This window comes from Cupressus sempervirens, chromosome 1, assembly GCF_028749045.1.
Source record: "Cupressus sempervirens isolate cs-2001-9-10 chromosome 1, ASM2874904v1, whole genome shotgun sequence".
Taxonomy (NCBI): Eukaryota; Viridiplantae; Streptophyta; class Pinopsida; order Cupressales; family Cupressaceae; genus Cupressus; species Cupressus sempervirens.
Genome location: NC_143118.1, coordinates 499,699,358 through 499,987,715, shown reverse-complemented (window position 1 = coordinate 499,987,715; position 288,358 = coordinate 499,699,358). Strand labels below are relative to the sequence as shown.

Here is a 288,358-nt window from a genome sequence, read left to right as displayed (position 1 = left end):
TAGTAATTTTAATTTTAATTTTAATATTAAATAATAATAATGTTAATAATTAAAATAAAAGATGTATATTAAGAATAGAAGGTATAGGTGATTGAACAATATTAATTATAACAATAATTAAATAATAATAATAAAATTAATATAAAGATAATCCTAATATTAATAGAAATAAAATGATTAATTGATAAAATATCTTCTCGTTGCAATCCTTAGATCTTTTACCACTACATTGACACAAATTCGAATTTTACTTGCACATTTGAGCATCTCTTATTGGGTGTAGAAGATTAAGTGCTCATAATTATAACATCTTAAGTTTTGCATTTAGTAACTAGCAACCAAGTGACCACCTTATAGGGAACTTGAAATCCAAATTTTGAGTAAACAAACTTTGTTCCATCATCTTACTCCATCACCTCCAAGTTTAAGGATAGGTCGTGTATCTTGTCTTCAGTTTCCTCTCATGTTTAAAACAAAAAATAGTTGTGTATTTGTATTATAGGAAATTGGGCATGTCATTCTAGTATCGAAGCTTTGGGTTACAATACTAGGAGCCTAACCCATTATGTTTAACCTATGAATTGCAATTTTGTGTAGGACGCCTACAATCACCCACAATGGTCATCAGAGGGCCAAAGGTCCAAGAGCAAACCAAACAGACCAAGAAGGTGCAGGACAAGATGTCGGAGGATCCCCACTAGGGCAACCTCCAAATCTTGATTAGGTTTTGAATGCTATCAATAATCTTATTGGGGTAGTGCTGTAGAGATTATCGCCTATCATTGCACAGCCAAGACAACATGGTGTAGAGGGGCATAGGGCCAATCACTAGTACATTTGACCCCAATTTTTGACCAAAATTTTTGACCATCTAATAAATTGGGGTCAATTTGGTCGAAATGTGCAAGGAAACATATACTTTTTGTTAAATACAAGCCCATGTTGGTCAAAATTTTGACCAACACGAGCTCACACTATGTCAAAATTTAAAAAAGCATTGTTTGCAGCCCTAATTTCATTGTTACACAACCTAGAAGATAGCTCCTGCACTCAACCATTTTCTACACTCCATTTTGTGGGCAGGAGTATGTGCCAAAAGGGTTTTATAGCTTCAGCACCAATAGGGTTTGACATCTTGGGTTCTTTGGTGCTTGATTGTAGTAGAGGAGAGCTCGTGAATGCTTCAAAGTTGACATTGAAAGAGATTTCAGAAAGAAGGCGACGTGAAAGGATTAAATAACACCTGGAAACATTGAAGAGTCTCCTTCCTAGCGTTACAAAGGTGAGTTAAAGTTTTGTTTTATAGATTGACATTTGATTAATCACTCTTTGCTGTTTTGAATCTGTTTGACCTCTCTATTTAGGAGAAAATGTTTGTTGAATTTTTAGCTATCCTAGTTACTGCATAACTTTCTTCTGTCATATAATTGTTGTTTGAAAGCCCCTCATATTGCTTTTAAACTTGTATCTACAACTTAAATTTGTATACTTTTGAGCACATTAAGGCCTACTTTCATGTTAACTAGTTAAATTTTTCTTAGTATTCTTATGATTTGTTAAATCCATACCTTGGTTGTAGCATCAAGATGGTGCCACAACTCTTCATCATGTATTTTCAAAAGTTTTGTCATTCGTACCATTGTAGAATGGATGCCTACAATAGTATTGTCTAGTTTCTAGGAAAAATGGTCCAAAAATAACTCAGCAACTCTACGAAATAAGAAAAAGCATCTACTTCCTCATGCAATTTATTGATAGCCATAACCTGAACTTTATATTTATTGCAACTTGTAGACCACTTTTCAAACTATCATAGTGGGTGAGGTAGGGAAGACTACAAGAGTGATGCTATTGATTAGGATTATGTTGTACTTAAATCAAAAAAAATTTATATGTATTCTACATCTTTCATCCTTAGTTTTAACCAATGACAGGGAAAAGTCATAAAAATGCTATCAATAAATGATGGAAAAAAATCATCAATAAATGAAAGAAAATAGTCATATTAAATGTAGTCCAACCATTGCTTCATTTCTTTATTAAAAGTTGACAAATACAATTGATTATTAACTTTTCACTTAATCCAACAAAGTACATCAACAAGAAGTTTATTGACTTGTGTGTCTTTAACTGAAATTGTACAAAACAATAACTAGAATAGACTGTCTATGTTTACATCACAATATACATTAGATTTTTTTGTACAAAACTAGATATTGTAAATTCAACTTAACTCATAATACATGCAATATGCCTGAAATCCAAGGTGCAACTCAAATCTAATCCAGTATTTATTCTACAAGATTAACATCTATTGCTGGAACAATATTGAAACTACTACCATACATCAACCTACAAGTTAAGGTTGCCCATATCTTAACCTACTACACATGCTTTTAGAGCTACTAAGTTCAACTGCTCAGGTTTGTTACATCAGCAATACTAAAGCAAATCCAACTAACATTGAAATGAGTAAGACTCATATAGTCATCAATCTGCTGCTATTATGGTTTAAGACCAATTACAAAAGTCAAATAGCTACTGCCTAAATGAATTGACTGTTTCCAAACTAATTAAGTGCCTTTTGAACAGTGACCCTCATGAGTTGGCAAGGTGATTTGGGGGTCTCAGTTGGGGTCTCAAAACTTCTTAATGTCAAACTTCTAAACTTAAAAACAAAATGAAAATGTCATCATTAACTCTACAATCAAGGAATGAGCATTAAATACTTCTGATCCACAAATAATAATAATTTGGCAGAGAGAAATTTGGCGATTCTTACCAATACATCGATAGTGATCACAGTGAGGATGAATCGAATTATGAAATGAATCTTCAATAACAAAAAGCAGAAAATGACTTAGAATGAATTGAAAAACAACACACGATAATCTAATCAACTACATAAGAACTTCATTCAAATCAGGTCAAGTGACTTACACAAAGATTTTGCATGATTTTGTTCTGTTGTTGAGAATGTTGACTAGAAAAATGACCACAAGTTGCTAGATGAATATTATGACCCAACTAAAGAAGAAATATTTTTATAATGAAATGAACCAAGACTGTTCTTCTACAACTGTTGCTGCAATCCATAAATGCCTATTCATAAATAGGTAGTATTTATAAAATGTATAATCTATGTCTAAAACAGTGATTGATAAGATACAATCCATAAGTAGGAGATATTTTAACATAGCAAGTCAAATTGTGATATTGCTATCAGGATTTAACTGTGTGATTTTTGAGTCAAACTCGTCGATACACATTTAATGAAATGAATGGAACCCATCTCTCATGAGAATGAATGAAACAATTAGCACTCATTGGATCTAGGTGATGCTCACAAAGGTGAAGCACCAAGACTTCTCAGGAGGTCACCCATCCCAGTACTACTCTAGCTCTAGCATGCTTAACTACATAGTTTCCTCCATGGCTAAACCCACTCTGCTTGCAACTCCATTTGCAAAACCTTCACCAAGTGTTGTGCCTTATGAACCATTCATTAGAAAGCCCCTTAACCTAATCAATTGATAAGTAGGAGATATTTTTCCATAGCAAGTCACATTGTGATATTACTATCAGTATTTAATTGTGTGATTTTTGAGTCAAACTCATTGACCCATATTTCATGAGTAGTGGTTCACTGAACCCATCTCTCATGAGAATGATTGGAACACTTAGCACTCATTGGATCTAGGTGATGCTCACAAAGGTGGAGCACTAGGATTTCACGGGAGGTCACCCATCCTAATACTACAGCTTGAGCACACTTAACTACAAAGTTTCCTGATACAATATCATAATTTTTTAAAAAAATTCTTAACCCTTATATTTTGTCACAATAGCTTGCTAGTTCATCTACACTTGTGAGGAATTGGATCACACACTGCTAGATTTGCTTAGTAAAGTGCAATTAGCTACACTGAAAAAAGGAAAAGGACTTGGTTTACATGCATTCAAATCTACTGCTCCTTAAACAAAGTGGCTAAGAGGGGACACAAGGGACTGAGATAATAAGCCCATAACATATTGACTTGGATCTTCCACTTCCCACTTTGCTGCACTTGATGTTGATGATGACTATGGGATGTTGATGATGACTATGGGCAAATTTGTGGGTATTGGAGTGCTAGTGCCAATGCCAATGCTAGTGGAGCCCTATTTGTGGTTCTTCTAATTTACCACTACCTATATCATCTAATATAGATGGTGATGATATTTTGTAAGTCCCATTTTTTTTTTTAAATGATGACTCACTGTTGATAACTGACATTATTATTATTTAATTTTAATATATATTATAACATTTGAGTTTCACTAATATTTCATTAGTATTTTGAACTGAAATACTCCTGTAAATATACATATTTTTTATTTTATATGTTTTTGTATTGATGAACTCAACACTAGATTCTTTTTGATAAACTCCTCAAACTAGACCTATGAACTTGAACCCAAACCACTACAAAGGCTAGTAACTTAGATTTTAAGTAAACAATCTTTGAGAAATTATTTCTTTATGTTATGGCCCCATCTTGAGATTGTTTGCTATTGCGGGTTTATGCATACATTGTAGGAGTATCTTACCTTTGTTTGACTTGTTGTAGAAAATTATCTCCTACTCATCAATTAATGAGCTTAAGCGGCTTTCTAATGAATGGTTCATAAGGCACAATATTTGGTGAATATTTTGCAAATGGGGTTGTAAGCAAAGCGGGTTTAACTAGAGGAAACTTCATAGTTAAGTGCGCTCGAGCTGTAGTAGTACTCGGATAGGTGACCTCCCGAGAAGTCCCAGTGCTTCACCTTTGTGAGCATCACCTAGATTCAATGAGTGTTAAGTGTTCCATTTATTCTCATGAGATATGGGTTTGGTGAACCACTACTCATCAAATATGGGTCAATGAGTTTGACTCAAAACTCACACAATTAAATCCTAATAGTGATATCACAATTTGACTTGTTGTGGAAAAATATCTCCTACTTATCAATTGATGAGCTTAAGGGGCTTTCTAATGAATAGTTCATAAGGTGTAACACTTGGTGAAGGTTTTGCAAATGGGGTCACAAGCAGAGTGGGTTTAACCATGGAGGAAACTCCATAGCTAAGTGCGCTAGAGCTGGAGTAATACTAAGATGGGTGACCTCCTAGGAAGTCTTGGTGCTTCACCTCTGTGAGCATCAGCTAGATCCATTGAGTGCTAAGTGTTCCATTCATTCTCATGAGAGATGGGTTCAGTGAACCACTACTCGTGAAATATGGGTCAATGAGTTTGACTCAAAAACATAGTTAAATCCTGATATCAATATCACAATTTGACTTGTTATGGAAAAATATCTCCTACTTATCAATTGATGAGCTTAAGGGGATTTCTAATGAATGGTTCATAAGTCACGACACTTGGTGAAGGTTTTGTAAATATGGTTCCAAGAAGAGTGGGTTTAACCATAGAGTAAACTCGGTAGTTCAAATCATTTGTTAGGAATTGGAAAAGATATATTCTTAGAGTATATATTGTTGTGTCAACAGTTAGGACATTCAAACAAGATATTGAGGGGACCCTAGTACTCTTAGAGGGAGTCTGGTTCATCAAAAAGGAGTGCTCTCAATTGGTCATTATTGTGGAAGAAGGGAATAGCGGTAAGGGACCCTTGCTAGTAGATTTTGTTGTATGCCCTAATTCCCATATGTTTGTTTCTATTAAACATGAGTAAATCAAACTATGTAATTGTGCTCTATTATTTTATGTTGATGATGTCTCCTCCTTTCCATCCATTAATTCTTAACTAATTGGTTGAATAGAATAGGAGAAGGAAAATTTGGACTCTTTTTTTCATACACTAGGATGACACAAAATAGTTTATTTATTATCTTTTTTTGTGATGCCAAATCCCAAAAATTGATCACAAAGAGATGCTTCTAGAAAGTGGGAAACTATAATTTTAGGTCAATTCCTTGGTCAAAGGAGGCTACTAGTAAAGACAATATTTTGATTACTTCCCTAGATGGATTACAATTAGTAATCTCCCACCCTTCCTGTGGAACTTTATCTTGCAATCCCTCACACCTCTTGGAAAAGTTTTGAAGCTTGATAGATCTAAAATGATGATTCCTAACACTAATGCCTAGGTATTGATAGCTCTAAATGCTAATTCACCTATGCCACAAAATATCTAGTTTGACCTTGATGAGTCCACAATTTGATGTCCTATCAATTCCCTAGGAGGCCCTCATGCATGTTTTTTGTGCACGAGGGAGGATCACCAATGCTGAAATTGACCTATGATTAAAAATGATTTTGGCCCTTCCCCTTGCGTGAATCCTAAAGAGCCAATTATTTTTAACCCTTTTGTTAAGCCTAGAATTTTTGTGGACAGGATCAAGAATCATGTTCATATACTCGCACCCCCAAGGACTCATCTGGAATCTAATCAAAACATCAAAAAACCTCTAGACTAGTTCAAAGGTGCTTTTGATAAAATGACACCTCCTCTTAAGATTGTAGACCTCACCCCAAGATATTTGATTCCTTACCTAACATTCAAAGTATTGGTTTTGATCTCCCTAGAAATAGGCAAAAACCTAGGCATGGAAGGATAAATGCCCAAAAAATTGTGATAGAGAAAATTAAAAACAAAGAGGAGGCCATTAAAATAAAACACTACATGAGGAGAAAGCACTCTATTTTGGACTCTAAGCGAGACACCCCTATTAACTCTAACCTTGATTCTACCTCTCCCTCACCCTCCTTAGTAGAGAAGGTGGAGATGGTGCTACCCTATGATATAGAGAAAGAGGAGGGAGGGAAGAATTTTAGTCTAGATCAGCCTAATGGGCTAAAAGTTATCTATGATACTTAACAAGATAACAAACTCTCAAGCTTTGAAGTCACTTTTATTCTAGCTCCTCCACCCTTGCCTCTCTGCCTAACATTTTAGAATATCTACCTAAGAGGGGCCCCACACTAACTCCCCCTTTTTTAATGAAGATGATTGAGGAAGAGGCAATGATTGTAGTAAATGAGGAGAGAGGTGTCTATGGATAGAGGGACAATGTCTCTAATATGCAGATGGAAGGATCTGGGGTGAGGTAGAAGGTTTTGTTTTTGCTGAATAGAGTAGTCCTCATAAGAGGAGATCTAGGGGATCTAGCAAGCCTAAGGATTACATTGAAAATGAAGATCCAGTTATTAAAAAAAAGAGGGGTAGTCCCCCTAGTGGGAACCCCCCAAAACAAAGATCGAACCTTGTGAGGTTTACCTACCTAACTTCTTGAAGATCAATCAACCTTTGTTGGATGTTAGATAAAGGGTTAATCAATGAGCTACATGAAATGTATTTCATGGAATGTAAGTGTTATTGACTCCCATGAAAATAATTATATAGTTAAGAGACTATTGAGATCCACAAAAGAGATTGATTTTCTTATGATTCAAGAGGTGAAGGTAGTTGGCTTCTATCTAGACCTTGCCCTAAAACAAGCTTAGGTTGGTTGGAATGTTAAAGGCAAAAATATCTTTTTTTTACATGTAGGCCCTGTGTTGGTCAAAATTTTGACGAACCATTAAAAATGAGAAACATTTCTTATAACTTCTATGATTTTGGCGTGTGTGGGTTCATTTGAAGATGCGTTGATTGGGAGCATTTGATTGGAATTCTCTTTCCATGTTTCATTCTTTCTAGTTTAGAGTAGTAGATATGAATTGGTAGCCTGTGTTTGATTCTGGGGTTTCTGCTCTTTCAATGAATTAGGGCTAAAAAGTTTTAGTTGGAGGCAGGGGTTACTTCTCCTCATAAGACACAGTTAATGATAGGATCAACTGGGTCACTGAATAGTGCAAAGCAATTCTAGTATGGTGAGGTGGATAGAGGGGTGAAGAAGTATATGCAACATTTTGTACAACATTCACACATTGGGATCATATCGCAGCTTTTAGCAGGAGGGGTGGTTGGTGCTGTGAGCAAAACCTGTACTGCTCCATTGGCTCGGCTCACCATTCTCTTTTAGGTTTGTAAATAAATGTCATTATAATTGTTTAGTTTTATTATGGTAAAGTGCAAAGATTAATTGTTTATACAGACCCCAATTTGGAAAATGGAGGTTTCAAGGGGATTTCTTTCCGTTTAGCTCGTATATTATTCATATTTTATTCTTTTTTGTTTTGTGGCACGACCAAACGATTGTTTTTATTAAGGTAAAAATGTAAGATATTACTAATCTGATAGGTAGAAGTCTAAAGGGGAAATGTTTCTATCTTGACTTACAATTTTTTTATACTCCTGGATTTTGTCATCATGATCGTGCTTGAGAATAAATTCTAGCTTGGCAATCCATGTGTACTCTAAAAAGCATTTAAAAGGTCCAATGTTTTTTATATGTTCAACTAATTTAGAATTAATATCCTTTTTCTGCCTTGAGGACTCTGTTGTCTCTTTTAGTGGTTAACCTTATGATGAATATATTCATTAATAACATTTTTATTTTGGTTGATAAGTCATATTCATATGCACAACATTATTACTTATTAGGTTTCATTCTCACTAATTCTTAATAGCGTAACCCACTAGCTGGCGTGTTCAAACTGAGACATGTGTGAGACATGTGCTAATAACTCACATTGTAGGCCAATGCCTAGCTAAAAACTTTGTTTACTCATTTTTGAAGAATCCATATCCAGCAGCTTCTTGTTATTTCAAATTTATTTCTTGGTCATTGATAGCCACAATGTAAGATTTGTCTATTCATTTATTTCAAAATTCAACATATGGTATGTAGATTCTGCACTTTAGGGTTTAACATAAATTGTCTAACTTAACCTTTCATTAGACATGCAATCAAAAAAAAAGTTGAATTATAAGGAAATAGTTGATTGAAAACCAAATCAGAGTAAAGCTTGCTTTTAGAATATTCTAGTTTTTTGAATTTTGGTTCTGCATTTCTAATGCAAATGAGAGATGCATTGGATTATAAGTAGTCTAGAAACATTATAAAGCATCAAAGTTCTGATATTTTTATGTGTTTTGTGAAAATCACTTTTAGTAATGTAGTTTTGGTATGTTGGGGCTTGTTTATCTGATTCTTTATAGAAGTATAAATTTATATACAATTGTATGAATCAAAAGAAATTGCCCATCACTGTGGTAATCTACTCTTGAATTTTATATGAGGTTTTAAATAAGATTGATTGATGATGTTAGGGTATTTTCTGAAGAAAAGTGCAAAAACAAATGGTTGGAGTCGGCAGTGGTTTGTTTTGAATGAGAAATATAGAAAGGTTTGTTGCATTTGATGTGTACAATAGAATTGTAATTTGTTCAATTGAAGTTATACATCTTAATGAATTGGGTTTGATGTTCTCGCAGCTTGGTTACACCAGAAAACTAGAAGAAAGGCATTTTAGAGGAGTCATTAATTTGGAGGTATAAGTTGTTGATGAATCTTTTATTGTTACTTTGTTTGATAGTCAAAATTTTTGTTTCAAATTTCTCCATTTTTGAATGTACTACCAATCTAGAGTCCAAAATATCGTATGCATTCAACTATTTTCTATATTAGGAATTGAAAGAGTAGAATAAGTGATATGAAATGTGTCTAAAAAGCTCTCAATCTACTTTTGAAAGTCAAAATATGTTTTAACTGCTTTGTGTGTGTTATAATTGATGTACTGATTTGCATTATTCTCTGTTTACCAAATTAGTTTTGATTTCATTCTAGTGGTGGTTGGTACAACTATACTACATTGTTCCTATCTGTAATTGATTTTTACCAAATGTACATTGAAATAGTTCATGACTATTGTTTTGAATGCAAATTTGAGAGTGATATGTAAAAGCTCTATCATATGTATATATCTAGTTTGGATAAGCAATACATGTGACTTTCTGATTGAATTTTACTCTCTTCACTTGCAAACAGCAAGTGGAGTATTTGTTGAAAGCATTTCAAGTCATCACCAAAGCCTTCATTGATCTTTTGTTCAATGTCTTCCATACATAAATTGTGTCCACCATTATTTCTTAGCTTAATTCTAGCTACAACAACCATTGACATAAATCTTTAAATACAATATCTCTATCATCTTTTATTAACCAAGAGAAATTTATAATCAGTCACCTTAGTCATACTTTATAATGTTGTGTACTCTTTTGGACATGCTTTGACTTATCCTTCCTACTTGCAAAATTTATGAACTCAAAAATAGATGGTATTTTGTTTTTGTTTTCTTTGGAGAGCCAAGATTCTGGTGTTCAATCCAAAAAATATTTAGGTTATCTTTACTACTATAAATATCATTCCATTAGAACTATAATGTTCCCAATAGATTAAAGTAGGATCATTTTGTCATTGTTGTAATTTGTAATAGAACTTTGGATACATCTTTGCTGAAGATTTATGTTTACCATATGTTTCAGATATAATTAAGTTCTTAAATAATAGCTTTCAAACATGAAGATTTGGAACTGAAGACAGGGTTTGGGAGTGGGAGGCCTACTCTAAAAGTGGATCTCTCCTCTTTAAGAGTGGTCTTAGTCAATAATTCCATATGAATTCATCCTTTATTTGATTGAATTCATTTATCATTAGTATCGACATGATACCTTCATATCATTTGACTTCTTAATATGATTCCTTATCTTCTAATTCCTCATATTGGTGCACCTCAAACTACAATATTCACCAATATCTTTCAAAAAATAGTAATGGATGACTAAGATCCCAGATAGCAATGGATGACCAAGTTGTTACAGCAAGTATCCACCAATTAGTGCCAAGACTTTTGAGTGCTCTTAAAGGAGTTTGACGTGCCTTGTTCTTGCTAACTTTCTATGCCCAATTTAGGCAATATGATTGACATAAGAAAGTAATGCCTAGCTTTAGATGGCTAGAAGTATGAACTACATAGCTATTTATACCATCAACTGAACATGTGGACTATGAAGTTATTAGTAGCCCAACTCTTCATGGAAAAGATTCTCACATGAAGATTTATTGCAAACTTTACTAATATATTTCCAGCTACTCTAATAAGGTTTTGATGAGCATACCTTCTTCCTTCACAGCAATATACTTTAATTCACCATAGCCTCTCCAACCAATAGAAATGGTTAAGTTTATCGTAGTGCCTATGTGGCAATATTGTGGTGCCTAAGTGGCATAGTAATTGTAATGTGCACCAATCACTTCCAAGAAACTTTACAATGCAGATCTTTACTAACATTTAAGTATACTATAAGTTGATCTCTTGTGATTGTAAAGGCTTTTGGTCTTTTTCAAAAGTTCCCCGAAGGATACAAAAATTGTTTTGTAATTAGAACCTTTAAACTTCTAAATCAAGTAACGGAAAAATGAGATTGATTGTTTTTGTCTGTTTATCCATTGTGTAATTTTGTATGAAGTATTTGGTTTTCTTGATTATCTAACATGCACCACAAAACTTTTTAATGAATTAATGTCTTTGCTAAGCTTGCTGATAATTTTTATTGAATGAATGTTTCATGTTACAAGACTGTATTATTGAGGAGGTATCAAATGATGGTACTTCTGATTCTCCAGCTCCAACTAAATCAAGTTTTAAAAACTCAAAAAAGGAAAATGGTCCTGATGTTGTAGCTATAAGTCTTACATTCAAAATCAACAACAAGGTTTCATACAAAATAGTACTAAAAGGTGTGTGTGTCTTTTTGGGGTTCAAGTTTCAAACTACAAGTGCACATATTTGTATATTAAATTGGCACCTTCTATGCTCAAATGGTTGCTGATCTTTGTTTCATGGCTTTCTATTCTAGCACATAGTGCAATTGTGCTAAAAGCAAAAAGTATAGCAGATAAAACATAGTGGGTTAGCAAAATCAGGACCTTATTCAACCTTCAAAAGGCATATCAACAGATGGACCAATATTATTGTTGTCTTGATCTTATCCATTATTGTATACTAGGTGTGTTTTTTTGGCAGAAGGGTGGTACTACAACTGTGTTTCTTTTTCTCTACTTCATTTTACTAAACATTCCCTATCAACAAAATATTGATTGTGTTTCAATAATAAAATGTATGAGGTTATGTGAAGACTTTTCTTGTTATCCACAGAAACTGTTTGAGAAGCACATGAAGTTTTGACAACTCATGCACCCTTGCCTCCTCAACTGATTTTATTTTCAAGTAATAGGTAACAGAATTTCTCTCATTCTCATTGTGCTTTATATCCATGGTAGAGGTGTATTTCAGTAGTCGAGCACAAATTGGATGTAGCATAAATGCTTTGTCTTTTATTCTAGACAAAGTGGGCTGCATGATGGCAACTCACATTGGTTCCTATAAGGGCACTAACTCTATCTTCACAAAAAATTATAGGATATCCAAATTTAGGAAAGGATACTAATTTAGAAAGGAAAAATTGTGTTGTTTTCATTAATGAAAGAAAAGCCTGTGATTCAATGTGGTAGTAATTGGTGAACATTATCTTTAGCAATTAGTAGTTGATAGTTGTTATTTAACTCACTTCTATTTTATCTTTTCCTTTAAAAAGTAACCTACTTTGTTTTATGTACAGACCTAATCTATGAACTATTTTTCCTTCAAACTACCATTTCAAACAACCTAAGATCCAATTTTAAGTGTAGCATTGGAGTATTCCTTATTAAAATCTCATATTGTTTTAAAGTGTAGTGGTTCTACCACTATATACGGTTGCTTTCCTTTGTTAATCTATCATGACCTTTGTTTTTGTAAGACAGGCATGAAACTTCTCTTAACTATCACTACTTTCCAGCACAGAAGCTTTGTAGCGATCCTTGGATATATTTAAAATCCTATGGATAAAAGATGAATCATTTCTTAAAAAACTTGCTCCTTCCACAGAAGAAGCTACTTTTGAATTGTAGATATCAACCAAGTTATTAACAAGCTCCTACCATTCTCAGCATCATGGAACTCATAAAAAATTGAATCTTTAAAATTAAGCAGCTTACTATGTTTATACCCAAAATATCTTTAGGTTGTAAGAAACACCTTGGATACTATAGTCAAATAAATGTTTGTCATGAGCTATGGCTAATTGGCCACATTCTATATAACTATAGATTCAATCATAGGGATCTAATAAATGCTAAAATCTATTTTTCATTTTTGAATTGATAGAAGAGCATTTTAAACATAAAATAATATCAATGTGTTTGGTTCAATAAGAAGTTTATTTGGTCACTTTGAATTAGAAATGATTTGAATTTCAAGATTGAAAATGAAACACTTATTACATTTTAGCTATTTTTCCAATTGATATGTTCATCTATTGACCAAGGGAAGGCTAAAACAAGAGAGCTTTCAGTAACATACAGAATCACAATGTCATGGATTAACATGAATATAGTCATAATTATAAGACGCTGAACTCAATTCTATAGATCAAATATATATTAATACATCCACTAAGCAAGTTCCATTTTTTCTCTTTTAGTTGATCCTCATTGCAAGTCTACAAAGTGATGTTGCACATAACATATTTGGATTCTAGACAGCTGCATAACTTTCAACTACTGAAACATCAGTATTCTCACTTTACATGAATTGATATGGTGGAAACAAAGCTACATTTTGTTCTATTGAAGTTTCATATACCCATTTGATTTTGTTCTATTCAAGATTCACAATGTGCTTCATTCCTCAGTTTATGGAATTTTCAAACATGTGAGGTCTCAATCCGAAACAAATTTGTAGAGAGGTCTTGGTAATATTTTGGCATTCTATGTGTAATATATTAATTGTTAAAACAACCCAATAAGGGTCAAAGGAGAACCTAAAATTTGAAGGAAGATACATCTAAGCCTCTTAGATTAGTTAAAAACTAAAAGTATTACTAAAATATCTTATGTAGATTGCCTTCTTTTATGACCTGACTTTTGATAAATTTCATCTATAACAATGACTATTGCATGCCTTAAGTATTCAATCAATGCAATTGGACTAGATTTATCTTCATAAAATCACATCAGTTTATTTTCTAAGCATCATGTTATATGAAAACTGGATAATTGAACCTTGATGAGTAAAATGCCTGACCCATGATCCTTTTCAGTGATGAGACTCAAGAAAAGAAATTTCTTTACCATTTGGTAATGAAAAAACAAGTTTATTCATTAAACAATGATATGATTTTTCTATTAGATCATATTTTTGTTCTGGATTGGGCTATTCTCTCAATAAAAAGAATCTTGGACCTATTTGACAACTCTGATTAATAGAAGATTCTCTCTTTCAGATGGAAGATAGAAACATACCATAGGCCCATAAGGATTGCTTAGAAGTGAGTCCCAAATCCTTAGAACATTAGGGAATCTAAACTCTTGTGTGAAAAGCAGAGTAATCCACCTGAATGCATAAAATTGAGGGTTAACATACACAATACAAGGAAGAAGAAGCACTAATATGTTTCGATCTTTTAGTCATCTTTATCAGTTCATGCATCAATCACATTACTCATTGCTATCAGGATTAGTCAAGGCATGTTGCTATTAGCACCTAAGTAACTTTCACCTTGTGACTTCTCTTTGAGGCATTTTGCAAATAATTAACATACATTGTCTATAAATCCACATTTTGCAAACATCTACGCCTTCTAGAAATTATAGGATCATTTTAGTTACATTTGAAAACATTAATCAAGAAAAAACATATGTGCAGATATAAACATTAATCATAACATGTCCAATTTATTTGCAGATATATTTTCCTTTGAAGAAAGACCACACCTGACAATATGAACGTTGAACAAAATAATGAGACAATGGCCACATTGTGGGCTCAGTTCCGAAGAAAACCTAATAAATGTTATTATCCTTGCAAAAAGTGTAAAGGCTTAAAGACTCAAAGAATTCTAATCACAACAACCTAGAGTCATTGTAGGCAACATGGTCATGTTGAAGGGGGCCATGATTTTCATCCATTGCTAAATGTGGATTTCCTACTGGAGGAAGATGGAGGTGTGAATATCCAAGTTGAGGATAACACTCTCATGGAAGAAGATGATAATGTGCCAAAGGACATGATTGAAGAAGATGGTATTGGGGAAGGTGATGAAGAGGCTCACAATGATGGTACTAGCGAATCTGATAATGATGATGAAGATGGTCTTGATATACCTTTACTTGAGAAGGCACATGAGCCCTTATACGAAGGCTCCCAAAGAACTCTACTCTCGGCTATAGTGTTGTTGGTGAACTTAAAGGTTATGAATGGTATATCCAATGTAGCAATGTCACGTATGCTAAGGTATGTCATTTTTGTCATCTTCAATGTTAGCATACAATTACTATTCATTATATTAACAATGCATATTTGTTGTTGTAGGTTGAAGTGATTTTTTGTTACCACCATCAAACATTTTGCCTCGTTCGTACCGAGAATTATCTAACATTATGGATCAGATTGGAATGAAGTATCAAACAATACATGCATGTTCCAATGATCACATTCTATATCATAAACAACATGAATTTGCAATAGAATGCCCTGATTGTCATAGTAGTAGATATCGGTCAGATCAAATAACAAAAAAAGTGCATCACAAGGTTCTTCGGTACATTCCCATTATTCCACGTCTTCAACGGTTATTTAGGTGTGCTAGCTTGGCACAATTTATGGATTACCATGCATGCAATAGAAATCAGGATGACATTATGTGAATGCTTGCCGATGGTTCTGCATTTAAAGAGATAGAAGAAACATGGTCACACTTTAAAGAAGAACCTCGTAATCTGAAGCTTTCAATGGCAGCGGACGGTGTCAATTCATATGGAGATATGAGATCTATTTACTCAGTGTGGCCTATTTTTGTTATTAACAATAACATTCCTCCTTGGATGTCCATAAAGAGGGAGCACAAAATGTTGTCAATGATTGTGCCAGGTATTTTTTTCATTTTATAGTTATCTAAATTAATTTATAAATAGTGCATGAAAATGGTCATAATAATAATGTAATGTTTATGTTCGTTCAATTGCTAGGTAAATACCAAGTTAAAGATATGAACGTGTATATTGAACCCCTAATTGACGAGTTGTTGAAGTTATGGAATGACATCACTATGTATGACATTTCTAGACTGATAGGACATCGACAATTTCAATTCCATGCAATGCCTGTATGGACAATACATGATGCCCCTAGGCTAACTCATTTTTTTCGTATGTTATATTGTTAATATCACATATTTTTGGTCTATTGTAGTGCTTACACATTACTATCAAATGTTTAAGTTGCACATGATAATTGTACATGATTCACTTCTACATGATCTTTTAGGTCTTTAGACAAACAAAAAATTTGCATGTCCAGTTTGTGGTTCGAAGATGAAATCTCGTCATTCGAGAACTTTAAGAAAGCGGGTGTTTGATGAGTTTAGACACTTTCTCCACAATAATCATAGGTATCTAATTGCTGAAAAACATCTTTTCAATGGGAAAGAAGAGACATCATCAAGGCCACGAAGAATGACACCTCGTTTATGAAAGTTGGAATATGATCGACTAAATTATCGAGGTAATATCCAATTTGTCGTCTGAAGTTTAAAATTTGTATTTTGATATTGTCTTATATTTACTAATATTGTAATTGATGCTTGTGAAGGTCGTCAAGGCATCAATGACCAACTTCCTAGAGGAATGAAAAGTTATCCTACTCAATTTAGTGGATTACCGTACTACAAGGATCTCCCAATTGCACATTTGTTTAATGCTATGCATATTGGAAAGAATGTAATAGAGACACTGTGGAAAATGTTAGATGGAAGGCATGATAGAGAACAAATTGCATAAATCTATACTGACATTCATGAATCCAATCATGCACTAAAAGCTTCCATTGAATCAAATAGCAATGGAGACTGCATAAATACAAGTGTCCTTCCTTGGTTATTAATGGAGCAACAAAGTGATGCATTAAAAGAAGTCATAAAAAAAAACAAAATTTCCAACAGAATTTGCTGCAAATATAAGCACTCTTCTATCAAAGAAAGGTGATTTTGGGCTAGGGTTGAAAATACATTATTGGCATATCTTTGTCAAGGTAAGTCATGTTCTCTATTTACAGTATATTTGTAAGATTGAATGTACTACCTATTGCATTATTTAATAATATATTGAAATGATCATTTTTAATTATTGCAGTTCGTCCTACCTCTATCCCTTTCACAATAGTTTAACAACAGTATTAAACAAGTTATATATGATCTTGGAAAATACACGAGGTTAGAAGTGTTTTTTCTTAGATTTGTAGCTTTTTATCTGAAATCTATTGTATAATTTTATTTGAAATCTCATTTATGTGGTTTTGCATGTTGAATCTCTTTTAGGTGGTTATCATCTAAAGAAATTGACAAAAAGATATAAAATATTGGAAGAGAAAAATTCCACAGCTTATGTGTGAAATGAAAAAGTGTTTACCTCCAACCTTTTTAAATGCTCAAGAACACTACCTCATACATCAAGTTGAGGAGATTGAATTGTGTGGACCTGTACAAGCTAGATCAATGTGGATGGTTGAGAGACACTTGAAATTTATGAAGGGCTTGGTTCAACAAAGAGTACATCCTGAGGGTTCTATGATAGAGGGATATATGATATACCAAACCATGGTGTACATTACTAAATATCTTCCAAAGTTTGAGCAGATATCCATGTAGATCGCATTTGGGATACCAAATCTAATGACAAATTTGAAGGGGAGTACCTGACGGGGAAAGGTAGATTGAGGAGGGTGAGAGGTAATTATAAGGATTTTTTTTTGTAGTTTAATAATTATTATCCATCATCAATATATATAAGTTGTTTCTAACTGGTGTAATTGTCCTTTTTATAGTTGGTCATGAGTGGGATGCACTACACTTGTATATTGCAAACAATCTTGATTGGATAATGGTATGGATTGAAGAGTCTCAAGAAAATGGTCGCTCATTAACATGGGATGGTGTTGTATCATTGGTTAAAGAAGCTCATCGTAATGGAGATCCCAATGTTACACAAATGGTACTTGATCTAATAATATATGGCTTAAGAGATACAAAGGTACACATAAGATTACTAATCATCACATATAAGTTTAATATCAACTCACAGATTGATGCAAATAATTTTGATGTGTTTGAATAATTGTAGGTCAAACACCACAAAGCTATGTACTACCATGGCTATAAATTCTGCACAAAAAAGTTAGATGAAATGAAGAAAATGTGTGATTCTAGGATAAGTGTTGTCTTCGTGGTCACCAATATATTTCATCTAGAACTGACATACATCCTCAATGATCTAAAAATTGATACTATGGCATTTTGGATGATATACTTGAGTGTGACTTTAATTCATTCAAAATAGTTCTATTTTTCGTCAAATGGTTTAGGTTACGACTGAATCAAAATGATCCTAATAGGACTGTTATTGAACATGATAGTGGATTTACTATGATTAATACAAGGTCATTTGAGCCAGTCGGAGATGAGCCCTATGTTCTTCCAAGTCAATGTGAGAAAGTGTTTTATTTTGGTGTTCCACACAAACCAAGTTGGTCATTTGTTATTAGACATGACCCAAGAGGAAGGCTGATAAACTATAATGTGATCGAAGAAGAAGAAATTGAAGAAGCAGAAGAGGAAGTAAATGATTATCAAGAACAATAGTTACCCAGTGATGAAGATGAAGAAGATGGTGATGATTTTGATCATGCTAACGATAATGGTGATAATGATGATGATGATGCTGATGACGATCATGATCATGGTGATGATGGTCATGATGATGATGGTGATGAAGATGATGATGATGGCGATGAAGATGGTGGTGGTGATGACGACGATCAAAGTGACAAGTATGATGATGGTGATGATGATGATGATGATGACATGGATGAAGATCATGATGATCAATGAAATGTCCAGGTAGGATCAGTGTCAACTATGATGGGGTCTTGTATGACCAAACTTTTCTTTCTAAACCATATGTGCACATATAAACATTAAGTAGAACATGTCAAATATTTTTTTAGATATACAGATTAGTTACACTAAATTTTTAATTTAGACAAATATTTTACATATACAATCTATTTTATTATTATTATTTTTTTTGGTAAGTCTATTATTTTAATTTCACTGCTGATTTCTAAGACTTACTAATTTTTTTCATAGGGTGATATGGATGCACCATCTTAGATACCTTCAGTAGAGGTAAACATTAATTATTGTAAATTTTAATGTTAATATAGAAACAAATGTCATATTATAATGTTCTTTTCTTTATGTCTTTAGATTTATTTTGATGAAATTTTACTAATATTTGATGTCACAAATGATAGGAGAAAGCTAGAATGACCACTGATCAAATGTGATTTGAGATACGGGCTTTATATCTACATAACATTGCCCTTAGTACTAACCCTGTGTTCATCACCCAAAAAATCGAGCAAAGATATACTGATGAACTCGTTAACATTATCATAGAGGGTGACAGAAGTGAGGAGAAAGAGGCACTGAGAATAGAATTGGCCCGTAGAATCCAATCTTTGCAGGTAAGCAGTAATTCAACTAAAGCAATAATAGAAGTTCAATCGATATGAATATTTTATACTATCTTATGGATCATGATCTCTAATTTTATGTGTACTTGTATAAACATATGTGTCATTTGTGACATCACATGGTCAACAGGGTGATGGCTATTGCGCACAACCTTCGTGTAAGTAGCACTTTGTTTGTTTTCATCAACATTATAACACTCTTTTTTTTTTTCGTGGACATTTCTAGATAGTATCCCATTTGATCTTTATCCATTGCAAATGTCTTTGCTAACAATATTGTATTCTTCAGTTCATGATGAAGTGCGGACTCCTCCTTCGATTGTCAGTCCACTATTGCCTAGTGCATTGTCAGCAACAAGGGCCATGCAAACATCCTCATCTAGTTTTGCTATATTTTGTAATGTATTTGTACAAGTTGATATCTATGTGCTACAATAGGTCCTTGAACTATTCATTGTTTCCATGTCAAATATTCTTATTCATGTGTCACTCATTTCCATCTATTAACAACCTACCGGAGATTTTAATTGATGCATACTTGAATATTTATGTGATCATTGTTCCTTAATTTTAATCTCTTCCCGTCATCATGTGTTTATTTCCATGCTACCATCCATGTTATTTGTACACACTGCCATATACGACTTCTTGCACAGAACCATTATCACTATTGTTATTTATTCATGAAGTCGCTTCTTAAAACTTTACCAGTTATCACTTTGCTTATCAAGTGATTCTTTAGTTAGTTCCTTTTTCTATGTTTCCACTGTTTATCTTCCTTGTATTCATATGTCTCCACTCAAACTATAGTCACTGTCCATATTTCAGAACTCTTGATAGTTTGGGCTGAAACTTACATAAATGTAATTAAATATTCTCCATCTAAACTTCTCGAAACAATTCCACTAGAGATTATTGAATAGCATGGAGAAGAAGAATACTTCTCAATAATTATTGAAGTGTTACGCAGATCTCAATTTCAATTATCAAATTTATTTCTCTTGTATTCATCCCTGATCTTTTGGAATAAACTAAATGACAACCTCCTTTCACTGTCTTTGATTAGTCTTCCAACATAGGTGCTAAACTGATTCTTGTAGCGTTCATCTTATAATTGTTGTCATTACTTATGAAAGTGTTTTTATCAATGACCTTGATTTTCTCTTTCTTTAGGATGATTTGTCTCCACTATTACATGCTCTATTCATAAATATTGATTAAACTCCATACAACAGCTACATCATATCTCCATCTGCTCCAATTGTTGACCATTGACATTAATGACAATATCAAAAAATTAATGGTAGATAGTCTTTTCTTTAATATCAATGACAATATCTCATCATATGGGACTAATACAAGACTACCAAGAATGAAAGCCAAAAACATTGGTCTACAAAAAAGCATGGGGTCCCCATTCACAATGGGGCAATGTGTGAAAAGGTCACAATAGGATCATAACATCCTTCAATATGTAAGGCAGAAAAGTTCCCCTTCATCCTTTTGATGTACCTATTGGAGCAAGAGTGTTCAGAAACAATAGTTTAATAATATTTTGGAAAGATTTGGCATGCATCACAATTTTTCATTAACCTATTACACTATGATTTTCAAAAGTCTTTTGAACCATGGGACATAGCTGGAAGACTTGTTTGAACCTTTTCTTATCTAGACTACAACCAAGTAAACTTACTTGTCTACGAAGTACTTGTCATGAAAATGTGAAAGGGATTCTTTCAAATGGTAGGAATTATGGAATGAAGACTAGAACACTTGGAAACAACTGCAGGACATTGAATCACAGCCAAATAATTACAAGAGAAAATATGCCCATTTATTTAGAACCCTGCAAGGCTAATCCACACAAATGTTTATTTTAAATGCATGCATAGACTCTAGAGCTATTTTAAGTTGTTGTACAAATCCTTCCACTAATAACTAAAAAGCATTACAATAATAGAGGCATAAATCTTAAATGTTCTCTTGCAAAACATTGAAACACCCAATAATCTTAGGAGCCATATTTGCATAGGTGTGACAATTTATATGTGAGATGAGAGCTTCATTTGTACAATTTGATATCCATGTGCTACAACAGGTCCTTGAACTATTCATTGTTTCCATGTCAAATATTCTTATTCATGTGGCACTCATTTCCATCTATTAACAACCTACTAGAGATTTTAATTGATGCATACTTGAATATTTACGTGATCACTATTCCTTAATTTTAATCTCTTCATGCCATCATGCATTCGTTTCCATGCTACCATCCATGTTATTTGTACACACTACCATCCATGAAGGTACATTGTCTAGAATGAATGATTTTCCAAAAATGTGATCTTATTAATAAGATAAATGGAAAGAAAATCCTAAATTAAATCCTTAATGGAATGCGAGGAAAAAACATTTTTGCTAGTCAATTTCTTCAATTTGATTATATCCATAAGTATGCTTTAATTCATTTGGTGTCTGCTTTAATTGTCACGATGTTTCAGTTGATAGACCAACAGAGAGTAGTACTGCTGAAGCTAATCCATTTCCTAGAGCAGTTCATGTGATTAGTACTGGTTCATATGAAGGCACATTATTGCTGAATAAGAAAACTATGTTTCCGTTAAAAGAACCAAAGCTTCCAGGTGCTTTAAAATTGTTTTTATTTAAAGTGTAAATTTAATTTATTTTTATATTACTCATTTTGGACTGATAAATCCTTTATCTTTTTGTAGGTAATAATGTTTTCTTTGAACATCTTTTTCATATGACATTGAGACTATTCAGACCCACCATACGTAAAAGGTACGTAGTTTCATATCATTGCTACATAAATTTCCTTTTCTTCCATTTATTGTAATATATTAAAGTTATTGATTTAACAGTCTATTTGTTTTTAAAAAGGTAGAATTTACAAGCCGTGGAATTAAAAAATCAGCTCATTGCATCTTTTGATGAGAAATTTGGAAAAAACATTTTTGACAATGGCCTACTTCTCAAAAGAGCAGCAAAGCATATAAAGACTATGAGGGATCAATATAGAAGGGCTCTTAAGGATAATCCAAAGTAGGACCATCCTCCTATGATTCCACCAATGGAGTGGAATGAAATAATAGAAGATGCAAAGGAGAAAAGGCTATGTGAAGATACAGATAATGAAGCAGCAGAGGGCAAAAAGAGGTATGTCATGATAGTATTAAGTACATTGTAATCATGCACTAATTATTCATATTTGTAAATATATAATCTAAGATGTTTGAAATTGTTCATAGATTATAGGACACATCCGTCGCTACAAAATTGAGACTAGAAAATTTTGGCCAACACAAACTTGGCTCTGGTGGCTATATGAATCTCCAATCTTGACTTGTAAGTAGGAGCAATGAAATTTCATAATTTTTTTTAATATAATGTTGCAAACAATTTTGTTTAGTGAAACCATACATACAAAACTAATGATATTAAGCAAAAAATACAGGGCACAGAATTCAATGTGGAGGTCACAAATGAAGATAGAAAAATGGCCTTGAAGGAAGCCCCCCTGCTGAGATAAAGAATTCTTCCAGAAAGAGAGGAGGCAGGTGGGAGTGTCCACTAGGCAGGGATAGGTGGGGTGGGCATAGATTTATGAACTAGGGATTTATAAAAGATAATAATTTTTTTATGCATGCATGCAGAGGGCCCCTCTTTATTAATTGTCAAGTCGTGGGCATGTTACGTATAGAATCTGGCAACTATAGTTCCCACCCCCCGGGCTCACCCTCCCGATCCAAGCAGTGAGAGAGCTACTAACTACATGACCAAAATAGAATAATAGTAATAGAATAATAGGGCCTCATTTACTTCCAGTTGCCCATCTGCCCGACAAAAGTGATCTGGAGGATGCGGGGCAATCTCAACATCCAGTGAAGGCGGATAGATACAGCATTCACCACCAGTCCTTCATTCACTCCTACCTTCCGAAAGACACTGCATCAACGACACTCCATTCCTCACCCCTACATGCATGGTGGAGTCCCATCCACCAATATTATCGTAACAACATTGTATAAAGTAGTGGCTGCATGCCTACGCGAAGAATCTGTAAGCCTTGCCAAAGAATCTAGTTCACCAAATGATATCTCACAGGTAAATTGGTCAAATGAAAAGTAAATGAAATTGAATAGTTGATCCTTTTCTTTTTTGGTATTAGTTTTCAATGTAAATTGACTACATAACAATGTGCATAACATTTTATTGCAGCCTTCATATCCTACCATAGAACCTGCTCGTGACGAAGGCCATAATGTGCATTGTAGTGGTGGAGGTATTAATTTGCTATTGGAAATTAATCATGCAATTATGAATGCAATTTAACATCTTCAATTGTAATTTGACGTGTATCCTTTTTTTGAATATTTAAGAGCATGTTGAACATCATGTTGAAGGAGTGGAGCATGTTCCAAGTGTTCAACATGTTGACGTGGCGGCGGATCAAAATGTTAATGTACATGATGTGGCATTTTCAGGTAAGAAAAATGCATGTTATGTTGTACTAGTACTTAATTATAGACTTGTAACATTTAAAAAAAGAAAAAAGAGTATGCCAATTTATCCCATTCACTTGTTCTTGCAACTGAGCCCCCTTTAGTGCAGCAGCCTCCTGCTCCTCCAAAGAGAAGGAGCCATCATAATTTGACATTACACATGCCAGAAGAGGAGGAGAATGATGCAAATATGGATGCTCCTATGAGCACTTTTCTTAAGAGAGCTCAGGAAAAAAAAAAAAAAATGATGTTTTAAAAATCTTCTTTGATAAACCTTATTGGATAATGAAAGACCTTTGTTTTAAGTAATTATGTATTAATGATGCGTATTAATACTGATTTTTATTTTATGTTAATGAATATTGTTATGTCTTAATGAAGTCTTGATTAGTATTGTGTATTAATGAATGTTATGTGATTGTATTGATTGAATGTTATAGTTCATAAATGGATGAATGAAGTATGTAATTAGATGATAATGGGTACTTTAGATTGATGTTAGGGGGAGGGGGGTGAGTCCATATGAGCTTCCACCTTCACATGGTTGGCCTTGTTAAGTAGAGAATATTATAGTATTCTTGAAACCAAGTGAAGCTCAAACTAACATAAAATGGACACTTCGCATGTGGTAGGTATAAAATGATCCACGACTACTGTTGCCCATAACATGAATTTGTGAAATACATTCTGATATCACCAATTTCAACACTCTATTCAAAGCATAGGAGTGGCCTATATTCTTAGCATGAATTTTGAGTAATGCCTCAGTCCAAATTGCCTTAGAAGTGGCTGGAAGAAGCCTGCACAAGTCTGAGACTACGAACTCTTCCCGCCTTGGCCAAGAAGAACGTGCCAACTCTCTAGTATTAGGGAAAACTATAGAGTGGTGTGGCTGGTCTGCAACCAACCAATGAGTTCACAATTAAAGGAATGAGCCTTCCTTCGCCAAGGATTGCCAAGCAACAATCTCAAGTGTACCAATTTGGTCAATGCTCCAATCCTTATTGAGAATCTTGTCCCAATCAACCTTCATTCTTCGTTTGTAAATCATCTCCTCATGGCCTTTCCACCATGTTCCATCCATCCATTCATTTTGGACAACTAATCTCTTAACCAACATTCATATCTAGCCTTAAAGCTAGTAGCCCTCACCAATCATTAATTTGGATTTCTCTCCAATAGTTCCCAAACAACTAGGGAAACTAAAACCTAATTAAGATACCCTTTTGGGATCTATACATCCTCCCTAAGTTTCAAAATCAACTCTTTTGGACCATACCCAAGATTTGATACCCCTAGCCTATCCACACTAGGCCTAATTCTCCAATTTTACATAGCAACCCAAAACTCCACTCAACCCTATGATTCCAAAGGGTGAAAGAGTCCTTCTAGGGGTTGAGAAATAATAGATTTTCAAGATTTTAAGGTTCTACCCTTTACACAACACATTTTCCACCAAACCCTTGGTTTTGGGGTCACTAATCTAGGGCCTGTTCAACAGAACCTCTAACCATATCACCAGAACAAACTAATTGCATAAACACTTCATAACGGATCCCCCCATACTCATTTCATCACCAAACATCTTCAATCCTGAAGTAAATTACTTTTAATATGATTGGTGTAAATTACTATTGTTTGCTATTTTCAATGCATAATTGAATTTCAATCTTTTCTTGAGCATGCCAAGCTTCATTTTGGTTGTGTTTTTGACCTCTTGATCTCTATCTCATGTTTGCAGTTAGCTATCAATTGGTTAAAAGAAGAGCTCAACATCTCTTATAATATGCCAATCAGGTATTTTGCATTTACATTTTTACATGCTATGAACTTGGTAGACTTTTTTATTAGCCTTATTTCAAGTTGCAGTATTCTTATTCAATTTGCATGCACATTAAATATTTAGAGTATGGAAAGTGGGAACTAATAGATATGGTGTTGTTTCAAGTTGTTAGAAGACTAAATTCTTGGAGTGCCTTTATGTTTTGGTGAGAACCAGAGTTGGCCTAGAGGATTTGATTTTGTTTTGTATGATTTACATTTTCTTAGTTAGCATTGAAAGTGCTAGGTCTTTTTGCAACCTGACCTTGCATGTGAGCATATTTGTTTAAGCTGATTAAATGATTGAATAATAAGGACTAGGGACTTGATGTAGTCATTGTATAATAATCTGATCACTGAATCTTGTTTTAGAATCTCCTTCAAATATAATCTTCTAGTCTTACTAATAGATCAAACTCTTTAAAATGTTTTATGGAAAGAATTGTTCAGATATCTATGGATGGAACTATTAGTTACTGATTCTTCCTCTAATATTTACTTGTATACTTGTAGTGGTGGTAGTTTATACCTATAATGTCCTTGCTCTATATATATTCAAAGAATAAGGGACTATTCACGCATGATTTGATTATAAGAGAATACTTCTAAACCAACACTCTACTTATACCACAGTATCAATTGGTAGTTGATGACACTTATTGGGGAAATGTTGATCTTGATTAATATATTATATCCACTTGTGAATGAATGTCTTGATACTTATACTCAATGTGAGGTATTCATCTTTTTTTCTGATACCTTGATAAATAATACTTTACAAGTCTTTCCAATACTATGGGGTAGCTGGTCCTAATGAAACTGTCCCAGTCTTTCAAATATGAATATGGAGCAAAATAAATCTTTTATATTCTTTTTTATTTATGTAGACTATGAGAGATAATCCATAGGCTGCACTATGAACTATGATTTATTATTATTATTATTAATGCCCTCTTAACCTTCCCTTCATCCTATAGGATGGGGCTCAGATTTGAAAATAAAGATATAACTTTCATTCATTTCTAGATGATGTCAAATCTTGGAAAGTTTTGGTTATGGACTTAATTCTTCTTAATGTTCTTAGGATTATTGATACAGAAGTGGTGGTTTCACACAAAAGCTTATTCAATTTCACAAGGTTTCCCACTAGTTTCTAAGGCACTCCAAAGCTAGATACCCACAAAACACTAACTCTTGCCTCCAAATCTTCAAGATGGATGAAAAATATGTAAACAAGGTTAATCAAATAGGTTTCAGTCACTTTTCACTTTTCAAGAAACTCCCAACAAGTAAATTCAACAAAACTGCCAATTAGGCCTTTTAGCCTCAATTAGCCCTCCAGTGGTTGTTTTCTCAACTTTCCTCAAAACTTCTTCAAATGAATTCACAAAAAAAATAACTTTCCAAATACCCTTTTCTAATTTCTATAACATATTCAAAAATCAATACTGTCTTCTTTGGAAAATGTGCCCACAATCTTGACTGTCTCAGTTTTTAAGGGGTAAAACATGAGGTTTTACAAAGAAACTATGCAAAATACATCTCCAAATTTCACCAAATTCATTGAATCATCATATTTCATGCCCAATTAGACAAATCACTCATCAATTTCACTCTATGAGGTGTTTAGATACAAAACCCCCAATTTCATGCTTCAAAACCCTCAAATCCTAGGGTTATCACCAATCTAGGTCAATCATTCACTTCCAAAACTCCAAATTCAGGATTCACCATGCATTCATCATGTCTACAAAGAATATCAAATAAAATATATACCTCATTCAGCCAGATGTACGACTGTGTAATAGTTAGCACTCATTTAGGTACCCAAATCAATCCTTCCACCACTCAACCTTGCATATTCTTCATATTAGCCTACAAATATTCATTCTTCTTGCATATTAAAGGTTAGTTAGACATGTTAGCACTATAGGTTCCATCCTATGGATCAGTTGTACACAAATAGGATGGAACTCTCATTTCTCCATGGAAAACAATGCAAACTATGTATTTCAACGTGACAACAGTAATAAAGTCTGAGATTTGTTATTCAATGCACTAGAATTGATGCAAAACTTCACAAATATACCTTACCAACATAAATGAAGGATTGTCACATTCAAAAGCCTTCAAAATTGCAAGAAAACTTCAGATTTTCATTCAAACATTGCTTGTCCGTTCAGATTTATGAGTTTTTTCGTACCTTCATTGTGATTGTATGTGCTTGTAACATATTTTTAAATATATTTGAACTATGTAGGAATAGTTTTTACTATGCCAATTACATGTCTGTCTACAAATGTGGGTCATGTTATGCAGCATAAATAACTTTGGATGAAAGTTTAATGTTTTTACCAAGATCAAGAGAAAAGAAGAAAATTTGTCATTGTAATATTTATAAGACTCTTTTCTATTACAAATTTGTATTTCTATTATGTTTCTTCTAGATAGAATAGCTGGGTTGTATTACATATATTAGAAGAGAAAAGAAAAAACTCAGCAGAGATGTAGTCTATTGGAGTGTGAACTCAATGCACAAGTCTTCCTATCTTTTCTTAGCTCAATTTCACACAGGTCATGAGATGATATACTGGTTAGTCAAGTAAAGAAGCATTCATGAACAACACAATACACCTATAGTATCTGAGAATCACAAATAAAAGTGAACAATGTGGACTATACTACCTTCAAATGGGGATCAGTTAAGGGAAAGTACGCCATGTTTGAATGGGGAATCAATAAAGGGAAACTGATTTTGTCTTCACAAGAGTTTAAAATTATGCACGGCTTACTCTAGCAGCAGGATAAAGTGCATGAACTATTTAACTTTCATAGTTATTGTATGAGATCAAATATTTATCTAGGAGACCGTGACCTATAAATGATCATATCTTGGAAAATGTTTAAAGGTTTTTAATATTCATATATTTTAGATTATGAAATGAAGTATAACACACAAAATGGCCATATAAAATAGTAATGTATAAGGATATGTGATAATTTCTCTCTGATATTCAGCAAACTATAGTCAAACGTCCCCCATGAATGCAAATATCATTTCCAATGGGGTTCCATTATTATAGTTTTAAACTACCTTTGTTGCATAGTCTTACTTTTAACTTTAGAGCAAAAGAAACACAAAGAACTAAGAATAGTTGGAATTGGTATTTTAGGCCTGAATGAAGAAAATTGCCAGTCAATGACATTTTAGTGCATATATAAAAAATACATATGGCTTGATTCCAATGATGTCGCATGATTTTTTTGATAGGTTTTCTTATTTTGATAGCTTTTAAATTAAATATCTAAGTCATTAGATGTGTAGAGTTTTACATGATTATTTTTTCTGCTTTATAAAATTTAATCTTCCATTGTTAAAATAAATAGGAAAACATGGATGCAACTTTGGAAGTGGAAAAAACATTCAATGAGAAGATCTCAAAATATTGTCAAGTCACGTTGGAGTCTTGTGCATATGCTGGCATGGGCAATGTTCTCAAGGTGCTTGTTGATCAACTTGAACTTGGGAAGATAAAATACTGTATGCAGTATACCCATATTTCTTGCATTTAGGTTTAAGTTTTAATTATCTTGTAAACTATTTTTCTCCCATCAGGTACAAAGTCTTTTAGGACTACGTAGAACACCTCGAGAAGGGTGAAAGTCATCAGGCACCAGCTGTAATTGGAATTGCATTAGTTGCAATGGCTGAAGAACTAGGACTTGAAATGGCCATTCATTCTTTGGAGCATCTCCTATAGTATGGAGAGCATAATATTAGAAGAGCAGTCCCATTGGCTCTAGGCCTATTTTCAATATCAAATCCAAAAGTAATGTTCATTTTTTTGTCCTTCCATTTGCTTAAATACTCAATTCGTGGCCCCTTAATTTGCTTGATTATTTATGTGATAGAAGTTTATTGTTGAAATCTGACATGTAAACATCTATATTAGGTCAATGTGATGGATACTTTGAGTAGGCTTAGTCATGATACTGATTCAGAAGTTGCTATGGTGAGTGGTATTTGTTATAATATTTCTTTGTAATCTTTCCATTTTCCACCAAAAAGGTTTTTCTTATGAATTTGCTTAAAATTTGACAATCTAAATAACAATGTGTATTTATAGGCTGGAAGAGTGGCTCTAGGATTAATTGGTGCTAGAAAAAATAATACTTGAATAGTTGGCATACTACAAAATCTATCAAGCTATTATTACAAAGATCCCAACCTTCTATTCTGTGTATGCTATATTGCCAATTATTAATGTTGATGCTGCAATTTTATTTTCTAGGCTTAACAATGTCTAACAAATCTTAATTCAGGAAATCTGACATAAATAGATATATTATAGGTCCACATTGCTCAAGGTTTGGTTCATTTAGGAAAAGGGTTGTTAACACTGAGTCCATATCATTCAGACTGCTTTTTGTTGTCATAGTAAGTACCTACATATTGCATTCCTGAAGCAACATTTTAAAATTGCAAACTTTTGAACCCATCTGCTTGTATTCAATTTGCTTCACTCTTTGCACTTGTTTTATATTGATTTGGATATGTTGGGACTTTAGCAGCTTGTTATCTATATAATTGGCCTACCAGGTTCTTTGCAAACTTTTTCTATTTATTTGTTTCGTGTCTTGCTAATCAAAAACCTAAATTGATTTGCAGCTCTGCAGTAGCTAGTATTATAACTTTGCTTCATCCGTGTTTGGACATGAAGTTGATTATCTTGGGAAAATATCATTGTGTTCTTTATTTCCTTGTATTGGCCATGCAAGTTTGTATCATGTATTTGATGCATGTTTTATATAATTTTAACTTGACATATAAACAAATTCTTAAACTAGAATTGTCTTATATTTGCATTGACACAATATTGGCAATGAAATCATTGATTAACCTGCATTGATTAACGTATGAAATTATCTAAGTTAGATGAAGTTTTTTCAATGAAATCATAAGCATATTGGCTATATTCTTTACACCGGTGCTAAAGCGTTGTGGTCTGTGTGATAAGACCTAGTGAAATCCATGAATAACACTAACAATAATAGCTGGTTTGCATTCTCCCTCTCACCCCATTTAGGGGGTATGGATCCTCTTTCAAGTATAACTCATCACAGCTATGGACAAGGTGGAGGGGGGGCATTCTATACTACTATGCCCTTGAGGTTTGATGGTTCTCTCTCTATCATGGAGGTTCTCAGCAGGTCCCAAACTGAAAATAAAGAAATGGTAGCCAACAAGTCCATAACCAAAACCTATGGGTTATCTTCATGAATATCTAAGGCTCTTGAAAAAGCTAGTAGGAATGAATAGTTCTTTTAAACATGAACTTGGATTAGTTTTAGGTTATAGAGTGATGATTCAGAGTTGGTTTTGTAAATATTATGTATTGCCAAAACCATATTTTTTTCCTTTCTTTTGGTTTTGTAGATTGGAATGATTTGAAGCCCCCTAGATTGCAACCAACAAGCCTTCAGTTGACAAACATGGTGGACGAGAGGCTTTCAAGAGTAGAGGCTACACAATATGATGCAGAGGCAGCGCTTTGGAAGCACTAAACAAGTCTAAGCACCTTGGAGGTATCAAGCAAAATCAAGTTGCTACTCCAAATTTCCTTAACACCACAGGGTTATTCAATGTTTGGCTCACATCAAATGGGACTATATTGTTGTTTACCATTGTCCAACAGGTTTCACAACCCAATACTCCGCATTAGGCTAAACCCCAACTTCTTCTCCCTTGCACCAAGCAAGACTCCCTCCACACTCAACTTAAAACAAACTAGTTTCAACCCCCTCAAACCTTCTAACAATAGCAGAGGCCTAGAAAACATCTAACACAAGAAAACTATACCAAATAGTGATTAGATTTATGAGCAGCTTGACTGTTGTCAGCACCCAAATAAGAATGTAGCATTTAGGCTTGTTTCACAAAGTAGCAAAAGTGGGATTTTGAGACTTCAGGACTTCCAAACACCAGAGATGGTTTAAGACACATTCATAATGATCCAAACAAGGAATATCAGTAATTAGAATCTTTGCAGCCAGCAAATAATGAACATTGATACCACAGACCTAGTAGGCAATTAGGTCTCTCAACACTATTTTTCACCAACCACTTAATTTTTTTATAAAGGACTTGGCAATCTAAGACCAGTTTCAAATACCCTTTTCAAAGTGCTAAAAGACTCCAAAGTTTGGAACCCTGACTCCACTCCAGCATACATTAACCCTACCGTGCACTCAAGCCTAATTAACAAGTTTAGGCTTGGTCTACAAGGAAAATGGCCATGATATGGGTTCATGGATCAAACTCCCAACTTTAGAGTGTGCTTCTAGTCCAAATAAAGGTTCTTTGTCTTCACACCAAGTCCCAACTTCCCTCTTTCACACTGATTCATCAAATTGTATCAAATAAGGTCTAATACATGGGCATATTAGACCTAGGGTTTTCTCCCATAAATCCTTTCTACAACCTCTTGCCTCCAAACCTTCAAAATATGGAAGTTCATTGCCCTAGCTTGCTCCATACAAATTTGGAAGGATTTCCAACTATGGGAGTTCAAACTAGGGCCATTTCTTTGGCCAAACCCTTGTTTTGAGGGTTTCATAGGCAGCAAGGAAGAAAAATGTGTAAATTTCAAATGGAGATTGATCTTCCCTCCAAACCAATGCCAAAATTCTCTAAAATACAACCTCCAACTAAACAATGCAAAACAACAACCTTACAACCATTAAAAATTTGTATAGTACAAAAAAAATAGTGAAAATGTTGTAACAGCAGGTTCTCTATTAGATTTTGGAAGCAAAATACTTTTGAAAACTTCTCTTGCCCTCTCATTCGAGTGTATAGGGCCTATAAAGGCATTTTCCAACAGTTTTAACCAACCAATGACAATTTTATGGTTATTTGCAAAAAGTTGCTATTTTGTTGCAAAAATTGCTAATGCAATTTTGCAATTTTTATGCATTTTTGGAATTCCAACTAACCTCCAACCTAAATGGGTTCTAACCATTCCAATTGATCATTCTAAGACTCAAAACTACTAAACCAACCTAGAAAACAAAATCTAAATCAAATTCCACCTTTGGACCAATCGGTACCCAGGTTCATATTATCACCTTGGGGTCTTGTGTCTGTCACAAATGGTGGATGGCCTTGAGGACATTTTTGTCAATCTTAAGGCCTTATTACATTGCATAAATTTTTTTTTAAAAAATTGATTAGGTGCTCTATGGCATGTCTTAAAAGAATTCAGGAGGGCATGTGAGCCCTAAACTGGAGGACTTCTTAGGATAGTACTCCACCAACAGGGATTCAGTGCCTTTGAGCATGGAGGGAATGTATTACGAGCAACATAATAACAATACCACTCCTAGTTTTGATAGGGATTCATGCAACTTGAGGATCAATGTTAACCAACTTCAACTTTCGAGGCCCATGGAAGTCCCAACTACTTGGAACAACACCACCACCACCTATGAAACTCAGCCTAATATGTTGTTTTAGGCTACATTGGAGCATGATGAGGATGACTCATCCAAGGAGAGTATGTTTATAGATTGTAGTCTTCAATTCAATCTGAAATCTACAAGTAGCAAGTAAAAAGAGCAATGCAAGTGAGCAATCTACATGATTTTTTATAATCATCATAAAATACCCGAATTGGTGATTAATGGGAAGGATTAATTGCCTTATAATACTTATTATATAGATATGATCTTAGCTACCAAATGCTTTCTTGGACCTCCCAGATGCAGATGAGTGCAGATGTTGGTGTTCTCTTGGTGTGCACAGGAGGAGCATCCCAAAAAAAATGCCCAAAAGGAAAAAAAAATTGTCATTTGTCATTTAAAATGTTTATGCAAAGGTTTGCCCTTTACAAGCTACTACCTACTAAACTTCAACATACTTAGACTATCTCTAGATGAATCATCCACCCTCTAGTGATCAGGTGTTCTTGGAACCACATGGACATAGAAATCTGCCACAGAGAGTTCCATTTATGGTGTATTAATATGCATGCCCAAAACTGTAGATGACATTCATTTGTAGAACCTGAGATGACCTCATGAAAAAAAAATTCAGCTATTTACTTTGCTGGATTCAATTCATCAGGGTTGCCAATGTATGGGGGGGAAGAATGCATTTTGAAAAGCTCCTTGCTAAGGTTAGTTGGGTGGTCACTGGTGCATACTTAATCATTGATAGCAATTTAGATTTTTGCTGTCAATGTCAGATTTTGAACCATTGACATTAACTATTTGATCACGAGAATCAAGGATCGATAGAGTCTTTTGAAGCTAAATGAATTGCTTTAAGTTCCTCGAGCTTGGTCACTCCTATAGTTTAGAAGTACTTGGGCATTTTACTCAGCAAATACCTTGCACCATTAGCACCTTTTCTACTCTTTACAAATACTTTATTTACTACTAGGAAAATTAATTAGTGTTTGCCATGCAGTGTGTTTTCTTGACCCAAATATAAATTGGTATATTTCTTTGCATATGTAAATATATAATAATGAATACAATTCTGTTACTTAGGGAACATACACATAGGTCCTATAGGAAAGATTTATATCCATTGTCCTCTCTACATCACTACTTAGATTACTATGAGGAAGATTGTCCTACTTGAAGGAGGAAATCAATCATTTTCTCCTATAGTATCTTTAGTAAGCATGAGTAGCTTTTGCATGTCATAGCTCTCAAAAAAAAATTCAAATCTTCTCAATGTTTGACAACATTCTTAAGTAGTGTTGTTTATATATTTACTTTGCAAACCATAAAATTATATGACCAACATATAAGGGACAAACTAAGTGATTTATTTATTTAGGACTATTTTTGGTATTTCCTTTTACAAGAAAGATTTCTTACATGCAAAATTAGATAAAGGAGAATAAGTATTAATCTGAGCTTTCTGAGGCATCTTGTCAAATAGTTCACATGACTTATCTATGCTTCCATTTTGCAAGCATGTCTCCCAAGACAAATGCTACTACTTCATCTACATTGTCTAACAAAATCCTTTATGCTTTGATGGATGCCTATAGCTTATCCTAAAGCTCTCATTCAACAATTATGAGATGATCAATCAAGAGGAAATAGTTGAGAGCTTAAAGTGACACAATTTTTTAGAAGATCATATGAAATAAAATTGGTGTGTGAGTAGAAAGAAACTAGAAAGACATTGTGTATAGATGCAGGCATGAAATGGATGGTTTTTGAGCACTTAGCACAAACACTCAGCATTCAATACATATCATTCGAGATCAAATGGGTGTGTGGGATTATACGCACAGTAAATAATAAAGGAGGGAATTGAACCCTCCCTAAGGCTCACACTTGTTGAGGTCCACTTCAGTAATGGCCCTTCTTGTGAAATTGTTGTCTAAAACTTTTCTAATGAGATAATGTGTTATGAGCTCTTCATCAGTGGTATGGAACGTGAATCCAGGAGGCAGTTGTGCATTACCCATATCATGACTATATATAACTAAAGTTAAAAGCCTCTATTACTGAATTCTCTTCCCTATCACCCATATTCATTTCCTTTGCTATTCATGCTTCACATGGGAGTCTTTTTATATGATGATTTATTGTCAATCATGTCCATTTGCTACCAAACAATTCTTATTCTACAAATTCGAGATGCTAGAACTTTTGTGGATGTGCACGCCATCAGAACATATTGTAGGGAGGATGACGAACTTATTCTCAACTGTCAGACTCAGGCAAGTGATACAAATTGTAGAATCGTAACATATGGTTATTCAAATTTTGTATCTCTTAAATGATTTCCTTTTAGCGTATAACTTGTTGTGCATAGTTGCCAAGTTTTCTTATTGTATTGGGCATATTAATGAAGAAGCATATTAGTTATTGTCAGTGTTTACGATAATTTGATTAGTTATTGTCAATATTTTTTAGGCATTCTATAAAATAGTTCACATGCCTTGCGTATGATATGACATGTTGCATGCATCCTGCACTCTCTCATCCGGTTGATGATGGATTACGGAGAGTGATCTGAAACGATGACGCTAAAAAACACACAATCAAATTGAAAATGAACTTGCATTACAAATGGATTGTGGAAATCTGATATTGTTGATTTTGCATGCATCTCTACCTGGATATTGTTGATTTTGCATGCATGCAAAATGTCATATCATACGCAAAGCATATGAACTATTTTATAGAATGCCTGAAAAAAATTTACACCCAGGTGTTGGTAGAAATTTTGACCTTCATTGGTCAAAATTTCTACCTTTCTTGGTCAACATTTTCTACCATCATTGGTCAAAATTTCTACCTTTCTTGGTCAACATTATCTACCTTCAATGGTCAAAATTTCTACCTTTATTGGTTGAAATTTTCACCTTTCTTGGTCAATTTTTTTACCTACATTGGTCAAAATTTCTACTTTTATTGGTCAAAATTTATATCTTCATTGGTCAAAATTTTGACCAATTCTAGGCAAAACTTGCACTATGGCTATGGGAGTTTTTTGAGCAAAGTCTTGGTCGAAATTTCAACCAACCAGCAGGTTGGTCAAAATTTTGACCAAAAAATTTTTGACCAATGAGTTGGTCGAAGTTTGGTCGAAAACTGGGTCAAAATTTTGACCAATAATGGTCAAAAAATGACCTCAGATGTAGTAGTGAATATTAGGGAGAGAAGTAGGAGTCCCCCACCTGGACTTGTAGAGGATCAGGGGGAAGCATCATTACACTGGATAGAGCCACCCCCTACATTAGAGCAAGCACTAGTGAGAGCACCCCAAGATATTGGGGATGAGATTAGTGAGTTACTATGACTCAAGCCACCCATATTCATCAGTACCACAGATGACACACGTGCAAAGGCATAGCTACAGAGTTTGCAAAGGTGCTTTGGATTGCATACCCATGGAAGCAATTTGAAGGCATGACTGGCCACACATCTGTTACGAGAGGATGCCTCCAACTAGTGGCAGTAGGAGGAGACCGTAGGGAGAGTAGACATTGAGACACTCATATGGGAGTCCTTTGTGGACCATTTCAAAGATAGATATTTGTCAGAGCACTTTAGATAGAGGTAGGTTGAGGAGTTCCATGATCTTCAATAGAGGGGACTCACTGTGGCCTAGTGTGATAGCATGTTCTTAGAGCTACTTCCTTATGTGGAGTACATGAAAGATGAGAGAAGCTACTCATCCATTAGTTCATTAAGGGCCCTAACTTATCTCTCTAGGGATTAGTGCGGCTGGCATTTCCTACAACCTTCAAAGAGGTAGTTGACATGACATCGATTGCTGAAGATATTCGTACTAGACAGGAATCTCAGAATAGGTCCCATAACTAAAACCCCTCCTAGCAGCTAGCATAGTAGAAACCCTCTTGGAAGGGTAATCAGAGTCATTTAGTGGGGTCCTCAAAGGCCCCACAGATATAGCAAAGAGGCCAACATGATAGTAGACAGAGGTTATCTCAGGGTTACCAGGGCTCTAAGCCCAAACGGTGGTAGACACAAGACCCCAGACATGATCAGAGACCATAGAACTAGTATATATAGCCAGTCAGGACTCAATAGTCCTCTAGGGGAGGCTTTAATGGATCTAGCAGGACCAGGGGTCAACAGCTATCCAAGCCACACGGAGTACAAATTCAAATCCATGGGTCATGTTATGCTTGTGGTGGTATGGGTTATATTGCAAGGGAGTGCCCACACAAGGTTCCACAGTAGGCAGTCAACAAAGAGCCACCTCTAAGCCTATAGTAGGTGATATGGGTAGATCCCATAGGGTGTTTGTAGTGGTTGATAATTGCCAGGCCAAGCACCAGGCCATGATCATTAAGGCTACAAGTATGATTAGAGGATATGAGGTTACTATACTATTTGACTCTAGAGCTACAAACTCTTTTATAAACCCTTTTGTAATGGAGCGATGTAGGCTAGTGGTAGGTAGACAAGATGTTGACTGGGAGGTTGAGTTAGCTTCAGGGGCTAGGGTTTCAGTTGATTCCTTGATCCATGAATGTCTAATCTAGATTGGAGACATGTTCACCACATTAGACTTGTGTATTACTCCCTTGGGATCCTATGATGTAGTCCTTGGCATGGATTGGCTTTATGCCCACGGTGCCAGGATGGATTGTAGATAGAAGACAGTTGAGTGTCTAGATGATCATGGTACACCTAGGGTGATTTCAGGAGTTCAAAGGCTAGTATCCCTCCATATGATTTTTTCCATATAGCTTAAGCGGTGCATGCGAAAGGGGTGTCAATTGTTTGCCATCAAGATCAATGATAGAGAGGAGGATGTAGAGGAGGAACCTTCCCTCAATGACTATCCAATATTATAGGAGTTTGTGGATGTGTTCCCATTAGAGCTTCCTAGTATGCCACCACCAAGGGCAGTTGATTTCCATATTGATCTCATACCAGGAGTTGAACCTGTATCTAGAGCACCCTATAGGATGGCCACCCATGAGTTCAATGAGCTTAAGATTTAGCTAGAGGAACTTTTGGAGAAGGGACATATTTGACCTAATGTCTCATCTTGAGGATTACTGATGATTTTTGTTAAGAAGAAGGATGGGTCACTTAGATTGTGCATTGATTCCTAGTAGTTGAATAAGGTAACTGTTAGGAATTGATATCCACAACCTAGGATTGATGATCTATTTGATCAGTTATAGGGTGCTTGAGTATTCTCCAAAATAGATTTGAAGTCAAGGTGCCATCAGTTGTGCATCATGGAAAGTGACATCCACAAGATTGCATTCCATACAAGATATGGTCACTACAAGTTCACAGTGGTACCTTTTGGTGTTACGAATACCAGTTGTATTTATGAGCCTCATGAATGGGGTATTTTGCACATTCCTAGACAAGTTTTTAGTAGTGTTCCTAGATGATATATTGGTCTATTCCCATGATGAGAAAGAACACAAAGAGCACCTATGGCAAGTATTACAGTGGTTAAGGGAGAATCAACTTTATGATAGCTTGTCAAAGTGTGCCTTTTTCAGATGAGAAGTGCATTATTTGGGTCATGTGATATTAGGCAATGGGATCTCAATATACCCATCCAAGATCTGAGCCATCATCGATTGGACAACACCAACCAGTATTATAGAGGTTAGAAGTTTAATGGGATTGGGAGGATAGTATAGGCAGTTTTTGGTAGGTTTCTCTAGGCTAGCTCACCCTATTACCTCTCATCAGACAAACGGGAAGAAGTTTGAGTGGATAGAAAAGTGTGAGGAAGCCTTTCAAAAGCTCAAGAGGGCACTCACTAGTGCGCACATTTTAGCAATACCTGACCCCTCATTGGACTTTGGAGTATGCACAGATGCTTCCTTGGATGGAATTGGAGCTATTCTTATGCAAGAGTGTCGAGCCATATAGCTTATGAATCAAGAAAACTCAAGACTCATGAGCTCAATTACCCTACTTGTGATCTTGAGCTCATAGCAATACTCCATGCATTGGCACGATGGCATCATTTCCTTCTAAGGCAATGATTTGAACTTCATTCAGAACACCAGAGCTTGCAGTATATTTTCACATAGCCAAATCTTAATGCTAGGCAAAGGAGATGGATGGAGTTCCTATGTGAGTATGTTTTTGATGTTAACTACATTAAGGGTTAGGAGAACGTAGTGGTGGATGCCTTGAGTAGATGACGTCATGAGCTTGCTTCTATGGTTATAGGCACATATTTGAGGGAGCATATTTTGCACCATTTACCAGAAGATGAATTCTATGTAGAATTTTGCCAGATAGTTCACTCTCAGAGACCCCTTGAGGGTAAATTTACTAATTATTCATTAGATTTCTAGGGATTATTACAACATAGAGGGTGCATTTATGTACCCTCCATAAGAGACTTGTGTAAGTTCATTATATAGAGGCTCATCAAGAACCTTATGCAACACATCCCAGAGTAAGGAAAATCCATGTTAACTTAAGATAGTTGTATCATTGGCCCAGTATGAGGATGGAAATTGCTAATATTGTAGCTAGATATCTTGTGTGTTAGAGGGTTAAGGCAGAACATGGACATCCAAGTGGACTCTTGCAGCCCCATGAGATACCGGAGTGGAAGTGGGACACTATCTCCATGGATTTCATTGTTGGTCTTCCGATCTCATATCATCGCCACGATGCCATCATGGTGACGATTGACACCTTGACAAAAGTTTTCCATTTTTCACTAGTTCGGACTAGCTTCACTGCTCTTGTAGTTGCATAGGTGTTCTTACGATACATTGTCAGACTTCATGGCATTCCTCGTAAGATCATCTTGGATAGAGATTCCTTGCTTACATCATCCTTTTGGAGGGAATTATAGGTAGCATTGGAAACTAGGCTCAACTTCAACACTACTTATCATCCTTAGATAGATGGGTAGATAGAGAGGGTTAACCAAATTTTAGAGAATATGTTGTGGATGTATGTGATGGATAACCAGGCTGAGTGGGAGGAATACTTGCATCTTGTCGAGTTTCTCTATAATAATGGGTATCATTCCTCCATTAGTATGCCACCATACTAAGCCTTGTATGGTAGACCTTGTAGGACACCCTTGAGTTGGGATAAGATCAAGGACAGAGTATCCATTGGACTATAGTTGGTCAAGGACATGAACAACCAGTGACACTAATTAGGCAACAACATAAAGAGGCCTAGGATAGATAGAAGAAGTATGTAGATGCCAAGAGGAGAGATAGAGAGAATATGGTGGGTGATAGAGTATTCTTGAGGGTGTGACCTCATAAGAGTCCAATCCATTATGGAAAGGGCTCTAAGTTAGTACCTCATTTTGTTAGACCCCTCAAGATTTTGGAGCAAATAAGACTAGTCACCTATCGTCTAACCCTACCACCTAGCCTGTCGCATATCCACAATGTATTTCACGTTTATGTATTGTAGAAGTATATATAATGAGTGTCACCTCAGAGATTTGGATGCCTTTCAGGTGGAGTTAGATGGACAGACAGCCTTAGAGCCCATTCACATATTGGCTTGGTGAACCCTCTCACTTCGGGGCACAGAGCTGGACCAGGGTAGTGTCTAGTGGGATTGTTATGATGAGGTCATGTTGTCATGGGAGGATGCAGCACAGATGAGAGCACAATACCCCCATCTTTTTTATGAACTCCAGGAGGAAGTTCATGCCTAGGGGGGAGGATGTGAGGCCTCACCTCGATCCATCATAGCATAGATATTGTATTTTCATTTTGTTACTTAGGACTAGATATCTTGGCATATATTTTGATACTTGATGGATAGTAAATTTTGCTACTTATCCAATGATATTTACTACAAGATTTTCCATTTTGATATGTATTAGGACTTGATTGGCATAGTCGATGAATTAATGGATGTTTAATCAATACTTCATTATTATGATAGAAAATGGAATTTTGTTGTGGTTCAAATGTTTAAATTATCTTTCTAGGAAGTTAGTAATATGAATTTTTTTGAGGTTTAATGATTAAATGTGTGTAAACAAATGATGGAGAATAGGAAGTTAATTATAAAATGTGTTATATGTGAATTGTAGAATAATGAAATTATCATGTATATTTACTTTCATATGTATTTTATATGTGACTTTCATTGGATTACTGATGCTTGAGTTCAGTGTGCAAGAAAGGAACCATGGATACATAATGGAGAAACAAGGTATAAGCACCTATTAATAGGACACTACTAAGGTGAATCTTTAGAAGATTCATAGACCTTGTTGTTGTGACGTGTTTATTTTGTAACCATGAGATGTATGTGTGTAGTATGTATTTCATGAGTAGATTTAGAACATGTCATGTGTGATGTATAGTGAATTTTGAGTGTGTCACTTGACACTTGTACATGTTATGTGAAAATGACATGTTCTTTGAAGATGGATCATGTAGCCACCTTATCTCAAGTTAGATTCATTAATTGATAAATAGACTTAATTGCTTCAATTTAGTAAAAAAAAAGGGTTACCCCATAAGAAATTTAAAATTGGACCTTACTTAGCATTATGAGGCCCAAAAAGTAAGTCTAAGGTGTAATTATGATGCAAATAAACCCTACCCATGATAATACTTCAAGTTAGGAGGCTTTTAGTAACCCCTAGGATGCCTAGAAGACCTAAGAGACCCCAAAAAGAATGCATTTTATATTGAATCCAAAAATGGGAGTCATATATAGAGGCATGGCCAAACTAGAAACCCACTTGCTCACTCTCTAACTTTAGAGACATTTAGGGTTTGGAGGAAGAGGATAATGAGCTCTACTACAACTTTCATTTGTCATTTCTTGGAGTAAGGTTGGTACCCATGATCTATGGTGTCTCTTCATTTCTTATAGATTTGTTATGGTAGTTTCTTCATTGCATTGTGGGATTGATATGGAGTTCTTCATTGCATTGTAGATTTTTTATGGTGCAGATGTGGTTTGAGAAGAATCTTGTTGTATGTGTGAATGTAAGAAGTTTTATGAGTGTTCATTCTTGAATCTTATTTTGTTCATGTTGATTGTTTATGTTAAATAGGTGTGAAGCATCACTCACCCTTGGGAGGGAAGAGATGCTTGGGTCAAGGGGTTAGTTGAGCTCACCCATGTAGTTGAGAAAACTCTCCCATGCGTGGAGATGATTTTGATGTGTTTCAATGGAGTATGGACTTCATGATTACTTGCAATTCTTGGGAGGCATAAGGAGGTGTATGAGAAGGAAGACATTGATGAGCCTTGAAAGGGCATGTTACTTATAAGAATATGTGAATATAGGTGATTCATGGATTTGAAATTCTCCTTATGGAGGGAGCACACCTTTACCCTATATCTTGATTTTATAGTAGAATCTATGTGCAAGCCTTGGGATGGGTTGTAGTGTGTTGTATTGAATTATATTGTTATAGTTTACATGGTATGTGAATTTGAAGGTGTGCAACTGTTTGTGCCTTGTTTCCTCAAGCTCGGTGGGTGGCCTCCTTGAGGCCTAGGTTGGGAGGTGAGCCTCCAGGGTTCCCCATTTTTGTCTTTCTTTTGCAGGTTTTTACTTGATGATCTTCGAAGCTTGAAGCTCATGTAATTTTTCCCATTTCATAGGAGAAGAGGACACTATTGTTTTTGTATCAAATGGAGGGCAAATCCAACCTGTTATGTCATTATATTGTGTTGGGAGAATGTTGTCTTGTTTTATTCCATTTGTCAATAGGGAAATTGTGAGTCATCTATTTAGTGAGAAAAGATATTTCTATTGTGTATGTTTCAGAATAATGTCTTCACCACCCTATGTTCATGTATGACAAGAATGTAGTATGGAAGGAATGAAAGAACTTTGAAAGAAAATTATGTTGAATTGTAATTGTAGTTTCATTTTCTTGGATATGAACGTGTTGAAGAAAAGAATTAAGTGTCATGGTAGACATTAGAAGGATGAATAGGAGATTATTGTTTTGTTATTCTTATTTCCTCAAGTCTCATATGTAAAATCTAGATGCATTTGTGTTTAATCTTGAATCATATCAAGTGTAGAATTTGTTGCTAAATGATAATGAATTTGTACACATGATGAGTACTTCAAAATAAAATTGGATTAATGGAAGTTCATGAAGTTACAAGTAAAAGATTTTATTATGTCTCATGCAAAAGTATCCTGCAATTTAATTTGATAGTATTAAGGCATTTTCCATATTTCAATCATAGATTTCACTATATGGAATGAGCATTGAAATTCATAATGTAATGTTCAAATTATGACAATTCAGTTATAAGTAAACCATAGAGAAATTGTGCAGCAAATAGAGCAATAAACTCAACCTAGAAACAAAGTACCTATAGATGAATATTTAGTTTCTAGAAAATGTACAGGCAAAACCAAATAATGTCTCATCCAATATAGGTCAAGAAATTAATAGACACTAAATAAAATAATAATATCTTGAAATTGATAAGTTAGAAATAAATCATTTCCAAAATCTTCCCCATTAAATAGGTGTCATACTTGAGTGATGAAATCCTTAGATCATGATAGGACCCTATACAAAAGGATATACATATATATAAAGAAAGAAAGAAAGAAAGAAATCTATTGTAATCCTAACTTGACCTAACACAATAAATAAGTAAATATATTTTTATGTCCCAACTCATTTCCTCTCACCTAAACGTAATCAGATCACATTCTAATCAAAAGCAACCTCAAGCAAAAAATTATTATTTTTTAAGCAAATTAAGATGGGATGCCACTAGGCGGCCATGAAAATGGTTGACTTTGGGTAGTATTTTAAAAGCATAACATGCTATGTCAGTCTTGGGACAAACATCCTCTCTAGGCACCTAGTCTTGGGAGAGGTAAACAAATATTAAAAAAACAAACTCAACACTCATCCTCCACACCTAGGAACAAGTGGGAGCTCTTGGAAAGTGTTGCAAGCAAGTTTAGGTTTATATAATAAATGCTGACTTGAAAATTCAGCAACCCACGATGGGACTAGTGACATCCCATTTAAATTAAGGTAGGTGGGAGAACTTCCTTGGTAAATCCGGTAGGAAAGAGAAGGATTTTTTTTGGGGATATAGATGTACTTAGGGAAAAGGGGACTTAGGATATTTTGGGGGTTTTAGTATTATGTTAAGTAAGTTTAGAAGATGTTAAGTCTAGGGTAGTTTTAGGAGGATTTTTTTGGGAAGTGCAATGTATAATTGCTTAGATTAATATTGTTAAGGTTAGCATAGGTAAGATAGGTAAATAGGAAATTTAACTTTAAAATTGTTTAATTTAGTTAATTATTTGCTTGTTATTATTATTAGCCATGGTAGATGAAGATATGAGTTTGTAGTAAGATGGTATAGGATTAGATGATATTTTTATCTGATTATTAATTGAACATTATTTGCAAATATAGTAATTTTAATTTTAATATTAAATAATAATAATGTTAACAATTAAAATAAAAGATGTATATTAAGAATAGAAGGTAGAGATGATTTTAAAATAATAATTATAACAATAATTAAATAATAATAATAACATTAATATAAAGATAATCCTAATATTAATAGAAATAAAATGATTAATTGATAAAATATCTTCTCGTTGCAATCCTTAGATCTTTCACCACTACATTGACACAAATTTGAATTTCACTTGCACATTAGAGCGTCTCTTATTGGGTGCAGAAGATTAAGGGCTCATAACCATAACATCTTAACATAGTTTTGAATTTAGTAACTAGCAACCAAGTGACCACCTCATAGGGTTGAAATCTAGATTATGAGTAAACAAACTTCATTCCTTCATCTTACTTCATCGCCTCCAAGTTTAAGGATAGATCATGCATCTTGACTTCAGTTTGTTCTCATGTTAAGAAGAAAATTTAGTTGTGTATTTATCTTATAGGAAATTAGGCATGAAAACAACTTTCTTGTAGAAATTGAAGTATGTCAATGGCTTAGGTGTAGTGCTGTAATTTGGGATGGTAGTTCTTGCATTGACATATGTACCCTTAACATATGTACTTTGTGCTATTGCAAACTATCTAACACTTGGACAATTTTCTATCTCTAAATGCATAAATGAAATGTTGAATATATTTTTCCATAAATGACAACCATCAAGACATCTATCTGACCATATTGCCAACATCATTACTATTCTATTTGAAGAGGAAATTAGAAAGGCTATATTTTCCTTTGAGGGTGACAAGGCACCTGGCTTGGATGATTTTCCCTTCCTTTTTTTTCCAAACTTATTGGCACATCATTCAAGAGGATGTTACTAATGGGGTTAAAGAGTTTTTTCATTCTAGAAAACTTCTAAAATAATTGAATGGCAGTTTTATTGCCCTAATGCCCAAAAAGCTAGGGGTAGATAGCATGGATTAGTTTAAACCCATTAGTTTATGTAACTCTTCTTATAAGATCATATCCAAAATCCTCACTCTTAGGATTTTGACTTTTTTACCATCTCTAATTTTGAGACAATAGAATGGTTTCGTCCTAGGAAGGCAAATATTGGACTCTATTATCTCAGTCCATGAAAATATTCACTCTCTCACCAAATCAAACAAAGAAGGGTTCTTATTGAAGCTTGATTTGTCCAAGAACTATGACAGGGTTGATTGAGACTTTTAGAGGTGTGGTTAGGAAGCCTTTGCTTTTAATAACAAATTTTTGCATATGATTCACATGTTGGTCTTCTCTACCAGTTTTTCTATGTTGGTTAATGGTTCACCAATTCCTTTCTTCCATGCTTCCCAAGACTTAAGAGAGGGGGACCCTTTATCCCCTATCTTATTTATTTTAATGGCTAAATGTTTGGGTAGATATGTGGAGAAAAAAGGGGGATTTTGTGGGGTTGAGACCATCTTCAAAGGTTCAAACTTGCTCATACCAACAATTTGTGGATGATTTGATTATGATGGGAGAAGCCTTAATAAAAAATGCTAGGAATATTAAAAAGGCTCTTGAAGTTTATGGTTAGGCCATGGGACAAATTATAAATTGCAATAAGAGCTCTATTTATTTCATTAATGTTAATATGAGAAGACAAGCTAAAATCCAAAGAATTATGGGGTGTGAGGTGGGTAGTCTTCCAAGGTCTTATATGGTTTTACCTCTATGCCTTGATCCTCCTGAGTCTTTTTGGAATTCTTTGATTGATAAAATCCATACTAAGTTGGTTGGTAGGAAAGATTCTCTCCTCAGTTAGGCTAGTAAGATAATTGTGTTGAAATCTATTATTCAAAACATTCCACTTTTATGCTCTAAGTGTTTTTAAGATTCCCAGAAAATATGTTGTGGCTATTGAACAGATTCAAAAAAACTTCTTAGGGACTGGTATGGAAAAAAAAAAAGAATGACACTTATTGCCTTGGACAAGGTTTGCAAGCCCATTAAAAAAGGTGGTTTGGGGGTTAAGAAAGATAACTAATATGAATGATTTCTTACTTTTTAAGCTCATCTTGAGATTCTATAATGATGTTGGAGAATGAAAGGACATTTGGAATAACAAATATAACATGGAGAACAAAAGCTTTCATTATTTCCTTAGTAGTCATGATGTCCAAGGTGGATGAACTATTTGGAGTTAGGCTCAGAAAAATAAGCAAATTATTAATAAAGGAGTGAAATGGAAGGTGGGTAATGGTAAAACTATTCAATTTTGGGATAATATTTGGATTCGTGATGATGTTGTTAGTTTTGATCAGTAGTGGAATGGCTATATGATGTAATGCAAGACTACCTTTAGGTCATCGATTGTTGACTATTGGGATGGTGAAAAATAGGTGGATTTGACTAGAGTAGATGACTCTCTCAATGACCTTAGTAAAATGTGAATGTTGTCTTTTTAGTAAATGAGGAGGACTCTCTCATTTGGAAGTTTAATCCTAATGGATTGTTTTCTATCAACTCTTTGTATGGTAATACCTTTGATGATTGTTATGAACCTTGTTGGGCTAAGGCTTGGTTTATGGGCATGACCCCTAAAGTTAACATTTTCTTTTGGATCTTATTGTAGGGAAAAATTCTCACTACTGACAATTTTTTAAAAAAAGGACTTTGTTTTGTTAGCAAATGTTATCTTTGCAAGGAGAAGGAGGATGGATCAATCACTTGACCATTCATTATTCCTTCACTAGAAATTTATGGGAAACGATCTTTAGGATTTTGGACATGGAGTGGGTTCTTCCTTACAGTATTCAAGATTTGTTCTTAGCTTGGAAGTCACCCTCCCATAATACCTTGATTAAAATTCTATGGATGTTTATTTAGCCTTATTTATGATGGGGTGTCTGGAAGGAAAGGAATGATAGGGTTTCAGGGGGAAGGAGTCAAATTTTAATTAGATTTTTCATAAGATGAAGAGGATGGTGACTGAGAATGTCAGGCTAAGTGGTAAGTTCCAAGAGCCTAAAGATGAGTAGGAAACCAAAGTCATTAAGACTTGGATTGTGGAAGGGGTTAGATATCCTCAAATTGAGAGAAGTTTGATAAGTTGTGCTAGATGGGACTGCCCACCCAAGGGTTGGTATAAGGTAAGTTTTGGTGGGGCCTCAAAGGGCAACCCAGTGATTGCAGGTTGTGGGATTACTATTAGAAATAAAAATGGGTATAGTATTGGTGCAATGGCAATCCCACTTTGTAACCAAACTAATCACATAGCGAAAGCTAGTGCTACCCTTTATGGACTCTTATATGCTAAGAATATGAATATTGAGAAAAAATGGTTAGAAGGGGATTCGTTAAACATCATCAACTGTCTTAACAAGGTCACTACCCCCTCATGGACTATTCACAATATTATATGTAAAGCTATTAATTTGATCAATACCTTTGTTGAATGTGTTGTTACACATAATTTTAGAGAAATGAATAGAGTGGTTGATTGGGCAGCAAATGTGGCTTGTAAAAGTCACACAAAGATGATATGAAATAATGGCAATGATATCCCAATTGATGGACTATCTTTGATGGAGTACAATAGGATTGACAATAGGTAATTTTTTTTATAATAATGATGGTAATGACAATGAGGAATAACTATGAGACATGTCGGAGAGGGGTCTGTGAATGTATGATGTGACAAATTATTTATTAGCACATAGATTGTGGGTGTTTTTGCAAAATAGTAAAGCAGGCTGTGACATTGATACTGATAACCTGAACTTACTCAAGCACATTGGGAAGATTAATTTTTTTTGTAGAATTAGTAAATTGGGAAGTAGGAGAAAGAGGTGCGAGCCTAGAAATTATAAGGAATGGAAGCAAAATCTAGAGATTTGGGGCATTCTAGAATAGGGCAAGATTACACCTTATTTGGAGAAACTGAAGGGAAGTAACCTATCTGTAACTAGGCAATTTCTCAAAAGCTGGAAGAATGGTACCATGCTAGTTGGAAATCAAAGAATGGAGGTCACAGAGGAAACCATTATCAAAGCCACAGACATGGACATGGAGGGGATTGACTTCTACAGGGATAGGAAGATGTTTGACAAAGATGTGGATGAATTTGTAGAGTTTGCTAAGGAGAGAAAAAAGTTGGTAAGAGTGGGTAATTCCTATGTTTGGTCTAATAATATTTCCAAACCTTGGAGGGTAGTTTTGTTTGCTTTGATAGAGTACATAACCCTAGATGACCACTATACCAAGATTTATGGTAACCATTTCATGTTGGTTAATTACTTAGGTATGGGGTTAGGATTAACTTTCCATTTTATCTTAGGCATTCTCTAGAGAGTACCATTTTAACCCTTCAGAATGACCTAGATGGAGATTGTGCTTGTCATGAAGGTTTACTATTCTGATTATGATTTTGTTAACAAAGAAAGTGGACAAACCCTATTTGAGTAAAAAGACTTTGGATTATGAAATTGAGGGAAGTGACTCAGATGATGCTTATGATGGGGAAACTGAGGAGGAAGAAGTAGAGCCAATGGAGAAAAAGAGAAAGAATCTAACCCTTGGGGGGTCGTCCTCTAAGAACATAAAAAGAAATGAGGGGATTATGAGCTGAAGATTGACACTGATGAGGAGAGCGTGGAGGAAAAAGGGAAGAAGAGTAAGGGAAAACATATTTTCAAGGGGACAATTAGTAGTAGAATAAGCATTAGAAATAAAAAGAAGAAAATGAAGAGAGGTATGAAAAACTCCTCAGATGATGAACCCCTGACTCAAAAGTATGAAAAGGACATGAGAGGTAAGAAAAAATTGCCTCATGGGTATGTTGATGATAGATATAATTATGAAGCTGATGTGAAGAAAGATAATGTGAATCTGGATGAAGATAATTAGAATCATAGCTTTGTCCCAGATAACCATGAGAATATGAAGGGTGTCTTTGGCAACCCTAGTGCGATGAGGAGGGACATTAACTGTATGAAGGAGCAAATGCAAGATCTTAGAAGGGAGTTTGATCAACTTAGGAAAACCAACAAGGGTGAGAGTACTTTAGGCCAACATTTGGATAGGCTCACGAATCTGATTAGGACTGCTAAAGATGTTACTAATATAATGAAGAGAGTCTCCCCTCTTGAAGGAAAACCAAAGTTGTTGATCAAATGGTGAAGGATATGCAAAAAATGATTGATCTTTTGGACAACAGAGTTAAGGGCACTGAGAATGCATTGAAGATCATCGATTAGAGTTGCTCCATCTTGAAAGGTATTGATAATAATGTCAAGGTTCTATTGGATAAGCTAGAGTAGGGGAGAAAGAACCCTGGCACAAAGGATATGAAGGAGGATCATGGTCCCAACAAATGCACAAGGGCAAATTTGAAGAAGACTAAGGTTATGGATGATAAAGAGATTGATGAGCTGAGGGCTTTTGTTGTGAACATGAACATTCTAGCTAATTAGGCTGCTAACTTGTTGAAGACCCTATAGCTGTCTCATTGCTATCTTTCTGCTGTCCTTATCTTCTACTTGTTGTCTTAAGGATTTTTGTTATGGCTTGTTTATCTTTTTGGTGCTAATGCATAGCTCCTCTTAGTCTTTTCTTGTTTTACTGTAAAAGGTTTCAGGGCCTTTCAAAACCTGTTTTTACTTAATTATAACTATTGTTTTTCTTTTTCTATTTATTTCAAAAAATAATTAGTTGTGATCTCCACATTAGCTCATGTTGTGATCTCTATTTATTTAACTTTTGATTTTTAAAATTGATTTAGATTTTAGTTTTTATATTATTTTAAATTATTATTTTATATTAGTTTAATTTTTCTTTAAATATTAATTTTTAGTCTCTCTAATTTATTTAGTCAATAGAATATTTGTTAGAGATGTTGCTATTTTTTAATAATATTTTTCATATTTCTCTTATTAATTTTTCATGATGATTTTTTGATTTTTTTTAAAATGATAATTTTTTTCATATTTGATAAATTGAATTTAAATAAATAATATTTATTAATCTATTTAAAAGATTTTAGTAAATATTATGTTATTCAAATTGATTTTTTAATAATATAATTTGTTCACATAAGATTATATTTTAAATCTCCACTTTTAACTATTGTTTTTATTTTTCTATTTATTTAAAAAAATAATTACTTGTGATCTCCACACTAGTTCATGATCTCTATTTATTTTAACTTTGATTTATAAATTTGATTTAGGTTTTAGTTTTTAAATTATATTTAATATTAGTTTAGTTTTTTCTTTAAATATTATTTTTTAATTTCTATAATTTATTTAGTAATATTTCTTAGAGGTTCATTATTTTTTCATATTATTTTTTGTATTTCTCTTATTAATTTTTCATAAATTTTTTTTTTAATGATTTTTTTTATATTTCATAAATTGAATTTAAATAAATAATATTTATTAATCTATTTAAAAGATTTTATTTTTAAAATCTAATTTTATTATTAATAATCTAATTTTTTCACATAAGATTATATTTTTAAAATTAATTTGATTATTGAGCACCTTATCGTTGTGCAATTACTAGTTTAATTCTATTATATTATTTGAAATATGAAATATTTTTATAATTAAATAATTAAAATTGGTTGTTAGAATATTAGTCATATTTTTTAATCACTAGATTCATTATTATTAATTTATTTTTAATTCATTATTTTTGAATTTAATGTTCAATTTATTTATTTAAAAACCAAATCATATTCAATAGTACCGTTTAATAGTAACCTGTAACTAGTAACAAGTATTTAACCTTTTAAAACAACATAAATTCAATTCAATTAAATTAGAAGGCAAGTCAGTACATGCCACTTGGGGCATTTGTTTCAATTTTCCAATTCCGTTGTCAAAAACCTCCAAAAATTTCACAGTATTGTTTGTTCTTCTACGTATCAACGCTATTTTTTTCAGGGAACCTTTCTGCATGGCAGCTTAGTTTCCTTGTAGTTGGTGGAAATGGCAGCTCGAAAGTACTACTGCGACTATTGCGACAAACAATTTCAGGATACCCCGAGCGCGAGGAAGCGCCATTTGCGAGGCATTCCACACCAAATAGCCAAGAAACAATGGTTCGATTCTTTCAATAATCCATCCCAAGGACTTTGCCGTTATTACGTTGAAACGGTAAATTTTAATATTCTCGAATTTGCATTCACTGTGAAATCGGGCAGCAGGGCCTCTTATTTATAAAATAACATGCCTCTTCTTGAAGCAGCTTTCCAAAAACTTTATTTATTTTAGATAGAAATTTAGTGATGTTAATTTGATTTCAAGTAGCTTATTAGGATCGATTTAATTTTTTTTAATCTCTATGATAGATCATAATTGTGCTCATATCATTTATAGATAAATTAACCACAAATTTTCTTCCATGAGCTACATCAAACAAATCTCATGAACTGATGCAGGATTTCATATGGTTATTCTATTTTTGTCTTAAAAAATTAGGAACCTCCAAATTAAGTTTGTCTAACAATATTTAATAATAATAATAACATCGAAGTTGAAAATGTTTTTAAATAATAGACTCCTAGTTAGATCAATTGACAGCTTAATTTGGTTTATTTTTATGTGTAAATTGAGACCATATTTTAGCCTCAAGAGGAGGAGGGAGAAGTCATGTACAAGAAAAATATATTCATGTACTGTCTCTTATTTTTGATAAAAATATATTGTTAGAATGTGAGGTTGATGGTTGTCATTAATGTCGACATCTTCTCTCAGCCTAAGTTGTTTTGGTAGTTGTGTACCGACAAGATTGGTGTATTGCTTGTTTGCGTTCTGACTATTGTACACCGATAGCCTATGTATTAGGTGTTGTGTTTATCATTGACTCTAGCTTAAATGCTTTATCATATCTTGCCTTGGTGGTAGATCTTAGCGTTGGATGATCTACTTGGTAGGCAACATTGGGTGGATTGTGGTTTTTTGGGTTGATCCTTTGTGTAGTGTGTGTATCATGTTTTCAATGTCAACAACTCTTTATAACATGTTCATAGTAACCATTGGCACCAAAGTTTGCAATGTTATAGCATGTTGGATTACTCGAGGAACATTGTTATTGGTTGAGGTAGTCCATGTCATTCTCATTGTGGAATGATTTGGTGTGACCTATTTCAAATTTGTTCTAGGCAAATAGGTTTGAGGAGTATATGTAGTATAAAAAAGTTTCATCTCAAGTGGATGGATGTTCATGAGCGTCTATATGTGATTATGTAGCTTTCTTGTATGTGAGCTATATGTGATGCAAGTGCTAACTTGCTCAGATATTTGATTGGTTGTGAGCCTTATTGTATTTCTGCGGCATAGCCACCTTGGCAATGAAGCCTATTGACAATACCCCTTGTTGCAGTTGTACACTAGAAATGTGTCACACTCTAAACCATTCTATCCAAACGATTCCATGAGTTGGAATGCTTGGATGCCGGCTTAGAGCTCCCTATCCACGTGGAGTGCAAGGAGTTAGTATTTCAGCATGAAGGCTCTCAGCCAAGCCTTAGAAATGTACTTCTTGCTAGTAAACCATGCAACGGGAGGTTCTTTGAGACAAGAGCAAGAGTGCAAATATCTTCAAGGAATCCCTCAAGAATGCAATGCAAGTATGGAAACTAAGCTAAGATGATAATGCAAAATGCAGCTATACTAAGCATGTATGAGATTGTTACAAAACCAAATATTTAAACTATGTGAGATTATTGCAAGAAATCAAAGTTAAACTAAAATGCAACTATGCTAAGAATGCCATATGATCTTATGCTAATGTGATGGAATGAGAGAATGAGACAAGAAATGAGAAGTTCTCCACAAAGCTCCAAAGAAACCTGTTAGAAAACCTGCAGCATAACAATATTCAAATGAGGATTGATTGAGGGGGAAAACTCTCTCCCTTTTAAAGATGTATGGACGGTAGAGATCAAGATGAAGATGGTGGATGATCAACGGTGGAATTTGAAAAGAGGAGTGATCCATGTGCACACACAAATCAACCAATAGAATATAAGTTGACTTGTCATATAAGACAAAAGTCACAAAGCCTTTTCTTTTAATTGCAAAATAGAAAAAAGACTTTATGTGTGCACTTTAAGTGGGTTAGAAGAATGGGGTCTTTTATTTAATTAAAAGGGGACATGTTCTTTTAATCAAATAATGAACTTAGGATAGCATAGTCAAACTATAGGTTATAATCAAATAAATTGATTATTAGCAATTTGGCTTAGGTAAGTGATTAAATTAATTTAGCCAAAATGCTGAGAAGGGGGCTAATAGTCTAGATGACCATTTTTAGGTGATTACAGCAGTGAGCATTTTTGGTAGTTAACCCTTGTTGTAAAAATCACCTTAACCGATATCACATTAATATGTTCTTTCATTTCATGATAATTAGCTTCTCCGTGATTATTTTCAAATTGGGTTTTCCATTTAAATCCTGGTGTTGATTGTATTGGTGTTTCTATGCTTTCATGCTTATCCTTGTTATGGTGATTTACTATGCTTTAACCAACAAATCTTAAGTATTCGTTGATGGTTGTTGAGTATTTATAGATAGTTGAAAAGTTTTAATAAGTGTGTGGGAATAATTGATTCACCCCCTCTTAGTTATTTGGCCCACTCAACTAATATGTTTGAGAATTTGTGGTTGTGTTATTCACCATGATGGTATCTGTGTGAAATTGAGATCTAAGGAGAAAATTGATTTGATTATATTTTGAGCAGTGTGGTCTTTTGTTAATCTAGTGAAGCTTGCTAGTATTATTTCATCTGCAATTTGCTTGGTCACTACAAAAGTAAGGGTGTTGGAGTTGGATCGTCATTGCCATTCCTATTACCAAGTTTGAACCGAGTTGTAAAGGACCATGTACAACAAAAGAGAACTAGTTAGTCATATTGATCTCACAATCTCATAATAGTGCCATCCATAAGAAGTAGTCTACATTTAGATTGAAGGTAAATTTGTATTTATATCCTCCTGCTGATTTTGCATATGTTGAAGTTGTTTCTTTTGATTTGGAAACAAGCTAATCAATGAAGGGGGAGAATTTGGAGGGGCTTGTGGCTTGTATTTTTTTACCACCAAGTTATGACTTCTAGAAAATAAAAAAGCAGGAAGCTCCACCTCAAATGTGACTTCACTAGCAGTTTCCTCCTGATCTGTAGTTGGGTTTGCATGTTTGGATAGGTGTTTCCATCAGTGGTGGTGCAAGTTGCCACCCGTGCCTATATCTACATTGTTTCTTGTATTTACATTGGTATAGGCTATGCCCATGTTTGTGTGGTGGGAGAAAATGGAAGCGCTCAATAGAATGTGTAAAGATAGGGCTCCCACTTCACACTAACATTCAGATACAAGAGAAAGAGGGGCTTCCGAACATAACTCTCAATATAACCCAAGTTAGATTAGCATAACCCAAATGAATGAAGGGATGCCAATACTAAACTCAAATTATATCAAGGAAGTACACAAAAAATCCTCTTTCATGCAATGTTAATTGATTTAAGATGTGCATTATGAATTTGAAATTGAACTAATTGATTAAAAGAGAAGTGTAAGATAGGTCTAGGTGCTAAATATATACAATCAACACAATTAAAAATGGAAATTGGTCTAGGCTAAAAGATGGTTGAATGATAAAGTACGTACCTCAAAATGTGTAAGGGAATATACCTTTTTGCTCCAAAATTGTGGATTTGAAATTGTTATGAAACTTTCGACTGCGGATTTGTGATCACAACAGAAAACATAGAAAATGCTATTTTTCTCAGACCTCCAGGAACTTGTTGACTTGGCGGTAAAGTGTCTAACTACTTTATAGGAAGATGGTCATGTTTGTGGGACACAGTAGAAAAGTTGATCCAACTTCTTCAAAAAGGTCCCTGTGAGTAGTCTCTAGATCTGTGGTTGTAATTTTGATATCTTGCTCCTACACATAGTAAAACTTTGTTTTTGTTTTGGTTTGATGAGGGCTTGCCTTAGTCAAGCTCATGGAGGAATCAACCTTGAAATTGAAATGTAAAACATGAAAGGAAGCAAGACAAATGTAAATACTCACCTTGCTTGAAGAAACCCTTGTCAATAAGGATTTTTAAATGCTTGTGTTTTGTCAATGTTGAATTTGCAATGAAGGATGTAGGAAATTTCCACAAATGCAATCAATCTACCAAAACCTCATCATGGAGCCATGTATGCAAATGTGCATCGATGAAGAAGATGTTGAATGTCTCAATGTAGATCTCCTCCATTGATGACCAACAAAACACTAGATCTTGAAGAGGAAATGCTCACAAAGAATCCTTGAATCTTGATTGCTTGATGGCTTGAAATGCCTTAGGAAATTTGCTAACTTGTGTGTTCTGGCATGTAGAATGATACCTTGTGGTGTGAAATGAGATGCCTAGGCTTCCCTTTATACTAGTTTTCGGTCTCGAAAACAAAGCAAGGTGACAAGGTCCCTTGATTTTGAAAATTAACTCCTTGAGACAAAATTGGCCCCAGGACCCAAAATCCTTGGGGTACAGGTTGACCTAGTTGACCTATTCCAGTCCTCTAAAATTGACGTATTTCTCCCAAGTTGACCTATATCAAGGTTATCTCAAAGGAGGAGAGTCCAGGGGGTTTGAGAAATTGCGTTGACAGAATTGGAAAAGAGGAAATCTGAATAGGAGAAAGAGTTGATTGAGCACAAATCCATCCATGGTCCATAAGGTCACTAAAGAAAGGGAGCTAAAAGGTCTTAAATAATGGGTGCTTCCATTTTAATACTGTACAATTTGAATCAGCATTGGACTGTGAGATTGATATTGAAGGCTCTATTTCTTTGGATCACTCCTTCAACTTTGGGCTTGGCCTTGTAGATAACTCAAGTTTTCAGTTGTCTTTCAAAGGGAATCTTTTTATCATTTTTTAATATAAAGTCGTTCACAATAAATGAGAAATCACAGTGAAGGTTAAAGTCTTTGTTTCTCTTAGGTGAATTATTTCTTCTAAATTCAATTCTCACTATTGCGTGCTTTTGAGTGTTTTGGGAGATTTTGAGTCTGTGATAATCAGAGTTGTGCATAATATGAATAGTTAGTATGGTGAAGCTCTTGGAGGTGGTCATATAGTAGAGGGATTGGGTGGTGATGGCTACATAAAAGGTGATTTTGAAATTAATTTCAAGCTTAGTGATATTCTTAATTTAAAACTTCTACATGTAAGTGAAAGGAAGGTTATGATTTTAAAAGAAGAAAAGAAAAGGAAGGTATAACTTAATATTGCATCTTGTGAATTTCATACAAAAGATCAAAATTTGTATATGAGAAGAAGATAAATTTTTTAGTCCTATACCATTAGTAGTATCCAAAGACAAAATAACTCTTGCAATTGTGAGAGAAGACTTTCTTTGTCAAGAGATGGCACTTAGAGTTGAGAAAGAGGACAAGGTCGAGGAAGAACAGTTGGAAATGCATAAATTTTGGATGAGATGCCACATATTCAAGCATAATATTGGCTATGGAACTTGCACAAAGGAGAGGAATTGATACAGGAGACATCAGTGACAAAGAGGAAGAACCTCAAGAAGATGAGGTAGAGCCCGAGGAGGGAGGAGTTTAAACAAGAACCATTAGAGATTCTAGGAGCAAGTTCTAGACAAAAGACGAAGGTACCTATGTATGAGGGTAGCCTAGATGTTGAGGAATTGATCGATTGGATCAAAGCAACGAACAAGTACTTGTACGAGAATGTTACTGATGATAAGAAAGTGAAGTTTGCTATAACTGGCTAAAGGGTCATTCATCCTTCTGGTGGGATGGAATACACAAAGAAAGGAGATAGGAAGGCAAGTCTATGATCAACAATTGGAATAGAATGTTGGCTAACTTAGAAGGTTTATAATCTTTTCAAGAAATTGCAAAATCTTAGGAAAAAAAGAAATATCAGTTGAGGATTATATAGAAGAATTTAATAGGTTGGGTATTAGGGCTGGTCATAAAGAAGATCTTGAGAAAGTATCTTGATACCTCAATAGACCGAGGTATAACATTTAGGATGAAATTAACCTTCTTTGTCCAAGAACAAGGGAAGAAGCATACGTGTTTTCTCTCAAAGCAAAAGATAAACTATTTATGAAGCAGACACAAAGATCAAGAGGGAAATTCAAAGTTTAAGGTAAGAGGATCACAAAGTGGTAAAGTCGCAAACTCAAAAGAAAAAAGCTAATAGTTCACATCACAAGAAACAATCTTCTCGAGGAAATGATTCTTTTAGGGGAAGATAAGGGCTATTCAAAAGGTATAGAGGTAGAGGTAGAAGATTTTTTGACAATTGTTTAAAATGCAATATATTTGGTCATAGATCTTATGAGTTTTCTAAAAATCCTACCACAAGTCAAAGAAGTGCACATATTGTTAAAGGTGAAGAGGAGGATGTACAAGAACCTGACACTTTTAAAGATGCACTTGAAATTGGCAAATCACTCTTGAAGAAAAGGGTGTTAAATTCAACAAAGAGGTGATAAAACTCACCTAAAAGAAATAATCAACTTAGAACAACATGCAAGAGTGGAGGAAAATGCTGCAAAGTCATCATAGATAGAGGGAGAACAAACAATCTAGTTACTGCAGAGATGAAGAATCAACAACCTAATCTCAATAGAGATGGTGGAGAAACTAGGCTTGAAAAAGGTAATGCATCCTACCCCTTCTAAAGTATCATGTTTGCAAAAGGGACATCAGCTTTTGGTTAGTGAATAGTGCAAGGAGGATTTCCATATAGGAACTTACACGGATCAAGTAGTGTGTGATGTTATTCCCATGGACGTTTTTGACCTTCTTCTTGGAAGACCTTGACAATATGGTAAAAAAGTTATCCATGATGGGAGGCACAACACTTACAATTTTGAGAAGGATGGAAGACCTTGATGATAAAACAAAAAAGCTATCCATGATGGGAGGCATAATACTTACACTTTTGAGAAGTATGGAAAGAAGCATATTTCTATAGGATGACAGCAAAGGAGAATCAAGAAATCAAGAACAGGTGCAAGAATTGTTGGAGATAGGATTGACATGGGAAGTTTAAGCTCTTGTACAATTTCAACTGTTTTGGGTCCTAAGAAGGATGGAAGCTAGAGAATGTGCACAGATTCTAGAGTAATGAACAAAATCACTATTAGGTATAGGTTCTATTTTCGAAGGATTGATGATTTGTTGGATTGTTTAAGTGGGGCTAAATATTTCTTTAAAATAGACTTGAAAAGTGGCTACCATCATGTTAGAATTAGAGAAGGTGATGAGTAGAAGACAACCTTTAAAACAAGTGATGGACTCTACAAATGGGTAGTTATGCCATTTTGCTTAACTAATGCTTCAAACACTTTCATGTGACGCATGAATGAGTTGCTTAAAGATTTCACAAATAAGTTTGTCATACTTCGATGACATTTTGGTATATAGTCAGCAAAAGGATGAACATCTTAGGCATTTAGGAAAAGTATTAGATAAGTTGCGTGAAAAGAAGTTGCTAATCAATCTCAAGAATTGTACTTTCTTGAAGATAGATTTGGTTTATTTGGGATTTGTTATCCCCAAGAAGGATTAAAAATGGACAAGGAGATGATATAGGAAATCATTGAATGACCTACTCCTAAGGATATCTTTGAGGTAAGAAGTTTTCATGGACTGGCCAATTTGTATAGAAAATTCATATGAAATTTGTGCTCCAATAGTGGATTCCAGTAAAGGAGATAAAGGGACATTCAATTGGAATGAAGCTACTGATAAGAGTTTTCAGATACTTATGAAGAAAATTATAAAAGAACATATCTCGTCTTTACTGATTTTACTAAGCCATTTCAAGTTGAATGTGATGCTAGTGGGATTGCTATAGGTGCTCTCTTGAGTCAAGATAGAAAACCTAGATATTCAACACATGATCAGGAGCTCTACCATTATACAAGCTTTGAAAAAATAGAGGCATTATCTCATGCCCGAGGCATTTATTTTGTACACTGATAATCACACTTTGCAATTCATCGATAGTCAACCTAAGTTAAGCCAAAGACATGTCAAGTGCATTGAATTTTGTACAGGTTTACTTTGATCATCAAGCACAAGAGCGGTCAATGTAATTGTTACCTAAATTTTCACCCCAGGCTTATGACAATCAAAGGTGCAATTTTGTGTTTTGCCAAGAACAAGAGCTTTGATTTCATGTAAAACAAGAAGCTGAAACATTTACATTGGATGAAGAAAAAACATCACATAAAACTGATTCTTACATGCTTTTCTGAACAGGTAATTCTTTATTGATCATATATGTTCAAATGTTTCACACAAGCTGTGAAACTAGCTAAAGGACAAATCAGAGTTTGAATTTTAGAAAAAACATAAATGCATGCGTGAAAAAAAGAAAAAAGGGCATAAATAGTCATAGGGACCAGTCATTGCATGAATGATTGGTGATGATGTTGTTCGCCTTGACCATGCATACTCCTAATGCCTTGCTACTTCTGTGTTCCTGAATTCCAACGCCAAATCTTGTAATCACAAGAAAGAATGGGTTAGATCCAATGGATCTAAGCAATGACAAGCTAATCTCATCATCGTGCCCCACACATGCATCCACATTTAAAAAAAAACAAATCCTGATATGTTTTCTAACTAGTTAGTTTCATATGTAGCAATGTGGCTCTAATTAACGAGTGGACATAAATGAGGCTCCCACAAGGGTTTGAGCCCAGCTCGCTAATAAGAGACAAAGCAAGACATATGCAAAGTGAAATGCATGAAAGTGTCATTGATAATCAACAAATAAAGAGTATAAATATGTGAGCAGCAAAGGTATATCATGACTGCTACAAATCACAAAGGTGTGCATCACAATGATAAGAACAAGGTCTCGTTCGTTGCTTTTAAACAGTGGGCAACATTTCAAAGAGCATCAAAGTGGAAACCATAGATAGATTGAGGAAGACACCATGTCATCAAAGCAATGAACATTTATGCTATCACTACTTTTAGCATTAAATAAGAAAACAACTATTGGTGGGAATGAAGTTTTCAAGCAAGAGGTACATGCAAAATAGGATGCAACCATCATCATAGCAAAGGATAGTGCCAATAGAATGGAATGACCAGTTGAAGTTTTGAAACAACTGCAGATAAGAAGCAGAGTTTATTTGTGATCAGTGATAATGTATAGTTATAGTAGTTGGCAATGTTTTATACAGGTCATAGGAAAACAACAGCGCAATGCGAGCAACTAGATGAATGTCCCACATAAATCTCAAGATTTAGCAAAGCAATGAAAGAAAATAGTAATATGACACTTCAAACAGTGGCAAATATTTGAGATTTGAACAGTCATAAACCAATGCTTTATGGTGAAGAACCAATGTACAACAAACTGAAAAGAAGAACCTGAAAACAAAGTCTACAACAGAAGAGGAAAATTATAATAGACAACTGCTACAGAACATGCAAAGCACGTTATGCTGCAGGAGCAAGTGCTGGGCACAGGAATAAATTTTTGGTTTGCAATTGTGATGGTGTTTAAATGTTTTTGTTATTATTAAATTTTAGGGTTTGCATTGCATTTGGGGTGGTGTTTAATTTTAGGGCTTAATTTAATATTTTGTTATAACTTTAGTAAAGGTTTAAACAAAACCTTTACGGGTCTGGTGGTTGCCAAAACCAGTTCTTAACTGTTTGGCTTTGTTTATAAATTCTCTCTGAAATCTTTTGGGAGAGGATGATTTGAGATTTTTCTTTTTAGTGTGAAGAAGGACTGAGATGAACAAATGAAATAAATAAAATTGTAGTGCTTTCTTACTACTTGGGTTTTGGTTTTATTTTATTCACACTGCAAATTGATTAGGGATGCATATCATATCTGTTGTTTTCTGAATAAAATAGTAGTAGTACATTGTTTTCTTTTTGTAGACACACTAGAATCTTTGGAAATTAAATTGGGCAGTAATGCCTCTTGCTCGCATAATCACCATGTGAAGTGGCCTGAGTGTGGTGGAGAGTGGGTAGGAGGAATGTACATTACTTTCTTCATGGCCATTTGCAGGAATGGGCTACAGTTTGAAGAGACATGTGTTTGGTAAGGCAACATCCCTATGTGCTTGCCATGAATGAACACATGTAACTTGTAAGGTGTTGTTCATATTTGGTGTTTCCCTGTAGTTTTTTTTCAATTTCTTCTTTCCATCCAATATTGAGCCTATTATAGGCTTTGTTCTTGTTATCTCCTCATCATATTGGTATCAGAGCGAGACAAGATCTTGCTGGGAAGTGTATGTCTGCAGAAGAATCACAGGCTGAAGCTGAGGCTCACACCATGCCTCCGAAAAGTATGACTCCAGATGCCATCAAAAAGATGATGGAGGAACTTTTGGAAGAGAAGTTGAAGGAGTTGAAGGAGTCCAGTAACAAGGATAAGGAGAATGAGGTGGAAGAAGGTACTAGTGGAGATGAAGAAAAAGAACAACACCAGGATCCACCAACAGAATTGGGTGCAGATCAAAAGGCATTCGTTGATGCTTTAAAGTCAATAAAAGGAGATATTACTGATAAGCTACCTACATATGAAGGTAGTCTCAATAGTGAGGAAGTGATTGAATGGGTTGAAGCAATCACAAATTACTTCGAGTTGAATGAAGTTCCAAAGAATGATAGGGTAAGGATTGCAAAAGGAAAGTTGAAAGGATTTTCTCTCTCATGGTGGAATTATATTTAAGGAGAAAGGATACAAAATAACAAAAATATGATCTCTTCATGGGAAGCGATGAAGGGAAAAATCAAGGCACAATTTTTGCCTACATATTATGAGGTGCAATTGTTTAAGAAGTTGCAAAGCTTGAGGCAGCGAGAGATGGACGTGAATACCTATACAGAGGAGTTCCATAGGTTAACTCTTAGGGCAAAGAGACAAGAGGAGGAACCATAAAGAGTGGCTAGATATTTAAATGGTCTGAGAATGAACATACAAGAGGAGATCAGCCTCTTGGCCCCAGATACATTGGGGAAGTGTTTTCAACTTGCTCTTAAAGTTGAAGAGAAGTTGAAGAGGAAGAGTGATCAGCAACAAGGAGGGAGAAGTGGAAGGAATCACCGAGGTAGGGTAAACTTCAACAATAGAGGACAAGGCCAGAGGTCCCAAGGTGAGTCTAACCCTAAGGAGCAAGCGGGTGACTCAAGTAGCAGAGGAGGCTATGGTGGAAGGGGATCTAATGGAGGAAGGTCAGATGGATCAGGTAGAGGATCCAGGTTCTCAAGAATGAAGTGCTACAGTTGTGGTCAGATAGGGCACCCAAAATATAAGTGTCCACAAAGGGCATCTACTTCTCAAAATGGTGAAAGGAGAGTCACTTATGTGCAGGAAGATAATATGAGTATGAACTCACCAGAAGTTCAGTTGATGACAGAGGCTCAGGGAGAAAGTCTCATGTTAAGGAGGACACTTGTTAAGGAACCACTAAAAGAAGATACTACTCAAAGGAGGGCTCTTTTTCGAGTTCAATGCAAGGTGAAAAGTAAGTTGTGTAGAGTAATAATTGATTTAGGTTCCACAGATAACATCATCTCATTTGAAGCTGTAAACAAATTGAAGTTAGAGAGACTTCCACATTCTTGTTCATACAAGGTTAGTTGGTTGGACAAAGAGCAACAGGAAGTTGTGAATGAGCAAGCTTGGGTAGAGTTCAGTATAGGGGAATATAAAGATAAAATATTGTGTAATGTCTTGCCCATGGATGCTTGCCACCTCTTGCTGGGAAGACCTTGGCAATTTGACAGGAAGGCACGCCATGATGGTGAGAAGAATTCTTATAGCTTCCAAAAGGATGGAGTAACATATAGATTGAATTCTGAAGGAGAAGAGAAAGGGGTTGGTCAAGTTGGACCAAGTGTGTTGATGGTGGGTGAGAAAGAGTTCATTAATACTCTTGAAGAAGATGGAATAGGCTTTGCATTGGTACTGAAACCTAAGGATGATAGGAAGAAGGAGCGTAGGACAGCAGGCCCGAAAGAAGTTGAAGAGTTGTTGAACCAGTACAAGGAAATCATTGTTGAGGTAATGCCTAAGTCTCTGCCACCAATAAAAGACATAAGTCACCAGATTGATCTTATTCCTGGAGCAGTGCTACCCAACAAGGCAGCATATAAGATGACACCACAACAAAATGAAGAGATTGCCAGGCAAGTACAGGAGTTGCTTGACAAGGGGCTGATAAGGAAAAGTCTTAGCCCATGTGCCGTACCCTCAGTTCTTGCTCCAAAGAAGGATGGTAAGTGGCGGTTGTGTACTGATTCTAGGGCTATTAATAGGATAACTATAAGATATAGATTTCCTATTCCTAGAATAGAAGATTTGTTGGATTGTTTGGGGGGAGCTTCATATTTTTCTAAAATAGATCTCAAAAGTGGGTATCATCAAATAAGGATATGAGAAGGGGATGAATGGAAGACAACCTTTAAAACTAATGAAGGGTTGTATGAATGGCTAGTTATGCCATTTGGTTTATCTAATGCTCCTAGTACATTTATGCGACTAATGAATGAAGTTTTACACGACTTCATTGGGAAGTTTGTTGTTGTCTACCTTGATGACATTTTGGTGTATAGTAGGAATAAGGAAGAGCATTTGCAGCATTTGAAGATGGTTTTTCAAAGGCTACAGGAGCAAAAGTTGAAGATAAACTTGGAGAAGTGTGACTTTTTGAAACAAGAGTTGGTGTATGTTGGATTTGTGATATCCAAGGGAGAATTGAAAATGGATCCATCTAAAGTGGAGGCCATCATTAATTGGCCAACACCAAGGGCTGTTGGAGAGGTTCAAAGTTTTCATGGTTTGGTCACATTCTACAGGAAGTTCATAAGGAACTTTAGCAACATTTGTGCACCAATTTTAGACACCACCAAAGGAGGAGGTAACACAAAATTTGAATGGAATAATGCAGCAAATAAGACTTTTGAGGAACTCAAACAAAAGGTAGCCAAATATCCTGTTCTTGTTTTACTAGATTTTAATAAAGTTTTTACAGTAGAATGTGATGCTAGTGGCTTTGCAATAGGGGCTGTTCTTAGTCAAGAAGGTAGGCCCGTTGCATTTTTCAGTGAGAAGCTGAATGAGGCAAAGAAGAAATATTCTTCTTATGATTTGGAATTGTATGCCATGGTCCAGGCATTGAAAAAATGGAGGCACTATTTGTTGCCTAAAGAGTTTATTGTGTATACTCACAACTATGCTCTTAGTTTCTTGAATGGATAGGAAAAACTCAACCATAGGCACATGAAATGGGTTGAGAGTTTGCAGGCTTATACTTTCACAATCAGGCATAAGAAAAAACAAGCCAATAAGGTGGCTGATGCACTTGGTAGAAGAATGTTAACAGTGCAAGAAGTACAAATCCAAAACATGGGTGTAGATGCATTGAAGGGAATGTATGCGGAAGATAGAGATTTCAGTGAAGCATATGAGGTTTGCACTAAATTGGAAGATAGTTTTCATTCTAAATTTTCTGAATTTATTGTGCAAGATGGACTGTTGTTTAAGGGCAGCCAACCATGTATTCCCAAATGCTCTATGCGGGAAAATGTTATTAAAGAAAAACATTGTGGAGGTCTTAGTGGTCATTTTGGACTCAACAAGACATTAGAATTGGTACAAAGATTTTATTATTGGCCTAAGATGCAAACAAACATTAGAAAGTTTGTGGAAGGTTGTCTGGTATGTCAAAGGGCAAAGGGAGTATCAACAAATGTTGGACTTTATCCATACCGAACAGACCTTGGGAGTGTTTGAGTATGGATTTTGTCATGGGATTACCAAGGACAAAGACAGGTTATGACAGCATATTTGTGATTGTTGATAGATTCAGTAAAATGGCTCACTTTATTCCATGTAGAACCACTAATGATGCTAGTTATATTGCAGGACTATTCTTTAAAGAAATAGTTCGTATTCGTGGTTTGCCATTGAGCATTGTATCTGACATGGATAGCAAGTTTGTGGGTCACTTTTGGAGAACCCTATGGAAGAAGTTGGGCACAAATTTATCTTTTAGTTCAGCCTATCATCCTCAAATAGATGGGCAAACTGAAGTGGTTAATAGATCCTTGGGAAACCTTTTGAGGTGCTTGACACGAGAACATGGAGGTAGTTGGGATGCTATCATACCTCAAGCAAAGTTTGCATATAATGACTCAGTGAATCGTAGCACAGGCATGAGTCCTTTTGGAGTTGTTTATGGGAGACATCCAAGGGGAGTTTTGGAACTTAGAAATATGGATGGTTTGGAGAAAAGGAGTGGACATGCAGAAGACTTTGCTGAAGCAATGGTGGAAGTGCATGAGCACGTGAGGAAAACTCTACAACAGAATAATCTAAAGGTGAAGGCTAAAGCAGATTTGAAAAGAAGAAATGTACAGTTTCAAGTTGGAAACATGGTTATGGTTCACTTGAACAAAGATCGGAGAAAATGCTTACAAAGTGGCATTGCCTCCAGATGTAGCTATTTCACCTATATTTAATGTCTCGGATCTCACATTGTATAAAGGTTCAAACAAAGAAGTTGGTACAGAAGCAACAACACATGAATCAAATGACTGGATTCAAGAATTGCCTTCTAAAGAGACACCCTAGATGGAAAGTATCATCAATAGCAGGGAAGCAATGAGGACAAGACACAAAGTACACATGGAGTATTTGGTTAAGTGGAAGGGCCTTCCAGATTCTGAAGCTACTTGGTTGCCGGAAACAGAAATTCTAAGGCAAGGTGGGGATATACAACAGTTGGTCTCCAAGAGGACTTGAGACAAAATTCACCCCCGGGAGTATGCTGCAGGAGCAAGTGCTGGGCACAGGAATAAATTTTTGGTTTGCAATTGTGATGGTGTTTAAATGTTTTTGTTATTATTAAATTTTAAGCTTTGCATTGCACTTAGGGTGGTGTTTAATTTTAGGGCTTAATTTAATATTTTGTTATAACTTTAGTAAAGGTTTAAACAAAACCTTTATGGGTCTGGTGGTTGCCAAAACTAGTTCTTAACTGTTTAGCTTTGTTTATAAATTCTCTCTGAAATCTTTTGGGAGAGGATGATTTGAGATTTTTCTTTTCAGTGTGAAGAAGGATTGAGATGAACAGATGAAATAAATAAAATTGTAGTGCTTTCTTACTACTTGGGTTTTGGTTTTATTTTATTCACACTGCAAATTGATTAGGGATGCATATCATATCTGTTGTTTTCTGAATAAAATAGTAGTAGTAGCATTGTTTTTTCTTTGTAGAAGTTATCGTTGTAGGAAGCCAGACTCACACTAGAATTTCCGGAAATTAAATTGGGCAGTAATGCCTCTTGCTTGCATAATCACCATGTGAAGTGGCCTGAGTGTGGTGGAGAGCGGGTAGGAGGAATGTACATTACTTTCTTCATGGCCATTTGCAGGAATGGGCTACAATTTGAAGAAACATGTGTTTGGTAAGGCAGCATCCCTATGTGCTTGCCATGAATGAACACATGTAACCTGTAAGGTGTTGTTCATATTTGGTGTTTCCCTGTAGTTTTTTTTCAGTTTCTTCTTTCCATCCAATATTGAGCCTATTATAGGCTTTGTTCTTGTTATCTCCTCATCACGTTACAAGCAACATGAAGCAAAAGTTTAAATAATGAATAGCATGCTGCTATAGGGTAACATGCTAAAAAAGTGACCAGATTTTCAAAGAAGGTAGGATTTTCAGTTCATCAGCATATCAAAGTGAAAACTGTGTGATTATTCTTGAGCTCATTGAATAGATAGTAGGACATGCAAATATATATATCTGCCAAAAAGTTGATGCTTTCATGAGTTAAAAGAAAGTAAACCACAGTTGCATAATATCAAGTGGAAATTGTTTACCAGCAGTTGTAGCCAGATCAAATCAATGCCATAATGATAATGGTGTCGCCGATAAATATTGTGTAGCCGACAGGTTGATGTTGTCGGTAAATATTGTGTAGCCGATAGGTTGATGTCGTCGGTAAATTTTTTTGTAGCTGACAGGTTGATGTCGTCAGTAAATATTGTGTAGTTGACGGGTAGATTAGCATATAGTTAATTGTTATGTGGCCGACAGGGCCCTTCGGGAAGGTTCTTCGGAATGGTATATGTACAACTTTGGATTATCATTGTAATCATCATTATAAGCATTATGTAATCTCTTTGACATATGCGAATAATAAAAGGAGTACTGTTGTTAGATGTTCTTGTTTATTATCTGTATGCATTAGTCTTTACCCCATACAGTAAACATTTGGCGCCGTTACCCAATGGATTTGGAACGAAGGCAGAGGAATGAAGACTAATGCCAAATCAGCTTAACAAGGATGTAAATAAGATAAAGGGAAAAGATGGAATATGCACCGCATAGGAAAATTTAATTTTGGCACAACAGATCGAGCATAGATGGAGGTTTCAGCAGATTGTCGATGGACATCGAAGCACCGAAAAATTGTTAGAAGAGACTTGACAGCAGTTGGATTTGGTGGAAGAAGCAAGGGAGGAATTTTTGAACCTGTATACGTCGAGGGAAGAGAATCTAGACGGAAAAGAATCAACTCGCATGGCTCGGAGTGCCGAGGGAGCACAAGCGCAGAGTGAACTGTTCATCCACTATACACTTCCGGAATGGACAACTTTGCTTAACAAAGATCCTTCTTCACAAAAAAAGTAGCTGTTGGAAATAAGACGATTGTCCAAAATGCCGGTGTTGGAGTGCAGAGCACCGGTGTGGGAGTACAGAGTGCCGATGTGAGAGTGCAGAGCACTGGTGTGGGAGTGCAGAGGGTCGGTGTGGGAGTGCAGAACAGCGTCAATGTTGGAGTACAAAACAACGCCCATACACAAAATCAAGTAATAATGGTAGGACCAAAGGAGAAATTGCCAAAGTCTGATGGTGATGGAACGGCCGATCCAATCAGACACTGTAAGATATGTGAAACAATTTGGACGGCAAATGGCATAACTGACATAGATGAATGGGTTCGACAATTTCCGGCAACCCTAAGAAGTATAGCAATTGATTGGTTTGCCGATGCAGATTCCCAAAAATTAACTAATTGGGCAGGAGTTAAAAAGGGGTTTATCATCGAATTTCAATTGCTACATGATGACAATGAGATTGTAGCAGAAATATACACCACAAAGCAAGGGAAAAATGAAATCGTCTGTGTATATGCCAGAAAGCTAAAAGAATTAATAAACAAAATGGAAAGTAAGCCGACAGATGGGCTGAAGAAGAGATGGTTCATTGAAGGATTATGCCTGGAGTTAAAGAAGAAAATGAAGATTGTGCCGCCATCATCATACACCAAAGCATACAATCAAGTGATGGACTTAGAGAGTGAACAGAAAATGAAAAAGAAAAAAGTAGCTCATCCAACTCAGATGACGTGTCTTCGAAAGAAGATAGTAGTGATGACGAAAAGGGCAGCAAGAAAGTCCGAGCTCTCCAGAAGGATATGATCAGAATGATGAAGGAATTCAAAAATATGTAGAAAGAAATGAAGGGAAACGAGCTATGGTGCACGGAATGTAAGACAGAAGGTCACATGAAGGGATCCTATCCGAAAAACCAATTCTGCGATATCTGTCAAATTATGGGACATTCCACAAAAGAATGCCCCTTCAATATGAAAACAAGAGGACATCAACAAGTGCTCCTAACACAGGCAGCTTCCACGTCAGGAGGGAATGGAAACACAAACAATGATGGTGCCACTTTAGGTGGGTATAGAAATAATAACAGAGGGAAAAACAACAATACTAACAACAATATGGACAATAATAATGGGGGCCGCAACTGCATTCAGTACGATGCGAATGGCCGCCCAATGGTTCATTCCGAGCATGCAATTTGTGGGGCCACTTTGCGCGGAATTGTACAAACGCACCAAAGTTGTTATGCAGATGGTGCGGTCCTAGAGATCATGAAGATGCTAAGTGCCCGAAATTAGGAGTGAATTTGATCACATCGGTGTCGACGAAGAAGTTTTGACAATCACCCGTAAACAAGCAAAATTGTACCCCGACCTGACAGAAGAAAAGAGGAGATTGGAAGAAGCGCAAGCAAAAATTGAGAAAGCACTGTAGGTAGAGAAATTACAATAGAAGGACACTACCGGTACCTCAACAAGGAACCTGGCTGAGCAAAACATAATAAGGCAGGTGATGCAAATGGAAGTCCCGATCAAATTAAGTGACCTTCTCACAATGCCTTAGTTACGGACAGCCATTCTGAATATGACACTGTTAGCGACGGAGGAAATAGGAAGGGATGGTAGTGGAATGACGGAAACAAACCCAATGCTATTGGCACTCACAACGGGAAGGCATTCGGCGGTAGTCGAGATGGGCATTCTGGGAACTGTTCTGACAAACATAATTGTGGATGGAGGGTTGGGTGTGAATGTGTTACCAGAAGATGTATGGAAGAAGTTAGGACAACCTACATTGTGGCCACCAATATTCCAATTGCTCATGGCAGACCAACACGGGATCAAACCGTTGGGAACCTTGAGGGCACAACTGGTAACTATTGGAATGCAGCAGTTTTATTGGACTTCGTGGTCATCCCATTGAAAAGAAAAGGATATGACGCTATTCTGGGACAAAATTGGTTAGTGCAAGCAAAAGTAAAACATGATTGGAAACAAAATACCCTATTAATGGAGCACAGAGGTAGAAGATTCATAATTGACCTACACACAAATGGTGGGTGAGGAGGCAGTGTCGTGAGACTCAAAAGGTGAATGCGAGAGCGACGATGAAGGAAAGAAGAGAATGGAACCGAATGGAGGAGTATTGAGATTAGGAGGATTGAATGAGGACGACCTAGACTTGGTGAACGACTTTTTCATTGGCAAATAGAGGACTACGAACTCTTTCCGAGCTATAATATGCTAAGGGTCGACGAAGGTGAGAAAGAAGAGGAAAATGAATGTCCGAAGGAATATAGAGAAGCGAAAGAAGGAAAGGCGGATACGGCTGAAGCAAATCAGGATGTGTCAACTTTAGATGTCTCAATGCAGTAACAATCAAGGACCCCTTCCCGATTCCATTCACAGACAGTATATTGAAGGAAGTAGCGGGACATGAGATTTATTCCTTTATGTATGGGTTTTTGGGATATAATCAAATTTCCATAGCAGAGGAGGATAAACGAAAACGACATTTGTCGTAGAAGGTGGGGTGTACGCATACAATCGGATGCCATTCGGCCTGTGCAATGTGTCGACAACGTTCCAAAGAATCATACTGCACATATTCGACAAAATGTCCGTTGGAAATTTCAAAGCATTCCTGGATGACTAGTCTGTATTCAGCACCGAAGACAAACATCTGGCGGTGTTGTGTGAATGCATGGAAAGATGTCAAAGGGCGCGACTAGCCTTAAATCCAAAGAAATGCAGATTCATGGTTCTGTAGGGAAGATTGCTGGGATATATAATTTGTAAGGAGGGACTGAAAACAGATCCACACAAAGTCAGAGTCATAATGGAAATGCAACCAACCACCAACTTAATAGAGTTAAAGTCATTCCTTGGACACATAGGCTATTATAGAAGATTCATCAAAAACTTTGCCAAAGTATCATAGCCACTAGACAGGTTAACATGCAAAGGGGAACTGTTTAAATGGGACAAAGAATAGGATGAGTCATTGTAATGTTCTCGAATAGTTTCAGAGATGCTCTTGTGTTGCGTGGTTACTTTCCCATGCTGTGCGACTACCCCCCGTGCTGTGCGGCCTTTACCTGTGCTACATGACTACTGCCCATGTTGCGCGGCCACTTCTCGTGCTACACGGCTACAACCTGTGCTGCGCGACTAGTAGTGTTGCGTGGCCACTACCTGTGCTGTGTGGCTGCTACCCGTGCTGCATGATTACTGCCTGTGCTGTGCGGTCACTACTCGTGCTGTGTGGTTACAACCCATGCGGCGCGATGACTACCCATGCTGCGTGGCCACTACCCGTGATGTGTGGCTATTACTTGTGTTGCATGACCGCTACTCGTTCTGTGTGACTACTGATCATGCTGCATGACCACTACTCGTGTTGCACGGCTACAGCCCATGCTGCGCCACTACTACTCGTGCTGCACGACCACTACTCGTGTTGCGCGACTACTGCCTGTGCTGTGTGACCCAAATTGGAGGATTGAAACAAAGCCGTACAGATGAAATTTAGAATGTCGTACGTTGTGCCAGGAAGGCCGTACGGTTGAATTAGAGAAAGCTGTACGATGGATTAGAGATGGCCGTACGGTGATGCAAAAAATGTATCTCAGTACGGAATGATGGTAAGTCGAGGTGTATGTACGATGAAAGCTGTGAGGAAGGACAGTACGGAGAAAGGGGGATAGGAATCAGAATCCAACACAGAATGTAATCGTGGTTCATACATAGTACACCATAGGAAAATCCACAATAACAGAGACTTAGATGTGAATAATAATTACCCTAGATACTCCAACTTGCCAGATCCGATCCAAGTAATACATGCAACAACGAAATAGGGTGAGGGTTGAATTCCATTGAAATCGCACAAGCCAAATAGGGAAGATCTTTCACTTCCAAAATGGCGAACAATTCCGAACTCTAACAGGAATCCATAGTATAGAGAAAATATAATCCCAAGCATATCTACAAACTTCCTACAAGCCGTGCTTAAATACCCTTTGGATAAACATCCCAAGGGTTTACGAAAATAGCCGATGGCCAACACCTACGGAACAATTAAATAAAAAATGGGTTGGAGATATACTAAATCAATCAGAACCCCTAAATACAAACATTAATAATTTGGGCCCACATTAATTAAAATTGGGAACATTACAAATCCTCGCCGTCCAAAAATTGCTTGTCCTCAAGCAATTCGCAACTCCAAGATCCCAAACTGTGTGCTGACGTAGATAGCCATATCTGCTGGAAACTCCATGCTTCTTCAGGATCACATGAGCATGATTGAATTCAACTAAGGTTAGTAGACCACCATCAGGATTCCGATGCACCAGTCTGATATAAATGTGGTCGTATCTTGAGTCACCGGGATCCCAAGGATGCCAATCATAACATATATCGATGTCATCATGTTCATCAATTTTTTCGTGTATGGTCATACACACAGATGTCGATGTTGGTACAAACTTAGCAATTCTAGCTGTAGATAAAACCTTGGCGGCACATAGAACCCTGGTTGAAACCTTGACGATGGATAAAACCTCGGCAATGAGCGATGTCTCAACGATTGTAGCTGCATTAGCAAACACACAATGATGACATGGATGACCACAATGACGACGATGGGCACAAGCTCAATGACGGACACAGACATGGACTTGGTGTCGGTGATGGACAAGACAATATCGAACACCACGGTGACGAACACGACGGTGACGAACACTAACTTGATGGACATGACAGTGACAAACACGACGGTGACGAACACCAACTTGACGCACACGACGATGACGGACATGACAGTGACGAACACGATGGTGACGGACATGGACTCGGCATCGGTGACAGACACGATGGTGACGGTGATGGACACGACAATGACGGACATGGATTCGGCGTCGGTGACAGACACGACGATGACGGACACCAACTTGACGGGCATGATGGTGATGGGCACGACGGTGACTGACATGACGGTGACAGACACGAGGTGATGGACATGGACTCGACGTCAGTGACGAACACAATGGTGATGGACACGACAGTGACGAACACCAACTTGACAGACATGACAGTGACAGACATGATGATGATGGACACGACGGTGATGGACATGGACACGCCGTTGGTGTTGGACACGACGGTGACAGACACAACAGTGATGGACACCGACTTGACAGACACGATGGTGACAGACATGACGGTGACGGACATACAACCTTAGCGATGGATAGCTTCGGTGAAAGACACAATTTCAGCAACAACCTTGGTGACCGGCATAACTTGATCTATACATGTCTTCACAAGATCTATGCAAGCAACTTCTTTCTTCAGTTTTTTGGTGTTCTCCCTCGGTTGTTGTAGAAGGAAGTTTTAGCAATTCCTCTTGGAGCGGCCCTGTACTAATGTTTTCCTTCTGGTGTAATGCATCGTCCTTATTGTTGCCATCTATTTTCTCCCACTTTGCAAATGATATGTTAGGTTTTCTTCGCAATGCTCAAAAATATGACTGACCAATTTACATGTGGCTATAAAGGGGACACATTCAAGATTACGAACAGTCCATAACATAGATGTGATGGGTTGGGATATTTCATCCATCTCCTCAATGCACGAAATCATAAGATTCTCCACAGCAATTGGAATCTTAGTATCATGATCTTCCTTGATGGTGACCAAGAAGTGATGAAACATATTATGAACCAAATTTTGCAATTCGAGATCTAAGAGAAGATTACTTACTTTGACATTTGCACAATTCTCCAATATTGTAGATCTCCTACAAAAGGGTCACTACTGAAGTCATCAAGACTTTGAAAGCTGTCAACTATCAATTGCAATATCTCTATCATGGTGTTATCATCATACGGTGCTTTAGGAGCCAAAATTCTCAAGACCTCGCTGAGACATGTTGCAATTGCCAATCTTTTATTCTTGTCATGGTGTCTCAAAAGCTTTGGTTGACGTAAGGCATCCTTAATCGGCGAGAGGATTCTCTGTATAAATCTTGAAGGTAATTGGTCCACCCGACATAAACATACTTCCAATATATCTAATGGAAGATCAACACCTTCGTTGAGCTCTTTGCCAATCCCTTGTAGTGTCTTCAACCACCACTCTCCGTCGTTGCTTGGTGCCATAACGCTATCCCAATTCCAAAATCTCTCAATCATCCCAACAAGCTGGCAAGATCACTAGCTCTGATATCACTGTAATGTTCTCGAACAGTTTCAGAGATGCTCCCGTGTTGCGCGGTCACTTTCTCGTGCTGCGCGACTACTACTTGTGCTGTGCGGCCTTTACCTGTGCTACGCGACTATTGCCCATGCTGTGCGGCCACTTCCTGTGCTGCACGGCTACAGCCTGTGCTGTGCAGCCGCTACCCATGTTGCGTGACCGCTACCCATGCTGCGCGACCACTGCCTGTGCTACGCGGCCACTACTCGTGCTGTGCAACTACAACCTGTGTGGCGTGACTACTACCCGTGTTGCGCGGCCACTACTCGTGCTGTGCGGCTACTACCTGTGCTACACGACCTCTACCTGTGCTGCGCAACTACTGATCGTGCTGTGCGGCCACTACCTATGTTGTATGGCTACAGCTTGTGCTGCGCGACTATTACCCGTGTTACGCAACTACTGCTTGTGCTGCGTGGCCCAAATTGGAGGAGTGAAACAAAGCCGTACGACTGAAATTTAGAATGTCGTATGTTGTGCCAAGAAGGCTGTACGGTTGAATTAGAGCAAGCCGTATGGCGGATTAGAGATGGCTGTACGGTGATGCAAAAGATGTATATCAGTATGGAATGATAGGTAAGTCAAGGTGTATGTACGGTGAAAGTTGTGAGGAAGGACAGTACAGAGAAAGGGGGATAGGAACTAGAATCCAACACAGAATGTAATCGTGGTTCATACACAGTGCACCATAGAAAAATCCACAATAACAAAGACTTAGATGCGAATAATAATTACCAAAGATACTTCAACTTGCTAGATCCAATCCAAGTAATACATGCAACAACGAAATAGGGTGAGGGTTAAATCCCACCGAAACCTCACGAGCCAAATAGGAAAGATCTTTCACTTCCGAAATGGCGAACAATTCCGAATTCCAATAGGAATCCGCAGTACAAAGAAAATATAATCCCAAGCATACCTACAAACTTCTTACAAGCTGTGCTTAAATATCCTTCAGATAAACATCCCGAGGGTTTACAAAAATAGTCGACGGCCAACACCTACGGAACAATTAAATAAAAAATGGGTCTGAGATATACTAAATCAATCAGAACCCCTAAATACAAACATTAATAACTTGGACCCACATTAATTAAAATGACATTACAGTCATTTGAAGGGTTGAAGGTACGGTTGGCCACAACACCTATAATGGCATACCCAAATTGGAACAAGGAATTTCATGTTCACATGGACGCATCCAACTATGCAATCGGAGCAACTTTGGCACAGATAGGTAGCCATGGGTTAGATCACCCAGTATATTTTGCTAGTCAACTACTATCTAAGGCAGAGAAAAATTATAGTACAACGGAATGGGAGGCATTAGGAATGGTCTACACAGTGTAGAATTTCTCACATTACTTGTTGGTGACACCATTTGTGTTCTATGTAAACCATCAGGCTCTATTGTACCTGGTGAATAAATCTGTCATCTAAGAAAGAATCAACCGATGGCTACTTTTACTACAGGAATTCACCTTCAAAATCATTGTACGAGCCGAGAAGAAACATGTTAGTGTAGACCATCTATCGCGAATTAAAATAGGTGAACTAGCAGACGACAGCGTGAATGATGATTTTCCTGATGCATAGTTATTTCAAATTGTAGTATTGCCAAAATGGTACATGAGTATTGGGGAGTACCTATCCACGGGACAACCACCAAGGGAGATGCCAAAGAATGAAAGACGAAAATTGGTATTAAGGAGCCATACATTTCAATTGATTAATGGATTACTGTACAAAATGGGGCCAGATCACATCTTGTGACGATGTGTGTTGGAGGAGGAAATATCAAAAGTATTGAAGGAAGTGCATGAGGGACCAGCAAGAGGACATATGGGACCTGACACCACGGCAAGGAAGATACTACTAGCAGGACCGTGGTGGCCAACAGTTTACAATGACATGTGGGAATGGGTTGTCGGTTGTGACACTTGCTAAAGGGCCGTGAAGCTGCTAAAGAGACTTCATGCCGCTTAACCCCTCACACGCGTAGAAACTCTTTGAAAGATGGGGATTGGACTTCATTGGCCCTCTGAAGGTGAGAAAAACTAGAAGGTGCCAATACATTGTCGTAGTGATGGAGTATTTTGACCAAGTGGGTGGAGGCACGCACATTACCGGATAACTCGGCAGTAAGCACAGCGAAATTTATTTATGAGCAAATTATCACCAGGTACGGGATTCCACTGCAGTTGACAAGTGATAGGGGAGGATACTTTGTTAACCATGTTATCCGACTGCTCACTACTAAATTTAAGATCTATCATTCATTATCGAGCCCGTACTACATGAGAGCAAACGGACAGGCTGAGGCTACGAACAAGATCTTGGTAGCAATCATCTACAAGTCTTGTGTGGTCAAAGGTGAAGATTAGGAGGAAAAACTGCCCTCTGCCCTTTGGGCATACCACACAGTGTACAAGGTGACAACGGGACACACACCATTCCAGTTGATCTTTGGAAAGGAGGTAGTGGTACCAGTAGAATTCATGATACTGAGTTTGAGGATTGTGTTGGAGAATAAGCTAGGCGACATGGAAAGCCTGAGGGAAAGATTGCATAATCTGAACAAACTCGAGGAGAAGCGGCTATTGGCACAATTGGCCACGGAGGTGACACAGAATTGGCGAAAGGTATGGCATGATAAACACCTGAAACTGAACAAGTTCCAACCAGGATAGCTAGTGTTCAAGTATGATGGACGGAACGAAATCAAACCAAGAAAGTTTAAAGTCAAATGGGTCGGGTCGTACCAAATACGAGAAGTAGGTGACAATGGAGCAATAAAGTTGTGGACATTAGACGGACAAGAAATACCAGAGGCAGTCAATGGTTCAAAGCTAAAGATGTACCATGTCAGAACGACCCCCTTGTCGTCGGAGAATGAAGAAACTCAAAGGGAGAATTAGAAAAAAAAAAGAAAAAAAATGAAAAAAATTTGAAAAAAAAAGAAGTAAAAGTAAAGTGTTGCGAGAGTGTCCTATGGACACTTGTTTTGCGCATGCGGGGTGTCCCGCGGACACAATGTGTCCTATGGACATGTGGCCACGGACCACGTGCCTCGCTATTACATGTGCCCTGCGGGAGTTTGAGTTCTGCGGTGGGGAGTTTCGTGGATGTTTCCACGTTTGGATTTTGCATTTCCACAGGCTGGTTAGAAACTTTATGTTCCGCGTTCGGATTTTGCATTTCCGCGGACTGGGTTATATACGTCCCGTGGATAGAGTAATTTCACAGTGACAACATTCCCATGGATTGTTTTTTTTTCCTATCCTTCGTAGCTCTACATTCCGTGTCAAACGAATGCAAGGGGTGTTTTGTGTGAAGTTTAGCGGTGATGCAGTGACGACACTAATTTTCAGCTTGGAAGGCAAAACATCAGAGCAATTAGGAGTGATAGGGAGACAAAATAGATGAAAGAGGCACAACAATGGATGAGCAGAGGAAGGAGCAAAAAAAAAAAAAAAAAAATGACGACAACTCAAAGATGTTCAGAATGAATAATGTATGATGCCAAGGGGAAGGAAAGACATAAACATGTAGGAAACATAAGCGGTTGCGAGAAAGAGTGTGGGATTAGAAGAAAATCACAAAAATGGGGTGTTCCATGGAGTTTTGTGTGGCTTTGAGAGTGCTAATGTGGTGTTGGCGGCGGGGGCGCTGCGCCTCAACCCTGCTAGGGGCGATGCCCCCTAGACCCCCAGTCGGTTCAGTTATCAGTCATGGGAAGTGTGACCAGTTGATGAGACTTGGAGCTGTTGCAGGCATAGTGTGCCAGAGCTGGAAAGAGCATTAGAGCAAGCCTTTCGAGAGGGGTGATATGCTTTGAGGCACTTGGAGTAGGTGTTGGACGTGAAGCTGTCTTGGTGGATGCATAGAGAGCTTGGGAGGAGCTGATCATCTAGTTGAGGGCAGTAGAGCGACACTTGGCTAAGTGTACTCAGGAGTTGGAAGAGAAAGCGACACGGGTGGCTATCAAGGTCAGCTTGACTAAGGAGACAGTATTGTGTTAGCAGAGGCTATAGATGCAATGTGGTTTGGAGACCAGTTTGGTGGAGGCACAGGCTGAATGTGAAAGTAGTGTGGCAGAAACAGATCTATCTTGTTGTAGTTAGTCAGTTAATATATTCCGTTTTGTTAATTTGTGTCGGATATTTTGTAATTGTCATTCGGAGACGACATTTTCTTTTGGGGGGATGATGTTGCCGGTAAATATTGTGTAGCCAACAGGTTGATGTCGTCGGTAAATATTGTGTAGCCGACTGGTTGATGTCATTGATAAATATTGTGCAGCTGACGGGTTGATGTCGTTAGTAAATATTGTGCAGCTCGATGAGTAGATTAGCATGTAGTTAATTGTTATGTAACCGATGGGCCCCTTTGGGAAGGTTCTTCGGAATGGTATATGTACAACTTTGGATTATCATTGTAATCATCATTATAAGCATTATGTAATCTCTTTGGCATATGCGAATAATAAAAGGAGTATTGTTGTTACATGTTCTTGTTTATTATCTATATGCATTAGTCTATTTACCCCATACGGTAAACAAATGGATTTCATATATTCAAAATATGAGAGTCTAATTTGAATCAAAATACATAGGGGCATCATTACAATCAGCTTAGAGTCTTAATACATAAAGATGCAATCAACTGGACAGTGAGTAATTAGACATGAGGACAAATGCAAAATTAAAAAAAAAACAAAAAAAATGGTATTCATGATTTTTATGATTTGAAGATTAGTATGCAGCTGCAACCAGGAGGAAGAAGCAAAAGTTTATATACAGTTTGGGCCAAGGAAAATTCATGGTTCAAGGAATTCTTACTACCATTTCAGAGAATGATCAAATGTCATGACCAAATGTGTGCATTAGGGGAAGGATCAGATTATTGCTGTGTAAATATAAAAACAAATATCAGCAGATTTGGATTGAAGATTGGAGTATTTCATTCAGAGATTTGGCTTCCATGGCCTTCAAGAGGACACAGTGCAACTCTCTTACCATGAGAAGGAGCAAGGAACAAAAGAAGGGTGCTGTTTGAACTCTGAATCACCAGCAAAAATGGCAAAACAATTCCCAGAATTTGCATGAAGCCCAGCATCAAACCCTTGTCAAGGCAGTGATAACAAAGATCTAAAAAAGGGCAATAGATGTAGACAAGATATCCTGACCAAATAATGATTTTGCAAGAGGAAAGCACCTAGTAAATGTGTTAAAGGCAGCCACGAAATTTCAAGTGAGGCTTCAACATTGTACATGCCATGAATCTTCAGAGGAAAATGCCAAGAAATGTTCAGGTTCGAGCCCAAAATATTGCCCTCAAAAGTTCTAGCAAACCCTCATTCCATTCTATGGTGGCATGTCAAAAAATGCCCATGATCTACAGCAGTAAAGCGTCTACAAGAAGTCCAAATGATAGAGGAGTATAGAAAGGAAACACAAATGAAGATGCTACTGCTAGAATTTCATGGCAGCTACAAATCTCCAGATTTAAAAGCAAGTAAGAAATCCTCACCTTTCAAGCAAATCAGAGGGATGATATGCAATTTTTTTCAGTTTCGAACAACCTAGAAAATGTGCAAATTCGAACCAGCAAATTGGTCTTTAAAAACGTTTCACTAGCCCTCTTTCTTCCATGAGCAATGTCTGAAGGTAGTGTTTGTAATCTTCCCCAAGTTTGAGCTCACAGAACGCAGAAGAAAAGAGCAGAAAAGTGCCCAGAAAAGCTCTGGTTTTCCTCCCAAACCCTCATTTTCTTCCATGGCAGCGGTCCAGCATGTGAAAATGACAAAGAATTGAGTGATCTAATCACCAATCAGTCACAGCAGCAGAGAGATCTCAGAAAAAACTCTCAAATTGTCATCAAAATACTTCAACCAAACCCTCGTGGCAACATTTTCTTCCTTCCAGGCAGCAGCTAGGATTATGAAAGAAGTGAAATGAAAAATAAAATATCAAATACTCATTTTAGGGTAGTAAAAAACTCCTAGAAGCTTCATGAATAAGCGTTTCTTTTTGTGAGAAATGTTTTATTTCCTAAGTCTTTTCCCATGCTTGCCTGTCGATACCTCGTTCTCATGCCAAGTGTGGTTTTAAACCCAAAAATGTCTAAGTTGAAGCCTCTTTCGTGCCTTACGGAAGTAAAAAATATAATAGTTTTTGTAAATTTTTTTTTTGACTTAAATAATATTTATTGTAATATATGTAGTTTATTTTTAATAAATGTTAAATATACTAATAATATAATTAAGTGGTTTTGTTTATCATTACCTTAATATTATTATTAATATATTAACATTTATTACAAATAAACTATAACTATTATAATAAATATTATTTAAAACTTTTAGAAGGGGTATTAAATGTCTTTTAATTTATTTATCTAATTAATATTTATGATATCAACTAGATAAATCAATTACAAATCATTCAATATGTGTGATAAAAGATAAGATATTTATTTTACCTTCTATTTCCTATTTCTTATTTTGCAAATGTAAGACATATTTATTAAATGATATTATAAATCATTTAGTTAAATAATGTTAAAAAGCAAAATGTGAGGTATGTTAAGTGAAATAAAATATCTACTTTGTACTTAAATATATTTATTTAGTGATTTAGAATTGATAGTTATTTTAATAAATGTTATCATGTTATCAATATTATTAAGGTAATTCCAAATTATTACTTAATAATATTACTAATATAGTTAAGCGTTTATTAAAATAAAATGTATTATAGATCATTTAATAAATATATTTAAATATCAAATAGATATTTTATTTACTTTTAAAGAGGTCAAATTGGGATATTTTTTAGTTAAGTATAGAAGTTCCAAGGTCATGTTGTTTGGGTAGGAAGTTAGATGAAGAGTTATCGTATTTCAAAGTCTTTTGTGAGTCTTTTTAGGGATATAACTGTAGTTATTATGGCCCTTTATGATGATATTTTGTGGCCATGCCTTCTCAGCCATTTGTACACCTTTTTGAAGTCTTTTTAGGGGCTCAAAAAGTGCCTTATTGACTCAACTCGCCCAAGGAGTTGGTGTTTGCATTTGTGATGCAGTTGGATGTAAAAATGCATAAGTACGAGCTTGAGGCTCATTTGTAGAGGTACCAATTTTTATGCAGAGGAAGTTTTGGAGTGATCTCTTGGAGTCTTTCATTATATTTTTGCAAATTACTTTGTAACCAATTTGATGAATGTTATTGTGCTACCTTTGGAGCTTGAAGAAGGAAAAGTTTGGGAGCCCATTTTGTGTTCACTTTGCTGTGTAAGTCACTGATCTAATGTAAATTTTGTGATTTTTTTTTTGAATCCTTGAGTTGATGTCTCAGTTCTAGCATCTACAAGTGAATTTTGGAATACCCATATAGGTTATAAGTTGTGAAATTGCACTTCTTTTCAGGTTGCTAATCGTGAATATCATTATTCCTTTTAGTAGTTTGTCTAAAAGTTTGTCATTATAAATTGATTATATACGAGTTTTCTGAGATCAGTGTTGTGCCAATATTGAACTGTTTGGCGAAGCTTCATTGTTTCAAGTCAACAACCTCTTGATCTTAATGTTTTGGTGCATCACCTTAAGTTTCAGTTAATTTTACCTTTCAGTATTTAATTTTCAAGCAAGAAGTCTTTCTTACCCTTTTCCAACCAAATATTTTACATTCCTACATTGGTCTTAGCCTCTTAGGTGAAGTATCATATAGGAACTAGCCTAGAATCCGAAGATCTATTCCATTTTTGGGTAATCCACATACCCAGAAGTATTTCCATGTTTCTTGGAGTGATTGAGTTTAGAACTCAGTCAGGGTGCAACTTTTAGAGATAACAGTAATAAAGTTGCAGATGCTTTGAGTAGGAGTTTGATCATGCAAGAATTTCAAGTGAGCATAGTGGGATTTGATAACTTGAAGGAAATGTCCAAGGAAGATAGGGTATTCAAAGAGGCATTTGAAGATTTAGTAAATCCCCTTAGTAGGGACACAGATTCTTGGATGGAGTACATGATACAAGAGGACCTACTATTCAAAGGCAACCAACTTTGCATTCCAAGGAGTTTGATAAGAGGGAATTTGTTGAAGGAAAAACAAAGTGGCAACTTAGCAAAGCATTTTAGACAAAACAAGACACAAGCTCAATTGAGCTCACATTATTATTGGCCAGGTATGAGAGATGATGTTAAGAAATTTGTCGAGAGTTGTAAAGTATGTGATGCAGGAGCATCCTGGGGCAGTCAACAATTTTGTATGTAGGAGCTGTTGGTTCCCAAAACCGCATATTGGAATCCTACGAGCCTTGCCTGCTTGATGTTGGGATATCCAATCGGTTAAGGCCAACTTGACGGGATTGATCGATGCGATCCAAATCCCCTGCGCTTCTGGCTTTGCAAAACCGAGGTGGGTGTACCTGATCGTGGACGAAACACTTAGATCCAAGACACTTAAAACAGATCAATTAGAATGCGAATGTGATGAAAGCTTTCAAAATGGCAAGAATTATAGAAAGCTTTAAGATTACAAATTACGAATTAAAAATAAAAGTAAATAATTGTATGAATGTTTTTTAAATAAAAGTGATTATTATAGATGATTGCAACAAATGAATATATTAAGTCTTCAATGGAAAGAAATGAAACACTTGCCAGCATATGGATTATGAATCGGGAGTAAAAGACCAGTGCTTAATTAAATGGGCAATCAGAGTCAATATTATAAGTTGAAACATACAACTTTATAAAGTTTAATATATTTTAGCTATAAACAATTTTAATAATTCAGACGCGACGGATCAGTTATATAAACGCAATTTAAACTAGTCTAAAATGCACTTTAACTCTTGTAGAGACAAATTAGACATAAATACGTAAATAATTAAATATTTTACAATATTTATGTTTGTCAAATTTAAAATGCAATAACGACCTAGTCCACTTATCCGAATATTAAAATATTTATAGAAAATAATAAAAAGCATTTATAATGGACACAACTTATTAATCATTTGAAACTCCAAAATTAAAATAAATAATAATGTCGGAAATAAAATCACAATAAAGACATTCCTTACAGATGATCCATCTATTGCGAACATATCTTAGTCGCACAAAATCCACCCACTAACTCTAATCCACAGGCTTAGTTCAAAAATTCATTTCTCCGCCCATTAAAAAAATAATACATCATAGAGCATAGGATAGATAAAATTTAAAAAAAAATATAAGAATGAATTGTCTCGTAGTATGTTTGATTTTCTATTACATATATTTATAAAGAACCTAAGGGTGTCAGTTGTCTTATGAAACATCGCACCCTTTCATAAATAGAAACTAATTAATGTCAAAAACTTAATATGTTTTAACTTTAGCTAATAGTTTATATCTCTCCATGGCTTATAATATGTGATGCGATTTCCCTCATTCGGCATTTTTCTTTGGACGCAATTTTTTCATTCCTTTGAGCAACTTCTTATTTAGATCACAATACTCAGAAAACATAGATTCCTGATCTTGATAAAACGTGTACAGGGAATCTAGACCTGATTATTAACAGTGAGCATTCAACCCTCATCTCCATTCACGCATAGGCAGATTTCTTCATCATCCACTTATAAGCTTGACGTGCTTATTGAATTGGGGATGCGCGGGATATGAAACAGATACATTGCCACAGGATGATCTCTATGTTCTCTCACGAACTCAGCCCATCGGATTGATTTTATTGCAATACACGGGTATGTTTAATAAAGTTTTCTCCATGAACATTCAACTTCCAACGTGCATAATGCCTTCCAGTGGGTATGCTTGCAACAAAACAAAACAAAATATTAGAAAAGAGCCGTTGAGCAACTATTAGTAATAAATAGCATTTTAATGGCTCTCCTCCGGCAAAACCCGTCCACACAATATTGGGCTATGATTATCTAGAAATCTAGAAATCCTTCCATCCAAGCGGTTGTTGTGCCTCCTTTAAACCGCACTTCGAAAATTTCCGCCCGTGGAAAAAGGCTTGGAACCTGATCGTTTGCAAGAGCACTGATTTGCTAAAAACCCCAAAACAAATAATGCCTATTTTCTAATGAAACTAGGCTCCATCGTAATAGGAACTACTGTATTATATACACCATATGTAAAGTTCTTTGATTAGCTTCCCAGAAGACAGTCTATCGCATTTGGATTAGTTCTCCATACCATCTGTTGGTTCCCAAAACCGCAGATTGGAATCCTACGAGCCTTGCCTACTTGATGCTGGGATATCCAACTGTTTGAGGCCAACTTGACGGGATTGATCAATGTGATCTAAATCCCCTGCGCTTCTGGCTCTGCAAGACCGAGGTGGGTGTACCTGATCCTAGACAAAACACTTAAAGTCCAAGATGCTTAAAGCAGATTGATTAGAACATGAAGACAATAAAAGTTTTCCAAATGGCAAGAATTAGAGGAAAACTTTTTAACTCACGATTTATGAATTGAGAACAAAAGTAAATGATTGAAGTAATGTTTTAAATAAAGAATAAATATAGATTAATACAACATATGAATATATTAATTCCTCTAATGGAAAGAAATGAAACAATTGCCAGCATATGGATTATGAATCAGGAGTAAAAGACCAGTGCCTAATTAAATGGGCAATCAGAATCAACATTATAAGTTGAGACATACAACTTTATAAAGTTCAATATATTAAACTTATAAACAATTTTAATAATTCAAATGCGATGGATCAATTATATAAACGCAATTTTAAATGACTCTAAAATGCACTTTAACCCCTGTGGAGACAAATTAGACATAAATACGGAAACAATAAAATATTTCACAATATTTACGTTTATCAAATTTAAAATGCAATAATGATCCAATCAACTTATCTGAATATTAAAATATTTATAGAAAATAAATAAAAAACATTTACAAAAGGACACAACTTAATAAAAAATTAAAACTCTAATGCAAATAAATTAAATAAATACTTCTTACTGATCCGAAAATAAAATCGTACTGGAGACACTCCTTACGGATGATCCATCCAATACAGCTTGACTCCAGACTGGCACAAGAATTCAATCGAAAATCCAACATCCACAGGCTTAGTTCAAAAATTTATTTCTCCGCCAATTATAAGAATATAATATCATGGGCATAGGATAGTTGAAAATTAAAAAAAGAAAGAATGAATAATAATATTGTCCCTTGTTTGATTTTATCATCATATATTTATAATAGACGGAGAGGCATACCTCAACCATCACACCTTTTCATAAAAGAAACTAATCTTAAATCAAAATTCCATTAAACCATTGGCTCCTTATGTCAAACTGATTTGGATCAAGGAAATGTAACTCATATAATTTTTAATATGGTTTGTCTTATAACCGGCGGTTCAAATTTTTCCTTCAATTTGTTTCAATGTCGGCAAATGAAGCTTCTGATTACTCCTGTCGGCTCACGCATAGATCCCTAGATTCTAACGCCCGTGTCCATATCTATGCATTCCAAAGGCCCAAGGAAAACCCGAGTCCACGCTACAACCTGCAGATACACAAAATAAGATTAGTTTTCGTATCACTGAAACCACTACTTCTAACACAAAAATGCGATACGCGGATCTCTTTTCCGTGCGTATTTCCTTGCATCCCGTCACTCATGTTGGGTCATTCTATCTATGTAAATAGCGATGGTGGATCAAGTCTAGCATGTCTTCATTCTTCAATATTCATTGGTTTGCTCATTCTTCCTTGCTTTGTGAACCAGCATGATGGATGAAGACCTCTCGGAAAGCTCTAGGAGGTGCATGATATAGAGTCGTAGGGCGGACTTTCTGACTCCTCTGGATGCCTCCATTAGGTTTATACACACATGCCTCTATTTGACTCTTGGCATGAATATGTTCTTCATTGGAACTTTACAAGTGACCTCTGCTACATTCCAGTAACCTGAACGCATCTTTCTACAGATGGCTTGTAGTTTTTGCAAACCTCTATCTCAGTATTTGCAAAAATCCCCGCATCTATAACGGTTCCTAGACTAGCCATGATTCAGTTAGTTCCACAAACATGTTGGATATTTAAATCTAGGTATTTCAATATTTACTGCAGTCATTGCCTTTTACTAAATATCTCATTAATTATGTCTACCAATGACCATCTCACTATTCTTCTGATAGTTATGTGATGCCACTACCCACTGAATCACCATTTCACTTCCAATGCTGCTCTGTTCTATATCTTTCTGTCATCTTGACCTGATCTGAAACAAGTATATCCATCTCCAGTCATAGAAAAGTAATGCACAAGAAATACCAATGTCATGATATTTCCTTTTAAAATTCATGAATTTGAAATCGCTAAATCCATTTTAGTCACCATTTTATAAATATATCTTTACTATATCTCATCCCTTATTTATTTTGATTTCGTGGTTGTCGGCATCCATCATTAATAGAAAGGCTACCCCAAAGAATCGTATTCTTGATTGCTGTGTGGATGGGAATTGAAAAGCTGGGACGAATTGGCCAATTGGTGCATGGATCCCAGATGAAAAACCGTTGCTTTGAAAGTTTCCAGCATTTCTTGGATCTGGCCAATATGACATAGCTGGTCATTCATAATTGGTAACTTCTACAGAAACAGGACTTGTGCAAGCAACAGGCAGAACACCTCAACTATAAGAACCATGGGGTGGTATTAAATATGACTGAAACCCATGTTTTCCCTTAAAGACATAGTTATTACCATTTTGAATACCATGGTCGTATGTTCCTTGAATACCCATATCTACATGACCTAGCATTACAACCTCCTGTGGTACTCTGGATAAGCAACTTGCTGATAAAGTGAACTTGGATGTTGAGACTAATAACCATAATAAGCATTTTCTGTGCCAAGCAGAGTGATTGGCATCTCTCCAGGGCTATAAAAGGCCTGAGGTGGATGTCCCCCATCATCCAAGAGATATAAAACTGAGGCAGCTTCATTCTCTTTTGATGGGACTTGGAAGCTTATTCAATGTCCTTGTATCCTCTGATTCCAAACTAGATTTTGAATTTATATCAAGAACCTCAACCCTCACACCAAGCAGCTGTTACCAGCTACCAGCGGTTGAAATATTGATCCTCACAACCAAGTTCAAGATTATATACTGGAGTATAAATCTAGCATTTGCTCAAATAAGAAAATAATAACCTTTGACTGGAATAGATTGCCCGCTTCATGCTAATGCATTTTAGAGAGTAAATTTTCGCTCATACATACATCACTCCTGTATAAATTCCAAATGTCTTCAATATATACACTTGATGTTATGTTGGATTTGGCATAATAATATTCATTTGCTTCAGTGATGTGAGACCATGCTTTGCTGATGTTTGATATCTCTACGATTAAAACATATGATCCATGTATTCTGAAAACAGTTTCTTACGTATTTCCCTCGTGATAAACCACTGATGTAGTTGTATAGTCTTAAAAGAAATGTACATACGAACCAACTTTCTTCTCCACATTATCCTGATCATGGCATATTATTTGAATATAAGAGATGGGTAAAATCTGAAAATTCTATCTTTTCCATGGTGCTTAGGACTAAAATTCTGCGAAAAATTGGGTTCCATCACCATCCATGAAATATGTTCACTGAACAATCTTATATTTTTTATCACCACAGTCAATGTAATTATAACAATTATCTATACTGGAATCTGTTGCAGTTTTGCAAACACCCTGCAAACATTTATTGACCCACCTGACCCCAAAAAGGTATCGACATGAGCCAATCATATGTCCAGTCAGAATAAAAATAAGAATATTGATCACAAAGTTTGCCCATGCTGATTCAAAAATAAAACTAGTTGCCGAGTTCCAAGCAAGCCAAGGTAAAAATTTGACCATTCTTGGGACATACTCTTCAGGCACACTCGACAGTAGATAATGTGGCTTTCTCCAAGTGCCTAATATTTATTTGTGATCTGAATGACGTGACAACCATCGATACAGACAGCCAGCCTTTCCAGAAATCTGATTTTTATGAAAAACTAATCATGACATTGAATTCTTCTGTACTTTTAATCATCTCCAAGCCATTTTATTTAGGTGAAGTGCTGTACACAAAAATTCTTATTTGTAAAAGTTCCATCAGTTTTACTTAAAGCATATATTCATTCCGGCCTATTGAAAGCATAGAATCCTCTGAAATTCCTAATCCAACAAAGGTTGAGTAACAACAATACTTTGGATGATTCAGAAATGCGGGAATATTCTGTTGGAAAAGATCCTGTTCCTCCATCTGCAAGGTCCCAATTGGACTGTAGTAATGAAATAGATTCCGCACTATTAACAAAACTTGGGAACATAACACTTCCATATCTATTAATCAATGCTGCATCCGATGCATTTAGTCATATCAAAATCTGCATTAAAGTCCAATCCTCCTGTATTTGATACCAATACAGTGCTCTTATGACACAGCACGATCAGCTTTCGGGTAGTGTAGCAAAAGCTAAATGCTTGGAAGAAACATTTCACAAACTAGAGGCATCAAGTTAAGGACATTCACTCTCAGAATTGATTAACTTTGTTTTGAACTTGTGCTTTGATAATGGCAAGTTTAATTCTTCTTCTAACTTGTGCCTTTTACTTAATTCTCTGGCAATGAAATCAATCTGTTTGTCCAACAACTATTGCCACACCTTTCCATGCTTAACAGTATGATTGTCAACATATATGTTTTGCCCTTGCGGAACTGAGAATACTCTTTCCATCAGCCAACCCTGTCGAATGCATCTCAAGAGAATGCCCAAAATTTCTGGGTTCCATTGGGAGCATCGAGCTCAATTTTGTGGATTATGGTTCACGCAGTTGGTAATGTGTTCCAGGTATATTGGTGGACCTTTTCCTATGTGTGCATGATGATTAGAGTTATCGTGTTGATGTTAGAGCCTTTTTGGTGGCTGCTGGTAATGTGTTCTTGATTAATTGGCACACTGTGGAGATTGTTTCCGTGAGCTTTGATCCATGGGAGTTGGCTTATGTGCTCTTGGATTTGGATCATTGGATGGCACATGGACCTATGTTTAAGAGCATGTACTCTTATTTGGTCTTATGAGTTAGTTATGCATTGTAAACTTGGGGCCTATCCTAAGTGTTATTTAATTTATTCTGTTAGGCCAACTCGTGGCTTGAGTATGTATTTAATGTGAGTGTTTATTTAATGTAACTTGCTAGGCTGACTTGTGGCTTGGTTTAGTATAGGTAGAGGGTCTTGTGATGTCTAGCATCAGGCAGTTCAACATGGAGTAGCTAAGAGGAGCAAAGTGTAGCAGAGCGAGCAGCTGAGTGTGGGCTTGGAAACAAGGTGGTTTCTTGGTGGCTTGCGAACAAAAGTTTAGATTCTTCTTGATGTTCTCCACTAGATTGTGGGTTTGGGCTAGCTAGAATTGTTATTGTAATTGCTGATGTATTTGGTCGAATTCGGAAGGCCTTTCTGTTAGGCATGTTGGATGTAAATCATATGATTCCATTATAAGAATTGGCATTGTTTTGGATCTAAATCTCCATGTTATTATTTATATTCCGCTGTGTGGTTATTTGTTGGGGGCTAGGTCATCTCCTTTGGAGGCTCACCTACCTTGCACTACATCAAGTGGTATCAGATTTGCCTTATCTTGTGGTGCTAGTTGATCTTGTGGATTTATTGCTTTGTGTTTTCAAAGATCTTGGAAGATGCCTCCAAGAAGATTGGACCTTAGGGCAATTGCAAATCTCTGTGATGCTGTGGAGACTAAGATTTCACTGAAGGTTAAACCAGAGTTCAGATCTGAGATGGAGTTGATATGGTTGCCGAGATTATGAGAACTATAGCTGGTGTATTGAGGAATGTGGGTAGTGAAGATGGTTATGATGAAGCTACTGAAGACTTTGAGGTTGTTGGATCTAGCGGTGACGACAGAGCTGATTGTGTTGAGAGACCTGTGGAAGACAAAATTGGTCAAATGGATAGATTTGGAGCTCAGTTGAAGTTGAAGCATAAGATGGATGTTTCTAATTTCTCAGGTACTTTGAATCCTGAAGACCTGATTGACTGGATTGGTGAGCTAGAAGACACTACTTTGAGGTAGAGGATATTGGAGATACGCTCAAAGTAAGGTTGACACAAACTAAGCTGAAAGACATGCTGCTCTTTGGTGGAAAGAATTGCAAAGAGATAGGGAATAAGAAGGTGAAATGAAGATCACTAGATGGAGATTAATGGTGACTAAATTGAAGGCTAAGTTTATTCTAGCTGATTATGAACTTGAGTTGTTTAAAAGATTGGAGAATCTGAAATAGAAGCATATGATTGTGAAAGATTATATTGAGGAGTTCTACAAGTTGACTATTCGGTCTAGACATAGAGAACATTCTAAGGAAAAGGTGGCTAGATATATTAATTGCTTGAGATTCAATATTCAGGATGGGATTGGTATGATGAAGATTGACTCAGTTGAGGAAGCTTATAAGTATGCTTTGAGGGCAAAAGATAAATTGAAGATAAGAAATCAAGGTAATTGCAGAGGTAAGAAGAAGAAAGAACACTTTGAGAAGGATAAATAGATTGTTGAGGATGAACCAAAACCTGTTGAGCAAAAGAGAAGATGTAGGGGTGCATTTAAAGGTTCTTTCATTAGATGTGATGAAGAAGGACAAAGCTATTGAATGCTCTTAGAAGGCTGGTGATAAAAGAGTTGCTATGGTGGATTCAATAAATGAGCTTGAGGTGAAGGACAATTTGCTGATTTAGAGAGTATTGCTTGGTAAGAAGGTGTTGGAACCTTGTCAAAGGAGGAATTTTTTCAGGACTCATTGCAAGTTTGGAGGTAAATGCTGGAATGTGATTGTGGATGGTGGTAGTATTGATAACTTAGTTGTTGAGGAGATGTTTCAAAAACTAGGTTTGAAGAGAGTGAGACATCCTTGTCCTTATAGGATCAGTTGGTTGCAAGATGAGCATGCTTGGAAGCGAGGGAACAATATTTTGTTGATTTTCAGATTGGACAGTATATGGATCAAGTGTTGTGTGATATTGTGGACATGAATAGCTGTCACATATTACTTGGTAGACCTTGGCCGTATGATTGCAGGGCAGTGCACGATTGTGTCAAGAATGTGTTTACTGGGAGAAAGGTGGTAGGAAGTTTTCCTTGATTGCTTTGTAGAATGCAGAACTTGGTAGGAGGAACCTGACCTTTGGTAGCCGAGTTGAGTTAAAGGATTCCCAAAGGATTAGATATTAGTGTGGAAAACAGACCTGTGGCACATTGAAGATAGATGTGAAGATGATAATTACAGGAAGGGAATTACAGGATTTTCTCCTGATCTATTTGACACGAGGTATGACTTCTGGCTTCAGTCCCTTCCTTCAAATTCATGCTTCCATAATCTAGAACACGTTTTTGACTTTTATGGCACATGATGGCTCTGGATAGACATAGGATATTCGATTGTTTTAGGTATCTAACAACGTATATTCCAATCAATGTTTTGCCCCGACTTCTGCAAATTTTTGAATATCACCATCGCACTTGGAGATGTATATATCCTTTATTTCATTCCTTACTCCACCGCTTAGGCCTTCACATGTCTAGGCTTTGACTTTGTTTTAATGTGATTTATTTCTTAGATGTGAAATGGCTTTTCTATCAACTCTTGATGGTATCATGCTTTACGTCTATGTTATTGATAATGCCATGGAAACTTCAATATCTTGCTATTTATATTTGTTTCAATTTATTCAAATGTATGTAGTAGAAAACTTCATCACAAAATTGCTATGGAATTCTGGGTTTACTATGCAACTGAAAGGTCTCTCTATTTATCACTGATTTGTAATGAATCAGAATATTTTGATTAATTTTTTAGTATGCAAGATTGGTTTTTTCATTCGACCAGTGACTCCAATACCTCCTCCTTATCAATAGTGTCAATTCATTATTGGACTTCATCGAATTCTTAGTCTCCAATGATCCTATTTCAAACTCCTTGAATATATGAAGAATCAATATGTAGTTTTTGCTGTATTATATATCACTGAATATTTTGTTACTGGCAGAATCATCATATATATCCACAGTCCAAATTTGCTTAAAACATTCAGGAATAAATGTTCCTATTGTTTCTTTAGTGTATGGAGTTGCTGTTCATCATTTTCTTTTTTTTGTCAAATGGAGGCAAAACAATTTTGAGCTCCATCAATATGAACTTGGAAACATTCCCATGGTTCCTTAATGCCAAGGCACTTGAATCCAAAATTTTCTCTGCTGCACACCAAATAATGTGGACCTCTAAAATTCAGACCTTCTTTCTCAGCTGCCAAAATAAGATAAGGGGTTTGTTTTGATCCTTCAACTTTATAATAAACTTTGCATGCATGACATCTTTTCTTTTCAAGCAACATTGTCAGATTATCTTTGGCTGTTACAAGTAGTACATCAACCTCTACACATTCTTCCCTTTGAAAAGATAAGATTCTGAGGTGAACTTTACTGGGTTGCCTTGCTTGATCCATAAGGTTGATTTTCTCTTTGATTTGTCGAAGGTGCTATTTTGTAGGGTCAGCCAATAACTTAGCCTCCTTAGTTCCTTTCTTCATGTTATCACATAAACGTTAGGTCTTCAATTCACCTTTTACACTGTTGCAAATGAAATCAGACCTCTACACCAAAAACATCATGTATAGCCCTTGAATCTTGGGAGCCATCAGTGGGAGACTCAATAACTCTTATATCTTCAGGCTTTAGGATTGCCATCTCATGATTGCAAGAAACTAAGTGACTGCTGTTGTAACTCAGGAATTTAGAATTTGTTTCACTCCTCAGAGTAAAGGCATCAAGACTGTCAAGTATCTCTCCTTCCATATGAAGTTACCCATTAACTAGTGCTGTTTTATGAGATATTTCCAACTGAAAATCAAACGTGTCACCCTTCATTGATGTTGTCACATGACGGCAAATAAAGAATCCGTTAATACCTAATGGTTCTTCTTCATGTAGAGAGAGTGAGTCAACGGTAGAATCATTCATATGAGGTGGTCTTCAAGGAGGATGCCCATCTACCTCATAATGTGAACCACGATCAATACCAAGTTGGAAATCACACTCCAATTTAGTTCGAGGGTCCCACATGCTATTTCCATCAAGTGCAATGCTACAACAAAGAGTAGGTCTAACTCAAAGAGTGGATTGTCATTTATCTTCCCATCACCTATCTCAAACTATGGGTTATCAATGAGCACTTGAAATTAATTCTTGTAGCCATGTTTATGCAAACCGAGCCAACTGCTGCTATATGATGAATATCAAAATCAGAGCTGCTAAAGCTTGCATGAATGACTCCAAGGCTGTTGTCGGTAAATATTGTGTAGCCGACGGGTTGATATCGTCGGTAGAAACTGTGTCAGCCGACTTGATTGTTGTCGGTGTTTTTGTATTCTGTAGCTGACGTCGTCGGTAAAGATTTTGTAGCCGATGGGTAAATAGTTTGTAGCGGACATAATATTTTGAAGCCGACGGGCTCCTTCGGGAAGGTTCGACGAAAAGTATTTATACTCCGTCTGGGATCATTGTAAAGCATCTTATGAAGCATAATGTAATGTTTTGGCATATGCGAATAATCTAAAGAGTTCTGCTGTTCGTGTTCCATTGTCTGTATGCGTTCATTTATTTTACCCGTACGGTAAACTTTTGGCGCCGATGCCTTATGAACCTGGAAGGTGGGAGGAATGGAGATTAATGCCAAATCAGCTTAACAAGGATCGCAATAAGGCCAAGGGAAAAGGTGGAATCCGTACTACGCAAGGAAATTTAATTCTGGCACAGCAAGCCGAACGTCGAAAGAGATTCCAGAAGATTGCCGACGGAAACCAGAGCACGGAGGAATTATTGGAGGAAACTCGGTAGTGGGTGGAATTGGTGGAAGAAGCACGGGAGGAGTTTTTGAATTTGTGTTCGCTGAGGGAAGAGAATCCAGACGGAAGAGCATCGACTCGCACGGCTCGGAGTGCCGACGGAGCAAGAGCATGGAGTGAACTCTTCGTCCGAGATATACTTCCACAGGGGACAACTTCAGAAGACCCTTCTTCACCAAGGTTCGCAGCTAGACAATTTGCTGGTGTGGGAGAACAGTCTGCCGGTGTGGGAGTACAGTCCGTTGGTGTGGGAGAACAGTTCGTCGGTTGGGAGTACAGTCCGCCGGTGTGGGAGTGCAAACCGCCGGTGTGGGAGAATAGTCCGCCGGTGTGGGAGAACAGTTTGTCGGTATGGGATTGCCGATCACCAGTGTGGGAGTGCAAAGCCACGGTGTGGGAGTGAACAGTGCCAGTGTTGCAGGACCGAGCAACGCCTGTTTACAAAAACCAATTGTGATGGCGGGACCAAAAGAGAAATTGCCGAAGTTCGATGGTGATGGTACGACCGATCCCATTCGACATTGCAAAACATGTGAAATGATCTGGAAGGCAAATGGGATAACTGATGAAGACGACTGGATGAGGCAATTTCTGGCCACCCTACGGGGCGTGGCAATTGATTGGTTTACTAGTACGGATTCGTAGAAGCTGGACAGTTGGAATAACATCAAAAAGGAGTTTTTGGCCGAATTTCAACTGTTGCGTGACGATAATGAAATTGTCGTAGAGATCTTCAATACTAAGCAGGGGAAGAACAAAACCGTCCGCGTTTATGCCAAGAAATTAAAAGATTTGATAAATAAAATGGAAAGTAAGCCAGCAGACGGACTTCAGAAAAGATGGTTTGTGGAAGGCCTACGCTCGAAGTTGCGAAAGAAAATGAAATTTGTGCCGCCGTTGTCATACACAGAAGCTTATAATAGAGCATTGGACCTTGAAGCGAGCAGAAGACGAAGAAGAAGAAGACTAGCTCCTCTGATTCTGGTGACGACGAGCCTTCCGGATAAGATAGCAGCGACGATGAAGGCAGTAGCAAGAAGGTCCGCGCCTTACAGAAGGACATGATCCGCATTATGAAGGAGTTTAAAAACATGCAGAAGGAGCCAAAAGGCAGTGAGCTGTGGTGTACGGAGTGTAAGACTAACGGTCACACTAAGGGATCTTGTCCAAAGAACCAATTTTGTGACATTTGTCAGATCATGGGCCATTTGATAAAGGAGTGCCCCTTTAACATGAAGACGAGGATCTCCATAGGTGCTTACACAGGCAGCTTCCACGTTAGGAGGGAACGGAAATGCAAACATTGATGGTGCCACTTTGGGTGGGTACAGGAATAATAGCAGAGGGCAAAATAACAACAACAATGTGAACAATAACAATAATAATGGGAGCCGAAGTCGAACCCAATATGATGCAAACGGACGGCCGATTGTTCAATGCCGAGCATGTAATTTGTGGGGTCATTTTGTGCGAGATTGTACAATGGCAAACACACAAATTATTATGCAGATGGTGCGGACCCGGTGACCATGAAGATGCTAAGTGCCCAAAGTCTGGAGTAAACTTGATCATTGTCGGCACGGATGAAGAGGAGGTTCTGGCAATTACACGGAGGCAAGCGAAGGTGTACCTGGACTCGGTGGAAGAAAAGAGAAAATTGGGGGAAGTGTAGGTAGAAATTGAAAAGGCATCGCCGGCGGAGACATTTCAGTTGAAGGACATCACCGGCACCTTGGCAAGGAACTTCGCGAAACAAAACATCGTACGACAGATCTTACAAACGGAGGTATCGATCAAGATAAGTGACCTTCTCACAATGCCCTAGTTACGGACGACCATTCTGAATTATACACCATTTCCGAAAGCAATGGAGGACACAGGAAGGGACAGTAGTGGAATGACGGCAACAAACCTAATGCTTCTGGCACTCACAACGGGAAGGCATTCGGCGGTCGTCGAGATGGGGATTTTGGAAAATGTTTTGGTAGAGACAATTGTCGACGGAGGGTCCGGCGTGAATGTCTTACCGGAGGATACCTGAAAGAAGTTGGGAAAGTTGACATTGTGGCCACCTGCATTCCAATTGCTCACGGCAGACCAACATGGAATCAAACCGTTGGGAATCTTGAAGGCACAACCAGTAACTATTGGAATGCAACCATTTTTATTAGACTTCGTGGTCATTCCATTGAAAAGAAAAGGATATGATGCTATTCTGGGAAGGAATTGGTTGGTGCAAGCAAAAGTAAAACATGATTGGAAATAAAATACCCTATCAATGGAGCGCGGAGGCAAAAGATTCATAATTGATCTGCACACACAAATGGTAGGTGAGGAGGTAGCATTGTCAGATTCAGAAGGTGAAGGCGAAATTGACGACGAAGGAAAGAGGAGAATGGAACCGAACGAAGGAGTATTAACACTAGGAGGATTGAATGACGATGACCTAGACTCGGTGAATGGCCTTTACCACTGGCAAATAGAAGACTATGAACTCTTTCTGAGTTGTAATATGCTAAGGGTCGACGAAGGTGAGAAAAAGGAGGAAAATGAGTGTTCGAAGGAATACAGAGAAGCAGGTGACACAAAGGAGGTTACAGCTGAAGAAGGGAAGGACATATAATACAAACCCAGAAAAAAGAAAAATTCCACCGTCCGGTACACGGTGAACGAACCGCACAGGAAGAAAAGAATGCATCACACCATAAAATTACTTGAAGGGTGCCGACAGCTAGATGAGCGACGACTGCAGGCACAATGGGTGACGGAGGTGACACAGAATAGACATAAGGCATGGCATGACAAACTCAACAGGTTTCAGCCGGGGCAGTTGGTACTCAAGTATGACGGTCGGAATGAAATCAAATAGGAAAGGTTTAAGGCAAGATGGGTTGGACCATATCAGATCCGGGAGGTCGGCGACAATTGAGTGATAAAGTTGGGGACGTTGGACGGGCAAGAGGTACCTCATGTAGTCAACGGATCCTACTGTGCGAGGAAGATGCCGTCCCTGTCATTGTCGCAGAATGATCAGATGATTCCCTCGTCATTGTTGTCGTTGCAAAACGGCAACGCCTCGAGGCAAAATTAAGGTGCTGCAATTTTTTAATTGTTTAAAAAAAAAAAAAAACTGAGTACTCCGCGGGCATCTGTCCATGGAAGGTTGCTCTGCGGGCAGCTGTCCGCGGAAGATGCCCCGCGGGCATCTGTTCGTGGAAGCTGCCCCACGAGCACCTGTCCGCGGAAGATGCCTCGTGTGCAGCTGCCCCGAGGAAGCTGCCCCACAGGCCCTTGTCCGCGGAAGGCAACCCGCGGAATCCCTCTTCCCGCGGTGTTGTCTCTTGGCCGTGGAACTTCTCTTTAATATTTTTTTTTCCGCGTATAAAAGTGTCTTTTTATGGGTGTCAAACAGTCTTCCGGCGGTGTACGTCTCATGGCCACGGAGTTTTTTTTAACTTTTAGCCTTCGGCAGTGTTATCTTTCCGCGGGCTTGATTCTTTTCCGCGCGAGGGGGGGGGCCTTTGGTGGTGGCCGCGGCTTCGAGTTCACACTCTTCCGCAGGCGTTGATCCTTTCTTTCTGCAGGCTTTAACATGTTTTCCGCCCGGTGTTGGTAACAGAGGACATTACTGAGGAAGGAGTAGACTGTACAAGAAGCTGTGTTATTTCTCTCCCTCGGGTATTTGACAAATAACCATTCTTGGCGACAGGCTTGCTGAGATGAAGAAGTCGGTGGTGTTCGATCTTCTCCATAACTAGGCATTGCGATTTGTGGTGAAGTTACAAATGCTAGGGTTAAGGGCTCCAGCTGTTGTAGCATTTCCCCACGTCTTGCTTTCCGCGGTCTTCTTCTTCTCTTCCGCGAGCTATTTTTCTACCCCACGGACGAAGAAAGTTCGTTGATGATATTATGCTCCCGCGGGTTGATTCAAGGATGGATGGAAAAAAAAAAAAAAAACGATAACAGATTGAAGCAGTTCGGAATGAGTATCGGATGATGTCAAAGGGAAGGGGAAGCATTAGTGGGAAGTGTGACTAGTTGAGAAGACTTGAAGTTGCTGCAGGCATGGAGTGTCTGTGTACCAGAGGCACTGGGAGTAGGTGTTGGCCAAGAGGTTGTCTTGGTGGATGCGTAGAGAGTTTGGGAGGAGCTGATCATCCAGTTGGAGGTAGTGCAGTGACACTTGGCTCAGGGTACCGAGGAGTTGAAAACAGAGAAAGCAGCACAGGTGGCTATCAAGGTCAGCTTGATTAAGGAGGCAGTATTGTGTTAGCAGAGGCTACAGGCACGGGACGAAGGTGAAAGTGATGTGTTAGAAGCAGATTTATCTTGTTGTAATCAGTCCGGTAATGTATTTTGTTTGTTAATTTGTCTCAGATATTTTGTAATTGTCGTCTGGAGACGACTTTTTCTTTTGGGGGGGATGATGTCATCGGTAAATATTGTGTAGCCGACGGGTTGATGTCGTCGGTAGAAATTGTGTCAGCCGACTTGATTGTTGTCGGTGTTTTTGTATTCTGTAGCCGACGTCGTCGGTAAAGATTTTGTAGCCGACGGGTAAATAGTTGGTAGCGGACATAATGTTTTGTAGCCGACGGACTCCTTCAGGAAGGTTCGGCGGAAAGTATTTATACCCCGTCTGGGATCATTGTAAAGTATCTTATGAAGCATAATGTAATGTTCTGGCATATGCGAATAATCTAAAGAGTTCTGCTATTCGTGTTCCATTGTCTGTATGCGTTCATTTATTTTACCCGTACGGTAAAGAAAGGCTGCTTCAAGTCTCTTCTACATCCTCATTATCATTTTCAGCAGTATATTGTCGATTCAATTAATCAAAGTTCCTAAACTTTTGCTCAGAGAAAGCCCCCTCCAAAGATAAATCAGATTTTGTTTCAAGATCTTTATCATAATCTTCAATACTATCCTTCAAACTTGCATTATGATCATCATCGTAGTCAAAATGAGTTACATCTTGTCGAGGATCTCCATTATACTTAGGTGTTATCACACCAAGATGCCACGTGTCAAAAGATTGATTGCTTTGTTAAAAAATAAAGTTCTTCTTGTCCTCTTCACGAGTGGTTACCTTTGTGAGAGAGTCACTCCTAGACCCACAAGTATTGATGTCTTCATAAATACTCCTCTCCAAAGGTTGTGTATGATCATCCAACCTATATCTATTTAAACCATTATCACTAGAAATATCTGAATTCAATCCGAAGGCTTATGTTTTGTCTTTCCCTTCCCGAACAAGCTCATCAACAGTAGTTGCATGCAACACTAAAGGGTCTTTTTGAAACTCTATCAAATGGTCTTTATGTATCAAATCATTATCTCCATCTGAATGAGCTGCTTTAAACCTTTTTTCACTTATTTGTTTCTTGCGCTAGAAGATTTTTTTCCATTTTTTTTCTAATTTATAATAAAGATGGATTTTAACCACCAGGGTGCTCATCAAGTACTTTAAGTTTTCCCAAAAATCTTTATAATTTTGATAACTCTCACTTTGTCTTTGATAACTTTGCTTCAATTTTATCAACCCCATATGTTGAGCCATCGTCTTAGTCAAAAGGTCAACTGCTGGTTTTGTGTTTGAGTTCTCTCTTTTGCTTGTTGACGTGTCTGAATTGGTGCATCCAACAAGTTCAAAGATCTTTCTTCTCCTAGATCCCTTCTTTTACCCATATTACCTATGATCTGTACACTTGTGCCTAGTGCTCTTCTAGATCCTCTTGTCCTTCTAACCCTGTCTTGTTCCTACGTGAAGTATAAGATAAGATAAGATAATAGTATTAATGTCCAACAGAAAACCACAAGGGTTTATGGGACTGAGCATACAAACAAAAGAGCCAGCCAAAGCAGGAGCACCAAACGGTGACAAAGAAGAAACAAAACAAGACGAGAACCAAGAAACCCAAGGTAAAGACTAAGGATCCTTCCTTGGTACAAAGAAATTAGTCGCCGAAGAATAAATCCGTGGACGATTCATAGTCATAGATCGTCCCCGAGAACCACTGGAGGAGTGTCGCTGCCTGAAGAAATTGGTACAATGTCTGATTGATCTGGAGGAAGTGATATTGGAAGGCCTTTTCACACCCCGTGATGGAGACAAGGGGGAGAAAAAGGTGGTGATGAGCTGGTCAGAGGTATGGCCCTGAGGTGTGACTAACTACAGTGAATGCTCACAAAGCTGGGTGGCCTCCCGCAGGTAAAGTGCAAGACTCCGCTGATCAACATAGCTGAAGAATGCTGAAAGAAAGAACCAATCTCTGAATAAACAGTAAAATCTCCCTCTGATCTAATAATATATAGGCCAATGGAATATGATTAGTCCATAGTCTCGTAACTCCAATTTCTTATATCACTGATTAATCATTTTGTACCCACCAGAATAGCAGGATACACTGCTCTGGTATCACTGTAATGGGCTGCCCCTTTTGCTAGGCTGATTTTTTTTCCAATTACCATAATTTTGTCAAGTAGTTTGCTTGCAAGATGGCTCAATAAATTTGTCTGGTTCACAAGTGCAGATGTCATAATTTGATTGTTGATATTGAATAATAACTTCAGATTTCCATTTGATTTTAGAAGCAATAAATGACAAGCACTTGAATTCAATGACAATAACAATGTAAACACAAATACACTTCAGACTTCAAGAATGCACAAATTTATTTCAGGAACTATTTCAATTACAAATCAGGATAAAATGTCATAGCAGACCTGGCTTCAACATTCATATGCTATGATATAATGTCTTAAATCCCTAGATGCGAGTATGCAATCTTCCTTCAAGTTTTACTCATTGTAATGGTCTCCAGAAATGATTGAAAAGCTTCCAGCTTGCAGCCTTCTGATTTTTACTTTGAAACTAGATTCAAATCCTCTTGACTACATCTTTCAACAACGAGAAGAATGCCATTCATGAGGGTTTACGTCCTCAGAAACCTTTGAAGAGAACTTCGAATCTACACTATTACACCAATTTAATATATTACCCAAGCATGTTGAAACAAAGATCTTCAATCTCTTTTATAACACTTGCCAAGACCTCAAGCACTCATCTTGACAATGTGGGATAAACAAAATCACTTTTTTCCCCTTTCCTATAATTTTGAGAGTTCTTTTTTTTTCCTTGAATTTTTTGCTACAACTTTTTCTACTTCTATTTTTATCGAAATCACTTTTTCTTTAACATATAACATAATTTTCCTTAAGTCCCCCATAACTTTTATTTATGCTTCCAATGTATTATAGAATAAAGGAGGACATTTAATTAAATATTTTTCACAGACTACATACTATGCATTAATAAAGTTAAATAATTAAATTTAATATAAAATAATTTTATTAACAAATATTGTACCTCATAAACAACTCATTAAAGAGCAATCATTCTACAAAAAAAATCCTTGTTTCTCTTCTTATTCCTTCAAAGAGTACTTCATGAAACCCTCACGTCCTTTGGAAAGGTTGAATAGGGATTATAGCCTTGATAAGGGTGGTGAAAGATGTAACAAACTAAACTTGGAGTCACCAAACTTTTATTTCATGTTCTTGGATACCTAATTCCTTAGTCAGCCTAGGTTTTATGATGGCCAACCTTGTACTTCCTTCTAGTAAAGAGAAATCTCAACTCCTTCAGGTGGTTGGTAGTACTCATGACTCTTCTAAAGGAAAGAAAACCCTTGACCACTTTGGTTTTATCCTTACACGTTACCTAGAAATTGCATCTGATCATAGACATCAAAGCTAATTCACAAATCTCCTAATAATCTTCTCCTGATTTATTTTAAGAACAATAAATCCTTAAAAGAATCAACATTGCGACATGTACACTATTTCTTCCTCATTCGTTGTTTATTTCTTTTCAACAAACATCTATGACCTCAAGGATGTTTGATATTTTGGTGTACGGAATTGTTTCTATTTAAATAGCAATGGCATTTGGTTACTTTTGTCCATACTTATCTGATCCAACCTAGTTAATCCTGCTGTTTGCAGGTTTACTGTAACAATAACCCCTCAAACTTGAATTACCGATAGTATATTTAAAATGATTACACTTAACACTGAAGGTGATCTTTGAATGAGATCACTCAAAACAAAACAAGGGTTTTCATCCCCATTAGAGAAATCTCAACTCCTTCAGGTGGTTGGTAGTAGTACTCATGACTCTTCTAAAGGAAAGAAAAGCCTTGACCACTTTGGTTTTATCCTTACACGTTACCTAGAAATTGCATCTGGTCATAAACTTCAAAGCTAATTCACAAATCTCCTAATAATCTTCTCCTGATCTATTTTAAGAACAATAAATCCTTAAAAGAATCAACATTGCAACATGTACACTATTTGTTCCTCATTTGTTGTTTATTTCTTTTCAACAAACATCTATGACCTCAAGGATGTTTGATATTTTGGTGTACAGAATTGTTTCTATGCAAATAGCAATGGCATTTGGTTACTTTTGTCCATACTTATCTGATCCAACCTAGTTAATCCTGCTGTTTGCAGCTTTATTGTTACAATAACCCCTCAAACTTGAACTAGCAATAGTAAATTCCAAAAGATTATTTAAAATGATTACAATTAACATTGAAGGTGATCTTTGAATGAAATCACTGAAAACAAAGCAAGGGTTTTTCATCCCCATTTCAAAATATTCAGTTCATTGAAAATACTTGGATGGAATTGCTTTTTTTTGACCAGTAATATATTTTAATTATTATTAGCTGGGAAAAGACGTGGCCTGAACCAATGGCAGTAACAAGGAAGGGTACTACCATCCCGTGATACAAAAATACAAAGTACTCTGAAAGAGACACCAAATCCTCATACAGTAACCAGACTATAGATCAACTTTGTTACAACCTTTAGAATGAGACCTAAGAACTATATCAAAGGGTTCTTTATCGCTTTTTCTATTTTTATTCCCTTTCATCGTCTACTGTCCACCCTTAAACCTAGCATTCAATGTGATGCATGCTCTTTTAAGCAATGTGCGATAAAGCACCCTTTTTTTCCTTTAGTCACTTAAGTGAACATAGTACCTTTTTAAAAAATAAAGTGACGAGTTTAATGAACTTTAATAGTCACTTAGTCAATAACCATATAATCATCAGGCATTAAAATAATTGAACAAACGAACTCGGATAAGCATGTGCAATAGCTCGTTGAAAAGCTCTCGACGAGATGCTTCCAAACTAACACTGGGATATCAAGAACACTGAGCTTTGTTTACTTACTAAAACTAGTAAGTATCCGAACAACCTGCCAAAACTGCTCTAATGGGTTTGAAATTGAAATGTCTAGGCCAAACCTCGAACTGAACCTCGTAAAGAACCTTTCCGACCTTGAAACCTAGGCGAAGTGAGCCGGAACACAGAATTATAATGTCCCAGAAAAAGGGGACATTACAAAGCCTCCCTTCTCAAAGATTGTGTTGGTTACCAAACATAGATTGGAATCCTACGAGCCTTGCGTGCTCGATGCTGGGATATCCAATCGGTTAAGGCCAACTTGACGGGATTGATTGACGTGATCGAAATCCCTTGTGCTTCTGACTCTGCAAAACCGAGGTGGGTGTACCTGATCTTGGACAACAACACTTAGATCCAAGACACTTATAGTAGATTGATTAGAACGCAAATGTATTGGAAGTTTTCCTAACGGCAAGAATTATATAAAACTTTAATTCTATGAATTATGAATTAAGAATAAAAGAATATATGATAATTTTTTAAATAAAAGTGATTATTATAGATGATTGCAACAAATGAATATATTACTTCCTCAATGGAAAGGAATGAAACAGTTGCTAGCATATGGATTATGAATCGAGAATAAAAGGCCAGTGCTTAATTAAATGAGCAATTAGAGTCAATATTATTAGTTGAAACGTACAACTTTATAAAGTTCAATATATTTTAAACTATAAAAAATTCTAATAATTTAGACGCGACAGATCAATTATATAAATGCAATTTAAACTAGTCTAAAATGCACTTTAACTCATGTGGAGACAAATTAGACATAAATACGAAAATAATTAAATATTTCATAATATTTATGTTTATCAAATTTAAAATGCAATAATGACCCAGTCCACTTATTCAAATGTTAAAATATTTATAGAAATAAATAAAGAAACATTTATAAAGGACACAACTTAGTAATAATTTAAAACTCTAATGCAAACAAATTAAAATAAATATTTCTTACAGATCTAGAAATAAAATCGTATTGGAGACACTCCTTACGGATGATCTATCTGTTGATGCGAGTTTTGTATCACTTACATAACACATTAGGATTTGAATATTCAATATGAGATATCAAACATGCAACTCCTCTCTTGAAAAGTTAATGCTCATGAGACATGAGTATAACTCCAATGTTCCTTACACCATTGGATACTCGCTCAGTTTTATTGATGTAATTTGCTGGTAATCACGTAGGCGGCCTTACGCTATTAATTCAAGGATGACTTGGACTTTGGTGGAATGAAGGTGATGGTGACTCGGTTTGTGAAATGTGCAGAGGCAGATAATGTTGATGATGGTGGTGATGGAGGATGTGTCTGCCAGTGATGATGTTGATGGGAAAGCGATGGTTGTGGAAGGTGAATGGATGAGTTCTATCACTTAATTTACTTCTCTAAGCTTCAACTACCCAACTAGTCACTATTCTACTCCTATTCCTATGAATGGAAGGTTAGCAAATGGACGGGGATCGAACCTAATGAGAGCTGACCAGCGGCCTCACTTCCATAGGTGCAATGATTCAAAGGAATAATAAACTAGCTTACCACACAAAGCTTCCCAACCAGCCGCTAGGATGCTAGTGGCCTAGTATTGATCCCTATCAAACATTTACCAATTCTACCATACAACTATCCATCTATTTCACTCCTACTTAGCAACTTGAAATGAAACCAACTTTAACAACTTGAAAGGAAATCTAAGTAAGTGGAATAGAAAACATGCAATAACACCCAATGTTCTTAATCAACGTGCAAATCACAACAATGAAAAAGAGAGCAATTTTGGTATTATCTTCGCAACAATTTCTCCAACCACCTTACAAATGAGAGCAAATGGCCTTTTATAGGGGCCAGAAATACAATGGACAGTGGAGATCCAAACAAGATCAATGATCCAGATTGGATCCTCAAAACCCTAATTAGGGTTGCCATCCCATTGGCCAATGAGAAGCCGTCACGTCATCAATGGACCAATGAAAAAAGTGCAAAAAGTGGCAACCAATGAGAAGGCACCAAAATGGTGGCCAATCAGAAATAGACACTTGTCCTATTCTAGAAGAAAGGGAAATTGCCACTTGGGCTTACATCAAATGATCTTCTAATATAAATCTTCCCTTTTCTTTCATCTTCTTAGCTAAGACAATGAACTTAGCTAGCCTTTCGTTAACTTCTTCCTAGGAGGACAAGGTGTGTGCTTTGCCCTGAGTTCCATTGACTTCGCCACGCCACTTGCTGCTTGTAGGTATCCTTTCGTGACCCTTCTCATATTCTTTCTCAAATCCAATAAAAGCATTGAGAGAGAAAAGGGTGCCCAAATGCTTCTTCTTGATAGCAACCTTCCCCAACTCATCCAATCTCGATCCAAAATCTGTTTCATTGACATCCTCTTCTCCAAGGGGAATTGTCCTTCCTTTAGTCTTTCCCTCATTCGTATCATGTCCATTATACCGATATTGGTGTCGGTTATTCTTCATTTTCAAGAAGAAGGGAGTTTTGGGCATCATATCCTCTTTGTCTTTCTTAGTGTTTGCCTGCTTGGGATTCTTACTTGCACTAACATCCTACATGCTCGTTGCCCTATTACGGGATGGTAGAGTGGTGGACCAGAAGGCAAGTAGAACTAAGGGAAGCAATCCTTAGACTAGAACGAAAGAAGGATGTTAGCTTAAGGACCCCTTGCAACTCTAAATGATTTGAAATTACCTCTACCTATAGCCAAGGGGGATTGTCCTTCCTTTAGTCTATCCTTCATCCGTATCATGTCCACTGTAGCGATATTGGTGTCAGTTATTCTCTTCATTTTCGAGAAGAAGGGAGTTTTGGGCATCATATCCTCTTTGCCTTTCTTAGTGTTTGCTCGATTGGGATTCTTACTTGCACTAACATCCTCCATGCTCGTCGACCTATTACGGGATGGTAGAGTGGTGGACCAGAAGGCAAGAAGAACCAAGAGGAGCAATCCTTAGACTAGAACGAAAGAAGGATGTCAACTTAAGGACCCCTTGCAACTCTAGATGATGAAAATTCACCTTAACCAATAATCTTACAACGACTTTTCGGAATTAGGACTTGACTTTAAGAACTTCAAATCCCTTGCAAATCAGAAATTTATCATGCAATTCACCTCCAAATAAAATTACCCAACCTAGGGCAAAAATCACAGCCTCTTGAAAAAATCAGAATTTTATCTTCCACAAATTTCGGCTACCACAAATTTCACCAAGCAAGAAGAGTGCAGATCTGCTCTTGCAAAATCACCAACACCTTGAGAAGGAGAAGTAAGAAGTGAGGAGAAAATGGGAGAGAGGCCTCCTCTTATACCCAACTTTCTTCTTGGACTCTGGGAGAAAGAAAAACAAATAATTAATGCAAAATTATGGCCCACAATTAAATACTGAACCAAAATTAATTTTGCCATGATGAAAATTAACTTTCTAAATTGTCAATTAGTTCTAAATTGCAAAAAGAAATTAAATAATGCCTTGAGGGTGTTAAATATTTCCATTTAATGGGGGTTTAGTAATTAATACGTCATTAAATTTGGATTTTGGCTAACCAAAAGCCATTTTTTCAATATTAAATTTACCAATTTCATTAAAGGAAAAAAGTTTTCAAGGCAACTTTAATCTATTAAAACCAATTTTTTTGCAATTCCTCTCTAAATCGATTTAGCTAAGCAATTTTAGCTTTTTAACACAAATAAAATTATTTCTCTAGAGCCTAAAATCGATTTTGCAATTTTATTCCACCATTACAAAAATTAATCCTTTTCACCAAAAATAATCAAGATTTTCCAAAAGACCAGATTTAACAAAATTTTCATTTTTTGAAAATTATCCAATTTTATACAATTATATCCAAATTTTCAAAAGAAAATGTCTAAGTGAAAAATTTACAATTTTATCCTTCCAAGTTGGAATTAACTTTGAAACTTGTTTGGCCTAAGGATAGAATTGGTGGCTTTGGAAAATCAAGTTGAAACCGAGTGAAAATAAATCTAATCTTTCTCCCACTGGCCCGAAAGTGTCCAATGCTCAAAATTCTCAAAATTGTTGGACAATCCAAAAATTTGCCGAGGCGATTAAAAAAAAGGGGGGTCCCCAAAATTTTGGGGCAATGGTGTGAAAACCTCACAACACTATCCAATAGAGTTTGACTTAGAATTGCACAAGAACTCATTTGAAAATCCACTATCCACAGGCTTAGTTCAAAACTTCATTTCTTTGCAAATGAAAAATATAATATATCATAGAGCATAGGATAGGTAAAAATTTAAAATATGAATATTACTTGTCTCTTGTTTGGTTTTCTATTACATATATTTATAGCGGACCAAGCAATATCGGTTATCTCTCCGAATGTTGCATCCCTTCATTAAAAACTAAACAATGTTTAATTAATTTGTAATATGATTCGAACTTTAGCCAGCAATTAAATTTCTCCCATGGATTATAATATTTGATGCTATATCTTTCATTCCTGTGGGCGTTTTTCTGTAATACTTTTTCATCTACCGAACATCAATCCACATGGAACTCTTCTTTCTTGCCCTCCTGTTAAAACCCTGAATACTTTATTTCCTCTGCATCCTTATATATGCACTTTGCGTTTAAACTTTCATCCGGATTCTCCTATGCGTGAGGACTCCCACACCCGAACGTATACCAGCAGGTTCTATAAAAACCGTTGACGCTGAGGATAACAAACTCGATGCATAGATCTGCTACTAACGTAAAGTCTCCTTGTGCTCGACTCCCTCCATAAATTCTTCTTGTTTTTTGACGGCTCCCCCCTACCACAAAAAAGCAGAGTAAAAACGACTTATATATGAATAAAGAACTATTTTCGTGACACAAAAAATATGTTTTCTCCTGTTATTTCCTCTTCCGTTTGACAGCCATGCTCGCCAAAAATAGACAATGTCTTCTAGACGGAAGTATTAGAATTGATTGACCAGTCCTCATAATGCGTTTGGCAATTCTTTTATAAAACTTTCACTGTTTATGCACATATTGGCTTCAGGTGCGTTCCTGCAACAAGTTTTTAAAAAAGGCATTAAATAAGGAATAAACTCCAAGATTAAATGGCTATGGAAGTTAAGGAGTCCTTCATCGAGCACAATCGGGGTGATGGAGCCTAAAATTTGTGTCTCCATTTATACAATGAATTTGGCATATGCTGATTTTAGTTTTTTATGATTCTAGTATTTATATTTGCAATTAGAGGTAACAACAATTGAATTGAAGTAGTAACCAGAAGCTGTATCTGTATATGGATTACTGCCCAGAAAAAGTCATCTCCAGCATACCAATCAAAGTCAGATTCAAGTTAGCTGCAATTAATGACTTGATATATATCTGTACCATGATTCCATTATGCTGAAGTACACCAGATATTACAAGTGTGGAAGCATCTGTAATATAAAAAATAAATCACTAATACAAGCAAGTAAATATATTCATTGTGATCTGTTTGAGCAGCACAGACTTATCCAGGTAGACAACAGCAAGGTTTGAATGGAGTAATAGATTTTGGTCAAAATGCCTAGACATACCATTTTTGTGGAAGAAGCATCAACAATGGTTGTTTGATAAGTACAAGATTAAGAAATATAATGATTCACAAGTGTACAAATCACATGGCACACATAATAAGAGGAAGATCTTCTCAGGAGGCACAATCTTCTGGATCGATTCCTAGGGAACAGGCTGAGGCATTCTTGTTGACGTCCTTCAATTTTATTAATTCATGCTTAGCAGAACAAATACGCGTAGCTCTTGAAAAATTTACAACATTCTACAAGAGTTTTAAGGAACAAGCAATGGATTTGCAAGTGCCCAAGCGAGCAATCATTCCATTGAGGACAGCTATTAGGAAGCTTCAACTTATCTTCTGAGCATTTGACATCTTTGCACCCAGAGTTCTTGCTCATGTGTTTGTTAGCAAAATGCTATAAAGCTGGATTAAGCATTTTGGAGGACAACATTTTTGAGATTGATCAGCCAATGGATTTTTTGCCATACTGCTATTATGGGGGGATGGTTTATATTGGTTTGAAGCACTTCAGCAAGGCCTTAGAATTTTTCCAACATGCTATTGCAGCCCCAACAACAGTTTTAACTGCAGTAACTGTTGAGGCTCATAAAAAATACCTTCTAGTGTCTCTCATTCACACTGGTCAGGTTCCATCATTCCCAAAATATACGCTTGCTGTTGTGCAAAGAAGTTTGAAGTCTTTTACTCAGTCATATATTGAGTTAGCAAACAACTATACTTCTGGGAAAATTTCCATGTTGGAAAATTGCCTCAACACACATGGAAAAATTCAAAAATGATAATAATTTGGGGTTAGTAAAACAAGTTTTATTGTCTCTTTACAAGAGAATATCCGGAGACTAGCACAAACATATTTGACTCTATCTCTTCATGACATAGCAAATACAGTCCAGTTGGAGACTGCTAAGCAAGCTGAACTCCATGTTCTTCAAATGATTCATGATGGAGATAAAATAAAATATGAATTGCTAGTATATTTGAAGAAACCCGATAGAAGAGATCTTTTAAAATGATGAGGGGTGGTTGGGTTAACAATTTATTTGATATTAATTTTCGGATTTTTGTTGCTGGTGTTCGAACAATGGAGCAAGAGACATTTGAAACTAATACTTATTATTATGGAGCAACAAAGTTTTGAAACGATTTGCTTAGGAAAGGGGTTCTAGATCATTCCTCCTTGTTTATTTCTGACTTTCATCTCTTTGTTTGCAGGAAGCGTAAATGTTATACAGGACTCACTGTGATTCGCGAATGGAAGGATGAATACAAGTAGCAAATGCGCGTGCGATTTCTAGAAACCTGTGCGAGTGTGTTGAAGATGAAGCTCTTGAATAAAGCATGAAATTTGGTGGCATCCTGAGAAGCCCTCGCATTCCTCATTTTGGCATTGTGTGGAGGATAGGTCACAGGCGGGAGTAACAATTGCGTGCTTTGCCGGGTATGAATTGATATCCAGAGTAAACGATGAAGCAAATTCTTGGGTTAGAACTGTGCAAGGAAATAGAACATTAAAGTTCCTATGTTCGGAGGCTAGTTTATCAAATAATTATGGAAAAAATATTATACTTTCCAAGCCGCCTCTTTTAATTAATTGCTATAATTTGTTTTGGATTGTTGTAAAAGTGGTTGTAATTAGGTATGTTGAAGGGTTGTGCCCATTCATTACATACCTTTTTACTCATTATAAATATGTAATACAAATGGAACAGAGGGACAATAGATATTCATTTTTCATTTTTAAAATTTTTTTTTATTGATGCACTTATGATGTATTAGACTTTTTCGATTGGCAGAGAAATAAATTTTTGAACTAAGCCCATGGATTCGAGTTATTGGGTGGATTTTGTGCAATTTGGAAATGTTCGCAATAGATGGATCATCTGTAAAGAATGTCTTTATTGCGATTTTATTTTCGACATTATTATTCATTTTAAATTTTAGAGTTTAAATTATTATTTAGTTGTGTCCTTTGTAAATTTTTTAAAATTATTTTCTATAAATATTTTAATATTCGGATAAGTGGACTGGATCATTATTGCATTTTAAATTTGATAAACGTAAATATTGTGAAATATTTTATTGTTTCTGTATTTATGTCTAATTTGTCTTTGCAAGAGTTAAAGTGCATTTTAGACTAATTTAAAATTGCGTTTATATAATTGATCCATTGCGTCAGAATTATTAAAATTGTTTATAGTTAAATATATTAAACTTTATAAAGTTGTACGTCTCAACTTGTAATGTTGACTCTGATTGCCCGTTTAATTAGGCACTGGTCTTTTACTCTTGGTTCACAATCCATATGGTGGCAACTGTTTCATTTCTTTCCATTGAGGAAATAATATATTCATTTGTTGCAATTCTCTGTAGTAATCACTTTTATTTAAAAACATTCATACAATTATTTACTTTTATCCTTAATTCGAAATTTGCAATCTTAATAGCTTTTTAAAATTCTTGCCGTTTTGAAAGCTTTCATCGCATTCGCGTTCTAATTGATCGGTTTTCAGTATCTTGGATCTAAGTGTTTTGTCCAGAATTAGGTACACCCGCCTTGGTCTTGTAGAGCCAAAAGTGCAGGGAACTCGGACTGTATTGTTCAGTTCCATCAAGTTGGCCTTAACCGGTTGGATATCCTAGCATTGAGCAGGCAAGGCTTGTAGGATTCCAAATCTGCGGTTTTGGGAACCAACACCGGGAATGAGTCCCATGAAATAACCGCTGAAGTCTTATTGCCATGAAACCATTATTTAAGTCTTTGTGAATTGAAACACCTATTCCCGTCTTCAAAGTCCAATGTTCCTCCACTTTATATGCAACAAAAGCTTGTTCTTGTTCCATATGTTTAATCATTTTCTGAGTATATTATTTTGACATATAGCTTGACCTCTTGAACGCTGGTTCTAATCTAACCAAAAATCCACCCATAGCAACATATAAACAACCTGCATATTTCCTCATAAATATGTTTCAAATTCTGCCTCATGACTGCCCTGTACCAGCATAACCTTTGTTAAAAATTTTGCAAATCATTTATACATTTGGATGCCTCTAATCTGGTATCCTTTATTCCATTATCGGATCCCATAATTTCCTGATTATCATTTCCTTTCATCAACATAATTTTAGACATTGAGATATAAGTTTGGGCTCCATCAGATTGCTTGCCCTCAAGCAATCCGCTCATACTTGTAGAAACCAAATGCTAGGATCCCATCACCTTGAGAATGAGATTCTATTCCTCAGCCGATGTAACCCGACATGCATCTTCCCAAATCCGGAATGGTGAAACAGTACAATAGGAATCAATATGCCAAAAAATTGAATGCTAGGACCCCAAGGTTCACCATTAATGGACACCAACTGCCATGTGCTGCTGCCTTGTGTACCAATACCCACGGTCAGAATGAATGCTTTAATCCATGAGTGACCCTGCGAGTCTCTACTGTCAAGTGAGGATCGGAGCTTGGCAATATTCCAATATCCACCCCAAGATGATAACGACCAAACTCTCCCCCTAGCTCCTCGATAAAAGGCAATACATAGGGATGCTCCGCCTGGATCCCAAGTGAGAACTCGTGTGCTATCTGAGATACCATTGACCAGCTCTTGTAATATTCGTACCACTGTACCACTCCTGCAATAACTGTACCGATGACAATGACAGATCCGGCCAATCTGACTCCACCACTATATCAACCCGGTGAAAATGAAGTAATCCTAATCTCTGGAACTCTGATGTGTTAGAAGGCTGAAACACATAGATCATAATCATGTGATTGTGTAACACAACAACATAATCCACCAGATGTAAAATACTATTAACACCTGGATTCCCGATCACCCAAGCAACATGATCCTGGATAAAGGAGGGAGTTGTTGGTGAATCATTAACATCATGAATGCTCATATTGTCTTCAATATGTTACTGGATAAAAAATGAAGACACCTCATATGGAACGTAGGGTAGTGTATGTTATCCCCACTCATGTGCAAATAACTCATTGACCCCTGAAGGCCAAATAGAATCAGCGAATATACTACTAACATCCACGGGCAAGTTAGTGATAGCTGGAATATACCAACAAGAAAAATCACCAATCAACAAGTAGGCTGTGGCCATCTCGTAAGAACTAGGTGATAAATCTTTGGGTAAGCTGAAGAATCCCTTAGAGCATGCTAAGGATAAATCTGAACTTCCTACTCCACCATAAGTACCCTCCCTTATGTCAAAGTCTTCGTAAAAGGAAGGTTTACCTTTAATTGAAATCTTTGAATTATCCTCACTTGTTGTATCACTAACCATGTGCTCATGTGAAGATGTACAGCTGCTGTCATAAAAATCAGAATTTCTAGACTCATTAACTTGCTGATCTATAGAATTTTTCTCATCATAGAAAGTCTCAGATGAGGAACACGTGATTGAATTACATTGTTTTCCTTCACATCTACCCACTTTATAAATTTCTTCAATGATTTGCGTGATTTCTTGTGCCCTTGAACCATGGTTATCTTCTTCATAAGTGGCTGCCCCACTCGTTTGTTTTTCAGTTTTGTGGATGGATTAATGTGTTAAACTCAATTGAAGGTATAGTTGATCTACCTCACTTTCCTTGTCCTTTCCAAATTTTATGGCTAGATCTCTATCCATTAATAATTGCAAGTAATCATATTTTATCATTTTCAAAGTTTCAAAAATAGTATGTAAGAGAGGACTTGTGTCACCACATACATTACCATGTCTCTCTTCTATCAAAATCTTCCGCATGAGATCTTCAACCGATTTGGAAGAATCACCATCCTTGTCAAAACTTGGACAATCTTGTCCTCTTTGACCAAAAGCATATCCAATAAGTCAAGGAGTGATAATGGTTTTTGACCATCTCTTTCGAACACAAGTGGGCTGCTCTCCATAGAATTTTCTGATTTTGCATCACTTAGTGGAACAACATTTTCAGATATGTCCTCTAACTCAACACGTGCTATATCATCTATCCTGCCGACATTGCGGTCCATTTGCTCCTCAAAATTTGACATAATTTCCAACCTAGTATCACCATTAAATTTATCTAAGTTAATTTCCATCTCAGCAAATAAGATGCTGGTGTTTTCCATGTCTAAACAAGATGGAAAGTTGCCAATGTTGGCGGTTTGGTCAACTCTTCTACTTGGGCCATCAATATGCTCAACCCCATAAGTTACTTCTGTCTCCTAATTACCCATTAGCATACTTGTGCCATCATTAGTGTTTTGCATACTATCACGCGAAGGTTGCTCTTCTTTTTTAGTACTATTATCAATTTGACTGATACCTTATGCAGATTTCTGTAACTGTCCTCTGCAAGGAGATCCTGAGCCAAATCATAGCATTTGTTCCTTATCGTATCCGCCTTGTTTTGCAGCTCTAGCTGAAGGTCCACATAATCAATGAAAGAAAATTCTTTTTGAAGTTTTGACGGGAATTTGTTATAATCATCATATCTCCTTCAATTTTAATATCAAGTTGGAAGTCTCAGGCTAGCTGGTGCTACCATTTGACAATATCCTTCCTGACTTTTCCCATAGCTGATAATGGAATATTAAAATAAAATTATTTTGTCTTGCAGTATCCTCCAAAACGGTTTTCAAATATTCTTATAGTGTTACTTGCTACCATAGTGCTGTTTGGCTTCCCACTTTTGTGCCTACCTCAAAATGATTCACCTGTTTATTGCCACCTAGACTCCCCTCAGCCTTCCTATGTCTAATGGTTGCTGCTAACTTCTCAGACCCACCTCTATTACTGATATTTCCTATTTTGATTTTTGTCACCGAACTTGCTCCTTATCCTACCCGTGGTTCTGTTAAAATATAGTTTGAATTCACATTATCCCGACCATCATTCAACACTCTAGTGGAAGGTTTTGTAAGGTAGCACTTTGGGTTGAAATTTTCAAAGAATGTTAATGCAGTATTACAAACATGATATGTATGTATTTTATCCTTTGTCAGTTACACCATCAGCTGTAATAAACTTGACTTGAAACTTTAGGATTGATTAGTAGTTTGACACTGCTGTGTGAGATGATTTCCTTATGCAAACAGCAAAGACAATTTGACAAACAGTTTGCAGGCCTTTGAAACACTGATACTGAATTTTATTTTAGATTAAAATTGGTTTCTCTCCACATACAAAACCTTATTCTCAGTCAGTTTCCTATGCTACATTTGTTGGAGAATAGACCGACTTGCTGCTAGGATGCCATTTGGAGGTTGACACTGGTAAAGTGTGGCCCTTAACTGGATAGGCGTCTGCTGGAAGCTCACGTGGACACCCAACTATATATTGCAGCTGTTACAGTGCGGACTCAATCACACCCTATCGCCTACTGTCGAACACCCTCCTTGCACATCGAGCCACGTGACCTCTTCCTTATTGCCATGTACACCTGTGATTCAAATCCTCCTATTGCGTGTAATGGATTTGCCGTGCTTCACGTGGTTTCTTCTTCTCAATGACCCTTCCACTGTTGTTGTTGCCCTTGCCTGTGTCGTGACTAAGAAGATAGCCCATGATGGATATTGTTTAGTAATGAATTGGGCCCAGTCGCGTCTTTCCTCCCAAACACCCTCCGTGTACAGTAGATCTCGTGACCTCCTGAAATAGACTTGATGCTGTGTGTGTCTTCCTGCTCCTGTCGCGGGTATTTCCAGCTTGTATAGTGCCTGTGCTTGGAGAACGGGCTCCCAATGTGTTTGGGGAGGATAGTCACGTTGGTTGTCTCCTACTCGTCCTTGTTACGCCCATGCTCCCTGTTTTCAATCCCCATCCCGAGACCATGTGTGTATTATTGGGATTTTGCCGTAAGCCTCCTAACTTGTCTATCACCCGCATTTGGAGTATGGCATCTCGCTGTTCTCTCCCTGTCACGAGTTCTAGGTTGTCGACAACTCACATCCATTGCCAAGCAAAACGACCCTTCCTTCACTGCCAGCAACAACTCCAACTAACAGCAAGTTTCCCTATGCTCAGGACTGAACCCGATATCCTCCTCCTTGTATGGCAATGTGTATTATCTGTCGATATATCTCAGGGCAATGCCATATCATTCCCAGACAGTAAAAACACCGGTTCCCTCCTTTTAAAATTACCAGTGAAATTAATTTGGTGCGAATCGCCACTAGACAGAGGTCTAGATCATCATAGACATTAATCCAAATTTCTGAACAAAGCATGAGCCTGAAACAGTACAGTTAACTAATGCCAATGCCCGCTATTATACAAGCTAGGGCCAAATTGTTCGTAGCCTTCTCTAAAGTGCAAGGAAAAGCATGCAAACCTCACTGCCACTCTAATACAACCGTGTACCAAAATATTAATTGAGCAGAGATCGTACAGTTGCAATAGCTTCGCCCTTATGCTCTCTGGGTTTCATTTCTGCTACCTTCTTGTCTAACTCGAGTTCATTTGCAATTATGTCTACATCAGCTGCATTAATCTTAATTGTTGCCAATTTTTTCTCTCTGAATAAATTTCCACAGGATGGCAGGGTCTTTGGCTCTGATACCACTATAATATCCCTTTCCAGATATTTTACCAAAACTCGTGATATAAAAGTGCAGATTTAAAACTCGAGCAAAAAACCAATATTTAATATAAATTCCAAAATGTTAATCGATTTATAACTAGCAGATATGCATACGAGAAAACTCAAAAAAGTGTGTTTATTTCCTCCAATATTCAGAAGTACATATTTAAACCAACAATTAACACAAATTGTTGCCAAATAACGTTACTGTATTATACAATAGGAATACAATAACACACGACAATCCGGAAAATCCAATCTTACAAATAGAAATAACAGTCAGATTGGCAATGTAGATAAAACTTGTAAGAAGGCTAGGTTTGAGTCCAACCTTCAAATGCTTCTTCAAGGGGTTTGTGTCCTCGAAGAGATAACCAATGACTGTTTCCAGCTCCCAGATTAATATTTGTTTTAAATATTATAATCTTCATAACTTCCCATGTGGAGCTTGTTGTGCCTTTATCATTTTTCCCAATGTGATGCATGCTCTTTTAAGCAATGTGGGATAAAACACCCTTTTTGTCCTTTAGTCACTTAAGTGAACATAGTACCTTTTAAAAAAATAAAGTTACAAGTTAAATGAACTTTAAGTCACCTAGTCAGTAACCATATAATCATTAGGCATTAAAATAACTGATCAAACGAACTCGGATAAGCACGTGCAATAGCTCGTTGGAAAGCTCTCAGCGAGATGTTGCCAAACCAACACTGGCATATCAAGAATACTGAGCTCTATTTACTTACTAAAAATAGTAAGTATCCGCACAACCTGCCAAAATTGCTTTGATGGCTCTGAAATTGGAAATGTCTAGGCCAAACCTCGAATTGAACCCCGTAAGAAACCTTTTCGCCCCTGAAACCTAGGCGAAGTGAGCCAGAACACAGAATTATAATGTCCCAGAAAAAGGGGACATTACAGTCTGACTTGAGGTAAAACCTTGTCATGAGATACTTGAGGTCTGCCATGAGATACTTGAGGTCTGCACTTTTACTTTGCTTTAGGAGTAATTGTACCATTGCTATTTGGAAACACCACTCCACGCAAATCCAAAGCAATATCATTCTTGTAATTCTTCTTTTGTCCATTCGACAGGCGGGGGGGGGATAGTCAATTCAAGCTCCAGATTTCCAGCAATAACCTGAGAGAAAATCTTTTGTTCCTTAATTTTTTTCTCTATTGTGTAGTCTTTTGAGAAGCATCCTTCCACCAAGAGGCTAATTTATGCACTGTATCTTTAGTACACTTAGCAACCATATTGCCTACTTGAAGAAATCTTTAGCATCTAAATGGGATTCTCTCATAATCGAGAGACTGCATCCAACAACCTTTCGAAGATTTAATTTGTTGAAGTAACATGGATCGTTTTCTACAAATGTACGAACATGACAATTGTAATTGATGTTTTCGAAATGCAGATTGGAAGACTCATAGATATGAGAGGAGGAGAAATGTCTCATGAAGAGACATGTCTCCATAATTGATCATCATTATTTAATATATTAATTATATAAATAACCATATATATATATATATATAATAAAATATATAAGAATATTTATCTAATGATGATTTACCATCAACAATGTATCTCATGATCGAATCAATCTGACTGCAACTGCAAACTTAACTCTCCCTCTTAGTTAGGGAGGATTGATATAGAACACATTATGCTCTTGAGTATATGAAGAGATATCATCTCAGTATGATATTCCTAGGGTGGCATATTAAGGATATCAACATAAATCCATCAACTTAGATGTTATCTTTTAATATAATCTGAACTTTGAAGTATAACTCGACAAGAAATATCAATCATATGATATTCATCATACGTATATTCTTTTTGTATGTGCACGGGCATCAAATCCTTGATACCTACCAAAAGAATATGTTATATCCTAGAAGGATACGAGTTATTTGATTTTCGACACTTTGGGACAACAGTTTAATATAGTCTATCAGATAACAAGAAATCACAATGTCATTGTTTCTATCATGATCTCCGACACTCTGAGACAACAACTTAATGAAGTCTGATCATGATATGTTTGTTATCACGACTTCTAGCACTCTAGGACAACAACTCAATGAAGTTTGTCATGATAACAGGTCTACCATTTATAAGATGGTCACATTACAATGGTTACCTTCTGCCTGCTCATGATATGTTCGTTATCATGACTTCCAACACTCTGGGACAACTTAATGAAATCTGTCATGATAACAAATCTACCATCTATAAGATCATCACTTTACAATGGTTACCTTCTGTTCATGTATGTCATTGAAAGATCATCACCTTTCATTACATATCATATTTGAAATAATAACCACCATGAATCAAGTTAGAGGCTGTTACAAAGGCTTTTATGTGAATTCTCTCTCACAGATAAGAATGCATCACAAGGAAGTTCACTTAGAACTTCTCATGGAGAAGCACAAAGGATTGCACATCAAAATTCGCCCTTTGAACAATGATCCTGGGAAGTCAGGTCCTCTAGTTACTCCATTAGAAGCTATCTTTGCCCAAGGATGCTTTACAAACTCCCTCTAAATCTCATACCAATCTTCCAACTTTTTGATGATAAGTCATTGCTTCCTCATGATATACATAGGAGTAGGCTCATCAAAATCATGTAGTCACACACATGTATTTCTAGACTTCCTCTGAATATCAATCTTCTAAGCTCCTGCATTGCCTTTGAAGAAGTATCATACTTCCTCTTAATGTAGAAGGATCTCATAATCTCAATTATCAAAGATATATGCTTCAAGACCCTCACTTAATCCATCTTGATCATCAACATCTTTGGAGCTACTATCATAAGATTGAGTTTGCACAATATTTGGTAGCGTGTGTGAAGTACCAACCTTCTTTACCTGCAAGAACATCCTTAGATATAAAGGAAAAAATCAAGGCAAATAACTCTTATAGTATGTATAGAATTACAAATAGGAGAGAGACAACAATGAGTAGATAAATGTAAAAGATAAGAATACTTATCTGCAAATGATGTTTCATAGACATTTGAGGATGGAACATCTTCTTTCTAAAGATGGTTCAAGTGGAATGGAACATTGTTTATCATTCCACCCCACAGTGTGAAGTTCCCACTCTTGAATGATGACATATGGTGAACCAGCTATTATTATTATCAAGGATTGCTTCAAATGTGGATATCCATGCACACAAAATTAGTCGCCAAGACTACCTAGATTTCTGTGTAAGAAGAAGACTTGGATTGTCTCTTGATTAATTTAACATTGTATGCTTAAATTTGTATCTCTAAATAATCTGCAAGACTATCTTTAATAGATTTTTTGACCTTCAATTATAATAAGAGGATGTGATCTTTATTTGTTGAGGTTACACAATCATCCTTCTTGAGAGTCCTTGTTCTCTTAGGAAATAGACATGTCGTTGCCCTCTAGAGTCTTATTCTATATTGTTTCAATATATATTGTGCATCATTGGCACCAATGTTTGATATGTCAATTTCCCTAACTGGTTCATCTCTAAAGGATATCAACCCCCACCATAACAGGTTTGAATGGTAACATAAATTTGTTATTTGACAACTTTAGCTATCAGCAAATGAATCCAATATGACAATATTTGACTAGTCTGAACTCTCATCTTTTGCAGATCATTATTTAACAGACGCAAAATCTCAGTTGCCATCGTCTTACATATGTTGCAATGACGTTATTATCAGCTCTATAAGAGGCACATATGAGATTAGCTAGTCTTTAACCCAATAACAACTTTTGAAGTTAAACTTACCCTAGATACAACTGCAAAGCTATTTTATTAGTTTATCTTTCTGCACCTTCAAATCTATGTAGGATTACATCTAGGAATACACTACTAGTTTTAAGATGAACTCACGAAGAACCTTCATTGATCATATAAAAAATAATGAAGTTTTTTCTAGCAAACATTATCATCTGTTCTAAACCTTGCATGTAGATGCCAAAGCTTTAAGTTGGGTCATAAAGCTTCATGTAAAATACAAGATTTGGGTTTGAAGTAGCTTCAAAAGTCAAGGCTGACATGTTAGGCAAGTTGTCATAGTATCTTTCTCCTCTTAAGTGTGGATCTTATTCAACCATCTTATAAATTGTTTATGCAAAGATCATGTTATTGGGGTTTGTACTATGTTTCTTGTATAATCAAGTTTCTGTTGTACGTTGGTTATCTGTTAAGGCTCAAGGATACGTTTTGGTGCATCATCGTAGTTTTAGATTTCAATTATGTTATCCTTCTATCTCTTTTCCTCAAGAAATTTAAGTTTTGGGACTTTACAACAGGAAAAAAAACTTTACAAAAGTCTAGGGAACAACAAAAGACTTTTGCAGAGCGGTGTCGAGCCTCCTCAATGATAGTTTGTAAAGTCAAATTTATCATCCATGGTCAAGTAATCGGTTTGGAAATCGACCTGCCTCCTGGCCCGATAATGGTGACGGTCAAGCTTCCTGGATAAGATAGTTTTCAACACTGTGGCGTACGGTTTGGAAAACATATGCCCAATCATGATGGTCTTGTAGTTGTTGAGGTCTGAGACCAACCTATTAGGGAGATGATGTGCTACAACCAAGTGTCAGGAAAGTCAGTACTGACCACCTTGTTGAAGAGCACTATGAGATAGGAGCCCAAGACAGTAATACCAAGCTTGAAGAGCTCCACTTGGAACCCCTCCTATCCGCGAACCTACTACTATTCATGTATCTAGCTGCCTCACAGATGTTGTAGAATGTGAAAACGTGGTAAAGAGGTGACGGGATGAGATGGATTGGGGGCTGGCCAGGGATCTCGCAGAGAATGGAGGTGTGGGAGACAAGGGAGTTGTGATCCAGGGTGGAGGGAGAGCTTCAGGGATTGCAAAATAGAGTCATAAAGGGAGCTATATTGCAACAAGATAAACGCTTGCTTCTTATGGTGAAGAAAGCGACGGAGTGAAAGAGGGGGAGCGGGTGGAGAAGGCAGAGAGAATCGAGTGGTGGAATAACTGACAGTCCTCATGAAACCACTAGTTCATGGGGCAAGAGATCCTACGCAAAAGGCTACAAGAGAAGGGGGAGGTGTGGTGGGGGATGGAAAGTAGGGCAAACTCCCACAAAGCAACAAATGAATCAAACATGTAACGAGCGCCCCCATGATTGGTGAAGGCAACCTAGAGGAGGATCCATCTAAGGTGATGGAGGATGAGGTCACAATCACCCTCAATGAAGCGAAAGGAGGTCTGGGTGGGGGGAGAAGTGTTGGGAGGGCAGGAGGAGGCAGAGGAGTGAGGGGGAGGGGAGGTTCTAAGGGTGAGGCTGAGGAGGGCATGATCGGCCAAGGGAAGGCAAGAGATGGTGAAGTAGTTGATGATAGGGATAAGAGAGGCACAAGAGGACATAATCAACAACACTCGCTCCATTGCACTAAGGCAACAGGTGAAAAGGCCAGTACTAGGAAAGTAGGAAAGCCCATTTAGGATCACCAAGTCCAAGGAATCACATTAGTGTAAATAGATATCGACCGTATCTAGTAAGGGGTCTCCAATTGTCCTCCGAGAAGCACTACAAACCCAATATGTCTGAATCTTAGTAGACGATACAAACTGAATCCAACTCACAATCGTAGAAGGGGTTTTGAAGGTCTTTGGTCTGTGCATTAAAGTCCCCAAGAGTAATGATGTCCCCCATGGTAGAGAACCAAGAACACTCTTATAGATCCTTGAAAGGGTCCCTATTGTACATGCTCTGTACTTCATAATATGAGGAAGCCGGTGGAAAGTAACACACAATAATGTAGATGTCCCTAAAGTGTGACGTCCTTAGACAGTCAAATTAAAAAGGGGCAGTCATTGACTAAATAAACAATCTCCCCAGAACCCTGACCCCATTGGAGCACCTGACCTCATCCATAAAAGCTGACAAGCATTGATAACCGAAAATGCCTGGAAGAGGGTGAGTGGGGCTCTCATGAGTCTCTGTGACAAGGAGATTGTTGGCATAACCAAGAGCATCCTGAAAAATTCCTAGTAAGGACCATAAAAACTTGTTGCCATTCCAACAGTTGACATGGAGCGAATCACTATGCGGTTTTGCCATTCCCAATTATTGTTGAGACCATCATTTGGCCTTGACGACCAATCTCAAATCCCACCCAAGAGGAGGGGAGCCTCAAATAACTGCTTTGAGATTCCTGATAACGACCCACTTCCTGTTGCACCTAGCCTTTGCCATAAGTCCTCTTGAATGCCTTGACTTTGCCACCTACGATCTAGTGAGATCTTCATCTAGATAGATGTTAGTGGGAAGAGGGCAAAGCTTCCTCCTTGCATTGCAAGCGGTCAACTAGTGTTTGAAATTTGAGATAAAGAGTACCATCCCGACCCACCCAAGCTCTGTCAAGTGTAATATTTGTAAGACTCGGTCACTGATAAAAGAATAGGGATCAAGCATAGGGTTAGAGGAGGAGGGAGGGAGGCCTTGAATCCACAGGTTCAATTCACGAGCTTGCCTAATCTGCTAGTCAGCTAACTTGGCTTGGACAAGCTTCTCAACACCTGAGAGTGAAACAGAGCCAAAGAGAAGAAATAGCCAAAGTTGAGCATATTATAAATGCTCATAAAGCCAATATAGTTATTAGAGGCGATTCATAGAGAAAATGGCCACGATGAATTGAAGTACAATAGCTTATTAGTTATTACAAATTTACAACAACTAAGACTAGAGCCAATGTGTAGGGAACAATTGGAGTATCAATGTGATGGAGACACAACCAAAGACCAGAATGAACACACAGGAAAAGGGAAATATTATTATCAATGAAAAATGCCCTATGGGCTTACAATAGTATGATTCTGGAGAAAGAAATCCTTCACATAGTACCTTCTCTCAAACCCCACCGAGAACTGCCTTTACAATGCTAGAAGTGTTCTTAAATAAGCCCCAATTGATTTAGGGTTAGGAATACATTCTAGAATATGTCAGTTGGCATCCATCGCCAAAACAGAAGGTTCTAGAAATCACGTTAGAAGTCGGTGTAAAATTAGAAGAATCCAAAAACGGTAATCCAACTTCTGGGAGGCATAACTTTTGAACTGTGACTTCGATTGATGAACTGTTTACATTTCCAGAAAGCTCACGAAGCGCTCTACAGCTCTATGGACCAGCTTCGCTTGTCCCCCATTTTTCGACATTGTATGAGGCCGTTTAGTGCCCCAAATCTGATTTTGAAGCACTCTTAGGAGGTCTCTAGGAAAATTAAAATTGCAATAACTTTCTAACCGTAAAGCCTTTTGACCTGATTCTTTTTCTAGAGTGTTTTAAATTACAAGTATAATCATCCCTCCAACTTACACCCTTTAATTCGTAATAATTTTGGCTCTATTACAAAATAACTCATTTTCTGCATTTACACGTATCCCAAGGTGCTTAAGGTGCTTAAAAACTCTAACTCAGAAAACTAATAGTGGAACTGTGAGAGCTGGAACCTTTACTTGACGCAAATGGGTATCTAGAAATGAAAACACATTAAACAGAAACTGTCTCTAAGCATATTTTTTTGGGTGATATAGGATTGCCCTTACACCACTGGATGCTCCTGCATCAGACACCCAGGGTAGATTGAAAAGTGACCCTGTCACTTTATGGTAGAGGAAAACCCAAATGGGCAACCTCCGCTGTTGATATCCAAGTTGAGTCTTCTATTGGTCATCATTTCCACTTCACCAGGTACTCTTCATACTACCTATTTTTGGTACTCTTACCCACACAACTATCCAAAATCTCTTCTATCTCCTCCTTCTTAGAAGTAGGAATTGGACATGGTTCCAACATGAACCCCTCATCTGCACCATCATCATGATATTCTGTTAAGTCTGCAATGTTGAAGATAGGAGAAATGTGAATCCCATCTGGCAACTCCACCTTATATGCATTTCTTGAGTCATGTTTCTTCAAAATTTTGTAGGGGCCAAATTTCTTCATCTTCAGCTTGTTGTAAGTACCCACTGGAAACCGTTCCTTTTGTAAGTGTACCATAACCAGATCCCCTACTTGGAATTCCTTATGTCTCCTCCTTTGATCTGCCCTGGCTTTACACTGTTGATTCATCTTGGTAATGTGTGCATGGACCTCCTCATGTAGGCTCTTGACATGTTCAACAAATTCTTCAGCCTCGGCGCTTGTCCTCTCCCCTTGCTTCATCTTCCTTAATTCTGGTGCAGTCCTTGGGCTACTGCCATACACAAATGGAATGGTGTTTACCAATACTCCTATTTACAAAATTATTTTAAGCAAATTCCGCTTGTGGTAGAATCAAATCCCATGCCTTGGGCTTATCTCCCACTAAACACCTCAGCAAATTGCCCAGACTTCTATTTACCACTTCTGTCTGTCCATCAGTTTGTGGATGATGTGTAGAACTGAACTTCAATTCTATTCTCAACTTCTTCCATAAAGTCCTCCAGAAATACCCCACAAATTTAGTATCTCTGTCGGAAACAATACTCTTTGGGAGGCCATGTAGTCTCAACACCTCTCTGAAAAACAAATCTGCAATATGTATAGCATCGTGGGTCTTGTGGCATGGAATGAAATGTGCCATCTTGGAGAACCTATCAACCACCACAAATACTGAGTCATTACCCCTTTGTGTCCTTGGCAATCCAAGAACAAAATTCATACTTATGTCTTCCTATGGCTTCAACAGAATAGGCAATGGCTGATAGAGTCCAGTATTGTGACTAAATCCTTTGGCTGTTTGACATACTTGACAACTCTACACAAACTTCTTCACATCTTGTGATATTTGAGGCCAAAAATAATGTTCTCTAAGAATGGCAATGGTCTTATCTCGACCAAAATGTCCTGCCATCCCCCCACTGTGTTTCTTCTTGATCAAATTTTCCCTCATGGAACTCCTTGGAATGCACAATTGACTGCCCTTGAACAACATACTATCCTGAATCAAATAATCTAGCCACTTGGTTCTGTCTATAGTAAAAGGTTCTTTACAAGCCTTCCACACTTCAGTAAAATCAGGATCCTCAGGGTACAGATTCTTGAGTTCATCAAACCCAACCACTTCAACCTGCATTACGGCCAGCAACAATTGTCTCCTACTCAATGCATTTGCAACCCTATTAGACCTTCCACTTCTATGTTTCAACACAAATGTATAGCTCTGCATGAACTCTACCCACTTCAAATGTCTTTGGTTCAATTTACCTTGGCTATTTAGGTACTGCAATGCCCGGTGATCAGTATACAAGACAAATTCTTTTGGCAATAAATAATGCCTCCATTTCTTTAAGGCCTAATGATTGCATAGAACTCCTGATCATAAACAGAATACTTCTTCTTTGCATTATTCATTTTTCCACTAAAATATGCAATAGGCTTACCTTCTTGGCTCAATACAGCCCCAATAGCATTGCCACTAGCATCACAATCTACCTGGAACACTTTACTGAAATCAAGAAGTGCCAATACAGGTTGTTTCGTCACCTTCTTCAATAATTCAAAACTCCTTGCAGCTGATGTAGTCCACTTGAACTCTTTCCTATCCCCCCTTATTGTTTTAGTCAAGGGTGCACATATGCCATTGAAATTCTTAATGAACTTCCTGTAAAAACTAACTAGACCATGAAATGATCTCACCTCAGTAGCAAACCTTGGAGTAGGCCATTCCAAGATGGCTTTTACCTTCTTTGGATCCATTTTGAGACCTTCAAATGATACAACAAACCCCAAGTAGACTAACTCGTTTTTTACAAAGCTACACTTCTTTAAATTAATCAACATTTTCTCTTCCCTCAACCTTTCAAAGACTCTACGAATGTGCAATAAATGTTCATTCAAAGTCTTGCTGAAAATTAAAAAATCATCCAAATAGACAATAACAAATTTTCCCATAAATTTCTTTAGTACCTCATTCATAAGCCGCATGAAGGTGCTTGGCGCGTTGGTCAGTCCAAAGGGCATGACTAACCACTCATATGGACCCTCCTTGGTCTTGAATGCAGTCTTCCACTCATCTCCCTCTCGTATCTGTAGCTGGTGATAGCCACTCTCGAGATCTATCTTTGTGAAGTACTGAGCTCCACTCAAGCAATCCATAAGATCATCCATTCTTGGCAAAGGGAACCGATACTTGATGGTTATTTTGTTTATAGCTCGAGAGTCCGTGCACATTCTCCACTCTCCATCCTCCTTTGGTGCTAGTACTACAGGTACTGCACATGGACTCAGGCTCTCTCGAATCAACCCCTTCCTCAATAGCTCTTGAATTTGTCTGTTTAGCTCCTCAGTTTCAATAGGAGTCATCCTATGAGCAGCCTTGTTAGGAAAACTAGCTCCAGGGATTAAATCTATCTGATGACTGATTTGCCTTACTAGTGGCAACCCTTCTGGAACATTATCAGAGATGACATCTCCATATTCACTTAATAGGTTTGAAACTTCAGGTGGAATTTCACTACTACCTTCCTTATCTTTTCTAGAAATCAAAGCATAACACATACGTTGATGTTTCATACCATCCAAAATTTTTCTTCCATCAACAAGACATATCCTACCACTACTGCATACCTTTTCACCTTCCTTTACCAAGGGCTTCAATTTGTGGCAAACTCCATCCTTTGTCAGAGAGTATGTATTTGCATGACCATCATGTACAACATGCCTATCAAATTGCCACGGTCTTCCCAACAATAAATGGTAGACATCCATTGGAACAATGTGACAGAGAACTTCATCATGGTAACTCCCAATCTTGAACTTCACCAAAGATTGTTCACTGATCAAGACCTTATGATCATCCTTCACCCAAGCAATCCGATAGGGTTGGGGGTGTTTCTCCCTCTTGAGCTTTAGCTTAGAGACCATTTCTTCAAAGACCAAGTTGTTAGTACAGCCACCATCAACAATCACATCACAACACTTATCCCCGTATTTGCACTTGGTACGAAACAAACCCTTTGTCTAGGTTCCGTCTCACCGCTTAGTAAGACCCTTTCATTTACAAGAACTTCTCCTCTTTTTGCATCCTCTGAATGTGATGACTGTGCATCCTCATCTACATGAGCAACCCTTGCCTGACCATCAACTCTCCTATCTGTCCTTCCTTGTCATTGAGGGCATTCAAAGGCACAATGATCTTCTTCATTGCAATGGAAACAGGTACCTCAGAAGCCTCCTCTTCCTGATCCTTGTCCATGTCCTCTACCTCTTCCTCTCTGATCTCCAAAGTTTTGATCATGGGAGCAGTTAAAACCCTCGTTCCTCTGGTTCCTACTAGTACCCACATCTTCATTTTTCTTTTGGGTCTCATTTCGGCCTCCAAATGACCTTCTGCTGCCCCTTCCTCCTTGACCGCGCCCTCTTTCCCTTCCTTCAAACCTTTTATGTAGCTTCTCTTCAACTCGCAGGGCAAACTAGTATGCCTCTTCAATGCTAGTCATTCTAACCAGACTTAACTCCTCTTGAATGCTAGGTCGTAACCCACTAAGGTAACGAGCAACCTTCTCCTTATTAGCTTTTGCATGCCCTGCCCTAATAAGAAGTCAATAAAATTCCTCTGTATATTCCAGGACAGATTTTCCTGCTTGCTTTAATCCTTGCATTTTCTTAAACAAATCAAGCTCATAATCAACAGGAATGAACTGCTTTTTTAGTTTGTCCACCATGCGATCCCACCTTGTGATTTTCTCCTTTCCTCTTCTATTTCTTTCCAGCTGAATCCTTGCCACCAGATTTTGGCATGGCCTTTCATTTTGGTATTCGCAAACTTAACCCTCTCTGGGTCCCTAATATCCTCATACTCAAAATACTCCTCTAGTTCATTGATCCAATCAATCAACTCATCCGGGTTTAGAGTTCCCGAAAACATATGCACATCAATTTTAGGTCTTTTTCCAAGCTTAGAAATGGTCCTAAAAAGCCTCTCCTCTGCCTGATTTAGGACTTCCCCTTCATCTTCCCCTTCCTGTCCAATAGTTTCTTCTCCTTCATTTTCTTTCTCACTTTCGTTGCCTGCGGCAACATTCAATCCTCTATGGATCTCCTCCTGCAATGCTTGAACTTGTCTCTGGAGGGCTCTAACCTCAGGAGTAACAACTCTGGCCCTTCCACCACGTTCTCTTCGTGGAGGCATCTTCTTGTCTCAAACCCACAACCTCACAGTCCTGGTGCAAACTGCCTCACAGTCGGCGCTTTGTCTACACACTCAGGAAAACCCGCTCCGATACCACTTGATGGAGACACAACCAAAGACCAGAATGAACACATAGGAAAAGAGAAATATTATTATCAATGAAAAAAGCCCTATGGGCTTACAATAGTATGATTCTGGAGAAAGAAATCCTTCCCACAATACCTTCTCTCAAACCCCACTGAGAACTACCTTTACAATGCCAAAAGTGTTCTTAAATAAGCCCCAAATGATTTAGGGTTAGGAAAACATTCTAGAATATGACAGTTGGCATCCACCGCCAAAACAGAAGGTTCCATAAATCACGTTAGAAGTCGGTGTAAAATTAGAAGAATCCAAAAACTGTAGTCCAACTTCTGGGAGGCATAACTTTTGAACCGTGACTCTGATTGATTAATCGTTTACATTTTCGGAAAGCTCTCGAAGCGCTCTACAACCCTATGGACCGGCTTCGCTCGTCCCCCATTTTTCGGCCCCGTACAAGGCCGTTTAGTGCCCAAATCTGATTTTGAAGCACTCTTAGGAGGTCTCTAGGAAAATTAAAACTGCAATAACTTTCTAACCGTAAAGCCTTTTGACTTGATTCTTTTTCTGGAGCATTTTAAATTACAAGTATAATCATCCCTCCAACTTACATCCTCTAACTCATCATAATTTTGGCTCAATTACAAAATAACTCATTTTCTGCATTTACACGTATCCCAAGGTGCTTAAAAACTCTAACCCAGAAAACTAATAGTGGAACTGTGAGAGTTGGAACCTTTGTTTGACCCAAATGGGTATCAAAAAATGAAAATACATTAAACATAAACTATCTCTAAGCATATTTTTTTGGGTGATACAAGATTGCCCTTACACCACTGGATGCTCCTGCATCACAATGATTACTTTTCATTCGTTGTATGGCATCTAATTAGGGATGATTGAAATTGAACATTGAAACCAATATCCAACAAAATAAGAAAATATTCTATTTAGAGAAAGTCACCAATTGAGCTTCTTTATGCATTTAGAGGCAAATAGGCAACCATTTTTTGCAATAATTGATTCAGAGCATTGCATGGTGTACCTACACATCAAAGTGATGGCATATATATGCTGAATGATTTGATTTTAACTGGTTCCACTATAGATAATTATAATTTATTTGATTCCTAAATTTGTGCAGTAATATACAATTGGATCCTTCATTTGACAGATACATTTTGTTGAATTACCTTTTAGTATACTTTGTTTTGAATAGGAACTTATGCAAAGCTAAGAATTCAAAATTTGACTAACGTTGATGCCAAGGGAGTGTTCTAATTGATTAAGTAATGATCTTGTAAAGAATCTTTCTTATTTACAATGCTGTAGGATGTAGTTGGAAAAGATAATGACCCAATGAGGATTCTTTTTCTTCAGGGTTTCTGCAAATATAAAAACAACTGCAAATATTTTCACCCAGTTCAAACTGTCCAACAGTCTGCTGGAGCCTTTCCAGGTGAATATTTTCGCTTTCATGTATTATTGTCAATGAATCATGATAGGCGCCGAAGGAAAGAATGATTTCGGTCAAGCAGAATCATACATGTTGAGCAATCTGTGTGCTGTATTTAGTTGCATGGCTGTCATTCATTTCATTTGTGAGGTCATGTTACATGATTTTTCTCAAATTAAACAATTCCAAAATGTCAGGTATTTTTTGTATGGAAGTTCAAGAAAGGGTCTCATTGTCCAGGATTGTAGTTTGCGAGCATCCTTATAGGTTGGGCTTAATACTAGGTCTATTGAATTTTTTACTAGAAATGTTGTTAGTTTTCATTATCCGAGGACAATTTACAGATACCATGTAAAGATGTAGTCCTTTCACTATAAGAAACTTATGTAAGTTCTATTGGCCCAATGAAAGTAGACATTCCCATCACTCAATAGCTCATCGTCTTATTTACCAACTTGATGCTAATAGGTGTATTATTTAATGTACATTCTCAAGTTCAAGATATCTCATCTTGGTGTATTATCAAAACTTAATGAAGAAACAGAAAAAGGAAGAAAATTCTCTGGCCTGTAATGCCTGTGGATTACAGAAACATTCAAGAGAATACAATATATATAAAGGACACATAAAAAATTGGGAAGTTAGTTATATCTTGTTCTTAGTTCATGTTATATTGGATTCAAAAAAAATTCCATATCTAATTAGGATAATGTAATGTCCCATGTGGGGTTTGGTCCAACTATTTCCTTTCAATGCAGTTTGCTGATAGTTAATATGTTGTCTCAGGATTTGCCTGGTTTTGATGCTTACGAGCAAATATATTTATTAAGAAAATTAGAAGGCACGCATTGTCTAAATAATAACAATTATTATCTTTCCACATTAGTAGTATGAAACAAGAGATAAAGCTTATAAAATCAAGCTATTTTTCTGTCCTTTATTATAATGTATGTCTGAATCAACTGCCTTTTCCTAATTGAATCAGTCATAGGGCCAGCAAGTACTACATACATTCTCTCAATAACTACTGATTCAAACACCCAACATGGATTCCAATCGTTCTGTCACTTCTAGATAACAACTGTCAGCCGCCCAAATGAATATGAATGTATCAATAAATCTTCAAATTCTGAATGTAGTGTCCCCTGAAATCAGTGTCTCGAGACTCCTTATATATCTTGCAATTGCGAAGGCTTGATATCTCCTATTCCAGTTTTCTGAAAGTGTGCTGAACATATATTTGTTGGAATTGAATATGTAACTTGATTGTCAAAGATCTTTACTGCTGAAATTGGGTGATGTTCAATTTATTGTTGATGTTGAAAAATTCCTTTCTCCCTTTTTTCTCCCCTGGTATCTTCTCAATGTATATGCAAATGATCTACTATTGGCCGGTTTGATTGCTAATCAGATATGTCTTATTAAATGGCAGTGTTTCAATAATGGTCAGTCTGCAATTATAACTGTTTCAGATTTAAGGCTTTTCGCTAATGTGATGTAAAGATCACTGTTCCTGATTGACTTTTCTATGATTATGCAATCTGGCCTTCTATCAAATAGAAAATAAATTCCACTTGAATCTGAAGAACTGATTGAACAATGATTGAATGATAAATTGAAGTGAATGTCTTTGGAATGGTTGTTGATGCCTGTTTAATACCATACGGAGGGATGGGAAGAGGAAGGACTACAACTCTTCATTGTATAACTAAATATCACACCCTCAAGGTAAGTGCGCCTCTTAGATAACTAATCAATGATTAGTTAGGATTGTTGGATATAGTTCCTTGGGGGCAATAATGGTGATATTATGTTTTCTTGTCCAACACAATGTAATATCCCAGTCCGGATATTCTATCCAAATTTCTCACAAACAATTTTCAGGATGAAAACAAATAATGTTTGCAACTTCAGATTGAAACCAGCAAATAATAGCCTCAAGAAAAAACGATCTATATTCCATTTTTCAGCAATACACATAAATAACCAGCAGCAATATAAGTTTTCAAATGAATATTATAATAAAATTCTTCAGTAGAATAATATTCAACTCCAATTAGAAATACAAAATGACAGCAGATTGGAGAATAGGAATAAAGTTTAAGCACAAGTGACACCTGATATGACGTCTCCATGAACAAGGGGTTTTCATCCATTGTCTTCCAGCTAGAGGCTTTCTGTCTTGAAAGCTAGCTTTCAATTTTCCAAGAGAAGATATCTGAAAATCCAAACCAATATCCAAGCATAATTTGGATTGAAACTAGCTTCCTTCTTAAATGCTCAAAGCCATGACTCTTTAGCTTTCTCCTTCTGTCTTTCGTCCTTTGTAATGTTCCGAATGGTTTTGATAATATTCTTGAAATTTCGGAGATACTCCCGAACGGTTTCGGTAATGTTTCTGAAAATTTCAGAGATGCTCCTAAAAGGTTTCTGCTCTAATACCACTATAATGTTCTTGAACGGTTTCAGTAATGTTCCCAAAAGTTTTGGAGATGCTCTCGAAAGGTTTCTACTCTGATACCACTGTAATGTTCCCGAACGGTTTCAGTAATGTTCTCGAAAGTTTTAGAGATGCTCCCAAAAGGTTTCTGCTCTGATACCATTGTAATGTTCCATTCTAGAGTTTCCTTATGAAGTCCCGTAGTATGCTTTAGGTAGTCTTGTCATGTGCTTCAGGTAGTCTGGTTGTGTGCTCCAAGTAGTATCCCATAGTGCTTTGGGTGGCCAGTGCTTTGAGTTAGTGCTTTGGGTCAGTGCTTCAGGTTAGTGCTTTGGTCAGTGCTTTAGGTTAGTGCTTTGGGTGGCCAGTGCTTCAAGTTAGTGCTTTGGGTGGCCAGTGCTTCAGGTAGTTCTCCTTCAGTGCTTCAGGTGGCCAGTGCTTTAGGTAGTTCTCCCTTAGTGCTTCGGGTGGTCAGAGAGTTGTATATATAGTGGTGGGAGAGTAGCTGTACGGTGCTTGCAAGAAGGCCATATGATCAATACAAAAGGTTGTACGATGTGTCCTGGGAGGCCGTATGGTGACTTTGGAGGGCTTACAAAAAGTTGGCGACTGTATAATGGGAAGAGACGTCCATGGGGGAAGGGTAATTAGCTATACGGTATATAGTACAGGCCGTATGGTGTTGGAGTTAGTACACAAGCAGGCCATACATTGTTAACAGGAAGGCCGTACGGACAAGAACACAAGGGTGCGTAAAGACAGAAAGATGAATGGTTTACGGATGGAGAGAAAACTCAATAATGCAATCCAACTTAGAGATCCAAATTTATCAGATAGAACCAAACAAGAATGGAGATTGAACACGAATATCCTTCAATCAGTATTTGCGATAAGATAGTGCTCTGGTTTGCCAAATCCGTGCAAAGTATTACATGCAACGGAATAGGGTGAGAGTTGAATCCCACCGAAATCGAATAAGCCAAGTAGGGAAGATCTTTCACTTTCGAAATGGTGAACAACAACGAATCCCAATGGGAATTCGCAATACAAAATAAATGATCAGAATGCATACCTACAACTACATACAAGCCGTGCTTAAATACCCGTTGGGGAAAACCCTTCCGAGTGTATACAAAGATAGCCGACGACAAAACTTACCAATGGAAACTAAAATAAAAATAGGTCCGAGATATAATAAATCAATCGGAACCACAAATACAAATAATGACTTGGGCCCATATTAATTAATTAAAGTAACTAATTAAAGGTCTTTTTATTATATTATTTAAATTCTGGGACCAGTTATCTAATTAATTAAATTAAATTATTATATTCAAATTTGGGCACATGACCAATCCTCGTTGCCCAAACTTGCTTGCCCTCAAGCAATCCATCATCAAACGAAACACCAACAACTCCCGAGTCCCAAATCAAATGTGCAGGCAAGACAATTGAAATGACGTCAACCCTCCATAGCACCACATTGCTATCAAACTTTTGCTGCACCACTGTAATGTAAATATTGTCGTATCTTTCACCAAGATCCCAATGACGCAAATTGATGAAATCGACATGATGGTGATGGACACGACGATGACGAACACGACAGTGACAGACACAGACTTGGCATTAGTGATGGACAAACTCGGCATTGGTGACGGACACGAAGTCGGCGTTGGTGACAGAAACGACAGTGATGGACATGATGATGACACACACAACGGTGACAAACACGATGGTAACAGACACAAAGTCGATGACGGACATGAACTTGGCATTGGTGACGAACATAACGATGATGGACATGACGTTGACGGACACAAGGACAGTGACGGATATACAACCTCAGAATGGGCAAGACCGCAATGATGGACATTGCTTTGGTGACAGACACACAACCTTGACAACAAACACAACTTCCATGACAGACATAGTCTTGGGCACAACTTCGGTGATCGACACAACTTGATCCGTCCATGTCTTCACAAGATCCATGCAAGCAACTTCATTTTTTTGGTGTTCTCCCCATGTTGATGTAGTAGAAAGATTTAACAAATCCTCTTAGAGCAGTCCTATAATCATGCCTTCATTCTCCTCACATAAAGCATCACCCTTATCATTGTCAGTCATTTTCTCCCACTTGTGCAAATGAGATATTAGTTTTTCTTCACAATGCTTGAAAACATTATCGACCAATCTATATGCTGCAATAGAGGGAATACATTCTAGATTATGAACAACCCATAACATAGATGTGATGGGTTGGGATATTTCATCCATCTCTTCAAGGCACAAAATCATAAGACTCTCCATAGCAATTGAAATCTTGGTATCATAATCTTCCTTGATAGTGACCAAGAAGTGATGAAACATATCATGGACCAAATTTTGCAATTCAAGAACTAAGAGAAGGTTACTTACTTTGACATTTGCACAGTTCTCCAATATTGTAGATCTCCTACCAAAAGGGTCACTACTGAAGTCATTAAGGCTTTAAAAGCTATCAACTATCAATTGCAATATCTCTATCATGGTGTTATCATCATACGGTACTTTAGGAGCTGAAATTCTCAAGACCTTATTGAGACATGCTGCAACTGCCAATCTTTAATCCTTGTCATGGTGTTTCAAAACCCTGGGTTGACTTAAGGCCTCCTTAATTGGCGAGAGAGGATTCTCTGTATAAATCTTGAAGGTAATTGGTTCACCTAACACAAGCAAACTTTTAATATATCTAATGGAAGATCAACACCCTCACTGAGCTCTTTGCCAATCCTTTATAGTGCCTTCAACCACCACTCTCCATCGCTGTTGAGGGCCATAATGTGATCCAATTACCAAAATCTCTCTCATCCCAAAAGGTTGGCAAGATCACGAGCTCTGATACCATTGTAATATTCTGAATGGTTTCGATAATGTTCTTGAAAGTTTCGGAGATGCTCCCTAACGGTTTCGATAATGGGACTGAAAATTTTGGATATGCTTCCAAAGGTTTATGCTCTGATACCACTGTAATGTTCCCGAACGGTTTCGATAATGTTCCCAAAAGTTTCAGACATGCTCTCGAAAGGTTTCTGCTCTGATACCACTGTAATATTCCCAAACAGTTTAGGTAATGTTCCTGAAAGTTTTGGAGATGCTCCCGAAAGGTTTTTGCTCTTATACCACTGTAATGTTCCATTCTAGAGTTTCCTTATGAAGTCATGTAGTATGCTTTAGGTAGTCTTGTCATGTGCTTTAGGTAGTCTGGTTGTGTGCTCCAAGTAGTATCCCTTAGTGCTTTGGGTGGCCAATGCTTCAAGTTAGTGCTTCGGGTCAGTGCTTCAGGTCAATGCTTCGGGTGGCTAGTGCCTCAGGTAGTTCTCCTTCAGTGCTTCGAGTGGCCAGTGCTTCAAGTAGTTCTCCCTTAGTGCTTCGGGTGCCCAAAGAGTTGTATGTATGGTGGTGGGAGAATAGATATACGGTGCTTGCAGGAAAGTTGTATGGTGTATGCAGGGAGGCCATACGGTCAATGGAGAAGGTTGTACGGTGTGTCCTGGGAGGCCATTCGGTGACTTTGGAGGGCTTATAGAAGGCTGGCGACCGTACAGTGGGAAGAGGCTTCTATGTGGCAAGGGTAATTAGCTGTATAGTATATAGTACAGGCTATACGGTATCGGAGTTAGTACACAAGTAGGCCGTACGTTGTTAACAGGTAGGCCATATGGACAAGAACACAAGGGTGCCTGAAGATGGAAAGATGAATGGTTTACGGATGGAGGAAAAAACTTAGAGATCCAAATTTATTAGATAGAACCAAACAAGTATGGAGATTGAACATGAATATCCTTAAATAAATATTTGCAATAAGATAGTGCTTTGATTTGCCAGATCCGAGTGAAGTATTACGTGCAACGGAATAGGGTGAGGGTTGAATCCACCGAAACCGAATAAGCCAGGTAGGGAAGATCTTTCACTTCTGAAACGGTGAGCAACAAAGAATCCCAATGGGAATTTGCTGTACAAAATAAATAATCAGAATGCATACCTACAACTACATACAAGCCGTGCTTAAATACCCGTCGGGGAAAACCTTTTCGAGGGTGTACAAAGATAGCCGACGAAAAAACTTACCAATGGAAACTAAAATAAAAATAGGTCCGAGATATAATAAATCAATCAGAACCACAAATACAAATAATAACTTGGGCCCATATTAATTAATTAAAGTAACTAATTAAAGGTCCTTTTATTATATTATTTAAATTCTAGGACCAGTTAATTAATTAATTAAATTAAATCATTACATTCAAATTTGGGGACATGACCTCCTCTTCCTCTTGTTTGTTACATTTTCTTATTTTAAATTCTGAACTTAATTTATAAAATTTGAACTTTTAGCTCCCAACTGTGTCAATTTAAATAATAAATTGATTTGGCTAGCAATTTCCTAATGTCCCAAAAAGGGGACTTTACAATCCGCCCTCCTTGAAATTGCTTGTCCTCAAGCAATTATATATCTGCAAATCAATACCAGGATCCCATATCAATGTGCAAGTCACTTTGTAGCCCATTATGGAGTTCCCAAAATCAGAATATAGCATGAAGTCAATCCAAACACTAAAGTGCAACTCATCTATCTATAAGATCCCTAGATCCCAAGTCATCTTGAGAAGTATTGATGCTCCTGCTTGTTGCATTACTCTGAACACAATTCTGTCAAGTCTCAAACAGTGAGGCAACTCGTCATAGTTCACAAAATGCAAAGCTTTCATCTTGTCAACTCCTAGATCCCAAATCAGCCGATCAATATGATGGGAGTAGAATTAGGTGCCCATCAGTCCAACGTCCTCTTGAGTCAGCCAACTGTATAAGTAGGTCACCATTGGGCTATGAAAGACAACTCCAATATGCAACAAAATCAACTCATTAGACCCCCAAATGTTGGTGTCAAAAACTGGGTCACCATTATGAATGATAATACTGTAGTCACAGTGCTCCTGTACTAGAAAGTTAGTAGGGCATGTGCCATAAGGTGAGATGTCTCCATGAATCTGCCTGCAGCTCACTAACTCCCATAGGCCAAGGCAAATCTGAAATAGACCGAGTAGGGAAGCCACTAATAATTGAAGTAGGCATAAAGATAAAATCACCGACCAATAAATAGATAGCTGCCATCTCATGAAAACGTGGTGACAAATTTCTAGACAAACTATAGAAGCCCCCGATACCCACTAAGGACAACTCTGAATTATATGATTCACTATAAGTGTTATCAATCAACTCTTCATCTCCATCAACGAAATGATAACTAACATGTGAAACCTCAGAACTATTATTGGTCAGTTCATCTTTATCCTCATGATGTTGCAAAGATAGATAACTGCTGTTGTAAAAATGAGAATTCTTGTAGTTGACTTATTGCTGGTCGTTTAGGCCTTCTTTTGCATAAAGTGTCTCATATAGATCAGGTGAAGTGTAAATAGTATGTTCACATTCATTCTCACCAAGGGTATGGATCCCTTTTACAATTTGTATGATCTCTTTGGTCTTAGATCATGACTATCATCCTTGTTAGTGGCTATCATAGAAATCTGATTTTCAGCCTGGTGTAATGAGTAGTGCGCCATACTCAATTGTAGGCAAATCTAATCTATCTCCTTCTCTTTTCCTTCTGCATGTTAAATGGCTATATCTCTATTTTTGAGCAGCTTCAAATAATCTGATTTCATTCTTTCCACTGCCTTTTTAATAGTGTGAAGGTATACACTATTGTTCCACTCACTATCCCTTTATTCTTTTCCTTAATTTGAATTTTCGACAAGGTTTCTTCAATATTTTTACGGGCATTTTCAAATAGTACTAAGGCTTCAATGACCACATCATCCAAGACTTTCATCTTATCATCCAAATTGTGTGCTTATATACTTCATTCAAACGAAAATTTCTGATCGATCATTCAAATAAGATTCTTTAGGCAATGTTCCGAGACTGTGTGAATCTGACTAGGACTCTGTGAGTCCGAGGCAGAGGCACACTTTCTGAGGCAATTGGCCTTTGGACTCGGACTCGGCTGAGTCCTAGTAGAGTCCACGTGGACTCGCTAGACTCGCCGAGTCTTGAGCCTAGGACTCTCGCCAGCGGCAAAGACATTAAGACATTAAAGTGCAAAAAATAAAAAAATCAATGACTTAAGTTGCTTTTTTCTGGTTGTTATAACAAATAAGGATGATGAATGATGCACTTAGGCCATTGACTGATTCTTTTGTAGTTGTGTATTTGGGTGACATTCTCATTTTCAATAAAACAATAAAACTTGGGAAGAACATTTGCAACACGTGTAACAAATATTTTCTATATTGCAAGACCATGGACTATGTGAATAAGGAAAAATGTTCTTTGGTATGTAGAGTATTAAATATGTAGGTTATGCTATTGACAATGAGGGTGTTCATGTTGATTCTAAAAAGATCCAAGTAATTAAAGACTGCCCTTCTCCAAAGAATCTCATTGAGTTGTGTAGTTTCTTTGGGCTGGCTAACTTTTATCGTAGATTTATGTTCGGGGTTTCACATTTGTCTTGGCCTTTAAATTAGTCAGTACAAGGAGGTGCGAAAGCAAAATTCAAGTGGACAAGTGCTCAACAACAAGCATTTGAGGAGTTAAAACAAAGGTTATGTTCTACGAAATTGTTCTTTTTCTGATATAGTGCATAGGTATCCCACCTATGGTACATAATAATATGCTATTGTTCAAGCTTGCAAGCAATGGAATTGTTATGTATTGGGAAAGGAGACTATCATCCACACAGATCACAAACCCGTTCAATTTTTGCGAACACAAGGCAAATTACAGAATGATAGGCACCAAAGATGGTCAGCTTATCTTCAACAATTTCATGTCAACATTTGTCATAAGAAAGGAAGCGCCAATAAGGTAGCAGATTGTTTGAGAAGGCCTCCAATTGCAGGAATAAGTATGGTATAAGAATCATGTGGTGACCAAACAAAAAATTGGGCCCACTTGTATGGGCATTATAATGAATTTTCTGATATTTATACTCAACTTGTGGAAAGTAATGATTATTATTTGCAAGATGGAATGCTTTGCCATCTTGGCCAAATTTGTGTGCTTGAGGCAGAACGTAAGAAATTAATATGGAAAGCTCACTACATTAAGGTTGCTAATCATTTTGAAACAGTTAAGACCATTGCCATACTTCAAAGATGTTTTTATTGGCCAAAAATGAAAAATGATGTGATAGAATACATTCAAGCATGTATAGCGTGTGCCATTGCAAAGCTTGCAAATCGTAAGCTTGGTTTATATTTAACACTTCCTATTCTAGATAAACCTTGCCATTCAATTTTTATGGATTTTATATCTGGTCTTCTTACCACTAAACATGGAGATGATTGTATATATGTTGTAGCAGATAGATTTTAAAAAAATGGCATCTTGGTGGCCTGTAGAAAGGCAAGCTCTGTAGAAGAAACCACAAAAATCTTCTTTGAGCATGTTTGGGTTCATTTTGGGCTACCAAAAAGCATTATTTCAGACAGGGGTTCTCTGTAAATTTTGGTCTTCATTATGGACAATGATGGACACAAAACTAACAAAGTCCATTGCATTCCATCCTTAAACAGATAGTCAAACATTGGTTGTCAATCGAATGTTTATTCAAATCTTGCGTATGTATCACTCCAAACATCCTCATACATGGGACGAGAGCCTTCCATATGTACAACATAGTTACAATAGTGCAATTTATAGTTCAACTAGCCATAGCCCATATGAAGTTTTCCTTGGATCTCAACCTCTAGCACCAATAAATGTTTCTATGGCAGTTATGCAACCTGACTTGGTATCATGCTTGGATAAGGAGAAGGACAAAGTGATGAAGTTCATTGATAAAATTCAAAGTTTGCAGCAGCAAGTTCATAAAATTTTGGAGCAGACCACTAAGAAGTATAAATAGAGGCATGATGAGCATCAAACTCCTCATAATTTTCAGTTTGGGGACAAGGTATGGTTGTATTTCCAGAAGGAATGATTGCAAGGTCCTCATAGGAAGCTTCATCCTCTTGGCTATGGTCCATATAAGATCATCAAGAAAACTGGTGAAAATGTATTTGAACACAACTTGCTGCTATTTTTGGGTGTTCATCTAGTCTTCAATGTAGAATTGTTGAAGCCATATTCCCTGTTTTGACATTGCAAATGTTGCTGAGGAAAACAGTCATACAGGCTTGAATCCAGTTGTTAATCCACTCCAAAGTGATTATTGTGGAGGTTGTTGTGAAGAATTTGAGGAGACAGACAATCTGTTTGTACTGTATGGTGAAAGCAAGATGATTTGTTTAATAGGGAAAGTGGCTTACACGTGAACAAATCTAGAGCTGTATTCCACATCTATTGCAAAGTGTGGATGAAATGGGGCCCCCATTTCCTCTCAAGGGGGAAGGAATGATCATAACATAGTTTAGGAAGATGTAGAGGATGTTGGAATAGGTAGAAATAGGAAAATACCGAAATCTATTTTCTTTATGGTATTTTCTATGTTTTAGTATTTCACATTTTCAGAGGCCTCTGGGGCATTTGTGGGCTCCAAGAATGTCTTTAATCAAGCTTCGACACTCACCAAGAACGTCTGAATCAAGTTATGATGCTCACCAAGAATGTCCTTGATCAATCTTTGATGCTTGCTAAGAATGTCTAAATCAAGTTGTGACACTCACCAAGAATGTCTTGAATGTCTCTTGATCAAGATCTGACACTCAACAAGAATGTCCTTTGATCAAGTCTCGATACTCACCAAAAACACCCTTTACGAAGAATGATGACGCTCACCAAGAAAGCCCTCTACGAAGAATGGTGACACTCACCAAGACCACCCTTTGCCAAGAATGACACTGCCAAAAAAATGGCAATGCTTACCAAGAATATCTAAATCAAGTTTTGACACTCACCAAGAATGTTGTTAATCAAGATTTTGACTCACCAAGAATGCCTTTATTTAGTTTATTAATTGTTTATTAACAAATCAAGTTTACATAAATATATTAAATACTATTTTTGTATTACTTGCTAACACAAACTTTCTAGTTTTTTGTCGTGTCTAGGGCCGAACCTCCTTAAATCGTCATTTCTTTCTTGCTTGGATGTTATTGAGATCCCCTTTTTCGTACTCTATTTTTTTAGTGGTGTTTCTTCATCTTGTCTTGCTTCAATTCTGGCTCCTTTTTCTGTACTCGTGCCTTCATTCTCATGACTCTTTGCATCTAAAACATATACCTTTCTTTATTATTTCAACTCTCCCTTGGCATCGATGTCATATATCCCATTGTTCTTTGCAGAATAGCATTTTCTTCCCTTATCATACTTCCTTGATTCTTCATATATATGATGCGTCTTTGTTGAAACATTCTTAGCTCTTTCCTTGGGCATATTAGATTCAACGGTTCTTTCCTTTCTGATGGCTTCCTCCAAGTTTTGGAGTTCAAATGGCTTTACAATTTTTTTGGTGGAATCTTTGATTGCTATAAAAATATATGTGAGCCTCTTTTGGTGAATATTTGGGATCACAACGGATATCCCTTGGATTGGCATGCAAATTCATCCATAGTTCCTAGTTTGTTTGTGGAATTACCATTCAGAGTCTCTTTCATCAAATCTACTGATAAGCTTTTGGGAAAATAACTCAGAGGAGTTTATATTTTGGAGGCCTAGGGAAATAAGCCCATGGTTCCACCTGTAACAAGCCCTGCTGGCTCTCAAACAATCTATGTTAAAGAATTGATTTCTTTTTTTGTTTTTTTGAGGTTTTGCAATTTTGATATAACAATATAGCAGCAAAATAGAAGATATTGAAATAATAATTTCAGCTCAAATATTTGGACATTACATAGGGAATATACAATTGATAATTCGAGTTTTTAATATTAACTTAGATATTGATTATTTTCACAAAATACCAACAATCTAGTTGATAAAATATGCCCTACTATCTAAATCAACAATACTAAAAAAAATTAGAAGTTACAATCCTTGAACTTACAAGTAAAACATGTCTTGAAACCGTCTCAAACGTAGACTATCAATAGCGAAAGAGTTCTTCAACAAAAAAATGCAGTAGCAGGTATGGAAAACGCTGCTCCCAAAGTTTAGATAGAAAATAACGCCCAACAACAGATATAAACAGGCGCCCAACTAACTCCAAATTATCCAGTGCATAATTTGTTATAACAATTCGAGTAAATCCCTTTACAAATTCCATAACAACCTCTAGCAATAAGAAAGGTTAAACTTCTCCTTAGCAACGATTAATAGGGTAGGAGAAATGACAAATCTATGCTGAAGAATTGATTTCTCTTTGTTTTTGGTTTTTGAGGTTTTGCAATTTTTGATACAACAATATAGCAGCAAAATAGAAAATATTGTAGTAATAATTTCAACTCAAATATTTGGATATTACATAGAGATATAAATTTGAAAATTCCAGATTTTAATATTAACTTAGATATTGAGTATTTTAACAAAATACCAACAACCCAGTTGATAAAATATGCCCTATTATCTCAATCAACTATACCTAGAAAAATCAAAAGTTACAATTCATGAACTTACAGGTAAAACATGCCTTGAAACCTTCTGAAATGAAGACTATCAACAGCAAAAGAATTCTTCAACAAACAAATGCAGTTTCTAATATGGAAAATGCTGCTCCCAAAGTGCAGATAGAAAATAACGCTCAACAATAGATGTAAATAGGCGCTCAACCAACTCCAAATTATCTAGCATAGAATTTGATATAATAATTCTAGTGAATCCCTTCACAAATTCTAAAACAACCTCTAGCCGCAAGAAAAATTAAACTTCTTCTTAGCAACAATTAATGTAGTAGGAGAAATGACAAATTGTATACCTCAGCACAATTTGCCAAGCAATCTCCGAATAATTCTTAAAATTGAATCTAAAATACTTCAGTTGTAGATCCCAAACCCATATACTTCAGCAAGGGCATAAAATCAAAGCCTCATAAGTGTCACCAAATCAATAGAAGAAAATAAGATAATCAAATAGTTAGATGCTTTCGCCATCAAATGGGTTCATATTTATAATCTCTAAATGGCACAAGTTTTCCAAATAAACTTCACTTAAAAAGCTTCCTCAACAGAACAATAAAATATAATAAAGTGCCATCTAATATAATATGGCACCCAAAAATGACCTTTTCCACCATAACATAATATTTTGACACATAAGGCCATTGTTGCTTGTGCCCACGATTTAAAACTTTTCATCGTGGTAAATAGATGCTCCCTCCAAGATTATTGGAACCAAAACTAGAAGCTCAGAATAGAAACAGAGAGAATCACTCAACTCTTCTGACTCAACTGACGTTATCAAAACCAATTGTGGACTCGGAATAAATAGTAAGTCCCCCAATACAGAGCCAAACTTGCCATAGACCATTGGAAAGCCTAATAACTCTACAACTAGGACCCTTAAATTCCACTGTTAGCTCACGAGGGTCGTGATGATGAACTAACCAAGCCAACTGTAGGAACTTGCTAAAAATAATGACATTACAATCCTCTCTCCCTAAGATTGCTTGTCCCCAAGCAATTCTAGAAAACAAAACACACATTACAGTCCACCTGGATCTTGAGGGTGAAATGTGCAATATCTCTATCGCACACAACTGGCTCCTGTAGAACTAGTATCCAAATACCGAACATCAACATCAAAATCATCTGAAAATTGACTCTAGGCATTGATGAAGGCAACAACTCATTGAAACTCAACCCAACTGAAATGCCAACTCTGTCCACACCCGAGTCCCCATCAAACTGATACTCACACCCAACTGCATTGCAGAGATGGTAACAACCATAGGTACCTAAAACACTACCACCAATTCCAACCTTTGCCAAACTGTAGTGCAAGTGATCTAACTTGCAGTTGCTGATCCCATCTGCAAAAGATGGTTCTAGCCCATCCCATAATGGATGGTATGGAATTGGAGCCAACCCAAACTTGCGTGAAACCAAATGCTTAACTTTTCAATGATAAGTGAAATGATGAGCACTGAACATTGTGTAATACTAATAAAATGCCCCAATCTGTGGCAATGGCTCATCAGTACCAAACTAGGAATTAGGAGATGATTCCAGTCTTTGACTTTGAACTACAGGTTGGGCTGAATCCTGACAAATCCTTTCAGCAAACCCAACCATGAAATCCTTTTGGGGAAGCATGGTAGACAAGGTCTCTACAAGCTTTCCCACCAATTGCCATATAGCACGAGAGCCCCAGATCAGAGTACCCTTAGACACTCTATATGAATCCTCCTACAAATTTGTACTCTTGAGTAAATACTCCATGAATAACTTAGTGCAATAGAAATTATATGAGGAAATATCAACCTGCTCCCTCGCGGCCCACAACTGATCCCTTTGAAAACGTGGCACTTCCAACTATTTAATGCTACCAATTGTATAAGATGCAAAAATAGATTTGCTTCTAGAAGAAGGAAGCAAATCGCCATGAGAACTCATCTCCGTTGAGGCTCTTACCTCCTCAGCACCTACTTCACCTCTATCTTAGACGGATGTGTTTGCCACATCATCAGGTCCATCATTCCCAAATATAGAAACAAACTCACCACCAACCACCACAATATGCAACTAAACTAGGTCTGAGGTTGGTGTCGACTATACCTAGTCTAACTCCATGGTAACCTCATCCAAACGTGATTGTGCCTCTCGGAGTGCCAGGTGTGTACACTAAAGAGAGTCCACAATCACCTCAAGATCCTGGGTGAGATCAACCACCTCCTCTTTCCATAACAATGCCTCATAATAGGTGCTACCCCACTCCATAAGGTAATTCCTGTCAACAACTAAGTGTGAATAAGTATGCTACAAGATCCTGACAGCCTCTCGAAGCACATGAACCTCTACTAGGAAAAGGCTACTATCATTGTGCTTATCTGACATAGGAGCACCCCAACCATATGCGGCTAACATTTGATGAATCACATCATAATGCTGAAAATTTAAAGAGATGTCACTAGTACTCACCTTCATTTGATTGGCCAGATGATGCCTCTATAACCATGACTCCTATGCAAGCTTTCTATCTCGCTAACGAAATTGTTATAGAAAATTGAATTAGAGTTGCTCAGGAAAAGATCGCTCACCACATGTGTGCTACCGTCCTTGCCCACATCTGCAACTGATATAGAACTACTCGAAATCTCAACCAACACCCCATCTGAAGAAGCAGAAGCCCTCGTTGTATTGTGCTACTTGCATGACTCTACTTCTCCCTCAATAGAAAATTCCTATAAATCCCGATCTTGGGACTCATCCAAACCCCCCTTGGAGTCATCTCCTAATATTTGGCAAGGAATATTAGACCTTGTAGTGCTCATAGCATCCTCAAATTTATCATCAGATGTGTCCATACTATCTTCTTTCTAATCTGCTAAATCCTAAAGGAGTCTCAACTACTGTCACCTAACTCTGCACACGACTCTGTCATGCCATGAATAAGAATGCTAGAGCATGAACCAACATCTATTGACTCCATTGTAACACCCTAATCACCAACACAACTGGGTGACTCCATACATGCATCAGTCCGACCTGAGGGAGCAATTGCCTCCCGCAATGGAGCAACACTACAACATCTCACACAAGAATCTCCAATAACAATCCCTTCATTGAGAGAGCCTAAAGAATCAGTGGTAACAACTGTATCAACTGTCTATGCACTAATTGCAACAAAACTTGGGGAGCCTCAAATTGTTGAAGCTCAATGCTGTGGTCCGCCAAAGACACTGAAACATCTACATGTCTCCGTTTGGAGTGTCCATCATCAAGACTACAAATAGGACTACTAGGTGCTTTACTAAATACAGATACATTTGCATCATGGTCACCTGTTGGGGAAAACTCAAACCCTTGTCAACTATCTTAGAATCTGATGGTCAGTTTGCCAATTCTGTCGATGAAGACTAAGTCATTCTATACTCTCTCTCAAGGCATTTATTTTCCTGCTATCTTCCTCACTACTCGCTAGCTCCTTGAACTACTAGAGCTCCTGTATCTGTTCATAGATGGAAAAGCTAGAGTGCTGGTCACTCCAAATACAACAACAAATTTGAAATAATAAATATTTCCCTACTTCACAAGATGGTAGGAAACCATTTTGATACCACTGTAATAAGCCCTGCTGGCTCTCAATCAATCTATGCTAAAGAATTGATTTCTTTTCTTAAGTCTTTTGAGGGTTTGTAATATTTGATACAACAATATAGCAACAATATAGAAGATATTGTAATAATAATTTCAACTCAAATATTTGGATAGCATAAAGGGAATATACGATTGAAAATCTCATATTTTAATATCAACTTAGATACCGAGTATTTTTTCATAAAATACCAACAACCGAGTTTATAAAATATCCCCTATTATCTAAATCAACAATTAGAAGTTACAATCCATAAACTTAAAGGTAAATCATCCCTTGAAACCCTCTAAAATGAAGACTATCAACAATGAAAGAATTCTTTAACAAACAAATGCAGCTCCAGATATGGAAAACACTACTCCCAAAGTTCAGATAGAAAATAATGCCCAACAACAGATATAAATGGGCGCTCAACCAACTCCAAATTAACCAGCACACAATTTGATATAACAATTCCAGGTGAATCTTTTCATAAATTCTAGAACAACCTCCACCAGTAAGAAAAATTAAACTTCTCCTTAGTAACAATTAATACAATAGTAGAAATGACAAATTGTATACCTTAGCACAATTTGCCAAGCGATCTCGGAACAACTCTCAGAATTGAATCTACAATACTTCAGTTACAGATCCTAAACCCTTATACTTCAGCAAGGGCACAAAATCATGGTATCAGAAGTGTTACCAAGACAACAAAAGAGAATAAGATAATCAAATAATCGGGTGCTTTCCTCATGGAATAGGCTTATATTTATAATCTTCAAATGGCACAAGTTTCCCAAATGAATTCCACTTAAGAAGCTTCCTCAATACAACATTAAAATATAATAAAGTGCCATATAATATAACTAATTACTTTTGGCTCCCAAAAATGACCTTTTTCGCCATAACATAATATTTTGACACATAAGACCACTGTTGCTTGTGCCCACGATTTAAAATGTTCATTTTGGTTCCAACGAGCTATGATACTAAGGTGGCCAACATACAACACCAACAAAAATAACAACCTCAACATATTTAGATGAATAATAATAATAATTTACTTGTTTTGCGATAATGACTGTAGAAGCATCAGAATTGAAATTTCACAACACTAGGGTGATCTTGATGAAGAAAGACAATGAATGAACCAGACGGGATGACTTACTATAGATAGACGCTCTCTCCAAGATTCTTGGAGCTCAAACCAGAAGCATGAAATAAAAGCTGAGAGCATCACTCAACTCTTCTGACTCAACTCAGCTCATCGAAACTAATTGTTGACTTACTATAAATCAAAGTAACAAGAATCGAAATCGGATCGGAATTGGCGAGGCCGAATCGAATCGTGAATCGGCAATGAATCGGCGATGAATCAGCAAATTTGAAAAAACCCTTTAAATTTAAAGATTTTAACAATTTAAAACTTATTTCATGCACCCTTTATTGAATATAACTTAAACACACTATAACATCATCAAATAGAAGTTAAAACTTAACATACATAAACATGGAACATAAAATCCATCACATACGTAACTATGTTATCTAAAATGTAAATTGTAGGCTACCTGAAGTGAATAGAAATCAAATGATCATAATGATTTAAATCATAGAATGTATGTAAGATGATCCATAAGACATCAAATCATAAATGTATGTAAGAATCTAAGATGAAGATCCATGAAAGTTTGAAACATATGTCTATCAATGATTCAGTATCAATATCTGTAAACAAAATATAAAAACAAGGCTCCAGCTCAAGCCTCAGACGTATAGTCATCATCATCATCCTCAACATCATCCTGAAGCTCGGCTGCAGCCTCAACCTCAGCCTCTAAGTATCCAGTCTGCCTAGTAGCAAGGCGTCTAATGTAGGTCCTAGAGGATTGCCGAGCCATATCTCCCGCATGTAAGATGGGCTCACGAACGTCGCTAGGGCCTGTGCTTGTGCGTGCACGTGTGCGTCTACCAATGCCTGAAGAACATGCTCTAGCTGCCTTAGCCTCTATATCCACTTGGTCAACCCACACACGGTCTTCCTCAGTGAAGACTAGATCCACAACCTCTGTGAGCCACTCTGATTCTAGATCAATCTCCTCCAGAATGATCGGAGAGGAGTTAGTGCCCAAAATCTGTCTGATCCTAAGACAGAGTTTTTAATGAACAAAGACAATATCATTCAACTTCTGCACTGTCAACCTGTTTCTCCTCTTCGAATGGATGTGCTCGAACATGGACCAATTGCGCTCACATCCAGAAGCGCTGCTTGGCTGACTCAGAATACGGATGGCAATTTTTTGAAGTTTTGGGGTTGTGGCCCCAAACATTTGCCACCATCTATCTGCAATAAAAGAAAAATTGAAAATAGAAACAATTAGTCTCATTTACAAATTACAAGTTAACTCTAAAATTACATAATCAACTTTAAGTTTAGAATCTAGATTCATGAACATTGAATATATTATTTAATTTTTACCTGGCTGTAGTGTTGTCTGAGCATTTATGGCCATCCTGCCAGAAAAAAGTGGCCCCTCTTTATTGTTGAACTGGTCTAGCTCAAAAATCGCAGCAGCGCTATTTTCATCGCTACTCAACCTTTGAATCACTGTGTATAAGTCAGTGAGAACTTCTGCATCCGCCTTGAACTCAGGACAGAAACGATATGCCAGATTCAGAAAGTAAGTTGCTGCATGGATGGGTCGATGGAGCTGATTCTGCCATCTCCTATCGATGATGTCCCAAATAGGACCATACCTCTCCTGCACTCCTGCATATTGGGCTTTGATGGCCGCCTTGGCCCTATCCATGCCCTCATAAATGTAGCCCATAGAGAGCTTCTCCCCATCAGCAGTTCGTAGCAAAGCTACAAGGGGCTTAGTGACGTACATATAAAGTAAAACAAAAAATTTGAGTCAAAACTTAAATATAAAATAATATAACTTAAAGTAAAAGTAAAATACTAAATGTTAAATTGCAATAAATTTACCTGCAGGATTTCTCTAGTAGGTTTCCAAAAACCATCCTCATCAAATATGCAATTCACCACATCTATCCCTACAGTGGTCGTAGCATAAGAAAAGGAAATCCACTCCTGCCCAACAAACATGCTCCTCAATTCATCCCTTGATGTCAACAAGGATTGCAGGGTGATGAAATTCGAGGCAAACCTCATGATACCTGGGCGAGCTAACTCCTTGCCTTTTGTGTACTTCCTCATTGTGCCAAGGACAAATGAATGATTATAAATGAATTTGCATATGTTTTTTGCCCTTTCCACACGACTTGACAAAATCAAGTTTGCCAATTTCCTCCAACATGAGGTCAATGCAGTGTGCTGCACAAGGGGACCAAAATATGGTGGGGTGCCTCTCCATCAAAAGTTTACCTACAACAATTTTAAGTCAATTAAAAATTCAAATTTCAAAATTCAAATAAATTTATTTTCAAAACTAGAAAAGTTAAAAGTTTACCTGCAACAACATAACTTGCTGCATTATCCGTCACCACCTAGATCGCATTTTGTTCTCCCACCTCTGCTATGACTTCCTCAATAGCCTCACATAAGTATGTGACATTTTTTACATGTGCAGAAGCATCGATGGATTTGATGAACATGGTATATCCTACAAGTAACAAAACAACGAATTAGAATATTAAAATTAAATGGATCATCAACAAATTAGCATTCAACAAATCAAAATTTACAATTATGTATGTAGGAAAGTAGAATGATCAATCACCTCCACAGGATACAAGAAAATTGAGGAGTGTTCTATTCCTCCTATCTGTCCAACCATCAGTCATGATGGTGCAACCCTTTGCAATCCACTCCTTTCGGTTTTCTTCGAGCTCAGCCCTCATGTCCTACCATCTCATCCAAGAGGTATCTGCTCAACTCAGCCTCAGTTGGGGCTTTAAACTCCGGACCACAAATAGCAACCGCATCTATCATGTTTTGCCAATAAGGAGCCCTGTCACAAATAAAAATTTAGATGTCAAAGACTCAAATTATAAAACAAGTAGATATAATTAAAGTTTTACTTTTACTTTTAATTTTAACTTTAAAGAAAACAAAGAAAAAAGAATCAATTAGCTGGCTGCAATAAATGGAATGTTGCAAAAGTACCAAAATTTGCATATTTCCTTTCTGGTAGCATCATGAATCTCCTTGTTCAAACCCATGCCCTCAAGCGTGGGTTGGGAACCAGGAGTAGTGTGGGGCACAAAGTAACTATCCATTCTGTTTTTCTACACTCTAGGCTACAATAGGTTGGTGTGGGACTCTGTCTCAGTATGTGACCGACTAGCACTAGCACGAGCAGAAGAACTGGGATAAAAAGGAGGCTTAAAAGAACCCTCTCCAACACAACTTACGGATGCAGAAGCTGATGCAGATGCAGATGTGGATGTGGTTGGAGATGCGGATGCGGGAACATGGGAGCCAATACCGCTTAAGCCTTCAAGTTGCATTTTCCTATTGGCTTTGTCTTTTTCAATTTTTTCTAATGCCATTAAGCAAGTGTGTTTTGCCTCAGGAGTTTGGTGAGTGCAAATTGTAACATCGTGTCCAGGTATAGCAGCAATGTGGTATTTCAATCTATAAATACCCTCAGAAGTTATTTTTTCTTTACAAAAAATCATTTTGTTTGATATTTGGTTCTTCTAGGAAACTCTTCGTAAAATGAAAGCAAAGGCTGCTGCAATAATTTTTTTAATGTAAAATATCAAAGTTTGAAGCTAATAAAAGCTACAAAACAACAAACCCTAGTTTGCAACTTAGTAAAAATAAAGAACATTCAAGATCTAAACTAAAAATCTTGAAAACTATAAAAATTTAACAAAAAATGCATAATATACTAACATGCAAAAAAAAAATGAGCACTTACCTCTTGCAAATGAGTTGAGGAGTGTTGAGATTGACTCCTTAATGCTCCCAATGCAATTGATGGCCTCCCCAAATGGATTGCTGATCTCTTTTGTGCTCTTTCTTCTTGCCGGTTAGAAACCTATGGCTTTTCTTTTCTCTTCTTCTCTCTCACTTTTCCTCTCTTCTACTCATGTTAAACAAATAGAAGGCCCTTTAGGGTTATAACAAAGAGAATAGGTCAAAAAGAAAGTAAAAAAAACAAGTGATTTTTTTAAATTTTACAAGTCCATACTTTATTGGCCGCGGGCGATTCATGGTGATTTTATCGGGCGATTCATGCGATTTTTTGGATGAATTGCCCAAATCAGCGATTCAGGCGATTCATCTGATGAAATCGGCGATGGTGATTTCCAACTCCAAAAAAATTGCCATCGATGAATCTAATCGCTGAATCGCCGATTCAGGCGATTCTCATTACTCTGCTATAAATAGTAAATTAAAGCCAAACTCGCCATAGGCCGCTGGAAAGCCTAATAACTCCAGAACTAAGACCCTCAAATCCCATTGTCACCTCATGAGGGTCGTGATGATGAAGTGACCAAGCCAACTGGAAGAACCTGTTGAAAATGGGGAAATTACACCACCACTCATGTATTGCCCCTTCCAAATGGAGTATAGTGAACTAGAGTGCATCTTCTTTTGTCATGGGGCTCAAGGTGAAGATATTTAATTTCTGCTACCATGCTTGAGCTCTTATTTTCCCCGATCCACCAGAATTTGGAAGTACTACTTTGTTTACTTTGTGTTTCAGCTCTTTGTTTATGCACCTCTTGATGGAGCCCAAAATGAGTCTTCATTCTTGACCAGGAAGAGCTAGCACTGGATATGACCACTGTACATGAAGGCAAAACAACAAACATTGCTTCTCTAATAGAAACTACAGAGATGATATGGGCTAATGAACTAAAGAAGTAAAGGCTCCAATATCTAATCACAAATGTTCATTGGATAGGTGTGAAAAATACAGCTGTGTGCAACAATGATCCAGAACATGGGAAAGATTTCTAGATATGACAGTTCTCTATTAATTTAAGCCATAAGAGGCTAGAGTAGAGTAAAGTGAACAGAGTTCAAACTTGGGGCTTAAAATCAGAAGTAACTGAATACCTAAGCCAGCTCAAGGAAGATGAGATGACTCCTACTGTAACAGACTTCAACTCATTAGCAAGAACTTCCCATGAGAATGATTCCAAGCCTATATTCAGTTTTGAGCATGAAGAGTATAAACTGCAAACAGGTAGAACAATTCAGTCATCTTTTGAAGACGCTGGTTCTGATGGTATATCTACAGTATACATTGGACGTATCCATTCTCTTCTTATCTGATGCACCTAAAGACAGTCATTATATATAAGCATTAGCAGTATTTTAGTGTTCTTATTTTGGGTCATAAACGCTTTGTAGTTCCTCCAGCAGTCTCTCTACTCCAAACATGACAGCATTAAAAGCAAACATGACATAGCAGATATGGAGATTTGGAGCAAGAGGGGTTCAGAGATTTATGTTTATGTATTTGGGCTTGCTGTTTCCATTTGGTGTTTATTCAGTAGTCTTTTCTTGCGTATTCTTTATCAGTAATTCAACCACAGGCATTCATTCTGAATGTATTGGTTATAATAGCAAGAAAATCATACAATATAACTTTAAGTTTATATTAGATGAACAATGAAGAGGCATCCTATTTGGCACTGCAATACTCAGAAATCCACTGCTAGAGGGAGTGCAGTCAATGAAGTATTGACCAGACTTATACATTGAGGATTGATGAGTAAGTTTATTCACCATTCTTCGTGGCAAACAATATCAGTTAGTACATTGAAAAGGACTAGTCAACAAAGCAATGAAAGACTCCCAAATTTGATACTCCTCATTAGCAATGAAGGGCTTGAGCCATCAGAAATTTGAACATGCGATAAAGGTTGTGCATAGTGTATCATTGAAGAAGGGAGGAACTATTGATGAGTGTGCAGAGGAATATAGAGATCTTTCTTGGTAAGAGACTTTGCTCCAGTAACAATAGCAGCCCTGTTCAATTGCTACCAAGGTTGCAGATGTTTGGAGGCAACAAAGTAATAACGACTGTGAGTTGTAAGAGACACATGAAGCATTCCTATGCGCAGTTGGAGGTCTTGCACAAGGAGTTCAAATAATTTGATTTTGTTCTTTGACATCTAACTTTTCTTTCTTTGTTTTCAGGCACTGAAACGTGCATGAATACTGTTTTTAGCACCATGAATGATGTGCTCGATGGAGCTCTGGTAAATCTTGAATGTATTTCATGCCAAACAAATCCAATCATTACCTATGTGCTAGTGAGTGCATATGTTGGAAGCACCAAGCATCTGAAACGTCCAGAATGTCATCCTCCTTGGTATATAGCATATTGAGAGCATGCAAAGTCAATGGATGTTATTCACATGGTTTGTCATCAAGCATGGAGGAGTTGCTTCAAGCGGGTGAAGACATGGAAAAGCCATTGAAAGTCATAGCTTGTATACATGAACTACGATAGACTTCAGTTTGAAGATGTGCAATGCCATATTACCCTTAAAATTGGAGCAGTCAGTGTGATCAGCAATGAAGAATTGGTAACAAAGACACTAGTAATGTCAAGGTGGTAACAGCGGCAAAATGGTTAAAGGACCCCAGTGAAGTTATAAGATCAATTTCTACACCCGTGACAAGGGTCGAAATGTCTCACATAATGTTCCGTCGCCATTTGGAAACAGAGGACTTACGAATGTATGTGCTGAATGAGGAGCTTGCGCAAATTGGGAATATGGAGACAAACATTTTTAAGAGAAGCTTGTAAAACTGATTATAATTATTCTTGAAAGACAGAAGGAAATAAAATTTTCAAACCATCGATTATCTTTTCTCAAAATTATATTAAAGTTTTATATTTAGTTATATGTTATGAAGAGGTGCAATGCTTTGAAAGCAACTGACACCCATCTAAAATCTATAAATAAGGATATACAAGATATATTCAGGGACACTTTAATTTTTTTTTTTACATACTCAAATAATTATGCACGTTTGATATATTGTATTCTTTCAACTGGTGAATATGGAACGTTGAACTAAGCTCGTCGATACTGTATTATTGAGTAAATTTTTTTATATGCGATCCTAGAATTGAACTGCAGTGGGTTGAGCATCAGCAATGAGCGTCTTCATTGTATTTCAATTTTTCACGTAACCAGTAAGAAGTATTTATTTCATTTTATTTGCATAAAACTTTAGAGTTGGCAATATTATAGAATTTTGTCCTTCACAATTATTTTTAGATTTTATAAATAATTTATATGATAGATAAGTGGAGAGGGTCAATTAGAGCATTTTAAAATTGAACATCATAGATATAGCGAAATATTTAATTGTTTCTATATCTATGTCTGGTTTGTCCCTGAACCGCAGGAGTTAAAATACATTCTGGACTATTCTAAAATTGTGTCCATATATTTGATCCATCGTGTCTTGATTATTGAATTGTTTATAATTGATGTCTGTAGAATTTTATAAAGTTGTACGTTTTAAACTTATAATATTGACTCATCGCGCTTTGGATTTCTGCACTGGTCTTTATATTATTCATAATTCATAATCCATATGCTGGCAACTATTTCATATCTTTTCTTTGAAGAATTAATATATTCATTTGTTGTGTTAATCCATACTTATTCATATTTAAAAGAAATCATATATTCTTTTATTATTCTTAGTTCATAATTTGCAAGTTAAAAGCTTTTTATAATTCTTGCCATTTTAGAAGCTTTAATTATATTCGTATTCTAATTAATCTGTTATAATTATCTTGGACTTAGGTGATTTGTTCAAGATTAGGTATGCCCACCTTGGCCTTGCAGAGCCAGAAGTGCAGAAGATTGAGTTGATCGGTCATGTCAAGTTCGCCATCACCGGTTGGATATCCTAGCATCGAGTTGGCTAGACTCGTAGGATTCCAATTTGTGGTTTTGGGAACCAACAGATTACACTATAAGGAATTACAAAATAAACCCTAAGAGTTTTTGCTCTCAGACTAGTAAGAGATAAGATTCTATTTGATTTATTAAAGTATTTTGATATATTAGAAATTCTAAGTTAATAAGTTGCCTTGAAGATTTTGATCTCTAATAATTTTGTTTTGTAAATTGAAATTCTAAATTGCTTGTTGGAGATTTGATCTTGTAGATCATTGTATATCTTTTCTTCAAGCCTTTGTTACAGGTTTGATCTTCAATGAGGTGTCCTCTACTGGCGAAAATAACTCAAATTCTTGAAGACCATTTATTTCCTCCATTTGGAGGTGGCAACTCTATTGTGTTTTGATTGGTACTTCAACAAAAGGAGTGCCCGAATCATTAGTGACTCTGCCGAGGGAAATGACTCCGAGAGATGCACTTTTCTTATTCTTGAAAGAGCAAACATTGTTATTGCAAAATGTTCCAACCAAAGAAAAGGAAACAATATCTTCCAAGTTAGATCTGCTAGACCCAGGAAGATTCAAATATGATCCTAATGGTTTGTATTTAAGACTCTCACTTATTGCACCGAAATTGTATGGATATAGTAGTGAATGTGCTCTCAATCATTTGAATGCTTTCTACGGATTCTTACATACATACAAAGTGGATTTGGAAAGTCATGCAATGAGGCTTTTTGTCAGAACCTTGAAGGATTTTGTGATGGAGGCATTTGACTTATTGCCTACATAGAGTATTTCATTATGGAGGGACTTGAAGCAATGGTTCCTTGCTGTATTCCATGATCAAGAAGAAGAAAATATGTACGAAGATCAAAGTCACAGCATGAAAGAGGATCTTGACATGTTTCCACTTGAGGCCTTTTTCAATTTGGAAAGAGTTGAAGGGTCTTCAACACATTTGTTTTTGAGGATGACAAGCATTTATCATGAAATACCGCCAACCATCATGCCTCCATGCAAGGAAATCATAAGAAAATTACGTGAGTTAGGAGTCTCACCAAATGACCTTGACTTGACGTTTCTTTTTCAGATAATTGAAGAAGGTGGTGACAATGAGGAAGAATGCATTGAAGTAAGGCAAGAACATTGTGATGTTTCAGATTGAAATATAGAAGAATTTTTGATCCAATTGAAGAAGAATCCAATCATGATGAGATCGGCAAGGAATTAGACTGTGAGGAATATGGAAATGATGAAGAGGATTCCCTCAGTGTGGATGAGATTTCAGCCTTATTAGACATGGAATATCAAAAGCATGTTGAAAAGGGTGGTCAATTTTTTTTTTCAATACACATTGAAAAACAAATTAATGAGACAACAAAAGTGTCCTTTGAAACATTCAATAAACAAGAAAATTCATTCATTTTGTCAAATCCATATTACTTTCATGAAGAGGAAAACAATGAACCAAAGGGGCATACATTTCTCAAAAGGATGACATGTTTGTTGAAGATGTGCATTGTAGTTTTAAGTATAGAAAGAGATCAATTTGGATGCAATTTCAAAGAATTTTCAGATCCCATAAATGATGAACTAGCAGAAGGGAATGAAGAAAATAGCTCTTATATATTCCTTGAGGACAATGTGAACACACATGAAGAAGAAAATGCATCCAAGAAAGACTTCAAAATCATTTTAGATCTTTTATGCAGTGAAACAATAGAGAATCCTGACAGAGTGTCTTGTGGAGATGAAGTAGAAAAGCATGTGACATATGAACATGGGGAAATTTTAGATGAGGGATCTTATGGAGATATGCTTGAGCATTCCACATCTTTGAGTCCATTGTTTGAAGATCAAATATATCAGCATCATAATAAAAATATCGTGCCTAATGATAATGTCAAAATCGATAAGATTCATGGTATGCATTCACAAGGCGAGATATTTTTTAGTTCATCCTATGAGCCAGAATCATGTGAGATATATGAGGATGAAATGAAATCAGACAAACACGATGAGAGGAATGTGTAGAATTTGAAACATAGTTCTGAATATTTTCCAAGTTTCATATCCGATCAGATTCTTGATAAAAGAAAAGTTGCATTCTTTGAAGATGAGTCATTTTCAAAACCTTTTTATGGGAAGAATCAACATTTGGAGTGTGACTATAATGTACTTGATGATTTCTCAAAAGTTAAACATAAGGCAGATACCAGAATTTGCACTTATGAAATAGCAGAAATAAGTATTGCTTATAACTGTGAAGCATTTGACACAGGAATGAAGTATGAGCAGCATACCAAGGTAAGTATCCTTGAAAATTTTATGATAATATTTGTTAACAATATAATTAGGGAAATGTTTTAAAGTTTTCATCATAATTCTCTCAAGGATTTTTCTTCTATATATACTAACCAAATGACTGAAGCAAGAGAGCAGATGTTTGGATTAAATGATAATGAAATTTATTTATTTTCAGATAATCCCATTGATAGGGTACAGGTTAATTCTAAACAAAAAGAAAAGTGTTACATGATCAAAACTATGTGCTGATAGAGGAAAGAATGAATGCTCATTTTTTGGGGGGCAATTTTATAAATAATTTATATGATAGATAAGTGGACAGGGTCAATTATAGCATTTTAAAATCAAACATCATAGATATAGTGAAATATTTAATTGTTTCTATATCTATGTTTGGTTGATCTCTGAACCACAGGAGCTAAAATACATTCTAGACTATTTTAAACTTGCGTCCATACATTTGATCTATCGCGTCTTGATTACTGAATTGTTTATAATTGATGTGCGTATAATTTTATAAAGTTGTACATTTTATATTCATAATATTGACTCTATCACCCTTTGGATTTCAGCATTGGTCTTTATATTATTTATAATTTATAATCCATATGCTCGCAACTATTTCACATCTTTTTTTTGAAGAATTAATATATTTGTTTGTTGCATTAATCTGTACTTATTTAAAAAAATTCATATTTTCATTTATTATATTCAGTTCATAATTTGCAAGTTAAAAGCTTTCTATAATTCTTACCATTTTGGAAGCTTTCATTATATTCGTATTCTAACCAATCTGTTATAATTATTTTGGACTAAAGTGATTTGTTTAGGTTTAGGTATACTTGCCTTGGCTCTTTGTAAGGCTAAAAGTGCAGAAGATCGAGTTGATCTGTCTTGTCAAGTTGGCCATCACCAGTTGGATATCCCAGCATTGAGTTGGCAAGACTCGTAGGATTCCAATCTGTAGTTTTGGGAACCAACACCTCATACGTGCCTCGTTGTTTTTCTTCACAAAATTTTGTAAATGATACAACCTTTCTAATGTGGGGCTCGAGATTGGCATAAGTTCTTGCAATGTCCTTGGTGCTATTCATTGATTGTTGTATTCCTTTCTATTCTCTTGGTATCTCTTCCCTAGGAAAGAATGTAGGTTGGGCTATCCTAGAAGTTGATGACACAATATTATTTTCTGAATGATTCGGACTAATGTCCCTTCCATGGGAAGGCCAGCTTTTCAGATTATTGATTCAGTTAACCATGTTTTGTAAGGCTTGGAGGACTTGGTTTGATTTCTCCATTTGACTAATGATGGCTTGGTTTGTTTGTTCCCCATAGGACCTCATCTGATTGGCTATTTTGTTCATGATTGCCTTCTTTGTTTTTCCTTGATGGGTTTGCATAAGCTTTTATTCACCGGATGACATGATTATGCTCTGATACCACTCTAATGCCCCTTGTGGGGTTTTGGTCCAAGTATTTCCTCTCAATGCAGTTTACTTGATAATTAATATGTTGTCTAAGGATTTTCCTGGTTTTGATGCTTATGAGCAGATATATTTATTAAGAAAATAAGAAGGCATGCATTGTCTGAATAATGACATTTAATATCTTTCCACACTAGTAGTATGAAACATGAGATGAAGCTTCTAAGACTCAAGCTATATTGTTGTCCTTTATAATAATATAAGGCTGAATCAACTGCCTTTTTCAAATTGAATCAGTCACAGGGCCATCAAGTATTACATACATTCTCTCAGTAACTATTTATTCAAACACCCAACATGGCTTCCAATCGTTCCATCAAGCATAACCTCTACTTATCAGCTGCCAGTCCCCCAAATGAATATGAATGTATCAATAAATCTTCAAGTTCTGAATGTAATGTCCTGTGAAAGTAGTGTGTGAGACTCCTTATATATCTTGCAAATCATGACGGCTTGATGTCTTCTATTTCAGTTTGCTGAAAGTGTGTTGAATATATATTTGTTGGAATTGAATATGCAACATGATTGCCATGGATCTTTACTGTTGAAATGGGATGATGCTTAATTTATCGCTGATGTTGAAAAATGCCTTTTTCCTCTTTTCTCCCCTGGTATCTTCTTAATGTATATGCAAATGATCTACTATTGTTTGGTTTGACTGCTGATCCGATATGTCTTATTAAGTGGCTGTGTTTCAATAATGGCCGGCCCACAATTATCACTGTTTCAGATTTAAGGCTTTTGCTAATGTGATGTAGGGATCACTGTTCCTTATTGACTTCTCTATGTTTATTCCATCTGACCACCTATCAACTAGTAAACAACTTCCTCTTGAATCTGAAGAACTGATTGAACAATGATTGAATGTCTTTGGAATGGTTGTTGATGCCCTGTGATACCATATAAAGGGACGGGAAGAGGAAGGATTACAACTCTTCATCGTATAACTTAATATTACACCCTTTAAGGTAATTGCACCTCTTGGATAACTAATCAGTATTAGTTAGGATTGTTGGAGAGAAGTTTATGGCAGCAATAATGGTGATATTATATTTTCTTGTCGAATACAATGACTCATGGATGCTTTTCTGTTTGCTCAGTCTACCACTTGCTCAATGTAAACAAAACTAAGTGCTATAATCAATTGCTTGTCACCTCTTGCTCACATCAGTCCAAAATAACTCCAAGCGCACCCCTCCATACTTGGTGATTGTTTTCTATCCCTCATCACTGTCTTCAATAATGAAGGTTATAAGCCTTAATGTAGTACACTACGAACTTGGCAATCATCAATCCTTAGTGATGATAGATTATAATTGCTTTGTACTTGCTGGTTCCCAAAATCGCAGATTAAAATCTTACGAGCCTTGCCTACTTGATGCTGGGATATCCAACCAGTTAAGGCCAACTTGACAGAATCGATCAATGCAATCCAAATCCCCTGCACTTCCAGCTCTACAAAACCGAGGTGGGTGTACCTAATCCTAGACAACAACCTTAAATCCAAGATGCTTAAAGCAGATTGATTAGAACACGTATGCAACGAAAGCTTTTCAAAATGGCAAGAATTATTGAAAACTTCAAACTTTGTGATTTGTGAATAAATGTGATAATGTTTTAAATAATTATTATTATAGATTAATGCAACATATGAATATATTATTTCTTCAAATGGAAAGAAATGAAACAGTTGCCAGCATATGGATTATGAATAAGGAGTAAAAGACCAGTGCTTAATTAAATGGGCAATCAGAGTCAATATTATTAGTTGAAATGTACAACTTTATAAAGTTCAATATATTTTAAACTATAAACAATTTTAATAATTCAGACGGGACGAATCAAGTATATAAATGCATTTTTAAACTAGTCTAGAATGCACTTTAACTCGTGCGGAGACAAACTAGACAAATATGAAAATAATTAAATATTTCACAATATTTATGTTTATCAAATTTAAAATGCAATAATGACCCAGCCCACTTATCCGAATATTAAAATATTTATAGAAATAAATAAAAAAACATTTCTAAAGGACACAACTTAATAATAATTTAAAACTCAAAAATTTAAAATAAATAATTATGTAGGAAATAAATTGCAATAAAGACATTCCTTACAGATGATCTATCTATTGTGCTTCAATTCCGGAATCGTATATAAATTTGCTCGCTAATCAGAATCCATAGGCTTAGTTCAAAACTTCATCTATTTACCATTAAAGGAATATAATATATTAAGGTGCATCATAGTATATAATTTTTTTAAAATAAAATATGAATTGTCCCTCCCATTGATTTAATATCTCATATTTATAGAGGCTGAAGGGGTACCCATCGCTTCATAAAACAACACACCCCTCCAAAACTAATAACTGATCACAGCGACTTAAAACATCTTTGACCCAAAAATTACATATTTTGTGCTCATTAACCAAATGCTATACTCCATTGTCGGGAAAAATTGAAGAACTCATGCCTTAAAATTCTTTCTCCGAAGTGCGAAATCAGGTGAAAGAGCTCAATTTAAATCTTTTCAATGATGTGAACATATATTTTCCAATATCTTCTCATACTTGCTTCGTGCGTGCGTCTCCATACCATCACATTTTTGGAACATTAGGAAACTATATATCTTTATCCTTCATTTTGGAAAATTACAGTGATGATGCGCAATGTGTCGCCCACAATATTTTGTATTTTGGCACCACCGTAGTTGTTCATGGTTTATGGAGCATAGGTGCTTCCTACAAAAGTGATTCTTCTACTTAGTATAATATTCTGAATCAAAACGATATTCATCCTTTCGTTAGTGCTCGAATCCATATTTCCAACTCCAGCATGCATTCCATTGACATTTAGTTTCTTATGTGCAGCGGGTTTGCTCATCTACAGATATATTGAGGTCATTTCCCATCCGCCAATTTTCAAATCATGCTCTTTTCTCTGGTCACTGCTTCTCCCACTTGTGAACTTGAAACAAACATAAAAGAGTGGTGAGTATTGTCTAAAAAATAAATGATTTAATCCCTTGCAATATTGAGGATGACTCCAAGCTTTCGAATAACAGATTGTCTCTAAATAATTTTGAACTTTCGATTCTGCTTGTGACATTGAAAATTTGAAGTCTGTATTTGTCAGCCGACTCGATTGTCGTCGGTGTTTCTGTAGCCGACGAGATGATTGTCGTCAGTGTTTCTGTAGCTGACGGGATGATTGTCGTCGGTAGCTGACGGGATGATTGTCATCGGTGTCTGTATTCTGTAGCCGACGGGTAAATAGTTTGTAGCGGACGTAATGTTTGTGGCCGACGGACTCCTTCGGGAAGGTTTAGCGGATAGTATTTATATCCCGTCTGGGATCATTGTATATCATCTTCTATCATTAATCATTCATATCATGAAGCATAATGTATGTTTGGCATATGCGAATATAATTTTGCTATTCTGTTCCATTGTCTGTATGCGTTCATTTATTTTATTCGTACGGTAAACATTTGGCGCCGTTGCCGTATGAATTTGGAAGGTGGGAGGAATGAAGATTAATGCCAAATCAGCTTAACAAGGATCGAAATAAGGCCAAGGGAAAAGATGGAATCCGTACTGCACAAGAACATTTAATTCTGGTACAGCAGGTAGACCGCCGACAGAGATTCCAGAAGATTGCTGACGGAAACAGGAGTGCAGAGGCATTGTTGGAGGAGACTCGACAACGGGTGGAATTGGTGGAAGAAGCACGGGAGGGCTTTTTGAATTTTTGTTCGCCGAGGGAAGAGAATCTAGACGGAAGAGCATCGACTCGCACGGCTCGGAGTGCCGACGGAGCAAGAGTGTAGAGTGAACTCTTCGTCCGAGATATACTTCCACAGGGGACGACTTCAAAAAACTCTTCTTCACCAAGGTTCGTAGCTGTTGAGTCTGCTGGTGTAGGATACCAGTCCGCCGGTGTGGGAGTGCAGTCCGCCGGTGTGGGAGTGCAGTCCGCCAATGTTGCAGGACCGAGCAACGCTTGTTTACAGAAACCAATCGTGATGGCGTTACCAAAAGAGATTGCCGAAGTTTGATGGTGATGGTACGACCGATCCCATCCAACATTGCAAAACATGTGAAACGATCTGGAGGGCAAATGGCATAACTGATGAAGACGACTGGATGAGACAATTTTCGGCAACCCTACGGGGCATGGCAATTGACTGGTTTACTAGTACAGATCCGCAAAAGCTAGACAGTTGGAATAACATTAAAAAAGAGTTTCTGGCCGAATTTCAACTGTTGCGGGACGTTAATGAAATTGTAGCAGAGATCTTCAATACCAAGCAAGGAAAGAACGAAACTGTCCACGTTTACGCTAGGAAATTAAAAGATCTGATAAACAAAATGGAGAATAAGCTGGCGGATGGACTTCAGAAAAGATGGTTCATCGAACGCCTACGCTCGAAGTTGCATAGGAAAATGAAAATTGTGCCACCGTCGTCGTATACGGAAGCTTATAACAGAGCATTGGACCTCAAAAGTGAGCTGAAGACAAAGAAGAAGACGAAGACTAGCTCATCTGATTCGGATGACGACGAACCTGCCAGAGGTGATAGTAGTGATGATGAAGGCAACAGTAAGAAGGTTCGTGCCCTACAAAAGGACATGATCCGTATGATGGAGTTTAAAAACATGCAGAAAGAGCCAAAAGGCAGTGAGCTGTGGTGCATGGAGTGTAAGACCGACGGGCATACTAAAGGATCGTGTCCAAAGAACCAATTTTGTGACATTTGTCAGATCATGGGCCATTCGACAAAAGAGTGCCCCTTTAACATGAAGACAAGAGGATCTCCGCAGGTGTTTCTTACACAGGAGGCTTCCCCGTCGGGCAGTAGCGGAAATACGAATAGTGCAGGTGCCACATTTGGAGGATACAGGAATAATAGTAGAGGGCAAAATAACAATGCGAACAATAACAATAATAATGGGAGCCGAAGTCAAACCCAGTATGATGCAAACGGACGACCGATCGTTCAATGTCGAGCATGTAATTTGTGGGGTCATTTTGCACGAGATTGTACAGTGGCAAACACACCGAAATTATTATGCAGATGGTGTGGACCCGGCGACCATGAAGATGCCAAGTGCCCAAAGTCTGGAGTGAATCTGATCACCGTCCGGACAAATGAAGAAGAGGTTTTGGCAATTACACGGAGGCAAGCAAAAGAGTACCCAGATCCGACGGAAGAAAAGAGAAAATTTGGGGAAGCACAGGCGGAAATTGGAAAGGCATCGTTGGCGAAGACATCTCAGTTGAAAGACATCACCAGCCCCTTGGCAAGGAATTTCGTGGAACAAAACATTGTACGACAGATCTTACAAACGGAGATACCGGTCAAGATAAGTGACCTCACAATGCCCCAGTTACGGACGGCCATTTTGAATCATACACCATTTTCGAAAGCAACGGAGGACACAGGAAGGGATAGTAGGGAAGTGATGACAACAGACCCAATGCTGTTGACACTCACATCTGGATGGCATCCGCCGGTTGTCGAGATGGGGATTTTGGGAAATGTTCTGATAGACACAATTGTCGATGAAGGGTCTGGCGTGAATGTGTTGTCAGAGGATACTTGGAAGAAGTTGGGAAAGTCGACGCTGTGGCCACCTACATTCCAGTTGCTCACGGCGGACCAACACGAGATCAAACCGTTAGGAACCTTGAGGGCGCAACCGATAACCATTGGTACGCAACCATTTTTATTGGATTTTTTCGTCATTCCATTGAAAAGAAAAGGATATGATGCTATTCTCGGACAGACTTGGTTGGTACAAGCAAAAGTAAAACATGATTGAAAATGAAATACCCTATCAATGGAGCGCGGAGGCAAAAGATTCATAATTAACCTGCACACACAAATGGTAGGTGAGGAGGCAGCATCGTCAGACTTAGAAGGTGAAGGCGACAGTGACGACGAAAGAAATGACGATGAAAGAAAGAGGAGAATGGAACCGAACGACGAAGGAGTATTGACACTAGAAGGAGGATCAAATGATGACGACCTAGACTCAGTGAATAGCCTTTACCACTGGCAGATAGAAGACTACGAATTGTTTTCGAGTTGTAATATGCTAAGGGTCGACGAAGGTGAGAAAAAAGAGGAAAATGAGTGTCTGAAGGAATACAGAGCAGCGGAAGAAGGAAAGGCGGTTACGCCTGAAGCTGAGGGGAAGAACATACAGTCCAAACCTAGAAAAAAGAAAGGTCCCACCATTCGATACACGGTGAACGGACTGTACAGGAAGAAAAGAAGGCATCACACCATAAAATTACTTGAAGGGTATCGATAGCAAGGAAACAAGTTAGATGCGCGACAACTGCAGGCACAGTGGGCGACGGAGGTGACACAGAATAGGCATAAGGCGTGGCATGACAAACTCAACAGGTTTCAACCGGGGCAGTTGGTACTCAAGTACGATGATCGGAATGAAAGAAAACAGGAAAGGTTTAAGGCAAGATGGGTTGGACCATATCAGATCCGGGAGGTTGGCGACAATCGAGTGGTAAAGTTGGGGATGTTGGATGGGCAAGAGGTACCTCACGCAGTCAATGGATCTTACTGTGCCAGGAAGATGCCATCACCGTCACAGTCACAAAATGATCAGATGATTCCCTTGTTGTCGTCGTTGCATAATGGCGACACCTGGAGGCAAAATTGAGGTGCTGTTTTTTATTTATTTTATTTTTGTCAAAAAAAAAAAAATTATAAAAAAAATAAAATCAACATCTGCAGGAGGTGCTCCGCGGGCACCTGTCTGCGGGAGGTGTTCCGCGGGGTTGTCAAGCCGTGAATTCTACATCTTCCGCGGGTTTCTCTTCGTTGCATTTGGTGGAGGACCTGTTCCTGCAGCATTATTTGGAGGCCGCGGATTTCAATCTAATTGCCGCAGGTGAAAAACAATATACCGCCATTGTTATTATTCCATGCCATCTTCGCTGCAAGAAAACTTCACATGGGGGAACATTCGCGGATTGTTGGATGAAAGTTTTTGTTCCAGTTCAAGAAGGGTTTGTTTGTATGTCAGGAGATCTGAAGCTCAGGTTTCAGCGAAAGATTATTGGAGTTCTGTTTCTCATTTGCGGAGGAGAGATTATTCGAGTTTGTGTAGAAGCTGGGTGTGGGGTTTTCTTACCAAAAAAAAAAAAAACGACGACAGATTGAAACAATTCAGAATGAGTAGTAGATGATGCCAAAGGGAAGGGGAAGCATCAGTAGTTGCCAGAAAGAGTGTGGAATCGGCAGAAAATGACAGAAACAGTCGTGGGAGTCTGACCAGTGGAGAAGACTTGAAGCTGCTGCAAGCATGGAGTGTTTGTGTACCAGAGGCACTGGGTGTAGGTGTTGGCCGAGAGGCTGTCTTGGTGGATGCATAAAGAGCTCGGGAGGAGTGGGTCATCTAGAAGGCAGTACAGTGACACTTAGCTTAGTGGACCGAGTGTTGGAAGCAGAGAAAGCAGCACGGGTGGCTATCAAGGTCAGCTTGAGGAGACAGTATTGTGTTAGCAGAGGCTACAGATGTAACTGGATGAATGTGGAGATGTGACAAAAGCAGATTTTTTGTTGTAGTCACTCTGTTAATGTATTTTGGTTGTTAATTCATCTTAGATATTTTGTAATTGTCATCCGAAGACGACTTTTTCTTTTTGGGAGGGATGGTGTCAGCTGACTGGATTGTCGTTGGTGTTCCTGTAGCCGATGGGATGATTTTCGTCGGTAGCCGATGGGATGATTGTCATTGGTGTTCCTGTATTCTGTAGCCAACGAGTAAATAGTTTGTAGTGGACATAATGTTTGTGGCCAACAGACTCCTTCGGGAAGGTTCGTCGGATAGTATTTATATCCCGTCTGGGATCATTGTATCTCATCTTCTATCATTAATCATTCATATCATGAAGCATAATGTATGTCTGACATATGCGAATATAATTCTGCTATTCTGTTCCATTGTCTGTATGCGTTCATTTATTTTATCCGTATGGTAAATAGTATCTTCCAATGGCACTTTCACACTTAAAAATTCTTCCACACTTGGTGCTGTAAGTGGGATATGTACTGTTATATCCATCGTGGCATTGATGATGATCAACCGACTTCATTTGGATTTATTGCGAAAGTCTCCTTTTTTGACTGATATCTTTTACATACTGCATATAATTACTGTCTATGTTCAAAATTCTCACATCCAGAATACCTATTCTATGCACAGCTCCTACGGGAAAATGAGATATACCATGTTCACTTGCATCATATTCATGTGACACAAATCTCTGAAGGGATCCAATCTTTACAAAGGGCTTTGAATTACATGGCAATACATTAGTGTTCATATTGAAATTTGAATGGGTAGCTTTAACGCATGCTGACTAGAGACTTGTTAACTCCTTAATTGACATCTTCTTGGGTCAGATAGCCTGTATAATATATCTTTATTATGGATGTTGATTACATTTTTTATTTGTGATATTAATGACGACTATATTTTACCAAGTCTCCAACATTATTTACAAAAATGGAGATTCTAATCCTTGCAGAATTAGAACTCCATCAGTGGCTCTTGTGGGGTACATATGCTCCTTGTGGGCATAACGAGCATCTCAGCTATCTCTGGAGGAGTAGACAGTGAACCCATATGGGCTTAGCATGATGCACATGAAATTGGGTGGCCCCTAGCCCCCCAAAAATGAACATTGATTCTTTCCTCGATCAAATACCTGATTCTGATCCTGCAAAACTTTGAAACTATTGAATATAGTATTATATTGTTCCTTAATAAAATCTGATCCATTAACAAGTGTTAGAAAACAATCATTATATAACATGCGCATCACTTGTCTCAGATTAGAATTTATCTTTGTCTTATCAACAAGATTAATAGAAAAGAAATAAATTCCATCATTGATTAATTCAACTATATGATTTCTTGCTTTGCTGTTTTGATTAGTATACAAAGAAGAAAAATCCTCAAAAGAGCTGTGATGAGAACTTAAAAGAATTTCCGTAAGCATGTCCTTAACAAATATTATCGCATAATCTTCAGGGATACTTACCTCAGTATGCTGCATATACTTTATTCCTGTATCAAATGCATCATCCATATGAGTAAAATTTTCTTACTCAACTTTATCAACACATTCTCTAGCCTTTGATAAATCATTAGTTACATTGTGATCCTTGCTGGATAGAAGATTCTTGTAGTCATGCATTTGATCAATCATACAAATACCTACATTAGTTTTTTGTGCTTGGATATCTTCTAGCACACAATTTCCTTGATCTGCACACCGTAATTGCTGATTTTCCTCACACAAAGGTTTTGAAAGTAGGTCACTTTCGGGTAATACAGGTTTCTTGTGATCAAGATTCTGATTAGATATGATACTTGAAAAAAATTTCAGAACTATGCTTCAAGCTCAACACACTCTCTTCATTGCACTTGTTTGACTTCATCTTATCCTCATATATCTTATATGATTTTGACTCATAGGATGAACTAAAAAGATTCTTGCCTTGTGAAAACATACTACACATCTCATGGACTTCAACATTATCATTAAGCACGATATCTTTATTATTTTCATCATAGTACTGAGATATTTGTTTGCCTAAAATATCCTTTTCAAACAATGGACTTGAGAACGCAGAATGCTCAGGCATATTTTCATGAGAACCTTCATCTGAAACTTTCTCATCCTTATATATCACATGGTGTTCTACTTCATCTTCCCAAGATATTATGTCCAGATTCTCCATTGTTTCATTGCATAAAAGATCTGAAATGATTTTGAAGTCCTCCTTGGATGCATTTTCTTCCTTTTGATGTATATTCTCATTGTCTTTGTAATCTCCTTCTATTATTCCATCATATACAGGATCTGAAAACTCTTTGAAATTGTATCCAAATAGATTTGTTTCTATATGATACCCATCTTCAACAAATACTTCATCCTCTTGAGAATTATATACTCCTTGGGGTTCATTGTTTTCCTTCTCATGAAAGTGATATGGATTTGTAAAGATGAACAGATTTTCTTGTTCATTAAATGTTTCATAGGACTCATCAATTTGTTTCTCCTTGATCTGATTTTTTTTGTGTATGGGAAGAAAAATTTGACCACCTTTTTCAACATACTTTTGATATTCCATGTCTAACAAGGTTGAAATCTCATCCACACTAAGAGAATCCTCTTCATCATTTCCATGTTCTTCACAGTCTAATTCCTTATCAGTCTCATCATGATCGGATTCTTCTTCCAACTTCTCTATATTTGAATCCGAAGCATCATTATATTCTTGTGTTTCTTTGGTATCCTTTTCTTCATCTTTACTAGCCTCTTCCCATATCTGAAGAAGAAGCCTCACATCAGGGTCCTTTGGAGAGATTCTCAGCTTAACAAATTTGTTTAGAAATTCCATGTAAGGAGGTTTGAGATTTGATGGAAACTCATGGTAAGCGTTTAATAGCCTCAAAAACAAATGTGCGGAAGTCTCACCCTCATATCTTTCTATATTGAAAAATGCATCAAGTTGAGACATTTCAGGATCCTCCATGTTGCAGCTTTGTTTTCATCTTGTTCATAACACATGTCATCTTCCTCGCTTGTATCATGATACTCACATAGGAACCATTGTTTGAATTGTTTCCAGGATGAGATGCATTGTGTGGGTAATGATTCATATGCCTGTGTCACATTGTCCTTCAAAGTCTTGGCAAACAATTTCATTAACTGATCTTCCACACAAATCTCATAATCTTTTATAAATGTATAGAATGCATCTAAATGTTGAATTGCTGATTCATCCCGTTCACCACGGAACTTTGGTACCAATTGTGAAAGCTTTGGAGATAACCTACTAGATAATGAAACTTGCTAAAATCCAATGGCCTAATGCTATCTGGAATAAAAGGCTTTCTTTCAAGTGATCGATACATTTGAAAGACCATCTATCATTTCCTTCTGAGTCTATTCCCTCAGCAGAGTCACTAATGATCCGGGCACTTCCTTTGTTAAAGTACCAATCAAAATGCAATAGAGTCACCACCTCCATCACCTCCAAATGGTGGAAATGAATAATCTTCAAGAATCCGAGTTCTTTCTTCTAGCAGAGTATAACTCACCAAAAATTGAATTTGGAGAAAAAGCTTAGAGAAAAATATAGAATGCTTCTACAAGATCAAATCTTTATAAAGCAATTCAAGATTTATAAAATAATTCCGAGAGATTGCAATCTTTAAGGAAATTAAAATGCATTGTAAAAACTTATAAATTTAGAATCTCAAACATATCAAAATGTTTTAACAAATTAAATAGAATCTAACTCTTACTAGTCTACAATCAAACTCTCTTAGGGTTTATTTTGCAGCGATTCCCAGTAGAGTCGCCAATCTATTGGTTCCCAAAATCGCAGATTGAAATCCTACGAGCCTTGCCTGCTCGATGCTAGGATATCCAATTGGTTAAGGCCAACTTGACAAGATCGATCAATGTGATCCAAATCCCTTGTGCTTTTGGCTCTGCAAAACCGAGGCAGGTGTACCTAATCCTAGACAACAACCTTAAATCCAAGATGCTTAAAGGAGATTGATTAGAACGCATATGCAGTGAAAGCTTTTCAAAATGGCAAGAATTATTGAAAACTTCAAATTTTGCGATTTGTGAATAAATGATTGTATAAATGTGATAATGTTTTAAATAAAGAATAATTATAGATTAATGCAACAGATGAATATATTATTTTTTTAAATGGAAAGAAATGAAACAGTTGCCAGCATATGGATTATGAATCAGGAGTAAAAGACTAGTGCTTAATTAAATGGGCAATCAGAGTCAATATTATTAGCTAAAACATACAACTTTATAAAGTTCAATATATTTTAAACTATAAACAATCTTAATAATTCAGACGTGACGGATCAAGTATATGAATGCATTTTAGAACTAGTCTAGAATGCACTTTAACTCCTATGGAGACAAACTAGACATAAATGCAAAAATAATCAAATATTTCACAATATTTATGTTTATCAAATTTAAAATGCAATAATGACCTAGTCCACTTATCCGAATATGATGCAGGAGCATCTTGGATTTACTTGGTGACTACTTTGGAGTTCATGGGAGGAGGCTCAGTAGTTGCTTTGGAGGGTGTTTGGATTGGTACTCGATCAAAGAAGGATTGGAACTCGGCATGGTCTAGGGAGCTCGGCATGGTCTATGGAGATCGGCATGGTCTAGGGAGCTTGACATGGTTTATGCAGCTTGGCATGGTCTTGGGAGCTTGGCATGGTCTATGGAGTTCAGCATGCTCTATGTAGCTCAGCATGGTCTTGGGAGCTCGGCATGGTCCTTGGTTGCTTGGCATTGTCTTTGGAACTCAGCTTGGTCTTTGGTTGCTCGGCATGGTCTGAAAATTTGGTGTCTGTTTCAGGTTGTATAACTAATTTTCCACAATGAGTTAAAGGATGAAAAGGATGAAACTTTCAGAGATTGAAGAGGGCCTAGACTTCTACCTACGGTTTGAAGCTCGAGTTCTAATTCATTTGGAGCTAGGAGATATCGCAATTTTACTAAGACATCGATTTTGGGAATTTAATTGTTGTAGGAGGCCGACTTTTGCATATAATTTATGTATTTGCATTTAATTTGTGTTTTGGGCCGACTTGTGGCTTAGATTGGTATAAGTAGGGGTTGTGGGGAAGTCTTTAGTCATATCATTCATTCACTCGGAAGAGGAGTGAGGGTGGGAAGTAGCTGGAGAGTGAGTTTTCCTGAGTCTGTGAACAAAGCGCCGAATGTGAGGCAGTTTACAACAGGATCTTGGATGAAGTTGGAGCAGAGCTAGTAGCTGTGGCTTGGAAAATAAGGAGATAGTTTGGTGGGCTTGCGAGCACAAGTTGAGATCTTCCTTGTGGGTTTCTACCAGAGTGTGGATCTGGACTAGCTAGGGCTTGGGATTAGATCTTGAGGGATCTTGCAGAACTATTACTTGCTTTGTATTTGGCCGTAACCAGGAAGGCCTTATAGCTCGGCACATTGCATGTAATCAATTATATTTTATGAATATATTATTGTGATTTGGTATCAGATCTTGTGTTGTTGCTTCCTATTATTGTGTTTCCGCTGCGTGGTTTTATAGTAGGGGGCTAGGACATCTCCTTTGGGGATGCTCCTGCCTTGCACTGCTTCAAGTGGTATCAGAGCGAAAGTTGTTCCCGAGTGTGTAGACAGATCGCCGAAGCTGAGGTAGTTTACACCAGGACCTTGGGAGGACATGCAAATTGATCAATGGATGCGAAGATGAAAGTTTGATCTTGTTGAGGCATGATTGTAGAGAGTTTGTGGATTACAGATTCGTGGTCCTAGACTTGTGATGTGGTTCCTGATTGTTCATGCAAGGTGGCAGGTTGCGATCTAACTTGCAAACAATTCAAGGTTGTCACAAGGAGCGTGGGAAGGATTTGTTGCAAAGGGTTTTCGAAGATCTTGGGAGATGGCTCTAAGAGGATTGGACCTTGAGATGCTTGCAAATCTCCGTGATGTGGTGGAGAGGAGGTTTTCTGAGATGACTGCTCGATTTGAAGCTAGCTTGGTTGATCGTGTTAAGGATTGGGTAAGGAAAGAATTTTGTAGCTATTTGTGGAGTTGGAGTCTACCGATCCGGAAGAGAGTCGTTTGGCCAGTTAAGAGACTTGTTTGTGAGAGAAGATAGCATAACAAGGTCGAGGTGGAAGAGTTTGGTTTTGTTGATCAGTTTGTGGAGTCTAATACAGAACCTGCAGAACAACTGGAAGTTGTTGCTAAAGATATTCCTAACCTTGTTGATGCTAGGATAGAGGTTGGTTTTCATGATCAGTTGGTTGAGTTTGACATGGAAATTGTAGAGTGCTTGGTCGTGGATGATCTGGTTGCTATTGGTGGTGAGTTGTGTGTTGCAGAGCATCTTGTTGTGAGCAATGAGATGGTTGGTGTTGAGAGTTTGGCATGTGTTGATGGAGATCTTCATATTGTCACTGATGTGGAGTTGGTTGCTGTTGGTATGGATTCACTAGTTGTTGATATGGATGGGGGTTTGTTGATGAAGCATTATGTTCAGTTTGTTCCTAGGTGAAATGACCCTAACTATTAAGGTCACTTAAAAACCAATGCTTAATCTTGAAACAATTCGTCAAACACCTGTCTTGTAGTCTGAACTACACTTATGGAAAATGTTATACTATGAATTTTGTCAAAACTGGGCATGTACTGAATGCTACTGCTGGAGGTAATTACCTGATTATAGGGAGTTGTTCACAGAACTAACAACTTGTTGTTAAATGATGCCCAAACGTGTTACTCTAACTGAGACAAATTCACAAACAGTTGGCAAGAAAAATAGAGGTATAGTTGTAAACTTAAAAAATTTGCCATAATGCTGAATACTGAGACATTAATTATTTAAATCATTCTTCACCCTCATATGTTTGATTATTACAATGAATGATTACTCAATTATATCCTTGGCCTAGTCTTAAAATTAATATGCAAACAATTTTAACATAAGAACCTGGACATGTCAGCGCTGCCCAATTGCTGAGGAAAAATCTGAAGCCGAACAGACCTGTACATGAATACTCCAATCAATATTTTAATTCCTAGCGGAAACAGGCCTGGACTTAGTCACCATAACCTTTGCAATTAGTGCTGATGAGTCTGAATTGAATCTTCAAATATGTTCTCGACCCCTCTACCAATATCGCTGTATCTATGCGATTGTATAATCCGCCACCTTCAAACAGTGCCTAATCTGATATGAACTGAGTCCTCCTGATGGCAAGGAAGTCAATGCCCCAAATCGCATGACATGTGGATCAGCTATGAAGGCACAGTTCTATTCCAGACTGAGTGCTAAAGCCCTGCGATTTAATATGGCATGAAAATGATAGGATTGAAACCACTAATTAGTTCCGGCCTGCTCTTCTCAACTTGTTAAGACTGTCGTAACTGTACGGCCCTGTGCAATAAAATCTCAGCCCTCCAAAACAGCACCAAAACTAACATGGATTGAATCGCCTTGGGATGTTAGATAGTCCCTTAAAGCTTAAATCGTAACTCTCAACAGTTTGTGACAAATTAGCAAATTGTGACTTGAACCTTAGTACGGCTCGATTTGTACGGCCCTGCTATAATTTAATCTGCTTGGTATTGGGTGCCGAATTTGGTATGGTTTGGAACGCCTAGGGTTAATGTATAACCCCTCTCAAACATAAATTCAAATTCCCTCGCAATAAGAAGTTATGAATAAAATGTGCTTCCAGCTGCCTTGCGAATTTCTCTAGTTCTGCAGTGCTTGGTGTAGATGGCAATTAATTTCACACTAGCTAATCCTCCAATGATCAATGATCCTCAAAATTGGCCTTAGGCTACAGATTTTGCCCCGATGAAATGACTGTAATGTCACCTCCAATCTGCAATAATTCAGGTGATATTTCACACCCTCAAAATTGCGTACCAATTGAGAGTTTTCGTTTTCAATGGCCAGTTGTGTCTATTGTAGAAACCCTAGGCTCCACAATGCACATCAACAAATAGCAACATCAACAACAACAAATCTGGATGCTTAGAATGAAGCCTGGGGTGCCTATTTATTCTTTTTCCCCCACTTTCTCCAGAAGCTTCTAGAACATTATTTTTTTTATCTATTAAGTGACTTTATAAAATATTTTATAATTCAAGTCACTTTATTAAATTAATTAAATATAAATTTACCTTTTAATATTTATTTATTTGATAACTTTATAAATAATTAACTTAATACCACTTATTTATTTAATTAATTTAATTAATTAGGTTGTCCAAAATAATGAATATTTTATGAGGATGACTAATTAATTATTTTAATTAATAACTAATAACTAATCACAACGACTTAAACATCTTTGACCCAAAAATTACATATTTTGTGCTCATTAACCAAATGCTATACTCCGTTGTCGGGAAAAAACTGAAGAACTCATCTGTAAAATTCTTTCTCCCAAGTGCGATTTTAGGTAGAAGGGCTCAATTTAAATCTTTTCAATGATGTGAACATATATTTTCTAATATCCTCCCATACTTGCTTCACTTGCACGTCTCCAGACCATCACATTTTTGGAACATCAGGAAACTATATATCTTTATCCTTCATTTTGGAAAATTACAGTGATGATGCGCAATGTGTCTCCCACAATATTTTGTATTTTGGCACCACCGTAGTTATTCATGGTTTATGGAGCATAGGTGCTTCCTACAAAAGTAATTCTTCTACTTAGTATAATATTCTGAATCAAAACGATATTCATCCTTTCATCAGCGCTCGAATCCATATTTCCAACTCCAACATGCATTCCATTGACATTCAGTTTCTTATGTGCAGTGGGTTTGCTCATCTACATATATTGAGGTCATTTCCCATCTGCCAATTTTCAAATCATACTCTTTTCTTTGGTTGCCGCTTCTCCCGCTTGTGAACCTGAAACAAACATAAAAGAGTGGTGAGTATTGTCTAAAAAATAAATGATTTAATCCCTTGCAATATTGAGGATGACTCCAAGCTTTCAAATAATAGATTGTCTCTAAATAATTTTGAACTTCTGATTCTGCCTGTGACATTGAAAATCCAAAGTCTGTATCTTCGAGTGGCACCCGCACACTTAAGAATTCTTCCACACTTGGTGCTGTAAGTGGGATATGTACTATTATCTCTATCGTGGCATCGATGATGAAATACTGACTTCATTTGGATTTATTTTGAATGTCTCCTTTTTTGACTGATATCTTTTACATACTGCATATAATTACTGTCTGTGTTCAAAATTCTCACCTCTAGAATACCTATTCTGTGCATAGCTCCTACAAGAAAATGAGATATACGATGTTCACTTGCATCATATTCATGTGATACAAATCTCTGAAGGGATCCAATCTTTACAAAGGGCTCTGAGTTACATGGCAATACATTAGTGTTCACATTGAAATTTGAATGGGTAGCTTTAACGCATGCTGACTATAGACTTGTAACTCCTTAATTCACATCTTCTTGCTTTAGATAGCCTGTATAATATATCTTTATTATGGATGTTGATTACATTTTTTATTTGTGATATTAATGACGACTATATTTTACCATGTCTCCAACATTTTTTTATATAAATGGAGATTCTAGTCCTTGCGAAATTGGAACTCCATCAGTACTCTTAGATGTTGATGCCTGGTGTAATATCCCACCATGATATTTTTCCCCAATTTTCTCACAAACTCATTTCAAGATGTAACAAATAATTTATGAAATTAAATCCGGCAAAAAAAACCAACAATGACCTTATATAAAGATTTTCAGAAATGCTATTGCATTATAAACCAGCAATACAATAACTTCCTAATACCAAAATCCAACCTTAAATATAGTAGCACAATCAGATTGGAAATGCAAGAAAGAACCTATATGCATTGTATGCGCAATGTGAATTCTATCTCAAATCCACCTCAGAGCTGAACCAAGTTTACATTTGACTGACCAAGTAGAATCTAGAGTTTTTCGTCCACAGGATCCTGAATAGAAGCTAAAGCTTCCCAAATCTCAGCAAGAGATATCTGAAAACTTGTCATGTCCCCTTTTTGATGCTAGTAAATTTGGTTGCACCATTAGCTTGTTTTGCCTTAGTCCTATGGGCTAAACAAGTTTTCTATGAGATCAAAGCAGTTTTTGGTCTAGGTAGTTTAGTTGTGGGCTAATTGGGGTTGTCTTAGTGGGATTTCCAGACACTTATTATTTTTAGTAAGTCAACAGGCTCAGTATTTTTGGCATTTCAAGATTGGACTAGGAGTGTTTTGTCGAGATCTTTTTGGCGAGCTTCCACACATGCATATCCAAGTCCATCTGATAAGAGATTTTAATGCCTTAATATTGAATTGATTGATTAATAAAGTGACTATAAAATAAGTTCACATTATTACTTGTCGCTTTACTATTATTATGGGCCGTTATGTCCCTAAATTTTAATGAAATAATTAAATTAAATTAATTAATTAATTGGTCCAAAAATTCAAATAATATTATAGAAGAACCTTTAAGTAATAAATATGGGGCCCAAATTTATAAAGTAATAAAATACTATTAATGTCAGCCTGTTGTAAATCTCTAGACGCTTCTTGGAGGCCTTTATGAGGAGATGGATGGGCATTGTAAATCTTGATGGATGGAATTTAGCTTGTCTTTGTATTAGTCGGAGGCTGAAGGCTGAGGAAGTTATGTGCAGTTTTGGAGGTGGAAAATATGTAATCAAGTACTATTATTTGGAGATCAATGTATTAGTGTCGCAGGTGTTTTGGCAACTATCTTTGGAGTTCTATTGTGTGCACAGATCAACTGTGAAATTGTATTGAGGTGAATACATTTAATAATTATCTTTTCTGGATTTCGTATCATTCTTGGTATAACTAGGATTTGACATTCCCTGTTGGTAGTCACTCCTTGGGTGTTGGCAAATGCCCTTGAAACATTTCAGCCATCTACCCAACCATCCGTTGTTGTACATTCTCCTCCACTATCCTTCGTACGCTTGGCCAATCTTATATACACAACATTACTCCACCTCCTCCATCGTACGCCCTACATCATCCTCTTCTTGCATGTACAAGGGAGTCCTCCTGCTATCATCATACTGTGTACAACACCCAACTGCCAACCTTGTTGCCATACGACCTACCCAACACACTTCCCATTCATATGCCATTTAACCTTCTCCTGCCACCATATGGACTGTAACTGTACGACTAATACTTACCTTGTACGACCTTCACATCCATATATAATTCAAAGTGGTCATAGACCCTCTCAAAGCGAACTTCTCCTACAACATTGCGTACTATACTAACGTCACCTCAACTCAATAGTACATCTTAATCTTTCATTCCTCCGAGTAAATCTCCAACATACTAGTCAAGAGACATCACATGGGCTGTTTATTTCCTTAGTGGGAAAAATTACTACTTTAAAAAGGAAATAAATAAGTAGAGATGGAATTACATAGAGTCACTAGTTTGGGCTTAAAAGTGGGGAGAGGATTCATTCGCAGCTTATTTGGTTTTGTGATTTGGATTTCGTTTTCTGTCTTGGAGAGTTATGTGGGAAGCTTTCAACTTTCTACCAGTTTGAGAACTAGAGCCCTCGAGCTCAGAGGCAGTGGACAAAACCCATTATCTTTTTGGAGATATCACGTGGGTGTCTCACTTGTGCTTAAATCTTTATTTTCTTATTACCAATCTAACTGTATTTCTGTTTTAAAAATTGGTTATTGCATTGTTATGCTGTGGGATTGTAAAGCAATATTATTTTTAGAATACTTATATTTTTCAGTTGGATATTGTATTTTTCTGAATGAATTAGAAATTCTTGCATGCAAATTCGTTGTTAAATTATTAAATTTTTGTATTGTGTTTTTTAGAAAAATATATTGTTAGGGATATTATAGTGGTATTAGAGCATCAAACTTGTCATCCTATTGTTTATATACTATAAACATAGATTTCATTAGAAACATTTTTACACGAAAGGTTTAATCAGAGTTGTGTAAGCCCCCACAGTGTCATCCTCATGGTCTTTGTTCATGTATACAAATTTCGATAGTCTTTTGTTGGAAGGAATTACATCATTTGCTGCACTATTTTCAGATTCATCAAAAGTATTTTCTTCCACCTCAAAATGCATAAGTGATGTTGGTTCACTTGCTTAAAAATTTTGTATGTAATATGTTCTACAAACATTCCGAAGAGAGAAAAATTTGGATTTATAGAGGTTATGTCTACCGAGGTTGTATGTTCAACATGGCAATGGTCTTATGAATTGAAGCAAGCATATTGCTTACAGAAGTTACAATACTTGATACAGTAGGGGGAATACATCAAAGAAATGCTATTGAAATTCTACCTACTTCAGGCAGCATGCTGAATCATCAACATAATGAAGGTGCAGATAGAACACTCTAGGTGATTCTTCTGTAGTGGCAACCACTTTTGTTATTTCTGCATGGCCTAAAACAAGAGCAACCAATAATAGTCCAACTGCCCATGGAACCACAGTTGGAAGGCAGAGTTTGAGGGTACGATGAGTTCAAAACTAAGACAATTACAGAGCAACTTGGAATTTACAACCAAATCATCTATTTATTCTTCTGACACTGAGACACTTATTGGAAATACAATTGGGGGAAGTACCTCTGATGTTGATGAGGGAATAGAGGTCTTGCAATAGCAGGAGTTGGCATCCACCCAAATTAAGTCTAGTCCTATTAATAAGGAACCCGCTTTTCTATCTCTATGAATAATTACGAAAGGGATGAAAGACAAGTCAATAGGCAACCCTTCATGGGTTATAGCAATTTTGAAGAAAGAATTGAATATTCTGGACTGTGGGTGGGGCATTCAGCAAATATAAGAACAAAAGTTCTCAACATTTACAAAGAGTATCAAAAACTTCCTCCCTAAGTTCAGAATGATTTACCGTTTAGTGATTATATGGATTTTCACCCAAAGCAGCAAAATAAAACTGATATGGTGAAAAGAAAGTATTTTGAATTGGTTCAGGATCTCCTTCTAAAAGACCAGTGCGAAAAGGTGTATGAAAAATTTTCAGCAGACCAAAGTCATCTAATAGAGGATCTTGAAAAAGAAGGGCAGTCAACAACCATTGATCTGCCGCCTTCTCACGATCACGTAGAAGATGTTACATAGGGTGCAAGTTTCGACAGTGGGGTTTTGGAGGTTAGCTTTGTCAAATAGGTTGATGAAATCAGTTGCACATGAGGTAATGGCAGATTGGGGCCGTTGTATGATGAACCTTTTTATATGAATGATAAGAGGGTAACTCTTGGGCCTTTGCATACGAATCAAGAGAGCGGGGGAAAGAAGGCCTATGATTTTGAGAGGTGTGATGAACCATATATCACTTATGCCCATGACATTAATTCAAAGGAACAATCCAAGATGAAACTGGAAGACGATAAATTCTTCAATATGAAAACAATGAAATGCATGCCTTAAAAAACTAGTTGAAGGTTAGTGAAGACATGGTTGACAGCACTCACAGGATGGTTGAGGATCTCTATAGGAAGGCTCAAAAGTGGGTGGAAGGAAATTGACTTGTTGCTGATTTGCAAGTGATCAGAACAACTCTTGAAACTATGAAATCAGATTATTTACATTTTCTTTCTGAGAGGGATTACATTCTTATTAAGGTTGCTGAAATTGTAATGTCCCAGTGTCCCCCTAACCCTTAGTAACAGGTTTGTGCGTGTGTGTATTTGAAGACTGCTCGAATACAATCTACCACATGCGACAGAAAGGCCTAGATAGGTTGTACAGTACCTCATTGGTTTGATGTGGAGGTCGTATGATGTGCAGGATGGGGAAGTAATAAACAGACTGACCGTATGTGGTGGTAAGTGGACCGTACAGTTAATAGGGAAGGGATGTATGACTGGCAAAGTTGAATGGCCATATGGGAGGGGCTTGATGGCCGTATGGAAGAGGCCTATTGTTCGTACGGTAGACTGGAGGTGAAGGCCGTACGGTATGGTGTCCATATGGTAGATAATATGCAGATGTAGTATGGTAAGAGGGCCGTACGAAGGTGTGGGTGGATGGTGTATGGAAGACAGAATGAAGGTTGTACGGAAAATGAGGAAGCAGTATGGGAATGTTTCAGAAGCCGTGCGGTTAGGTGTCTGAGCCAGGAATGATAAACCACAATTGTGAATGCAATCTTGTTCATACATAAACACAATAGATTTAGATGAAATCCAAACAGAATAATAGACTTGAACACGAATAATCCTTCAATTAATATATGTCGAAAGATGATGCTCTATTTTGCCAGATCCAAGCGGAGTGTTACAGGCGACAGAATAGGGTGAGGGTTAAATCCCACCGAAATCGGATAAACCAAATAGGGAAGGTCTTTCACTTCCAAAATGGTGAACAACAGAGAGCTCCAACATGAATTTGTAGTACATTCCTTTTGAGTATCAAAACCATGGATATTCTTAGTGAGCCTCAAGCACCATGGCTATTATTAACAAGTGTTGAGATTGAGATCATTTTGTCAAGATTGGATCAAGAGAATTTTCAATAAAGTTGAAAAGTAAGAGGTCATTCTAAATGAATAGTATAAGCCTTAGAAATAAATTAAGAAAGAGAAGGCTTACTCATCCAGGAAGAAAGCAATACACAATACCCAACAGATGTGCATGAAAGTACTACAATACATGAAGATAAGTTTTGCATTTTAAATTATTTTATGTATTTTAAATGAATAATCATGATTTTTAAAATTGATAAATTTATATATTGTCAACCTAATCTTTAAATTGTTATTTAAGGATTGCAGTTGCATAGAAGGATCTAATTGCTTGAGGACAAGCAATTTGAGGAAGGGTGGATTGTCATGTCTCCTATTTTTCCAGTAGAATTTAATTATAATTATATATATAATAGTAAAATAATAATAAAAGTAAAATGAATAGATAAATTATAATATGAATTATTATTCAATTAACTATTTGATATACTAATTAATATTATATTATATTGTGTAAATAGTACAATATGATATTATATAATCATTGACAATAATGTTATTATCTTATGATGATGATAATGATAATAAAAAGATTAAATAATATAATATAATTTAAATGTAACAAACATAAATATTAAAATAGAAATTTTACTACCGAAGGACATGATGGTTGAAGTCAGAAATATTAAATAGAGGAATTAACCATATATAACGGGGACTACACTCAGGAAACAAGGCAAGAGGAGTAGAGGAGGATTTGAGAGAAGAAAAAAATCAAATCAGGCAAGAGAAGTGAAACGGCAAGGAAGTATGCAATCGGCAAGGACTCCGTCAAGCATAGATTGGTGACACCAAACATCCAACCCTTGGATCGCAGAGAGCTCATGAGTTGGCACAGTGGAGGGGAGGATATATGGAGAGAGAAAACAACATTGAATATGAAAGAAGGGCATGGATTTGAACCACCATCACATAAACTTGACCAAACATGGAAAGGTGGAAAAGCCATATAATTGCAGCACAAAGAAGTATCGAACCTAGGAAAAGTTCCATTATTATGTCTATCATCATCATGCCAAAATCTAGAAGCAACTCACAGCGAAAGTGAGGAATCTATTGTGAAAGACATACAATGCAATAGGTGACCACCATGAGCTTCAAGGATATGGAATGAAGGGCAATGAATATAAGTCTAGAGAGACAATATAGACAACCAACGAAGGGTAGAAGAATCGTAAGAATTTGGTATAGCTCTCTGATACCATGTAAGAATTTGCCTTAGGGAAAAATTCATCCAGGAACTGAGAACTCAAACACAAGTACAACTGTAGACCAAAAATGGATATGATCAATTAATCAGAGTATGTCCTAATACATTGCTCTGTTCAGTATATGATGTTCAAACACACTAGGAGTGCCTGTATATAAAGGCCTCTTAGGAAGCACCTAGAATGTCTCTAGAAAGAACCAGGGTATAAGATAAGCATCATGACAACTAAGCACATGCCTTATCTATCATTCTAGATGAGTGGATAAGAATGAGAAGGTTGTAGACACCATGTGCTTAATTAGTGTGCTAACTCCTGTGTTGTAGACACCATGTGTATAAAAGAGGTGCAGACTCCTGTGTTGTCAACATGACAACTCACAAGAGTGCACATACTCCTAGACGACTAATAAATAAATGTTAAAATTAATGCATTAACCTAAGTAAACTTAAGTGTAAATAGTAAATACTTATTTACACCAACACCCCCCCTTAAGTGCAACTTAGGGGAATGCACTTAAGTGCACAAGAACTAGGATGAAATGCATGATGGGTCCTGGCTACTAGGCCATGTTAGGTACCCATGTGCATAATGAAAATGCAATATCTCATAAAGCGGAGAAAGAGGGAAAACCTCATGGGAAAAACCCTCCCCAAAAAGAGAGATAAATAGGGATGCAAGGATGGATGGAGTAATCAAGACCCCCCCATTATGACATACATCCAGTATATACAAGTGAAAAATGGAGAAGAACAAAACCCCCTAAGAGAAAAAAGTCCCCCCCAAAAAGGAGAAGAAGGAGACGAGGTAGTCCCCACCCTAAAGGTAGTGTGCCTTTTAGTGATAAATGCTGCGATGTAGAAGCTGATTCATGACCATAGGATGATGTTCCTCCCCTTTGGAAGAAACAAATGCAAGGGTACAAAGGAGATGCATCCCCTATATGGAGAAGGAATCTCTAAGATGAACGGTGTCTCTGAAACCTGTTCAGGTGTCCCTCTGTTGATGCTGATGATGGCTTCCTCCAAAATTGCTGAGAAGAAGTGCAGATCGAATAAGGAGTGATGTAGAACCTGTTTCAAAAAACCAACAGTCTTCTCAAATGTCAAAGAGACCTCTTGCAGATGCTGTACATAAGTATCCACAATCACATCGGCCTGGAAAGACTGATCATGTAGAGAATGGACGAGGGTCAGAGTGGGCCCTCGCAACAACTCTAGAAGGATCGTCCTCAGCAAAGAGAAGCAGTAGATCATCAAAGAAGTCTTCTAAATCTATTGTATGTGACCAAGAACAGAGCTGAAATGTTAGACAAGAAGTCATCACCTGAGGCTGGAAGACCATGTGTACCCTGCTGTGCTAAAGTACATGAATCTGTCACTGTGGAAATGAATGTATTATTCACCTCAAAAAGAAGATGAATGTCATCAATAGTGTCTCCCACATCTTCAATGTGAGACTCCACGAACAGGCCTGCAAGGGCGGAAAGGAAGTTGTCACATGAAGGTAGAGTAGGAAGACATAAAGGTTCTTGTTGCACTGAATCCGAAGCATCTGTGGTTGGAACAAGATTAGTAGGAGAAATAGGAGCTGGAGGTGTGATCTCATCTGAAGAGGATGCAACTACAACTGGAGGTATGATATCTTCTAGGAATGGAGGAATGGTTCGATCTTCATAGTGCTCCCAAAGATACATCCAAGTAACATATGGATCAGATGACTTCATGTCGGACATTGTATCCAAAATGTCATCTACCATAAAGAGAGAGTACCCCAAATGATGTGACTCTGTTCAGGATTATACTCAAGATCTGGCGCATAGGGCAATGCGTAGTGTTGACTTAGATATCTGACAACAAGTTGACTCCATTCCTGATAGTTGTCTAGGGTAAAGTAAATCAAGTCTGCCTCTTCCATGATGGACTAATCAATGTAACCTCCAAAGAATCCCCCCTAATGTATGATTTAGGCACTTGATAGCCACTTGCCAATTTAGGGCCTATTTCTTAAAGTAGTATATCTGTTTACAGAACTTATAATATGATTGCAGATCTGGAAAGTAGACAAAAAAAATGCACTTTAAAAATAAACAGAACTTGATTATGTGTCTAGATGAGCCCGTACTAAGCATTTTAAGTGGCAAAAATTGGGATTTGAGAGTTGCAGAAAAATTCAGGAACAGAGATGTCAAACTTTCTCCACCAATGTGTAGATCACGAAATCCCACCCCAAAACAAAAAAAATTGCTCGCAAAAATGAGTCCATATGAGGGAGATATTGTTGTTTGAAAATCGTTGTTGCTGTTATTTTTCCTTAATCGCCACCTTGACTCCAAAAATCAAATGGCTCTAGATTTTGCTTTAGATGTCCAATTTGGATGAAACAAAATCCGATTTGGGGATTTTTGGACCTTCTAAATGTGATGCAAATATTTGATTTGCACCAGCAAGCTTCAATCTTCACCTACAAAAAATCTCTCCCATGGCCCTATGGCCAAAAAATTTCCAGAAAATAATGCAGATCTACAAAAAATAGCAGAGATGCAGATGAAAAAAATACAGATATGAAAATTAAATGTACAGATCTGAAATGATCATACCAATGCTGCAAATCGGTCCTTCAGGTGCTAGTTTGCAAAATTTTTTTGCCTCATAATCGACTTTGGCCTAGGGTAGGCAACTTTATAGTCAATTTTCACCAAATCAGTATTTCGGATGCAATGGCGAGGTCAGATCTAGCTCTAGACACTCCTAGTTTCTAAAGTACTCTGGATTCGGGCTGAGGTGCTGAAGCAACAATGGTCTCGAACGGCTATGTGATGAGAAAATCTCCAAGAGCTCTGATACCATGTAAAAATTTGGTATAGCTTTGATACCATGTAAGAATTTGCCTTAGGGCAAAATTCACCCAGGAACTAAGAACTCAAACACAAGCACAACTATAGACCAAAAATGGATATGATCAATTAATCAGAGTATGTCCTAATACATTGCTTTGTTTAGTATATAATGTTCAAACACACTAGGAGTGCCTGTATATAAAGGCCTCTCAGGAAGCACCTAGAATGTCTCTAGAAAGAACCAAGAGATAAGATAAGCATCATAACAACTAAGCACATGCCTTATCCATCATTCTAGATGAGTGGATAAGAATGAGAAGGTTGTAGACACCATGTGCATAAAAGAGGTGCGGACTCCTGTGTTGTTAACATGACAACTCACAAGAGTGCACATACTCCTAGGTGACTAATAAATAAATATTAAAATAATGCATTAACCTAAGTAAACTTAAGTAAGTGTAAATAGTAAATACTTATTTACACCAACAAATCCAATAAGTGCTTTCAACTCTGAGTGATGAGAGGCAGTTGTAATAATAGAGAATATATAACCATAGGAACCAAGGAGAACCAATGATCGAAAAAGAGGGATAATAATATCAGTATCAATTATAAGCAAGACTGAAGATTGGGAATAGTAGATAACAAATACATAAGGAAGAGCATTGACCAAGTGTAATACCTTAAGTCATAAAAAACACATCATGCAGTAAAAAACGTCTCAAAGAAAAACCATTAACTAGTCTTAGGAAATATATATACATTCAGTATCAAGTTTGCGGATAAAGGAAGACATGGAATAGAAAGTCCCAGTATTCAGATCACTAAAAGAATGAAGAGAGACAGCCATGGGAACATCTGCCATATTACCAAGGGTAGAGTGGCAGAGAAATTACATACAGTTTTATTGAATGAGTAATCGAGGAGGATGGGGATGTAAGGATCGATAATCCAAAAAATTAATAACACTAGCACCATACTTGAAAAAAATAAGAACAGGTAGAGGAAGCGACAAAGCACAACTTGAAGATGCTAAGGGAGGTCAATATAAAGAAAGATTTATATTAGAATAGTCAAATAATTGGAGAACGAGAAGGATAAAAATCATAAAATAGGAAGCTTACACTAGTATTCTCAAGATATCCATATTAGTCCACTTATATATATTATATCTGATAGGGTGAATAGTCATGGTGATATTATATAAATGGAACTATCCCAATTACATACAACTGTCAAATTACCAATGGAGTAGATATAATCAAGTATAATTGTTGATGCAAATACAAAATCAAGAAGATTGGTATATTATGAAGACAGTTGATATTTGTAATGAGTATATTGCTTGCACCCAAGTTTGATGTAGAGTATAAGTATTAGTCTTACAATTGAAGTTTTGAGAAGAGTATTTCGATATTTGAAGCTAGCTAATAAAGGGAAATTACAAAATTCAAAGAGGGGAAATTTGTAATGTCCCCCTTTTGGGACATTAGATAAGTTGAAGATATATTATATATAATATTAAAATTGACTTGGAGAGCGTGAACTCTAAATATAAAAGGTCAATTTAATATTATTAAGTGGGCTAAAAAGGACAAGGAGAGATAAGATGAAAGGTGAGGAAGGGAGTCAAAGAGTCACAACTGTGAGGATAAGAGGAGAAGAGACTCTTCATTTGGATGCTTGATTTATTATTTAGATTTTAGTTTCTGTCTTGCAAGAGTATTTGGAAAGCTTAAGCTTTCAGCCAATGTGAGGACATATTCCCTCTTGCTGGCTGATAGTTGACACAGACCCATTGTCCGTGGAGACATCACTTCAGGTGTCTCATATGCGCTTACAGTTTTTTCTCTCAAGTGTTCCAATCTGACTGTAAACTGTGTTTAGGATTGGATTCTGAATGCTGGTTATTATATTGCTGTTGTATAATGCAATAACACGTTTTTGAGGAATTTTATGAGAGTTTTACTAGTTCAATATTGTTGGTTTGTAGCGCATTTTCATATGTTTGAATACTGAATATTATTTTGAAATAACAAGTTAATATCTATTGGAGTTTCTATTGTGTTTCGTAATACATTTGCATATGTTTAAGAATTGAATATATTGAGAAAGAAGCCGAGTCAATATCCATTTGGGTTATTTCACGCTACCTTGTCTCCTTGTCTTCTTGCCATTTTGTTTCTTATTAACTTGCATTATAATAAAAATTGACCTTTTATAAATCTGCATTAAGCTCTCATAAGACAATTTTAATATTGCATGAACTTGATTTTAAATTTCCTAATGTCCCTAAAAAAGGGACATGACAAAGTCACTCATGGAAAAACTCTCCAATGAGTTTTTCTATTAAAATGCTACAAAATGTAATAACCTCAATTGATTATAACTTCAAGAAACACCAAATTCTTTTCTAATTTAGATGTCAAACACTTTGCAAGCAAGCTTTGATACCAACGTAATAACCCCAACCGGTTATAACTTCGTCAAACACCAAATTCTTCTCTAATTCAGTTGTTTGACATTTCGTCAAACACTTTGCATGCAAGTTCTGATACCACTGTAATATCCCTTGTCGATTCCGACCTCAACTTGTTGATTTGTAGGTCAAGGAATATTGTTGAACACTTCCAATATGATCTCTATGCTTGCTGTTTCTGAGTTTTAGACTGATTGTGCTTGCTTGAAATGATATCAAAGGGAATCTAAAAGCCTGTAATTGATTACTACTATATCTAAGAAAGAACTGAATGCATATGCAATTCTCTTTTGGTTTTTGAAATGCATATAGATGAATTCTAAATGAAAAATGTGCACTTACAGCCAATTGGTATTTTGTCAAACACTTGGCATGCATACTATTATGTCAATCATGGAAGGTATAAATATGCACATTACATCAAATATATAGACCTACAACTTATCACTCCTTTAGTGAGATATTTTCTAATTCAATGTTTAACATAATATTCCAAAGCTCTTGGCCTTGCAACCCCAAAAAATTGAGTAGAAATGACATTATAAATCTAATAGAAAATGTGCATCTACAACTACTTATGACAACCACCTTTACAATTTCAAATGACCAATTTAAATGATGCAAATTGATTGTAGAACCTGATATACAAATCGCCCAATGAAGGAGATGAAATTGCAATCATAATCAAGCCAAGTACTGTAGCGCGGGTACTGTTCATGACATTGTAGTAGTTAGCAATAAATGTATTCTCCAATTTAAGCACAAATAGAACTCCAAAATGATGCTTTCCTGAAGGCCAAATTCAGTGGATATTTCACCACCTCAAATGGTTGCAACATTGAAGAATTGATGCTCTCCAATGGCTAACTGAAATTAGAAACCCTTAGTTTCTTCTCCCATGTTTATATCAAATGCAATTGACAATAATCGGATGCCTAAAAATGAAGCTCTCGCCTCTATTTATTCTTTTCCTTCACCCTTCTAGAAGGAAATAAAATATTATTTAATTGCAGTCTCTAGAAGCTTCCTTCTTTCCAATACAATAATTAGTTGTGCTTCTAGAAAATGCACTCTCTAGAAGCTTCCCTTTTTCCAATACAATAATTAGTTGTGCTTCTAGAAAATTAAATTAATTAAATATAAAGTCACCTTTAGCTTTATTTATTTATTGACTTTAATCTAATTTATTTCTCCTTAATTCTCCACTTAACCTTCGGAGAACGAAAAGCTAAGAACTCCATTGAGGATCTAAAAGATGGGGGACATTACACAAATATTGTTCAAAAAATTATGAAACTTTCCAAAAAGAATGAAAAGAAATGGCTAAAAAGAAACATAAAACAAATTTCGCGAAACTTGTTTTTTTCAAATCCAACACCTAGTGCGGTTTATCATTAATGGCTAACCCTCAAATTGGGTCTCTACTCTCAAAGCCCCTTATTGGGATCTTTTGTCATATAAACTCTAGTTTTGATTTATACATGATGGAAATTAGTAATATACTCGACAGATTATTAATGTGTGTTTTTGAAGAATATTTTAGAAAATTTGTGTTTTAAAATGTTCGATAAATTTGCTGAGTTGCTGATTTTGACATGAATTTTTTAATGCATCTCAAGGTTTTTTTGGGGGGAGGGGGCGGCCAAGTCATTGCCTAGTACAAGTTTTTGAACTATGATTTCAGCTATGTTTCTACTGATATGTAATTATTGATGAAACTCTTGACTATAAAAGAGCTTGTCTAGTTTCCATGGACAATATTGGTGACAATTATATCAATTATTTGTACATTTGTTGTGGCTACATATATTAGGTTAAAGCAATTTCTTTAATACATTTGGTAATTTTTATTTCCTAGTTTTGTTCATTGCAAGTGTACATAGTTTTGTGGGACAAATGGATATGGTGGTAATTAATTGAATCTTTAATTGTCACATGTATATGAACTCTTTTATATGCCCTTTTTGCAGCCCACTTAAGTATTTCTTTACAAAAAGGTTAACAAGAAATTGGGAAATAACTAGATATATTTTATTATTCTAGAAATGCAATTTGTGGAATTAAATTTTATGAATATTTATGGTTACTAGGTGACAACTTTCCAGCTATCCACACATCTAAATCTGCAGTGAGTTCTATGCAACCAGTAAATGTTCTACAATCAGGAGCACCTATAACAAGTAAGTTGTTAGAGATACAGAATCTTCTTTCATGGATGCAACATATACCAATATAATTTAGTCTGGGTATTATCAGGTATTCTCATAATGCTTATGACAGCTGAATAAGGTTTTTGTTTCTTATTTCTGTATTGATCTTCAGAAGTCTAATGCCAATCCCACAACTGTTTATAAGTTGAAATTAACCAGTGTGCAAATTTGAAGAGGCTAGTTTTCAATCACAATAGTTCATTTCTTACATAATTGAGCATCCATGTACAACTTCTCATTAAGGGTTGCTAACTCTTCGCATGATCTCTATCCTTTTCCTGCAAGAATACCAACTTAACTTATGCCTCATTACTTTCATGCACGGCATTTAGTGGTATCGATAATGATGTGTACAAGTCTCTTTACTATAATGATTCTAACCTTTCTCGTAGTGAGTATCCTATGGCAGGAACTTTGAAGTGGAAGTATATGACAATTGTTGTGTTAAACAATCTCTTTCTGCAAAAGGGACAAGGTAGTGAATTAGATTTGGTTGTGCCATGTGCTATGGAAGGTATCTTCTTCCAACCCAATTGTAAGAAACCAATTTTAGTGTGAAATGCATATACTTATTAATACACACTTGAGGCACATAGCTGATATGTATTACTTACTAGTGCTAATATTTCAATGGATTTGTATAATTATGATTTATGCCTAATGATCGACAATGGAGAGTGTTGGTGACCAAGGTCACCATGCAACTCAATTCACTCAGGTTTTCATAAGTATTGCATCAATTAAAACCTTGTTGGCCTATTACCCCAAGTTTTTGGACAAGGGTCGCAGGGTACAGGGAGCCACGTTCCAGGGACAAGGATGCGAGGGAGCCATTTACTGGGGACAGCTATTAAGAAAAGGAAAATTTAATTTGTTTTTAGAAAACTCCAAATATTTATACGACAGTGTTGATAGGGCAATCATCATATACATTATAGAACCTGAACGATAATACTAGAGTTGGGTGGATATGTTCATTTCATAAAAAAGTGATAAACAAATTAAGTTTTAAAAAAGATTTAATTGCATTAACTGATAATGTGAATATATATTATATAAAAATTACACTGCCCAAAGTTTACAAACTCAACTATAAATGAGAAAATAATAGAAATATGAAGTATGCAGCTCTCTGTAATCAGCATTTACTAAGACTGCATTGAAATTGTTGTTTCGAGTCACTGCCACTATGAGAGACTGCCTCTTCATAATCATAATGCATGGTTATAGACAAAGACATGCAATTACAATCTGGATTTACAAGCAGCTCTAAATTTGCAACAATAATTTTTTTTAGCACAAGGAAAACATTATTGGTGGATGATAAGTACACTTCCATTTAAATATGTTTATTTTCCTAGATAGATCTCATCTCTGTGTTTCTTCGTGTTTAGTATCAATCAATTTTCTGTGAAATTAGGTTTACAATTAAAATGGTTGTGTTCAACTCCTAGTTCTCTGTTCTTCCCCATAGAATCTTTAATAGCTACTCCAAAAAGGGCATGCGAGATAAAAACTTAAGTGTCTTAAACATAGATCTGTTTTGGTCTTGGTTTGCAGATCTATATTTATAGATGACATGATCAGTTAGTTCAATCTCCAAAGGAAATTCTATGATTATGTTGAATCAACAACAGACTTATATTCTCTCAGATTTCAAAATTTGGAATAGCGATTGAAATCTTAAAAATAGAAAAACTTAGATGCACAACAGCCTACAAGTTCGAATAGAGCATTAACTCTGCCAATATTCTGTGGAAGTTTAGTGGATTGAAAGTTAAAGTAAGCACCACTCTTCCACACAATTTTATGATAAACTTGATTTGATTTTATTCAAAATGAGTGTGATTTTTAGAATAATATTAGTTTTACTCTCATCTTAAGTTGTCAAATTAATCTCGTGAACTATGAAAATGTGATGCCCAATATATTTTTAGATGCATTTCTGGGTACATGGATCGCAATACAGAAAAGACCTTGAATCATTGTGACACATAGAGCCAGCTGCAATGCTGAGGCTTCCATGCTATTGCTGTACAAAGGGATGTGAGAATAACATTCACCATCACATTTTTTCCATTTGTTGTGTTTTTTCGAAAAGAATTACGTTTTTCTCATCTGGGTCGTAGGGGATGGCTATTTGTGTAATGCCCTACCCAAAAATCCTTGAAAGCAAGGATAAATCATAGACTAACATGCTTTGTTTTTGTTAAATAAAGGTATAATGCATTCATACAACATGCTAGACTTTCATAACAATCCAAAGATTCTCAAGCCTTCAATTACATTCATACATTTCAATTTCCACCTACATGATTAGCATGCATGGTTCATTCCAAATACTACTGTTACTAAATTTCTACACATCCTGAAATTTAGTTCTGATTGCAAGGTTTCATAAAATTACATAGGCATTTTACATCTTGATTCAGTTTATGCATATTGAGATCATGTTCATTATGTGCCAAAAGAATAGATAACGTCTTTGTATTATTCATCATAACAATACAATTGATATTTACAGTCATGAAATAATGAAATGATACAAAGCTGAAAGCAAAATGTCTCTCACACAATTGACTGTGAGAGTAGCCTACTAATACTGATGCTTCTTATCTATGCAAATGCCAAGACATGAAAGGAAAAGCAAACAAAGATGTAGAGAGTCAAGGGGAACCAACCATTGCCTGATGTAAAACTTGGTTATCTTCTTCTTTTAATCCAGATATCTTGCCGCTACATTGAATTGATTCATCAGTTGTGTTTTGCAAGCATGTAGAATGGGTTAGATTTTAAGAAAAATCTAAGCAATGGAGGTAACCTCATCTCATATATTATCATCTAGTTTACTATCATATCATTACACTTGCATAGAAAGGAAAATGAAATATATCAGTTATTGCATTATGCCCGAGTACAAAGAATTAAATAGAGCTTTAGGTCCATGAATGCATTACTGAATGACAGCAGCAACATGTTCATGCTGAAATAACAAAAACAATGAACTATTGTTAATAGCATGATATTGCCTTATAAATGATATATGTGCTGTTTTATTGCAATATTAGTCAAACAGAAAGGGAGGCACTATCATAGGCCAATCAAATCAATTGGAGCACACAAACAATAACATATTGTAATCACCTAAAAATGGTCATCTAGACTATTAGCCCTCTTCTCAACATTTTGGCTAAATTAATTTAATTATTTACCTAGACCAAATTGCTAATAATCAATTTATTTGATTATAACCTATAGTTTGACTATGCTATCCTAAGTTCATTATTTGATTAAAAGAACATGTCCCCTTTTAATTAAATAAAAGACCCCATTCTTCTAACCCACTTAAAGTGCACACATAAAGTCCTTTTTTTATTTTGCAATTAAAAGAAAAAGCTTTGTGACTTTTTTCTTATATAACAAGTCAACTTATATTCTATTGGTTGACTTGTGTGTGCACATGGATCACTCCTCTTTTCAAATTCCACCGTTTATCATCCACCATCTTCATCTTGATCTCTACTGTCCTATGACTTTAAAAGGGAGAGCTTTCCCCCTCAAAGGATCCATCCTCATTCGAATATTGTTATGCTGCAAGTTTTCCGACAGAACTTTGTGGAGAACTTCTCACTTCTTGTCTACATTCTCTCATTCCATCATACTAGCATAAGATCATATGGCATTCTTAGCATAGTTGCATGTTAGTTTATCTTTTATTTTTGCAATAATCTCACATAGCTTACCAATTGGTTTTGTAACACTCTCATTCATGCTTAGAATAGTTGCACTTTGCATATTCATTCTAGTGTAGTCTTCATATTTGCATTTGTATCCTTGAGGGATTCATTGTAGACACTTGCATTTTTGCTCATGTCTCAAAGAACCTCCCGTTGCATGGTTTACTAGCAAGAAGCGTATCTCTAAGGCTCGACAGAGAGCCTTCAAACTTGAAACATACCTTTTTGCACTTCGTGGATAGGGAGCTCTAAGCTGGCATCCAAGCATTCCAAACTCATGGAATCGTTTGGATAGAAGGGTTTAGAGTGGGACACTTTCAAGTGTACATTTTTAGCGCCCACCGTGGGGCAGAACATCAGGTTTTGTCCTTTGCATTCTCATTTTATTGCATTTTTCGCTCATTGTCTGTACTTTTTTTTTTACAATCGCAGTTCTGGGCGACATTTTCCAGTTTCGTACGATAGTTCACAGTACTGTTGTGCGATACTTTTTGTGGAAATAGTGTTGCACTAGTATACTGAAAACTGTCACCTTGTTATAGTAAACTCTGTCGCCTGGTTGAAGGTAATATATCGCATAAAGATATTCTGTCGTCTAGTAAGCTAAGAAGTGTCGTATGACAGTTTTCTAGCAAAAAAACCATCGCCTGACAGAGAGTTGCTTGTTGTTTGAGGTGTTCGGGTCAATTTTTAAGGGTTGTTGGTTGGTTTCTGGTTTTTACAGGCTCTTAAACTATTTTACAGAGGTCTACTTGCAAATTTTCCTTTTGTTTTTAAAGCTAACCTGTGGTGCTAACGGTTGTGGTTGCAAGTTGCCATGTTGAAAACTTGAAACATTGCCTAAAAGACTGCATGTCAAAGCTTCAAATGCACAAGGGCTACTAACCATTGTTTGCAGGGCTACCCAACGCATAAAAACCCCAAATTGTTTGTTTACTTTTATTCAATGTGTGGCTTATAGTAGTTGTTTATCTTTCATAGGCATATTAAAAATTGCAATTGGGGTCCTTTGGCAATAGGAGAGTATGCTCTTCACCCTTGTGGTGAATAAAAAATTCGGACTTGTCTTTGGATTTTTGAAAACAAGGGGTAATTGAGACTTCTTGGCGTGCTTGGGGGAAACAATCGAGATAGGAGAATATGCTCTTCACCCTTGTGGTGAATCAGAAATTCGAACTCTTGAGAGTAGATTCATTTTGTGATAGTTAGGATCCTTTAGCGGGCCTGCTCTCGGACAACTTGAGAGGAACGACCCAAGTGGGGACAAGCAAATTACCTGGCTCTTCCAACCCACTATAAACTCAAGGCTACCAAGGACACAAAACCTTGCTAGACGTAGTGTTTTTCTTTGCCTAGTGTGATCGCTTATGGGATTTCGACCATAGGGAGATCACTAGGAAAAAATGCTTTAGGTACTCTTGTGGTCGCGAGATCGGTTACTCATCGCAAGGTGAGGTGTCCCGTAATTGGGAGCAAGAGGAACAATATGAACACCCTTTTTAGCCGCTCAACTTCTTGGTGCAAGGATCGATCCTAGTGGACTACTCGGATCACCCCAAGATTTTACACTCACCATATGTGTTCCCTTAGTTGTGCTTATGGCACTTCTATGACAAATCCTATATCTCTTGAGGGTAACCACTTGGTGTGAGGCGAAGGAGCATCAAGTGTGGGCCAAGTTGTTGAGTAATGAACCATGACCTTAAGGTAGATTGCTTGGTTACTGTTTTCGGATGTGTTGACCCGTCAGTTACTCATCGCAAGATGAGGTGTCCCGTAATTGGGAGCAAGAGGAACACTATGAACGGAAGCCCTATCTAAACACCTTAAGTTAGTAACTACCCTTTTTAGCCGCTCAACTTCTTGGTGCAAGGATCGATCCTAGTGGACTACCTGGATCACCCCAAGATTTTATACTCACCATATGTGTTCCCTTAGTTGTGCTTATGGCACTTCTATGACAAAGCCAATATCTATTGTGGGTAACCACTTGGTGTGAGGCGAAGGAGCATCAAGCGTGGGCCAAGTTGTTGAGTAATGAACCATGACCTTAAGGTAGATTGCTTGGTTACTGTTTTTGGATGTGTTGACCCGTGTTAACATTCTCGCAACATAAACATTTCGGTAATATTGGTAGGAAGGCTGTTTTGATATCACAAGTGCGTGTTGACAAGGTTGTTGTTACCCTTGATCAACTGTTTGAAGACATGTCAAAACACTTACTGTTTGCAAACCTTGCTGATAACTGACATGAACTGAAACATACATTGTCTGATTTGAAAAAACCGCCTGACTATCGAGATTAAAACACAAAATTTGGAGTCAAAATTGGTCTTTTGTACACACAAACTGGCACTTTATCATTTGGTCTCTAAAGAAATATCGTACGATAGAATTTTTCCAAAATTGTATAGCCCTGATGTTGTTAGTTATATTGCCTTTGTATACTGTGTTCTATCGCACCAACTTGTGCGAACTGTCGCCTTCAAGAAAAGTGTCGCCTTGATGTTTCAAACTGTATCGTACGACATTTTATGCTGTCCTACTATCGCCTGGTCTCTGAGAAAGTGTCGCCTAGAACTATTTGATGCCAAAACAGGGTCTGTGTTTTGATTTTCTGATCTAGGGTCTTGTCACTTCCATCTCCTAAGTCCTGGTCATACATCTGTATGTTAGGAAGCTGTCCTAAGTCGAAAAGATGAGTTTAGTCCGTCGAATGTAAGTCTTCAAACATTCTTGATGAATCACTTGTCAAATCCGGTTACCTCTACTCTAGCTATTCGCTATTGAGCTTCTTGCTCGCCTGCTCGGCTCGAGTCACCAGTGTTGTAAATTCTTGAGTGTTGTTTGACAAGCCATCTGATATACTTTGATAAGTGACTAATCTTGGTTGTGATAGCTTCAAATCCGACATACTTCTCTCATCCTATTAAGCAAAGACAAATCCTTACATGCCGGTCACAACCAGACATCAAGGTGGTGACGGTAATCATACCCCTTTCGTTTTCAGGCAATTGGAGACACCACCTAAGCGTCCTTGCAAACAACTTTGTGTGGAAGATCCCGAGTCTACCCAAACACAAACAGCTAACATTAGGCATAATCCGCTTTATAGTTTTGAAAATCCATTCGGTACACCCTCTAAGACATCCAAGGGTACAAGTGGTATAGTCACTCTGGTGTACCCTGATGAAATTAAACGTCGCTTAGAGGAACAAGCACGTGAAACCCAAAAGACTTTGGAGGCTATATACGCTATGGAAAGAGAAAACCAACAAGTCGACACTGACAATCAGGCATACTATGAAGGACATAAAAGAACTTGTCCTCGAAATCCTTTTGAGAACAATGATGGCAATCACACGCCACCAAGGACTCCTAGAGTTGCCGCTGGCGCATGTCCTTCACCACCTAAACTATCCCATCATGATAGTGATGAAGAAGTAACTAACGAAGATGTGATCAAATTTCAACAAGATGGCTTCGCCCAAAAACTAATGCTTAGAGCTTTAGAGGAAAATGGAGACCAATACTTCCGATACATGGCAGCTAGGAGATGGAAACTCCTTCAAGGTTTTGATGTTGAGCATATAATTCCAAAACGAACTGAGGCTGAAATCTTAAGGGAAGAAATACAGGAACTAAGGAAACAATTTGCACAACTGCAAACTTCAAAAGAGCCACCTAAGACATCATTTGTTGAATCAATTTGTGCTCTTCCATTTGATAGGAGTCTTTACATGCTACCATTTCCTAAAGATATAGAGGTTCCTAAATATGACAAATACGATGGAAATGGTGATCCTCACAATCATGTGAGACATTTTTATGCTCTTAGCATGGATTTTATGCATGAAGACACCTTTCTTATGAGGTTATTTCCTAGGAGTCTAAGAGGACAAGCTATGGAATGGTTTACAAAATTGAGTCCTCTTAAAACATTTGACGAACTTGCACAACGCTTTATCCAGCAATATTCATACAACATTCAACATCCTGTGACTGTGCTAGACTTATGCAACATCAAACAAAAACCGGGAGAACCTTTTGCAATGTACCTTCAACGATGGAGATCTTTATACTCTCGGTATCCTCGGCAAGTGCCTGAGGCTGAAAAATTTGACATTTTTGTCAATACGCTTGTACCCGAGTTATACTTTGATCTACGAAAATAGTTATTCACATCCTTCAATGCCATGGTGGAGAGTGCATATCGCATTGAGGATGTTGCTATCAAAAGAGGTGACATTGTTATAAACAAAGACAAAAGTAACAATGGGAATGGTAAAGACAAAGGAAAACCTTGGAATAAGAACAAGTATGTTGTCAATGACGGAGTAGTAGAACCTTTCTAGTGTCATCTATGTTGTGAAACAACAAGAAAGTTCGAAACCACAAACATTTGACAAGAGCTCTAAGTTTACCAAGAAATGACGTGTTTACACGCCTATGGTTGAGCCTTATGAGGTGGTTCTGAAAACTTTGATTGCAAACAAACTGGTTACTTTACCGGACAACTCTCGTCCTTATGATCCACCTGTCAAACCTCCATGGTGGAGAGAAGACCATACTTGCAGTTATCACCGAAGCAAGGGTCATAACACTGAAAACTGTTTTAATCTCAAAGATGTAATTCAAGATCTCATTGAGGAAGGAAAAGTTGTCACAAATGGCCTCATTAAAAATGCTGACCACAAAGCTTTTAAACAACCCTTGCCAGAATATGAGAAGGGTGAAACCTCAAAAGCTGTAAAAAAGAATCATGATGCCAAAATCAGTTATGCTTATGCTAACACTGATAATGTTATAGGCATGCTTGAGCCCGTTTAATACATATGTATGGCAAGCTCCAACAATGACAACTAGCCAAATTATGACGCTGAAGATGAACGACCAAAAGTGGTCTTAAGGACACGATCCAATCCTCAAGACCATATTGATACTAGACCCAAGGTGGTACTCCGAGTGGCTGAGTCTTCATCTTCTCAGAGTGAACCACTTAATGCTGTTACTAGGGGGCAATCTAAAGTTGTCCTAAAAGTTGCTCATGACCCTAAAAATGCTTCATCATCTAAGCAATTGATTACTTCCAAGATCTACAACTATGATCTTGTTAGCCAACTACAATGCACACAAGCACAAATCTCCATTTTCGAATTGCTAGAGTTAGCTCCTTTGCACAAGGATATCCTTGAGAAAGCTTTACGTTCTGCCAACGTTTCCACAGATATTGATGCAGAACGATTCCAAGCTATGGTGAACCACATCTCGCCTCACTATCTCACCTTTTTTGAAGAAGATGATCGAGCTCTCAGTCATCCCCATAACCTTGTTCTCCACATCGAAGTTCAAATCTTCCATACTCGCATCCGCCAAGTCATGATAGACAATGGTGCAGGGTTAAATATTATCTCATTCAATGTGATACAACAGTTGGGCATGTCAGAATTTGCCATTGACCCTAGGTGAAAGATCACCATAAAAGCCTATGATGAGGTTGAACGCCCTTCTAAGGGTTTAATTGTGCTACCAATTCGAGTTGGTCTAGTGGAAAAAGATGTTGTCTTCTAGGTCCTAGATAAACCTCTCGCATATAACTTGTTGTTGGGACGACCGTGAATTCACGACATGCAAGCGGTGCCCTCTACGTACCATCAGTACATCAAGTTCCTATTCAATGGTACTGAGATAGTTGTCCCTGGTGACAACTCGATGTCCATCAACACATTGTCCGCTACTGAAACGCTAGTCCCACACAACCGCTCTTTTCATGAGCCAGCACCATCTTTCACAGAGTGTGAACAAAAACTAAAAATGATGAGCCTTGGTATGAGCGAGTACACTTTGGACTCTATTGCTGCCTTACCAGTTTCCCCTCGGTCCTATGGGAAACCAACTACCGCAAAGAAGCCTTCCGCTTCTGCTATGACACTTTTTGGCACTTTTGTGCAATCATCGATACCTCTAGAAGTAGAAAAGGAAGAACAAGCCATTAAGGACTGGATCTACAGAGAAGAGGAAGACGAGGAAGTTATAGTGACTACACCTATTTCTCCTAAAAGATATGGAAAAGGCTATAAATTTCTGACAAAAACGGGCTATCAGGGCCATGGGTCCTTAACTGGTCGTAAAAATGCTCTAGTTGAACCTTTAAGTCACACTCAAGGTTGTGATACTTGAGACACTGCTAGTCTAGGCTTTGGGCTAGACAATGATATACCAACATGTGATCGAAGATTGCTCACGTCTAGCGAATCGGAGAGTGATGACCCTCCCATAATTGCTACCACTTCACAAGACGAAGACTTTGTCCCTCTCACTTCCCTCCTTTGGGGAGACGAAATATTGACTACTAATAATAATGAGGAAGCTTTTACCTCCCAACAACAGGAACAAGAAGAATCTACTCCTAAGGACATGAATAGAGGACGAATTAGACAGAATATTGCTCGTCTCAAAGCTAGAGATCAGAGTACAGATTCTCATGAGTATGAGTGGGAAAGTCTCTTGAATGCATCTTGTGAGCTAGGGGTGGATGTAATTCATGCCTATACAACCCAACCAAATGTAGTCGAACGGTCTAATATAGGGTCGGATGAGTTTGACTCACAACATGTCTCAATGGATCACACTAGTCCCTCTAGGTCTAATTTTGAGCTGGACTCCTTTGCGACATTCTCTATAGGCTTGACTTCATAAGTCACCAGAGACTCCTTCTGTATCAATCACATTGAAATTTCTGCCTCACTCTCGCTAATTCACCCGGATCTCATAGATTGGTCTCTCCAAAATCAAATCCCTGAAATACGGTCTTTCTAAAACGACTATGAGATCACTTGTTACCTGAATGCCATTGAACCTGTCACTTCTTCCACCAGCGAACCCGCGGTTAACATGACGGAACCAGATATCAAGTACCTCAGTCAAAAAATTAAAAGAAAAAATAAGCGGTCAGATGGCGAAAACCACATTGTGGCAGTGTTTGATCCTCAAAAAAATAAAAATAAAGGTGTATCTAATGGTGAAAACCTCCCTGAGGCACCTGTGGATGAGGTACTTGGTAGTCTGCTAAGCTATTTCCAGGATAGATCTTCAGTTCTCATTGAACCTACGCAGCCTATCAACTTGGGTACAAAAGAATGTCCTAAGATTATTCATGTAGCTCAGTCCTTGTCAAACGAAGAAAAGACACAGTTTGCTCAATTCTTTCAAGACAAGAAGGTCAACTTCGCATGGACATACTTTGATATGCCAGGGCTTGATATAGATCTCATCATGCATAACTTATCAATCTCACCAGATGTCAAGCCTGTCAAACAGAAGTTGAGAAAAATGCATCCACATGTGGCCCTACTGGTCAAGGCAGAGTTGGAAAAACTCTTAAGTGCAAACTTCATTAGGGCCATTGATTATGCAGAGTGGATTTCCAACATTGTACCTGTCTCTAAGCATGACAAATCCATACGAGTTTGTATTGATTTCAGAGATCTCAACAAAGCATGCCCCAAGGATGACTTTCCACTACCAAACATCGATATGATAGTGGACATGACTGCGGGTTATGAGATGTACTTGCTCATGGATGGATTTTTTGGGTATCACCAAATCAAGATAGCTCCAGCAGACCAAGAAAAGACAGCTTTTACATGTGCATGGGGTACCTTTTGCTGGAATGTGCCTTTTGGGCTTAAAAATGCTGGTGCTACATATCAAAGAGCAATGACAACCATCTTTCATGATATGATGCATAAAAACATGGAAGACTATGTTGATGACACACTGGCTAAATCTAAAAAACGAGACACACATCTCAGAGACCTTAGTCTGATATTGGACCGTATGGAACAATTTCATCTTAGGCTAAATCCAAAAAAATGTGCCTTTGGTGTCACTTTTGGGAAATTGCTAAGGTATATCATTTCAGCAAAAGGCATTGAGGTTGATCTTGAAAAAGTCCAAGCTATCATGGATATGCCTCCACCAAAGAATATCAGTCAGCTTAGAAGTCTGCAAGGACGTCTACAATCCATAAGAAGATTTATCTCTCAATTGGCTGATAAGGCTCAAGCTTTCAATAAAAATCTACATAAAGGATCTACCCATATTTGGAATAGTGACTATCAATAGAGTTTAGATTAAATCAAAGGCTACTTGGCAAAACCTCCAGTTTTGATGCCACCCATTTTGGGAAAACCTTTGATTCTGTATATTTCAGGTATGAATTCTTCTCTAGGAGCACTCGTAGGCCAAAGTGATGAGAGGGGTAAAGAAAGAGCCATATACTATATCAGTCGAACTTTGGTAGCTTATGAAATAAACTATACAAGTATAGAGAAGGCATGCCTGCTGTAGTATTTGCCTCTCAAAAGCTCTGACATTATATGTTGGCGCGTACAGTTCACTTGATTGCTAAGATAGATCCTTTGAAATATTTGTTAAGTAAAGCCACACTTACTGGTCGTCTTGCTGAATGGATTATGATTCTTTATGAATTTGACATTTAGTATGTCGAACATAAGGCAATCAAAGGACAGGCCATAGCTGACCAGTTGGCTGACTTTCCACTCGAAGATACAACAACTATGGAAATTGAGTTTCCAGATGCCTCAATCATGTATATTACTAAGAGGACATGGAAGATGTTTTTTGATGGGTCTCATACTCAGAATGGAGCCGGAGCGAGTGTTTTGTTTGTTTCCCCTCACAGTTATATGATCCCAAAGTCCTACAAACTCCTGTTCCCATGTACAAACAACATTGCAGAATATGAGACACTCACAAATGGAATCAAAATGGCTCTTGAATGGAGAATAATTGAATTGCATATCTATGGAGACTCTCAACTTGTTATAAACCAAGTGAACAATAACTATCAAACAAAAGATGACAAGTTGATCCCTTATAAGAAGTTGATAGATGCTCTAAGGAAGTATTTCACTTTTGTGACGTTCCAGCAAATTCCTAGAGCAGAAAACAAGGTTGCCGATGCTATGGCCACTCTAGCATCTATCCTTCAACTACAAGAACATGAATCGCGATTTGAGTTCCTGGTGGAAGAACTACGTCATCCAGCCTATGATTCTTCAGACAACCAAGTGATCTGCACTGTTGTAGGCTACGATTCCTCCCGCTACGCGGCTATCTTCTCTTACCTGCATGATCAAGTTATTCTCGAAACCCTCACGCACAACCAAAAATGCCAACTCCTCCGCAACGCTTCACATTACTCCTTGGTCTCTGGCGACTTGTATAGGAGGGGTCTAGATGGAACATTGCTTAGGTGTTTAGAGCTAGAAGAGTCTGAAAAAGCACTTGCCGAAGTCCAAGATGGCATTTGTGGGGCACATTCTAATGGCCTTGCACTTGCTCGAAAACTGCTTAGGACGGGTTATTATTGGCCCACCATGTAAGCTGATGCTGTGCGCTATGCGAAGTCCTGTCAGAAATGTCAGCTCCATGGCAACTTGATACATGCTCCCGGGCGAGAGTTAATCCCTTCTGTGACATATTGGCCATTTCAACAACGGGCCTTTGACTTGGTAGGAAAGATTCATCCAAGCTCATCCAGCGGTCATAAATTCATCATCACAGCAACGGAGTATTTCACTAAATGGGTTGAAGCTGTACCATTATCTGCTGCTACAGGCAAACATGTTGCCCTGTTTATACTGAATCACATCATTTGCCGATATGGTATCCCATCCTCTATTGTTACGGATAATGGAGGGCAGTTCAAGAATAAGGACTTAAAGCAGCTATGCAAAAAGTTTCGACTTAAGCAACACTGGTCCTCTATTTACTATCCTCAAGGGAATGGTCAAACAGAGGCTTCCAATAAAACATTGCTGAAAATCTTACATCGCATAGTTCACAAGTCTGGGAGAGATTGGCACCTACAGATAAATCCAGCACTTTGGGCCTACAAAACTACCATTTGTACTCCTACAAGTGCCACACCCTTTTCTCTAGTCTATGGCTCTGAGGCTGTCCTCCCATTAGAAGTTCGAGATCCCCTCCTTGCGAGTCTCCTTACATGGGTTGATAACTAATGAGTACCATAGAGCTATGCGAGTACAGGAATTAGAAACTCTTGATGAATGCCGCAAAGCCGCTTTTGATCACATGAGAGCTTATCAGAAGCGCATGTCTACTCAATATAACAAGAAAGTTCACCCTCGTGAGTTTCAAGTAGGTGAACTCGTGCTTAGAGAGAATCCAAAAAATCAGCAACATCGAGAGCAAAAAGGAAAATTTGAACCTAACTGGCTAGGTCCTTACATTATCATAGCAGCATTCAGGTCTGGTGCTTATCAGTTGTCTACTCCTGAAGGGGAAGAGCTTGCAGAGCCTATCAACATCCTACATTTGAAGAAGTTCTATGCTTAGAGGCTTGCTGCTCAGTTATCTTGTATATATCTATGATCCTGAAAAAATACTAAAAATAAGAAAATGTCCTGAAAAAAGATCATCTTAGTGAAAACCTAGCAATAGGCGCTTTGATGTATCACCAAAAAATTGAAAAAATTGAAAAGTACAAAAAAATTGAAAAAAGTCCTGAAAAAAAAAAAATCTGTCAAGTGGTGAAAACTTGGAAACAGGCACTACTTGAAACCCTTGCACCTATGTCTATCAATCTCAATCACCTACTTCGCTACACATTCCCTAGCTTGGGATTGTTTTTTTGTCCTCGTCTTGGGGGCACAACTGCTTAGCCTATTTTGAGGTATCCTTGTGCATTAGGGTTTCTTTGACAACTTACAAACCAATGTTTCTCAACACTAGCCCCCAACTTGACATCAAGTGTTTCTCAACACTTCTCACAGAGTTTACCTACGGTCTTCGATGTCACGATATTTCTCACTATCAGGATCAAGTCTTGAAGAAATGGCCAAGTGACTTACACACACGCACTTAAACACTTAAACGACTGAGCTATGCTGATCTTTATCTACTTTGTGTGCTGTCTATGATGATTTCTTTACTATATGTTCCATCCCTAGTAGTCTTTCAAAGATGTCATTGACTAGAAGATTGGGGGCATGGGGCATGTTTTCTTGATTTCTGCTTGTGGGTATATTTTATTTGTCTATAGTGTTTTAAGCATTCATGCTTGTCCTATTTGACACTTTGACTTATAAAAGTATCATCCTTGATTGTTTTGGCAAGACTGCACTCGGGGGTTATCCTGGCGCTTATACAAGTGTAATCTTGCTAAATTAAACTTAGGGAATCTAATCGCATAGTTATCTTGACTTACATGTCTCTGATGCTTAGATTGGATTTCCACATACCTATCTGATATTGATCATATTCATATCCTCATAGTTATACTAGCGATGGTTGTATGATCTCATGATGTCCCTAATAAACGGTCAATGATGAAATTAAGAGTCTAAATGTTATGTGCTTCTTGCTGGTAAACCACTTTGCATATTAGCTTGCATCTTAGGTCCATTTTTTTTAGTCTAGTCTTGCATTCCTGCGTGTGGGGAGAGCTCTCTCTTCATCCTTTTGCGGACATTTCGGCTAACTGTTTCTTCTTTTCTTTCTTTATCTTTCATCTTCTTGAGCTTTCATTTCATCTCTATCTTGCTATCCTATCATCATAAGGGGTTAATCTAAACATCACATTCAATTTATCCAAGTGTCACATGTTTTTAGAAACATAAAGTCTGCATCATACACGTAAGAGCTAAAAACATTGCACATAAGAGAGATACATGAGCATAACTATCCAAGCCAACAAATACATGGGCAAGAAACAAAAACTAAAACGTCATGTTAAAACCAAAATGCTAAAACATCCATTTGAGATAAGTAAACAAAACTGCCAAATCAAAATCTAGTATCTCATATATATATCTCAATGTGTCACAGTACATATACAAAATGAGATCCAAAATCTGGATATTCGTCTCAAAAATACACGCTATACACTCAAAATGTCAAAACTATCAGCCTATGACTGACTGGCACCCTCTACAGCAGTAGGAGGTGGTGGCCCTGGTGGTGGAGCCTATCTGCTATCTAGCGGCTGTATTGCATCCTCTAATCTGCCCGCTCGCTCTGAGTAATCAGGAAGTTCCTGCCCTGGTGGCACCACCCTTATAGGCGGCATAATAATAAGCAGTGCGTGCACCATGTTGTGCTGCCTCTCGCCTGGCAGTGTCTCGCTCCCTCCGGAGCTCATCCACCCGTGCTCACTCATCTATCAACTGTTGGTCTCGCACTGCGATGGCTACCCGAGCTGTTTGCAGCTCTGCCTCCAGAGCACGGATCCTCGCATCCTGGTCATCACCTCCTCGTTCTGGCTGCTCTACCCGTTCCTGCTCTGCCTGCGCCTGCTCTACTCCCACTTGCTCTGCCTGCGCCTGCTCTGCCTGCACCTCCTCTGCTCGTGCCGCCCGCCGTCGCCTCAGTCGCACCTCCTCCTCCTCCATCTCCCTCGCGGCTTGTGCCCGCGTCCTCCTCATCCCTACTCGAGATCCCCCTCCACCCTCCATCCATCTCCCTCCTCCGCCCCCTCCGTGTAAATCGTGGGAATGGGTGCCTCTGCCTCTCATAAAGATATACTAGATCTGCCCCTGCATCTGCCACATCTGAGCGGTAATCCCAGGGAGTCACCACTAGAGCTACTGTATCACCGTCTGATAGTCCAACATCGGTAACCATCCTAGGGCCTCATCAGCGCGCTCCGAGCGTAGGTGGTTGTCTCCACCGATATCCCCTATTGCTCCGCAAACTGCCACCATACTCGGTTGATCACGAATCGCTCTACTATATCTGTGCTTCGACCCACCAATGGCCTGCTATATCACATATAGTCTAGCTCCCACGAATCTGAGCATCGCTGGCACTTCCGGTACAGCCGCCATGTGAATGTCGTCAGCTCATCAAATACTCGCCGATAATAGGTCACATCCCCACTATGTCTCTATGGGATAAAACCTCTATAACAAAAAATGTAAGGTTGGCTCTGCTCTCGTGGCTGCACCTGTGGTCGAATCACCGCAATGTGCTCCCAAGCGCAAATTTATGCCAGCACTGCTCCACATGCCCAAGAACCACCACCATGGTATACTATCTCATGGAGCTCATGATACATATCAGCTAAGATCGCTAGCCCTCATGCCATCCTGCGCGATCGAGCAATCAAATCTGCCACTAGTCTGCCCCATTCCAGTGGGAAGCCCTTCTGGCTTCTGTCGGTCACCAAGGCCTAAGCAACCAATTAACATAAAAACTCGACAGAGGGTAGCCAGCACCATAATCATCAATCTATCGCTCCTAACTCAGATGACGATCTAGGATGGTCACATCCCGGAACATCTGCTGCATAGATGCTCGCCCTCTGTCGAGGTCTGATCATAGTACACCTGTGACATATCACCAAACTTGACATTAGTATCACTGGCATCAACATCAACTTGCTAAAACATGATCGATCAATCAGACAAACTTACCGGCTCGCCATGGCATGGCACTCGTAAGATGCGATACATGTCCTCCAGTGTAATAGACGCCTCTCCAGTTGGTAAATGAAAGGTGTTATGCTCACTGTGCCACCGCTCGGCCAACGCAGTCAGCAATCCATGGTTTGCCCATATATGGGGCATCCGTATGACCCATCGCAAACCCATAGCAGATATAACGGCCTGCTCAGCATCACTCAAAAGGTCTACAACACGCAGCCCCACCACCTTGGGGGCTCTGATATGTAATGCCGGAAATACCTCCTATCAACACAAAACATGCAAACATTAGTAACATATCGAAAAACATGATCATAATGCACAAAACTCATAAAAACATGCCAAAATGCATATGTGTGATCTTTTTTCGCACTGAGGGCGATACAATTTGCTGAAACAATATCGTACAATACTTATATTAAGGTTATGTGACACATTTCTGTCGTGCGACATTTCGCACCAGCTCATGCGACATAGGGGTATGTCCTATACGATAGAACCTAAAACAGTCTTGCAACACTTTATTTGCAAAATTTTGTCGCGCGACACTGGGGACCCTTTTATAGCTTCCAACCTCATTTTGACCTAATTTTCAAACATCTCGGAATTGCGCAAAAATTGTACCCCTGGCTAATTTCGACGTCCCGGATCCAATTTCGGGATCGAAATCGAAATCCAAGTTCATCTTGATCGTCAAAATTGCATTTTAAAATTCCACCTTCTTCTAAGCAGTTAGCTGACCCTTTGAGGTCTAATCTTCGAATCATCGTTGGGGCATTCTATCAATTTCTTATAGTCACTCTTTGGTTCTAATCATTCATCTATCATCCGGGACATTGCTATATCTTGATTTATTGATATCTAGCTCATTTATTCATTACCCTTATTTCATTTCGATTTCGATCCCGAGGGGGCAGAAATAGTCTATCAATACTTGCTACAGCTATCTACTTCTTAGGAGCATTTGTTTGATCTTTTCACTTGCTCTTGATCTATCTGCTTTGCTAGGTGTTAGTATTCTTCTTGAATTCTGACATCATCTCTATCCTAGTGTTTAGTACTACCACTATCAGACTATACATTCAGGATTTGCTATCTCTTTTTGCATTTCGTTTTTCCGAATCAAATATCTATTTCTATTGCTGCCTACTTGGCTTCTATTTTTTTTGACGTAATGTGTTCCTAGATCGATCACACATTAGTCAAAGAGGGGCAAATGTAATCACCTAAAAATGGTCATCTAGACTATTAGCCCCCTTCTCAATATTTTGGCTAAATTAATTTAATCATTTACCTAGGCCAAATTGCTAATAATCAATTTATTTGATTATAACCTATAGTTTAACTATGCTATCCTAAGTTCATTATTTGATTAAAAGAACATGTCCCCTTTTAATTAAATAAAAGACCCCATTCTTCTAACCCACTTAAAGTGCACACATAAAGTCCTTTTTCTATTTTGCAATTAAAAGAAAAGGCTTTGTGACTTTTGTCTTATATGACAAATCAACTTATTTTCTATTGGTTGACTTGTGTGTGCACATGGATCACTCCTCTTTTCAAATTCCACCATTGATCATCCACCATCTTCATCTTGATCTCTACCATCCGTACAACTTTAAAAGGGAGAGAGCTTTCCCCCTCAAAGGATCCATCCTCATTCGAATATTGTTATGCTGCAGGTTTTCCGACAGAACTTTGTGGAGAACTTCTCACTTCTTGTCTACATTCTCTCATTCCATCATACTAGCATAAGATCATATGGCATTCTTAGCATAGTTGCATGTTAGTTTATCTTTTATTTTTGCAATAATCTCACATAGCTTACCAATTGGTTTTGTAACACTCTCATTCATGCTTAGAATAGTTGCACTTTGCATATTCATTCTAGTGTAGTCTTCATATTTGCATTTGTATCCTTGAGGGATTCATTGTAGACACTTGCATTTTTGCTCATGTCTCAAAGAACCTCCCGTTGCATGGTTTACTAGCAAGAAGCGTATCTCTAAGGCTCGACAGAGAGCCTTCAAACTTGAAACATACCTTCTTGCACTCCGTGGATAGGGAGCTCTAAGCTGGCATCCAAGCATTCCAAACTCATGGAATCGTTTGGATAGAAGGGTTTAGAGTGGGACACTTTTGAGTTTACACATATGTGCTAGAGTCATACATTATGTCAGAAGAAGAGAATTGCTTCAGAAAACGTGGATCAACATTATAATTTCAAATGACACCAAAGTATCAAGAAATCAAGCATGAAAAGATCAAACCCAAAAGCAAAAGAGTGAGATTCTACAGTTAGATAACAGCAGCAAATTCTGAAGCAAAGAGTAAATAACCAAATTCATGTATTTTTGTGCACCAAGAAAGCAATAATGGAAAAGGGGCAAACAAACTTCCAACTGTGGCAAGTTATCAGATATGCACTCATGCCAGAAAAGTTACGACTTTAGAAAGCTTCTTCAAAATCTTGGTGGGCTGATACTAGAACCCTCCAACAACAAACACCAGATTTGGCATTAAGGAAAAAACGCAACAGCCCAAAACAAGTGCCGTTTTAGCACAAAATTGCAAAATGGTAGTCATGTCATTGTAATTTGTTTCCACAAACTCCAGAACTAACTACAAGTAAGATGGAAACATTCTACAGATAGAATGACAAGCAGTCGGCCTCTAATGATAACAATATATAACTACAAGAGAATAGCAGGAAGCCATGAATTCCCAAAGGCAAAAAAAGGAGGAAATGAACGCAACCACAAGAAAATTTCTAACCACGGCTAGAGAAGAAACCATCAAAACCCTTCAATGGTGTCTAAGTTATCTACAACAACAATGAACAAAATTTCAGAAGGAGAATCAAGTAAAAGTTCCAAACCCTCAAACAACAAGAGCCGAATATTGAGAACCCAATAGTTGACATTTAGAGCAATGATGCAGTGTAAAGAAATCTGCAGGATTACACAGAAAGGCCAGTAAACATTGACAAAATTACTGCAGCTGTCGTAGATGTCACAGCAAGTGTGGCCTACAACAGCCATTCAAATACAAAACTTTAAAATGAAAACCAAAATAATAAGAAATGAGCACCTACAAGAGGAATGAAGCCACGACTTGGTGTAATGTAAGTGAGACAAGGAATGAGCAACAATTCATATCTAAAATGCCAAGGAAAAGACAATGAGTTGTTCAGAGGTCAATCTCTCAGACTTGTTTCAGATTCACTAAAAGGAAACTCCAAAAAACCCTTTAAACAAAACCCAAAATGGCATCTTGATAGGAAAGAAATATATATTGGAAGAGACACCAGAAAGAGAATTTCCAATCTACTTATTACTTACAATAGCAACTGAGAAATGGCGCTTGAACTATCCATGATACGATTCAACAAAATGACCAAGTTTCTTTCTATAGCGGCTTCAAGCAAAAAGTTCCAGCCTTTTCATCGTTTCCAGCAAATGGCGAATTAGGTGACATAAAAGAGAAGATGAGGAATATCACAGCAATGGCCCTCAGTGGTGACAGTATTAAATGTAGAAGAAAGCTCCAGATTCGCCAAGCTAGAAAGAGAAGGTTCAAATTCTAACCAGTCGGCCCACTCAAAAAAGCCGAGTGCAAGAAATAAAGCAATAAAATGGCAGCATAACCAGGATGAAGCTCACGGCTACAACAGAAGATGATCATGAGGCCGAGTATAAGAAGCCTCCATTCTATCATGACAATAGATTAAAGTTTCTTCAGCAAACCCTACCTTCTCAGAAAATTCGAAAAGGCACAAATGAAAATGTAGAATAGAACAAAGAAATGGTGGCCATAGCTCATGGCTTCAAACCCCACACATTTCATTCCCCTCAAGCTCTCCAAAGAACAATATGCAAATGAATGATCTTAGGGTTATCAAATGAAGATATGATGCCCTCAACCATATTGTATAAACATTGAAGTCCGATGTTTTTTGTGAGATTTAATTATTGTTTCCCTTTCAAAAGTTATACATGCCATGGGGTGGAATGGGTTTTTGGAGGTTATTTGATTTATAACATTTGCATTTATTCAATATTGTAAAACAAATGTATTTAATGACATATTTATAGGTCATTTAATATTTTTTATTATTTCAAAATGTAATGGAGGGAAAAGTAATAATTTGACGTGTCATAATTACTTGGTCTTGGAGGTTACAAATATTTCATGAGGAGACTTAGTACTTGAAATAATTTAGGAGATGTTAGAGTCTTTTTGGAGATTACAAGGTCGAATCTGGACTTTGCCTAGGTAATTTAAAGGTCTTTATGACTAGTTGGAGAGTTTCATGGGCGGTTTGGAGTGAGTCATAGGTTCTTTTATGACTTAGTGCAGTTTATTAGTCAGTTGTGATCATTTTTGATGAGTATTGACTCCTTTTTTAGAGCCCTTTTCCATGATTTCGACCCAAGGTAGTTCCTCATTTCGAGGGTCATTTATTGGCTGATGAAGGAGGTTTTTGATATATTCTATCACTTGTACTTGTAAAAGGTATTTATTATTGAGCAGAGACCTTTGGTTACTATTCACCGTGTCTTCAGTATTGTTTCAGATTGGAAATATATTTTTAGAACCTTGAAGGAATATATTGAGCATTGGAGATCTATTTTTGGTGTCATGTCTTTGTATGTAGATTAATGGTTGATATTTCTTATAGTGTTATCCTGAAAGCTTTAAGATTTGTCCTATTAGGCATCTTTTCGTGTTAGTTATTGTTCTATGCAGGTCAAAAATTGTACCAGTTTATTGTATGTGTTAAATGTGATTAAGTTCCTTTTAATACCTTCAAGTATTTGGTCTTCTTTTGAAATACTTATGTGCAGATCAATGTGTTAGAAATTGTATCAGTTTATCGATTGTTCAAAGTTTTCAGCTTGTGTTCAAGGAAATACCGTTTTAATCCTTATCTTTTTGGTGTATCACCATATTACCTAGGCATTTGTTTATTAGTAGTCTTTCTTATCCCTTTTCCTCACAATTTTCTTTTCTAGTCACCTGTATTAAGTGATATACCATTAATCCAATAGGAACCGGCCTAGGATCCAGAGGTTCTGTCCTGTTTTAGGTCACCCACACCTTGGACTGATCCCATGTTCTCCAGAAATCTCTAGTATTTCGATATAGAGATAGGGTGCAATTTCTGGAGTTAACAACTACATTGCCATTCAAATCAGCATCCATTTAAAATCCTAAAGTACAATTCCTAGGTGGTCAACCATACAAGTTCATTTACCAATTTAATTGAGAAGACTAATCATGAGTCCACATTAACCTACTTAGGGGCTTTACCATCTGTTTTGACTTAGAGGGACACACATCCCAAAATGGTACTTGAATATATGTCCAATCGGTTCAATGCACATATCAAATTGCCCACTTTCTCAAAAATGACTCACTAGAAGCAACTCTTTACTCCAAAAATGACCCAAAACCTTAAAAGCAGCCTTCAAGGCACGACTAAGCATCCTGGATGTGAGCAAAGACAGCCTAAGGAAACCCTTTAACTAGAAACAACTGGAAACCAACCAATTAAGACTCCAAATATGACCTAGGACTTCCTAGATGCGACTTTCAGATGTTTGGTCCAAAGAACATAAAAAGGGTTGAGAAATAACTAACTCCACACCGAGGAGTGCTGAAAACATGTGAGTCGATAAGGTAGACAGTCGAATGCATCAATACATAAGATACACCAAGTACTAACATCTACATCATCCATCTTAATACAATTACAAGTTCTAGTCCATCTACAAGAGAAATTGCATCAAGATGACAAGAGAGAAAGAGAATGTCAAGAAAGGTTTTGCATCTAGATGAGAAGATCATCCTTGTTTTGCAATCCCTAATAGAACTGCCCCAGTTGTGCTGATGGAGATAATGATCTGACCGTAGTCACATAAGACATACTCATCCGAGGCTTACACAAATGCAAGCCAATGCATGACACAAGTACACATATGATCATGAATGCAATGCAATACATCGGGTTAGTAGTTAGAAAACTCTATAGGATAACTTTGTAGGGACTTTGGTGGAGTGTGTAGTTGCTTGGGCTCATGCAAGCACAAGCTATATATAGTGGTTATGGTAAATAAACTCCCCCGGGGGGTTGTGTACCGTTCCCTTGCACCAACTTTTGTAGAAGACTGGCTAGCGTTTGGGCACACCATCCTCGCATCAACTCCCTCAAGATGTACAACTACAGTCTAGATGGGTAGGTCTCTTATCTTGTATTAAGTTTTATCATCCCATGTGTTTAATATTGTTTATTACATTTTAGAACCTCCCCGTGTTACTTTGTTGGCCACTTTCAGGTCAGGGTATCTCTGTGAGTTCACTCCATCCCTCTACCCCGCTTACCTCTCCATCATACAACGATTGTCACAAGGCAATGCAAGTTTCCAACCTGACCCCCAAATGAACAATCACTCAACTGGTCTAATCTAGGAGTTTGGGTTTCACAAGATCCCGCCATAGGTACATGCACGTGCTCATGGTTGGGCACAACCAACTCCATGCAAAACAATGATAAAACCATATGCAGGGGTTGGATTTGAGAAATGCAATCAAAAGATCCAAGTAAGAATATACACTTGACTGGACATCTTGTCAAGGGTACGAATTTGCCAACAAATCCAAAAATCACAAAGTAAAATATAGGATGAATTGAAACATGGAAGTTACATCAATCGGCCCATTAATAAAGATTTGATTAATAATCTATTTTATGATGAGGATATTACAATCCTCTTGTCCCAAAATTTGCTTGTCCTCAAGCAAATGCAATGCCGGATGTTATAGAATGTGCTCACCTTCCCATGTTGCATCGTCCAGCGGCAAGTGTTTCCAGCGTACCAAATATTCCTTCACTGTTCAATTCCGCAACGTCTTCTCATGTACTTCAATAATCTCTGTTGGTTCTTATATGAGCTTTCCTTCTTCATTGAGCGGCGGAAGGTCTGTAGCTACCATGAAATTCTGTCCCACGGCTTTCTTTAGGCAGGAAACATGAAAAATGTTATGAATACATCTCCTCTCCAGAAGTTCCAACTCGTAGCCACTTCATCAATTCGGCGAACTATACGGTAAGGGCCATAAAATCGTGTCTTCAGTTTTCCTTTTCCCTTTTCTTTCAATGATGATTGTTGGTATGGCTGGAACCTGAGATAGACAAAGTCTCTTACTTCAAAATTCCTCTCTATTCGGTGTCTATTGGCATACATCTTTTGTTGATTATGTGCCCATTGTAAGTTTTCCTTCAAGTATCTTAGAATGTCCTGTCCCTCTTGAAGTTAGTCCCTCACCTTTGTGCGCGACTGTCTCCTAGGATTGTGTCGATGAAGGAAAGGGGTTCGTATCTGTATAGAGCTTTGAATAGTGCCGTCCTAATGGACATGTGGTATGTGGTATTGTAACAATATTACCCTAGATGTATCCATTTGACCCGCACTCGTTGTTGTGCCAAGACGTAGTTCCGAAGGTAACCTTTGAGCCATTTGTTCACAATCTCTGTTTGTCCGTCTGTCTGAGGGTGCTAACTAGTACTTGGTTACAATTCTATCCCTGCCAACCAAAATAGTTCTGTCCAGAAGATACTGATAAATTGCCCATCCCGATCACTGACAATGTTTCGAGGTAACCCGTGCAGACGAAAGACTTCCTAAAAAATAGATCAACAACTTGTGTGGCTTGAAAATCTGAAGGGATGCCGAAGAAATGTGCGTACTTTTTCAATCTATCAACCACCACGAAAATACAATCCTTTCCATTCACCTTGGGAATTCTAGTTATGAAATCCATCGAGATACTTTCCCACTTCTATTCTGGAATTGGCAAGGGTTGCAGGTACTTGACAGGTAGAGTATGTTCGGATTTGTTTTGCTGGTAGACCGCACACTCTCTTACATACTGCAATACGTCTCCTTTAAGACCTTTCCATGAAAACCTCTCTCTGAGACGTCTATTAGTTTTGAGGAAGCCCAGGTGTCCCACCAAGGGTGAGTCGTGTACCTCCTTCAAGATTTTCTGCTTCAATTTGGATTCTGACACTTAATATATTTGATTCTTATACTAAATGATGTCATCCACAACTTTGTACTAATCATCTTGGGTGTTGCCTTCCATTAGCTCACAAACGTGCTTTTGGAGTATTCTACCAATAAATATGCTTTCTAGTTAGCTGAAATTTGGGTTAGTAAGCAGATGGTGGGTTTTCTGGAGAAAGCATCTGCAACCACATTGGGTTTTCCTTTCACATATTCAATGTCAAAATCAAAAGCCCGAACCTTGCTAACCCATTTTTGTTGCCTCTTGCTCATGTCCCATTGCTCCAAAAAAATGTCAAACTATTGTGATCCGTATGAACGATAAACTTGGCACCCACCAGATATTGTCGGAACTTGGTTTGTGCATGTACGATGGCCAACATCTCTTTGTTGTAGATGGAATATAAGCATTCTATTTGCGTAAGCTTCACGCTCTTATAGGCTATGAGTTGTCTATCTTGCATCAGTACTGTGCCAATGCCTTCTCCAAATGTGTCATACTCCATAATTAACGGTCGAGTGAAATCAAGTAAAGCAACCACGAGACAAGTGCTCATTGCTTCCTTCAGCTTATCAAAAGTGAGTTGTGCCTTTTCATTCCACTGGAAACACCCCTTTCTTGTCAGATCTGTTAATGGTTCATTCAGCTGAGAGAACCATTTTACAAACCTCTAGTAATAACTGCAAAGTCCAAAAAATCCTTGCAACTCCGTGACCGATTTTGTGGGAGGCCAATCAAGGATAGCCTGAATCTTCTCTTGATGAACTTGAACTCGTTATTTACTGACAACATGTTCTATGTACAATATTTCTATCATATTGAATTCACACTTGGATTGCTTGGCGAACAAGGATTGATCCTTCATGATCCTTACGACTTCATGTAGATGCTTTAGGTGCTCTTCTCATGTCCTGCTATAAATAAGAATATCATCAAAAAACACTTGTAAGTACTTACACAATTGTTTGTTGAAGATGCGATCCAAGCATGATTGGAATGTAGAAGGTGCACTCGTTAATCCGAACGGAATGACTAGGAACTCATAATGCCCATAGTGACAAAAAAAGGCCGTCTTTTCCACGTCTTCCTCCCTCATGCGGGTCTGATGGTATCCAGAATGGAGATCTATTTTTGAAAAATAGACTGCACCATGTAATTCATCCAGCAACTCTTCTATCCTTGGAATGGGATATCTATTCTTTATCATTTTTTTGTTCAACACACGGCTGTCCTCCTTTTTGACCAATACCACTGATGACACAAAGGGGCTAGAACTAGGACGGATCCATCCTTTCTCCAACAGCTCCTAAATCGTCTTTTTGATCTCATCTTTGAATTTTTTTGGGATGGCAGTAGGGTGTGGTTATGACCGGCTTCGATCCTGCTTCCAATTCAATAGTATGTTCAAACCCTCGATGAGGCAGTATGCCAGGAGGAATGTTCAAAATGTTTTGGAGATCATCCTCCTAGGGAGGTGTCCGTTGCCCTTTTCTAGGTTCTGCCGAGAGAAAACAATGTGCAGCCCAAGCAATGTCATCATGTCGAAAAATTGCCTCCATTCGATGTGCAGAAACTTCCCTCGGACCCTCATTTGCCTTTCTGCGGAGAACAACCTTCTTTCCATTGGCAACAAAAGTGAAGTCCATCTCTGAGTGTATTCATCTAGTATCTCCATCCAGTGTATGCTCAGAATAACTTCCATATCATCCAGGTCCACTATGGAAAAATCCTTGGTCACCGTATGATTCGCTATTGTGATACTTAGTTGAGGAACAAGTTTTGTGTAGGGAAGAAGAGTCCCTCTGGCAACCTTGACCTGGAATCTTGCGTGCATCTCCGTAGGTAGACCTCTTCGCTTTAAAATAGATGAGTTTATGAAGTTTAGAGTGGCTTCGCTATCGAGCATCACCATAACCCTTTGTCCTTGAAGGGTTCCCCGTACACGAAAAATCATACACCTCGAGCTATCGACTAGGGCAATAGTCCCTTTGTGCTGCACCAATGCTATAATTCTTTCCGTATGGTTCAAACTAATCATTTTGGTGTCTTCGTCGGGTTGGTTGTTTTCAGAGGGTATATCTTCCTGTTCGTCCTCATCATCGAACACGACCTCAATGTAGTGGAATTTTACTTTCCCGAGGCCTCTGTGCCTAGGTTCCCATGGTCCTTTGTAGTTGAAACACAATTTCTTCCTTTGGAGCTCTTGTCTGGTAGCTTCTTCCAATGATGGCTTTCTCGGTGGAGGTTTGTTATCTTTGTCCCTCGGAAACATCGGCAGTTTGGAATGTGAGTAACTTTGTGAGGATGACGTGATTGATGATGTCATACTCCTTGCCTTCTTAATGGCTTCCGACAAGGTGGCAGGATTGAACCCCTTTACCCAACCCTTCAGTAGTTCTATCAGTCCGTCCATGAAGAGCACTATCCGTCTTATTTCAAAAATGTCCATGACCAAAACAGAGAGTTTCTGAAATTCTACAATGTACTGGTCAACCGATCTAGTTTGCCTTAGTTGTGTTGAATCTTTGAAATTGAGTTCCGGATCTTTACTGTCAAATCGATTTATCAATCTTTCAGTGAACTCTGCATAGGTATTTATTTGATCATGCCCCAGTGTGATGATGGTGCTATGATGCCACGATTCATGCGCAACTCCCTCCAAGTGTAAGGCTGCAAATTTAATTGCTTCTTCTTCTGGCATGGGATTAAGCTGGAAGTAAGTGTCTGCCTTCATTACCCATGCTTGTGCAGATATGGATCCAGATCCATCAAATGGTGACAAATTTACTTTACTCAACTTCCTTCTGAGACCATTAAAATATCCTCTGTTTCCGCCTCCCAAATATCTCATTCTCAGATCGGCATAATCTTTGTAGGATATATGTTCCTCCAAATTCGCATTCTTCCAGTCTTCTCTCAGTTGTTCTTGTATTTCTTCAAAGGTCGACTGCTTCCCTTCGGGTGGTGCCTCCGTCCGTTGGGGAAAAGATGACATGGAAGGTTGAGAGCATGCTGGATGAGGGTTTGCTTTACCTGACATTGAGTCTGCGCTATGACCATTTTGTTCTCCAGATATTTTATTGTCTGCCAACTTCTTGATTGTCTCTTCCTTAACTCGCTAAGTATCATTGATCCGTGCCTGATTCTTTGCAAGTTCTCTAAGTAGTGCCACGAGTTAGGTAGCTGTGGGTTCCGGTTTGGCAGCCATTCTATCAACCAAATGGGTTCTTCTTTTCTGACTATACACTCTCTTTCACTGTCCATAGGCTGGAAGGATCAAAGCTTTGATACCACTATAATGTTCCCAGCTGGTAATCACCTTGCAAAAATGAGCGATTCTTGGAGGTGCAAAACATGAGGGGGAATGTACGAGAATGAAGAACTGGGCAGCATAGTGGGGTAATACAGGTCATACGATGTCAATCCAAGCACATAGGAAAGGCGTACGGTAACAACCCAAGCACAAAGGAAGGTTGTACAGTAGTTGAAGATGTTCGTATAGTGGTGGAGTATGGTGACTATAGTAGTCCGTATGGTGGGGAGCATATGACTATTGTATGGTGGAGACAATAGGGGTATGAAGGGTCATATGGTAAACCCAGATGTTCGTACGGTATAGTTTGGAGAGAGTTGGCTGTACAGTAAGCTTTGAAGGTCGTACTGTAAGCTTGCATGCAGTACAATGAACTTAGAGGCCATATGGATGGTAGAGTGGCAGCACGAAGTTGCAATGAAGGTTGCTAGATGTAGAGGGGGTATGAATGGAAGATAGTTATGCACCATAAACTACTAATCCTGAATTAATCAAACAAAACCAATAAGAATAGAGATTTGAACACGAATATCTTTCAATTAATATTTGCCAAGAGATGGTGCTTCAATTTGCCAAATCTGAGTAGAGAATTACATGCAATGGAACAAGGTGAGGGTTGAATCCCACTGAAACCAAATAAGCCAAGTAGGGAAGATCATCCACTTCCGAAATGGCGAACAACAGAGAATCCCAATGGGAATTCGCAGTACAAAAGAAATAATCAGAATACATACCTATGACTACCTACAAGATGTGCTTAAATACCCGTCGGGAAAACTTTCCAAGAGTGTATAAAGATAGCCAACGACTACACTTACCTATGGAAATAAAACTAAAGTGGGTCTGAGATATTTTACATCAATTGGCCCATTAACAAAGATTTGATTAATAATCTATTTTATGACGGGGATATTACAAACTCATCAATCTCTTTTTTCTTTATCTTCAACATGTTTGATTGTCATTTCCCTTTCCAATGCCCTTAAAAGAGTGAAGATATACACTATTGATTTCATTCATTATTCTTGTCTCATTTTTAACATTATTAAAATCTCACAAGGTTTCTTCAATGATTATGGGTGTTTTTAATTAAGAAAACAAGTTTTTAAGGGGCTCTGAAACCCTGTACAAAAGAGTTCTAAAGATTAAACATTATAGCCGAGGGAACTAGAACCCACTAACAACAAAGCCAACACAAAATGCCTGCAAACAAAAGAAAGCACAAAAAGCCAGTAAACTAGAAAAACACAAAAAAGCCAAAGGTAGTAGGGCATTAATCCATTATTTTAATCATTTCTGCTGCTTGATCCTGCAGTACATCCATCTTCTCAATGACAACTTTGATTTGTTTGATCTCCAAGGAAGCTCTAGCCGTCATCTTCTTAGTGGTAGCTCTAGTTCTTCTGCCCATTCCTTCCTGGTTATCAGTAGCTGGTCCAACATCCTCAATCACAACAACGATGGCTTTCTCCCCCGGGCTTCCTTCCTGCTTATAGATTAGGATCTTGATGTTGTTTGAAGCTTTGAGGATGTTATAGCTCTGTTGAGATATACACCAAAGGGTACTCTCAATACCATTGACTTTAATTTCCAACTCCATCACCTGGGCTTCTAGCCTGTAGAATGTAGCCAAGTCAGTTAGGGACCCAGTGGAGAAATTGTCCTTGTTATCTCCCTCCTGCACCTTGCTAGCACCAACCTTCTCCTCAATTATGGACATCCTGTCCCTAAGACCCAAAATCTAATGAAACATCCATTTTATTGATCTAAAGTTAGTAGGCTGTTCCTAGCATCGTTTAGGATGTCCATGTCTTCCTCTTTGTTGTTGTCACTAAGGATGACTAGAGAAGGATCAATTAGAGTTTGGAGATCCACCTTACTTGGATTCGTTTCTCCGACTTTTAGATTTATTGTTTCTCTTATAATCCCCAACCTCACCAAGTCTGAAGACATGTTTTTCTAGGTAATTTTTCTTTCTTTGCCTTGAGGTTGAGGCTCTTCTTTGCTAATTTTTTCAACAGATGGGGGAGGATTATCTTTATCCTCAGGGGATAGAGAGCTTCCATATTGGTTCTTAATAAGATCTAGGGGCAGTAATCGCACTCATCATATTGATGCCTTCTTTCTTGATATTTTCCTTATTCAACACCGCCTCCTAACCATCAATATCCATATCATCCCCACCCTCCTCATATTCATTAGAAGACCACCTTGGCCTGTTTATTTGGCTTATGGGGTTTAATATTATGGGTAGGCTTTCTCTTCTTGGGAGTCTCATACAACTCCTCTTCTGACTCTGCCTTCTTCTGTTTTTTGGGGGTCTATCCACTTTTCTTTGGTGATTTATTTGCCTGGGGTATTCCGAGTAGACTGCTTACCCTTTCTTTTAGAACTCAGCCCTAAATCCTCATCATCTGAATGTAGCTCTTTACTATCTTCCGTATCAGAAAATCCACGAGAATCCTTAGTGTCACTATCCATAATTTCCTCCTTGCCCTTTAGTTCAGGAATTTCCCCTATTGAGTAGGCTTTAATATGCTCATCAATGAGCAACACGAGGCCCTCATGTGAGGGAGGATTTGCAACTATTTTCTCCTTAATACCCTTAGTACTAGCATTTAAAGAAGATAATAGGTAAAAAGAAATAGACACCTTGATATTGTGTTTGAAATAAGACAAAATGAAGCGAGCAAATTCTATAAAATCTAGTGTCCAAAGTAACATAATAGATAATGGCTTGCAGGAAAAACCTTCACAATTTCTTGATACATTTTGGCTGAAAGTATATCTTACCTTCATCCTTCACAAGAGCCTCTCTTTCGCCAAGTTCCTTGGGGAAATCATTAATGGCCGCGTTAGAAAACTTATGGTCTTTGTAAAACTTCCTTTCATCCATTGGTATACTAGTGGCAATAGCTATGAGCTCCTTGTTGATGGTGTAGTTTCTCCCTTCTAGGCTCAAGGACCTAGCATTCCACTTCTTTTGGAAAAGGTTGGTAACTTTAGGGTTTCCGCCATGAAGTCACACCATGAAGGTGGTGAGGTGCCCGCTCTCCAAAATTTCCCAAACCCTTGTGCGTTTTTTCCATTTTTCACAGTTGGCTAGTTCACGTCTTCTTCTTTGGCCCCCTATCTTAATTTTGTGATTCTTGACTTGCAGATAAAAGTTGCTAAAATTGACCAAAGCAATTTCCTTCAAAAAAAAGAGGTGGTTCTCGTAAGCAACCAGAAAGCGTACAGATTGACATGATGATTATAGCACTTGCCTATCGTATAGGTATTCTCACGCTTTGAAATCAATCAATCTTTCTTTGCATGTCCATCTCTATTCATAATTACTCCTACCCTGCCACTAGTTATGTCATAATCAATGCAAGACATGACAATCATAAGGAGCCTTTCGTCACCCTGCCAGGTCACATTCCTTTGGCACCTCACTACCTCATTGGTGATGGCATTAGCCACCATGTTGGATTCACCATAGATATGTGAAATATAGTAGTCTTCCATGGAATTAAGAATATTTTTTATTTCCATTATTATATTCTCAATATTCCAAGAGGGCTTAGTTTTTCCTTTAAGGCAATTGATAATGTTCATTGAGTCTCCTAATCAGAGATTGGAAATGCCCTGGTTTTTAGCCAATTTGGTTTTTAGCTTTGCACCATCCCTCTAGAGGAAAACTCCATCTACTATCCAATCAGGCATTTTCAGTAGATTTAGAACTTGGGCTCCTGTTATCTCTAGAAGGAGTGAGATTCTCTGTAATTGCATTGATAATTTTGGTACACACCACAAATGGCGAAGCTTTCTTGTCTCTAAATATTCTATTATTCGTCTCCTTCCAAATACCCCAGAAAAGATGGGCTAGAGTAAGATTCCAAAAAGAAATGGGGTTTTTGGGACTCTGAGCAGGAGCGGTCCACTAAGAAAAGCAGTCAAGAACAAAAAGAGGAAGGATTCAGGAGATATTCATGTTAGTAAAAAGTTTGGCCCAAATAGAGGTTGCAAAGGAAGAACGTAGAAAAAGATGGTTGACGGTCTTTTCCTTAGAACATCACAAAACACATCTATTAGGAAGAAGAAAACCTCTCTTACAAAGATTATCCACAGTGAGAATTTTGTTCTGGAGAAGGATCCAAAAGAATATATTGATCTTGAGAGTGAGGTGTGATATCCAAGCTCTCACCCAAGGAGGAAGAAGAGAACAATTGGCCTGGTAAGCAAAGGCTACCGAAAAGCCCCTGAGGGAGATGCCTCCCAAATAAGACTGTCAAGTTTATTGAAAGGAAAAAGAGAGTTCAGCATAACAGCTAGGGGTTGAAGTTTAGGAACTCCTTGTGTCAGGAAAGAGCCATTTCTCAGTCTTAAACTCTACTCCCAAACCTATCCATGCAAAAATCCTTCAAGTGTTTGATCTCCTCCTGATCTTCCGATGACCCCAAGAGGAAGCCAATAATCCTCCTAGAAACAAATAGAGTTTTTGTTGCCAAGTTTCCATCTTGCCTTCAAAGAAGCTACCTTCTTGACTTTTAAAAATCCATTCCAGATGAAAGACCCATTAGGAATGTCTTTAGCCTTAAGAAAGTCTTGTAAAGAAGGATGGTTAGACAGGTATTTCGCAAAGAAAATTTTACTCCATTCATCATTGTTTTGATAAAGTCTCCACACTTGTTTAGCAAGCAAGGCATAATTAAAAACTCTAATCTTCTCCAATCCCAAGCCTCCACAAGCCTTACACAAGCAAACCTTGTCCCAAGATATGAATGGCATTCTTTTCTTCTCTTCAACACCTGACCAAAGAAATCTTTTCTAGATCTTCTCAATAGCCTCTGCAAATTTAGAAGGGATCTGGAAGAGACTAAGTGTGTAGTTAGGCAGATTCTGTAGAGTTGCCTTGAGTAATTGTATCTTTCCTACTTGACTTAAAGTTGTCCCTTTCCATCCAGCCTGTATTCTATTAAATTTGTCCGCCGGGGAGTGCCAAAAGTTTTTTGGAGGCTTAAGACCTGGGTAGCCCCAAATACATAAATGACAGGTTCTTAATATTACACCCCAGAATAGTTGCGTTCCTCCTTTGTTTGTCCTCAAGAGTGTTGATGAAAAATAAAGAGCTTTTACTCCAATTGATTAGTTGGCATGTAGCCTTACAGTAGTAGTTGAGTAGAGCCTCGAGATTTTTAGCTTCCTTGATGGTAGCAGCCCCTCCCAGAATAGTATCATCAACGAAGCACTAATGGGGAAAAATATCAAAATTCGAAGATGATTTAACCCCAAGAATTTCATTGGAGTTAATGCCTGATAAGAAAAGTCTCCCTAAACATTCAGTGGCAAGGATGAATACGATAGGAGAGAGAGGGTCTCCTGGTCTCAGACCTCTTGCTGGATTAAAAAAAGGACTAGGATTGCCATCCAGCAAAAGAGCCATAGAAACAGAGGAAATTAATTGAGAGATGATTCTATATACCTTGTTATTGAATCCAAAGGCTTCCAAAACCTTTAGCAAAAAAGCCTAGTCCACCCTATCACAAGCTTTGGATAGGTCCAATTTGAGTAAGAATCCTTGTTTCTTAGCAGCATCTAGGAAGTTGATGGCATCATGATGATGCCAGGAGTGAATCTAGATTGTTGCGGGGAGATTAAGATTGGTAGTGTTTCAAGCATTCTCAGAGTGAGAACCTTAGAAATAATCTTATAGAAGGAATTTGATTAGAAGGGTTTATTAGAAAAATTAAGTCAATATTTAGGAATTAAATAAGTGTGAGATTATTACAATTTTTTTAATTTTTTTTGTAATCCATACCTAGATCAAGTAGAGTCAATTAATATTAGAATTTCCTAGTATATTAGGACTTTTTTGATTGAGAAATTGGAGAGACTTATAGGTCAGAATTTGTCCAAAGTCTCAGCCTTAGGAACTTTAGGAATCAGGACCAAAAAAGTAGCATTAAGCTCTTTCAACAAATTTTTAGACCCAAAAATTCTTGTACAACCTTTATCACATCATGTTTGACAATATTCCAAAAAGCTAGAAAAAAACACATGGGGAACCCATCAGGTCCAGGAGCTTTATCACCTTCAAAAGAAAACATTGCCTTTTCCACCTCATTCTCAAAAGATATTGAATAGATCTTCTAATTGAGAGCATCACAATAACAGGCTTTATATTTCCCAGAATCCTTTCCTGGTCAATAAAAGAGATAGCTTGGTTAGCTGAGAGGAGTTCTTCTAAATATCTCTTAGCTTCTTGATTGATGTCGTCTTCATCTGAGTAGGTCTTGCCATTTTTAATGATTTTTGAGATTCTCTTAGTCGTTCTATGCTTAAGGGTAGTGAGATGAAAAAACTTTGTATTGCGATCACCCTCAACCGTATAGATCTAGACCTTTGTCTCCAAAAAGTCTCTTCTTTTTCAATAATATCATGATAAGATACAAGCAGGGATTTTTCTTTCTCTAGGCTCTCCATATCATATCTCTTATTCTGGATAGAAACTTGCATTTGGGAGATTTCTTCCATGATAGTAGCCTTAGATTAAAAAATGTTTCCGAACTCAGTTTTATTCCAAACCTTAATATTATTCTTAACATTCCTAAGTATCTTAGCCACTTTGAACATAGATGTGCCTTCCACTTGAATAGACCACCAATCATTAATCTTATCCTTGATGTGGGGTGTCCCATCCACATTTTCTCAAATCTGAATGCGAAGTTCCTTTTTCTATCCATTTGCTCCACCATTAAAACAATCAGAGAGTGATCTAAACCAATCCTTGCCAAGGCCAACAAGGTACAGGAAAATTGGAAAGCCAATCCATAGAAATGAGAGATCTATCCAATCTCATGTGTATGCACTCCTTCCCCACTCTTTGATTAGACCAAGTGAAATCTGTACCATGAAGGTCCAGGTCCATAAAGGCCAAATCATTAATGAGGTTCATAAGGTCCAGTCTGTTATCAAGGTCAATCTCCATACCACCTTTTTTCTTCTGGCTCTTAAGAGGGGTATTGAAATCCCCCATAAGAATCCCTTTCCCCTGCAACCCTCCTAGGAGATTCCTAATTTTGTTCCAATACCAAGATCTGCCTCTTTTAGAGCTTGGAGCATAAACATTCAAAATGAACCAGCTATCATCATCCCTGATGTTAGTAAATTCACACAAAATACTATCACTAGCATAAATAATGTCACCTTTGGAAGTGTTGTTATTCCATAGAACTGCAAAGCCCATCTAAAGCTCCCTTTGAGCTAGAACTAACTATGTTAATTTTCCAACGTTAAAAGATTCCACTCTGTCCTTAGTCATTTTAGTCTCTTGAATCAGAACAATATTAGGTTTATGGTCCCTAATCATGTTCCTAACTATATCCTACTTGTGTGGCCCATTTAGGCCATGAATGTTCCATGATATGATCTTCATTTCTTTTTGAAAGAACAAACTTCCCAAATGGTTAATTGGGTTCCATCCACAATATTCTTACTTGCTTCTTCTCTAACAGTGATAGCCATTTTACTTCCTGGTGTTTTAGGTTTTGCTCCCACATCCGTCTTAGTTTTGCTTCTAGTTGCCGCAAGTGAAACAGGAGAAGGATCTCTATTGCTTTTCTTTTTCTTGTGACTAACCATCTTCCACCCTTCCTCATTAGACCTTTCCTCTGTGGCGAACTGATAAAAAATAGCTTCCATGTTCCTGGCCACTTGATCTTTGTTCTCATCAAAGCTATTATCAAATTCTCCCAATACAGTGCAAGGTTGGGAGTATTATATGATCATCCTTGGGGTAACACTTTCCAGAGAGTCTTCCTTATCCTGATCTGCTCCTTCAACAAGTGATTGCATAGAATCTGGAACTGTTGGTAAATTCTGAAGGTCATCCAGAAGAGAGAAGATCCCCCTTCGTCCAGATTCTTGTTCTGATTTTTATGGGTGTTATCAAAGTGCACTAAGGTTACAATGACCATATTATTTGATATGTTCAACTTACCCTCTAAATCATTCACTCCAAAATCATCAATCTGACATGGAATTTTCGATTGATCCTTCAAATCTTCTCTTATCGTAACATCATCTTGTTCTAGACTAGATCCATTTTCAGCTATACCCTTTTCAAAATCTTCCTCTATCTTCAATTGTATTATCTCATCAATTACTATGCCTTTGTTTTCAATTAATCCATCCTCATGGAGAGGTGCATTTTTCATTTTAGACATATCTTGAATATAGACATCTTCATGAAAATACATGTCAATAATCACTTCCAAGTCACCAAATAAGATGCTAGTACAAACCTTACTATCATCCATAGTGGGATCCCTCTTGTGAGCTTTATTATGTTGAAGCTGGGCTGATGTATCATCAACTTCCTCAATGCTGATCTGCAGTTCTGTAGCTAACTCTTCTTGCTTGTAATCCTCGCAAGTGTGACCAAGTGACCACAAATACTTGCAAGTAACACAAAGCTGCTCTTTCCTCATTTGGTTCATGCTCGAATAAAAGGATTCTGCACCCTGTATGCCTGCTGATCTTAGCTCATGTTCAGTCATGAATTCCTGGAACATTTCAAACTTATGTTTGATTGGTTCCTCCACAAGCTTGTAATCCATGGGTGAGATTTTATTCTCCCTTCTCCACCTAAGCAACAAATCTGATTTTATTTGCTTACATATGTCGTCATTCTCATCTAAAAGTAATGACATGATGGTTTGTATGCAAGCTCTCACATTATCTGGTTGATCTTTCCTGTATTCCCTTTAGAAACATTGTATCAACTGTAAGATCATTTCTTCACAACTGCAAGATCCAACATGAGTAAAAATTGTCTAGTTTTTGCCATTAGTTCGAGGAGTCTTGCCCTCTTACCAAAGGTTGGATGTTTGATATCATGTAGTCCCTCTAGGCTATCCACAATTAGTTGCGTGACCTTCATGTGGCTATCATGATATGATGTAGTAGGGGTTGTTATCTAGATAATTTCACAAAGGCAATAGAGGCAGCCACTAGTCTTACCCTTCCATTTGGATGCTCCATCCATCTAAACTGAACTAAGACAACCATTGAAGGCTGCAAAGCCCAATTTAAGAGCCTCCAATCAGACTGATCCACCTCAGTCAAACATAAATCCAGCCTTTCCAACTTTAAAAGAAGGTCATCACTAAATGCAACGGACTCCAATTGCAATCCAACTATATAAAGCTCATTCCTTATCGCTTCCTCTTTCTACAAGTCCTGTAGCTGGTTATCATTAAATGTGTCATTGAATTCTTTTGAGAATACAATGCTTTTCCAATTTTCCATTTTGCATTAATTTAAAAAAATTCAATTAATGAGACTATTGCAATGTCTTAAACAAGCTTGACTGCAATTTGTTACTGTAACTCAAACTCTCTCTCACAGACTTGATAACTGCTATGTGGTTATTAAGCTCTGCACTCGTGGCCTTGGTTTGATTTAAACACACAAAATCTGTTGTTCTTTAATCCAGTTCACGCCAACTCCAAAGAATGCATCTGTGCTGTCATCCCGTGATCAAGATTTTCTCATATGAAGTATGGGTTGTAATAAATTGATAGTCCCCCAAACAGGTGGCTTTAATTTTTGAAACTGGTTCTTACTGTTACTGCAATTTCCCAATATACTTTGAACAAGACCTGATTTTGAATCAAGGCTGCTTATGGTAGGATAAAGATTAATTCCTGTGCCAATGTAATTTGATACATAATTCCCTCAATAGCAAATCAGTCCTGCCCCGAGCAGTCACACGGCTTCTACCTGCACAAAGAAGTCTACTTTCTGAGTAGTATGTCGTATAATAGCATAAACACAGTTCAAGACACTTAGAAATCAACAGTCTCCTACCTTGATATCATTGCAAACAGTAATTAACAACAATGGTGAACTCTGCAATGAATTCGCGCCTCCAGGTTGGGTTACATCCTATTTCTTTCCTAAGGTTCTCATCTCAAGGATGTAGCCATCACAGAGTTGTGAAGCTTGTGTGTTTTGAAAGAAGAGAGTATGGTGAATGTAACACCCCGTGAATTAGCTTAGTGTACATAATTTTAGGTCTTAATTAGGTGTAGATTGTTTTCAATAGAAATAAATATGCGGAGCCTTCCCTTGTAAGTGAGAGAGATTTTTCTTGCACACTGTGGCTAGAACCATTGTTTTACAATTGATCCCAAAACTTTTGATTTCAAAATGTCCACCCAACAAACTTCTTCAACTAGATCACACAATATATAGTATTTGTATCTATACCTTGTTGAGAAAATGTGTCAAAGTATTGGTTCTCCAATGCACTTTGGCATAGAATTCAAGAAATGAAACTTTTAAATTGATTCTTTCAAAACAATTCCCCATATAGTCCAAATTTTGTTTGCAATACTCTTCAAATAGTTTTATATCACACAATTATATTTTTAACAAAAGAAGTTGATCTTCTTCATTTTGTTGATTTAAATAAGAAATAAACTTTATCATGATTACTATGAGAAATCTTATGAATATTAGGCCTTTAAATATAATTTCTTGAACAGATCATGTTATTGTTTTTATTATAATCCTATGTTTATGAGCCAACTTCATAGTTAAAAAGCACTTGAGAAACAAATATATGAAAAAACTTTGTTATGATCCTATTTTAGTACAATTCCTATATGTCATTTAGTCTATGATTATAATTGTGTATAATGATTTTATGTTGGATTCAATTTCTTTATTTGTGACTAAAGATTTTATTGATAATATTTATTTGGCATGGGTTTTGCAGAAGACCAACAAACAAATCAAGTATCGCTTTCTTTAATAAACTTGCCACCATCGTTGAGACCACCACAAGGGGGGGGATATCAACCACTTCCTTCTATAGATTGGGGATAGTAATTTCCTTCTATATGGATTATTTAACTCATGTAATTTGTATTCTATTGATAGATGTTCTTACCTAGTCAAGTTTGAGATGGGTGGAACTAAAATTGTTCAAATAATTTTTCCATTTGGTTAACTTTTGATAAAACTAAGTTGCCATGTCTATATTTCAATGATATTGTTGGCTCTCGATTTGTCAAAATTTTAATCACCTTTTGAGATGGCAAAGAACACCTAGGAATTAGCTAAAAACCATGACAAACATTTCCACACAAGTCAAAAGGACCAACTACAAGACTAAAAAAGTCTCCTCGCCTTTGTATCCTGCAAAATTCAAGTAGGTATACCCTGGAATTTATTAATCTCTTCTTGACAACAACGATTATTGTAAATTCCATATTAAGTAGACATTTGCCTTCAATTATTCTAATCTAGAGATTTAAGTAGGCATGCAAACCAGCTAACTTCACACCCTAGACACCTACAAATGAAGCGTAAGCTAACTTTTCTCAATCTGTAACAAAATATAAGAAAAATGGTGTTGATTTTATTTCCTAGAGATTTAAGTAGGGATGTAAACCAGCTAACTTCACACCCTAGACACCTCCAAATGAAGCATAAGCTAACTTTTCTTAATCTGTAACAAAATATAAGAAAATGGTGTTGATTTTATTACTAATTTTTGTGCAAGCTTTAAACCTACTCAAATGGTAATTTGATCAGTGCTTTATCCATTGGGGAATTCTCCTTATAAACCTGGCATCAAAACCCTATGATCTACTTATTTACTTTGGAAATAAGATCAATATACCTTGGAATCTTATTCTTATCACAATCTTTTGTTTACATCCAATGACTTTCCCAAATTATATTAAGCCTTTTACGCAATCCATTAGATTACCAACAAAACATAAAATGAAATATAATTCAAAGAGAATTACAACTGAAATTCAATTTACTTTGTTATTGTATTGTAGAAAATTAGAGGTGAAAACAAAAGAGATAAGATCCAAAATATAACTTCAAGTACTTGCATCTTGTATTAGTTTCCCTGAAAACAATATGTATAAAGTATCAGATAATGACTCAAAGAACCCTAGATAGACTCAGAACTTCTATACCTTTAGAGACTCTTCATTACTGAGTATTGGAAACAAAATACAACAATATTTTTTGCACTTAGCAAAAATTATTTTTTGGACCCCTCTTCCAACCCTTGGAAATCCTTTTATAGAACAAGGATTGCAACAAGCTTCAGGCTTGAAGGAATAAACACATCACATTGTCATTTGGCAAATAATCTTGTTTCACAAGAGGCAAAATAACAATATGAAAGCACCGGAGATACTTCAAAATTGAACAAGTGACATAACATATGTTCAAGATCAATTCTCTTTTTACAATGTGAGAATATCCATAACGGGTGAACTGTAAAAGTAAGGTTTCTAATTTTGATGATTGTCCTCCCTCTGTTTGTTTTCATAACTGTTCCAACTTTGTTCAATCATCATCTTTGTTTGGCAGTGCTTGAATTTAAGCTATAACATCCCAAATGGTAAGATCAGTGTCAACATATGGCTCGGTGGCATCTCTAATCTGATTTAGTTTCCTTAGGCACTTATTCCACCTAGCATCAGTTATAGCCTTCACATTTGCAACTACTTCATTCATATCCATCTCAATTTTATACAAAACATCAACCATTGCATACACACTCGACACATCAACTTCATCATTACAATAGGCCACAATTTTTTCATGATTCAAAATATTTTCAAAAGATGTGGCCCACTCTTGCCATTCACTTAAACCTCCATCATTATCAACAATTTGGGGATTAATACCAGGTGTGCCATCTGCAACAATTTTAATCTTATTTTGTATTATTTTGCATCCTTCCTAAAAAGAAACCATCATGTTCTTTAACCTTGCCAATCATTTTCCTAGTGAGAATAATAATTTCATTTGGCAATTATTTCTTTTGTGTTAGCATTGGGATCAATTAATCAAAGAACCACCTTTTGAAAAGAGGAGATAATAATGATAGTGCTTCAACACATTGATGTTCTGCACCTTGCAATGAAATATAAATACTATGAACATTCTGTGACATTTGCTCCAACATATTAATCCTATGGGAAAAGACACACTTCTCTACCGTGGGTTGCTATGGGTTACTGAGTGTAGGTGTTGTGGGTTGTTGAATCTTCTATCGTGGGTTGCCCTGGGTTGCTGAGTGCAGGTGCTGTGAGTGGCTGACTACAATGGGAAGGTGTAGTGTTGTGAGCAATTGGAGGGTGCAATGTGTTGTGAGCAACAAGAGGGAGCAGTGTACAGGGCTACTAGCAGAGTTCTCACTACAACCTTCTGACCAGATCTCAGATTGCATGTGAATTGTTCGACAAAATGCCTGACCTTTAACCAGATACCATATTAGATTTAAATCTATGTAACTTTGTAACTTAACTTTGTTTTGACGACATGCAAACTATTTGACACAATGCATGTTACAAAACATGGTCCCTTGTGCTTGGACAGAGTCACAAAGTATCGTATCTACATCTATTTATATAAGTATTGCATAGCATTGTTACTCTACAGCGACAATTTTCAATCATGGACCCCCACCCAATCCAACAACATTTCAATAGATAGTTGACCATTTGACATTACTAGAGAAGGATAGTGCAACTCTGGAAGTCACAACTCGTTCTCTTTCTGTAGTCTCCCAAGGTCTCTTAGTACAGTTATAGAAGTACAAATTTGTGAACCAAACTCTCCAAGACATTATTCATTCCATATCTGAGACATTAAATGACTTGAACCAATAGGTGGTGGCTAGTTCTTCACGGATCCAAGACCTCTTTCAAACTTTTACCACCCAAATAGAAGGCATTACAAAAGATATCAGCTCCATTATTGAAGACTTTGGAGATATTGGAAGCCTCCAAGACACGCAAATTGAGATCGTTAATAAACAAACATCGCTCTTGACTGAAACAAAGCAACATATTAAATCTTGGGCTTCCATTTGCAAGAACTCTAACACTACACCTCTACCCGAGGTTGAAAAAATTGTCTAAGAGAAGTTGGGAGTTGATTCTCCTCTCTATCCCCCCACTGCTCCATTTCCAACACCCCCAAAACTACTTGACTAAATACTTACCCCATGAACCAATAAGTTGATACCTTTAAAACTTTCCACCGCTCCTTGCGCTTGGCTTTCAATACTCATTCCCCCGCTTTCACCAACATATGACTCTTGCAAACGCTTTCTTCGCCATAAGAAGTGGTTATTTATTGTTTCATAGGGAAGATCCCTCTGTGATGTTTTAGCACATCATGTTCCCTCGGCGTCCCAAGCCTCGTCCTCCCCTGACCTTCACCTCTTCACCTCCCATGTCTCCATGTTGTATGACATCTCGAGTCAACTTGCTCCCTTTCTCATCCCACCCCTGCATTGTCACTTGTTCTCCACCTCTAGCATTTACGAAGCCATCAGACTTATGAGATGTAGCAGGGTGGCTGATGAGGAGGGTTTTCAAGCTGAGCACTTCAAGCTTGGTACCACGATCCTGGGCCCTTATCTCTCTACACTCTTTAATAGAGTGGTTTGTTTTGGTTTTCTGGACTCATTGTCAAGACACGTTATTCACCCGATCCATAAGTCTAGGTTGGCTTCCGATCCCAGAAACTATAGGACCATCATGACTGGGCATACATTTGCCAAACTTTATGCCACAATGTTGAATACTATTTTATCCAATGAGCTTGACAGGAGAAATTGCAAGGCTAAGGGCCAAGCAAGCTTTAGGGAAGACTTCCAGACCATGGATCATATCTTGACGCTATGGACTATTATCAAGAAGGCGCGACACCACTCAAAAAAAGTCTACTGTTGTTTTGTGGATGTTTGAAAGGTTTTTGATTCCATCCCTAGAGCAACCCTTTTTCAAAGACTTAGAGATATTGGTATTTTTGAGATCTTACTTATGGCTATCATGAGGTTATATGAGATAGTGGTTGGTAGACTCAGTACCATCAAGGGCCTCTCTAACCCTATCCAGAGCACCATTGGGGTGAAGCAAGGTTGCCCTCTCTCGCCCACCTTGTTCGGAATCGACATTGATGATCTTGAGGCCTTTGTTAGTGACTCCTCACTTTTGGGTGACAGGTGTCATCTACACCAAGTATTGATCTCCATCCTTCTCTTTGTTGATGACGTGGTTCTTCTTGCTTCTTCTCCAGAGAGTCTTCAGAGGCTTTTGGATAGACTTACGTCTTTTTGTGACATGAGACAACTGGTCATAAACCTAAAGACGGCTCATGTTATGGCCTTCAATAGTCTGAAGACCTCACATCTCCATTTTCACTTCCAGGGTTGGGAAGTTATAATTACATCATCTTACACATACCTTGGGGTTAAGTTTTCTAGATCCCATTTCAGCTTGAGATCAACCATTCTACTTCAGATCAACAAAGGGTTGGGTTCCCTTGCCATGCTTGAGAGACAGTGCTTCAAACACCACTTTCAAAACACATCGTCTACACTATCCCTCTTGGATTCCCTAGTAAGACCCATAGTGCTCTATGGTTCGATGGTATGGGGACCTTAGCCTTTGGATTTAGATTGGGCCATGATCAAGCGCACCCAAACTCCGCTCCTCCGTTGGATTATTAGATGTCATAGATCTACCACGCATAGTGTTATTTTGGCTGAATTTGGAGCCCATCTAGTTAGGCTTGCAACCATTTTTTATTTGATTTGGTTTCTTCATCGTCTTCATGGATTTGCAGACTCGGCTTAAGGCCATCACAGATACCCTTACTTAGCCTGCTTCTCTTCAGTTGCTATTGTAGACTCAAATCTAGCCACTAGAGCCCGTTGTTGGTATGCTTATGCTACTATCCTCCTGAGATTGGTTGGGATCGACATCGACCATCTCCCTCCCTACCAGTTCACGTTTCCTGCTCATCTCCTCCCCTCTTGGCAGGATTTGAACGAGCATGTTAGACTTGACATCTACATGCAGTATATTATACGGACCTCGGTTGATCCTCTAGGTGGTCTACGTCCAAGGATGACATTCTACACCGAGCACTTCTTAGATATTTGGGATGGGATTATTGTACGCCTTGACTACTTATACAAACCTTGGACACATGCCCTACGTATCTCCCTTGGTTCCTTTAGGGTGGGCTAACATCAACTCCGTATCAAGATCTATCACCATATTGCTAGAGAGGATTGGGTTTGTAGACTTTGTACCTTAGCAGAGGCAGAATTTGAGACCCATTTCCATTTCAGATGTCCTATATAGGACGAGATTAGAGGGAGATTTTATTGTTTGTTTAGAGATTGTAGATCCCTCTCAGAGTTCTTCAGGTACATAGATCAACATTGCATTGTCCTCTATCTCTGAGTCCTTACAGCTTCGCGACCATATTTTGCAGCTATCATTCCCCACGAGTCAAACCCAAGCACAACTTATCATGACCTTCTCACCCTTATTTCTACCTCGAGGTGTAAAGTGATCTTGTAGTTTCCCTAACATGGGCCATTCCAGATCATTGAGACCTTGCAGTGGACTTCTTCGCCAGTGACACTCCTCTCATAACACTCAACTATACAATTGGGCCCTTGGTAGCTATCAGCCATATCCGTTGATATTGGATTGTTTTCGTTTGAAGACGGATACCTAATCTTTTCCGTGATGTGTCCTGCTTTCTTCTTCATTTATTGTGTTTGTTCTTTTGTGGACACTGTTTGGTGCTTTGTTCGTCCACTATCTTCTTGGATGTAAGCTTCCAATCCCATAGACCCAAGTTGTGAACTTTTGTTGGACATTAATAAAATTATCTTATCTTATCTATCTCCCCTTCAAAGTCCTTTTCATCAATGCTCATACTTGAGGTTGATTGACCATCACAATAGAATCTATCCTTTCTTCCCCTGTCTGGGTTTCTTTGTCACCGCCCTCTATTATAGGTCTGGTAGCACCCTTAAATGCCCTTATTTCCACTTCAAGTTATGTGATCTTTTGTTCCATAACAGAAGTCTTTTTCATTTCCCCTTCATATTGCTTTCTAGCAATTATGTAATTTCTATAGGCCTAATGCAATTGTTCTTCCATTAAATTCATTTTATTTGTACTTAGTTCAAACTGCACTCTATAAACCAAAAAGCTCCTTACCGGATGAGGAGTGTACATTCCAAAAAATCACACCTCCTTGAGGTGTGTCCCTCACCTCCATTACCTTTAGCTTATCAGATACTGGAGCAATGACCCACACAACCATAGTCTATGCATCCACATTGTACCTCAATCCTCTTTGTAAACCATCTTGACCAAAAGCTTCAAAAGAAATTGATTTCTCTTGCCTCCTAATCTGATCCAACATAAATGAGGAAGTCAAATCGCAACTGGGAAGCTACAACATTCGACTTATTTTCATTAGGTCCTTGGCCTCTTCTACAATGAGAACTCCAAGTTGGGCAACCCTTTCATCTGAATCTCTAGGCTAAAGTGTCAAAGACAACTGATTTTGTGTCAATTTGAACAAAAAAGTTTTGAACTCCTCAGATTTGATAAAATCACAATGTAACGTAGGGACTCGAAAACCTCCGAGACATCCCCGCACTTGTTACTTGCGCACCCAAGTACCCCTATCGCCATTCTGCAACCATGCTTCCACTGGAATGGGTACTTGGATTTTTATTTCAATTTTGTTTTTTGAATGTTACTATCGGGTATGTAATATGTTACTATGTTGAATGTTCAATTATTCTAGTTCATGGTGCAATTTTGATATGTTCAAGTATTTTACTTCGGTATTTTCTATTGAAACATCATTTCAGAACAACCATTTCAAGTTCTATATGTATACTATACAACACCCCTCCTTGCCCTGTCCCCCTCCTGCCATGTCCCCTAGCCCTCCCCGCACTATCCCGAAAATGAGGCCCATTTTCTCCCCGTCCTAGAAACTCATCCCGACATCCCTCGCCCCAACGTACCCCAATACTAGGGTTACATTGTTAAAAACCGTAATCTTGTAAAAATTCATGAGCCTCAATGATCTTGCCATCCAACATCTTAGTTGCAATACCTATATCACTGGGGGCTTATTCATTTTCAATGGCCTAATTCATTAGAAATATTTTCCTTAAGTCAGCAAAATACTTCTCCCAGGCATGATTTGTAAAGCCTTTTCTCTAGCCTGCTTTAGAATTTCAGTCAGCTTTTCTTTCTTTCTCTATTCCTCTTGATCATCCACTTCCAGTACAATGTCAATTTTAGTGGAATCAAGATTTACCCTATCCTCTTCATTTCTCAATTTTGTAGGCACTTGGGACATAATTTCTTGATAATTTTTTATGCATTTAGTAAACCTATCCAAATATATTTCCTCATTATAAAAACCTTGAAATGAAGAATCAATTCTCTTCATTCCTTCTTCAATGAAATATATTCTCTTCCCATAAAGGTTTGTTTCTTGGCAAGTTGTAACCCCTCATTTGTTTTAATGCATTTCTAACAATATCATTTGGGTAATATGTTCTAGCAAGTGCAGTTGGTAACTTTTGATGCCTAAAAAATGTGTCAGTCTCCTCTATTGTACTTTTACCTATGCTGAAATCTCCAATTCTAAAATTTCTATAGAGAAATGTTCCCTTTTGCCTTGTAGGCCCTAGGTAATCTTTATCCATTAAAATCAGTTGCCAAAAGAATTCCATTATATGTAGCCTGTTTGGAAAAAACCTAGGTAGCAAATGGGGTGGTCAAGGACACGCATAAACTGTCATAATAGTGCAATTTTCCAAAAGAAAAATACTTCCTCGATCATGGTCTAACTTTAAGTCCTCATCATAGCATTTGGTGGCTTTAAGTAATTTTCTAACATTTCTTGGATCTCTTTCTTGATTTACACCTAACAAATTTAATATGGGAGACACAAAATCATTGTAGAATGAAAGAGAACTAGCATAAGGGTAGTACCTATTCCATACACTTGTCCAAAGTTGCATAGGAAAAGTTTCTCCCATCTCCTCAGTTTGTTCAATGAAACTATGATGAACATGGCCAACATTCTTGTGCAATATCAAGAGCATTAGCGTAGGGTAGTGGTGGAACTTGAAATTATCCAATTCTCCTCATTGTGCAGCTACAATCTCATTATGTATGAGATTGATTATGTGTGTAACATAATCATATCCTATATTAGTGAATTGGTCTTGGGTGTTAATGGCCATCACATAAAAATCACAAAGACATTCATAGTCCCATCAACCCCTAGTACCTTGTTTAGGACAAAGATTGTATTCTGAAAAATTCAAGTGGCATATATTTTCCCAAATTTTTTGGGATTTCTCCATGCTGCTTCTTGGCAAGAGGAATATGCTTTCTCATGACTCTTCTAGTAAAGAAACTCCTATGTGTCTAGAATGTTTTTTCAAACTTTTCCAATTCGTTTTCCACACCCATGGGTCCACCTAAATCAAAAGCTTCAATGAGTGTTTCTCCTAGCATGCAGATCACACTCTTATCCTTCTTATGAAACGAGTGGCTAGTAGGATTGTAGGCTTTAATCAATGCTTTAACTAGATCAACATCCATAAACACCTGTAGCACAACTAGCTTACCTAGATTTCTATTTTTTGGGTTTGATCCAGAAGGCTTCTTTAGCCAGTTACTGTAGAAATCCCAGAACAACTTATTTCCATTTGTGTCCAATACAATTGCATCTGTTCAAAATTTATAAGGATCCCTTAATTCATAGGAATTAGCCGCTTGTGCATTAGAAGAACCTAGGAGAAAAAATACCCATTCATCAACAAAAGGCTTGAATTTCTTGCTTTAACCTGCGATGAACCCGCTTAGACTTACTCTATTTCTACTTGGTTGATCAATTTTCCCTCTTTTGTTGCCATTGCTAAATTAGTGAAAATTCTAGTGAATTCTCTATAACTTTCTTCTCTATACAACTTCAAGCACTTTTAGAATTGTGATACAACTCATGTCATAACTCCCTTTAAAACCGTCTTTGAGTTAGACATGGCATTTATTGCATTAAATCTGCATGCATGAAATATTTCATAATCTCATAAAAAGTGCTTTCATTTATACTTTACAATGTTTGTACTGCTCTGTGGACATTTCTCTTTGTTAGATACTACTATCAATATGTCATTGCATGCCTTTTACTTTGGAGCTGTGATGTTGCACTCAACAATTTCCTTACCCCAATCGCCAAATCGCAAATGTCAATCTCTGAAAAACCTTCACTTTCTGCAAAAATGCGCTATACATTATTCTCTCATTTATCTCTGTTTAGTTGTTATGTTTCGACACCATACCTAAATCGAGAAGACGCACTTAACTATTCCTTTTGGCCCGTCGCAGCATCGCAACCTTATATCATAATCTGGGCTTCACTCCTACGATGTTACACTTAGCCATATTGCCTAATTGCCACTTTCTTGACTGTCAATTCTTCAAGCCGACAAAGCTAAGCATAACAGTTTCCAAACCCCATCATAATGTCTCACTAGATATGAAACATATACATGCCTGAGTGGAGATGTAGCGCTTACCCTTTATATCCTTCATTGTAACATCGCTGCCCATTTCTCTTAAGGTACATAGACTACATTGATTCTACGATGAGCTGCCTTCATTGACATTGAAAGCTCTTCGCAACCTTGCCACTTTTTATCTTGACCATGCATATTACCTTGCAATGTTGCAAACTATAACCCTTCACAACTTAGCATTACTGTCTAGGCCTTAATCCTGCAAAGCAATAATCATCACATTATAACCCTCGTCGCAATATCGTGACTATTAAATACTGAAACTCCTTCACTGTTGTGATTCCTTATCACAACATTGCACCTTACATTACTAATTGTAAACTCTAACATGTGAAGCTATGCCACAATTTAATCTCCCTTTCATCTCTACTTTGCAACCTTAGGCATCTAGTTTGTGTTAACTATTAAGATGGTGTGAAAACCACTAATCATGTCGCATTGCAACATCACAACTATTATACCAACCTCTCATCTAATTGTGGAGATGTCATAGTGTGAAAAAAAAAGATCATTCACAGAATCACAACTTAAGTTGGCCATTACATCATAACACCAAGATACTATGATCGCAATTAAGCCAAGTTAATCACACCATCACAACTTTAAAAAGATACCTTGTAAAAGAAGCTAGGGATCTTGTGCTATGAAAGAGCATCACAACATCGCAACTTAAAACTTTATCAACCCAAAAAGCTTTTGCAAAGGTGCAAACACATAGAAAGATAAAGGCGAACAAGGGTTGAAAACAAAACGTTGATAAATAAAGGCAAATAAGGGCAAACCTAGGGTTTTGACTTAGGGACAAAACAAGATTTAAAACAAATACAACTTTCCCTAAGAAAACAATAGGCACAACTTGAGATATAATAGGAAATACGTAGCCTATCAAAATAGGGCTAACATATAAAATATAAATATAAATATAAAAATGGAGAAGTAATAAATTTTCTAATGATTTTCAATTTTAAAATTACTTGGATGAATAGTTACTACATTAATAATGATATATTCTTAGTTATATTGGTAGTGATTGTAAGAGAAGGAGATCCCCTATGTTTTGTTTTAAATGTTTTCCACAATGGAGGAGTAATGATTCTTATACTTGCCAATTTCATCATTTTTTTTAATTTTTATTTTTCATTCACAACTTTTTGGAGCATTGAAGATCTTACATCACCCTTGTCTTGTAATTCTTAGCAATCAAGTTAATCACAACAATTTGTATTTATGTTTATGTAGCGGAAGAGTTTTAATGTTAATTAGGGGAACATTTCTTTTAATTAGTACACCGAGAATTTTTAGTTTGGCCTAAATCAAATAAGGCCACAAATAAGGGAACTCATCTTTGACATGAACACACAACATTAGCATGAGTGGTCCAAATTTGTGAGGCCCTAACCCAATAGGGGCCAAAAGTTCATGAGCATGTTAGCACAAGAGCCTATGGACCACTAAGTCACTTGGCATCAATGTGAAAGCAAATCCATAAGCACAATGGATCAAGAAGGGCACAATGACCCCAATCATAATGGCCAAATGAGAGTTTGAACTTTGGTGGCAACATCAACAATGCCACGATCTAACCATCATGCCATGTCATGCATGCTAGTATTCACAATGCTAAAAGGGGGATACAAATTATTCAAGAACAAGAAAGATACAAAGGAGGACATGAATCTTAGAAAACCTTGCCACTATCCACCAAATGATCCAACAAGGTAGCCATTTCAAGAGGTTGTTGCCCTTTATCTACAGTATTCCAAGCATATATCTGATTAGAAGCCCATTTGGCTAAACAATTAGCAACTCCACCTACTCTCTAGGAATGTGCCTAAAAGCAATAGAATCTAGAGTCACACAACCAAAGAATTTGTCTAGTAATTATTGGTATGTGTCAACCATCACCATCAAACTACTTACTATTAAGTAAAGATGCCACCACATGAGGGTTAGACTCATAGATGATCCTTCTTTAACCAAGATAACATCTATGCCCAATAGTACACAAGTTAGCCATAGCTTCCATAAGATAATTCATTTAAACAAAAAAGTAAAATGGATCTCTACCGAACTATGACACCCTACCCCACTAATACTTGCATGACTAGAATTCTTGCAAGAAGAACCGTAGTGTTAATTTTGAAAACTCTTTGTGGCAAAGGGACCCATTTGGGGGTGCACCTCCTTGAAGATAAAAATAAAGGTGAATACAGATAGAAGCACCCCAAGGACCGACACCTCCAAAAATGTCACGTTTTACTAAAAATGGTCTCGCAAAGAGAATAACCAATTTTCAACCATAGATGCTTAAAGATCATCCCGCAGTCTTGAAAATCCTTACAATTCCTCTTCAAACAAATATTTCAAATGAGAAAAGAGGGACCAATAGCCCAAAACATCCAAAGGAAATAGGTCTTCAAAGGGGGTCTCCCAACAGACCCAAAAATTAGCTAAAGAAGAAACATGCCAACAAGATTGACCCCAGATTGTCCACCATAAGTGCTAGATGTAAGGAACACTAAAAGAAAAGATGAGAGATAAATCCGAGCGATACCTAACACACATTGAGGGACCTTGGAAGCCTTGTTCACATAAATTTTATCAAGTAAGACATCCATTATGAGTACCCAGCCATTGGAAAAACAAGTTGCACTTTTGTAATGTCCCTGCCTCGAACCTAATTTCTTAATGCAATTATGAATCTAGATTTGAGAAAATGATATTGTCAAATGGTGAATTTACATCAATTGATTAATAGGGGTCATTATCCTTATTCTATTTTACTCTAAATATTGTATATACTCTAATAATATATATATTAATGTCAATTATATCCTTTCACCTCTAATTGATTTCTTCTTTCCTTTCTTAGTATTATTTAGTTTCTACTTTACACCTTTTCAATATTTTGAAATATCTTATGTAACACTTCTAGCAATAGTGCGAGGTAAACTTTATTCTTTCCCTACGTGTGAGTTCCCTATCTATGCTTGATACCCTTACTTTGTTAAGCTCTATCACTACCTTTCACTTTTCATAGGTTGTACTATTCTATGTTTAAGTTGTATTAATCTAAGTTTAAGGGGTTTGAGTGATTAAGACAATGAATCTCGCTAGTCCTTGCACTATCATCTTGTCGATTTTTGGATTATTGTTTTGGATTTTGACTTGGCAATATTGAAATGTAGATTGTTTCTTATCATTGATGACCAACTCCCATATGAAGAATAATAATAAATCTTCCTCTTATTGTTGTTTATTTGTTGCTTATGTTCTCCCTCTCTTTCTATGTATGTTCAACTACTAGCGGTGATTGTTCCAAGAAGATATGATTTTGGAAAATTTTCAAAGAAGTTTATGAGTTCACCTTCGTGCTGATATAGTCTTCTAATTATTATAAATTGCCTCCCTTGTTATCCCCCATCTACTGATATGCACTTCAATTTGTGATTGTCGAATCTGTTTTGATCATGCAAAGAAATGATGGCATGTTGAGACTTTATATCCCTATTACAACTCTTCTTAAGGTTGGATTTTGGTAATCATGTCCCTTCCAATTAATCTGATCAATCTCAAATATGTGTGGGTCAATGGTATCATTTGCATGGGATCTTTTATGTTCACATTTATATATATATTATAGTCTTTATCATGCTTGAATATTATATGTTATTTTTATATATTTGGCTGTGATGAAATTGATATGTTTAATTATTTATTTTATTTATTTATTTTAATAATATATCATATCATGTGATATATTATTTATTTGGTATTTATTATTAATTTAATATTTATAATCATAATTATATATTGTAATTATATATGTATTTTATTATTTAACTATTTAATCTTATCTTCATAATTATTAAATTTCATTCTAAAATGGGAACATTGCAAGTTTGACCAAGAAAACTTACTCGAATATTGATTTCACAAAAGAACCTCAATATCTCCGGAGATCTACGTGTCTAAGAAGCTCTGAATAACTTGTAGATGCCAAATATTTTCCCATTAAGGTACTACCCCATGCCAAAACCATCTTTCTAATGCTCCTCTAAATTGCCTAATGACCATTCACTAGAGTCTCATCGTTTGAAGCCTATTTCTAGTAGCTACCAAAAACTATTGTTTCGGGATTTTTAATGTAGATATATGGAAAGCAAAGGATTACCATTCAAAAATTTGACCAAAAAAGAGCTTTAGAACCCTTACGATAAATCCATAAAAAGGCCCATCTTAACAAGCATTATAATTTTCAAGGAGGTTATTTCGACCGTTGTTGAAATCCCGATTGAGGGTTTTAATTTTTTTAGGGACAAGAAGCTCTTGGCTAATGTTGTGCGAGATTTTGTTAAGGATGGGAAGAAACTGAAAGCCCTGAAGAAGATTGATGCGTGCTATGTTCTTGATACCATGCAGAAACTGTGGAGGTATGTTCTGAGAGCTGTTAAAGAGTATGTTACTTTAGACCCTAGGTTTGATAGGGCTCGTACCCACCACTTTGTTCTTTTGAATCATTTTCAACGCAGCCATAAAATTTCTTTTCCTTTTTACTTGTTAACTTCTTTGAGCAAGGCGGTGGTTAGCTTCAAAAAGAAACCTACTGATAACCCTGCGTTGCATGAGGGGCTCTTGTTGCTTATTTATGAGCATTTTAAGGCTCAGACTATAAGCAAGGCTCCCCCTCAGATTGAGAATGTGACCTCTGGAAGCTCCAGCTTCTCTTCAGACTCGGATGACATTCAGAGCTTTAGCTCTGAGGATGATGTGATTTCTTCCGCTAATAAAAAGGCCACCCATCAGGTCAAGAACTCACCTTCCTCCATCACCCCCAGTAGAAAAAGTCTTAGGGATCATGGGCAGAAGCATCCTGTGAAAGATGTGAAGGATGACAACAATGAGGAGGAGGATGTGGAGATGAAAGAGGAGGAAATGGAGACGCAGGAGGAAATTAAGGATGACCGGGGAGGGAAGAAATGCAAGAGGGAGGGTCTGGAGGATGAGATAATGCAGCAAGAACGGGACATGTCTTCGTTGCCTTTTTCACCTATCCATATTCATGCACAACCTAAGGAACAAAATTTGGATTTTGAGACTGAGGGTGGGGAGGTGCAAGTAAATAACAGGAGGAAAGCTTGGAAAAACTTTAGAGTTAGGACCTCGAAAATGGGCATTTTTAGAGAGGCCATGATCTTGCAGGTCCTTGTGGATAACCAAGAAGAGACGAGGCTTGAAGAACTCATAGACTCGGCGATTGTGGCTATTTCGAACAAAGCTAGGGAAACTGGGTTGAATCTCTTGAACAATGCCCACAATAGCATGATTGATAACTTCAGATCAATCAAGTGGCTTTTCCATGAGTTGGAGGAGGTCAAAGAGCAGGTGGGTCATATGGAGGATAAGACAAATGGAGTGGACTCTGATAAAAGAGATGGCAACGGTGAGAGGCTTAGTCTGGCGGAGAGAAGGATTAACACCCTCAAAATCTACAATCATAATCTCTCGAATCAGATGATTTCAATGCTAAGCTCCATTAACAGAAACATCATATCTTTAACGGGTTGGATCAAAGACAAAGTTATGAAGGATGAGGAGGATGGTGAAGATAGGGAAGAAGCCAGAATGGGCGTCAACACTGCAAAGGACAACATCAACAATGGTCAGGACCAAGAGGATCAAAGGGCGCACCAACAAGAGGCTGAGGAGAACAAGATGGCCTATGAGGCAGCTCAGGTCATGCAAGACTTGGAGAGAAAGAATGAGGACTAATCTTCTGCATGTTCTTTTGTTTCTATCTGTGCCTTTTTTTGGCTTTTTGTAAGGGCTTTTGCCCTAGTCATTTCTTGTTGTTTCTGTTCTTGGTCTTTTCTTTGGTTTTTGTTTGTTGGTTGAGCCTTGTGCTTATTTTCAGCCTTTGAACTAGAACTTTTTTGGTTAGGTTTTTCACACTTATTATCAACCTTGTTAATGTTTTAACTCTTGGGTTTCAAGGTCCCTGTAAAACCTGTTTATCTAATAAAAAACAAGCATTATAATTGGGTATTTACTTTTGCATTGATTTGATCTTTTTTGTAATTGTTTGTCAAGAGTAGTTAATACTTTTATAACAACTTGTAGTGGAATCTTTGAGGTAAGCATATCATTTTATTTTTGGGAAGGAAAATGGAAAACACATGTATTAATTTGGGTTTCAAATCCCAAAGCCTATATTCTCATTAGGAAAACTTGATGCTTTGCACAAGGCCTCCAAGATATCCAACAAACATACCAGTTGAGTCACCTAGAGTATTTGCATACATAACGGGCTATGCTTGGCAATTTGGTGTTATATTATACTAAAGGGTTAGATTCTATTGGCTACCAACTACAAATGTTCTATGGAGACCCTACCATCATATGATTACATGGTCAAATTCAGTAGTACAAATAGATATAATGTGTGCCTTGGGCAAGAGTGCATCCTACTAATTATGTACAAATAAATTAAGGAAATTATTGAATATAATGAGGATAACGAATATCTAACCTAGGATTCAAAAATGACTTTAATAAAGTTCCTTGGAAAAATGTAATCTTAAATGCAACCCCTAGCACATTATCAACATGGGCAAAAATGATTTGCATCTTTTTTTGGACCGTTTCTGAATTTATGCATCCCATCCTTTCTCATGGGTCATGTTAACCTTCCTTGTGTCATTTTAATTATGATATTTCCACAATCCATTTGAAATGTATAAATTTTATTGTTGGTTTTGATTGTATAAGTTTTTTTAGCGTCAATATTTCTCAAGTTCGTTTATTGCTTTGTCTTGCAAATAGTTTTGGATCACTTTCATGATATTGTTGGAATTATCATAGCTTGAAACCTTTCAATGTTATATAGTCTAGAGGAAATTAACCTATACTAGTAGAGGGTAGTGTCCCAGCATATGAGTTGACTCATCATTGTGTTCGTTATTTTTCATCCAATTTGAGTCACTTACTTCTCTCGCAACCATTGAAGGTTTTTTTACAATGACGCCTTGAACATCAATCATAACGCACAATCAAATTATATGAATAGAAACCAAACTAAAACTATTTGAGCTATGCTAAATTTTTGTTGTGTTATGATTTTTCTCGTTATTCCCCTTTCAAGAAACTTTGGGATGTCTATTTTAACTAGAGTAGCGATGACTGGGGGCATGACCTTTTTCTTTATTTTCTAGTTGTGGGTTTAGTTCTAATGATCTGGAAGGTCCAAATAAATTGGGTGTCCACTATAAGAGTCTTCATCATATGTTGTATGGTTACATGTACCTCAACTCATTTTATTTGACACCTTGGTGAGGTTAGATATGTCTCCTTGTCTATTTGATTGATTTCTCATTATTGTAATTTGGATAACTACCGTAGGATGTGAAAGTAGAGGTCATTGTGGGTAGACTAAGCTATGTTCTATCTGCAGTTATGAATGATAAAGGGCCATTCTAGACAAAACAATCAAAATTACATAGAAATGAGAAGGATCTCTTTCTTGTCTGATGTGCTTGTATGCAAGAAACATTTTTGGTCATCCTAGAGTAAATGTCTTCATGTTATGTTTGCTTGCTAAATCAAATTGAAAAGATATTATGGTCATCTTGACTTCTAATGCATTAATGCTTATGTCTAATTCTGAAAAAATGTTTGAAAAATGTTATATACATATCCCCATTTTTATATGACTAGTCAGGATTATATTGACATTTTGTGTCCCTTGGTGATGAAAACAAGCTATGTATTCAATGAGTTAAGTCCTAGGTTTACATTCATTTTAAAACTTGCATTTTTATGAATATAGCATGATTAAGTTGCACTTAATATTGTATATGGGATTGATAGAAAGTAAGACTAACTCATGCAACATTTTCATCATGATTGCACAAGTGGTCAATTATCTGTCCTATATACAGAAACATGATCGAGCACATGCCATGAATAAAAATAATATTTACCTGCATGAGATGTCACTTACATATACATATAGTCACATTCACAGTGTGCATATCCATAAAAGGACATCCATATTTATATATACATATCATAGGAATCCATTTACATTTTTAGAACATCATCCTTTACCTAATTTAGTGGTCTTGATTCTATTTTTGGGATTGAAATTGAAATACGATATCATTAAACAACTCAAAATCATGCTTAAAATCTTGGAACTGAGATAGTCAACAACTTGTGCAATCAATCATTATGACACAAAATCAACCTCCAAACATAATCAAAGTAAAATTTTACCTCATTTTTTAAATTCATCATAAAAAGTCAACTTTGGTCTACCAAGGTCAAACTTGGTCAACATCACGTCAAACCATTACAGACTGTGCTCAAAATCTTATGTAAATCACCCCAAAAATGAGATCTAATCAATCTTATATAATTTCTTGTCATTAATGAAACTACTTCGAATTAACTTTCTATTATATTATCTTATATAGCAACAAGGGGCACATTAAACTACTTTCTATTAACTTTCTATTAATGAAACTACTTCAGATTAACTTTCTTATATCGCAACAAGGGGCACATTAAAACTAGGGGCATATCAATTTCATCAGACTATGGATCAAACTAAGCACCCTAAGATCTTTGTGCATTTTTCATAACTTCATTAGAATCCATATCGAGTTGAGGTTAATCAATCTTTTTGAATGAGTTATTTCATAAGAATCTATATCAAATCATTCTAATAAAAATTTCAATCAAATATCTCTTGGGGCATATCAAGTTCATCAAGACCCATATCAATCTAGTATTGCCTTATCAATTAAATGATTGGCTTCATCAAAATCTATACCAAGTCAATTATCATATTTAGCTTCTTTTATAGTAATCAAGTTCATAAGGAACCATATCAATCTGATTATTCAAACTTGTGACGATGATCAATTTCATCAAAACCATGTCAAATTGGTTATATGTCATTATCCTTGGACAAATGTTCAGTCTCACAAAAATCCATACCAAACTGAATGTTCTGATATCTTATCAAATTGGTCCCCATTCAATCAAGTTCAAAATCACATATTTACATCAATCGAATTTTGTTTAATCAAGTTCAAAATCAATTCTTTTGTTCAATCAACATATATTCAATTAAGTTTAAATCTAGCTATCTATCTTATAAATCGATCTTTATTCAATCAAGTTTGAATTAAGTTCTTTACATCAACTAAATTTTGTTTAATCAAGTTTAGAATTGGTTTCATCTCTAAATCTTTTTAGAATAACTTCATCAATTCACATGAAGTTGTCTCACATTTCAAACTTGAAATATTCTTTTAACCAACATGTTGTTTGCACATCAATATAAAGAGGGGAAAATGTAATCACTTAAAGTTGGTCCTCTAAATTGGATTCCCTTAATTTTGTTTATTGATATTAAAAAATTGTTGAAATTTTAACAAAAAAGACACATCAATTTCTATTAATTCATCTAATTTGAATTACCAAATTGCATAAATAATCACATTTGCAATAACCATTGAATATCAATTTATTCTTATTTCTTATTAAAAACAAATTGTAGTGATAATGTGTCAATGGTATGTACGACAGACTACAAAACTAGCATCTTGCTGGTTAAATTAGGCAATAGATTTCTAGTAATAATATCCCATTTCATTCGATAGAGGTTGTGTATTTGCATTTTCAAGCGAAGATGAAGTAATGCATGCATGATCACCTACTCCCACCATGTCGAATTTGTCTCCTTGCAATTATTTGTCTGTGTTGTGGAAGCGCAAGAATTTTAATTAAATACAAAATTTTGGACAAATTTGCTAAAAACGCGACCACCTCTACTTGAACAAGAAAAAGAACATACTTGCTCTGGTGTTCTTTTGACCCTAATTTTACTTCAAATGTACGAGTGTCAAGTGCCTTCGACATCATCCCTGCTTGAATAGGTGTTGATTTTATTTACTATTTTTAGCCTCAAACCCTAAAACATAAATAAAAAGACCTCGCAAGGAGGATTTGATGGTTGCATGAGGCACATTGGGTTGGGAACTCCATAAGAACATCCAGTCCCCAAGAATATCAAAGTAGAAGATCCTTTTCCAGATCCGACGATATCGAAGTTCATATTATTGCAACAACATTCATCATAACTCATTCTGTAATTTTTTTCACTCCTAGAGGGAATTCATTTAGAGTTAATTTGCAAACCATATAGAAATCAAAACTAGGCATTTTTTGGCACTAACATTAGAACGAATAGTTTCCACATATTTTCAAAAAACTTGATATGCGAAACCTCCATTTCAACTCACACATCAATTCGAAGTTCTCAATAACATTGATGAACTCAAGAATGAGCCCTTGCAAATAAAGGATCATGTTTGCCCTACAGAATTTAAGCTTAAAATCGATCGCCAAGAAGCCTTCTATTCCAAAACTAAATACTCAAGGCAACAATCAGGCCTAGCTAGTATAAACTAGAGAACATACATAGGCAATGTTGGAATGTGTAATTTCCCCCTCAAATGAAATGTAAAATTATAATAGAGGATTCTAGAAATTCTTGGATAGACGAATAGGGTTAGGTAAAGTTCTAGAAGTCATAGATAATTCTAGAAAAGCTTATTTGTTCTATGTCGGTCAATTTAGATGTTTCCAAAAATGATCTAAGACCTCTATAAATAGAGGCATCGTGTAATGTAATTGATATGAACAGAAAGGTTAATGAAATATATTAGTACCACAACACAACACATTGAGTATTTTTCTATTTTAGTTTATTGTTTCCATCTGCCTTTCACAAGGTGTATTGAAGTTGTCCTAGGTTTTTACAGGCAAGAAAACCCTAGGAAGATGCAATCGAATGGGGATATAACACAATGCAATGATAAAAAAAGAAGGAATGGACAATAGTGGTGTACAAGAAGAAGAAAAATAATCCCATCCACGGAATGCTAGCCACTTAGCCTTCATTAGATGAACAAACTATTAAAGTAGGAAAGCCTTCCAGCCTACCCCAAAGCCAGATCTGATACTTCTTTCCCCACAAGGCCCCATGTTAGACCAAAAACCTCTCAATAGAAATCCCCTATACCAATGCATACACCCCCCTCACAAAATGGTTCATCATTCACTCAGACCTCAAGAAGAAAATTCCTCAGATAAATTAACGCACATCATTGTGCTAGGATAGAAAACTAGCTCCACTATAGAGACAACACATAATCACCTATCGCTTAGTAGGGCACATGCAAAACACGAAAATGTTGTAAACACTCACATCATTAGCAACACACATAATGAAACCAGATGGGATGAATGCAAAAATAAAGGCCTTTATGCATGCGGGGTGGATCCGAATCTAAAAATTCTAACCACATCGGATGGCTAAACAATTTCTTAGAAGAATAGGTAAGCATCTATGACTTTTTGCATCATTTGCATTGTCATGATGGTAGAATTAGAAATGATTTTTTATCAATTACATATTATTTTTACAAAGGATATGTTATCAAATTTTTCAAATGGGAACTAAATTTCAATAAAAAGGGGATTTTAAATTCACAAATTCTTATATGGATCTCCATTCAATCCTTACCAAAAGAACTTCATAACATAGATATCCTAAAACAGATAAGATCTTCCATTGGGGAGTTAAAAGGTCTGGACATCAGCTACTCTAACTCTAACAACATTAAATTCCTCATAAATTTGGAAATAGGAATAGAAGAACTAAAACCTCGTAAACTAATAATGAACTGCACCATTTATGACCTAAACATTATTAGATACAATGGACGCATTGATAAGATGGACATAAATAGATGTAGATCCTTTAGAACTATCAACAAAGATTCACCTCTGTGCAATTTTTTTCCGCTCATGAACATCTAGAAAAGAAATAACGATAGGACAAAGGAAACTGAAAGGATACAATCAGAAAGGGTTATGTAGGAAGGAAAAATCATGAGGAAAGATTAATTGAAATAAAAGTAGGAGAAATAAGGGAAGATACAATAACAAAAACCAAGGAATATAGATGGAAAAAAGGTTGCCTAGAGGAATTTATTCACCCAATAAGTTCATTAAAGAAAATAATGAAGAAACATTCCTCTTAGAAAAGGAAATTGCCAGATTCCAACACTGTGGCACATGTTTTAAACAAGATCACTATGCAAAGGAAATCAAGGAGAAGATGTAGAGGCTAGAAAAACTACCACTTGAAATACTTCTAATAAAAAATGACATAAAGGATCAGTTTTTCTTATGGGAAATAGAACACATGAATCATGCCCAGGAAAAACGGCTCCTAGAGTCCATAATTTGCAGAGAAAAAGTTTCAATAGAGAAGCCAATAGAGGAAAGAATAGTTGACATAACATTTGGAAGCAAAGAGATGACTGGCCCCAATACACAAAAATAAAAGATCAGGGTGTGGAAAAATCAACCAAGTCAAGAAGAGAAGACAAGAAAATGACATTACTTTTAGAATAGAGGAAATAGAAAGAAGAGAAGAATCACAAAATTAGGGCCCAACAAATTCCCAAAATCATGTGGCTCTAGAAATAATTAAAGAAATATATAGCTCACCTACAAAGAAGGATAAAGAATCTCGCTCAGATTCCCAACCAAGAAGTTAAGGAAGGATACCACTAGTTGAGAAAGATATAGAGAAGTACCCAAGGCAGAAGACTAACATGACTCCTATAGCTATCATTGGGAAAACAAAGCATATAACTATCTAGAAAAAACAAAAAATTCATAAAAGGAAAACTTATAAGTTTTGGCAAACACCCCTTAATGGAAAATGTATTTTTAACAACATAGAGGGGGGCAAGATTGGAGTGTGAACCATATTCTATTTGAGGTAGAAACCTTTATGAATGAGATAGGGGAGAAATATAAAAACAAGGAAAATAATTTTCCAAAAAAGGCAGAAACTTCTTCTTAAACTTACTGGGATGAATTTGGAATTCTAGATGGCACAAATAGGTTACTTTCATAGATAACACAAAGGAAATTAAAACAATTAAGAGATAGTAAAGAAGCCCATGAAGAGGAGGAAGATGAAATTATTGACACAACACAAGAAATCAGATTAGACAAAGATGAGGTAGAACACACAACACTCAACAAGAGGACAATGAGTGAGTATTTAGATAAATTGGGAATAGAACAGAACATGGAGGGCATTGAAGCCCCAAGATGTGGGAAAAAACAAAAAAAAAGAAATGAGGTAGGAAATCACTCATGGAACTAAGGTCAGCAGTAGGGAATGCATAAAATCAACAGAAGCTTCTGAACATCTTGAAAATGGGAAGGGAAGAGCCTTCCCACAACCCAATGAGGATCAAAATGAAATGTTAGGAGTTTAAATGCCCCTAAAAAAATGCTTAATCAAGTGCAATCTGTCCTCATTTAACTCAAAACTTGTTTTACTCCAAGAAACTAGATTAAGATAGAGGGAGAAAAACTAAACAAAAAATTAGGCTTTTGGAACACAAGCCTAGTTAAATCCACTGGAGCCTCATGAGGTTTAGGCATTTTATGAGACCCAAGGAAAGTAAATTTTAATAAATTAGCCAACAACATCAACCAGATAGGGGGAAGAATTATGTTATATAAAGTAGACACACAATTTATTATTATTAATGTATATGGTCCCTTCCAACACGATGAAAAAAGGAAGTGTGGAAAGAAATATGTAACTTCGTGCACAACTATCAAGAAAACTTCTAGATTGAAGGGGATTTCAATGCTTTATTAGATTTAAGTGAAAAAAGTGGGGGACTTTAAACTTTCAATCAAGTTATGATAAAACTCAGAGATTAGTTTAGCCAAGAAAACCTTATTGGCATTCCACCTTCAAATGGTTTGTTGGTTAACAGCTTGTCTTCCTTGGATTTTGTTTTATACCCTGACTCTTAATGTGCCCAATGAGGTGGAAAACAAAACAATTAACGAAAGAATGGATCAATATAGTAATCTATCAAAGACCTCTGTATTGAAAGATATAACTCCCTTGTGGTACAAAGATTTGCAAAGAATTTGTTTTTAGTAGATCATCTAATTTGGGGGGGGGTATGCTCTTACTTCAAGCAATCTATGCCAATTTCATATTATGACTCACAACCTCCACATATATGAATGTATATGAGTCACTTTTAAGCTCATCTAACAACTATAATGTAATCTATTCTATCTTCTTAATACAAGATACAACAATACAAGACTATCTACCAATCCACGTTACATAAGAAGAGAAAGTATGGCTAACTAGACAATACCCAAGTTGCCCAAGTTACTAAGATTTGACAATACCTAAATTGCTTACTACCCAATCCCTTTCATTAACCAAATCCCATAATTCCCACATGGAAATGAAATGTATATGAAGTAACTTCCACAAAATAGAGTAATTAAGATAGTATTATAAATGAGGGAAGTAAAGATTACAACCACTGAAAAGAAAGAAACAAAACCCAATTTATTTTCAATCTCAAAGATTTCATTGACAACGCATTTCATTCCAAGCACCATACAAGAACTAAATTAACAACAAGATCAAATGCTGACACAAATTCTTACATAGTAGTCCCAGCTATAGGGGTTTTCCCGCATACAAATTTTTTCAATCCTATTCACTTCTTTAGAAGTTACATTTATAGGCCCTTTGAGATGGCTAGTTACATTTGATAATTACATTGCAGAACATCTCTAAACAAATGAATTCTAAAAATAGAATCGATTGAGTTATCATCCATTACAAAGCCTAAGCCTATGAGGAGAATGCCAAATATGGCTACACTATTAGGAGAGAGAGAGAGTGAGTTTTGGCACATTTGTAGAGATCTTCTGAAAGAGCATTAGTTCTTCTTTGGAGTTATGGATTTAGCTATGTAGATCTTCATTGCATCAGTTACATTCTTTAGCTCTATGACACTTGGTATAAGGATGTTGTCAGCTCTGACCATCCAATAGCTATGCATTTCTGTCAGCTCTTCCACTCTGGAAATCTTTGATCAGAGCTTCTTTATTGCATGCTTTAGGACACAGTCCATTGCTGTGAGCTCTGGAAGCTTAGCCACTTGGAAGTTTATTGGATTAGAGGTTTCTTCAATGAATGCCATAAACTTAGTCTTCATTCACTCAATGTCCACTAGTTGGCTATTATTGGTGATGTATGATTCAATATGAAAAACTTATAAATATTCAAATATTTTATTCATTTCCTTTTTTACTAAATCATAAACACACTTCAATTCATTCTTAGATTTCACTAAACTCTCATATTTGAATTCCAAAGATCTTCCAATGAAGCATTGTGTTCTTGGCCAGATTTAAGTATTCCATGATTCACAGAGTATTCCATGATTCACAGCCGCATTGGTCTTTATGTCAATCACCTATTGTAATAAAGCCAATTGCTCTGTTAAGTTTTTTTATTCTTTCTTCATTGAGTTCTGGTGATTTGACATTGCTCCTCTCAATCTATCTATGTCTAACAATAGATTTCCAAAGTTTTCAATGAGGGGAGGACCTTGGGCTTTAAATTCATCTATTTAGGCATGACCAATTTGACCAAATTCCCTCCCTTGTTGTAGCTTAAGGAATAAGTTCTTGTTCTCCTCTACACTTGGATCAAATTTACTTGTAGGTGTGCTTCCAAGTGCAGCTCTAATGTAATCCATTAATTCTTTTTTTGAGGCCTTCAATACCTCTTTCTCAGGCCTTAACTCCTCCAGTTTATCTTCTATCTTTGTATTAGTTGATTTCCAGATGTTGACCATAGATTCATGCACTGGAATTCCCATGTCAACAGTTTTGATTTGGAAGTCATTAGGAGTTAATTCAAGAAACTTTCCCTCTTTTGGGGGTTTTTCAATCTCTACAAGAAAGTGTTCATAATTGAGTCTATTGCCAATGCTACAATTGTCTTCTGCTTCTTTAATTTCTTTGAAACTAGCCGAGGCTGAGTTGCTTGTACAATAAGGTCTTTAGATGGAGCACTTTCCTCACATCTCCTCTTCTTTCTATTAATGGTCTCTTCCAACCAAGATTTGGTTGAAAAGACATTGAGTGCTGACTGTAGGGCTATAGGATTGAAGAGCTTCCTTACCATTGGGGGTGTCACCTTGCTCCTACTAGAAAATGGAAAGGAAATTGCTTTAGTAACTGAAAGAGCTCATGTTTTACTTTGTTGAGATGTATGTTTCTCTTGTCCATCTAGAGGATTGTTGTCACCATCAAGGTTGATGACATGTATAGAGGACGAGTCCTTGACTATTGGTTTCTCCTTCTCTTTATCTTTATCTTTCTCTTCCTTTTTATCTCCCACTTTTCTGGTGTTTGGCAAAGATCCTCCTCCACAGGTTGGAGGGACTTGTATATTCTTTTCAAGACGTTGATCTCCTCCTTCACCAATAGATTGTGCTAGTCCAATTGATGTTGATGTGGGAGAAGTGGTGGAAGTAGTAGTTGGTGATGATCAAGAAGTTCCAAATGCTACTCCAGTGGTAGAACTAGTGGCTCCAGTTCTCTTCTTCCTTGTTTTGCTCCATTCTACCCACTTGTTTGTCCTTTTGATGATGCCAACCATGAGAATTTCCATTGTATCAATGATAGGACCATCAGACAAAATTAACACTATACAAGTGTCCTTGATTTTTTCATAAGTAGAGGGCCTCATATAAGAACCATCATTTGCAATATCACTAGCATCAATTTTATCATTATATAACTTGATTTCATCAAGAGTTATCCTAGACAAGTACCTCTCTCTAGTTCGGTACACATTATAACATCTAACCCAAAAGTCTTCAATATCTAAAACATGCCTATAAACATATCCTAGCTTTAGATGATCTTTGATAAAGCTAATAGGATCATATTAGGGCCTTATAACTTCATAATTGATCAATTTAACCTTGTTCTCAAAGGTTTTCACCAAATGCTGGGCATCAGACCTAAAGGCATAGGAATAAGGTCCTTCTATAATTAGAAAGGGGGTCCCAACTATCTTCTTTATATTAGAACATAATGTATTTACATCTAGAATCTTCCCGCATAATTCAACAAGCATAACTTTATCTTCAGGATACCTAAGAAATCTTTTTGGAAAATCATCGAATGCACTAATCCTTAGGTATGAGAATGATGGAAATTGAATAAAACAACATCTGAACTAGCTCATTGCTGATATAGCTTCAATTGAGAATCTCTGCTCAGGGTTCCCTTGCAATTCTTGACATAGCCTCATTGTGAAGGCGTCATTCACCTTTACATATTCACAAAAGCTCTTTTCCAACTATAGATGAGGATATAATTCATATAACATAGTGTTTTCATCAAAATCTTCAATTCGAGGTAGACTAGGCCATAGATGATGCATTACTAAAGCATATATTAGGTATGCTAACATGTAAAATTGCTTGAATGATTTCACTGAATTCAGCTAGGAGGCTAGCTCTTCACATATGATTTGAGCCCAATCAACTTGCAGTTCCTCACCACAGATGACCTAAACCAGATAGAAATGAGCATGATAATTTCACATCACAAGACCTCTAGGATGTCTAACAGAATTACCATCCATGTCACCTAGAGTATTCATATGCATACAAGGGTATGCTTGGCAGTTTGGTGATATAGTATACTATAGGGTCAGACTCTACTAGCTGCTAGATACAAATGTTGTATGGAAACTCTACCATCATATGATAGCATGGTCAAACTCAATAGTAAAATTAAGATGGATGTAGAAATAGAGGCTCTTAGAGGGAAGCCAAGACTACATAGTGGTGCCCTACTATTATGATAAGGTGATGCAATAATTTGGTCTTATGCAAGGTCCCCCACCACCTATACCCCAATATGGACATGGGAAGAGATACATGGAGAACCTTGGATTCACTATGGATGATATAGAGTTGACAGATGTAGAGAGTCTTGATGACACATAGGTACCCTCTACAATAGAGGATGCAAGAGTATTAAGGGGCTATCTTTGATATTTTAGTGTATAGGGTCTAAGACCCATGTTCCTTGATGGCTACCCTACTAGTGATCCAAGTCCATAGTTAATATTATAATGAGTAGAGGAGATAAATGTGAATGATGATGAGGAGCCTCTACCAGACGTAGATGTGGTGGAGGTAGAGGGTTGAGATGATACACCAATAGAGGGTAGGGGAGTGGAACATAGACCACCACCACCCCCTATAGTCCCATACGACATGTCCTTAGACCAAGATGCCCCCATCCCAGATCAGATGGGTGGAGCATGGAGACTCTAGTTGTCCACCACCAACAAACCATCTATAAGACATAGATCTCAAGCTCTACAAGGGAGAAACAAATATGAAAGTGATATGAAATACTAAATTAATAAAGTATATTTTTGAATGATATGTAATATGTAATCGTAATGGAATAAATGTTATATATTTAATGAGCACAAAGGAGTGGATATCCTTTGTGAGATATGTCCTAATAAACATGGCTATAGAGGTGAGGATTCCTTCCACTTCCTAGATTTGTTATTTGAAGAGATGAGATCTTGGAAGATACTTGGACATCTTCATGCCTGTAGTGATAGAGTTATAGTTGATGAGAGAGTGACTAGAGTAGCATGATCATGAGCTACAAGAGCATCGATGAAGATCTCATAGTTAGTCAAAGAGATGTACTTCTAGGATTCATCAATATGTATCCACTACATAGCGAGAACCTCCATCATTTCACCTAAGATCAGTGAGATTTGAATCCCAATTTCCCATGGATGAGGTTTTTTTTTGTCTATAGTACACATTTTGTACTGCAGTGACTACATTGTTTACCAAAAAAGTTTTATGATATATATATATATATATATATATATATATATATATGATGTAGATTACATATTTTACTATCTTTGTCTATGATTAATGTATTTACATAATTAACTACATAAAAAGATAGAAACATGAAAATACAATGATAATAGAAACAAAATGTACTTATCATTTACACCACATTTGAGACAAGATAAAGATACAACTCAAAAAGGAAAAATGAAAGCACAAATGATGAAATTGATTAAACATGATAGCAATATCAAAGCATAATATTAATAGGTTCCTTAAAAGGAACACTTAATTCTATATGCACCAGGTGCATATACTTATGTAACAATATAAGGACCTAATTAGATAGGACAAAACTTCCCCTTTTCATCCGGGAAAGCATTTACATTACTTTGACTCTCACAAAGAAATAGATCACCATCTGGAAAGGAAAGTTCAATTACTTTACTATTATACCTTTTTTTAAGAGTATTTTGATAATCCATGATATGTTTTAAAGATTCGATATGTTGCTCATCCAAACTTTTAAGCTCTTGCAAACATTCTTCTCAAAAAGTGTCTTTGTCAATTATACCCTAGAAAGAAACTCTCAAAGAAGGGACCTCTAATTCCAATAGAATACTTACATCTACCCCATAAAAAAATCATAAGGAGATGTTCTAGTTGTGATTTGAACACTAGTTCTATAGGTCCATAACGCATATACTAAGTGAGTGTCCCAATATCTAGCATGTTTATCAATTGTCTTGTGAAGGATATATTCGATAATCTTGTCAGAAACTTTAGCTTGACCATTAGTTGAGGAAAGTAATGGGTAGCGAAATGATGATGAATATGGTATTTCTCCAAGAAAGATTTTACTTTTTTTTTTAAAAACCGAGCTCCATTATCTAAAATAATCACCATAGGAATACCAAATTAAGTGATAACACTTAAAAGAATAAAATCATAAATAATATTCATACTACTTGAAAAAATAGGAACGGATTCAACCCACTCAGTAAAGTAATCTATAGCTATGAGAATGTATGTATGTCCTTAAGAGAAGGGAGGATAAATCTTACCAATAAGATGAAAACCCAACACACTTAAAGGCAATGGTGTAACTTGAGATCACAAGGTATACACAGGAGCAGGAACAATAGAAATATTTTGACAAAAGAAAATGAATCATCCTCTATAGTTTTCCAATAGTCCCATGCAAAGAAATTTGTTAACTTATGATTTCCCAGGAAAATGTCCCCCACATGATCCAACGTGGGCTTGTTGCAAAGCCATGAGTATTTATTTGTTATTAAGGCACCTAAGTAGAAGCCCATCATAAGAGTGTTTATAAAGTACATCAATAAGAGTGATATAATGAGCTATAAGATTTCATATTCTACTTATGATTTTTAGTAGTTGACTCGTAAATTGAACCATCCTTGAGATAACGATAAATGTGTCAATACTACTCATTAAGATGCAAATTAAGAAAATATACATCCAATGTGGTGTATTATAAAATTGCAAGACTTGCAAAAGTTTGAATAGTGCATTGAAAATTTAGAACATCTTCCTCTAAAGTAATGAGAGATGTAGCACTAGCCATAGAATTTGCATGTTGATTATATTTTCAAGGTAAGGTTTGAATACAGAAAGAAGAAAACTACCCAAGAAAGTCTATAGAAATATTTTAATAATTGGTCAATTTATCACTCTTGGTATAATACATATCATTAATTTGTTGTACAACAAGTTTTGAATCACCAAAGATTCTAAGGTTTTTAATTTGTTAAGAAAAATCCACCTTCAACTATGTGTTAGTACAAGAGAAATTAATATTATAGGAAAAAGGAATAGGCTTCTTAGATCGAGGTATCAACATGACACATGCACTAGATCCAATTTGACATATAAATCCATTGAAGTGAAATTCCCATACCTCATATATCTTAATAGGAAAGATAGACTTTTCAAGAAATTCAATTGGTTCTAATGTAAAGAAAGAATAAGGAGCCTCGGCTAAATGGTTAGTTGAGTCTTGCCCTTTAATAGATTTATGAGAAATAAGTCAAATTCTATTAGGAGCATGACCCATTTAGCAAGATGTCCTGATAAGATGCTTCAAAGGAACAAACTTCACATAAATAAAAACTTCTGCATTGAAGAGACAATAAATGAGTTTTTGACAAGAAAAAACTAGTGCAAGGCATAATTTTTCAATTGTAGTTTAATGTGTCTCATAATCAATTAATGTTCAACTTATATAATAAATTGGATGCTCCCTACCATCTATATCATATTGAGCAAGACAACACTCAACACTTTAGAAGAAGAGAATATATAAAGATAGAACAACTTATTTGGTTAAGCTAGTTAAAAAATATGAGTGTTAGCGAGGTAAGTCTTGAATTCTACAAACAAAAGCTTATAATCTTCATTTCAAGATAAAGTAGAATCTTTCTTAAGAAAAGAAGTGAAAGGGACAATACAATCCACCATATGAGAAACAAATCTACAAAGATTTTGAATCTTCCCCCAAAGCTGCAAAGTTGTGAGTTATTCCGAGGAGGCATAATGATAATAGCATAAATTTTGTAAGGAGGAGGCATATTGATAATAACATCAATTTTCTCTATATCTACCATGATAACTCTATTAGAGATGATGGACCCTAGGAGTTTTGCAATGTCAACCCCAAAGACAATTTTTTAGATTCAAAGGTGTATTATATTTATGTATCCTTTCAAATATTTTTCTAATAGTAGGAACGAGTTTACTTCATTTCACAAATTTAGGCAAAATATCATGCACATACTCTTCAAGAATCTTATGAATGTAGTAATGAAATATCAATGTCATAACATGTTGATAGGTAGCACCAACATTTCTTAATCCAAAAGGCATCATCACCCAACAAAAGGTTCCTCAAGGAGTAATAAAAGTGCACATGCATTCATCATATGAGAGAATGAAAATATGATTATATATAGAGAATCCATCCATGAAAGATAATAATGTGTGTTATGTTGTGGAGTCCACTATCATATCAATATTAGGCAAGGGGAAATCATCCTTCAAAGAGGCCTTGTTCAAGTCACAAAAATGAGAGCACATCCTTGTCTTATTTTCTCCCTTAGAGAAAACCAAAATGTTAGAGATCCAAGGGAATAATCTATATGACATAAAATCGGCATCCAAGAATTTCTCTATTTTTTCCTTGACAAGAAGAGCAATACTGAGACTCATTTTATGGTTTCTTCTTACTCATATCTTAGCATTCGGTGTCAAAACTATATTGTGAGTAATAATCTTATGGTCTATGTCAAGCATCTCTAAGTACATCCAAGCAAAGACATCAAAGAGTCCATAAAGAAGTTTAGTGGGTTTCTTTCGCTCATCCTCGTCCAAACACTTCCAATATTAATAACCCTTTCAGGATCATTAGGATCAACCTATACATATATTATTTCAATCACTCTTTTGTGATCCTTCAATAGGAGGGAGATAATCAAGATACAGTTCAGACTCATCTTCCTCTCCAAAATATCCATTAGTATCCAAACAATAGGGTTTTCTCTTATTATGATGGAAGTAAGGTAAATCCTCATATGCTCCTATAGATTGATTTAAAGAATCATAAGAGGAAAAGATTTCTAAAGATGGGTTCTCATCAAATGTGATATGATGTTGATGGGGACACAACCCAAGCACAGAATGGACACAACAGGAAAGGAAAAATTTTATTAACTGTGAAAATATGCTAGTACACTTACTGCAAAGAAACAAACTCCAAAACATGCCCTATGGGCTTACAATAGCATAAACATAGAGATAAATTCTTCTCCTAGTACCTTCTCTCAAACTCCACTCTGAACTACCTTTTACAATGCCAAAAATGTTCTTAAATAGACCTTGGAGGGTTAAGGATTAGGAATACATTCTAGAAAGTGCTAGTTGGCATCCACCAACCAAATAGAAGGCTCCAAAAGTTGCCTTAGAAGTTAGCACAAAATTAGAAGAATCCAGAAATGGTAACCGAATTTTCGGGAGGCATAACTTTTGAATCGTAGCTCCGATTGACAAACCGTTTACATTTTCGGAAAGCTCTCGAAGCACTTTATAGCCCCATGGACAGCTTCGCTCGTCCTCCATTTTTTGGCCCTGTTCGAGGTCATTTAATGCCCCTAACCTGACTTTGAAGCATTCTTAGGAGGTCTCCAAAAACTGAAAAATTGCAATAACTTTCAAACCATGAGACCTTTTGACTTGATTCTTTTTCTGGAATGCTCTAATTTACAATTACATTCATCTGGCAAATTTATACCCTCTAATTTACCAAAATTATGGCTCAATTATATACTCCTATTTTTTTGACATTTACACATATCCCAAGGTGTTCAAATACACTAACCTAGAACACTGATAGTGGAACTGTGAGAGTTGGAACCTTTATTTGACCCAAATGGGTATCCAAAAATGAAAACACATGAAACAAAAACTAAGTCTACGTACATTTTTTTTTTTGGTGACACAGGATTGTCCTTATACCTCTGGATGCTCCTACATCAAACACCCAGGGTAGATTGAAAAGTGGCCCTGTCACTTTATGAATGGTAGAGAAAATCCTAAATGGGAAACCTCAACTGCTGATATCCGAGTTGAGTCCTCGATTGGTCGACCTTTCCACTTAACCAGATACTCTTTATATTACCTATTTCTGGTACTCCTACCCACATGATGATCTAGAATGTCTTCTATCTCCTCCTTCTTAGAAGCAGGAATTGGACATGGCTCTAACATCAGCTCCTCATCTGCACCATCATCATGATACTTTGTTAAGTCTACAATGTTGAAAATAGGAGAAATGTGAATTCCATCTGGCAACTCTACTTCATATGCATTTCGTGAGTCATGTTTCTTCAAAATTTTGCAGGGGCCAAATTTCTTCATCTTCAGCTTGTTGTAAGTACCGGCTAGAAATCTTTCTTTTTTTAAGTGTACCATGACTAGATCCCCTGCTTGGAACTCCTTATGTCTTCTCCTTTGATCAGCCCTAGCTTTATACTGTTGGTTCATCTTGGTAATGTGGGCATAGACCTCCTCATGTAGACACTTGATATGTTTAGCAAATTCTTCAGCTTCAGCACTTGTCCTCTCCCCTTGCTCTATCTTTCTCAATTCTGGTGCAATCCTTGGGCTACTTCCATATACAATTTGGAATGGTGATCTATCAGTACTCCTATTTGTAGAGTTATTGTAAGAAAACTCTGCTTGTGCTAGAATCAAATCACACCCCTTGGGCTTATCCCCAATTAAACATCTCAACAAATTGCCCAAACTTCTATTTACCACTTCTGTTTGGTCCTCAATCTACGGGTGATGTGTGGAACTGAATTTCAAGTCTGTTCTCAACTTTTTCCACAATGTTCTCTAGAAATACCCCACAAATTTAGTCTCTCTGTCAGAAACTATACTCTTTGGGAGGCCATGTAGTCTTACCACCTCTCTGAAAAATAAGTCTGCAATATGCACAACATCATGAGTTTTATGGCATGGAATGAAATGTGCCATTTTGGAGAACCTATCAACCACCACAAATATTGAGTCATTACCCCTTTGTGTCTTCAGCAATCTAAGAACAAAATCCATACTTACGCCCTCCCATGGCTTTGATGGAATAGGCAATGGCTAATAAAGTCCAGTATTGTGACTAAGTCCCTTGGCAACTTGACAAATCTGACAACTCTATACAAACTTCTTCACATCTTGTGAAATCTGAGGCCAAAAATAATGTTCTCTAAGAATGGCAATGGTCTTATCTCGACCAAAATGTCTTGCCATCCCTCCACTGTGTTTCTCCTTAATCAGATTTTCCCTCATGGAACTCCTTCGAATGCATAATTGACTGCCCTTGAATAACATACCATCCTGAATCAGATAGTCTGACCACTTAATTCTGTCTATAGCAACAGGTTGTTTACAAGATTTCCATGCTTCAGCAAAATTAGGTCCTCAGGGTAGGGATTCTTGAGTTCAGCAAACCCAACTACTTCAACCTGCATTACTATAAGCAACAATTGTCTCCTACTTAGTGCATCTGCAACCCTATTAGATTTTCCACTTCTATGCTTCAACACAAATGTATAGCTCTATAAGAACTCTACCCACTTCATATGCCTCTGATTCAATTTACCTTGGCTATTTAGGTACTGTAATGCCTGGTGATCAGTATATAAAACAAATTCTTTTGGCAATAAATAATGCCTCCATTTCTTTAAGGCCTGAACTATTGCATAGAACTCTTGATCATAAACAGAATACTTCTTTTTCGCATCATTCAATTTTTCACTAAAATATGCAATAGGCTTACCTTCTTGGTTTAATACATCCCCAATAGCACTGCCACTAGTATCACAATCCACCTGGAACACCTTTCTAAAATCTGGAAGTGCCAACATAGGTTGTTCTGTCACCTTCTTCTTCAGCACTTCAAAACTTCTCGCAACTGCCGCAATCCATTTGAACTCTTTTCTATCTCCTCTTATTGTGTCAGTCAGGGGTGTGTACATATGCCACTGAAATTCTTAATGAACTTCCTGTAAAAACTAACCAGACCATGAAATGATCTTACCTTAGTAGCAAACCTTGGAGTAGGCCATTCCAAGATGGCTTTTACCTTCTCTAGATCCATTTTGAGACCTTCAGATGATATAACAAACCCCAAGTAGACTAACTCCCTTTTTGCAAAGATACACTTCTTCAGATTAATTAACAGTTTCTCTTCCCTTAACCTTTCAAGGACACTATGAATATGCAATAAATTTTCTTCCAAAGTCTTACTAAAAATTAAAATATCATCCAAATAGACAATAAAATTTTTTCCCAAGAACTTCTTAAGTACCTCATTCATAAGCCGCATGAAGGTGCTTGGGGCGTTCATCAATCCAAAGGGCATGACTAACCACTCATAAAGACCCTCCTTGGTCTTGAAGGTTGTTTTCCACTCATCTCCTTCTCATACCTGTATCTGATGATAGCCACTCTTGAGATCTATCTTTGTGAAGTACTGAGCTCCACTCAAGCAGTCCATAAGATCATCCATTATTGGCGAAAGAAACCGATACTTGATGGTTATCCTATTAATAACTCGAGAGTCTGTACACATCCTCCACTCTCCATCCTTCTTTAGTGCCAGTACTATAGGTACTACACATGGACTCAGGCTCTCCCAAATCAAGCCCTTCCTCAATAGGTCCTAAACCTGTCTATTTAGCTCCTCGGTTTCAATAGGAGTCATCCTGTGAGCAGCCTTGTTAGGCAAACTAGCTCCTGGGATTAAATCTATCTGATGACTGATTTGCCTTACCAATGGCAATCCTTCGAGAACATTATCAGAGATGATATCTCCAAATTCACCTAGTAAATCTAAAACTTCAAGTGGTATTTCACTACTACCTTCTTTATCTTTCCTAGGGATCAAAGCATAGCACATACGATAATGTTTCATGCCATCTAAAAACTTCCTTCCATCAACAAGACAAATCCTAGCACTGCTACATACCTTTTCGCCTTCTTTTTTCATGGGCTTCAGTTTGTGGCGAACTCCATCATTTGTTAGAGAGTATGTGTTTGCATGACCATCATGTATTGCATGCCTATCAAACTGCCACAGTCTACCCAACAATAGATGGCAAACATCCATTGAAATAACATCACAGATAACTTCATCATGGTAACTCCCAATTTTGAACTTCACTAAACATTGTTCACTTACCAGGACCTTATGATCATCTTTCACCCAAGCAATCCGATAGGGCTGGGGGTGTTTCTCCCTCTTGAGCTTCAGCTTAGAGACCATCTCCTCTGATACCAAGTTATCAGTGCTACCATCATCAATGATCACATCACAATATTTATCCTCACAATTGCACCTGGTATAGAATAAACTCCTCCTTTGTCTTGTTTCAATCTCGCCACTTAGTAGGACCCTTTCATTTACTAAAGTTTCTCCTCTTTCTACATCCTCTGAATGTGATGATTGTGCATCCTCATCCACATGAGCAACCCTAGCTTGACCCTCAGCTCTCCTATCTGTCCTTCCTTGTCGTTGAGGGCATTCAAAGGCACAATGACCTTCTTCATTGCAATGGAAACAGGTACCACAGAAGCCTCCTCTTCCTTGTCCACATCCTCTACCTCTTCCTCTCTGATTTCCAAAGTCTTGATCATGGGAGCGGTTGAAACTCTCGTTCCTCTGGTTCCTGCTAGTACCCACATCTTCATTTTTCTTTTGGGTTTCATTTCGGCCTCCAGATGACCTACCACTACCCCTTCCTCCTTGAACATGCCCTCTTTATCTCCCTTCAAACTTTTTATTTAGCTTCTCTTCAACTCGTACGGCAAATTGGTATGCCTCCTCAACGCTGGTCATTCTTACTAGACTTAATTCCCCCTAGATGCTAGGTCGCAACCCACTGATATAACAAGCAACCTTCTCCTTATTTGCTTCTGCATGCCCCGCTCTAATCAGAAGTCGATAAAACTCCTCTATATATTCTTGGACTGATTTTCCTACTTGCTTTAACCCATGCATCTTCTTAAACAAATCAAGCTCGTAGTCAACAGGAATGAACTGCTTCTTTAGTTTGTCCACCATGCAATCCGACCTTGTGATCTTATCCTTTCCTCTTCTATTTCTTTCCAATTGAACCTCTTGCCACCAGATTTTGGCATGTCCTTTTAGTTTGGCCTTTGCAAACTTAACCCTATCTAGGTCCCTGATATCCTCATACTCAAAATATTCTTCCAGTTCATTAATCTAGTCGATCAACTCATCTGGTTTCAGATTTCTTGAAAATACACCGACATCAATTGTAGGTCTTTTTCCAAACTTAGTAATGGCCCTAAAAAGCCTTTCCTTTTCCTGATTTAGAACTTCCCCATGAAATTCCTCTTCTGGTCCAATTTCTTCTTCTTCATTGTCATCCTCACTTTCGTCACCTGCAGCAACATTTGTTCCCCTATGGAGCTCCTATTGCAATGCTTGGACCTGCCTTTGGAGGGCTCTAACCTCCTCAGGATTAATAGCTCTGGCCCTTCCGCCACACTCTCTTCATGGAGGCATCTTCTTAACTCGAACTCACAACCACACAGTCCTGGTGCAAACTGCCTCATAGTCGGTGCTCTGTCTACACACTCAGGAAAGCTTGCTCTAATACCACTTGATGGGGACACAACCCAAGCACAGAATGGACACAACAGGAAAGGAAAAATTTTATTAACTATGAAAATATGCTAGTACACTTAGTGCAAAGAAACAGACTCCAAAACATTCTGTATGGGCTTACAATAGCATAAATTTGGAGATAAATTCTTCTCCCAATACCTTCTCTGAAACTCCACTCCGAGCTGCCTTTTACAATGCCAGAAATGTTCTTAAATATACCTCGAAGGGTTAAGGATTAGGAATACATTCTAGAAAGTGCTTGTTGGCATCCACCGACCAAATAGAAGGCTCCAGAAGTTGCATTAGAAGTCGGCACAAAATTAGAAGAATCTAGAAATGATAACCGAGCTTCCGGGAGGCATAACTTTTGAACCGTAGCTTCGATTGACAAACCGTTTACATTTCCAAGAATCTCTTGAAGCGCTCTATAGCCCTATGAACAGCTTTGCTCATCCCCCATTTTGTGGCCCTGTTCGAGGTCATTTAATGCCCCTAACCTGACTTTGAAGCATTCTTAGGAGGTCTCCAGAAACTAAAAAACTGCAATAACTTTCAAACCGTGGGGCCTTTTGACCTGATTCTTTTTCTGGAATGCTCTAAATTACAATTACATTCATCCGACCAATTTATACCCTCTAAATTACCAAAATTATGGTTCAATTACATACTCCTATTTTTTCGACATTTACATGTATCCCAAGGTGTTCAAATACTCTAACCTAGAACACTGATAGTGGAACTGTGAGAGTTGGAACCTTTATTTGACCCAAATGGGTATCTAAAAATGAAAACACATGAAACAGAAACTAAGTCTAAGTACCTTTTTTTTTTTGGGTGACACAGGATTGCCCTTATACCTCTGGATGCTCCTACATCAGATGTGGGTTTGACAATTCAAAGGATAGCTGCAAATATGATTGACATTAAAAAAGAAAGAAGGTTTCTTATAAGGATTAAACCCCAAACCATAAGTGCATTGAAAACCATCATTTGATATAGGAACTTGTATTCGTTGTTGAAAATTTTTACATCCTTGACCATTAAATCTATGCGTAGTGAGCAAGTGATATACAAGGCCATAATGATCATCCATATCAGAGAGAGATAAAGGAGATTTGTAGGTCACTATATTGTAACAATCAGGCTTAATAGTTTCAAAGGTTCCATTAGATGTCATGGCAAAAAAATAATTATTTAAATCTTCTAAATGAGGAAAAGTAACCTTATCAACCTTAGGTGTTTCAGGTTCTTTCATGAAAGAAAGATCGCAAACCCAATATTAACAAATAATTTAGGAGTGAAGTCTATAGTACTCCAATCATCCTTGGATAAAGAAGAAGGTTCCTCATTAACTTGATTTCTAATTTTTGGTTTAACCTCTCATTTTTGTTCCCTAGGTTTTGATACCTTAGATGATTCATCATTGAGACAAGTATTAGACTTTTCATCCACATGAAGAGCATACATCACATTACTTAAGAAGAAGTTAACTTTTTGATATAAAAAATAAGAGGGAATAGCATGCATGTTATGTAACCATGGTCTTCCCAAAAGAAGGTTGTAACTGAGAGGTTCAGGCATCATTAGAATTTGAGTATCCAATAGAACTAGACTAGCTTTTATAGGTAAAGTGACGATTCCTGAAATCTTCTTAGCAATGTTATCAAAGACACAAATAGGAAATTTATTAGGTTTAATGAAGGGCATATCTTAATTGATAGCTTTCAACACATCTAAGCTACACACACACATTGAACCCTAATCCATTTTCAATCAAGGTTCTATGAATGAGGTTCTTGTTGATGAGAATTGCAACCATAAGAGTATCATATTGATTTTGAATCTCCTTAGAGGGTTGATCATCTTCTGTAAAAATAATTTAATGAGTAGGCACAACATGCATACACTCCAAGAAACAATTGATATTTTATTAGTTACGAGGTGGCATGGAAAGAGTAGACAAAGCCTTTCATAAACCTTCATGATAAGTAAGATATGTTTTAAGAGCTTCCTATAAGGAGGTCTTAGCAAGAGTAGCACATAATTATTTAGCTAGATCATACTCCTTTCACAAGGAACTAGGAAAATAGGCTGCTTGGGGAAGCATTGATTGAGAAGGAGGTAAAGGTGTAGGAACAACCAGAATTTGGCTAAGGATTATTCTTTGTTCAATAAACATGAGAAACTAAAGTATACTTGGGATTTCTCTTAAGAGTTGTAAGAGGGTTATTGTCTTTAGGAGATCCCTTAAGAGTGATAATAGGTTGTTGAGGAGGAAATCCTTTGAGAGTGATAAGAGATTTGGAATATCGCCTAGTTCAATCTTACAAATAGTATCACATAAAGGAAGCCATGATAAAAACCTATTGTAAAGGTTTTTCTTAAAATATGTAGAGGAAGACATTGGAGGAATGGATTTAATTAAGATATCATTCTTTTCATTCAACCCTTCACTACTAATCACCTTTAGGGTTTGGGAATGAATGCATCATCAAAATACTCAGGAAAGAAACAATACATCTTGAAACTAAAACATGATACGAAAAATGAAATGAAATGCACATGTTGTTTTGACTTTTCCTTTTAAAGTAAAGTAAAATAAAAAACCTAAGAATGCAAGATAATTTTTGTATTTTTATGTCTATAGATGTAATTCATATAAAAGATAGATATAACCACCAAGATCAAACAAGGAGGGTTCACATTGGGTTCACCAAAATGTTAAGGGGGGGAATGACGAAAAATGTAACAATGTAAACTAGATATAATAAGTTTAATGATTCCTCTCTAAGTCATTCAATAGAAAAGAAAGAGGGGCTTCAAAACATAACTCTCAATAAGACCTAGGATTTATTAGCAATAGTCCAAGTGTGATAAAGAAATGCCAATACAAAACCTAAATACTTACTAAGGAAGTGCACTAGCATGGCCTCTTTCATGCAATGTGATTTGATTGATTAGGAGAAAATAAGATATGAATGATGTTCGTAAGATATCTATAGCTCTTTGTACACAAATATCCCAATTTAGATTTCAAAATATGCAAATACTATACAATGAAATAAAGGATGGACTCATCTTGAAACGTACTTGAAAGAGTTAGTTTTTTCTTAGAAAATAGTAGACCTTTACCTATTTCTAAATATTTGACCATGAAACCCTGAATAGAATGAAAAATCTAGGAAAACCCATAAATGAATTTTCTTCAAAAGGAGAACATAATGACTTGGTGGTAATAATTCTACAATGATTCCTATGATGTCACCATGTTCTCGAGACAGTGTAGAAGGGTCAACTTGACTTCTCTAGAAAGGTCTTAAGTAGTAGTTCTCAAATATGAATCTACCAACGTGATATCTTGCAATCTTATAATAGATATGATATGTGTGGGTGGGTATAAAGGGGTTTTCCTTAGTCAACCTCTCGATTTGGTGATTTCTACCTACACAAATAGTCATTAAGAAATATGTTGTGTATATATAGTGTATTTGTATCCCAGATTTGTAGATCTAGAATGAAAAGGTACCAAAAATTCTAAGAATATACTCAATGAGTGAAACCCTAGCATGTAAAATTTGCATGTGTGTAAACATATGTAAATGTATGAAGGTATAAAGAATCAGACCAATCCCCAAGGCTAAAGTACTCTAACCATGTTCAACATCCTTGTGCATCTCTATGATGATATCTTGTACATGAATTCTTTATGTATAATGATAACCTTGCTTTGAAATGAAGAATAAGAAACCATACCTTTGCCATACTAGTTATTCTTATGTGTGGGGGTGATAAGGGAAAATCTTGTGTAGGAAGAATGTATTGTTGAAGCCTTGGGAAGGCCTTTGAATTTCATGTTACGTAGTGGTAATAGTATGGAAATCTCCTCTTTGAAAGACTCACCTTCACCCTTTGTTCATAGGTACATTTGTGATCCATTGTGAAGATCATGGTTAATGGAGTTAAGTGTTATGATTATGTTGTTAATGCATTTGTGAGTTGGTGTTTGTGTAACTCATTTGACCTCGGTTCTCCAAGCTCGAGGGTGGTGTCATAAAGACCTAGGTTGGGACGTGAGCTCTCCATGGTTAGTTGTGTTTTATTGTAGATGTGTTCCATTGAAATCCTTGTAAAATAAGAAAAAAAAGAAGTTATTTGTTCTTATTTCTAAAGAATATGATTCAAAAAGAATTGTAAGAGCACTTGAGTTTTATTGTGTAAAAGGAGTTGTACAAAGATATAATTGGAAATATGATGAATCTTTGTAGTATGTTGTAGTTGTAATTAAATGAATCCAATGGTAGTTTTAAGTAGTATTAAGTAGATATGGTGAAAAGAATGGGAAGATAATTGCACTATATTATTGAGAGAAAAAAATTAGAAGAGGAAGATTCATATTTGTATGTGCTTTAATGTATTATTATGTTTAAGAAAAGTAGGTTGAAGTTTTATTGCATGCTATTGTTTAGAAAGATTATTAATAAATGTTGTAGATTTCTATAAGATAATTTTGTAAGAAATGTAAGAATAAGTAAATACAAAATAAATGAATTGTATTGTTGTTGATTCTAAAATAGTAGTGATAGTTGCAAATTTGAGATATAAGTATTATGTGAAAGAGAGTAGCCTAATTTGTTTAAATAGTTATATTCATAGTCATTGAGATATTATATTCTATCTACAAACTATTGAGAAAAAATAACTACATGTATTTTTGGTTCTAAACTTTTGGGCACTACATGTGAGAAAATTGTTGTCTGATTTAGTGATCTACAACCTCAGAACATCTTGTTATTAGATTGTAGTTAATTTTGAGAAAATGATTGATTGAATAAGTGATTGGCAACTTCACAATGACTTGTTATGAGATTGTAGGTGATTCTAATAAAATAGAAAACTAGTGATTTGGAACCTCACAATGGCTTTTTATAAGTGCATAGCTTATTTTAAGCAAATAGTTGACTACTTTAAAGAGCCAAAACTTGAGAATGACGTGTTATAAGATTATAGTTGATTTTGAGTGAACAATTGATCCATTCAATAATATACAATCTTAGAATGTCTTGTAATGATATTGTAGCTAATTTTGATTGAATAATTAATTGATTTAGTGATTTGAAACCCTAAAATAACTTGTTATGAGATTACAATTGATTTTGAGTAAATAATGGACTGGTTTGGTGATTTGTAACCTCAAAATGATATTTTATGAGATTGTAGTTGATTTTTAGAAGATGGCTAAGTGATTCAGAGATAGCAACATAAAATAGATTGTTATGAAATTATAGTTGATCTTAAATGAACGATTGACCCATTCAATAATATACAATATTCAAACGACATGTTGTGAGATTGTATCAAATTCTAATAAAATAGTTGATTAATTTGGTGATGTTAACCCTTAGAATGACTTATTATGAGTTTTGACCTAATTATAAGAGAATGCTTGACCAATTTGGTGATTTATACCTTAGAATAACTATTTTTGAGATTAGAGTTGATTCTGAGTGAATGGTTGACTGGTTTGGTGATCCACAACCTAAAAATGACCTGTTATAAGATTCTTGGTCTATAACCTTAGTATATCTATAACCTTAGTATAACTTTTTATATGCTTGTAGTTAATTCTAAGAAAATGGTTGACCTTCCTAATTGTTTGTCAGGTACTTGGTTGCATTACTGTAACCTTGCAAAAGTCATAACTTTGTAACTTTTCAACCACCTTTGCAATTTTACATCTCTATGACTCCAAACTTACCCAAGATGGTCTGAATTACCTAGGAACCATTATAAACATCTAATTTACCTTAATCTAACTTAGTTACATCACTTTCCTACTTTTACCACCCTTTGGTTCTCTAATCCTAATTTTTTTCATTCAACACTTGAGAAATTACAAACCAAAATGGACTCATTGAGGCTCAATGTTACTAGATTTATTGTCTTTGAGTCTTATTACATTCAGAATATCCAAATCACACCAAAATATCTTAGGTGCCCTTGCATCATACTCCTAGGTGACAAAGAACTCAAGTAGGTAGCAAATCTATGATCCAATTAGAATCAATTGTTACTATTGTATCTTTATGTGCAATCTTTGATGGACTTCCTTTATAGGCATAGAGATCGCTAACATTAACAATGGGAAATATACCAAAGTCAGGAGGTAGCTCCACTTTATAGGGATTGCTACCAAACTTGTGTACAATAATGGGTGACCCAATCTTTTTCATTAATAGTTTGATAGGATGCCATTTAGGTAGCCTTTCTTTTCCAAGGTAGGCCTTAATAAAGTCTCCCACTTTGAACCATAATTCCTTTCTTGTCCTATCATCTTGTACGTTGTATATTTTTGTCCTTTATTGAAATGTTTTTCATAGCTATTCATCAATGTCCTTAATAATCTATATAAAGGTTTCACCTAATGCACTCCTTTTGTCCACTACTCCCATATCTATGAGTTGTTTAATACCTTTTATAGGGATTCTTCCCTGTACTCATGTTGATAATGTAGTGTAAGATGCATCATTGGATATTTTACAAGGTATAAAGTACACACTATCAAATCCCCTTACAATTTTAGGCACACATAATACAATATCAATTCTAAGGCATTCCTAAAGCCTAGTAGGTATTAACAAAATTTTATACAAGAATCGATTAGAGTATATCCTCTTATCTCTTTGATAAATAGAGAATTTCTCAAAAAATTGTCTCACATCACTCTAGACTTTAGGTCAGAGATAGAAAATAATTACTTGTTTGAATGTCTTACTTGTTTGAATGTCTTGTCTAGGCCAAAATGCCCAGCAAGACTTTCTTGTTGTTTCCCTTAAATTGTAGTCTCCCTCATGGAGCTCTATGGAATGCATAGAAAAGGCCCTTTAAATGTAAACCATAATATAGTATAAATTTAGAATAATCAATATGAAATGTGTAAGCAAAGTTTGAACAAGTTTTATAAGAATCTATATAATCTTTATCATCTACATATAGGATCTTTAAGCTCTATAATCATGCACTCTGCAAATGGATCTCTTGAATAATGAGCAATCTCCTACATAAAGCATCTGATATTTTTTTTTTAGTACTCTTATGTTTTATGGTGAATAGATAAGCTTGTAGCCATTCCACCTACTGCAAAGACTTTTTAGTCAGGCTTCTCTTGACTATTTAAGAAATTGTGAGAATAGTTTTTTGCATAGGAAATAAATTCTTTAGGCAATAGGTAATGCTTCCATTTATTTAGGAATTGAACCATGGAATATCATTCTAAATACTAGGTAGAGTAATTTTTTTTGGCTTTATTGAAAATTTTAGACAAAAATGTCATAGGTGATCTCCTTGACTCAAAATTGCTCCTTTATCCAACTTGCTAGTATCAAATTCAATTGAGAAGAATTGATTGAAACATGGTAATCTTAAATGAGGGAAACTCTACTACCTTATTTTATAAAAAATCAAATATATCATTAGCTTTATAAGTCCATGAAAATTGACATTCACTCCATCTTTAATGGTATTTGAAATAGGAGCACATATGTGACTAATTTTTTTGATAAATTTATAATAGAAAGAAGCTAGGCTATGGAAGCTTATGACTTCTCCCATTGATCTAGGAGTAGGCCAATTAAGGATAGCCTCTACCTTGGAGGGGTCTATTTTAGAATAACTTGTTTTGAGATTATAGTTGATTTTAAGGGAGTGTTTGTCTGGTTTGGTGATCTACAACCTCAAAATGACCTGTTATAAAGACTTCTTGAGCTCATAGTAAAGATGTGATAGCATTCTTTGTCCCCACACATAGACTGCCAAATCTCTCTCCATATGTCTAATAATATGTGCCAAAGGGGTTGGGAATACAATATCGTTTGTATTGGGTATTATTGTTGTGGCTCTACACAAAGATTGATCTTTCTGGGCAAGGAAGCCCATCCATAATATTCTTTAGGAAAACTTTATCATCTCTCTCTCTCTCTCTCTCTCTCTCTCTCTCTCTCTCTCTCTCTCTCTCTCTCTCTCTCTCTCTCTCTCTCTCTCTCTCTCTCTCTACATCATACCCATGTAGTACTCAAAATCTATTTTGATCCCATCAAGTGACCAGTTGACTCATGGTCTAATTATCGGTCTACAAACTAGAAAGTGTAATATTTGATATACATACTCCAGTGTCATTTTCATCTCTCTCATTTGTAAATGAATTTATATGTTGTCTCATCCTATCTCTCCGTTAGTGTCATCAACATACCTTTATGAAACCTTACATGTAGAATTCAAGCTACCTAGTAAAGACTAGTATTCCTAAGTATCTGTGTCTCTTCTGCACCCAACTCCCTTATGTGTTTTCAAATATATATCATAACATCCAACATGTGAACCTTTTTTTTTGTTTCATGGGTTTTATTTTATTCATTATTTTTTGTGTTTCTATTTATTTTGTGCCTTTTTTAGCTTGATTCTTTTATTCTTTCTTCTCCTTCCTCATGTTTTTGTTTTTCTTTCTTTTGCCTCCTTTTCTTTGTTTTTGTTCCTTCTCTTCATTTTTCATACTTCCCTCCTCCCCATCTTTTTATCCCCCTTTAGTGAGGCTTGGTTTGCATAATTTTCTATTATATTCGTACATTCTCTCATCCTAATGATGAATCATAGAGTGTGCTATGAAATATTGATGCTAAAAAATGTCATGTTAAAACTAGAGTGATACAAGGAAGGCTAACATGGCCCTAAGAAAGGATGACATGCATAAATTTAAAAATGGTCCAAAAAAAATTAGAGATCAATTTTCCTAATGTTGATAATGTGTTAGGGGTTGCATTTAAGATTTTTTTTTGCCAAGGAAAATTTTTAATCCTAGGTTAGATATTTGTTATCTTCATGAATTATATTGATTAATTTCCTTAATTTATGTGTACATTATTAGTAGGATGTACTCTTGGCCAAGATACACATTATATCTATTTTCACTACCAAATCTGACTATGCTATCATATGATGGTAGGGTCTCCATACAACATCTATAGCTGGTAGCCAATAGAATTTGACCCTCTAATATAATCTATCACCAAACTACCAAGCATAGCCAATTATGTATGTGAATAGTCTTGGTGACTTAGCTAGTATGTCTATTGGATATCTTGGAGGCCTTGTACATGTGAAATAATCAAAGACCCAAACCTATAGGAGTGTAGTACAGCTATAGGAGTGTACACATGGCCAGGTTATGTCTTTGATATCTCAAAAAAAAAATTGAGCTCATAGTAAAGATGTGTTAGCCTGCTTTTTCCCTGTACATATACCATCTAATTTCTCTCCATATGTCTAACAATGTGTACTAGAAGGGTTGCACATACAATACCATTTGTATTAGGTAAATATTGTTTTGTCTATAACACAAAGACTTATATTTTAGGGAAAGGAAGCTCATCTATAATACTCTTTAGGAAAACATTATCAACTCTCTCTCTCTCTCTCTCTCTCTCTCTCTCTCTCTCTCTCTCTCTCTCTCTCTCTCTCACACACACACACACACACACACACACACACACAAAATATGTTTCAATTCCTTGAAGTGGATAGTTGGCTCATGGTCTAATTATCAGTCCAAAATTTGGCAAGTGTAATATTTGATACACATACTCTAGTGTCATTCTCATCTCTCCCATTGGTAGATGAATGTACATCTTGTCACATCCGATCTCTCCATTACTTCCAACAAAATGCCTTGATTGAACCTTAAATTCATAATTCAAGCTATCTAGTAGAGACTAGTATCCCTAAGTATTTGTGTCTCTTCTTTACCCAACTCCACTATGTGCTTTCAAATGTATACCATAGCATCTGACATACAATGCTCTTGTATCATTGGAAGATCTTGCAACAGCATCAAATGAGGCATCATTATTATATCACATCATAATTTATCAAACTTCAAGCATATATTCTACACTATACTCTACCTTAGGAATAGGTCGACCTCCCTAGTAGTAGGTCCACTTCCCTAGGGATAGGTCAAATTCCATAGGAATAGGTTGATTTCCTAAGGAGCAGGTCAATTTTTTAGGGACCAGGTTGACTTTCCTTAAGACTAGGTCAACATACCCATGGTATACCCTAGATATGCATAAGTTGACCTACCCTAGGAACAAATCAACCTCAAGAGCATAGATACCCTAAAACACCTATTTAAGAAACTTCTATGACTACAAAAAGAAAAAATACATAATAGAAAGGAATTACCATAGGATTGGAGACTCGCCTCCTAAAAAGCTCAAAACCCTCTATCACCACTTGTCAAACCACCTCTTTTTGTGTTGGCTACAAAACCTTCATCTTTGGTATCTCTCTCCTTTCTTCTTCACCTATAATTTTAAAGTCATAAATGAATTTTAAAAAGGTAACATGGGTTTATATAATAATTTTTGTAGGAGTTGATAAAATCCAACTCCACAGCTCGCTAAGATCACCTGCATGCAAATAATCTGTCAAAGGGAAACCAAGAAGGAAGAGGTGGAGCTTGGAAACACCCTAAACTGACTTGAGAGAGAAGATATTGCAAAACAAGAAAAATGTATTTACAATATTGAAAATGAGATGTGAAATACAATGAGAGAGCTCGAATATAAAGGCCTCATGGAAGCTTGTAGAACAAGCTAGAAACTGGTAGAAGATAAGGTTAACAACTAAGCATACGTCCACAAAAAGGTGGAACATGCTAGAAGGGAACAAACTCTAGTGTTGTCAACAACTCATCACTACAAATATTAAATGAATGCATTAACCTAAGTAAACTTAAGTAAATAGAATAAATTATTAATTATTAATTATTTACTCTAACACCCCTCCTTAAGTGCAACTTAGGAGAATGCCTTAAGCTCACAAAATTAAGATGAAATGCAAAATGGGTCCCAGCAACAAGGTCATGTTAGGTACCCATGTACAATGCAAAGAAATGCAACCTCTGAAAATGGGAAAAGGGAGAAAACCACATGGGAAAAACCCTCCCCCCAAAAGAGGTAAGAACCTAGTGAAGGACTAAAGAAGCCTCCAACTAGTGGAATGTCCCAGAAAATAGGAACAAGAAGTGATCATGAAGAGCATCACTGAAGCATGAAGAAGTCACAAATTCTATCATCAGAGAGAAACTTCTGATCTAAAGAACTTCCATGGTGGAAGAAAGCATGAACCGAGCATGTCTATATGGTAGATGATCCATCTCATTGAAATGCATAGGTATCCATCCATTGCAATCACCTCATATATAGGATCAACCAGTGAATACATAGGTCACACTATCAAACCTCAAACCACAGAAGCATTAGAACACTAGAATAACCCCCCTTAATGCAAACGGGGTGAGATGACAGGAAACTAAAATGGTGGGCCAATATCCTCTGCAAACAAAACCAAGAATGACGAGAGAGGGGAAGAGGTACAAACACCTATAAAGACATGGTCACACTGATGTTGCATGGGAAAACAAAAGGAAGAAGGCCAAAAATAACAAACAACTATTCCCCCATGGTGCTTTATAAAAATATTGCAAGTACAACTATCTCAAAACAACATTCATGAACTTGAAATGCAAGAGTGGCACTTTATCTCAATGCATATACATAAAAGTACTTACAAATGATGTCTACAATGATCAAAATAGAAAAAAAAGCTAATACAAAAGAAAGTACAGCCCAAAACAAAAGATTTCATGCCAAAAAAATAATCCTCAGACCTGTGACACCCAAGATATCCACCATAGAGAAAAAATGTCAAAAACATGATAGAAAGAGCATGGGGTAGAATCTAAGGAAAAAGATTGCATTTCTAAAAAGATGACAAAATCAGCTTTCCAAAAATATAACATTTTCAAAAAAATGGACATGGGACACAAAATATATGCATGTTTGAGTCAAAAATAGAACTTTAGATTTCAACTACAAAAATGAGCAACAAAACTACATCAAAATTGAAAAATACCTGCACCAATGTCTCTGACTCAGAACTAGCTTTTCAGTGCTTCTTTCAGATCTAAAAAATATCTTTGTATGCTCAAGTTATGGCCAAGAAACTGCAAGTAGGTCAAAATGACTTTGGAGAGCCTGGCAAGGGTGCTGATGCAGTCCTGACATCATGTATCTGTCAACATTTTACTGGAAAAAATTTGACAGCCTAGGAGCCATCGCAGCAAAAAAGGGGCCATGTGGTAGTGCCATGTGGATGCCACATGGCAGATTGTAGACGTGGCAGGTGACATGGCAAGGACCACATGGAAAAGTGCCAATGTGGCACCTATGCCATGTGCCACCTATTGCGCTCCAAATGATGTTGAGCTGTCAATATTGCCATGAGGGTTGTTAACTATGCAAAGGTGGTCGGAATAGACGGAGGCCCTAGTAGAGCGGCGTTGTAGCAAAGAAAATCAGTGGAGGAATGGAGGCACCGTGGAAGTGGGAGGCACGCTGGCCAAGCAGCGATGGCCACAGAGTGGTTACCCCACAGTTGCACTACCAACAAAGGCTACACACGGGCTACCCGCTGGTGGCACAGTGGCGGCCTACCTATGTATATTTTTTTAAATTTTTTTTCTGCAAAAAAAATTGTACAACCATACAACTACCTGTGTAGGGGGGCCTAAGATTTTTTTCCAGATGCCTTGTAGCCAAAATCAATTTTTTTTATATGAATCCTGACTGTAAAAAACCTTTTGGATCTAATGGTAACATCCGTTTAGGCCCAAAGTGCTCCAAAAAAAGCTCTTCCCCCAGATTGAAGAAAAATGCACAAACAAACTAAAGTTTGTGTCTTCGAATCACAGCTTCAAATATCTTTCAAACAAGAAGTAGCAGCGAGGCTCTAATACGATGTAGGAATTGATAAAATCCAACTCCACAACTCACCAAGATCACCTGCATGCAAATAACTTGTCAAAGGAAAACCAAGAAGGAAGAGGTGGAGCTTGAAAAAACTCTAAACGGACTTGAGAGAGAAGATATTGGAAAACAAGATAAATGTATTCAATATTGAAAATGAGATGTGAAATCCAATGAGAAAGCCCAAATATAAAAGCATCATGGAAGCTTATAGAATAAGCTGGAAAGTGGTATAAGATAAGGTTGACATCTAAGCATACGTCCACAAAAAGATGGAACATGCTAGAAGGGAACAAACTGTTGGCATAAAGTTATTTTCCATTAGTGACAACACTCATCTCACAGTTCAGACCGAGTGATGGCAACACAGTTCAAACTGAGTGTCGAAGATACAGTCCAAACCGAGCATTGAAGACACAGTTCAAACCGAGTGAAGAAGCACTTAGTGTTAACCGAGTGAAGATGCACTTAGTGTTAACCAAGTGAAGATGCACTCAGTGTTAACCGAGTGAAGATGCACTCAGTATTAACCAAGTGAGGAAGGACTCAGTGATAACCGAGCCCAGGAGGTTAACAAAGAAGTTAGTTTCTACCGAGTGACACTATATCTACCGAGTCACCAATGGTTACCAAGTTCTAAGCAACGTTGTATGACTAGTATGAACCAAGCCCCTACCTCTATTGAGTACATGACGATGTCGAGTAACCTAGTGGATGTCGCGTATCAGAAGGTCATCAAGTCTATCTGAAGAACCCGAGTTTATTTTACTATTTCGCCGACTCAGTTATATTTTGTTTACTTTTGTTTGGCCGACCTTGCATGAATAATTATTGGAATGGTATATATATGTAATGTATTATATCATTCAATAAGAAATACAAGATATAGAATATTACACAAAAAAGGGACATAAGATATGATATGAGAAGTGGAATATATGGAATTATGATAATGCGAATTCATCAGCAGTAAAGAATACTCAGCAAGGTCTACAAGGAGCAGAAATGATTTCATCAATCACAGAAGGTGATCTACAATAAAGAATCCAGTCAAGTTGTAAGTTGATCTGTTGGTTCATCCTAACAGGTGAATCATTCTTGTAAATCCTTTAACAGGGTAGACTTAACCATCTTTATTCAAATCTCCTAACAGAGTGCATACTTGTAAAGTATGTTTGTAAATCCTCTAACAAGGTGGATCTAGCAATCCTCTGTGCTCCTAATAGGGCAAATCACCAGAAGTGATCATTGTATGCCTTAACCGACCAACTTCATAGTGCAGTAACGAAGCTTTGTGGGTATCATCCCCACCCCAGTTTTACTTTCTATTTTGGAAGGTTTCTGGGTCACCAAATCTCTGTGCATATATGGTTTAAATGTTTAATAGTTCTTTTATGCAGCAGGCTAGATGAGTGAATGTTGTATATGGTTATTCTGAATTGACTTAAAATTTTTATTGTTATTGATTCACCCCTCCCCTCTCAGTAACCTATTATATCTTGAATATTTCCAACAATTGGTATCAGAGCTTTTTGGTTCTCAGGACAAAGTTTGACAGCTTGAGCAAAGATCTAAGTTATGGAGATATTCAGACTGGAGAAAGTTATAAAAAATGAAAAGTTAGATCTAGAAATGGCCATGGTTCAACTCAAAGAAGCAAAGGAGCATCTTTCTGAATCCCTAAAAAGAAGAAAAGAACTTGCAAGACAAATGAATGACCATCACTATGTTGAAGAAAAGATTGAAGATTTGTTACCATCAAGTAGTTCAGAAGAAGCTGACAAGGCAATCAAAGAACTTCTAGAAAAGAATGGATCTCTACAAGAAGAGGTAAGAAAGCTTAAAAAAGAGCAAGAAATACAGTCAATTAGGCTATGTGAAGTTTTGGAACAAAGAAACAAAGCACAAGAAGAATTGGAAGATAAAAGCCATAAAATTCATAATCAATCCCATCAGCATGAAGACCTTATAGACCAACTCTCTAATGCAAATGAAGAAATTAGGATTCTCAGAGTACAAAATGAAAGAATAAGGAATGATTTAAACACTGAAAAGCAAATCAATGAAAGTCTACAGAATGATTTAAGAACTGAGAGACAAATCAATGAAAGCTTGGAAAATGATCTAATCTCTGAAAGGCAAGTCAATGAAAGAATGATGAAATCCCAAGCAGATATGAATCAATTAAATCAACAAAATGAGGAAAATCTTTATAGACATAAAGGTAAAGCTGGTCTTGGATACAAGGAAGAAGGTGAATCCTCCAAACAAGGTGAACAAAGGAATCAAAAACCCACTTGTAATCACTGTGGCAAGTTAGGTCATACATCAAACAAATGTTGGAGCAATGGAAAAACAAAATTCAATGGTAAATGCTTCAATTGCAATCAGCATGGTCACAAAGCATTCAAATGCAGATCCAAATCATTCGATCTAGCTGAACAACTTGTCAAAGCCATATTTGGATGGGACTACAACACCTGGTGCAAATGTCACTATTGTGGAGAATATGGACATACTGGCATAAATTGTGCAAGACATCACCTAAGGAAGAAGGACACTACTGTAAGGTGCTATACATGTATAGAACTTGGTCATATAGCTAGAAATTGCATCAATATAGAAAGAATTTAAGATGAGAAGAAAATCAAAGAAGACAACATTCGGAAGCAAATGAAGCAATAGTGGATTCCAAAATCTACCGAACAAGATAAGTCAAGCAATGGCAATATCACTCAAGAAATGAGTGACTCCACCATTTTCGATTAATATTCATAAAAGAAAGTATGGAACTGCATCCTCCAAGAATTATCCTAAATAGTTCCACAAGAAGAAAGATGATCAGAACAGTATTCAGATACACTTTGATCCTAGACTTAACCGAGTTTGGTCGGGTGCAATAAAGTTTCACTTACCGAGTTATATCAATCGAGCAAGGTCGGTTTGTGACCTTACCGAGTTAGGTCGGTACATCAATGTTTTCTTTTGATCACCAAGTTGATAGTATCTACCGAGCAAGTGGATGACTACCTGTCATTTCATCTACCATCGTACCAAGCATTTATGACAAATTTTTTGTCAAAAAGGGCAAAATTTGATCTCATTCTTCACTTCGAACTTAGAGCTAAATTATCTTCTGTAATTCCAGAGCAAGCTTAAAGAAATTTTGAGCAAATTTTAAAGGGCGAAGAATCTGTTCAGAATTTCTCTTCACTTACCGAGCAGCAATGGCATCCGGAAGTAGCAGCTCCAAGGCAAAGAGAAGCTCAGAAATGCTAGTTAAAGGTGTGGAATGAAAGGCGTCAAACTTCAAATTGGCACCAACAATTGCAGAATCACTTGATCCTAATGGTGCTCAGTCTCAAATTCCTCCAAAGGTACTCCTTATAAATGACATTCGCTCTCATTTCAAATGTTCCATTCAAGAACTTGGAAACCTAGAAATTGATAATGCCCTAGGAGAAATGAGCGTAGATGGAAATTTGAAACCCGAGCATAAGCATCTTGAAAAAAAAGGGTTAAGCCACATTTCACATTTGCTAAGGAATTTTCAAGTTAAATGGGTTAGGTATGTACTCAGTCGAGTTCACAACGGGCAATTGTGGTTAGAGCAACCAGTGCTTATCACAAAGAAAATGATTAACAAGATTACTGACCTTCCCATGTTGAGCAAAGCTAAGTCTACCAAAACCCTAGGCTGGGAAGAATTGCAAAGGCTAACCCAAGCAGAATGGGATGGTAGAGGATTTAAGCTCAGTACAGTAGCTAACGCTGAATTAAGATTTAGTATTCACGTCATTGCTCATAAAATTTACAGTTCGAGTCGTCCAAACAGTGTACCTTGTGAAGCAGTAGATTTAGCATATAAGGTAGTAAAGAAGAATGTTGAGTCCGATCTGTTTGAATTGTTTTTGTCTCAATTTAATAAAAATATGGAAAGCATAAAGACTTCAAAGAACAACTCCTGCAAATTCGGTACACTTTTGATCTGTTTATTTTTCTATGTTCAAAAGTCTTTTCCATCAAAAGGATCAGTAGTATGGGGAAAAGATATTCCCGTTCTTTATCAAATAAATGAGTTCATTGCAGAGTAAGGTGAAAATTTTGACAGTGTTTTGGATAATTACTTTGAAGATTTTAAGGAAAGAATGAACAATAGGTTTCGGATTCCACCTAAACTAGTTGAGGAATACAAAGAAGATGTATGCTTTATGGTAGATTGTGACAAAGTATACATACAGGAAATCAGGCCCTGAGTTGCATGGGTGAAACCTCTTCCTTATGAGGTCAATATTGATGAAACCAGAGATATCATAGAAGCACTGGTGAATGAACCAGTAGACCCAAAGCAATCAGTCTTTGGAACTTATGATGAAGCTAAGGCTAGAATTGAGCTTCAAATCAAAATCCCTCAGGTCATTAGCAAAGGAAAGAGGAGGATTGCAAAGCTAGAAATAGAAGTTGGTCCTCTGATGATTATTGAAGGGAAAGGAGAAGATGATGAAGAAGAAGAGGAAATCGAGTCAGAAAAAGCAGAGGAGCCTCAACAGAAGAAAGGTAAGGTGATTATCACCAAACCTAAAAAGCAAGCTACTGCAGTCTGCTCCAGGAGAACAAGACAAGGGAAGAAGGAACCTGTACTTGTCAAGCCTCCACCCACATTTGAGGCAAGGTTGAAGGAATTAGAAGCAGGTGTTAGCTTCACAAACTTCAAAGCATTGAAGTTTGAAACAAGAACAGAACAGGAGAAAATGCAGATTGAGGAACTAGTATTGAGTAAAATGGGAAGATGGAAATACTCTCCAAACAAGATTGCCTCTCAGATCCCTAAAGAGCTATTGGAGAGGTTGCAACCAAGATGGGAAACTGCAATCAAGACTGTCAAGGATATCTTTGAGCAAACCTTGAAGAATCTCCTGCCGAGTCTCACTGATGCAGAAGTGAAGAAATCACTCAAAGATCATAAAGGTAATATGATGATTAGATTCCACACTTGTTTGATACTAATCAAAGACATTGAGCATGTTGTAAATGATGCAACAAACATGTGAAAAAATATCTATCATCTACATAAATCCAGTGAGGATATTGTTGAAATCAAGGACAATGACAGCAGTGATGATGATGATATTGAAGATATTCCAGGGGATCTGCATTCAATGATGATAAATGTTGAGGAAGAAGACAAGGAAGATGAAATGGAGGAAGAAAAAGTTGAACAAGCTAAGGAGGAAGATGATCCTGTAAAAATTGTAGCCAAAGTCATTGCATCTCTTCCTCACTCTCCACCTAAAGTAGCTACATCAACTGTGGAGATAACTTCTACTAGTGAGATTGTGTGCACAACAGCTTCATCAATTGCTCAATCTTCACCCATCTCCTCTCAGCTCCGGGTACCATCTATGCAAGTGTCTACCACTTCATCAACCGAGTTGCAGCCATCTCCATTGACCGAGCCATCATCAGCTACAACAGTAAGTTCATCAAGCATATCAACTTCTATTGTAGAGTGTACAGTAAATGTACCCACTATTACTTCAATTTTGACAATTTCATCTACTCCAATTTTTGCATCTGTTAGTTCTCCCATTCCAACCTGTACATCAATCTTGGGAGGAACATCAATTTTTTATACTATTAGCACTTCTCTCAGTCTTCCTCTAGTTAGTCCTATTCCAGTTTTTTCAGCCAGTCCAGCCTCATCAACTATTGTTTCAATTTCAAAGGGAAAAGGTGAAGTTGTTGCAGGAAAAGCAAAGAGATACATGTTTTCCAACAAGGCAGTGGATGAGGAAATAGACTTGGATAAGGACTTTGTCATTCCTAAGATAGATCTGGATACTACATCAGTCAATGAAATGAGAATGATCAGTCAGCTATTAGAGAAGAAGGCAAGGCAAAAACAACTGAGGCATGAGAGAGACCAGGAATATAATATTATTCAAAGTGCTAAGAATATTCTAACAGAGGCTATAGGTGTTGAAGTAGATTCTACTCAACACATTTTGATTCAGTTAGAAGAGGTTGTATATAAATTCAATGAGGATACCTCCGGCCAAGAAAAATTGATTGAAAAGGCAGAGAAGAAATTTGACAATAAGGTGCTTGAGCACATTGCTCGACATATTGCATTAAAACAAGTAGAATTGTCTACAATTTTGAGTAATTTTGAACATTCTTTTAATAATGTAACTTCACTTTTTGGAAAACTTTGTGATGTTACTGAGTATACTAAGGAAATCAAAGAAAAGTTGAATAAAATTGATGAGGATATGAAGGTCAGTGCCCAAATGTTGCAGCTTGACCACAGTTCAAGTTCATCCCATCATCTCAGAATAAGATTTTTGTCAGAGAAACAGGCAAAATTGTTGAGAGAGGAAGCAAGGATCAGGTGTACTCTGATTGACATCCAAAATATGATCCTTCCTATCATGGACACAATACAGAAGCATATTGCCCATTCCAAAACATTGATTCATGACAAAAACTTCTCAATTGCAGATCATATGATTGAACTCTCTGCAGAAGTTCAAATAGCACTCTCCACCAGCAAACTTTTGCAAGAAAATTGGGATAAGACATTGGCTCTTATTCTCAAGGTACATTCTGAGTTTATCTCTCATTTTGGAATCTCTGTGTAAATATATATTGTTTAATTTGGCATTATTGTCAAAAAGGGGGAGATAGCACACTCCAAGAGATAATTGTGCAAGAGATATGTGTAATGACTTGTAAATACTGTGCATATTGTATGGGGGAGATACATGTAAGAAAGATATGTGTAATAAGACTTGCAAAGATCAATTTTGAAAATTCAGAACTGTATGTCAATTTGTGCACATAAACTTTGAATCATAATTGTTTTTGTCACTAATGCCAAAGGGGAGATTGTTGGCATAAAGTTATTTGCCATTAGTGACAACACTCATCTCACAGTTCAGACCGAGTGATGGCAACACAGTTCAAACCGAGCATCGAAGATACAGTCCAAACTGAGCACTGAAGACACAATTCAAACCGAGCGAAGAAGCACTTAGTGTTAACCGAGTGAAGATGCACTTAGTGTTAACCGAGTGAAGATGCACTCAGTATTAACCAAGTGAGGAAGGACTCAGTGATAACCAAGCTTAGGAGGTTAACGAAGAAGTTAGTTTCTACCGAGTGACACTATATCTACCGAGTCACCAATGGTTACCGAGTTCCAGGCAATGTTGTATGACTAGTATGAACTGAGCCCCTACCTCTACCGAGTGCATGAAAATGTCGAGTAACGTAGTGGATGCCACATATCAAAAGGTCATCAAGTCTGTCTGAAGAACCTGAGTTTATTTTACTATTTGGTCGACTCAGTTA

General features: G+C 37.0%; 1 protein-coding gene and 1 pseudogene across 5 annotated transcripts; both read left to right on the top strand.

Moving 5' to 3' along the window:
• The first annotated feature begins 51,601 nt into the window (after nt 1-51,601).
• LOC149578426 (C2H2 and C2HC zinc fingers superfamily protein) lies at nt 51,602-230,670 on the top strand. 5 transcript variants are annotated; one of them, XM_089829054.1, is made up of 5 exons: nt 51,602-51,951; nt 130,728-130,806; nt 190,917-191,006; nt 191,446-191,550; nt 230,397-230,670. In XM_089829054.1, exons 1-5 carry the CDS (start codon nt 51,784-51,786, stop codon nt 230,504-230,506), a joined length of 552 nt encoding a protein of 183 aa, XP_089685180.1. In that variant the 5' UTR covers nt 51,602-51,783; the 3' UTR covers nt 230,507-230,670. The 5 variants fall into 5 exon arrangements, 4 of the variants coding, with proteins under 4 accessions (XP_089685180.1, XP_089685195.1, XP_089685174.1 ...); XR_016364448.1 differs by having other exon boundaries at nt 51,621-51,896; nt 191,429-191,550; nt 230,397-230,418; XM_089829048.1 differs by having other exon boundaries at nt 51,621-51,896.
• Nucleotides 109,629-110,559, top strand: LOC149578427 (COP9 signalosome complex subunit 3 pseudogene; annotated as a pseudogene).
• Nucleotides 230,671-288,358: the final 57,688 nt, after the last annotated feature.

What these genes read in the sequence shown, in the direction of transcription:
- LOC149578426 (XM_089829048.1), top strand. Translation starts at nt 51,633, where the DNA reads ATGCCACTTGGGGCATTTGTTTCAATTTTCCAATTCCGTTGTCAAAAA. An exon ending in GTCTGCTGGAGCCTTTCCAG is followed by an intron (nt 130,807 to 190,916) that starts GTGAATATTTTC and finishes TATGGTTACTAG; the next exon opens with GTGACAACTTTCCAGCTATC. An exon ending in ATCAGGAGCACCTATAACAA is followed by an intron (nt 191,007 to 191,445) that starts GTAAGTTGTTAG and finishes ATCCTATGGCAG; the next exon opens with GAACTTTGAAGTGGAAGTAT.